The sequence below is a fragment of the Pan paniscus genome, chromosome 1 (genome assembly GCF_029289425.2).
Source record: "Pan paniscus chromosome 1, NHGRI_mPanPan1-v2.0_pri, whole genome shotgun sequence".
Taxonomy (NCBI): domain Eukaryota; kingdom Metazoa; phylum Chordata; class Mammalia; order Primates; family Hominidae; genus Pan; species Pan paniscus.
This window is the reverse complement of record NC_073249.2, coordinates 30,896,239-31,184,596: the sequence shown is the minus strand read 5'-3', so window position 1 is coordinate 31,184,596 and position 288,358 is coordinate 30,896,239. Positions and strand designations below refer to the sequence as shown.

Below are 288,358 nucleotides of genomic sequence, written 5' to 3'. Positions count from 1 at the left end.
AAATGAAAACAGCCATGACATCCTTTCTTATTTATGACACCAGCAAATAGCTCAATTCCACTCCTGGATATTGCTGTAGGACAGCACTGGTTCCACAGCAGGTGAAACAGAAACAACCTGCTAAAATTTATGTCACTAGATCATGTTATAGATATAAGATTTATGCAGAAGTCCCATAAAAATTAAGTAGCTTTTATATCTTCTTATAACAATTCTTGTTCTCTAGCAAACAAAAGTCTATATACAGAAAGCTGGAATTTTCTGAAGTCCATTTAGAATAATAAAAAGCATTTTTACTTAAATATATATTTAGTCTCAGATATTGGATGTTACCAATAACAATAACAATAAAAAGTCCTTATGTAATCAAGCCATCTATTTACATTTATGAAATATTTTCATTTCTGAGTTGTCTCCCTTAGTAACAAGAAAATTCATCAATGTGGTATATATTCACCATTGTACAGAAGGTGCAAAAGAAAGAGTGGCAAAGGGAATACGCAAGTCACTCACATTTTCTGGAATGTCCTTCAATTGTTTTCCACCTTTATTCTAATCTTTCTGGTGAAATCTTGCCTCCCCACTTTACTTCCCAATCTTCAACCCAGTTGGAAATAATGTTACCCTCCTTTGAACAATGGAAGCACTTGCTAACCTTAGTCTGTTAGCTTTGAGAACAGGAATTGTATCTTAATTACTGATATTTCTACTGCCTATGACAGTTTCTGGTGTGTAGTAGTTATTTGATAAATGTATGTATCAGTAAGAAATTTCATGTACATATACATTCCATTACCCCAAGTCAGATGGCAGGGACTCCCTTAGATTTGTCTGTATCTATCTTCAGTGCCTAGAAAAGGTACGCATAGATGCTCAATAAATATTAGTTGGTTGTCTAATTTCCTTAGTTTAATAGTTTTACAACAATATAATACCTCTTATTCACAGCTGGTGAGAGTATAAATTGGTGCAACCATTTAATGGCAATTTGTTTTTACACTTAGTGTCAAGACTGTTCATAGCAGCATAGTTTGTATGTGTGAAAAGAGATAATGGATTACAAGTGATGTATTCATATAAGAAATGTCGTAGAATAGTGAAAAAGTATCAACTACACAAGCCATCATAGATAACCCTCCCAGAGATATTGAGAAAAAAATTGCATATCATTTACATAAAGTTTTAAAGCATAAAACAAATACTATCTATTGAGTCATATGCTATACATCATAACTATATTTTTAATGCATTGGAATAAAAAGCACTAAAGTACTTTTAACCGTGTGGTTAGTAGGGTAAGGAAAGAATATTGCAGTCATGCAGAGGTTTACAGGAACATGGGACACTGCAGAGGCCAGTTGCATTGGTAATGTTTTACTTTCTGAGCTGGATGCTGAAAACATGAAATTTCTAATTACACAGTCCCCAACTTACAATAGTTTGACTTTTTTATCTTTACCATGGGTTTACCGGGGTGCTAAATGCATTTTTTACTTAGTATTTTCATCTTACAATGGGTTTATGGGCACGTGACACCATTGTAAGTTAAGGAGTATCTGTACTGTTACTCTCTTTACCTTTCTATAAATCTCAAGTAGTTTTTAAAGAACTAAGAATAGAATATTAACAAGAGAGTAGCTAATCTACCATGGCATAAATATCCTAATTTGATTCTTCTTTTTATTGTTTCAAAATTAAATAAAACACTGCCTTCAACAGAACTGTGCACAGACATGAAGGGCGCCCTTTAGATCAAACAGAGCAAAGGGACATAAACCGCAAATACGGAAGCCCACGAAAAGCGGTAGGAGAACTTTGAAAGCAAAGAAGTGTACTCTTTAACCACTCAGTAATTATATGAATAGAGCTAGAGTGATCAAGAAGCCACCAGAGGTCCCCTTCTGCCAACAGTCTCATCCTGAGGAAGGCTCTCCTCCATTATTTTTATAAATTAGATGACCCCATAACTTATCCACATAACATAGTTTTGAAAGTGACAAGGAACACTAATAAAAGTTTCACTGGGACAAAAAATGTAAACCAGGACAGTCCCAGACAAACCAGGATGAGTAGGTGCACTATGACTACAAAGTCACCATTGCTAGATGTCCCATTGAAGTATCTAATTTAGTGGATTTTATGAAGTCAACATGAAAAGGGAAGTGTAAATGTTCTTTGATTAGGTTTCTAACAACATAGACACTCGATTTAAAATATCATTTTTTTATGAACTGGAAAATAAACTGACAAAAATCAGGTGGACATAGAGGGGAGGGGAACTAAATTCCTCTTCTTTCATAGTGACCCGTCTAGAGATTTTGTCTAAAATTGATCAATCAGGAATAGCCATTGCAGGCATTTATTTTAGAGTAATAGTGGCAATTTAGGAAGTTTTAAGTGGTTATCTCCAGGGAGTGGAATTGCAGATGAAGGAGCAATTAGGAGGCTTTTCATTTTATATCCTTTGATATGGTTTGAGACCTTCTTTACTGTAAGCATGCATTATTTTTATAACTTAAAAATGTTAAAAATTGGCTGGGTGCAGTGGCTCACACCTGTAATCCCAGCACTTTGGGAGGCCATGGTGAGTGGATCACTTGAGCCCAGGAGATCGAGACCAGCAACATAGTGAAACCATGTCTCTACAGAAAATACAAAAATTAGCCAAGCATGGTGGCAGGTGCCTGTAGTCCCAGCTGCTTGGGAGGCTGAGGTGAGATAATTGCTTGAGCCTGGGAGATCGAAGCTGCAGTGAGCTAAGATTGTGTCACTGCACTCCAACCTGGGCAACAGAGGGAGACCCTGTCTCAAAAAAAAAAAAAAAAGTAAAAAATTAGAAAAATCACAATACCCAGAATTGACAAAGGCATTGGGTAACTAACAGTAATACCTGATAATCAATGCGCATTTAATATATGCCATGTACTGTGTTAAATGCTTAATGTGGGTTATCTCGTTTAATCTTCACAACAACCCCATAAGTTGTTATGCCCACATTCTAGATGAAGAAACGGAAACAGTGGGAGGTAATTTAACTTGTCCAAAGTCACACAGCTGGACCTGAGATTTACGCCCAGATAATCTCACTCCAAAGCCCAGTCCCTGAAATCATTCTTCTATTCTACCTCCCACTTGAACATTACGTTGCAGTGAGTAGAAATTAATACACGTTTCCATATGGTATTTTGATAACGTGTATCAAAACTTCTAGAGTGCGCATACCCTTTGACCCAGAAATTCCATTTCCATGTCTTTATGCTAAGAAATAATAGTAAATATGCCCCAAGGGATATATGAAAGGGCATCCATCTCAACAATGCGTATGAAAGCAAAAAAAATAGATATTCATCAACAGAAATTGATTTCGTAAAATTATAATATACTCATACAATAGAATACTCTCAATCTGGACTTGTTTACATGGAAGATTTACATCCATACTTTTGTATTAAAAAAGCAAGTTGCAAAACAATGTGCATATATGATCTTCTTTATGTAAAAAATAAAAATGTATATACATATACACAGAAACTAGTCTGGAAGGCTTTCCCACAAATGCCATTTTCTGAGAAAGGTCATCTCTGACAACTTGACCTAAGCAGTTCTTCCCCTGTTGATTTTTCATCATGATTCTCTGTTTTTGGTCTTCATAAGAGTATGTTATAGGCTGGGCGTGGGGGCTCACACCTGTAATCCCAACACTTTGGGAGGCCATAGCAGGATTGCTTAAGCCCAGGAGTTGGAGACCCGCCTAGGCAACATAGTGAAACCCTGTCCCTACAAAAAATAAAAAATTAGCCAGGTATGGTGTCATGTACCTGTAGTTCCAACTACTTGGGAGGCTGTGGTGGCAGGATCCCTTTAGCCCAGGATGTCGAGGCTGCAATGAGCCATGATCGCGCCACTACACTCCAGCCCGGGTGATAGAGCATGACCCTGTCTCAAAAAAAAGAAAAAAGAAAGAAAGAAAGAAAGAAAGAAAGTGTTAGATATACTTATTTGCTTGCATTCTTATTAATTATTTGTGTCTTTCACCAACTTTATACTAAATGAGGGCAGGAATCACATTGGTATCATTCACCACTATTTATCCAGCCTGAGTGGTACAGAATATGTACTCCATATATACTTGTTAAACTCATGTTGAACACATTCATTTGCAGGCGAATTTTGCTTTCAACTTGATGCCTTCATCCATTGTTTCAACTTTTACAAGAATGGTCAGTATGGGTCTTATAATTAGGAAAAAAAAACAGTAGAGCTATTTTCATTGTGGTATAGCCAATCAATCAGTCTATCAATAGTGAGGCAGCACTGACAAAGTGGAAAACCTCGCCAGATTTGCATCCACAAGACTTGATCCAGTTCAGGCACTTACTAGCATGGGTGTCATGGGTGTCCCTTAAACCTCACCCACATGCTTGCTCCCTTTCTTTTCTTTTTTAACTTTTAAAGCATAGTTCCGTTATTCTCATTGAGAAATGTATTCCAATATTCATACACAGAGCCAAGAACTGGGTTACCTGCTCCCAGGAGGCTGGAGAATCTTCCAGTCTCCGTGGCCCTAGGTGGACCAGGAAGAGCCAAGGGGCAGGAACTACAGAGGCAGAGCTGCTGATAATATTCTTTTTCATTAATTTTGTTTGTCTTGTTTTTGGAAGCCTTCAGAAGGTGGAGGTCCTAACTTAAAGGGCTTTAAAGAAAAAGAGCTTAAAGCTGGCTTAAGGAAGCCAGCACTCCCTCTCACTCTTTTCAAAGAGAATAGGCTGACCTAGCCCCAGTCTCACATTGTCAAAAGAATAATAGTCATTCAATAAATATTTGTTGCAAAAAAGAATGAACAAGTGAATATGTAAAACATTCTTTCCATTGGTCTTGCTGTGGCAGTAAAAGCCATAAAAACCATCACTGAAAAATGTAAGATTTGATAAAATAGAGTTTGGAGAAGAAAAAAATGTATTTATAAATTAATTTGTTTTCAATATAAGACCTTGTATGTAAGGTTCCAACACAGTGAATTTTTACAGTGAAGCTATAAACTCTAAAATGGGGATTATGAACATGGACAATATAATTTATAATACTTGCATAGCTTTCAATTATTCAGGTGCTCAAAGCCCAACAAATTGAATAATGAACAGGGGTAATGAATTGAACCCTGAGAAGATGATAACAGAAAACCCTGGGTAGTCACCACGGAGGAATTCACGTACAGAAGTAGCCCTGAACAAAATAAACTTGTTTGAAGGACACATTTTCTATTTCAAGCCAAAACATTATGGAACCGTAATGCAAGTAGGAATTGCTTTTAAGAAATACCTGTTAAAGGCATAAAGCTGCTAAAATAGTATATTTCAGATGACCAAACAGAGAATTAGAATCATAAATTGGCCTGTTACATTCTCAGAGAGTGCAGGTTCTCTATTTCATTATTTTTAACAACATTGAGTGGGGGGAATGCGGTCATATAAATTATTAAGCACCATCACTTTAGATTTAGGCTTGGAGGTGTGTTGATATTCCACAGAATTTAAAGCACAGAGTTCTTAACAGTATTTCATATAACACTGCAGATCAGAAATTTAAATAATGAAATGGCTTCTGGTCTCACTGTGCAGACCTGGGTTGGGTGATGCACGCTTGTGTCTGCAAGTGAAGGTTCTGAAGGAATGATGGATACTAAGCCTTTTACCCACATCCCTTCTCCCAGTGATACTGCAGACCAGCATAATATGCACTCGCAAAATATGGTCAGATTTTAATTAAATACGATTTGCTAAAGTCAATAAATATTAACAATTCCTCTCACCTTCAACCCCTATTACCATCACATACCTACTTACTCTACACACTCATCATCCTACTACATAAAACGCATTTACTCAAAGCAACTTCAAAAATAATCTCAGTTTTCTAGACTGCAGGCAGGGAGGCAATACTGTATAGTGATCAGTGCTTGCCTATGGGGTCAAAGAGTGGTTTCAAATCTCAGCTTCACTGTTTTCTAGATGTGTTTTAAGCAAACTACTTAATCTTCTAATCTTCAGGTTTTTAAAATCTGCATAATGGGGATAATAATAGTACCTACCTCTGGCCGGGTACGGTGGCTCACACCTGTAATCCCAGCACTTTGGGAAGAAAGGTGGGCAGATCACTTGAGGTCAGGAGTTCAAGACCAACCTGGCCAACATGGCAAAACTCTGTCTCTACTAAAGATCATAAAAATCAGCCTGGCATAGTGGCAGCACCTGTAATTCCAGCTACTTGGAAGGCTGAGGCATGAGAATCGCTTGAACCCAAGAGGCAGAGGTTGCAGCCTGGACGACAGAATGAGACTTTTCTCAAAAAAAAATAAATAAACTAATAAATAATAGTACCTACCTCATAAGATTATTGGGAGTATTAAATAAGATCATATATGCAAAACATTTAGTAAAGTTCCTTGTTCATAGTTAGTACTCACTAAGTGTTAGCTATTATTACTGGCTAAAGCTGCCTTGGCAAAGACTGTCAAATGTATCTCAGAGACATTCAGATACCTGGCGCCTGTGAATACAAGTTCGTAAGTCACAGGAGCTTTTTAAGTGACCATTGTTGACTCAGGGATTTCAGTGGTTGTTAATGCTACTGTACACTTAGAAACAACTTTGTAGCCACAGACGTGGAAAAGTTCACGTAGACAGTGAGTGCTTATTTACCTCTGCCAATTATTTTGATGGGTAGACAAAAACAGAGCATCAGTTCGAGAAGAATTGTCAAGGTGTTACATCTATTAAACTTGTGCCTGTATAACTTGAGTTTGATTCTTCTGATACTAAAATATTGTTCTACCCAGTGGAATTAATGATTAATCCAAATCTGTCAAAAAGCTAAACAGTGCATAGCCCTAAAATCAGTTTTTCTAGTGAAAGGATCTCATATAAAATTATCAGTGGTATTAGTATTTTGCCACTCAAGAAAACGAAAAACAATTTAAAACTATTGAGATGCATCAGGACTTTTGTCAGATCCAGATGTAAATCTGCTAGAACATCTGAAGTGTTTTGGATTTCTCATTAATCAAGGAAACATAGAAGGTGGAAATTAGTAGAGAATGTAAATATCATCCGATCTGACCACTTTATTATTTTATATATATATATATATTTTTTTTTTTTTGAGACGGAGTCTTGCTCTGTTGCCCAGGCTTGAGTGCAGTAGTGTGATCTCAGCTCACTGCAACCTCCATTTCCTGGGTTCAAGTGATTCTCCTGCTTCAGCTTCCCAAGTAGCTGGGACTACAGGTATGCACCACCATGCCTGGCTAAATTTTTTTTAATTTTATTTTTAGTAGAGACGGGTTTTCACCATGTTGGCCAGGCTGATCTCGAACTCCTGACCTCATGTGATCCGCCTGCCTCAGCTTCCCAAAGTGCTGACATTACAGGCATGAGCCACCACACTCAGCTGATCTGACCACTTCATATTATTTATATTAGAGATGAGGAAACCAGGATCAAGAAAGGAAACTGTGCTTCAAAGAGCCAAGATTCGAATTTTTTTTTCATGGATCATAAGCATATTCTCAACTGATGCACATGGCTGCTGAAATGCCCAGAAGACCTTGGTGGTATATGGGAAGAGTACAGATCACAAGGTATAAATTCTCATTTAGCACTTTTAGTTTACAATCTCTAGCAAAGTAATAGCACTCGCTCTCTCTCCATATGTTTGTGTGTGTATATATACATATACACACACGCACACATGTATACATATATACGTATATATACATATATGTGGATACATGTATGTGTGTGTATGCATGTGTGTGTGTATATATTTTTTTTTCTCTTTTTTTTTGAGATAGGATCTCACTCTGTTACCTAGGCTGGAGTGCGGTGGCATGATCTCAGCTCACTGCAACCTCAACCTCCTGGGCTCAAGTGATCCTTCCACTTCAGCCTCCTGAGTAGCTAGGACCACAGATGGGTGCCACCAGAGCAGGCTCATTTTTAAATTTTTTTGTAGAGATGGAGTTTCACTATGTTGCCTAGGCTGGTCTCCAGCTCCCAGGCTAAAGTGATCCTCCCACCTCAGCCTCCCAAAGTGCTGGGATTACAGTCGTGAGCCACTGTGCCCAGTCAGCTCTCCATATATTAATACAAATACATGGCTGTAAGTTTAAACCTCTAAGATAAAGCTGAAGAAACTAGTTCAATCAAATTTACTTTATATATAGCATTTATATACTTAAATTGAGCATTTGATTTTCCTCTTGCTATTTAAATTATGAAACCCCCAATTAAATTTTAAGATATGTAAGTGTAGAAATCTCTTTTCCTTCTTAAAATCACCTAAAATATATAGAACATGTTCACTGTCGGTTCCCCTTAAATACCGCAGAATGAATGAGTTCCAAAAGGAAGCATTTCAAACTATAATTGCTGATGGACTATGGACTCTGAACTCTTAGAGACCTTGAAAAAAATAATTTTGTTTAAAGGCGACCTAGAACAACAATTTACAACATGACCTTGGATAAGTCAATTAACCTCTTTGGACCTCAGTTTCTTCACCTGTAAAATGAAGACATTGGCCGGGATAATGTCTAAGGCGCCTTCTAGGTCTACCCTTCTATGATTCTGCATTACTTCATTACTGTGTTCTCACTGCACGGAGTGGTAGGTTATACCCGTCACTCCTTCTAATAGCCATTCAATCTTACTTCCAAAAGCCGGGTCCCACTGGTGTTGGAGAGTGTGTTGCTTGTTTCTAGTGTTCAGTGGAAAGTTCAGTGGTGGGGAACAGATGAGGATTGATGTCCCTGCTGTGGCCACCACCGGGAAGCAATTTCAACCTTTCTGCACAGGAGCTCTTTGCTCAGGGCTGGGGGCATTTGAGATTGCTGCAAGGAAAATGACCACTGGTACAATTCCAACACAAGAGCCTTGTGTTTTGGGATGTCTTTTGCCTGGATGTCACTTTACTCTAGTGCATATCTGGCCCGAAAAAAAAATGTGTATTTGTTGATTTGCTGGTGTTCAGGGGCTTTTCTTCTGTTCTGAAGAGTACAGAGATGGATCCTTTGAAATCACAGAGACATAGAAAAATCTCCCTTTGTCCTCCATCATGAGGTCTCCACTGAAACCAGTGTTTATAGCCATAATCAGGAGTCTTTGTTTTACTCTCTGGAGACCTCCAGAATGTACAGAGGTTTAAAAAGAACTAAAACTCCTCCCCAAACTCATTAAACTGGCACAAAGAATAAGCTAAAAGGAGGAAAGAAAGTTGGTTTAGGTAAGAGTGGTGTGAATATTCTACTTGAATAAATCTTATTAGCTAAGCAAAAGCAAAGAAAAAAAAAAAACGAAAACCACTACCAAAGACAAGAAACATGGAAGACCCTATAACAGCAACAATATCAAAAAAGTAAAATGTTACACAACTTCTCAGTTGAGGATAGTTTTGACAGTTTTATTACAATAGATTTCATTGACAAAATAGGGTTGCAAATGGCAGTTGATTTCTTGGACAAAGCTATGACTCATCCCAAAGCCTACGGAAAGAACAGCATAAGTAGAAAATTATCTGAAATTTCGATCTCCTCCTCACCACCAAAAACCCCTTTAACATGCTTATTCCTAGACTGCCCAAAAGTTCCCTATGGACACATTAATATTAAGAAATTAGTCGCAATAATAAGTAAGCCCTTAGAAAAGTATGCCAATTTGAGAGAGAAGGAGAAAGCAACATCTTTTAGTAAAGGCAGTTTCAAAAATTGAACAATTTCAAATTATCCACTTTGCTTCTCCCGAATATCACAACTTTGCTTGGAAAGTTTTTCTGTGTGTTTTTGTTTTTGATCTAATAGCAGGTCAGAAATCTCATTGCTAATGCTCTAATCATTTTCTGCACCTTTACCTTGATTGTCATTGATTCATTCATTCATTCACTTACTCTCTCATTCTTTCCATAAATACTTAAAGAGACAATATTGATAATCAAGGCAGGTTCCTATCTTTAAGTAGATTATCAAGTCTACAACCAACTCAGACAACAGTTTGGAATACTGGCTCTTCTTATAAGCAGTCCAAGAGCAAGTGACTAAAAATCTCTAAACCTGTTTCCTCATCTGTAAATGAAAACAATAGCATAATCCTAATAGACTGTTATGGGACTGAAGTAAGATAAAGTACACAAAATTCCTGGGACAGGCCAGGTGCAGTGGCTCATGCCTGTAATCCCAGTACTTTAGGAAGCCCAAGGTGGGCCAATCACTTGAGTTCAGGAGTTCAAGATCAGCCTGGCCAACATGGTGAAACCCCGTTTCTATTAAAAATACAAAGATTAGCTGGGTGTGATGACGGGTGCAGTAATCCCAGCTACTTGGATGGCTGAGACAGGACAATTGCTTGAACCTGGGAGGCAAAGTTTGCAGTAAGCCGAGAATGTGCCACTGCACTTCAGCCTGGGTGACAGAACAAGACTCTGTCTCAAAAAAAACAAAACAAAACCAAACAAACCTGGGACAGTACCTGGAACATAGTAGGATCTCAGAAAGTGACAGAATTATTATCATCATCATTGTTATCATTATTTCTCTGATATACCCTCATGTGCTAACTACCTTCCAGTGTGTACGGATAGTTCTACTTTAATGCAGTTTTCAAAACAAGGGAAGAGACTACATTCCCTCAACAAAAAAATCATCTTGTTTTTCTTATCAATTTCAAAACTATAAAATGATAGGAACAGGAACTGTCATACTATGTCCCATCCAATCAAGGAGTGTGTCACCAACATGGACAGTAAAGACTAAGTTGTTAGTAATAATTGTCACCATTAATGGAGCCCCTAATATTTACAACGCATGCACTAAGTACTATATGGATTATTTTATTTATGCTTGATCTTAGACAAAAGTCTGAGAAATGATAGATTATTATTCTATTTAATCCTAAAAATAAAAATCCCTATGAAGTTGGCATTTTTATCCCATTTTTCAGGTAAAGGGTGGGGACGTAATAGGGAATTGCTTGGGAAAGATGGCTTCTCTTGCCCAAAGTTTACACAGCTAGTAGGTAAATAAACCAAGGTATGAACCCAGGTCTCTCTTCTGACTAAATTTTATGCCTTCAAGTAGGACTGAGGACCTAATTTTCTTCTGTAGAAATATAACAGTATAAACATTTAAAGGAGGAAGGAATATTTGTGGTTTTGTTTTTTTTTTTTTTTTTTCAGTATAAGACCATCTTTTGAAAAAATTAGGATCTCAAGTATCTTCCTCACCTAAACAGTGAAATCTGTTGGGTATGCAGCCCAAGATATATATGCTTCAAAGTTCCTCAAAGTGATTTTGATCTTTTTTTTTTTTTTTTTTTTTTTTTTGGAAACCATTGCTTCCCCTAAAGCCCATTTGGAGCTCCAACGTACACAAATTTGTTCACATTTTTTCTTGATCAATTTATACTTTTTGCCAGTACCAACCCACAGAATACTGAATCCCCAAAATTAATTAGATGTGTAAAGCTGTACATTCTAATTTTTTAAACTTGCTTCTTTTTTTTTTTTTTGAGACGGAGTCTCACTCTGTCTCCCAGGCTGGAGTGCAGTGGTGCGATCTCGGCTCACTGCAAGCTCCGCCTCCCGGGTTCACGCCATTCTCCTGCCTCAGCCTCCCTAGTAGCTGGGACCACATGCTCCCACCACCATGCCTGGCTAATTTTTTGTATTTTTAGTAGAGACGGGGTTTCACCGTGTTAGCCAAGATGGTCTCGATCTCCTGACCTCGCCATCCGCCCGCCTCGGCCTCCCAAAGTGCTGGGATTACAGGCGTGAGCCACTGCGCCCGGCAGTTTGCTTTAAATTTATTTAGATTTAGTTTCACATTGTGGCTTCTCTTTACAGTATTTCTGGCTTTGATAAAAATGTTCAGGTTTATTTATCTACATTATTTATATCTTCATGTTCTCTTTCAGAGGGAAAATTTTGGCAATCTTATAATTTTCTCCCACCTCATTTCCTCAACCATTTTAGTTATTTTTCTCTGAAACTTCTTTAGTTCTTTAGATTATGTTGTGGACTGTATGTTTGTGTTTCCCCAAATTTATATGTTGAAACCTTAACCCCTAATGGGGTGGTATCAGGAGGGGGAGAATTTGGGAGGTGATTAAATCCTAAGAGTGAAGCTCTCAGGATGGAATTAGGCCTGCTGGAAACCCTTGCTCTGAGAAGTAAGAAAATGAACTGCAGAACCAGCCTGATAAAGAGCATCTCTTTTTACAATAAAACTCTTCTTCAAGTCTGACAAAGTCATAGGGGCTCGCTAACAATTCTCCAGGGAGAAAACTAGACATAAGACACCAAGACAATTCTCCAAAAGGCTCTGAGAAATTAAGAGCTGAAGTTCAGAGTCACAGCTCTAACAATAGGCCAAACCCTTCTTGAGAACTCATTGTGGGTCACGTACTATACTTACTTTTACATGCATTTAATTCATGTAATTGTCACAACAGCCCCATGAGGCAGGGGCTTATATCATCCCCATTTTTCAGAGGAGAAAACTGAAGCCCAAAGAGGTCAGGTGGCTTGCCTTGGGTCTCATAAAGAAGAGACACCTGGAAGTCTGGAGCCCGAATTGTTGTGCATAACTTCTACTATGCTGATTCTTCAGAGCTACGAGCCATTCCTCCCCAAGATAAAGCTTCCACGAATTGTGCTAACATCTTAGGTTGAAGAAGCAGACATCAACGGGTGGCTAGCTTGCACAAATCTTTTCCAAAGAATCTCATATAAAAGTATGTAATTTTGAGGAAGAACGGGGAGTTTTGACTCTAGCTTCCTGTTCTGAAATCACTTCTCTTCAAGAAAAGATAAAACTCATTTTTAGTAATTTGTGGGAAGGTTGTAGGGAATTACCTGAACTTCTTTACATCTAAGACTGTCCAAGGCAATAGAAACTTAGGTGTTCTGGCCGGGCGTGGTGGCTCACACCTGTAATCCCAGCACTTTGGGAAGCCAAGAAGAGAGGATGGCTCAAGCCCAGGAGTTCAAGACCAGCCCGGGCAAATAGAGAACCTGTCTCAATTTTTAAAAATATAAATATAAATAAAAAAGAAAATAAAAATAAGAAACTTAGGTGTATTGTGTAACAGCAGAAGTCTTTCTAAACTGATGCATCCATAACTGCCATTGAACTGGTGAGACTTTCTAATTGCAATATAAAATAGGTAACAAACAATTAACAGGGTTTATATATTCCAAGCACTTCTTAAGACATGTTAAAAAAAATCCTAATTCTCAGAACAGCTTTTGTACTTCATACTATTATTACCCCATTTTAAAGACAAGGAAACAGGCCCAGAATGATGAGTACCTCGGTCACACAGCTAGTAGGCAGCAGAGCTCAGTTTGGCTCCAGTGTCATTGCTCTTAAATGTCATACCATAGTGGCCCTGTATAATAAAGGAGACCACCTAAGTCTCTGACAGTTAAATGTCTGTGCATATAAACTACAGCTGATAAGTAGATACAAAGAATTATGGACATCACAATTCAGAAATCCAGTTGTCATAATCATGAGCATTTCTTCAGTACAAAATAATTCATGGAACTCTGTCTCACCTACAACTAGAAACTTCACATCAAACAGCTTTGCTGCCCAGTCCAATTACTCAAACATGTCAGCTAGTTCAGTTTACATAGAACAAGCAACTTGTTGGTTAACCAGTCCTTTCTCACATTGGTCAACTGTTTGGGGTTATGAAGACATAACATGATTAAAATGCATTGATAGAGTTTGTTTGGGGAGGCAGAGATAGCTCTGTTTGGTGGGGAGAACATAGGCAGTCTAAGATGCAATGTGACATTTTCAGCAAAGATTACATTTATAAAAGGAAGATTAAACAAACAGAGGTTTCTGTAAACAGAGTAACTTTGGGTGGGGAGAGCTTTGCATTAGATACAGCATCCAACACACGGATTAAGAAATTAAAGTTCTAATCTTGTTGAGAATAGGGTGGACTGGGAGCAGTAACTCATGCCTGTAATCCCAACACTTTGGGAGTCCCAGGTGGGAGGATGACTTGAGATCAGGAGTTCAAGACCAGCGGAGGCAAAATAGTGAGACCCCACCTCTATTTAAAAAAAAAAAAGTTTAAAAAAAGAATAGAGTAACATTGTTTTCTTTCCTTTTATCTGTAACTCTTGCTAGTGTACCCTCCACAGACCCACTTTTAAATGTTATCAATGAGGCCTATGACCCAGATACTCTCAAAGTAGATGAGTTTTCTTAGAAGTCAGAGAACTTTCTTTGCTCTTCTCAGCAAATATGCGTGTTTCCATCATCCTATAAGATCTGCCTTTTGGCCATACCTACACACACAGCAATCACATAAATGCCTCTAGTCAAGGCCGGGTACGGTGGCTCATGCCTGTAATCCCAGCACTTTGGGAGGCCGAGGCAGGTAGATCACTAAGGAGATAGAAACCATCCTGGCTAACACTGTGAAACCCCATCTCTACTAAAAATACAAAAAAATTAGCCAGGCATGGTGTCGGGCGCCTGTAGTCCCAGCTACTTGGGAGGCTGAGGCAGGAGAATGGCGTGAAGCCGGGAGGCGGAGCTTGCAGTGAGCTGAGATCGCGCCACTGCACTCCAGCCTGGGCGACAGAGCAAGACTCTGTCTCGAAAAAAAAAAAAAGCCTCTAGTCAAATGTCTAATTTGAGTTACTTAATCTTTTTTCTATAAATTTTAGGGGTTTTTTTGTTTGTTCTTTTTAAACAAGGATATACGCCCCCAATTATTTACTGTGTTCTACGTTTATAGATAACTACGTGAAGAAAAGTTTACGTGGAGTTCTATTTTCACACGCTGAAGTCCCTGGCTGTCTTTAGGGAAGGTTCGTTCTTCACTTGCATTCATCCTCATCTTTTTGTGTTGAGATTGTATGAGGATAAATACAAATTATGCCTCTGTGAAGTGGTGATCATCATGATTTGCAATGAGAAAAGATAATCTAGAATGGAATTCTGCTTGCTTTATCCATTTGCTGTCAACCCATCCTTATGAAAACTGGTTATAACCACCCCTGTCAATAGTCCAGAACTTCAGCGGGATGGAGTCTATGATACTACTGGGCAGAATTGGTCTTCTGGTACCCATAGAGTTTAGGTGCTTCAGACAAACTTAAGATTTCTTCTTTAATCGTTAATTCACTCATCAGAGGCCAATTTTAAGGGACTTCTGTGAATCAGTCACCTCTGGAAATCACTCACCATTTATAACCACAAAAAATGTAATCAGCATGTAGCAATACTTGTTTAATATTTTGTATAGTAGGAGACTATATTAATACATCTAGATGAACAATGTCCATCAGCAATAAAATGGGGGCCACATATGTAAGTTTAAATTTTCCAACAGCTATGTTGAAAAAAGTAAAAAGAAACAAGTTAAAATTCATTTTTATATATTTTATTTAACTCATACATTCATAATATCATCTTCTTAATATATAATCAGTATAAAATTATTAATGAAATATTTTACATTTTTGGTACTAGGTCTCAATTCTTACCAGCCATATTTCAAGTGCTCAATAGCCACATGTGGCCAGTGACCACCATACTAGACAGTGTAATTCTGGGTCATCAAAAGAGGATGCAAAGCCAGGTGAGGTGGCTCACGCCTGTAATCCTAGCACTTTGGGAGGCCGAGGCAGGGGGATCACTCGAGGCCAGGAGTTCAAGATTAGCCTGGGCAACATAGCGAGATCCTGTCTTAATTTAAAAAATAAAATAAAAGAGGCTGCAAGTCATTAAGAGTAAAGTTAAACTAAAGTGGCTCCAGAAGGCAGATCCATTTTATTAGGTTGGATCTCAAAATTGTTTCGTTTCTGCTGAGACCTTAACTATAGATTTATTCTAAAGACAAAGGTTCTATGTAACTAGGGATCTACTCTCAGCTGATGGAGCCAGACTCCAGTGCATTTCTTTTCACAAGCTTAAAGGCCAAGGATATGTCTATACATCACGTAAGTTCTCAATTTTGGTACCGTAATAAGCAAACTGCTCCATAAAGAGTTAAAAATGAATAACAGGGATTAATAGTACAATACTGTTTCAAATCTACTTGCTCTTCACATAAAAATAATTTGCTTAACAGAAATCTGTACTATGAATACCCATTACTTATACAGTTTTATTTACAAAAATTTATTCTAGAAAACACAATTTTAATGTATAAGATTGTCTACAAGAATGTTTACTTCATCACTATGTATAAAAATAAAAACACCAGAGGTACAAACAGGAGCTAGTACCATTCCTTCTGAAACTATTCCAAACAATAGAAAAAGAGGGACTCCTTTCTCACTCATTTTATGAGGCCAGCATCATCCTGATACCAAAACCTGGCAGAGACACAACAAAAAATAAAATTTCAGGCCAATATCCCTGATGAACATCAATGCAAAAATCCTCAATAAAATACTGGCAAACCGAATCCAGCAGTACCTCAAAAAGCTTATGCACCACAATCAAGTTGGCTTCATCCATGGGATGCAAGACTGGCTCAACATATGCAAATCAATAAATGTAATCCATCACATAAACAGAGCCAATGACAAAAACCACATGATTATCTCAATAGATGCAGAAAAGGCCTTCGAGAAAATTCAACAGCCTTTCATGCTAAAAACTCTCAATAAACTAGGTATTGATGGAACATATCTCAAAATAATAAGAGCTATTTATGACGGACCCACAGCCAATATCATACTGAATGGGCAAAAGCTGGAAGCATTCCCTTTGAAAACCAGCAGAAGACAAGGATGCCCTCTCTCTCCACTCCTATTCAACATAGCATTGGAAGTTCTGGCCAGGGCAATCAGGCAAGAGAAAGAAATAAAGGGTATTCATTTAGGAAAAGAGGAAGTCAAATTGTCTCTGTTTGCAGACGACATGATTGTATATTTAGAAAACCCCATCATCTCAGCCCCAAATATCCTTAAGCTGATAAGCAACTTTAGCAAAGTCTCAGGATACAAAACCAATGTGCAAAAGTCACATGCTTTCCTATACACCAATAATAGACAAACAGAGAGCCAAATCATGAGTGAACTCCCATTCACAATGGCTACAAAGAGAATAAAATACCTAGGAATCCAACTTACAAGGTATGTGAAGGACCTCTTCAAGGAGAACTACAAACCACTGCTCAAGGAAATAAGAAAGGACAAAAACAAATGGGAAAAAAAACCTTCCATGCTCATGGATAGGAAGAATCAATATCGTGAAAATGGCCATTCAGGCCATAAGTAATTTATAGATTCAATGCTATCCCCGTCAAGCTACCAATGACTTTCTTCACATAATTAGAAAAAACTACTTTAAATTTCATATGGAACCAAAAAAGAGCCCATATAGCCAAGACAATCCCAAGCAAAAAGAACAAAGCTGGAGGCATCACACTACCTGACTTCAAACTATACTACAAGGCTACAGTAACCAAAACAGCATAGTACTGGTACCATAACAGGTATACAGACCAATGGAACAGAACAGAGGCCTCAGAAATAATGCCACACATCCACAACCATCTGATCTTTGACAAACCTGACAAAAAACAAGCAATGGGGAAAGGATTCTCTATTTAATAAACGGTGTTGGGAAAACTGGCTAGCCATATGCAGAAAAGTGAAACTGGACCTCTTCCTTATACCTTATAGGAAAATTAACTCAAGATGGATTAAAGACCTAAACGTAAGATCTAAAACCATAAAAACTGATGTGTTTTATTGACGCAATAGGTATTTTCCTAAAACCTGGAATAAAAGCAGCAATCTGTTAGTTGGGCCTGGTTGTACATGCTTGTAATCCCAGCTACTGAGAAGGCTGAGGCAAGAGGATTCCTTGAGCCTAGGAGTTCAAGACCAACCTGGGCAATATAGAATGACCTCATCTTTAGAAATTAAAAAGAAAAGAAACAAAGCAATATTCTGTTAATATAGAATGGGGAGCAGGAGAGGAATCTCTTTCAACTACCAAAAAGAAAATTTTTATATGTACAGAAAGAAGAAAATTACCTTTAAAATTCTGAACACCTTTGCATCATTCGTTACAATGAATATTATTCATTGAATTCTTTCACCTTTCCAAGCCGAAAGGAGTAGATACTGGCTCAGTAACAACTACATCAAAAGTAAGAATATTGGCCGTTTCTCCTCAAGTTAAATGTACTTGTATTATAATGACCTAGTAATTCCACTCTTAGGTATTTACTCAACAGTAATGAAAACATATGTTCCAAAAAAGAATTGTAAAACAATGTTCGTAGCTTTATTTAAAACAGTAAACCACTGAAAACAGCCCAAATGTCCATCAACAGGTGAATGGATAAACAATTGTGATATATTCACACAACAGAACGCTGCACAGCAATAAAAAGAAACAATAAACATACGCAAGAACTTGCATAAACCTCAAAAACAATGTGATAGACAAAAGAAGCATGCCCACTGCATGATTGCATTTATATGTAATGTTCTAAAACAGGCAAAACTAAATTATGGTGACAGAATTCAACAGTTAGGGAAGTGGTGAGAACTGCTGGACTAGAAAGGCATGAGGAATTCTTGAGGATAACAGAATTGTTCTATAGCTTGATTGAGGTGGGCATTACATCAATTCTCATGGAACTGAGCACTTAAAACTTGTGCAGATACAGATAATAAAATAAATTCAAAATTAAATAAAAACTTTAAAAAAGAATAAAAGTAAAATGGCCACTTTTATTCAAACTATAGTTACGGTATGCTCTTGTGTGACAGCATTTTGTCTCTGCAACCCTATTTTACAGATACTTTAATGCCCCCTTTTCCCTCTCAATTCATGCTAAGGATGAACAATGAATGGTCTCTTGATGACCGTTTTCGCTGAAGAACTAATATTAACTGAAAATACGGATGGGGATTTGCCGTCCACTCACACTTCTCTGCCATTTCTACAATACTTTTTTTGCAGGTATTCAATGGTGACAAATGGTTTTACAAAGGGTAAACAATTAGAATATAGGATTCAGCACATTAAACAGACTTCACAATCTCTTTATTAATCTTGAACTTGGTAATTTCTGAAAATTTTGAATCAATGTGTTTCTAGTTACTTTCCAATGACATTTAACAGTTAGACTTAAAAATACAGAAGAAAGCATTATAAGTTTTATCCAAAATGATTATGGCCATCGTTTGAATAAAATACAGATTTTGCAAGCTGTAAAGCGTATCATTACTACATACTGGTCTAAGTAAGGTTTGGTTCACAAACTACAGAGCTCTAACCAAGTCAATAAATCTATCTAAAAGGGCCTCATTTGAGAAGCAATAAAATTTTTAATCATTTTATTATTAAAAGAGTGTTTAATATGTAGCTAATTAAATGCCAAAGGCAGGTTATCTGAGTTTAACCTTCAAAAAGAAAATGATGTATCAAAGTCTGCCTCTGGCATCATGGGATAGAAATGTGATCCTCATAATCATTGCGTGACAACTAACTGGTGGCCTTTTCTAGAGCTATACTTAAATTACCTGATTAAATTAATAGCCGTTTAGATGTTTTAGGAACTGCACAGACCTATACTAAATGAAAATTAGGTCCATTACATTTTCTGAGTGGGCTAGATAGACCCTAAAATAAAACACGTATGCCATTGCCCACATTACTTAGATTAAGCAATTAAAAGCTCTTTCTAAAAAGTGACTAATTCCCCATAATGTACAGACAACTGAATTTACACTAATGACCAGAGGTAAGTTTTTGGGTTTTCTTTGGCTGTTTTTCCTTTTCCTCAGATAAAGTCTCTGCATTTGTTTATTTTAAAATAAGAGATTAAAATTTGAACATATCACTTAAATATCTAGGTAGATAAAACTATTTGTTCCATATCTGTAAGACAACGAACAATGATTATGTGTAAGTAAAACAGTAAAGTAGGAAATCATCCTGAGAATTCACCTTACCATCAATGAAGCATTCTAGGAAATAGCTTTCAAACTATTCAATCTCAATTATTTGGAAATAATTTTTAAAAATTAATGCACTCTTTCCTCACTAATTCTTTCATATAAAATCCAGATCCTCAACTTATTAAATATATCACAAAAATGCAAACAATATATTTGTTAATACATTTAAGAAGCAAACCATTATTCCTTCCATATTTCTCCAGTTGAAAATGGATATGATTGAGTGTGAGCTTCAAGAACAGGTTTGATCGGGTGTGATGACTCACACCTGTAATCTCAATGCTTTGGGAAGCTGAGTCAGGTGGATTCCTTGATTCCAGGAGTTTGAGGTCACAGTGAGGCTGCTACTAGACTCCAGAAGCCTGGGCAACAGAGTGAGACTCTCTCTCTTAAAAAAAACAAAGAGAAAAAGTTTGGTCACTGTTATGCCCCAAGTACCTAGAATCGTGTCTAACATGTATTAGGTATTCAATAAATATTTGTTGGGTTAAAGGCAAGACTGGATTTTTTTTTCAGTTTTAATTAGTATCATTTACTTAAAAATCATCTCAAAATCTTGAAATCCCGTATTTTGACAGTATGTTACAAAATTACAGCTTGGCAAGAAAGTTTTAAGCCAGTGTCATTTGGTATGCGAGTGTGCAATAAACTAACTGCATCAATGTAGTGGGTTCTTTTATTCATATTTAAGGTTTTGCTTAACTTCATTTCATTTCACTTCATTTCATATTTATCAAAGATACAATCTTATATCCTATTCGTGATCTTTAAGGGGCTCAAGATAGATATAAATCCTTAACAATATTTACCTTCAGAATCCTCCCTGTGGCTACAAAACTTTGACCTACTATAAGATCTGGTGCTATTTATAGATAAATTCCACCTGTGACATGTTCATGATGTTCCTAATATTACGTAGAAAGAACCAAGGGGACATTGATAAGATTACGTAAACACAATTCTTTTGGAATCAAAAACACTTACGTATAACTTAGTTGAATGTATATCAGTCTTTCTTCATTAAATTAACATTTAGTGAGGGCTTATGGTGTATCTGCATTGTGCTAGACTCTTTGTAGAAATACAAAGATTCCTAAAACAACCACTGTCTTAAATCTGGTGTGAATGAATAACTAAATTGAGTATGAAAGAGTAATAATAAAAAAAGTACATGGGTAATATTGGAAATATATACATATACGATGGCTATGGAGATGCAGAAAGGTTGAAGTTCCTAGTAGGTGGCTGAGGCAAATTGGGAAAGGGGTTGTAAGTGACTATGTTCAAAACTGTCATATGACAAAACAAAGAGGAAACTTTTACCTGAGGATGGCTAATCTAAAAAAATCCGTAAAAACAGTGTGTGAGAAACTAAATTCAACTTAATACAGGTCCTTTTCAGAAAATGTCAGAATCTGATTTAATGGATTGAGTTAAAAAATTATTTTATTGGCATATTAAAAAATAGTCCAAGTGTAATGCATTTCAACTACTGTGTGATTTTTCATAGTTACCATGGAAAAAAATTCCTACACAGGAACATCATGGGACAATTCCATAATAGAAAAGACAGAGGAATATCACATTTGTAGAAGAGCACAGAAATAACAATGTAAGATTTCCCGCCAGGCGCGGTGGCTCACGCCTGTAAGTCCAGCACTTTGGAAGGCCGAGGCAGGCAGATCATGAGGTCAGAAAATCGAAACCATCCTGGCCAACATTGTGAAACCCCTGTCTGTACTAAAATACAAAAGATTAGCTGGGCGTGGTGACGCGCGCCTGTAGTCCCAGCTACCCAGGAAGTTGAGGCAGGGGAATCGCTTGAACCCGGGAGGCAGAGGTTGCAGTGAGCGGAGATCACGCCACCGCACTCCAGCCTGGCAACAGAGCAAGACTCCGTCTCAAAAAACAAAACAACAACAACAAAAAAAAAATTTCCAAGAGCTCAGGAGCTTTAGGATGTATTTTATAAATAGTGTGCAATATCTCACTGACCCCAAAGCCTGATTATCCTGGGAAGAAGGCTGCAAAGAAGGCCCAAATCTTGCAAGGATTTCAGTGCATGGTAATGCAGGTGGGAGAGAGTGGGAAGGAATAGCCAGGTTACCATAACAGAGATCCAATTTTTTTTTTGAGATTGGGGGGTCTCACTCTGTCACTCAAGCTGGAGGGCAGTGGCACAATCTCGGCTCCCTGCAGCCTTCGCCTCCTGGGCTCGAGTGATCCTCCCACCTCAGCCTCCCAAGTAGCTGGGACTACAGGCATGCACCACCTCGCTGGGCTAATTTTTGTATTTGGGTAGAGATGGAGTTTTACTCTGTTGCCCAGGCTGAGAGATCTAAATTTTAAATGGTATTTTCAGCCTATGCCTGTCTTAGGTTTTAGTTGTCATGTATATCAAGAGGTTTGCTATTTGACATACAATAATATTGACAGGAAAATTCCTTTAATCATTCATAGAAGTCGGTCTCAGCCTAGATATTATTTTGAATGTTACTGGAGCTATTGAGAATGATATTCAAGTTGTTCAGATGATTATGTATATCTTCAAGGAAACCTAGGCATTAATTCATTGTAAGAGATGGGGAAATATTTCATCTCCCCCCCAACTCATGATGTGTCTATTTCATATCAGATCTAGTATTGAAATATTGTGGGTAATAGTAATAACCACCATTCCCTGCCTACCTGCTCTGTGCCCTGTGCATAACAGGGTTTCTCAGCCTCTACACTATCCACACTTGGACCAGATAACTCTCTGTCATGGGGCCTGTCTTGTGTATTATAGGGTATTAGCAGCATCGCTGGCCTCTACCCACCGTAACACTCCCTCCCTAGTTGTGATAACAAAAATATCACTAGATTTTTCCACTGCCCCCTGGCAGGAGGTAGGGAGGTAAAAATTATTCCAAGTTGAGAACCATCGTTGTATTCGATACTTTATTTGGTTACCTGTCTATTCTCATTACAATCTTGCGTGGCAGGAATTATTATTCCTGTTTTTAAAATGAGAAAGCTGAGGTTCATAGAAGGATTTAAGATTTAAACCTGGGCATTTTCATCTTTATTCTCTTCACTATACCTGTACCATATTGTCCCCACCTTTAAAGATTTTTGTGCTCTGAATTTTCTAAAAGATTTAACACTAATTCCAGAAACATGCTCATGATACAGATCTAGAAATGTGGTAAAGCGTATAATCACGCTGAGTTTGTGAAGGGCAGTGGGTCCAGTCCAGATTGTCTTGTGGGGTTGCTCTGCCCTCCCGGGGCTGCCACCAAGCTACTCTCCTACTCTGTGACAACCTTGTGACTGTTTTTAGATAGCAAGTGAAAAAAATCTGAATCATTGGCTGACATTGGTTGTTTTCTGATTTTCAAGCAAAGGGAAGGGGCATTCTTGAAAAATGCCCCTGCTTTTTCTTTGAATTCAGTAACATTTTAAAGTTTTAATTTGAGATCGTGAGCTGGGTCTTTATTTTGACATTTCACTCCAGGGAGCGCAACCATCATTACCAGAACATTGAGTGAGTTTTCTTTTTCTAAATCCCCCCTGATGATATGGGTTGAGATTTCTGCCAGTTATAAGCAGGAGGCCTTGAGTTAGTCTCTTAACCTTTCTTCGCCTGTTTTCTCTTGTAGTAAACAAGTGCTTCAGCTATGATCTCTGAAGTCTTTTCTGGCATTTCCTTTCTGCAGCTGCTATTGGATTTTCCTTCTACAAAACTCAGACTTATTTTCTTAGCCTCAATATGGACGAGGGTTACAATCTATTTTAAAGATTTGTTTTTGGAAACTTTCCATCCATTGAGCTGCTATTTGATTGTCGAAAGAAAGTTTCTAGGAATATCCCTCTTGCAAATAACTTTTCAAGTAGAGAGTTAGAATCCATAATGAACACAGGGAATAAAAGAATTTCACAATTTAAAAGAATTAGAGGTCAGGTGTGGTGGCTCACGCCTGTAATCCCAGCACTTTGGGAGGCCAAGGCAGGCAGATCACTGAGCTCAGGAGTTTGATATCAGCCTGGCCAAAATGGCAAAACCCTGTGTCTACTAAAAACACAAAAAGATAAAAAAAAATAGCCTGGCGTGGTGGCAAGTGCCTGTAGTCCCAGCTGCTCAGGAGGCTGAGGTGGGGGGATTGCTTGCTTGAGCCTGGGCAGCAGAGTTTGCAGTGAGCCGTGATTGTACCACTGCCCTTCAGCCTGGGTGACAGAATGAGAACCTGTCTCAAAAAAAAAAAAAAAAAAAAAATCAGGTCATGACCATCCTAACAAACATACTAAGAACACATTTCCCGCTAAGGATACCACAAATAGCAAAAATTTATTGGGTACTCACTGTTATGCTCAGTTCTCACTCCCCTTTACTTGATCTTCTTAGAGATCTCATCTACCATCATGTCTACCTTTGTTTTGTCACAGAAAATCTCTCTTCTGAGCCCCAGATCTATACAAACAATTGCATATTGGAAATCATTTTCACATTTGTTCCACCTTCTTGGTACCTAATGCAGTAAGTTCCAAACTGTTCTTTCCACCCACCCACTCTCTAATTCTAATCCTCTTCCAACATTTTCCACATATGTGAAGAGCTCTACAATTTCTCCAGTTTTCTGGAAGACTCTGAGGGCAGATAAAGGACAATGAAATTTGAAAACAGGTGAATACCAGAGCTGGGTGCAGTGGCACATGCATGTAATCCCAGCCACTAGGGAGGCTTCAGATGGGAGGATCCGTTGAGGCCAGGAGTTCAAGACCAGCCTGGGCAACAGAGTGAGACCCCTATCTCTGAAAATATAAAATAAACTAAGAAATAAAAATTAAATTAAACTTAAAAAGATAAGAAAATAGTAAATAACAAAAGACAAAGAAACAGAGGGTAGGAAAATAAGCAAGAGGTTGTTATAACTGACCAGGCACAATGGGATGAAGATTTGGAATGGGGAATGGGCTTGACCACTTTATAAATAAATGAATGAATAGGTGATTGGCTGTGTAATTTGTTTGTAGTGGTACGTAGTTGTACATTATATGCTTGCATGTAATTTGTATGTAGTTCATTAACAAAAATAATAGGACAAAGAAGAGACATTGAAGGGAATAACACTGATACGCTAACTCTGAAGTCACCTAAAATGCATGGTCTCATTAATTCTTATTTTTTCATTACCATGTTCATAGAAAGGGCATGCCCACTTTTATTAAAAGAGTAGCAGGAGGTGTAAAATCTGAAAGCTGTAATTATTTTCGAACTAATTGTGGCTTGGCTCAATATGGTTTGGGGCAAGGAATGACAGTGAAACACCTATTTTTTCAGTGTAGGCTTTTCACTTGGTGTCATTCCTCGGAAAATGCTAGCAACTTATTCTTCCCTTTCAGGGTTTGTAATGACTTTATCAACAGCCTTGATGCATCTTTCTCAGTTCCTTTTCCTGTACCAAGACATGTGATGACATTTCCAAAAAGGTGATGTCAACATGTTAATAATTTCCCAGGTAAACACACATATTTCTGTGTCAGTAAATCACTAGACATGAATTTTAATTACATGTTGTTCTTAGTCACTAGTGGTGGTACTAGAACTCAGTACTCCTGACCCAACTTATTTCTCCCATCTTTGCTGTTTCCTGAGTGAGGTTTCCCAGACCTAGCAAAATCACCAGAAGCCTTTTTGTCTCTCATACAAAATAGCTGTCGAGATCAATAAGAGTTCTGTGTCTAGAGCAGTCTCAGAGATTGCTTATGGGTTTTATTCCATCAATGGAAAAAACAGAAGTGTACCTGTACTACTCCGATTTTGATTTATTTGCTTTGCCTTTAGAAGAAAAAATGAGTATGAAAAATAAATGTTCTTTCTGAAAAATTTTCCCCTAGCATTTCCCTTTGTATTTCTCAGGCAAAGTTGGCTGCCATCTTAATGGCAATATAAGGTACCATGGCCTTTTTTCACCCACCCGTTACTCGGAGTCAGTTTTTCACCATCTAGAATTTAGTGCATCTTTGGTGAAGCCTGACAGGTACATGGAGGGTGAGCAGGGGGAGGTTGGAGTAAGGTAAGAGGGCTAAGAAAACAGCTATATAATTTACAATCCTCATTCCTATAAAAGGACAGCAAGCAGGTAAGGTCGAGTGTGCTGTCAGAGGGGCACCAGCCAAGCCTCCAAAAGCTACAGGACCCTATTTCATTATCCCACAACCTGCATTGCAGTGGACCAATGTCCCACTCTAGGACCATAGCTAATCTGCTATGATGGAAGAGGAAAACAATAACCAGGAACCTGAATATGAATGATAGAACTAGCATTGCCTGGTTGCCAACATTCATTTGGAGAACAGTAGTGACAAGTTAGGATAACTAGAACTTATGACCAGAGTCCGTGACATTGTAGCTGTTACCACAGTGCTTCATCAGTGCTAAGTGCATGGGCTTTGAGTCCAGATTCTGATTCTATCATTTGTGAACTGGATAACCTTAACCTTTCTAAGTTTCAACTTCCTTAATAGGTGATTAGAATGAAGCCAAACCCTTAGAGTTGTTGAGAGAAATGACAACAATAAAAAAAGTATTCACGTCAAATGCATAATACAGAGATTGGCACATGTTGAGCACACACTAAAAATTAGCTGTTATGATTATGACAGATACCTCACCAGTGTATCTGTGGTGGCAGGCTAATTTTTTGGATTTGCCTACGTACCTTTTGGCTATCTGCCTTTAGCTACTAGAGACTTTCCTCAGTTTCTGTAAGACAGTGTATTAGTCACTTCACACTGCAGATAAAGACGTACCCGGCACTGGGTAATTTATAAAGAAAAAGAGGTTAATGAACTCACGGTTCCACATAGCTGGGGAGGCCTCACAATTATCGCAGAAGGTGAAAGGCACGTCTTACCTGGCGGCAGGCAAGAGAGAGAAATGAGAGTCAAGTGAAAGGCGAAACCCCTGATCAAACCATCAAATCTCATGAGACTTATTCACTACCACAACAACAGTATGGGGGAAACTGCCCCATGATGCAATTATCTCCCACCAAATCCCTCTCACAACACGTGGGAATTATGGGAGCTACAATTCAAGATGAGATTTGGGTTGGACACAGCAAAACCATATCAGATAGACTGACCAACTTGGCAAGACACAATAATTAAAAACTCATGCCTTGATCACATCACCACAATTATCAGAATACCCGAGAGGAGAGTTACAAATGTGTTCTGGAAAAGAGAGATGAACAAAATGTTCCTACTGTGCATCACACAGCCTGTATTCATTTCTTATAATTAGTTCTTATCCTTCCCTTGACATAGCTCACCACAGAATAGCATAAAAAGTACAATGAGAATACAACTATAGAAAAATAATCGCATGTGCTATATTGCCATTTACAAAACACAATGCCACTTACAGCAGTTCACAAATGCTATCTTACAATAAAGAGTTCCATTAACATTAGAGAAACTGAATGTCTCATCCAGAGTGGCCTTTGTGTCAATGATTCCTTTTGTTAGTGGACAGGGAAATGAAGGGGGGAGCAGTGAGTGCTCGCTCTTAACATTTTAGATTTGAAAAGAAAATGATCCATGGGGATGTTTTTGATCTACAGTGAAATGTAATATTCTGTTCAGGAGTTGACATAGTATCACCGCATTGAGCAGGGCAGGTGGGGACAGAGAGGCCCTGCATATTTTTTGCTTGTTTCTTCTCTCATCAACTGGAAATGTGACAGTGTTAGTAGCAAACCTTCTATCCAGTGTATAAAAACCAGGCACTTAGGCATTTTTGAGTGATAATTCAATAGGATTAAATTACACTCATGTGACAACTCAACCTCACTAATGAGGTACATTTCAGTAAACTGTTGACAGAACTGTCTGGAAGGTTCCTTTAATTTACCAACATGTAACAACATGGGAAAAGCATTAGTCAACTAGATGAAGATGAATAAGCAGTGAGGTCTAGGGGTATTTTACATTAATACCCGACAACCAGAAAGAGTTTTTGTCACCTGCTGTATTTAGCCCAAGGCAGGCAGAAAATAACTGGTACCTGTTAGTGTGATTGACTTACCAAAGCAATGAAAGGAATTATCTTGAAGAGGTCTGGTTGGAAAATATGTCAGAAAAATTTCTTTTCCTTTCAGTTAGCAGGAAGCATGTTCCTTGCAAAGTGGGTGATGGTTGCAATGAAGTTGAAAGAATGCTTCGAATCTTTTCAGATGGCAACACCAACACTTTCATTTTTCAAATTCGTTGAGTGAGTCCTGATAGATTTTTAAAATCTGTCTGTATATATTTCTACCCGTGTGTTGATTAAGACTAACGCAGAGTTACCCTTGCCCAACTAAATAATTTATTCCAAGCCAAGAAAAGAAAGAAAATATAAGGAAGGCAGAAGAGCAATAAATAGGAGACAAGGAAACCAGCCTCATTGAAGCATCGAATGCTTATCGAAAAGTAGCTCAAGCTAAGATTATACTGGCTAATAAGAAGAGGGCTATGAAATTATTTGCATGCTTTGAGAAGTGTTCTGAAACTAATGCTTCTATAATGTCTGGCAAGCAATATGGCTGAAGGAAAAAGCAGATTAACTCTATGTGGATGAATAAGGTAACTGTTAGGGAGCACTATGGATTCCCAAATGGATATTTAGGTCCCAGGATTTACTGGTCTCAATAGTTATTTTCCATACCTAATTTTTCTAAAAAATGAGAATTTACAGATGTATTTGCAAGAGAACGGGTGTCACAAAGAAAAGGTGGGGACAAAACTGAGACTATTATCTTACTGCATCTGTTGGCCATAAACAACTGTGCATTTAAGAAGAATTGACGCTTTGAGTATCAAACATAGTAGAGGGGAATGTTGGTTTAGCTAATCCAGACTGTTAGCTAACTCATAAACCATATCTATTTGGCTTTGAAAGCAGAATAGGTTTATAGGGTTTCTTTGCAACAAGTTACCTTTCTCATTTCACCTCAGTATGACTATTGTTCTAGTGAGTTTGCATTTCCAGAACATACAGTGATTTGTTAGAGACCACTGGCAGACAAAGTAGGAGGGAGATGATGGGAAGACCCCATGAGAAAGGAAAAGAACCTTTACAGTTTCAAGTGAGCCAGCTGAAACTGTGCATGGGAACAAAGAAAAGAAAATTATTCAGTGCGATTGTCAACACATTTGTATATAAAATTCCCAGCTGGACCATGAGTAAGAGAAAAGTTCTGCCAATACATAAGCTCTAGTAGGTCTGAAAATACTGACAAGGTGTTTGTATAACACAATGGGAAGTACTACAAAAGAGCCAGCTAATTTCAGAGATGAAAGAGTGAAAAAAAAAAAAAAAAAGAAATGGTGCTTCTCCAGCCTACCTGGCAGAGCTTCTTCTGTTACCGGCCCCCAGGTACTATAATATCTCTGCCTCTCTGAACATTGTTTCCAATCTTGATGGGAATTATAATGACAATAATCACTAACATTTATCCCATCCTCTATTATTCATAAAGAACTTTCATCATCTTATTTGTTCCTGAAGTAAGTAGGGCCGGTATTTTTTAATAACACTCGACAGATATTTTATAACACTTGACTTCAGCAACTGCCCTACTGAAGGTAAAAAACACCCAAATCCTCTAATTCCAAATCCAAGTGCTTTTTTCACTGTGCCAAATTATCTCAAACAGTCAATCCTTGGAACATCCAGAGGCAAAGTTGCAGACTTTGAGAAGGGCTGGTCCAATCCAGGTGAGAATCAAATATCCCAGAAAACAATTGATTACAGTAGTCCTCACAGAGAATTCTAGGAGAGACTTCAGCTTTGTATAGTCAGGCTAGGCATCAGGGAGACAACTGACGTGAAACTTGATTGTATCTTTCCTTTACATTTGTTAAAAAAAAAAAAAAAGGAAGAGGAGATCCAAAGTATTAAAGGCCAAAATTTTTTTAATACATTCACTTTATAGGAAAATACAAAATTAATAATAAAGTAAACTGGCAACAGAGAAAGAAACAATTAGGAATTTATACCTTTAAAATATTTTAGTATAAGGTCTCATTTGAAAATATTCACTTGAACAACAATACTCTTCTCTTCTAATAATGTATATACAGTAGTGGCTAACCTTTGTGTTAAATCTACATATAAGACTATTCCAGTGTTAAGTCAAATTGATTGTTCTGGCTGTTATTATAACCAATTAACACTCAATTGCCAAGTAAGAGCTTGAGGAGAATAATTTAAAAATTAAAAATAAACAAACGTTATCTAAGATAAACTCAACTGTCTAATCAACTATTAGGACAGTTTTAATCATGTTAATAGCTGATAATAGTTAAGAATTGTGAACTGCTTACTATGAGACAGAAATTGCATTTACAAGCATTATGTAACTTCATCTCTCTATGATTCTATGAATATTGGTGCTGTTATTAGCCACATAGAGATGAGAAAAGATGACTGAGAGCCTGGGCAACTCGCCTGCTTCACAAGAGTTAGTAACTAGTAGAGCCAACATTTGAATCTAGGTATGTTTTATTCCAGAGTCCTCACCACACTGGCTTGACTTTACCTTAGCTAGATCCTGTTTCTCAGCTAGTTTTCTAATGTTCTGCCCTATTCCTAGTTTTCCTAATCTTTCATTTGTTTTGCTCTGTTCTGGTGATCTAACACAAACATAGCTTAGTTTAGAAACATGGGATGAAGTTGAAGCAAGTGGGAGCAAATGGAGTAGATATTAATAGAAAAACCCACTTTTTTTTGATAGGGGAGGTTAGCACCAAGCTGAGTAGCCAGTGCATGGCTATGAATAATATCAAGAGTGATTTTTTTTGAAAAATAAGGAATTCATCTTCTTAATATACTTAAATTTGCATATAAAGATATATTATAAAGATTTTAATAATGTTTATAATAAGAAAGGATAAAACTCTAAATGGCTATCAAAAGGATTATATAAATTATGACAAATACATAAATTGGAATGTTGTGTAACTATTAAACGAAATGGATGCATTTGTGCTAATATAAATCAATCACCAAGACATAGTGTTAAGTGAACAATCAAAGTGCTGAGTAGGTTATGTCTAGTATGTTACCAAATACTTTTTTTTTTTTTGAGACGGTGTCTCACTCTGTTGCCCAGGCTGGAGTACAGTGGCGTGATTTGGCTCACTGCAAGCTCTGCCTCCCAGGTTCACGCCATTCTCCTGCCTTAGCTTCCCAAGTAGCTGGGACCACAGGCACCCGCCACCACACCCAGCTAATTTTTTGTATTATTAGTAGAGACTGGGTTTCACCATGTTAGCAAGGATGGTCTCAATCTCCTGACCTCATGATCCACCTGCCTCGGCCTCCCAAAGTGTTGGGATTACAGGCATGAGCCACTGTGCTCGGCCCCCAAATATTTTTTAAAAGATAGACATATAAACTAATATAGAAATAGACTATCAGTGTTATTAATTGTTTCTGTAAAGGGTAACTAAATCAAAGAAAATAATTATTTGTGTCATTCTAATTATTTTTTATCATATGCATGAATGACTTAAAAGTATTTTAACATTAATAAAAATTAATAGATGCTCAATCAACGTTCGTTGACCTGAACAGTGATTAGAACACATGAGCCATGTGAATCCAGAAGCACTAGACTTGGAATCAGACGTCAATTTTAAATTTGGCTCTGTCACCACTAGCTGGATGTCTTTGTATAAGATCTGAATCTTTTAGTTTCAATTTCTTCTTAACGGAAATTTGTATACTAATATCTACCCCACAACTCACAGGTTCTCAAGGATCAGATGAGGTAATATAAAGATTATCTAAAGTGTAAAAATGTTATTGTTGTTATTTATTGGTGAGACATGTTCTAGTTCATGCAGTCAGAAAGGGAAGAGTTAACATATACAGTTAGATTTGCTACATCAAGCAAATCAACCAAATATATGTCAAATATCCACTTGGAACCATATTCCTATTGTATTAACTTCGACTGTGAAGACATTTTTCATCTCATAAAGGCGAAAATATTCATTTGAAAACATACTTGTGTGAATCTTTGTGATAGAAGGTAAACCACACAGGGGCTCTGGGAAGACAGAGAGAAACAGTATTGTTCCTTGGAAGAAGAAGAGAAAGAGGAGAGAAGAAAGGATGACAACTAGATTAGTCAAAGATCAGGGGCTCAGCAATGTGACCCCACCACATCACTTGCCAATAAAACCCCGAAAGGGTGGAGGTGAGTAGATTATGAAGAAAGCCAGTAAAAGGGCAAAGCACTACATTCAGGGAGCCGCTCAAAAAAAAAAAAAAAAAAAAAGGAGAATTCAAGCGAGATGGAGAGAAAAGAATAAGGAAGTAAAAATGCAGAGCCCCTGGGGAATAAAAGGAGGAGTTTTGTAATGCCACTGACAAGGATTGAGATCCAGGCCAGACTGACTTTAGAAGTCTAAGGGGCAGGGGCCCCAGCTGACTTCAGGGTAACATACTATTTCCCCAAATAGGTGCTTGGCCATTAAAGTTCAATACACCGTAATGTGAGTCTGCGGTTGCAGAATACAACTCCCGGATAGCCAGCCCAGTGGATTGATTATCCACAATCAGCAGGAACATTCCTAGGTGAAGTGTAAATTGCTTCCCTGGTGCTTGACCCTTCCAAACCATAATGATAATTGCTGCTGTGTTGCAAGCTGGGCTTATGAACAACTCCAGGGTTGGTGCCCTCCCCTCCAGTAAGGCTACCAAGTAGTGTGGACTATATACATCTGATTGTGACAAATTACTGGTTTACGTGCTCATCAGTGCACAGTGGTAGGTACTTTGTAACGTCACCAAAGCAGAAAACAACACTCCTCTCTCCTCAAAATAATAAAACAAAATCTACTGCTTCTATATATTTTTGGTAGGAAATAAAATAGGTACAATTTTAATCACATAAGCAGTAAATCAAATATCAAATTTAAAACAATGAACTACAAAGAGCCTCCTCGAAGTCATTTAGCATTGATAAATTAGTAATGTATTATTAAATTATTCATATCTTTTTTCCTTTGGACTATAATGATATACTGTACACAGCACTGATAATTTACTTAGGCTGAGTCCATTCATTTAATTATGCTGCTAAACTTGGTAGGCCAATTGGTCATCATGAGAGTTTCCAGGCAAGCTAATCACAAATATATAGAACATGTCCCTTATTGTCCCCAGCGGCTAAGTGCTAAAATGCTATTTAGTGCTCAGAAGGTTAATGTCCTGCTTATGTAAATTGTCCAATTTAACATTCAGCAGCAGTATCATAAATTCTGGCTCCAGGATTTCATTAAACGTATGTTCAAACTAGTTGACCTTAAAGGTTAACAAGCACAAGTTAAACAGGACAATTATTTAACTCACTTCTTATCAAGAGACTGAAGCGTACTAGACGTTTAATAGCTCTGCATACTTCACAGTTAGAATTCTTATAAGGCCTCTGATAAAACTGCAGGTCATGAATTTTCATAAGGATGTCAGATAATAACAATTTATCTGCACTTGTTTTTCTTTCTTATAAACTTAAACCTTGCTCTTAACATTCAATTAGAAATGATTCCACAGAGAAAGACTAGGTGACTCAAAGAGCTAGTATTCACTTTCTTTTGGGGCTGCATGAAGATTTAAAACATGTTATCTGCATTGTCATTGATGGAAATTAATATAAAAGTCAGAGGCTCACTATCAAGTGCACAAGACTCAAGCGAGATATTTGGCCCAATGTTGAGTCACAACATTGCTTATTGTTTTTGGACATTAGACTAAACATTTGATTATTTTCTTAAAAGTCCCCCTCAGTTCCTATTGATCTACTGGAGAAAATTTATTTTCCATTACATTTATTTTGTTATGAGTTTTAATACGATGTGAAAGAAAGATGATGTGAGACATCCTTTTCCTCTCCAGTCTTGTTTTCTCTCCTTGTTCTCCTTGGGCATTGTGAAATATGAGCAAAATCTGGGAGTGACTGCCACAGTCTTGCTACCTACAGCTCAGGTGAGGCATTGAGAGAAGTCTGGGGGCTGACTGACATTTCCACACACTTCTCACTGCGGCAGGATCAAGCAACGGCTTTGGGGATACATTAAATTGGTAATCATGCACCAGCAATCTCAATATTTGAAAGCCACTGTACACCAGGAAAGGCACAGGAAGCATTATCTCCTTGCAGGTTCAACTGTTCATAATGCATGCTATTTGGAAGATAAAGCCACAAATAAGAGCAAACAGGATTTTATTAATAAACCATGAGCTGAATTTCTGTTAGGAGCTGAAATGGAGCAAACTATGTCGTAATTGACTATAGGTACATTTACTGGGTGCATAGTAACTTTTAAAATTTGGTAATGATCATGAAAAATAATTAAATGTAATAATAGAAAAAGAATAGTAGATAGATAGATAGATAGATAGATAGATAGATAGATAGATAGATAGATGATAGATAGATAGAGATTAAATAATACCTATCCTTGGCCCAGTTCCTTATTCTGCACTTCTTATTTCCCCCAGAGGTTACTTATTGTTAGGAGCTGTTTAAAGAAATAATATAAGGAAGAAATATTTTCTAGCATGAAAAAGTGTGACAGTGTTTTATACCTTCTTGTGTTGCTCTTCATCCAAACTTCATCTTTTGAATATTGGCTTCAAATCCTGCCTGAAATGGGACATAAATAAAGTGAAATGGCTAATGGACTAAAAACACTTATGATCAGGTTTTCATAACGAACATTATTGATAGCTTCTCTCACACATGTACTCGCACATAGTGCAATATCCATTTCTAAAATAAGATTTAGAGCCCTATTTGCAATAAAAACGCGAGTGCATGCAAATAAAGAATGCCAAAGTGAGGTCTAGGGATGGTATTTCCCTAGAGAGGGAGAAAAGGACCTCCTTCTAAAGCAGAGCATCAGAGATGACCACAGAGGGGGCACAGAATACTTTTTCAGATTTCAGACTTAGCTATGCTTTTTTGTGTGTGCTCTGGAAGGGTCTTAAAGAGCAGCGAGTTGTGTCTTTCGTTTGGAAATGACTACTTTTTTCTACTTAATGGCACTAGTTTTTGAACTTGCTCGTGTAAATAGATTCCTATGTCTGTGCATTAAATACAATAACAAAGAGTGTCATGCAGGAAATGTGACACAATACAAATAAAGAGGCTGGCAAGATGGAAATATTTTCATGGGATCTAGTGTTTTCTATTATCAATTTGAATGTGGTTTTCCTTCTTCTGATCTCTATTATAGCAAAGACAGTAGAAGAAATGCTTTTTCGATGCCTAGAAATTCATTTGGGGAAAAAATAATTTTTATAAATCACTTTCTCTTTAAAAATATTTTAGCTGTAATTGCAATAAGAAGATGCTAACAAAGTAGAAAGCATTTTATCTGTTTTTTGCTATTTTAATATTTGGGGAAATAATTTTCTTTCATTTTAGGTTCTATTTTTCCCATGTCAGCAGAAATTTTTTTCCTTCAAAATCTGGACTTTAAAATGTTATTCTATAAACAATTAAATGCAGATTACATGGTAAACAGTAAATTATGTTGTTACTAAATTAATTTCAAAGAGCATAGTATTTGTGGGATTGATATACATAGCCACTCATGTTTACAGCTTCTATCATGGTAGGATACCCTCCCTCAATTATGATCAAAAAGTTCTAGCTCATCACTTAATAAGCTATAACCTTTGGCCAGGAAGTTTACTCCTTCATTCCACCAATAAATACTGACCATCCAGTACATTCTGGACTCTGCAATTAAAACAGTTAAACAACTCAAACATGAAACCTTCATTCAAGAATTTTATTCTACTTAACTAACTTCTCCAAAGCTCAGTTGCTCCTTCTATTAATATGGGGCTATAAAACATCTAATTTGTGAGGAACATGTGGGGTACAAGGAATGGATGAGATAATTCATGTGAAGGAATTGTAAGGCCCAATAAATCAGCTAATATTTCTACTGGATTATAATTTTTTTAAGAGTTACAGCAGTTTCCTATTTACTTTTGTATCCCCTGCACTTTGCGCAATGCTCAGCATTTAGTAGACACTTCATAAATATTGGTTGCATAATTATGAACAACAAACATAGACCAAATTAGTCACTGCCTCATCCTGCTGTTCTTCTTACATTTGGTACAGTGCTTTTAACAATACCACACAACGTGAGAGCATATCTTGTTCATCTTTGTATTCCTCTTCCCCTTACCTGACACAATCCCTACACATAGAGGATACTTGAAATTTATTTGATTAAAAAGTCTGTTGGTTAATTATCATTGAAAATAGAAAACTTAAGCACTTAGGAGAAGTGGAGCAAGATGGCAGAGCAAGAACCTCCAGCAATCATCCTCCCACAGAAACATCAATTTGAAAAATTATTTACGCACAAAAATGCCTTCATAAGAGCTAAGGAAAACAGGTGAGAGATCAAAGTATCTTGTTGTGATGCACCGAAGAGGATAGGAAAGACAGGTTTACATTACCTGTTTCACCCTTTCCCTAACCCCAAGCAGCACAATGCAGAGAGAGATTCTGTATGCTTGGGGGAAAGAGAGGGAAGTTAGCACAGGACTTGTCCCTAGACCCCACAGCTCCAGGGTTCAGGCTTGCATGGTGGCCTTGATCTCTAGTCTGCATTGCCACCAGGCTGATATCAGTGGCCCTGGGCTCCAGGCAGCCCTCAATGACAGGCATCCTTCAGTGTGTCTGGGCTTCTTGCAACATCATGCCAGCCACAATTGCCTAGGGCTTCTAGTATGCCCCAGTGCCACCCCTGCTATAGAGCTTTCCCAGACAAAGCCAGTCTGCAAAGACTAGAATAAGTAGCTACTTCTTCAAATGTGCGAATATTGATGTGTGACTACAAAGATCAAGAACAATCGGGTATACAACCTCCAAGTGCTAAATTTTACTGGCTTAAAAAATAATAATAGAAAGAACAATCAGGGAAACATGTCATCACCAAATGGAAAAAATAAGGTACAAATGACCAACCCTAAAGAAATGGAGATGTAGAAACTACCTGACAAAGGATTCAAAATAACTGTTTTAAGGAAGCTCAGCAAACTTCAAGAAAATACAGAGAAACCATAATACAGGTACAGAATTGAATGTGAATTTAGAATGAGAAAATAAATCACAACAATTTATTGGACTCTTGGGGAAAAAAAATACAGAGAAACAGTTAAACAAAATAAGGAAAACAATGTGACCAGAATTAGAAACGTAATGAAAAATTAAAATAATACTTTTAAAAAATAAAACAGAAATCCTGGAGCTGAAAATAGAATAAAGAAAATGAGAAATGCAATAGAGAATGTCAACAAGAGAATTGATCAGGCATAAGTAAACTCAAGCACTTAGCCATGTCCACATGGACCCCTTTGGAACTGGTCTCCACCACAGCCCTATCCCATTGGCTAGCTGCCAATACTGAACATTTTAAATCCGTAGTCTCAGTCCTACCCAGTATTTAAGACAATTCTAACAATGTGTGTAAGCATGTAAGAGGCTAGTTGGACATTAGTAAAGGTTTCCCTGAGGAAGGGACTTTTAAGGTAGCATTTAGATGATGAGTAGGAAGAATTGCAGGGGAGAAAAAACATCCTTCAAAGAAAATAACATGTACAAAGGATGATAAATGGAAGAGAAGATAGCAAATTTGTGAAACTAAAAGAAATCCAGCATGCCTGAAGCATAAGTTAGGAGAGTGGTCTGGATTTCTCAACCCCCAGACCATTGACATTATTTGTGGCCAGATAATTTTTTGTTGTGGGGTGGGGTCTGTCTCGTACTTTGTAGGGTGTTTTGCAGCATACCCACTAGGTGGCAATAACACACCTCAATGTGACAATGAAAAATGTCTCAGATAATGACCCTCTGGAGAAAAACTCTCTGGGGTTGAAATACTGAGCTATTAGGCCATTGCAGAATCATACAGGCCACGTAGGTTTTGAAGAGGAATGTATAGGAGATTATTATGATCTGACTTGCATTAAAAAAAAAAATTCCCTATATCCCTGAGAGCACGCAGACAGACAGGTTAGAGTTGATTCCAGAATCCACTGGAGGAACGATGAGGTTTGGACTGAGGTAGTGGTAGCAGGATGGAGAAAAGCTGATAGATTTGAGAGGTATTAGGTAGTAGAATGCAAGTAGCATTAATAATCTTTATGACAATTTTCACTGTTTTATCTGATCTGTTCTGCTGGTTCTTCCTCAAGCTTTGAGCTGGGCTTCTGGTTGTGTTATAACTTCTGATTTCAATTGATTACATCTTTTTTTTTTCAGATTCAGGAAACTTCTTTGCTTATTTCTTTCAGAGGATAATTTTTAACTCTGCACTTCTTACTAAGTCTGACCGCGGACTGTGTGTGTGTTCTGAAAAACATTGTTTGCATTTTCTCTTGAAGTGAAACCCAGGCAAAACGTGTACCTTTTGGTGATCTACCTGTTTTTCCTGAGAGTAGGATTACTAGAAGCTTGTCAAAGCAGTTCCTATCATTCCGCTGATCTTTATTTGACAAGAAAAACTCGGGGAGGAATCTCAAGTTTAAAGGAAAAAGCATCATTGTTGAGTCTTCCAGAGTCTAAGCATCTGCTAAAGTTGACAGAATAGTCTTTTGGTTATCTCACAGAAAAATCAACAATAGTCAAAATATATGTATTGCCCTATGTAGTGGGTTTCAGTACAATTTTATTATGCCCACCCTCACACAGTACAAGGCCTTTTCCATTAGTAAAAGAAGGAACAAAAGGTCATAGCTTCCCTGCAACTTTTATCCACTAATTAGAGAGACCTTTTACTAGAGAACGTAATTGGGCCATTACTAAATTTCTCTACAAAATAAAAAATATACAATTTCATTATTGTTGGTTTTCTTTTGAGTGAGACACAGATCATCCATGGATGTTCAAAAATTAGTAAGAACGTTACTGATGGGTTTTCTAAATGTGAGATTCCAGCCCCAGGGATTCTATTAGTATTCTTTGTATTTAAAAGCCTATTGGCTAGGTAGGCATTTGGAAGCTGCTTCTTATCCAAAACCATTCCAAATATATAATTTTACAATAATGAATCACATTAAATGTCAAGTGCAGAAATACTATTGGCACTGAGACAGAAAATATTTCATTTAGCAAGAACACTGAGGTTTCCTTAAAGCCAGCAATGTTTCATAAACAACATAAAAAGACCCCCTCATAAAGATCTGTGAGTAGACACATACAGTAACAAGATCAGTGGTACCCGTTACAACCAAGGCTGTAGGTATATATCTGGATCAGCACATCTGAATCCAGCCTCCGAGAGCCAATTGCTTCACAGAGACATCTTCCTTGAGGTGAAGCTTCCTCTAAATTCTATTGCAAATGTCAACATTCTTCTTCCATTTTCTCCTGTACAGTGCCAAGTTCCTAGTGCAATGAGTTTGATGAAGTCAACACCCAATTGTGTCTAGTTTCCTTCTAAAGAAAATTAAATGTTAGGTTTTCTACTTTCATTTGAATAAGTTGATCTTAAATGGCAAAATGACCAAAGGTTTCTTTTTAAAAATTAGAAAATCCAATAGGCAATGTGATATAGCTTACTTTGTAAGTATTTGTTATATAATAGCTGGGCACAGTGGCTCATGCCTGTAATCCCAGCACTTTGAGGGGCCGAGGTGAGAGGATCACTTGAGACCAGGAGTTCAAGACCAGTCTGGGCAACATAGCAAGATACCATCTCTACAAAAAAAATTAAAAATTAAAAAAGTATTTATTGTAATAATGCCCATTTTCCATGTGTTGTAATAATGCCTATAATGAGTCCTGATGAAACACATGACTATCCCCATTTTTTCTTTTCTTTTTTTTGAGACAGAGTCTCACTCTTTTGCCCAGGCCGGTGTGCAGTGGCATGAAATCTGTTCACTGCAACCTCTGCCTCCCGGGTTCAAATGATTCTCGTGCCTCAGCCTCCCGAGTAGCTGGGATTACAGGAATGCACCACCATGCCCAGCTAATTTTTGTATTTTTAGTAGAGACGGGGTTTCGCCATGTTAAGCAGGCTGGTCTCAAACTCCTGATCTCAGGTGATCCACCCGCCTCGGCCTCCTAAAGTGCTGGGATTACAGGCATGAGCCACCTCGCCTATCCTGTATTTTGCTTAAGGAAAGTTCTTCCTATCAATACCACAACAACTCCTCAAGGTAGTGAAGTTCAAGAAACTGGAAGTTAGTATGTCAGTAGAGGCTGGAAGAAAGTCTGAAAAAGCTAAGCTTGTTAGCCACGGAGAGGCAACATGGTGCAGAGGAAAGAGCACAGACATATGAGTTAGACATATGAGTGCTGGACAGTTCCTCCTAGGTGGCCTTGGGCATATTTGTCTCAACCCACCTGAGTCTCTTATTAGTATATCGCTAAACACTTCTCAGACATTAAAATTCTATGCCTATAAGAAAGAAATCCAGAAGATTACATATTTTCTTTTGCTCTTCTCTGACTTTAGTATGGTCATAAGGGGCAACAAAAAAATAAATTCCCTTGTTAAGAATACACAAGTTTGTCTTTTGGTGATTAATTCCCTAATCTCTTTCTCAACTCAGGAGCTGCTTCACTAGACTCACTGCATATTGTGATCCCTTTCCGTTCAGGTCCAGGATTATTCTGAAAATGGAAATGTTTTTCTTTTACTGCTAGGCACCAAGTGTTCAGATCAAGCCTGGGAGGCTAAACAAATTTCTGAATTGTCAAAACTTCAAACTTCCTGTCACTACCCATCTGTGAATCAGAAATTCCACCAAGAGAATACCTACTTTCTTAGACAAAGAAGGCTGAGGGTAGAGTGGTGCATTGTGCCTCTTGTTGAGTTCATATTTTGATCCCAGTAAGTGTAGCCAATACTCACAAATTCAGTAGGAAAAAAAGACTGAAAAACATCTGTAGGGTAATAGCATTAGTCCTCTGTGCTTACCATCCTCTCCAGGTACTGAGAAAAAATCATACTTTAGTTCTGGCAATAGTGCAGTAAAAGAGAAGAAAATCTAATGATAGAAGTCCTCATCCTCATGTCGTGGTATAATGGACATTGGAGACCCAGAAGCAGGGAGAGGACCAAGCACAATGGTTCATGCCTGTAATGCCAGCACTGTGGGAGGCCAAGGGAGTGAATCACTTGAGCTCAGGAGTTCCAAACCAGCCTGGGCAACATAGCGAGAGGCCTCCTCTCTATTATTATTATTATTATTATTATTATTATTATTATTATTAGAAGAAGAAGAAGAAGAGAAGAGAAGCTGGGAAGGTGAAAGAGAGGTAAGGGATTAAAAAAAAAAAACCACCTATTGGGTGAGGCCTGGTGGCTCATACCTGTAATCCCAGCACTGTGGAGGCCGAGGTGGGCAGATCGCTTGAGCCCAGGAGTTCAGGACCAGCCTGGACAATATGGCAAAACTCTGTCTCCACAAAAAATATGAAGACATTAGCCAGGCATAGTGGCATGCACCTGTAGTCCCAGCTACTGGAGGGCTGAGGTGGGAAGATGACTTGAGCTTTGGAGGCGGAGGTTGCAGTGAGCCAAGATCACACTACTGCATTCCAGCCTGGGTGACAATGTGAGACCCTGTCTCAAAAAAAAAAAAGAAAAAGAAAAAGAAAGAGAGAGAGAAAGAAAAAGAAAAAAAGAAAAGAAAGAAAGAAAGAAAAAAAGAAAGAAAAAAAGAAAAGAAAGGTCACTTTTTAGGTACAATGTACACTGTTGGGTTGACATTAAAAGCCCAAACTTCACCACTGTATAATTCATCAGTGTAACCAAAAATTACTTGTACCCCTAAAGCTATTGAAAAATAAAATGAAATAAAAATTCTCATGTCACAATATTTAGGATACAAGTAGTATATATACCACAATTATGATCCATGTTATATTTAAATATAAATAAATGTAAAGTTTTTTCTCCATAAGCAACTTCTTCAAAATTCTTACAATGAAAATTTATTATTTTATTGTTTAAAAAAAATAAATAAAGGCCAGGAACCATGGCTCACACCTGTAATCCCAGCACTTCAGGAGGCTGAGGCAGGTGAATCACTTGAGGTCAGGAGTTCAAGACCAGCCTGGCCAACATAGCAAAACCCTGTCTCTATTGAAAATACAAAAAAATTAGCCAAGCATGGTGGCACACACCTGTAATCCCAGCTACTCAGGGTCTGAGGCAGGAGAATCACTTGAATCCAGGAGGCAGAGGTTGCAGTGAGCCAAGATTGTGCCACTGCACTCCAGCCTGGGTGACAGAGTGAGAAAAAAAAAAAAGAATTATCTTAGTTTGTCTCAAGATCATCCGTGGTTGGGCTCTGTGTCCTCACCTAGAATAGTGTCTGGCATATAAAAGGTACCCAACAATTTTTTTTTATTGAAAGATATTAACAAGTACATAAGACGATTTCAAATCCCAGTAATGCTATGAAGATTCCTTATAATAACTATGGTTCTCAACACTTGCCTGAACTAAATATTTCCTACAAGGGGAGTCTGGATAATAATTTGGAGATATGAATTTGTATTTTGCTCTCTAACCCCTCCCTCCTTTTCAGTTTTAAGTAGATAACTAGGCCTTTGTATTTCCCTGAACTTGTGACTTGTGCAGAGTTGTAAATGAGCTGTCTGAAATCTGGTACTCTTCAAGTTTTTGTAAAATCATGAACTCACTCTAAGAGATTATGTGTTTGAGGGGTGTTGGAAGAGAGAATGCCTTTAAGAGTAACAAAGGAGAGGAGAGAAATTTCCTGTGGACTGATGGACTGATAACAGGGAGAGGGGGGTTATTCCAAGGCTGCAGCACAGGGAGGCCAAGAATGTGTGGAAAAGGGTCACCCCCAAGTCATCACACCATCTTTCTTAGGTGAGATGGCCTGGCCCATAGGCTGCCATAGGATTTCGTAGTTGCTTCATGACCTCATATCTCCCAAAGAAAGACGTTCAACTGTACCTGAATTTTGACTACTTTCCACTAACTGATGATGAGATGAACTCCATCATTATTGCATTGTATTAGTCAGGGTTCTCTAGAAGGACAGAACTAATGGAATAGGTATATGCATATAAAGGGGAGTTTACTGAGTATTAACTCACATGATCACAAGGTCCCAGGCTGAGGAGCGAGGAGAGCCAGTCTGAGTTCCAAAACTGAAGCACTTGGAGTCTGATATTCCAGGGCAGGAAGCATCCAGCACAGGAGATAATGTAGGCTGGGAGGCTAGGCCTGTCTCTCTTTTCACATTTTTCTGCCTGCCTATATTCTAGCCATGCTGGCAGCTGATTAGATGGTGCCTACCCACATTAAGGGTGAGTCTGTCTTTCCCAGTCCCCTGACTCAAATGTTAATCTCCTTTGGCAACACCCTCACAGACACACCCAGGATCAATACTTTGTATCCTTCAATCCAATCAAGTTGACACTCAGTATTACCATCACATGCATCTCCCAGTTTCCATAAATCACTACTTGAAGCCTCCTAGGTCATCCATTTTCACCTAGACACTTGTCCTATGCTGCTTGGAAAAATCTGTAATGTGATCCAATATCTCTACTCCTTGTCCTTGCAAACCCATCTACTATTCCCTACATCAACCAAAATCTTCCATCAGCAAATTCCCAACCTCTTCTTTCAGAAATCCTTTCACATCCTTGTTCAACTGGAACTTGGCTGGCCTTAGAGCTCTTTCACAAGTAGGCTGTTTTTCCTTTTACTGCCACACCTAAGGTAAATGAACTATTCTTCATGTTTCTCTTTGCCAATCTTCTCCTCTTTGAAAACCAAGGCTTCTCAGAAGTGTCTGATCCATATTTGTCTTATAGTTTCATCCTTCAGTCTCAGCACCTATTCATTAGGAATACTAGCACCTGTTGTCCACTTCGAAGACCTCAGCATTCACGTAGGCCTATGGTTCTCACCCTCACTGTACATTAGAATAAGCTGCTTTTTTTTTTTAATACCACTGCTAATACTCTGTCCCCAGAGATTTAGATTTGGTTATTCATGAATAGGACTTGACTCTCAGTAGGAAGCAAATCTTCTCCCCAACCCACCCCCAGTCTGTCCCATAGAAGCACTCTAATTTCCCTGCCCAGAGGTATTCAGGGAGAATAGACAATTGATTTTCAATTCACTGCCTAATAGAAGCAGGCAGTGCTTTGATGCTTTGATTCCCCTGCCAGGTGATGTAAAAGGCTGAATGGGGAGAAGTCTTCCATGCCCTGCTCTGCCATATGGTGCTCTGATTCCCTCACCAAGATAGTGTCAGTAGAGCCCAGCAAATAGCTGAGCCTCTACCCCACCTGGCAGCAAAAAAGCCTAGTGTCACTGGGGACTTGCACAACAAGGCTTGTGTCACCACGTCTTTCCTCCTTGGAGTCAGTATGGTCCAACAGGAAGCTGAGCTTACCACTCTACTCGGAAGCATTCGGTGGTATGAGTCAGTGTTCTAATTGCTGGGATGGTATTAGTAAAGTCCAGTGGGAAAATGAGCATACACAGCTACTTGGCTCTTATGTTACACCTTAACAGGGGGACTGTCTGCTAATGAAAGAAAATTAAACAGATGCAGAATCTCATAATATAACATCTAGAATGTTTAATAGGGTCTAGAGTCATAATATCACATCTAAGCAGTCCAAAATACAATTTAGAAAATCACCTGGCTGGGTGCAGTGGCTCACACCTGTAATCCTAGCACTTTGGGAGGCTGAGGCAGGAAGACAGCTTGAGCTCAGGAGTTCAAGACCAGCCTGGGCAACATAGTGAGACCTTGTCTCTACAGAAAAAATTTTAAAATTAGCCAAATGTCATGGTATGCGCCTGTGGTCCCAGCTACTCGGGAGGCTGATGTGGGAGGATCACTTGAGCCTAGGAGCTTGATACTGCAGGTGAGCTATGATTGTACCACTGCACTCCAGCCTGAGCAACAGTGTGAGACCCTGTCTCAAAAAAAAATTTTTTTTTAATTACTCATTGTCTTAGTCTGTTTTGTTCTGTTTAACAGAATACCTGAGACTGGGTGATTTATAATAAACAGAAATTTATTGGCTCACAGTTGTGGAGACTGGGAAGTCCAAGATTCAGGGGCTGGCATTTGGCAAGGGTCTTCTTGCTGTGTCATCACATAGCAGAAGGCCAGAGGGCAAGAAACGGTGACAGAGACAGCAAGAGAGAACTAAACTTGTCCTTTTATAAGGATCCCACGCCTATGATAATGGCATTAATCCATTCATGAGGACAGTTTCCTCATGACTTAAAAACCTCCCATCAGGCCCCATCTCCCAACACTGCCACATGGAGGATCAAGTTTCCAACACATGAACTTTGGCGGACACATTCAAACTATAAAACTTGTCATAGTAAAAATGAGTGAAATCACAATTTGAATGAAAAGAGGCAGTCCATAGACTCCAACACCAAAAATCAGATGTTGGATTATCTGATAAAAAATTTTAAAAGAGGCATTATAAAAATGCTTAAACAAGTATTTATGATTTTTTGAAACAAATGAAAAACTAGAAAAATCTCAGCAAAGAAATAGAAGTTATAGAGAGAGAGAAAAAATGAAAATTATAGAAGTAAAAAATACAATAGCCAAATAAAACCCCAAGAAATTGCCTGGATGGGTTCAATAATAGAGTAGAAGTGACAGAAGATGAATCATTGAACTTCATGATAGATCAATAGAATTTAGTCAATCTGAATAATGGAGAGAAAAACAGACAAGATCTGAAGAAAAATAACAAAAGAGCTAACACATATATCATCAGAGTCTCAGAAAAAAAAGGAGAGAAAGGGAAGGAGATTGAAAAAATAATTCAAGAAAATAATGGCTGAAAACTGTCTAAATGTGGTCAAAGATTTAAATCTACAGATTCAAGAAGCTGAGCAACCCCTCATTAGGATAAATCCGTAGGAATCAACTCCAAGAGACATCATAGTTAAATTCGAAAAACTAAAGACCAAAATTTTTTTTAATCTTAAAATCAGCCAGAGAGAAAAGACTCATTCTATGTAGAGGAACATCAATTCAAACAACAGCAAGTGTCTCATTTCAAACCATCAAGGCCAAAAGGTAGTGGCACGATACTTTTCAATAACTGAAGAAAAAGAACTGTCAGCTGCAAATTCTGTATCTGATGAAAACATCCTTTAGAAATGAAGGGAGAATAAAGACATTTTCAGAAGAATAAAAAGTTAGAGAAATTGTTTCTAGCAAGTCCTCCTTTAAAGAATGGCTAGAGGAAGTTCTCTAAACAGAAAGAAAATGGTAACACAAGAAAGCTTGAAATTTTAGAAAGGGAAGAACACTGGAATGGCTAAAATAGGAGTAAATATAATAGACTATGCTCAGGAGTTTCTTAAATCATATTTTATGGTTGAAGTACAAATTTTAACATTATATGATATGGTGCTCAATGAGTATAAAGGAAATACTTAAGACAATTATACTTAAAAAGTGTGGCAGGTAAAGAAACCTAAATGGAAGTAAGGTTTCTACATTTCACTCCAAGTGGTAAAGCTTCAATATCAGTAGACAGGGGAGTTATGTATGTCCATTATAATACCTTGAGCAAGCACTAAGAAAACTATATAATATGATATATCCAAAGTACTATAAACAAGTCAGGAAGGAATCCTAAAAAACTTTAAAGTAAGCCACAGAAAGGTAAGAAAAGAGAAACAGAAAAAAATAAGAAACAGAGAAAACAAATAATGAAATGGCAAATTTACATCTTTGCATATCAATAGTTACTTTATTTATTTCTTTGAGACAGGGTCTCACTCTGTTGCCCAAGCTGGAGTGCAATGGTATGATCATAGCTCACTGCAACTTTGAATTCCTATGCTTAAGCAATCTTCCTGCTTCAGCCTCTCGAGTAGCCAGGAATACAGGCATGTGCCTCAATGCCTGGCTAATTTTTAAATTTTTTGTAGAGATGGGGTCTCATCATGTTGCCCAGACTGGGCTCAAACTTCTGACCTCAAGTGATCCTCCCACTTTGGCCTCCCAAAGTGCTGGGATTACAGGCATAAGCCACGGCATCCAGCCAATAGTTACTTTAAATACAAATGGTCTAAATAAACCTATTTCAAAAACGGAGATTGACAGAGTAGGTTTAAAAACGTGATTCAATAATACGCTGTCTACAAAAAATCTCACTGCAAATACTTCATAGGTAGGTTGAAAATAAAAGGAAGGGAAAAGGTATACCATGTAAATATTTTTGAAAAAACCCAAAGGGGCTCTATTAATATCAGGTAAAGTAGACTTCAGAGCAAAGAAAATCACTAGAAATAAAGAAAAGTAATATGTAATGATAAAATAATTAATTCTTCTGGAAGATATAACAATCTTAAATGTGTCTACACCAATAGAGACTCAAAATAAATAAAGGCTGGGTACAGTGGCTCACACCTGCAATGCCAGCACTTTGGGAGACTGAAGGTGGCAGATCATGTGAGCTCAGGTGTTCGAGACCAGCCTGGGCAAAATGAAGAAACCCCATCTCTATCAAAAAAAAAAAAAAAAAAATTAGCCGAGTTTGGTGGCACGTGCCTGTAGTCCAGGCTACTTGGGAGGCTGAGGTGGGACGATCGCTTGAGCCTGGGAGGTGGAGGTTGCAGTGAGCTGAGATCTCACCACTGCACTCCAGCCTGGGTGACAGAGTGACACCCTGTTTCAAAAAAGAAAGGAAGGAAGGAAGGAAGGGAGGGAGGAAAATAAATGAAGCAAAAACTGATAGAGCTGAAATCATGGCTCAGGACATCTCACTTACTCTTTCTGACCCAAAATATATCCTCATCTGTAAAATGAGGATATTAAGAACCTATGTATATTTCCTGGTATATAATAAGTACTCAGTAAATGGAGCACTGACAATCTTAGCTTCTGATGGCTATTGAGAAGTGTTACAAAATGGTATAGCCCACCTGATCTGCTTTACTCAAGAAAAGCCTCTCCTCTCACCATTGCAGCAGCTAATGATTGGGGCTGCAGCTCATCAGAAAACTCAGGGCTGCTCTAGCCAAGAGCTTCGTGGGACTCCACAAAGTTGAGTTTTGGGTTCCTGGCCTAGCCAAGCAAAAACAGGGATCTATATACTCGTAAGGAGATACAGGCACCCAGGAGGCTGCCAGGTTTAGCAGTGTAGTCTCTGATCATGACAATGTGGACTTCAGAGAGTATCGTGTCTGCAAAATAAGGCCACCTACCACTCATAAGCTTCTGAGATAGATGAGGTCATCCCCTTTTACAGGAGAAGAAACAGAGATTCAGAGATATTCAAAGAATTATGCAACTCATGTAAAGGTACTGAAAGCCTGATCTAACTCTAGGTCTGAGTTTTTGATGAAACCATAGGGATTGACAAAAAGAGAGGAGCTGGACATTAGGTGTTGTGCTTGCTTCAGGACATCTGGCAAAGCCTAGAGCCATTCATTTTATTCAATACATGACTACTGAGCACCACCCCATCCCCCAAGAAAAGCTAGGCAACTATTTATAGGTGTTCCATATCAAAAGGCTTTTCTTTGCACATCTTGTTCATTATATTGTTGGAAACTGAAGTTGTTGTGGGTTTTTTTTGTTTTTTTTGTTTTGTTTTTTTTTTTGAGACGGAGTCTCCCTCTGTCGCCCAGGCTGGAGTGCAGTGGTGTGATCTCCGCTCACTGCAAGCTCCGCCTCTCGGGTTCACGCCATTCTCCTGCCTCAGCCTCCCGAGTAGCTGGGACTATAGGCGCCCGCCACCGCGCCCGGCTAATCTTTTTTGTATTTGTAGTAGAGACGGGGTTTCACCGTGTTAGTCAGGATGGTGTCTATCTCCTGACCTTTTGATCCGCCCGCCTCGGCCTCTCAAAGTGCTGGGATTACAGGCGTGAGCCACCGCGCCCGGCCGGAAACTGAAGTTTTTATTTATTGTTTAGCCCTTCTACCATAACTTTCTTTCCCATTATTCTACCAGACACTTGACAAATTTCCTAATAATCTTCACTTAAAAAAAAATCTCATGAACACACCCTTATCCTCGCCTAGCTTGGCCTCACAATAGCATTTAACAAAATCTCTGCTTCCTTTTGAAACGTGAAGTTCTCTGGTTTTCCTTATTTCACAATTCTTTCTGCTCTTGATATACATTTTCATATGTTGTCTCCTCTGCTTCTGAATATTGGAGTTCCTGCCAACTGGATTTTGGCTTCTTTTTCGTCTTCTTCCTATAAAACCTCATCCATTTTCTTGGCTTTAAAAACCACCAATATGGTGCTGTCAACATTTATACCTATTGTCTCTAGCCCTGGTCTCTCCCTTGGGATCCAATTACTTAATCGATATCTTTACTTAGATGTTTCTATAGACTATATGTTTATGTCCCTCCTAAATTCATATGTGGAAATCCTAACTCTCAATGTGATGGTATTTGGAGGTGGGGCCGTTGGTAGACAGAGCCCTTATGAATGGGATAAGTGCCCTTATAAAGAGCCCCCAGAGAGCTTCCTCACCCCTTGTGTTATGTGAGGACACAGCAAGAAGAAAGCTGTCTATAAGCTAGGAATTGAGCCCTCTCCAGATACCTTGATCTTAGACTTCTCAGCATTCAGAATCATGGTAAAAAGGAAAAATTTCTGTTGTTTATAAGCCGCCTAGTCTGTGGCATTCTGTTGTAGTAGCCCAAGCGGACTAAAACAGATGTCAAGACCTTAAACCTAACAAGTCAGACTCTTTTGCTTTTCCTCATAAAAGCTGTTCTTCTCGGGCCTTTCTCATACTAGCAAATGCACCATCGTCTACCTAGCTGTAAAGTCAAAAACCTATGTGTCATTTTTAATTCTTTCCTTCTCGTATTCAACCCATCAACAACAGTTTGTGTCAGGTTTCCACATCTAAAACATACCCTAAGTGTGTCCACTTTTATTTATCTCTGCCCTAGTCTAAGCCCTCATGGTCTTCCACATTAGGCTTCCACAATGGCCTAACTGGTCTGTGTGTTTACACTCTGGCCCCCACATTCTCCAACAAAACTAAAGGAGCCTTTCAGAAATGAGTTCCGTCCTGTCATGACCTTGTGTAAAATAGTACCATGGCTCCCTAGGTCTCTTGGGGCAAAGTTGAATGTCCTTCTCATGGCCCTCAAGAGCACACTTGCCCTGGACTCCTCTCTCCCCTCTCCCATCAATGTGCACCCCACCTCCTCTGCTCACTATTCCTTACTTACGCTGTCTTTTCCTCCTCAAAGGGGCTCATTGCGTTCTCCTGGAAAATTCTGTCCTAGATTTTCACATGCCATTTCAGTCACACCACTCCTATATCAGCTCAAATGTCACATCCTGAGAGCATCTCTGACCTCCAACTAGAGCAAGAGTCCCCAACCCCAGAGTAACGGACCACTACTGGTCCATGGCCTGTTAGGAACTGGGCCATACAGCAGGAGGTGAGCGATGGATGAGTGAGCATTACCGCCTGAGCTCCAGCTCCTGTCAGATCAGCTGCAGCATCAGATTCACAGGCGCGGGACCCCTATTGTGAACTGCGCATGCGAGGGATCTAGGATTCTCCTTATGAGAATCTAACTAATGCCTGATGATCTGAGGTGGATCAGTTTCATCCTGAAACCATCCCTTACCAGTGGAAAAATTGTCTTCCATGAAACCAGTTTCTGGTGCCAAAAAGGTTGGGGACCACTGATCTAAAGTGTCCCACACCAGCCACCTTTCAGTCCCCAAACCATTCTCTATTCTACTACTCTGTTTCATCTTCCTGATACTGCTTTCTGCAGCAATTTGTTCTATTTTTAAAATTTACATGTTTATTGTTGTCTCACTCAAACAGAAGCAAAGCATCATAAGAACAAGGAATTGTCTGTCTTGCTAGAAATCCTCAGTACCTAAAAAGAACTTAGCACTAGGCATATACCCGAAAGAAAGGAAATCAGTATATTGAAGAGATATCTGCATTGCTATGTTTATTGCAGCACTATTCACAATAGGCAAGATTTGGAATCATCCTAAGTGTCCATCAACAGATAAATTGACAGAGAAAATTTGGTGCATACACGTAATCGATACTATTCAGCTGTAAAAAGAATGAGATCCTGTCATTTGCAACAATATGGATGGAACTGGAGGACATTATGTTAAGTGAAAGAATCCAGGTACAGAAAGACAAACTTCACATGTTCTCACTCATCTATGGGAGCTAAAAATTAATCATTTGAACTCATGGACATAGAGAGTAGAATGATGGTTACCAGAGGCTGTAAGGATTTGGGGTGGGAGAGAAATGGGGGTGGTTAATGGGTACAAAAATATAGTTAGATACAATGAATAAGATCTAGCCTTTGATAGCACAACAGAGTGAGTACAGTTAGCAATAATTTGTTGGACATTTTAGAATAACTGAAGGAGTACAATTGGAATGTTTGTACCACAAAGAAATGATGAATTCTTGAGGTGATGGAAACCCCATTTACTCTGATGTAATTGTTACACACTGTTTGACTGTATCAAAAGAGTGTATGTACCCCATAAATATATATACCTACTGTGTACCCAAAAGAATAAAAAGTAAAAACTAAAATGAAGAGAACTTGGTACAAGGCTCATTGAATATTTGTCAAATGAGTGAATGGCATTTTGAGGAAGGCTGGACCCTGAGACTTTATCACTGGACAAACAATCACTGGTCCTGGATGACATGGCCACTCAACTTCAGAATAATGGAATAAAAAGACTGCACTCTTGAGGCCTCTTTCAGTTGTGTCTCTGGTCTATTAGTGACACAGGTTGGGGTTAACTGACACAATGAAAGGAAGTGGTAGTTCCTCATACACAACTCAGGATGCACTTTCTACTGGCAGAAAGAAATGTCTGAAAGTCTGACAGGATCAAAGTAGTCCACTTTTCTCCTTTGTTTGCTTGGTCATTCAGAAATGCTGGGCAATCTTGTCATTGCTGATGAATACTGCCTAAGAGACAGTTAAGTCCCATAGCGAGGTGAGTTTTTAATGGAAGGGTTTTATGCAAGGTGGAATATGTCTCCTTGATGCATGATAGTACCAGTCTCACTAATGCAGGCTCTGAGACCAGGAGTCCAAGAGTAATTTGTTCAAATGAAATAAAGCCTATTAGTCTTGCCAGTATTCACCTGCTCCGTTGTTTAACACCAACCAGATGATGTAATCTGTCCCTTTCTTGTTTACAGGGAGGTTTCTAAAGAGGCAATCAAACATAGTACAAAGGGCTCAGTGTGGTTAGTAATAATGAGGCCTGGGTCTTAATTATATCACATGCAGTAGTTCAGTGCCAGAGGAAAGTAAAGATAAAGAAGAAAGATATCTTCTTTAAAAAAAAAAAAAGTGTTCCAAAGGGCCTTTTTTTAAACACTGTCCTTAAAACTGAGTAAATTAAAACAAACCATAGTAAGCTGAATAATAGACCCAAAGATTCCCTGTCCTAATCCCTGGAACCTGTGAATGCTACCTTATACAGATGGTCCCTGATTTACAGTGGTTCAATTTAGGATTTTTCTGCTTTATGATGGTGTGAAAGTGATATGCATTCAGTAGAAGCTGTACTTCAAGTACTCATATGCTGTGATTTGAATGTTTATCGCCTTGGAAACTCATGTTGAACCTTAATCCCCAATGTGGCAGTATTGAAAGGTGGGGCCTTTAAGAGGTGATTGGGCCATGAGGTCAGAGCTCTCATAAATAGATTAATCCACTTATGAATTAATAGATTATTACTTTCATGGATTAATGGGTTTTCATGGGAATGGGACTGATAGCTTTCTAAGAGGAAGAGAATCCTGAGCTAGCCTCCTCAGCATGGGATGCCCTGTGTTGCTTTGGGACTCTGCAGAGAGTTCCCACCAGCATGAAGGCCATCACCATATATAACCCCTTGGCCATGGACTTCTCAGCCTCCATAACTGTAATAAATAAATCTCATTTCTTTATAAATTAGTAAGTTTCAGATATTCTGTTATAAGCAACAGAAAATGGACTAGGACCCCATAGAAGAATTTTGTTTTTCACTTTCAGCACAGTATTCAGTAATTTACATGAGATTATTCAACACTTAATTATAAAATAGGCTTTGGTTAGATAATTTTGCCTCACTGTAGGCTAATGTAAGTGTTTTAAGTATGTTTAAGGTAGGCTAGGCCAAGCTGTGATGTTTAAGTGTATTAGATATATTTTTGACTTACTATCTTTTCAACTTACGGTGGGTTTATTGGGATATAACCTCATCATAAATTGAGAAGCATATGTACAGCAAAAGGGGCTTTGCTGATGTGATTAAATTAAGAATCCTGAGATGGAAAGAATATCCTGGATTATCCAGGTGAGCCCTAAAATGCAATCACAAATGTCCTAGAAAGAGAGAGGCAGACGGACGTTTGACTGCAGAAGAGGAGTAAGGGATGTCACAATGGAAGCAAGAGGTTAGAGTGATGTGAGGAAGGGATACTGAGCTAAGGAATGCAGATGGTCTCTGGAAGCTACAAAAGGCAAGAAAATTTATTCTCCCATGCATACACCAGAAAGCATCAGCCTGCAGACACCTGGATTACCCTAGTGAAACTGATTTTGGACATATGGCTTCCAGAGCTGCAAGAAAGTAAATCTGTGCTGCTTTAAGCCACCAAGTTTGTGTTATTCTGTTACAGTAGCCATACAGTTTTCTCATATTTGGTTCATGTTTGTATTTCTTATTTTGTGTATTTCCCTAGTCAATTGTATGTATTTTTTACCAGCTATATTAAGGCATAACTGACTTACAGTAAACTGCAGATATTAAAGTGTGCTATTTTATGTTTCCTGGTATCTATATATCTATACTGGGAAACTCACCACAATCTAAATAATAAACATGTCCATTGCTTCAAAAAGTTTCCTTGTGCCTCATGATAACTCTGCCCCTTCATAGCCCTTCTAAACTCCCACCCCTTCAGCAGCCATTGATCTTATTTCTGTCACCATAGAAAAATTTATATTTGTAAAGAGCGTAAGGCCAGGTGCTGTGACTCATGTTTGTAATCCCAGCACTTTGAGAGACAGAAGCAGGCGGATTGCTTGGAGCTCAGGAGTTCAAGACCAGCCTGGGCAACATGACAAAACTCTGTCTCTGCAAAAAAATACAAAAATTACCTGGGTGTGGTGGTGCATGCCCATAGCATGCCTGTAGTCCCAGCTACTTGGGAGGCTGAGGTGGGAGGATCATTTGAGCCCAGGAGATCAAAGCTGCAGTAAACCATGATCATGCTACTGCATTCCAGCCTGGGTGACAGAGTGAGACCCCGTAACAAAAAAAAAAAAAAAAGGTTTAATACAACTGGAATCATACAGTATGCACTCTTTTTTTCTGGCATAATTATTTTCAGATTCACCTAGTTGTTTTGTAGATCCACAGTTTGTTCCTTTTTATTGTTGGGTATAGCTCTCTACTGCATGGTCATACCACAATTTATTTATTCATTCACCTATTGATGGATATTTGAGTTGCTTTCAGTTTGGAAGTATTATGAGTGAAGCTGCTATGAATATTCATGTGGAAGTCTTTACATGGAAATAAGTTTATGTTTCTCTGGGTCAATAACTAGGGGTGGAATGGCTAGATCATGTGGTAAGTGTATGATTAATTTTTTAAGAAGCTGACCACCTGCCTTCCCATTGGTTGACCATTTTACATTCTCACTAGCAGCCTGTGAGAGCTCTGGTTGTTCCACATCTTCATCGATGCTTAGTGTAGTTAGTCTTCTTATTTGTAGCCATTCTAAAAGGTGTATGGTCGTATCTGATTATGTGGTTTTCTTTCTACATTTCCTCAGTGACTTACAATGTTGAACATCTTTTCATGTGTTATCTGCCATTGGTATATCTTCTTTGGTGAAGTGTCAATATTCAAGTGAATACTGAATTTGAGAATTCTTTATGCATTCTAGACACAATCTTTTATCAGATGTATGCTTTGCAAATATTTTCTCCCCGTCTGTGGCCTGTCTTTTCATTCTTTATACTTTGTCTTTCAGGTAGCAGCTTCTAAATTTTGATAAAGTTCAATTTAACAAGTTGTCCCTTTATAGATCATGCTTGTGGTTGTACCTAGGAAATCTTTGCCTAACCCAAGGGCATAATGGTTTTCTCCAGTGCTTCGTATAGAAGCTTTATAGTTGCGTGTTTTGTCTTCAGGGCTATTCCATTTTGAGTCAATTTTTATGTATGGTGTGAGGTATAAATTGAAGTGTAGGTTTTTGTATATAGATATCCAATTTTTTTCTCTTTTCTTTTTTTGGTATATGAATATCCAATTGTTCCAAGAACATTTGTTGAAAATACTATCTTTTCTCCATTGTATTGACTTTATACCTTTGTCAACAATCAGTTTTTCATAGATAGATAGATAGATAGATGTCTTTTCTTTATGCCCTATTCTGTTTAATTGTTCTGTTTGTCTACCTTGATTTAATACTACACTGTTTTAATAACCACAGGCTTATCATAAGTCTTGAAATCAGGTAGTGTTAGGCCTTCAAATTTTTTCTTCTTTTTCAAAGTTGTTTCTTTGCTATTCTAGATCATTTGAAATTCCATATAAATTTTAGGATAAACTTACTAACTTCTACAAAGAAGTCTGCTGGAATTTTTATAGGGATTGCATTGAATCTGTAGGTCAATTTGGGAAGAATTAACATCTTAATAATTTTAAGTCTTCTGACCCATGAACATTGTATATCTCCATGTAGTTTGATCTTCTTTAATTTTGCTAAGCAACGCTTTTTATTGTTTAATGTACAGGCATTTTACATATTTTATCCCTAATTATTTCACATATTTTTAATGCTATTGTAAATAGCTTAAAGTTCCTCTCCTGTAAGGCAGCCTACTGCATGTGGTGTTATCTGATCCTCTTTGTGTCACTCTGTGGGAACTGCCGATATGCTTCTACTGCTATTGTCCAGAACAATAAATAAACTGCCCATTATCTCCTACCCAGGAGTCTTATATCTCCTACAAGCACTCATGAAATTTTGGCAGGCTATCTGTTAGTTTGCAAGTATGATAAAAATCTCACACCTTCATAGTTTTTAACAGGTACCCTAACCAGTGCCTAGTGGGAATGGAGACTATAATCAGCCTTGTGTATGCGTCGATAACAACTGTTGCCTCTAATTCTTTCTTGTGGTTCTTTCTCTGGCCTTGCGTAGTTTCCTCACATGTGTGCACTGGTCAGTAATCACCTAAATTCTTAAGGGATCCTCTTCGCAGATCTCTTGAGTTCTCTCTCTCTTCTCTGGCATTCTGCCCTTCCAACTCTAGTCACCTCGGTCTCGCCTGACTCTCAGCTATATCTCTTCAACTTGGAGAGTCTTCCAGGCTCAGCTTAGGTCCCTGCTTCCTGTGCTAGGGTCTGGAAATTTTCTCAAAGCAGTATGCTGGAGTAATTGTGGGGCTCACCTGATTTGCTTTCTATCTCTCAGTGATTATTAGGCTTCATTATCTAATGTCCAGTGTCTTGAAAACTGTTGTTCTATAGGTTTTGTCTGTTTTGGGTTGTTTCAAGTGACAAGGTAGATTTGCTCCCTGCTACTCCATCTTGATAAAGAAGTCCTATGCATGCCAAAGTCCCATGAATTCGTTATGTAGTTATTTCAAACTTGATGTTCTGTCTTATATTCATTTATATTCTATTTACCTTTAACTTGGGAAGTTGTTTCTACAATCCAGATAAATCAGATTGTCACTTATTTTTCTTTTTTTCTTTTCTTACAGCTTATTTTCATAATCCTGAAATTAATTTTAGGGTAAGACATGAGCCTGTAATTTTTTTCTCTTTTTTTTTGTGTTCCTAGTCCCTCAATTAGTTAATTAGTTCATTGCTAATCAACTTTTTGTTTTTTATTATTTTTTTAGACAGGTTCTGGCTTTGTCACCCAGGCTGCAGTGCAGTGGTATGATCTCAGCTCTCTGCAACCTCTGCCTCCTGGGCTCAAGCCATCCTCCCACCTCAGCCTCCTGAGTAGCTGGGACTACAGGTGCTCACAACCACACCTGGCTTATTTTTTGTGTGTTTTTTGTAGAGACAGGGTTTTGCCATTTGCCAGGGTAGTCTCAAACTCCTGAGCCCAAGCGATCCTCCCGCCTAAGCCTCCCAAAGTTCTGGGATTACAGGCATGAGCCACCACACCTGGCCTCTTTCTCTTCTAATCATCAATTTTACTAACACAATTTTTGCATAATATATTCTTTTACTTGTAATACTTCCTTTATAATATTTTAAGATTTTACATATTCTAGGATTTATTTCATCTCCATTTATTTTTTCTTTTGATCTATATATTTTAATTGTTGTAGATTTATAGTATATTCTAATACCTGAATGGGCAAATTTTGCCTCAAGACTCTTTTTCTGTTTTTTTAATTATCCTTTACTTATTTTGTACCTGATAGTTATTTTAACAAGACCTTTCTCTCTCTGCTCCTCACCTGTCAAAATTAATTCCAGTGAAATTTTGGTTGGAACAAACATCTTTAGAATATCTGGTCTATCCTTCTGGAAATATATATATTTTTAAAGTTTTCCTTTACGTCTCCCATTATAGCGTCAAGTTAATTACATGTAAGATTTAATTAATGTATGTTAATTGTGTATGATTCCTTTTTCTCTAAGACTATAGTAGAATTTTTTTTTTTTTTTTTTTTTTTTTTTTTGTCCTCATTGAGAGGGATTCTTGCTCTGTCGCCCAGGCTGGAGCGCAGTGGCGCGATCTCGGCTCACCGCAAGCTCCGCCTCCCGGGTTCACGCCATTCTCCAGCCTCAGCCTCCCAAGTAGCTGGGACTACAGGCGCCTGCCACCATGCCAGGCTAATTTTTTTGTACTTTCAGTAGAGACGGGGTTTCACCGTGTTAGCCAGGATGGTCTCGATCTCCTGACCTCGTGATCCGCCTGCCTCGGCCTTCCAAAGTGGTGGGATTACAGGCGTGAGCCACTGCGCTGGGCCAACTATAGTAGAATTTAACATCAGTGACAATCTCTTTTTTGGGGGACTTCATTTCACTAGTGTTTAGGGACTTAGCACTGCTCTTCTCATAACTCTCTATCCTGATGTCTCTCGTTCCTTCTTAACTAGGAGCTCTGGTATCCTCTATAATTCTGAGATGTCTTCTTTCTCTTTACTCTCTCCCTTTATAGATCCTCTGTATGTAGAGAATCCCAAGAACTATTCTGTAACCAGAATCTCTGTCCAGGGCTCCTATCAAGTTAGCTTTATGCTCAGACCTTCCCAGAGGACCACCCTTCTGCTTGGGATACCCTGGGCAATTACCCCTCTCTCTTTTCTGTTCCATGTCTATTAGCTTAGCCCTCTTCGAGGCACTCATATCAGCCAAGCTGCACAAATTATTCAGAAGAAAAATATTTTATCTGTTATTCTTCTATAACTATTGGCATTTCAACAGGAAACTCTCATAAGCACCCTGCCTCTGGCCTTTCCCAAAGTGAGAAACTCCCTGTAAAACTTTCTAACCATGCTGTAGGCAGGCAAAGAAGGTATGTGGGTGCTGATATTTTCATTACAACACCCATTCTAGATTTATATCATTCAGGGCCACTCAGGAGACAGAAACTGCTTTAGTAATTTGAATAGGATAATTTAATATAAAGAATCATTAGCTATATCAGAAGGTTGAAGTAACAAGGGATTGTTAGTAAGAGGTTAAGTAAACTCTGTAGAATATAGTAATGGAAGATATAAGGAGCAGTGACTATGTAAAATGCAGCATCCAAGGAAGAGGCCTATCTTTCTACCCACAGCTGAGATACAGCTCTTGTGGGAGGGCACAGTTGTGGTTCATTGGGTGGCGGAGGAGTTGCTGTGATACTGCCCTGTCAGAACTTGTTGAAAATTGCCAATGGGGTGGCTTGCACCTGTGGTCCCAGCTACTTAGGGGGCTGAGGTGGGAGGATCACTTAAGCCCATAATTTTGAGGCTGCAGTGAGCCAAGATCATGTCACTGCACTCCAGCATAGGCAACAGAGTGTGATCTCATCTTTAAAAAACAAAAGCAAAACAAAAAAACTCGTTCAAAAATCCGCCTTCCTGAAATTTCCCTTTGAGGTGCTAGAAGCAGCTGTGGATGGGCAGGTGTCTTGCTAGAGGCATTCAGGAGTCAGATGCTGGAGAAGCCTTCTGTGCTACAGGAGAACGTGAATATACTTCAGCACCCTGATGCCGGAGAAGTTTCCACAGGAGTCTGTAGAGAAAAGCACATCGGAACCAGGAAGATGGCCCCTTTTTCTTATAATGTCACTCTAATGCCCTCTACTGACAAAGCTGAACATCTGGCCTTCAGGCAAATAAAAATATTTAAGAGCCCAGCTCAATTTTCACAGAGCAGCCAAAAAGGATGAATTTAGAGCCAAGAGGCAATAAGCTGATAACTAGCATAGGTTTGTTTGTAAAATTCTCACACAAGCATTTAGGTGACTTCAGTTATTTCCACCATACAGTGGGCATTCTGTTTGAATATTGTCAGCTATTTTGGTTCATTGTAACAGCAGAAACTATTTTTTTAATTCATGAATTCCAGTGCTTGTTAGAAATTTCTGTTGCCTAAATCAAAACCACAATGAGATACCATCTCATGCAAGTCAGAATAGTGATTATTAAAAAGTCAAGAAACAATAGACGCTGGAGAGGCTGTGGAGAAATAAGAATGCTTTTACACTGTTGGTGGGAATGTAAATTAGTTCAACCATTGTGGAAGAAACTGTGGCGATTCCTCAAGGATCTAGAACCAGAAATATCATTTGTCCCAGCAATCCAATTACTGGGTATATACCCAAAAAATATAAATCATTCTACTATAAAGACACATGCACACATATGTTTATTGCAGCACTATTTACAATAGCGAAGACATGGAACCCATCTAAATGCCCATTAATGATAGACTGGATAAAGAAAATGCGGGTACATAGACATTAGGAAATACTATGCAGCCATAAAAAGGAATGGGATCATGTCTTTCGCAGGGACATAGATCAAGCTAGAAGCCATCATCCTCAGCAAACTAACGCAGGAACAGAAAACCACATACCACACGTTCTCACTCATAAGTGGGAGCTGAACAATGAGAACGCATGGACACAGGAAGGGGAACAACACACACCAGGGCCAATCGGGGATTGGGGTGTGACAGGAGGGAGAGTGTTAGGACAAATAGCTAATGCATGCAGGGCTTAAAACCTAGATGATGGGTTGAAAGGTGCAGCAAACCACCACGGCACATGTACACCTACGTAAGAAACCTACACGTTCTGCACTTGTATCCCAGAATGTAAAGTAAAATTTAAAAAAAGAAAAAACAGAAAGAAAAAAGGAAATTTTTGTTGCCTATTCTGACTGTATGCTAAGTGATAAAGCACAACCCTCTGAGTGGGCAGTGCAACTCCGTGGTTGAGCAGACTCTGCAGTGGAGTGCTTGGGTCTGAATGTGATTCTGCCATGTACTGGTTGTGTGACGGTCAGCAGTTATTTACTCTGTGCCTCTGTTTCCTCATCTATAAAATGGAAAAAATAATAGTACTTAACTCATTAGCTTATCGTGAAGATTAAATAAGCTAACATAGGTATCTCCAACTTAACAGCAGTAATCAATTTCTGAAAATCAGACTTCTGGATAAAAACCTGGATCCTATTTTATATTATTTTAAAGGAAGAAAAATGTGAATGTGTAACAAATCAACCATTCCTACCCTCCAGGCAATTTCTTAAATTGCAACTAAACACAAAAAAATTTCTATATATACGTAAACTCACATTAACATGTTAAATGCACAAAACATCACTTCTCGATCACTAAATAACACTAACATTAATGCAGGAACTTTGTGTTTAATATGCAGGAACATGTTTTCCATTGAACCACTGCAATCATTTTTTTTTAACTTTGCTTCCTTCTCTACAACTTTCTCCAATGCATTCCCAACTTTATTTGGAACTCCTTGCTCCAATTTATATTTAGCCCTAGGCAAAAGCAAGCATTAGCTATGAAAGACAGCAAAAAATAGGTTCCAGATCAGGACACAGTGGTAATGAAAGGATCACACTGAGCAGGATGGTGAGAGCTTCTGGGCATCAGCAGCATCCTAAAGGGCACCTCTAAAGTGCACCCCTTTTTATTTTGTCAAGAGTAAGGGTCTCACTTTGTCACCCAGGCTGGAATGCAGTAGTGCAGTCATGGCTCACTGCAGCCTCGAGCTCCTGGACTCAAGTGATCCTCCCATCTCAGCCTTGGAGAAGCCAGGATTACAGGCTGGAGCCACCATACCTGCCATCTTGGCTCACTGCAACCTTTGCCCCTCCCCGCTCACCTCCCCGCCCCTCTGGGTTCAAGCGATTCTCACCTCAGCCTCCTGAGTAGCTGAGTAGCTGGGACTACAGGTGCTCACCACCATGGCTGGCGAATTTTTGTATTTTTAGTGGAGACGGGGTTTCACCATGTTGTCCAGCCTAGTCTCTTAACTCCTGGCCTCAAGAGATCCTCCCGCCTCCGCCTCCCAAGGTGCTGGAAATACAGGCATGAGTCACCACGCCTGGTCAATAACTGCACTTTTTAAAGGTTTATACTGGAATCTCATCTCTTACCAACTGTACTCAAAATGTCATTTTTTTTCTGCACAATTTTTTGTTGTTGTTGGTGGTGGTGGTAGATTTTGTTTGTTTGTTTTTGAGACAGAGTCTCGCTCTGTCGCCGAGGCTGGAGTGCAGAGTCGCGATCTCCGCTCACTGCAACCTCCGCCTCCAAGGTTCAAGCGATTCTCCTGCTTCAGCCTCCCGAGTAACTGGGACTACAGGCACTCGTCACTGCATTTGGCTAATTTGTGTATTTTTAGTAGAGATGGGGTTTCACCATGTTGGCCAGGCTGTTCTCAAACTCCTGGACTCAAGCGATCCACTTATCTCAGCCTCCCAAAGTGCTGGGATTACAGGTGTGGGCCACCGCGCCCGGCTAGACCCTCTCTCTCTTAAAAGACAAAAAAATTAAAAACCAAGTTTAAAAATGTTGTATTGAGTTTTTAGGATGTGAATATATATTTATTTCCTACATAAACATCTACTGGAATATGTCAAAATGAGGATTCTTGTTTTTGTTTTTGACTTATGGGTATCACAATCTATGAACCTCCTTAAGAGGGGAAAGGGAAAACGCTAAGTTTGGGGAAAGCCTTTAGAACAAGTCTAGCCAGTAAAGGTTTGCTGCATTATCCATCTGAGACATTAACTTTGTCAATAGTTATATTCTGTCACTCATTCATTGATTCATTCATCCCTTCCAAAAATATTTTTGGAAAATTCACTTCAGGCCAACTTCTGTTGCTAACCTTGAGGGGACATGGTAAATGAAATACGTTCCCCTCCTGCGAGAAGCCAACATTTTAGGGGGGAAAATGAAGGCCGACTGTGGTAGGTGCTTCGATGGAACTAGGAGCTGAGAGCCGGTGACAGAGGCTAACTTCAGAGAAAAGCTAGCCCCGGGTGAGAGGCAGGATCCTCGCGCGGATAGCAAGGTATTCGTACCCTCGGTCTGCACCGCGCAGTCGGGCGCCAGAAACCCTCCAGGCCCCAGCCGGGTCCGAGGGAGAAGGGTGCGGTTGGATTCAACACCCGCCCCAGGGAAAGAAGGTGAGTCTATTCGGTTTGCAAGAAAGGTCTCGCGTGTTATCTTGGGCGGGGGGATGATACGATCGTATTCTAATTATCGACCCCCAGTGGATCTGTCCCGCGTCCTAGCTGCTGCGGCGTTCAGTGGGCACGTAAGAGACACCTGAGGAGGACACTAAACCAACATTAAGGCAGCAGACAAGGGAAGCCGCCGAGGCTAGGAAATCAAAGTGGACCGCGCCGGGCTGGGGACGGGCTGGGGACGCACTGGGGCGGAGGACCAGGGCACAGGCGAGCTAGCGGAGAAGTCGGCTGAGTGAGGCCATTCAGCCGCTGATTTTCGTCCTGGAACAGACTTCGCGTAAACACACCGAGCCATTCAGAGCTCTCTCCAAGTCACATTCTGAGGCTCCGGCCCCGGAACTCCGGGCTAGACGACCCCGCCCCGGAACCTTGTGTTACCGGCACTAAATGCAGAAGTTCCTCTGGTTGCCACCGGACGCAACTGTCAGGTGACGCTTCCGGCGCAGAAAAATGGCAGCCGCCGCTCCGGACTCACGTGTGAGTGAGGAAGAAAACCTGAAAAAGACCCCAAAGAAGAAGATGAAAATGGTAACTGGAGCCGTAGCGTCGGTGCTGGAAGACGAGGCCACAGACACTTCTGATAGTGAAGGTAATGTGGTAGGGCTGAGCTTTGGTGTCTGGGAGGAAAGGCGGGGCTGAGTTCGTGTCAAGCAGCGCTTGCGACTTCATTTGCTGCTAGCCACCTGGGTTTTATCTTGGCACCACTTCAGAGGGGCGACTTTGGCTTAGTGAGGAGGCTTGGGGAAGTCGTGTTCAGAGAAGTAACGCTGTCAACTGTAATTTTGAGTTTCCACGTTCTTTTACTAGGTATTTTCAGGGTCACCATTATTAATTATAATAAAATGGGTGAAACACCTGCAGCTACCGAGAAACTTACAGTAGCAAAGGGTGAAAGGAAGAGGGTACTTGAAAACAGGAGAAGAATGGGTCTCATAGGGTGTAAGAAGCAAAAGGTTAAAACAGGTAAGAGGAAGAAGGGGGTGTACTTGGCTTCTTGTGCGGTAGATGTGTGCGTGTATTAGAGACTAAATAATAGTGAATGAAAGAAGAGTTTGGTGGTTAAGGTCGATTAAAAACTGGTAGTATTTGATAACTATGTCTCTCAGAGACGCTTGATAATAAAAGGAAGGAAGGATGTGTTTTTGAGGCTTTCAACCATGCTGTGTCTGTTGCTCCTCTTTACCATCATTCTTGGCACCAGCTTATTAGGTTACAAGGAATTGCAGGTAATCCCTGACTTCCTACTGCCCAGTTATTGCTCCTTTGTACTAGCTGATACCCAAAAAACAGACAGAGCTATTCTTTTATAACGTATTTCTAATTATGCCCGCTGTCTGTTTGAGATGATCCAGTGGCTTCTCATCTCAGTATATAATATCCAAAATCCTTAGGCTGTATGATTTGGGCCAGGTTGTCTGTCATAGGCCAATATGCCCCTCACAAACCACTAACTGTAATCATGCCATACCGGTATGCTTGTGTTTAACACCTTAAACATGCTCCCACACCATGGTTTCTTCATTTGTTGGCTCTGCTGCCTAGAATAGTTTTCAAATGCTTGGCATGTCTCTCCCTCACCAGCCTCTGATCCAGTGCCTTACCAGAGAGACTTGTCCCTGACTACCCTATGTAACGTACCACCACTACTCTTCTTCCTGCCTTCTTTTCTTCATTTTTGACTTATTGCCCTGCTTTATTTTTTCTCAACCCTGCCCAAACCATTTGATGTATGTATTTGCTGCTTTCCCAATTGGAATATAAGTTCCATAAAAATAGAGCCTACTGTATCCCCGGTTCCTATTGCCTTGTGGGTCCTTCACAGATATTTAAGTAAATGAATGAATTAACCTGGACTTCCAGGACCAAGAAGAAAGTGTCATATGCTACTGCAATTCCTAGGTAATTAGAGTCTTCATCTCCTGCCACATTGTTAAGGAAAACAAACTATTTGTTGGGCCAAAATTAGACCTTCTGGTTCTGATATTTTTTGAACTCATTAGACTAGTTCAAACACTATTGTTCAAGAAGGGAAGAGTACTATATTTGGAGCAAAATGTCAGTACTGCTTACAAATTGGATTTTTCTTTTTCTTTTTGAGACAGGGTCTTGCTTTGCCACCCAGGCTAGAGTGCAGTGGCACAAACAGGGCTCACTGCAACCTTGACCTCCTCCCCCACCGCCCCCCAAAGCGATCATCTTGCTTCAGCTTCCCCAGGTAGCTAGGACTACAGGCGCATACCACTGTACCTGGCTAATTTTTTTTTCTTTTTTTTTTTTTTTTTTGGTAGAGATGGGATTTTGCCATGTTGCCCAGGCATGTCTCGAACTCCTAGGTTCAAGTGATCCACCCGTCTCGGCCTCCCAAAGTGCTGAGATTACAGGTGTGAGCCAGCACACCTGGCCAAATTGGATTTTTCTATTCAAGTACTGGATAATTCCAAGTTGGAACTGTTCTGACTTTTCAGCGTATTATTATAAATGCTGATTAGGTTTTAAGGTTCTCTTGCTGTTATAGCTCAGCCACATTATGGGTTAAAAAGGTTTTTGGCCAATATGGAAACCTAATTTATCTAATTCAATTCAGTGAACACTTGTTGTGTTCCCTTAGGTTCCAGTCACCCTCTAGGTGTTGAGGATACAAAGGATGAATAAATTTCTGCATTAAAATTTCAGTTTTAGGAAAGATATTAAACACAGGACTGTAATATAGTGTATTAGTATAATTAAAAGGTAGTTTTCAAGATCATGGTTCAATTTTGGAAAGGTAAGGATGGAGACAGAGAAATTCATATCCTCTGGAATTCAGCCTAGGCATTGCTTACTTATATCTTACGTGTATTATTGATAATATACTATGTTATTATATTTTAACATATCTCTCTCCTTATAGAGATAAGTTCCCCAAATGTCAAAAGTATGTCTTGTTTATTTTCACAGGGTCTTCTTTGCATACTTTAGTATTCAGTAAATTGTTTTGTTGAATAAATGTGTAAGGTGGCATTCTATCTAGGCTTTAGAAGGCTGAATAGTTTTCCTGGCCTGGGAGTATAGAGGGCAGTTTTCTCAGACATAAAAGCATATACAGTGGCATGCGGTCTCTTAAAATTCATGGCCTATTTCAGACAAAGTAATCTTCTGTTATGGCTCTAGCTGTTCAGAGAAGTGACTAGAAGTAAAACTGGAAACAATGGTTAAAAGTAGATTATAAAGGGCCTTGTGTATTTGTAGGCAGCAGGGAGCTATTGAGAACTTTTAAGCAAGATGGTGACAGTTGTTTATAAATATTACTGCCAGATGTATGGTAACTGCCAAAGAGTGCCAGGACAGTTTGTAGGCAATTGCAAAACTCTATGTTAGGATCTGCACTAGGACACAGCAGTGAAGACAGAGAAGGGCCCCACTTGAAATATTTTTCAAAAAGAAAGTATTCAATTTTGCAAACAGGCAACTTTCATGTAAGCTTATAGCACCATAGGTTTTGGGCATACTACACTGTTAGAGGAATTGGATAATAACAATAGTTATACTTTTGGAACTTTCCTATGTGCCTGGTTCTGTTCTGAGTTCCTTCTATATATCAGCTCAGAGAATTCTGGCAACTCTATGAGATAGACGCTGCTATTATCCTCATGTTACATTTAAAAAACTGAGGCACAGAGGCTTATAACTTGCTCACTTCTGTACATAAGCAGATAAGCAAGTTGATAAATGATACAGCAATTATTGAAGTTTGATTGTAGAGCTTATGCTCTTGACCACTACCTTAATATGTTTGAGGAATCAGGAGGACATGGATAATTAAAAAAAAGTATCTGGAAAGTGAAAGGGTTGGGCCTTTGAATCTAAGGAAAGAAAGGATTGGGAACAAGGAGACTTTGGTATGGAGACAAACTTTTCTCCCTCCCACTCAAGAAGATTTCATCACCAAGGGACATTTTTGTGTTCAGATTTCTATAGCACTTCCAATGTTTATAACCAGAGTATTCTTTCCTTCCTTCCTTTCTCCTAAAATCCATATGTTATTTCTGGTAACAAATTCCCATGTTCACTCAATTGTATAAAAGTCACCTGTGATGGTACTACCTTTCAGAGTGACTTTGTGCTAGTTATTATTATCTACCCCAATTTCCTCATCTACAAAATGAGGATATAATAATGTCTACTTTAGGATTGTTGTGACAATTAAATGAGTTTATATATGGTAAGCATTTAATATTTGGCACATGGTACCCACTCATAAATATTAGTGATGACAATGATGTCTCTTCTGACCTAAAAAAACTGCTAGTCCCATCTCTTTTTGCCAAATAAGTTTTCCCACTTTTGGTAATGTGGTATTTGTAAGCTGGAGCTCTCCCCAGAAGAGAGGTTTGAATTATTCTAGTAACCCTGTAAGGTAGCTGATAGCATTTCTATTTTACAGATAAGAAAAGAAGCTTGGAAATAGTGCTTCCAGTATATCATATTGCTTCCTAGTAGAAAACTGTTACCTCCATAGGTGCAAGATGTTATCTGTTATTCCACTCGTTTTATTCCATAATCGAACCATTAGATCATATATTTTTGGTAAAATTCAAGACAGTGATAATGATGTTGATAACAATTGATTGTGTCTGCTTGGTTATGCCATAGACACATTTTCTTTGCCAAAGCTGCTTCTGTCTCTAAGAAAGACACTGCCATCTACTCCCATCCAAGCTGGAAACACAAGTGTCATCCTTTAGTCTTCCTGTTGCTTCCATATCTATTTGGTTTAATTAATCCATTTATCCTGTTGCCACTACTTTAGTTCTTGCCCGCATCTCTCTCTCTCTCTCTCTCTTTTTTGAGATGGAGTTTTGCTCTTGTTGCCCAGACTGGAGTGCAATGGCATGATCTCAGGTCACCCCAACCTCTACCTCCAGGGTTCAAGCGATTCTTCTGCCTCAGCCTCCCAAGTAGCTGGGATTACAGGCATGCACCACCACACCCAGCTAATTTTGTATTTTTAGTAGAGACAGAGTTTCTCCATGTTGGTCAGGCTGGTCTTGAACTCCTGACCTCAGGTGATCCGCCCACCTTGGCCTCCCAAAGTGCTGGGATTACAGGCATGAGCCACTGTGCCTGGCCTTGCCTGCATCTCTTTTGTTTACATTAGTTCATAGGGTACCTATCTGTTGGGCCTGTCATTGCAGCCTTACTCCCTTCAGTCTTCTAGGCAATTGCTTCTTTAACCATCAACATTGAAGGACCATTCTGAGTTTTGTTTTTTAATCTCCAATCTGTCATAGACAGGTGTTTTTTTAAAAAAAATCAATGAAAAAGAGTAACTGGAAACATGACCACATTGTTGGCCATCATGGTAATATCAGATTACTATAAATGTTTATAAATACTTACTCTCAATTTGTGAATTCGCAGTTGATTCTAGTTACAGTAATGTTCAGTAAAGTTGCAGGAAACCCTGAATCCCTGAATTAGTGAACCATTGCTTCTAGAGGAAATACAGTTTTAGGCTCCTGTGAGCCTCTGGTCAGAACATTTTTGTCATTTTATCAATACATAACCTTGTCTTATGTGGATTTTTGGGGGGTTTTTTGTTTGTTTGTTTGTTTTTGTTTTTGTTTTCTGAAACAAGATCTGGCTCTATTACCCAGGCTGCTGGAGTGCAGTGGTGCAATCTTGGCTCACTGCAACCTCTGCCTCTTAGGCTCAAGCCATCCTCCCACCTCAGCCTCTGGATTAGCTGGGACTATAGGCGTACACTACCCACACCTGGCTGATTTTTGTATTTTTGGAAGAGATGAGGTTTTGCCATATTGCTCAGACTGGTCTTGAACTCATGAGCTCAATTGATCTGCCTGCCTTGGCCTCCCAAAGTGCTGGGATTACAGGCATGAGCCACTGCACCCAGCCTTATGTGTGTTTTTGTTTGAAGACAAAGAAGAGCTCCACTTGAAATGTTTTTCAGAAAGAAAGTGTTTGATTTTCCTTGGCCACATGCGGGGTCATACATCTGTAATCTCAGCACTTTGGAGGCTGAGGTGGGAGGATTGCTTGAACCCAGGAGTCTGAGGCCAGCCTAGGCAACATAGTGAGACCCCGTCACTACAAAAAGAATGGAAAAAACTAGCTGGATATGGTGGTGTGTGCCTGTAATCCCAGCTACTTGGGAGGCTGAGGCGGGAGGGTTGTTTGAGCCTGGGAGTTCGAGACTGCAGTGAGCTGTGACTGTGCCACTGTACTCCAGCCTGGATGACACAGCATGACCCTGTCCCAAAAAATAAAAAATTTAGACTGGGCATGGTGGCTCACACCTGTAATCTCAGCACTTTGGGAGGCCAAGGTGGGCAGATCACTTAAAGTCAGGAATTTGAGACCAGCCTGGCTAACATGGCAAAACCCATCTCTACCAAAAAAGAAAATATACAAAAAATTAGCCCAACATGGTGGTGCATGCCTGTAGTACCAGCTACTTGTGAGGCTAAGGCATAAGAATCACTTGAACCTGGGAGGCAGAGGTTGCAGTGGGCCGAGATTGTGCCACTGCACTCCAGCCTGGCTGACAGAGTGAGACTCTGTCTCAAAAATGAATAAATAAATTTTAAAAACAAAACTCTGAGATTAAAGAAAAAGGAAAAAAAAAGAGAGAAATCATTGAATTTTCCTTTTTTTTTTTTTTTTTTTTTGAGATGGAGTCTCGTTCTGTTGCCAGGCTGGAGTACAGTGGTGCTGTCTCGGTTCACCACCACCTCCGCCTCCCAGGTTCAAGCAATTCTTCTGCCTCAGCCTTCCGAGTAGCTGGTACTACAGGCACGTGCCACCACGCCCGGCTAATTTTTGTATTTTTAGTAGAGACGGGGTTTCAACATGTTGGCCAGGATAGTCTGGATCTCTTGACCTCATGATCCACCCACCTTGGTCTCCCAAAGTGTTGGGATTACAGGCGTGAGCCACCGCGGCTGGTCCCCCACTCCCCACCCCCTTTTTTTTTTTTTTAAGACAAAGTCTTGGTCTGTTGCCTAGGCTGGAGTGCAGTGGCATAATCAGAGCTCACTGCAGTCTTGACCTCCCAGGCTCAAGCAGTTCTCCCACTTCAACCTCCAAAGTAGCTAGGACCACAAGTGGGTGCCATCATGTCCAGCTAATTTTTCACTTTTTGTAAAGATGGGTCTCACTCTGTTGCCCAGGCTGTTCCCAAACTCCTGGGCTCAAGTGATCCTCCTGCCGTGGCCTCCCGAAGTGTTGGGATTACAGGCATGAGCCACTGCACCCAGCCTTCAATTTTTCAAACAACGAACTTTAATGCAAACTCATAGCACCATACATTTTGGGCATACTGTACTGTTAGAGGAAGTGGATAATAATAGTTATATTTAATATACTTTGTTGATTCATTAACATTTGAACTCATGGATGGCCAATAATGTGCCTGAACAAAGCTTATTCAACACATATTTTCTCTGAGAGGCACATTGCATCCTTGTGCTTAGGGACACTGCACAACCCGTCAGCATTATGCTTGCGGGCCATTTTAAACATTGCTGTAGCCAAGAAAAAGCACAGAAATGGAAAAAAATGTGGCACTAAATAGCTGTAGGAAGATCACCAGTTTACAATGAGAAAGTTGAAACAAGGCAGAGTGTCTCCTTCAGCCTCAGCTAGGAGTGTGCATGTAGGGAGACTCCAACCCTTCACTGCTCTAAGCATGTCTGTGAATGACTGCAAAAGTGCTATGAGTATTGATTTGGGGTTACAAATACATTTTACTTAGTTAGTCAATTCTCAAATACAGAATCCACAAATAACAGTGATTGACTGACTGAATCTCCTTGTGAACTGGCAACAGTCTGCATACCCAACCTGTGTGATCCGACCACTGCTTGCCTCTCAGGCTCACATCTTGTCATTCCCTAGACGACTAGGGTCATAGCATTCTGAACTAGTTTCTGGAATACAGTCTGCTCTCTGTCTTTCTAGTCGTGCTTATGGTACTCTATTGGCATACTCTTTTTATTCTTTACTTTCTCTTAACCAGCTTTTCTCTATCCTTTAGGTTTCAACTTAAATGTCTCCTCCACTTTGTCTTTTACAACTTTTCCTATCTCTGCAATGTAGATAAATAAAAGGATCATATATTTTACTTATTATTTTAAAACTTTTTTTTCTTATTTTTTTTTTTGAGACAGGGTCTTGGTATGTTGCCCATGCTGGTGTGCAGTGTGGCATGATCATAGCTCACTGTAACCTCCAATTCCCATGCTCAAGCAATCCTCCTGCCTCAGCCTTTTAATAATTGGGACCATAGGTGCATACCACCACGCCTGGTTGAAGAGTCCTTTATTTAATACAGTTAGTAATATAGGTCTGTTTGTTAAAGATGGGACAATTCTCCTTTGGCTTAACTCAGAATTTGCTATTTAATATAAGAAATTGCTGTTTTCTGCTCATGAAATTAAGTATTTCTGTAAAGGTGACCCATGGAGATGGACTTTCTAGTCAGGTAGTTGTATACATGTGGTCTTGGTTAAACTATTAAGTTATCTAAAACTTTTAGATGATAGTACTGGGAAACTATAAAGGCAGAGTCTTCAGACCTATGAGGAATCAGTGTGTAAATTACAGATATATTTAAAGAGTACTGACTTGTTTTATCAGGAAACTGAATCAGGCACTTATATTTGAATTTTAACTGGATTATAAAAATTGATAGGGATGTGCCCTATATCGACATTTGAAAAACTTCCTTTAGTAAGACGCTACTTGAGTTTCATAGAAAACACAGATATAACCCATATGTTGTTTGAATTTTATTTTTCTGGCTTTAATTTCTTTTCACATATTGTATAAGAAAGGTAGAAGAGTGTGCTTTCATGAGAACAAAACTCAAAACTCAAGTATTGTTTGTTAGACTGCAGAAGTTTCCTAAGTTCCATGGGGACAGAGACCTTGTCACTGTGAGGACAGCTATATCTCAGTTTGGCATAGAGCCTGATTCATGGTGTAGTACTTGATATCCATTTATTCACTGAATAAATTGGAAATTTCTCTTAACATGTTTTTTTAATACTCTTTTCTCATATACTAGATTATCATGGAGGTGAAATTAGCAGTTATATATATCAACTTGAATAATAGCAAAATGACTAAGATTGAATTTTTGGTGAATTGCAGTACTGTCAGTACGATTTGAAATTTGATCATAGTAAAATTGAAGGGGATCATGAATTAGAGATATACAGCAGGTGAATGTGGAAAAAACACCACTCAGTGTGCTTTTCTCTATTTTCTCACTCAGCCACTGAACAGCAACAATCATCACAGAAGACTTCTGTGATTAAATGTGTATGGATTCATTCCCACACCCTAAGCAAGTAATCAATTCTGCAGTGGATACCACCTGTTTGCTCTCCAATTCATTTCAACATTATCTACCTGGAGGTAGTGTCAGACCCCACAGACTGAGGGCTCAGCTTCATAAGACTGCCCAAACCCTTCAGATACCAGTCCTAAATCCAGACCTCTGGAACTTATGACCAACTGACTTAAAATTGGGGTTCCCGTAATCTTCCCTTTGGGTTCGATTAATTTTCTAGAGCAACTCACAGAACTCAGGGAGACACTTAAGTTTATGGGTTTATTATAAAGCATATTACAGCGGATACAGATGAACAGATGTATAGGGTGAAGTATAGGGTGAAGGGGTGTGGAGCTTCCATGCCCTCCCTGGGTGTGCCGTCCTGCAGGAACCTCCAGGAGTTCAGCTATCCAGAAGCTCTCTGAACCCTGTTTTTTTTTAATGTTTTATGGAGACTTCATTACATAAGCATGGTTGATTAAATCATCGAGGTGACCTGTTTAACTTTCAGCTTCCCTCCCTTCCCAGAGGTTGGGGAATGGAGCTGAAAGTCCCAAACTTCTATTCCTGTCTTGGTGCATCTAGTGACCAGCCCTGATCCTGAAGCTGCCTTGGGGCTACCAGCCCTCAATCATTAGCATACAAGAAGATACTCCTTTGGAGATTCCAAGGATTTTAGGAGTTGACCAAATAGATATTTCACAGTATCACAGAAGGTAAAGTGCTACAGTCTGCATTTTAAGTAATATATAAATGACAAGTGTTATAGAGGGGAGGGTGATGGCCCTACCTGAGTTATCCATGAACTACTCAGATTTATTGACTTGATACCTTGTTGGAAGTTTAGATACAATATATACTCGGTTCTTAAGCTTGTAGTCTTAAAACAATAAAAACCCCAAAACAGAAAAGCAGTCTTCCTAGTCAGTAAATCACCTCAGGTGAAAAAATAACAGTGGTTGATGATATCAAGTATGATAAAGGGTAAGATGATAGCCCCTGCCTCTGAGTTATCCTTGAGCTACTCAGATTTATGGAAGTTAAGATGCAACTCTAACTAGATTCTTAAGATTGTAGTCTTGGGACAGGGTGCGGGGGAAGCGTCTGTTGTCTGTAAATCAACCCAGGTTAAAAAAAAGAAGCCTTGATTGTTACTCGGGGCTGTGATCTGATGACTCCTCCCTCATAGAATGTGCCCATATGACTATAAAACAATAAGGAGTATCATTTCAGGTTTTCCAGGCAGCTAAAAAGCCTGAATTGTTCTTGTTATGTATGTGAAAAATGGCCATCTACTTATAACAAAAGACTTGATAACAATTCAGGTTAGAAGGTCCTAGGAGATATCCCTTCATTTTTGATAAACTACAATGCTGTATTTAAGATATAATAACCTAGCGGATAAATGTGCTTTTCATCAAACTGTAGCTTATAGCCTCCTTTATCATTTAAGTTACTTAAAATAGCAAAGGAACATGCCTAAGAAATGAAGTATATCATAGTCCTACTTGAGTGGTTTAGCAATTTATAAGACAGGCTCAGGAAACAGACTACTTCCAGAGTCTGTCTGTTTTGGCTTGCCCAATAGCACATGTAATCACATCTGACAGTGTTTTCCCATGGTAGCACTATCATTTTATTTTTGGTTATTTTTATGGAAACCTGGGATGACTTCATTTTTTTCAAAGGTAACTTTTCTTTTTTTGAAGCTTTAAAGCACCAATTTTGAATATTCTAAATTTAGTAATTGGCAGGAAAGACCATGTGGCATGAGCAGAACAGATGATTTACAGCTGAATGGGGAGCAGTAGTTTTAGAGAGCCTTGAATAACTAGGGGGATATGTATACTTAGGTAAAATCAGAATGAGGATGGTGAGTAGACTGTTCAGCTTAACTGAGGCTTAGATAGAAATTTTTTAAATTCAAGCTTTATTAAACTATGTTTTAAAATGTGTACATTAGTTCAGTACACATTAGTCCAAATTGAATCTCTGATACAAAACTTTGTAGTGTCTCACAAGTTGACAGCCCTGTTAGCTTTGCCTTTTTGACTTTGAGCATGTTTTTAACTTTTCTAAGCTTCAGAATCATCACCTGTGTAAATACAATAATAAAAGCAACTCATAGAAATGTTGTGAAATGAGCTGGGTGTGGTGGCTTACTCCTGAATCCCAGCACTTTGGAAGGCTGAGGTGGGTTGATCATTTGAGCCCAGGAGTTCAAGACCAGCCTGGACAACATAGTGAGACTTCATCTCTACAAAAAATTAGCTGAGCGTGGTGGTGTGTGCCTATAGTCCCAGCTACTTGGGAGGCTGAAAGGAGAGGATTGCATGAGCCTGGGAGATAGGCTGCAGTGAGCTAAGATTGTGCCACTATACTCCAGCCTGGGTGCCAGAGTGAGACCTTGTCTCAAAAAAAAAAAAAAGAAAAGAGAATAAGTGTTGTGAAATGATAATACATAAAAAGTGCTTTATAAATAGTGCCTAGATCTAACTACATGTTAGCTAGTTAGTATTATTATTTTATAGTACTTTGGAAAGGTTGTAGCACAGAGACATTGGCCACTCATGAAATAAGCAAAAGGTGGCCTGCATGTGATGATTCCCTGGCATATGAGTTATAAACTATAACAAGACTTAGGCAGCACTTTTATAATTGAAGTCACATTTATTTTCCCTCTATTTCTTGACATCAATTTTTAAGCTCTCTTCTCTGTTCCCCAGGTCCTCGGGATCTCTGTCTGTCCTCTGATTACTGATTATCATTTATTTAGTGCCTACTATTGTGCCAGGTCTGTGCTAAGCGCTTTTCATGTGTTATCATATTTAATCATGATAGCAACCCAGTGAAGTAGTTACTGTTTTTATCTCTGTTTTACTGATAAAGAAACTGAGACACAGAAGGGTTAGGTAACTTACCCAAAACTAGGCTATTAGAAAGTACTGGAATAAGAACATAACACCCCAAGTCTAATTCAGTAATCTGAGCTCTTAACCCCTATGCTATAACTCTCTAGTCATCTAAAGCTTCTCATTTAACACCTCACATGAATTCAAGATTCCCAATACCAGAGGCATTCCTGCCTTGTTTCTTTCTTCTTCTCTACCACAGCCACATAAAAATTCTCATTGTATGTGTCTGTGAGTGTATTTCTGCATGTGTGTGTGGTGTGTAATCAGCATTTAAGTGGTGCTTACTAAGGGGTAGGCACTCAAAGAACTTTACATATTTTAATTATGAAAACCCAATGAAGTACCGTTTTATTCCTATTTTTACAGATGAAGAAACTAAGGCAGAAGACTTAATGTCAGAAAAGCCACTTAGATTAGTGTGTGGAGTTGAAATTGAATCCTGCTAGCCTTACTTCATTGTCCCTTACTAACTGTCCTCAATCATGTTTTTACCGGGAGTTCTGTTTGACTTAGGGCAAATTTTAAAGGTGTGAAGGAAGTTAAAGGTTAACCAATAGGCTTACCACTTTCAGGTGGTATTTACATTTTAAAAGAAAAACTGTAATAGAGAATGTTTTTAAAAGTAAGGACTTAAGATAAGTGCTAAGAGAAAAAATTCCAGCTATTTGGCCTTTTATTGGAAGCACACACCTGGAGTATGAACTTTTAAACTACTTGGTTTTAATCTTGGAATTGATGTGTATTGCATTTCTTGGATCATAAATCATGCTTTTATGAAATCCCAATCTTACTTTCTTTATGCCCAATTTTTACCATCCAATTCTCAAATCTTTTGTTTCAGCCAGTCTCAACTTGGTGTCATTTTATAAATATTTCATCATCTTTAACATTCCCATCCCTTTGGACATGCTGATTTCTTCTGCCTGGAGTGCCAATAATAATATGATTACAATAGTAATTTTGATTTTCATACAGAGCACTGACTCAAATCTAGGATGTGTTTGGTTCTAGGTTCAGTGATCTTACCATCTGATCAACTGGCTTGGGTTATGGAATCTTACTTCCTTGGCTTCCTCCTTTCTTTTGTCATTCAAATTCTTGCATTAAGAAACAACTTGAATATCATCTTTGTAAAACTTTCTCTAAGCCATCCCAGATATCCCTGGTCACCCTTTCCTCGTTGTTTTTCTTTAAGAACACCTACAAATTCTATTGCAATTTGGCTATGTAATTTATCCACCCTACTAAACTCCTGAGTTCTTCAAGGAGAGAAACCTAGATTTAGATTTTTCCTTTGTCCTTTCTTGGCCATCACTCATAAGTGCTCAGTGAATGTTGAGGGACTGTGAGCCTTCTTAAAACTTTATCCCAGGCTAAGGAAAATGGCTCACTTTCCTGCCAGCAGCTAACCATTCGTATCTGGGGTCAGGGAACAGATGGCAAGTTTGAAAGGGAGCTGGAGGTTTGGGGGAAAAGGCAGCAGGAGATAAGAAATGCGTTATGACTACCTCAGTACGTCGGAGGTTTAGCCCTGCTCTGTTCAATATGGTAGCCTCTAGCCACATGTGATTTAAATTTAAGGTAATTAAAGAAAATAAAAATTCAGTTCTTCAGTTGTGCTAGCCACATTTGAAATACTCAATAGGCTCTTGTGGCTAGTGGCTACTGAGCAGCTTTAATAGAGAACACTGCCATGATTGGAACTTTTAGTCATTACTTCAATAAGCGTCCTTTGTAGTCCTTTAAGTTCCAGATTTTTATAGTAGAATGCAAAATTAATGTTTAAGGCAACACACAGGACTTCAAAGGCATTTTTTACTTGTCTGGTGATTTCCGTCTATGCCCTTAGACACCTGGCTATATCTGCTTCTGCTGTTATAGATCAGTGAGTGGAAAATTTTTTAAAAACCTCATTTGATTAGGATATAATAATATTTTGAGCCAGTTCTATTTTCTGATTTGCATAGTGATAATCTTTGATATCCTAGAAGTAAATCCTATTTTTTTAGTATGCTGGGAGACTTCATTACTTTGGCATTTTTAATTTGTTCATATTAAATGTCATCATTTTCATTGTCAGTGAATGCCTGATTAAAAACTTCTGAGATAGAGCTTCTTTAAGAAAATAATAAAATAAAAACCATGACTTAAGGGAATTCTTCTGGATATTTTTTTTAATTGGTGGGGTGAGTGCAGGTTGCATAAAATGGTGCTATAAACTTTTCATGGATTTATTGTGTGTTCATATTATGCATGTTGTGGTAGTCAAGCGGGGTAAGAAATGCACCAAAGAAAAATAGCCATGGTTTTGAAGTGGAGAATTGGTGTGGGTTACACCATCAGAAAGTGTTTTGGCTTGCTTTGGCTGCCTTTACAGTACCATTGAAAAACATGAAATCTGTGGCAATTTGTGTGTGAATACATCAGGACAAAACACTAGATGTCAGTGTTGCAGTTTTGACATGTTACCAGGAGCTAGTCAAGATTTTTCTGCTTTTAATCACCAAGATATTTTTTTATTGACCCAAACTTTTAAGCCATCTTGCCTCCTTACATTTAGTTAAATACTTACTACAGGAAGCACTTTTTCTAAGAATTGTTTATTTTGTTATTAGTGTCTGTGTAATGCTACTGACTCTGAAGAGTAAAACATATACAGTATTAAAATAATACAGCTTTCAGCTAACTATATTCTTCAAACTTTGTTTTCCAGTGTACTTTCCTGGGTACACTGGTCCTAGGAGCTGCCTCTTGGGGAAACATTTTGTGGCCCTGGAATAAAATAATTCAGTCTTTTATTGAATTGGTTAATAGTGCTGCCAGCTTTTAATTTAGATACCTTTTTTTTTAGTGTTATGGGCAATAATAAGATTCTTATATATTAACTATATTTGTATGTTAAAGCCTAGAGTCACAAATGTGTTCAGATTTCTTAAATTGACCCAGCATATAAGATACAGAAAAAGCTTTGAATTAAATGTTTTCATTAATTTTTTTCTCTTTATTAAGAAATATGCAGCTCTATTAGCATGATAGAATGGCAAGTGATTTCTTGTCTTTATAACATTTTCTTTTATACTGTTGGCATTTCGTGTTTTAAGATCATGCTTTTAAAAAATGTGAAATGTTATTGTTCTTTGTTATGTAATGTTCAGTTAGTTTTTTGAAGATACTTTATTTTTACTCATGCTCGAGGTTCATTTTTATATAGGCATGTTTTTATTTCCTACTTTCTAATTTGTTATTAATTTTTACTTGAAATGTATTAATGTTTTACATCATTTTTTGTTTCATGAATTTTCAGCACTGAAAAAATAAAGGTATTACGCAAAAATAATGCCCAAATTGCAAGTATTGTAATCACTTGCTAAAAGTCAGGTCTTTTTATGGCTTAAAGTCAAGAGAGTAGAGGGGATCACTCAGAAGGTAATACCTGACTATGCACTGTCTTCCATATACTTTGGTCATAACAATAAGCTGATATAAAATGGCTAAGAGGATGTTTAAAGGCAAATTATGAACATTTTGTTGAAATTATTTAAAGAAGAAACTGAGCCTCGGAGTTGAAGAACAGATAATTTTGAAGCAACAACAAGACTCAATCAATAGAGTTCTCAGAAGGTAGAAGCAGCGGTTATGGTTCTGATGCTTGGCTTTGGTAAGGGTAAATGGACCCAGAGCAGCCTCACTGAAATGCTGCAGTGCTTTTGGCATATGGATTGCTTTCTACTCCTCTGCATTTAAGTGAAGGTTCTGATCTGGGTGGGTGGAACAGAATTGAGTAAAGTAAGGAGCAGCAGGAAACCTGCTTATGCCTTGGCCTTTTTCTTCTAGCGTTAAATAGTATTTTATCTTAATGCAAGTATATCAATATTTAAAAAAATACTTAAACTACTAATATTGTTACATTTGTAGAGGTACTTTGATAGGAAAAGTTTCAGCTAATGGCATTTTCTGTAATAATCTTTTGAGATTCAACTAGTTTTGGAGTCATCCAAAGAAAGTGCAGTTATTTACCCAAAGACATCACTGCTAAATGGCAGCTGTTTGTATATTACTGAGTTTTCTTCCTTGTTGACTTCTCAGCCTTCTTTGTTAGCTCTTCTTCTGCTAATTAAAAAACACTCCAAGTTACTAAGCTATTGGATGATTGTCTTCTTCCAAGTATTTCCTAATAAGTTCTGCAGGTTTCTGAAGAACAGAAGCTCTCCAGAGGGCTCTGGATCATAGAGATGCATGCATGCAATGCTGGGTGCTTGTGCTCTCCTTGTTAAAGTGCACTTAATTTAAGAAGGTGAGAAAGAGCTGCTCAGCAAGTTGATTTGCAAGACAAGCCACCTTCTGGACTATTGTTTCTGCTAATCTTCCTCATCCATTTGAATTTTAAATGATGAACTAGTTTGCTGGTAACCTGTAGGTGCCTTTTTTGGTGGTTCTGCATGATAAAATTCAATGGTACACTTATACATTTGTATCTTCAATCAGAGCTTGGTATTTTCATTCAGTCACTCAGTGCTACAATTGAATCTAGTATCTTGGGCACGTTGTTAGATAATTTTTTTTCCAAAAATGTTAAAATGCCCAATTTTCTAATGTTATATGCAAATTCTTTTACATGAGGCTGATTTTTAGTTTTAGGCTTTTTTTCTGCATACAAATTCAGAATTTTAAATATCTGGGACAAATCCCTTAGAAGATTTATTCTGATAATACTGTACCTTTTTCTTATTAAAGTTTTCTGTTATTTGTTTTAATAACCTTCATTAGCCCCTTCCATTAGTTTAGTGACACAATTAATGTTCGTGTACTTGAATATACCTTGCACCAACTCCATGTCAACATCTGTCACCATTTTGACAATAAGGACGTGGCAGAGGCTGTTGGATTTGTTTCTGCTGCCTGGGTCCTGGGTTTGGAAGCTGCTGTGACATCCCCTGTGTATGTGGCTGGGCTAGGTCTCTGGGAGCTGATGGCAATGGGATAGATGGTCCTATTGCTCTTCATCATTACTATAGCTGTGGGACTCAGAAAAGTACCCCCCTTGCAAAAATGGGGACAGGCAGAGCTCCAGGAAGGGTTCGGGGGGCCTTGGCAGCCTCTGCCTAGGATATTAAAGTTTAATTTGCTTTTACTCTTAGGTTCTATAGGAAGCTGTGGATCGGAAAAGGACCACTTTTATTCTGATGATGACGCAATAGAAGCTGACAGTGAGGGTGATGCTGAGCCCTGTGACAAAGAAAGTGAAAATGATGGAGAATCAAGTGTTGGGACTAATATGGGCTGGGCAGATGCCATGGCTAAAGTCCTCAACAAGAAAACTCCTGAAAGTAAACCTACTATTCTGGTCAAAAATAAGAAGCTGGAAAAGGAAAAAGAAAAGTTAAAGCAAGAAAGACTAGAGAAAATAAAACAGGTGTGTTCCACCAGTTGTCTTGTAGATTAGATTGTTTGTCTAGGCTAGCTCTTATCTTGACCGAACTGTTTCTTGCAGTGTTTGACCAATTAACGTTCCAGTTTTTAACTTGTTTTTTATGTGAAGGTGGATAACTAAGGTTATGTTTAGGAATTTAGTCTAAATTATTCCATTGAGCATGTTCACTTTTTAATCATCTATGCAAAGGCAAAGTAATAGAAATGTAAACGCTGAGGAAACATCTTTTTAAAATCAAGTAATTATACACATGGTAGTGATTCCTGAGCCTATTTTATTTGTTTTAGCTGTCTGTTTGCTGACTTTATTAGGTTGTGAACTAAGAAGCATGTTAGTTACTTTTTTTTTGCCAAAACTTATTTTACAATAGGAATCTGTGACAATGTCGTAACTCAAGGATTGGTTGTAGTTCTGAAAACGGATTATTTCAGTGTTAGATACAAATCAGTGTTGGATAAATTTGAATTCATTATGCTTTTGTTGAACTACTGATGATAGTTGTTAGACTAGGTATAATCTATTAATTAAAGGCCAAAAGTTGTACATAAATTTGTTGTGTATTATAAAAGCTAAAAATCCGTGATAAGGCTTTCATATCACCTGTACTTGATGATCTCTGTCTAAAATACTTGGTTACTAAATTAAGCATGTTTTTTAATTAAAGAAAAATAACTTTCTACAAACGTACTGGCAGCATAGGAGTACTAATTCCCAAAGTCACTTCATAGGTAAAAATGAAAGAAACATAGGTTTGAACTGACATATATTTCCTTTTATGTTTACCATCTCCTTTTCTTGTTTCAAGATGAATGTTTTCTTTGTTCTTAATACTGGTTGCTCTGTGTGAAAGGTGGAAATTTTTAAGTATTGCTCTTAGAAACACAGCATACTCTATTATTAATTCAATATTCTTATTGTACTTTATTTAAGGTAAGTTTTGTCTTTAAATCTTTTTTTTTTTTGAGACGGAGTCTCGCTCTGTCGCCCAGGCTGGAGTGCAGTGGCGCGATCTCGGCTCACTGCAAGCTCCGCCTCCCGGGTTCACGCCATTCTCCTGCCTCAGCCTCCCGAGTAGCTGGGACTACAGGCGCCCGCTACCATGCCCGGCTAATTTTTTGTATTTTTAGTAGAGACGGGGTTTCACCGTGTTAGCCAGGATGGTCTCGATCTCCTGACCTCGTGATCCGCCCGCCTCGGCCTCCCAAAGTGCTGGGATTACAGGCGTGAGCCACCGCGCCCGGCCTGTCTTTAAATCTTATGGATAGCTTTTCAACTGAAAATTTGAATCTTTGTTTATTATCTGGCAAATGCTAGAAGAGGCTTCAAAAATATCAGAATCTTTGATTTCCTCTGGTCTCAGAGTTCTAGTGAGGGTAAGAACATTTTGAAGCCAAGAGGAATGAGTCTGTAACTCTGCTCTAGGCCAAAGCTTTGAGTGCTAGAGATGATACTGTCTCCATAATGCATGAAAGCGCATGTATTGATACCAGAAGCAAGACATGGCAGCCACAAATGCTCTTTGTGTGTATTTCTTAGAAGAGAATATGTAAATTATTATTTCCTATTTTAACTATTATGGTTTTCCAATATATCAGCTACTTATTTCTAATCATAAATACAAAAACAAATTTCAGAGTTAAGAATGTTTCAGGATTAAGCATACATATTATCCTTTGATACGGAATATAATTAAGAATTGACTGTTTCAAACTTAAAAGTAAGATTTAAAAAAAAAATTCCTGTCATAATCTGACAGTGAATTTCATGACCACTAAAATGAATTGTCTGGTTAGGAGAAAAATCTATTTCTTTAGAAAGCTATCAGGCTAATCTTTATAGTGAGCACAAGAATTTGGTTTTACTGTGATTAGACACTTTCATTAATACAAAATGAGAAATAGATGAGTAAAGGCATAGATAAAAAAAGAAATTTTAATAAAAACGTTGTCTTTATTACTGGTTTTGATGCTTGCCAGCATTCATTGATTAATGCATTATATCATTATATTTGATATTTGGTTAAATGTTGGCCTGAGAAGGAGACATGAACATGCAATGTATCAAATCAGATTCCTGGGACCAGGATACTATTTAAAGACAAGTTCAAACTAAATTATGTTACCTAGGGAATTTTCTTATTTCCCACCTCCCCTTCTGCTTCTGTACAGTTTGCTGTAGCTTACAACTGATAAACCATATATGGCAAGAATATTGGTCAGATATGCTACAAGAGGAGAAATGGATTTAAATGATTCTCTGCATAGAAAAATAGTCATTGTATAAGTATCTGGATACGATGCTGTTCTTTTAAAAGCTGATACATTTTCTTAATAATAATTCTGATGACTGAGGAAGTCATTTTCTGAAAGTAAAGATAAACTTACAATTTTCAAAGAGGGTAGTTTGGAATTCTTCCTTATGCTTCCCTCTGATGATCTGGTGATGGCAGAGCAGGCATGTGGCTCCCTCACACCCTATCTTGTACTGCCTGGCCGAATATGCTGGCAGCTCTCCAGGCCCCTGCTGTCAAAGGGCCTGACAGAAACTCACTTTGTGCCTCTCGCATGACACGCTGAGTGCTAACCACAGGCTCTCGAAGCTGAACCCCTAACATTGTGTTTTTTTAAAAGTCCCTGACAAACTAAGCCAGAATGATTTATTACCTTCACCCTTTCACAGAGTATCATACCAATGTTTGCTGCACTTTCAGAAATATCTAATATTCTTTCACATAACAATATTTATAACGCAGCGTGATAAGAGGCTGGAGTGGGAAATGATGTGCAGAGTAAAGCCAGATGTTGTCCAAGACAAAGAGACAGAGAGAAATCTTCAGAGAATTGCAACAAGGTAAGGTAGTGTTTTTGCCCTTTAAAAAATAAGTATACTAAAGCTTTCATAGTGGTTCTATTTTTGACCCAATTTGATTCTTAAGCTCAGCCTTCTCAGAGCCAAGTGATATATATCTAAGCCTGCCTGTTCAACACTGAATTCAACCAGAGATTTTCCAGGTCTCGTGAGGCAAGAATATAATGTGCTAAGTGTATATTTGGTAAGAACCTATTTCAGATCATCTTGTTTTTATAGTCACGAGAACTGTGTAATCAGACCTCTTACTGCATTTCTCTTATGATGCTTGTCTAAATTTGTGGCACTCAATGATGATTTTTATCTTGCATTATATTTATGGCATAATACATTACACATTATAGCTATTTCGTGCTATCTTTTTACTCTGCTTATTTATTCATTGGCACCAAACGTTTACTTGATGCCCTCTGTGTCCAAAGACAAACAGGATATAGTGGCTGCTAGGTGGTCCTTGCCTGGTCATCTGTAGGAATTACAGTCTCTTTGAGAGTAGAATTATGTCTATGTGTTGGGAACATAGAACAGGAGATTGTCTGGGAGAGTTTGAGAAGGCATTACAGAGGAGATAACATTTGGGCTGCTGCTAAAGAATGTAGCAGTTATATTTAGCAGAATTACTTTTAAATTCTTGTTACCTAAATTATTTTGGTCATTTTCTAGTCCATCTCGGTGTTACACAATGCGATAGCGTGGTGTGGTGAATAAGGGCATGAGTGATAGAGCCAGACTGCTCGGTTCAAATCATAGTACTGGCTCTTACTAGCAGTGTGTCCCTGGGCATGCTACTTGATTTCTTTTTCTCTCAGTTTATCTGTAAATAGAGGATAATATACCTAGCCTATAGGGTTTCTTTGATAATTAAATGGATTAATACATATACAGAACTTAGAAAAGTACAGGCTCAGTACATGAGAGTGAGTGCCTCCTTAAATTTTATGTCCTAGGCGCCTCCCTTTCCTCACCCTGGTCCTGTCACTACTGTGAAGGGTCTGGAATTTTACTCTCCTTATAAGCTCATAAGCTAGCCTGTCAAAGTTTCCTGGATGCTGATAGAAGACAAGACACTTTGGATCAAAGACAAAGGACTTTCTTATTCATGGCAAAAACAGTAGCAGAGCTTCATGTTCCCACTGTTTCCTTTGTCCCATAGAGGGAGTGCAGGTGTCCTAGATGGATGCCCGCATGTGCAATATGTTGTGTTATAAGAACTGGAACACTGTGCTTGGGAATCTATCACTTTTATACTGATTGGTAACAAGCCTGCTCTTTGTCGGGGGGAGATGTTACCTCATCCCTCAAGGTCACTACCTACAAACACAACCCTGAGAAATGGCCTGGATAAAGAGCAGTCAGGTGCATTCATTCTTGAAAAATCCAGCAACCATATGCAGGGATGCTCAAGGCCCAATAATTATTGGAAGAGGCAGATTGCCTCTTATTAGAGCAAGAAAATTCATAGATTGCAGAATTTTAGAGCCGGAAGGGATCTTAACAGTCTAAATCAACGCTATCCAGGAGAAATGAATGTGAGTTACATTCATTTGTAATTTAATATGTAATTTAAAATGTTCTTATAGCCACAATGAGAAATATAAAATGAAAGAGGTGAAATTAACTTCAATAATATTTTATTTAACTCTGCATTCAAAATATTCATCATGTAGTCAGTATGAAGCAGTTATTAATGATATTTAAGGATTCTATTTTTCATACTGAGTCTTTGAAATCTGGTGTATTTTCATTTACAGCACATGGCAATTCAGACCAGTCACACTTCAAGTGCTCACTAGCCACATGTGGCTTGTGGCTCCTGTATTGGATGCTACAGGTCTTAATTTTCAGAATTTATCTTTGAATGAACTCAAATAAATACGGAACATAGTTTTTAAAATAAGTATTTTTTAAAGTAGGATTTTACAATGGTTTCATAACACAAGAGTTGCAGATAACATAGCTAAATACTTTTTAAGCTACTGAGGCATTATTTTTCCAATTTACAGATGAAATTGAGATCCAGAAAAATCTTTCTTGGAGTGAAGCACAAAGTTATGTACCAATCCACATTTGTTATCTGTTTAGAAATTTATATTCATTCATTGAAATGTATGTTCATTTTTCAGTTGTATTTATCAAATGTATTTAACCACTTATCCCGTTCTTTCCTTTGAGTACTTGTTAAATGCTTGCCTCTTTTCTAGACAGTGAAAATACGTTTTTCCTATCCTCAGAGTTTGTATTCTAGGGTAATTATTTAATACATCATTCTGGTCATTTTATATTCTACAGGGGTGTGGTGCAATTATTTAATGCTGTTCAGAAACATCAAAAGAATGTTGATGAAAAGGTTAAGGAAGCTGGAAGTTCTATGAGAAAGCGTGCTAAGTTGATATCAACTGTTTCCAAGAAAGATTTCATCAGTGTTTTGAGAGGGATGGATGGAAGTACAAATGAGACTACTTCAAGCAGGAAGAAACCAAAAGCCAAACAGGTAAAAACTTTTCTATAGGATTCAGTGTATCAGACTTTCAGCTCTAAAACTAGTCTTGAGATGGAAAACCAGACTATAGAATTACAGGGTTTTGTGTTTTTTTCCTAGATTGTATTAAAATTCCTCCATGCCCGCAACCTTTAGAGATAGGGCTTGCCTCTCTCCTATCTGAAATCCTGCCATTTTGCACATTTTGGAAAATAGAAGCCTGTGTGGGCCACAGCTTTAATTTCAGACTTTACCCATAGATGGTGTGTAACTTACAAAATATGAAGAGTCAGAGAGTTTTAGGAAATAATGGTAGAAAGTCATTCTTGCATTGAGGCATCTTTAGTGATGTTTGGTTGAGAGATTAAGAGCATAAATACTTTCTATGACCTTTGGCATGAGAACTTTGCTTCTCCAGCTGCCTCAGTAGTTTCTTTCTTTTTTTTTTTTTTTTGATGGAGTCTTGCTCCCTGGCCCAGGCTGGAGTGCAGTGGCGTGATCTCGGCTCACTGAAACCTCCACCTCCCAGGTTCAAGCAATTCTCTTGCCTCAGCCTCCTGAGTAGCCGGGTTTACAGGCACACGCCATCACCTCCGGCTAATTTTTGTATTTTTAGTAGAGACGGGGTTTCACCATGTTGACCAGGCTGGTCTTGAACTTCTGACCTCAGGTGATCCACCCGCCTCGGCCTTCCAAAGTGCTGGGATTCCAGGTGTGAGCCACCGAGCCCAGCCAGTAATTTCTTTTTAATGTACCAGGTGAAAGGTTTTGAGATGTGCTTTAATTTTATAAGTGGTGGGTTTCTATTGTTGTTGTTTTAAAAAAGCAAAATATGTAGTTATATTTTGATGGCTTGATTTCTGTTGCCAAAACCAAAGGTACTTTTAATCAGTCAGGAAATGAGAATTTCTGTCATAAATTTTTTTGTTTGGGAAAATAATTGAAACCCGAGCAAGAAGAGCATTTAGGAATTTTATGCTAGCCTAGGGTTGGAGCATTTTTTAAAGTTTCTTGATTAAGTTCATATTTTACCTAAGTGACAAAAGTTTTGAATCTACTTGTCTCTTTCTTGAATATCAAAGGGCTCAAATTGTATATTTATATAATAATAGTTCTCACTAGTGCTGCTATTTTAAAGTGTCTATCAGAAGTACTTGTAAATTCATGAACACTGTGTTTGGGGATTTATACTTTTTAGTTCAAAAGCCTTAATAGGCTGTATTCTCGCTAGTAACATTTTACTGTAAGAGTTAGAGAAAGATTCAGCAACATTGGATGGGAAAGAACTAGTGGGAAGATGAAGAGACTTAGTTTTTTTTTTTTTTTTCCTATTGGTTTCAAAATAACATTTTATAGAAGCACATACTTTTGCTTTGGGATTATTTCTTTCATGAGTTATGAAAATACACAACAGATTCTTTCCACTGGCATTGTATTTTTTTCTTACCATTTGCACTTGCCCTTGACTTTCTTTTTTTCTACTTCAGTGATCACAGTATTTGTAAATCTGGGACAAGGTCAAAAATTGCTTGAGACTTAAGCCAAAGTGATTTTGCTCTAAAAGTAATTTGTTTCTAGAACACCCTGCCCCATGCCATCAATACCCTGACATATTTCTTTCTTTTAAAAATGTGTGTTTTCATGTTGATTGCATATTTATGGAAAAACAGACTCCTTTTTAAAAATTTTGCTTGAGTTTGCATCTGAATAACTATGAAAGTACTATACTATTTGAGATTGGATCAGTTACTGATATAAAGCATATTTCTTGTCCGGATGCGGTGGCTCATGCCTGTAATCCCAGCACTTTGGGAGGCCAAGGTGGGCGGATCACGAGGTCAGGAGTTCGAGACCAGCCTGGCCAACATGGTGAAACACTGTCTCTACTAAAAATACAAAAATTAACTGGGCATGGTGGCACCCACCTGTAATCCCAGCTAATCAGGAGGCTGAGGCGGGAGAATCTCTTGAACCCGGGAGGCGGAGGGTGCAGTGAGCCGAGATTGTGCCACTGCACTCCAGCCTGGGTGACAGAGAGAGACTCCATCTCAAAAAAAAAAAAAAAAAAAAACATATTTATTAAGTGCCTGTTTCTACCAGGTGTTATCCTTGTTGTGTCCTTTAAAATCTTACAATTAAGATGGACAAATGACTTCAAGTAAATAAGTAAGCAAGATTAACTTGATAGTAGGCAAATTCTAAATTAGTATGTCAAGTGCACGTTAACATTAGTTACACCAGCTCTAACAAAATGTACATTAAGTGGCTACCCCTGTGTGAAGGGAATTTCAGAGTAACTGTGTACTATTTATTTAGAGCATAGATCATTATATCTATGTATGTTACTTGAAATAGGTGAACTTTTAAGGTAGTTCAAGGGAAGGCAGGGTGGCAAAGGTGAGCATAGATTTGATGTGCCAAAGTGCTATTCAGAAATGAATCATTGATGAGCTAAATAAAGGAAGAGATTAAGAAAGTAGAAAGTAATATTTGCCATTTTTTTCTTATATTTAACCTTGTCCTAGCACCATAGCTATTGTACTCTTTCCTCATAGATGTTCCTTCTCTCATCATAAAATGGAACAAAAGAAATCTTATTGTTTTCCCTTCCCTGGGCTGTAATGATATTCAGAGCACAGATTTTTAAATTCAATATTCCTAATATTGTGAAGTCTCTAAAATTGGAGGCCACCCACATATAAACTAGATTCACTGGCAGCCATCTATCAGGATACCAATTTGGAAACACCTTCATTTTAATGACTTCAATTCTTTTTCCCAGTTATATGTGTTATTCAGTTTTGACGTTAAAGTCTTATGTTCAATAATCAAAAGAGGCAGGAGTTTTATATTAAATATGGATAGAATTGTAATAATATAACATAGGTTATATACATTGAGCCCGTTATTGTTAACCATACTTTAGGAGTGGTTTTGGTGTTTGGTTTTGTTTTCTCCTAATGTACACATGACTTGGGAATTTATTTTAAAGAACGCTTTTTTTAAAAAATAATTGTTATAGAAATTTCATATTTCTTCAAGGTATAAGAAACAGACATTGTGATAAATGTTTTTTAACTGTGATAGGACCCGAACAAGTCATTTTTCTTTTTCTTTCTTTCTTTTTTTTTTGAGACAAAGTCTCGCTCTGTTGCCCAGGCAGGAGTGCAGTGGAGCGATCTCAGCTCATTGCAACCTCCGCCTCCTGGGTTCAAGTGATTCTCCTGTCTCAGCCTCCCGAGTAGCTGGGATTACAGGCGTGCACCACCATGCCCAGCTAATTTTTGTATTTTTAGTAGAGACAGGGTTTCACCATGTTGATCAGGCTGGTCACGAACTCCTGACCTCAGGTGATCCGCCTGCCTCGGCCTCCCAAAGTGCTGGGATTACAGGCATGAGCCACCATGGCCAGCCGAACAAGTCATTTTTCTTAGAGTCTTTTCTGCGTTAGAATTTTATTATCAAAGCAATAGGAGCACAGTATGAAAAGTGAATTTATGGTTAAATAAAATAACCACTGCCCTTTTCCATTCTTCTCTATACCTTGGCAACTCTTAGTACTTTCTTCTGGTATTTACCTCCATATCTTAAATAATATTTACACTATTTCTTTATCAGTACTAGATACTATCTTTTATGGAAGATAAAGTTGGTTTTCCTCACACCTCTCCACATTCTGTCCTTCCAACATAGTATATTAAAATTTCTTACACTAGATTGAATACTAGTATTCAATGTGAATATTGTTCACTGCTGAGCAAAATAATATACAATAATAATACTTACTTTCTTCAGCTTTGTTACAATTTTTATTTTTCCTGGAGTTATCACTTGCCTTTTTTTTCCTTTAGTTTTGTATATGCCAAAATCCTTCCATACTCTTCAAAAGAACTGTTAAGCCCTTCTCAGTAGTATATTTCTTGTGATCATCCTGCTGCTACTCTCTAAACTGGTTGTTCTTTACCTGCTGTGCACTGTCATTTTGCAACATTGCTTTATCCCCTTCCTGGGAATTCCATTTGCCTCTCGCCTCTCTCCTATGCAGTATCCTCTGTTTTTTTGGACTAAACGTCTTATTTTCTCTTGGCCTTCTCCTGCATTTTAGTGATGGCACAGTTTTCAGCATTCTGGGAGAGAGTATAGGTGTCCTTATTTTTTATTGATATGTTGGCCCGATAGATGGCTTCCAATATTTGGAAAAGGATTTTTGCAGATGCAATTAAATTAATGATCTTGAGATGAAGGAGGTAATCTCGAATTATTCGGGTAGGCCCTAAGACCAGTGACAAGTGTTCTTAGACACATAGGAGAAATTTGACAGACAGAATCGGAGCAGGCAGTGTGACCATGGAGGAATAGGTGGGAGTGATGTGGCTGCAAGTCAAAGAATGCCAAGAAACACCAGAAGCTGGAGGAGACAGCAAGGGATGGGTTCTCCCCTGAAGCCCCAAGAGGGAGTGAGGCTTTGCCAGATATGGGCATCGGGCCTCCAGAACTGTGAGAGAGTAAATTGCTATTGTTTTCAGCTACCTAGTTTGTAGCAATTTGTTATGGCAGCCACAGGAAACTAATAGAACATAGATGTCCATGTTGGAAAGTAATTTTCTCTCAGAAGTTTGAGAGAAATTTTTTCTTTCTTTTTTCTTTTTTTTTTTTTTTTTTAGCCATTGAGAGGTTCAGTGCTGCTCTGCTCTTTTTGATTCTTTTCTTTTTGGAACCTTTTAAGACCTTCTCTATCCCCGTTCTTAAAACATTTGTAGTGAATAATTGGTAGTCACTAATTTTATTTTATTTGTATTTTTGTGAGATAGGGCTATGAAAAAAGATACTGTTAGTGGATGTGAGAAGACATAAAAAAAGAATGATTCTTAGCCAATAAATAGAACTTTGGGGTAAAGTGTTGAATGTTAAATTCAGTGGAGATTTGGTTCTATGGAATGAATCAGATCACCACATATTTCATTTAGAAACAAGAAGAGGAACCTTCTTTGCCAAATTGTTTTAGTAGCTGTTCTGGGTGGTACATATATTGCTCACGAAATAAGAAAATCGTAAAGTTGGAAAAATTGTGATGTGGGGATAGTATAGGAAATGTGACTCAGGAGGAAAGTACTTTAGAAGAATATAAGAAACTTAGCTTTGATTTTTAAAATGGCATGAAGTAAACATGGTAAGGGGGAAAAAGCCTGCCAGTTCTGTAATTTTTCAGATTCCTTATAGTTTTCTTTCCTGTTTTCTTCCATGGAAGTTGGAATGTAGGATGTTTGCTAATGAGTGGGGAGTTAGAAAAAGGGATTCTGAGGAAGTAGGTTGGCATTAGATTTGAAGTGTCCTATCTTGAGGAATCTGGACTTTATTCCTTACGCATTTGGAGGCCAATGCCATAAGGTAAGTGATCTGGTCAGATTTGATTTTTCTGTCTTTCTCTTTTGATTTATTTCAGCTTTTATTTTAGACTAAGGAGGTACATGTAGAGGTTTGTTACAAGAGTAATATTGTGCAGTGCTGAAGTTTGGGGAATGATTGAATCTGTTGCTCAGATAGTGAAGATTTCATTATTTTTAAGGAAAAGAAAGGGCTGAAGCATGGTCAGAAGACCAATTAGTGGAAGACAATTGCCATAATTAAAGCAAGGGGAGAGAACGTGAACTAAGATTGTGTGGGGTAAATTGGGTTGGGGTGAAGGGAAAAGAAGAATCAGATTGGAGAGGCAATTTTAAGGTATAGATTGACTTGATTTGTGATTAACATGATGTAGAGGGATATGGGAGAGGGAGGACTTATTAATAACTCAGAGGTTTACAACTTGGGAGACTCAGAAATGGTGACAGCTTTCACCAAAATAGAGAATATAAAATATGGAACATGTCTGAGAGGTAAAGATTTTTGGAGGCAGTGACTGCTCCAGGTTATAATCAGAAATGAGAAGGATGACAGTAAAGATCAGGTTAACAGCAGCAGTGTGGCAGAAGCATTTGGTTAGTGCAGGAAATAGCATGGCCAGAAACAAGGAGGCAACCAGAATAGCAGAGTATGGTGAGGCCACCTGGGGCAGGTGCTGATGAGTCCTGTATGTCTTAGTAGGGTTCCTGAATCTTTAAGAATGATTAACTTGTTTACTGAGTCAGGGAAGATGAATAGTCTATTTTAGAGAGTTTTCCACATGAATAAATGTAATATCTTCTAGGTTTAGATAACTAATTTTCAGTTATTTGGAAGGAATTCCCTAATCCAGAGGCTGTAATTCCTCTCTTCGATCAAATACAGGAAGCATCATCCCAATTACATACCAACATGTGGCAAGGCATATTGACCAATATCTTGATGTTGACCCCGAGTGATTTTTATTTTATTTTATTTTATGTTTTGTTATTTTATTATTTTTAAAGAGATGGAATCTTGCTATGCTGCCCAGCCTGGTCTCGAACTCCTGGGTTCAAGTGATCCACCCACCTAGGCCTCCCAAAGTGCTGGGATTACAGGCATGAGCCACCATGCCTGGTGACCCTGAGTGATTTTTAAAAATATTACATTGTATTTAGAACACTGTTTAAGGAAGCAACAAAAACATATTTTTTAAGTAAAGTTTTATAAAAAAATTAAGCTTTAACTCTTAAAGGATTAATACCTCTGTTCCTCTATTCAAAACATGTTCCTATCTAGAGTGATTTGTTTCTCAGTATGTTAATCAAGATTTTATTAATGTAGAGGCATTAATTTTTTTTCTTAGCTTTCAAAGTTGTAATTATTCCTTTTAATGTTTTCTTGAAAAGCCAACTAAAATTCAATCAGATTTCTTGGAATGTAATTCTGTTACTCTAAAGGCCGACAGAAGCGGATGTGATGTTAAATCTGTGAGTCTCTAAGGAGAATATGTTGGCTGCTGTTAGGAAAGCATTGGCTTTACTTGTACTCTTGAATTACAGACTTTCTACAAGGTTTTCATTTATTTGAAATTGCCAATATATCAATTTCAGGTTTTTTTTAAATAATGAAACTGAAATTATAATTTTATAGTAAGGGAAAATGCTAGCTGGTTTCTGTTAGAAAATGATTTTTTGGCAGGGCATGGTGGCTCACATCTGTAATCTCAGCACTTTGGGAGGCCGAGGCGGGCTGATCACAAGGTCAGGAGATCGAAACCATCCTGGCCAACATGGTGAAACCCCGTCTCTACTAAAAATACAAAAATTAGCCAGGCGTGGTGGTAGGGGCCTGTAATCGCAGCTACTTGGGAGGCTGAGGCAGGAGAATCGCTTGAACCTGGGAGATGGAGGTAGCAGTGTGCTGAGATTGCACCACTGCACTCCAGCCTGGTGACAGAGAAAGGCTCCATCTCAAAAAAAAAAAAAGAAAGTGATTTCCTTAGTGATTGCTAGACAATAATTTTCAATAGAAGTCCCTAGGAAAAAGAGTTACTGGAAGAGTCCAGGTATTTATTTATTTTTTCTGATTTTGTGGTATGAGCACTTTAAATGTCATACATAGAGGTAAGGTAGGATACTCCTCTATTTCTCATTTATTTATCATAAATGGCAACCTTGTAATTTCTTCATAGGTAAATAATTAGTGGTGAGAATGCTTTTGAAATACCTGGCCTCTTTGGTATCTTACAACTTAGACCCAGACTCCAAATTGCTATGTACTTTTAAAAATGTGCATTTCTTCTGGTTCTTAGATCTGCTGAATTCTTGCTTCTAAAGTCAGAAGCCTAGGAAAGGAGGACTTCCTTACCCAGGTCCCTTGGTGGGCCTCTGGCTATTTTCATTATTTACTTTTGGTTTTTCTAAGGCAGGATCTCACTCTGTTGCCCAGGTGGGAGTGCAGTGTCACGATCTTGGCTTACTGCAACCTCCGCCTCCCAGGTTCAAGCAATTCTCATGCCTCAGCCTCTTGAGTAGCTGAGATTACAGGCGCATGCCACCGCACCTGGCTTTATTTTTTTATTTTTTTATTTTTTATTTTTGTATTTTTAGTAGAGATGGGGTTTTACCATGTTGGCCAGGCTGGTCTCCTCGAACTCCTGGCCTCAAGTGATCCTCCGACCTCGGCCTCCCAAAGTGCTGGGATTACAGGCTTGAGCCACCGTGCCTGGCCAGGATTTAGCTTTTAAATCAAGTTGGGGTGTGGAAGGCAGGCAAGGAGGTAGAAAAAGATGCTGTCCTTAGATTGCCTCTGCATTGCAGGACAACAGTGTTTTACTCTCACGTAAAGCTCTCTAACAGGAATGTGTGGAATCCTAATTTTGTAAATAATTCAGCTTAATGTTTGTTTACTGAAAATGCCTAAATAGAGCTTAGGCAAAAGTGAGACTCCATGTTTGAAATGAGAACAAGCAGGATTATACATATTACTGTTGATGGGAATGGTTTTAAGCCAGTTTCCCATTGTATTTATGTCTTTTAAAATATGCTATTTAGTTTTCATGTAGGGTGGTTTCTGATTTGAACAACAGTTTTAATCAAAATGAACTTAGGTTTGGCAATATGGCACATGCAGCATTTTGACTTATGGAAAATATGGATATTAGTGAAGAATAAGAACTAGTTATTACAGAACTGCTGTAGAAATCTTTAGTTACTGTTAACTTAAAATTAATGGTGCCATACATCTTTTTGCTCCTATATGAATAAATGTGCTATTTGAAGTGGCTGCCTGTATTGGATTTTCTTTAGTGAGGCTGAGGCTTTAAAAAAAAATTATCCTGCACAGATGAGTCTATGCATTTAACTTTTAAAAATGCATTATATTAAGACATCAGTCTTACATGTTAGCACCTATAATGCATTTTTAAAAGTCAGAATAATATTTTATTGCATCTTGGTAAAAATTACCATTTTTGAGTAGTAGGCAGTTGAGACCATTTGTGGGGATATATAACACATAGTACTAAAGCCACAGATTCTAGAACCAGACTGCCTGAGTTCAAAATGCCTGTTATATATAGTAGTAATGACAGTCCCTACCTCATAGGGATGTTGTGAGAGTCAATTAAGTTAATATACATAAAGCACTTAGAATGATGCTTAACACATAGTAAGTGCTGTATAAATGTTTGCAATAATTTTTATTTTGCATTGCATGCCATCAAAACGAGTTCCTTATATTGGTGCTTATTTTTTCTCTAAAAATTGTAGTCAAAGATGAATTCCAAAGTTGGAAACCAGTTTGAAGGGGAACTCTTACTACTTTTTATCTGAATTATTGAATAATCCAAAAACCTTCCAATAATTTGATTAAAATTATGTTTAGATTTGGATATTCTCACTCACGTTAGGTGTGATGGCTCTAGTAATGCATAATTCTTAGAAAATATAAAACTAGATTTGAAGGAACTAGAAATGTGTCCACTTTCTCTTGTTCCCCATTTCCACTTATGGTTGAACTAACTGTATTACTTACAAGAATTTACTTATTAAGATTTTGGTTTTTATGGGGGTGCTGTCATCCTATTTGAATGTCCTCATCTTTGTGAATAATGTGCAGAACATCATTAGAAGATCATATCTGTCCCAAGCTGGGGATTATGTGATACACAATGACTCGGCATCAGCAAGTAAGGATAGTGAGTAGAAGGACTGAGAGGGCACTTACTAGCGTATGCTTTGTGCCAGATGCTGTGGCAGATGTTTTTACGTAATTCCACTTCCAATAGAAAACTTCTCTTCCTTCTCTCACCCAGATGAGCTGGAAGAACTGTGGCTGGCTGATAAGCCACAGTGTCAGCAAGACTAGGAAGAGAATGGTGAAGGAAGCAGCTTGCATTCTGCTTTTTCCTAGGTCTCTCGTGCTGCTCATTTGATGTAAAGCATAATGAAGATTGACACATTTTAAAATCTGATTTCTCAAAACTGTTATGTAAGATAAAATGTTAACCATAGTAAGATATTTTCAAGTTATGAAACTCATAAAACCAACTTAGAAAATTATTTATAAATTCAAGTTAGAATTGACTTTCTCTTCATTTGTCAAGGAATTAAAATTTACTAGAAATCAAATGCATCATGTATTTGATGATTGTGTGTCGAATACAGATTTTAGAATCTTCCCCCATGCCCCACACCTTTTTTTTTTTTTTTTTTTTTTTTTAATTAAAGACAGGGTCTTGGTGTGTCACTCAGGCTGGAATATAGCGGTGTGGTCACAGCTCACTGCAGCCTCAACCTCCTGGGCTCAAGTGATCCTCTCTCCTCAGCCTCGCGAGTAGCTAGAGCCACAGGCACCATTAGGCCCGGTTGATTTAAAATTTTTTTTTCTAGAGATGGGGGTCTCATCATGTTGCCCAGGCTGATCTTGAATTCCTGGGCTCAAGTGATTCTTCTGCCTCAGCCTCCCAAAGTGCTGGGATTACAGGCGTGAACTCCCAGCTCTTTTATGAAAATTGTCAAACAGGAAGAAAATTACAAAGAATAGTAATATAAACACCTATATTTCTGTATTTCTACTTAGGTTTAAAAGTTGTTAACACTTACTGTGTTTGTGTTAATAGCTATCTGCCTTTCTCTCCATCTAGTTTTTGTTTGTTTAGGTTGATTATTTGAAAGTATTACCCCCATGTGCCCCGAAGATTCTCTTTTTTAAAAAAAAATCAGTTTTATTGAGGTATGATGTTCATATACCATACAATTAAAATTTTTTTATAACTTTTTGAGAACTAGAATTCAATTAAGTCTCACCCATTACATTTGATTCTGTCTTGTTCTCTTTTGTTCTAGACCAATCCCTTGTCTTTTTTTTTCTTTTAAAGACTAGCTTTTTAAAGAGACAAGCCAGTTGTCTTGAAGAATGAATAATGAATCCAGGCCAGTTGTCTTGAAGAATGAATAATGAATCCAGGTTTATGAATTTGTCTGATTACTTCATTATGTTGTCATTTATCTTGTTCTATGCCTTTTTCCTGTAAGCTAGAAGTTAGGACTACAGGCTTGCTGAGATTTAGGTTAAACTTTTTTTGCCATAATTACATCATATGTGTGATAGCTTATACTATGTACTTGCTATTGTAACACATCAGGAGACACATTATCAGAATGTTTCATGCTAGTGATGCCAGTTTCCACTTGGTTAAAGTGATAATAAATACTTTTTTTTTTTTTTTTATTAAAGGTGCACCCTCCCCACCCCCCAGTTAGAAAGTAATGTCTGGGACAAATAGTTTCACAGGAGCAAGTGTACCTGTCTCCATCTTTTGCCTTTTACCATCAATTAGTGATCCTTGCCTAAAATAGTTAAGTGACTTGAGGTTACAGAATGGTGATTTTCTCATTTGTTTTCTAATTTATTAGCTGACACTTTTCAAGAGATGAATTAAAGTTCCTAAAGATGGGGGTTGATGTTTCATCCCTTTTAATTATGGTCTTCCAGAGTAAGGAGTTTAATAGTCACCTCCAGTCTCTTCTTTCTTCTTTTGTCTTTTTTTTTTTTTGAGATGGAGTCTCATTCTTGTCACCCAGGCTGGAGTGCAATGGTGCAATCTCGGCTCGGCTCACTGCAACCTCCACCTCCCGGGTTCAAGTGGTTCTCCTACCTCAGCCTCCTGAGTAGCTGGGATTACAGGCGCCCGCCACCACGCTTAGCTAATTTTTATATTTTTAGTAGAGATGGGGTTTCACCATGTTGGCCAGGCTAGTCTCAAACTCCTGACCTCAGGTGATCCACCCACCTCAGCCTGCCAAAGTGCTGGGATTACAGACGTGAGCCACTGTGCCCGGCTTGTTTGTCTTTTTAAAATGTCATGGACATAGGGATTTTTATTCAGTGTTTACAGTCAATGAGTGTCATTATACTTTTTGTTGCTTAAGTTTGCAAATGTGGCTGTGAGAACCTGTGTAAACTGGCTCATGTGTCCTTCTGGCATGACCTCATTTTCTTTGAGTGATTCCTTGCATTCTGGGACAGGATGTCCAGCCCAAACCTTGTGCTTTCTGTGTCCCAGACCTAGAATCACCTGTTTCTCCAAGGGGGTCTGATGGGACCAATCTATTTATTTCTAAATTGTTTGTTGAGTTCAGTAGATTGATAGTGTGCATATTCCTTACTAGATGTAGCTTTGTTTTGTTTATATCGCATTTCATAGTTTTGCAAAGCACTTTTACATATGTTTTCTTATGTAAGCTTTTTAGCAAATTTGTGATATCAGGAAGACGTTGGTATCTATTTTTCAGCTGAATTCACAGCTCTGCTAATTTTTTATAAATCTGGGTTTTCATTTATATGCTATATAATATAGCAGATAAAATGTGCTTTAAGAGACTAATTGGCAGAGTGTATCTGAATATTTCAAACAACTAATTTACTATGAAAATGAATAGAGCACTGTCAAAAGGCTCCCTGAAGTGTTACATTTGACTTTTCAGGTACCTTAGGTTTTTTTTTTTTTTTTTTACTATGTTTTATTTCTTTTTTTTTCTTTTATTTTATTATTATTATACTTTAAGTTTTAGAGTACATGTGCACAATGTGCAGGTTCGTTACATATGTGTACATGTGCCATGCTGGTGTGCTGCACCCATTAACTCATCATTTAGCATTAGATATATCTCCTAAAGCTATCCCTCCCCCCTCCCCCCACCCCACAACAGTCCCCAGAGTGTGATGTTCCCCTTCCTGTGTCCATGTGTTCTCACTGTTCAATTCCCACCTATGAGTGAGAATATGCGGTGTTTAGTTTTTTGTTCTTGCGATAGTTTACTGAGAATGATGATTTCCAGTTTCATCCATGTCCCTACAAAGGACATGAACTCATCATTTTTTATGGCTGCATAGTATTCCATGGTGTATAGGTGCCACATTTTCTTAATCCAGTCTATCATTGTTGGACATTTGGCTTGGTCACCTTAGTTAACTTTAACTTACTTAGAGTTCTTAAGATAATTTAAATGTTGAGGAAAATCAATGTTGAATTAAGAACTAAATGTATGGATAACAAGATGTATAATAATAGAAACCACCAAATAGAACCGCTTTGAAGAAGGACATATGTATTGGGTACATATGTCCACATTTTGCCATAAACGTTTATTATAAAATCAAGTTGTTTTCCACCCCATTCTGCACACTCTTCATAGCTCCTACCTCAGGGGCCGTAAATGAAATTAAAACAAAACAAAACAAAAATCAGTGGGCGAAAAAAATTGAATCCATAAAGTATGTTTTTAACTACAATTGCAAATAGCTTACTGAAAATTTTTAACAACAAAGATATTTAGATGAATTTAGTCAATGTTAAGAACTTTTTAAAATTTAGGTGAAACTGAGTTAAAATGAAAACTGAACTTTCTTGTTAGGGAAAGCAATGAAATCAACTATTGTTGATTACTAAATATAGATGAGACTATATTGTTTCTTTCTTTATGGTTTGATTTTAATTATCCCCCACCCCAGCAAATGAAATGAAGTTAACCATCTCATTGGTGTGAGATGAATGTGTAATTCCAAACCTTCTTTTTCAGTGTTCAGTGGCTGCCAATGTATGTTTGCGCTTTGAAATGAAAGCTGATTAACATTTTTAAGGGTTGTCTTCACCTTCAAAATGGACACAGACTGCTTCTGTATGGTTTCAATTCAATATTTGTATAAAACTAGGCCAAGGAAGGTGGGGACTGTTTGTTTCCTTGCATCATGCAGTTTTCATTAAGTTCTTGCATTTAGTCACTTTTACGTTTCATTTGATATAAGCAGAAAGAGTTGTATAGGTTGCTTTAAGTCTTTGAATCAGTGCTGCCTTGCAGCAACACTGAAAGACTCCGTAAGTTGATAAAAGTTTGGTTATTTCAGTTTATACTTTACGATTTATATTACAGTTAGTTATGTTTAACAGCTAACACAGCTTCCATCTATGATAGTAAATACCTATGTCTAACATGTACAGTATGGTTAACTTTGTCTTATAGCTATAACCAGTTAATAAAAAATAATAAATTTTTTATTTCTTTCAAGGCCTGTACCTCTAAAACTTTCTAATTTGCAGTACTGGAGTCAATGGCTTATCTAAGATTCAAATCCAGAACTCTCTTTTTATTCCTTTTATAAAAAGAATATACCAAATTGCTACTTCTCTTTTACAAACAAAACAAAAAACCCTTCATTCTCAGGATGTCTTAACATTTAATGAAATCTATTCAGGGATCACCCCAAGCAAGCTTTTCCGATGAATGACACGTTTAGAATTTGCCTCAGGCTTTTTTTTTTCTTTTTTCTTATATTAATCTTTGATCTACCTTTTTTTTGTGTGGGTGCTCCAAGTATTTAAGAGGTTTTTATACTTAATGGTAAATCATATTTATGGAAAAGATATAGCAAATTGAAATTACGTCAATCCAGTGTGTAATGTAATTTACTCCAAATCTTTTATGGAAATTACCTTAAGCATATTCAGCATTTTGCATGTATTTTAGTCCTCATTCATAGGTTATAACAGGTTATATAAGAACACAGTATATTACTGTATTGTGTTCGTATCATCAGTTAAGTTTTAGAGAAGTTTAGTGTTGTGGAAAGAACATGGGCTTTGGAATCAAATGGATCTGTGTTTGGGTATAGACTCAGCTCTTTATTAACTCTGAACTTGAATAATTACTTCACTTCTCTGAGCCTTAGTTTTCTTATAAGGTAAGCATGATACTTGCTATCTGGCCAGGAATCTTAAGAGAATTAGAAATAAGGCAATATTATATAAAGTGCTTGGCACACAATGACTTCATAGTATACTTATTGTGTTTGACCCTTTTTCATTTATTGTTAGGAAGTAAAACAGAATCATCATTGTTAATAAAACTAGAAGGATTTCTTAGGATATTTTTGGGACGATCTTGGTAGAAAAGAATCCTGGGAAACTTAGGATTTGTGGAAATGGTTTAGGTGTACTTTTTTTTTTTTTCTGTTTCTTGCTGTCCTTTTTTTTTTTTTAATTCTTTACTTATACATGTAGTTTAAAAAGCCACATTTTGCCATAAACGTTTATTATAAAATAAAGTTGTTTTCCACCCCATTCTGCCTACTCTTCATAGCTCCTATCTCAGGGGCAACTAATTCTTAATTCTCTAGCTAGTCCTGCTGGCATTTATACATCTCTGTATTCCTAATGTTACAGGATCCTTGGGTGTCGCTTCACCAGCTGGAAACCTCTGTGACCAGTGGTACCTTTGCCTGTTTTGCTCGGTCCTATGGGCTCGTTTTGCCCACTCAGCCTGGCAGTCTGCGCTCGGCTCGTGCTACCAGCCTGGATCCCATGCCTGCCAAGAGCAAGGGATGTATGAGTGAGAGTGGGGTCCTGCCACTGAACACAGCCAGGCATGCCAGCTGCGGCAGGGTCCATAGCTCCCGGCAATGGCATGGGCGCCGGCTACTTGCGAGGCTGCAGCTGGACCAGGTGTACTGTAAGCAGCTTCCATGGCCGACACCAGGGAACGTCGTGGCGTTCTGGAAGCTTGGAGATGCCAGTAACTGCAGAGCCCTAAAGAGGTGTCACAGCCCTGGCTCAGGGAGCTCCTAGGTCTGGGCTTCCCGAAGGGCTGCAGCTCTTCTCTCCTTCTTCTTTCCTTGTCACCTGCAACGTGGTGAGCAAGGGACATATTTCAGCGCTGTTTGTGTTACACCTCTTTTAGCCCCGCCATTCGGCAGGTCCCGAGTTCTTGTGCTGCATCCAGGAAGAATGAGGTACACAGACAAGTGGAGGATGAGCAAGATGAAGAGGAGCTTTATTGAGCGATAGAACAGAGGAGACCCTGGGGTGGATAGCTCCTCTCTGCAGCTGGTGGTCTTGTTGTCTCTGGGTCTGGCTGAGTTCGGGGCTTTTTATGGGCCTTAGAGGAGAGGAACTGAGTACCAATTGGCCCATGGGCTACCGTGGATGGGCCCAGAAAAAGCACTACAAGTTGCCACTCTGGTCCCCAGGACTGGCAGCCCGGTCCCCAGGCTTCGGGCCCTCCCTGGCCTGAAGGTGGGGCCTCACCAGGGACCCTCCCCCTTCTACCCAGAAGCCTGTCTGCTTCCTGCCACTGCTCATGGCGCCCAGACTGTTCTGGCCAAGGAGTGCCTGCAGGTCAATGCTGAGCTGCCCTTAGCCCCACCTCGGCCTCCCTCTCATGCTTGTTGGCACCCAAAGTCCGGAGGGGGCCAAGGGGGCAGGGGCCTGGCATGTCAGCGCTGCCCCCAGTGTGCGTATACCCAGCTGGGCTGTAACAGTGCCCGGGTTCCGCTCCAACCTTGCTCTGAGATCAGAGCGGGCACTGGGAGCGGGGAGAAACCGGGCAGTGGGAGAAGATACTTCCGAGCCTGCAGGGGCAGGGGGCGCCTTCCTGGCCCCCTCCACTCCAGAGTGCAGCCATACCTAGGTCTGCAGCCGGGACTTGGGTTGCTGCAGCTATGCCTGCGAGGGCGGGGCTTCTGCCTGCTCCCAACTCCCACCAGCTCTGTGGAGCCTGGCACCGTCCCAGGCCCAAGTCCTCCTCTTGGCCCCTCTCAGCCTGCCCCTCCGTGCCTGACTGTGCTGCTCCTTTGCTGGCCGGTGACTTAGTCTGGCCCCATCGCTGTGATTCCCAGGAGCGGGCCGGGAACTGCCTGCCTACTCCATGTTTTCCCTGCAGCAGCAGCTGCAGGGGAGGTGCAGGTGGCATGGCCCCTGCCAACCCCGCACAAATGAACCCGACGCTCTGGGGGCTGGCCCCTTGAGTCTTGCCTGCACCTTCGGCCGGGTACTCGCGGGTTCCCAAGACGCGGCCGGCAGTGAGGTTGAGGCCATGGCAGAGGCTCCGGGCCTGGGAGTGGGTCCTGCCTGCCTGTGTGAGCGTGGGTGTGACACAATTGTCTGCCTCAGGGACGCGAGGCACAAGGGTTCCAGCGCCGCCACTGCTGCTTCCGCTCCTGCTACCACCGCCTGCACCTCCCTGCTGCAACTGGTGTGATGGCAGCAGCCACTCCGGATGGTCGGCCACTGCCATCACTAACTTATGTGCATATGTGTAGTCGTATCTTTTGATTAATCAGTTTGAGGCATTATCTATTAGTTTTCTGTTATAGTAGGCAAAGATTTAATTATCTTACACAGTCTCTTCTCCTTTGGCCACTCAATGTAGTTAGTTTACAATTATAGTTGACAGTATTCAGCATTTCTTATTCATGTGAAAAAATTATTTACAGCTGAATGTTGTAATATTCCATATTTATATGTTTCCTTTCTATTTATTTTTCCTGAAGTTAATCATTGTCTTGACTTTTCATATTTAATTTCCTTAATTAATTTAGTTTTTTGAAGTCAAATGATCTGAAGTGATGTATCTATTTTAATTATTTTCTCTGAGATATTCTTTCCTAGAGGCCTCTATTTTCCTTTGTATCCCCTGATTGCTTTCTTGGGTTGCTTCACTCTTGTCATCTGGGACTTAAATTTTCTTTGATCCTTGGAATTTCTTCTGGATTGAATTCCCTATTTCTGGGGTTCTTGGATCTTCCTTTTTTTCTTGGTTCACTCTCACTCTTTTGGTAAAGCATATTCTCCAGCGGTTTTGTCAAGTTAAAATAACATACAATGACAGATGTCATGGTGATGACCGCTTTCAGCATGCCGTCCCACAGAGTCACTTGGCTGCAGGTTGTCCTTCATGCGTGATGTGTAGTTGTTATTTTGGAATCTCCATTCATTCTCATCCTGGCTGTTTCCTTCTTTTTCCTTTGGTGGGACTCCTATTTTCTCTATCCCATGTTTTCTTCTTTTTGTTTTACTCCATCTGTTTGTGGAGAACATCCTCAGTGTCCTGAGAAAGGCTGCATTGGAAGTAAACTTTTGGGGACCTCGTATGTCTGAAAATACCTCTGTTCAGTGTTCACATTTCAATAATAATATGTCTCAATATTGAATTTTAGGTTGGATATTATTTTCCTTTGACATTTTGAAAGTATTTGTCTATTGCTTCCTTGCTTTCCAATATTGCTACTGGAAAATCTGAATCTTTTGATTTCTGATTATTGGTATGCATGTGACTTTTGTTTTCCTGGAAGCTTATGGGATATTCTTTTAGTTCCTGTTGTCCTGAAGTTTTACAATAATATTCTCATTGTGTTGTACTGGACACTCGAGGGCTGGTTTTAATCTGGAAATGTGTGTCCTTCACTGGGAAATTTTGTTAAAGTATTTTATTAATTTCCTCCTGTACATTTTTTCTCTGTCTGTAGAACTCCTATTATTTGCATACTGGGCCTCTTGGACTGGTTCTCCAGTTATCTTTTTCTTCCATTTTTCATCTCTTTTCTTTTAGTCTATTTTCTGGGCAATTTCCTCAGCGTTATCTTCTGACTTTTATAATGTGGTTTTTTGTTTTGTTTCTTCCACCATATTTTTAATTTTAAGCTCTTTGTTATTCTCCTAATGTTTCTTTTAAAATAGCAACTGTTGGCCGAGTGTGGTGGTTCAGGCCTGTAATCTTAGCACTTTGGGAGGCCAAGGCGGGTGGATCACGTGAAGTCAGTAGTTTGAGACCAGTTTGGCCAACATGGTGAAACCCCGTCTTTACTAAAAATACAAAAAATTAGCTGGGCATGGTGGCAGGTGCCTGTAATCCCAGCTACTCGGGAGGCTGAGGCAGGATAATCGGTTGAACCCAAGAGGTGGAGGTTGCAGTGAGCCAAGAATGCACCATTGCACTCCAGCCTAGGCAACAAGAGTGAAACTTCATCTCAAAAATAATAAATAAACAAGGTAAAATCAAATAACAACTGTTCTGATTTTATGGATGCAATATATTTTAACTCTTTGAGGATGTTGATGATATTTTTCCCTAAATTTTTTTCTCTTGAGATTTTTTTTCCTACAAGTCATTTTTAAAATTTTGTGTTTGCATTGTTCTCTTCTTTCTGATAATCCTTAGTTGTGTGTTCATGATTAGAACAAATAGACCAAAAAATTCAACTGGAAGCTATGAATATATGGATGTCATCCACCTTAAATTTCACTGTAGGGTTCTCTGGGTGAATTTATTAGCAACTTGTCAGGTTTTCAATAAAGTAACTCTTCCAATCTCCTACTTAGAAGAAAAAGGTCTGCGTACCAGCATTTTGGGAGCCCAGTGTGAGAAGAGAGCTGGGATTCAATATCTGGTTGCTGTGTGTGTGTGTAACTTAATCCCATTTTTGGTTCTATACCTATGCTTTCATCTGTGCAAGCCCATTACCTCTTCAGAAGTTAAACCTCCAGGTATTATGCCAGGTTATTGTGGAATGGGATGGGGAAGTAGAGCACTAAATGTTTCTCAAAGCATACCTTTCACCCCAGTGCTTTTTATTTTGGTTCTTCCACTTCAACCCTTAACTTCCAGAAGTCCCTGATACATACTGCCAGTTTGTTTCTTTTGCAGATTCTGCAGTGTAAATAGGGTTGGTTTTGTCAGTGTGATAGGTGCAGTCTTAGGATTTAACTTTCCTGGTGTCTTCTGGTCCATCTCCTTCACCTTCAAAATTGTGTTGATATTGTCTTTTCTGATCTTGTCCTTCTGAGTTATGTCTTTAAAACAACAAATCACTTTTCTGTAGTTTTATTGAATATAGCAGTTGAGCAAGACTAGTTGTTTATGTTCAAACTGCCACTTTAGCATGGGCCCTCTGCCTTTTTTCTTTCTACATATGTCTTTAGCAAATGTAGGGATTAGAATTTAAAGAGTCATTCTGCTGCCTTTAAAACAAGGTTTTCTTTATTTTTTTGAGACAGAGTCTTACTCCGTCGCTCAGGCTGGAGTGCAGTGGTGTGATCTCAGCTCACTGCAACCTCCTCCTCCTAAGTGATTCTCCCGCCTTAGCTTCCCCAGTAGCTGGGATTATAAGCCTGTGCTACCATGCGTAGGCTAATTTTTGTATTTTTAATAGAAGCGGGGTTTCACCATGTTGGCCAGGCTGGTCTGAAACTCCTGACCTCAAGTGATCTGCCCGCCTCAGCCTCCCAAACTCCTGGGATTACAGGTGTGAGCCACCACGCCTGGCCTTAAACAAGGTTTTCTTGAGCTGCCATCTTGACAGATGCCATCTAACATACCTGTTTTTAAAATGTGTTAACCCACACTTGTTTTTATAAATTTTCTATTGTGTCTTTTTTTTTCCAAATTGTTGCTTCACAGTGTAAAAATGCTACTGTAATGATAGCTTGAATGATGTCCATACTTAAGGCATACAGTGCTGAATTTTACATTAGATTTACAAAATCGAATATTAGATTTTCTAAAATCTTTCCCTCTCAGCCATAAAGTGTACTTGGTCTTATAGCAGTGAACAAAAACCATCACTAAGAAAAAATGTTTGTTTATGTAAAGCAAATAAATAATTATCTTTAACATGCACCGGAATCACTGACTGGCTTATAAAAACAGATTGCTAGGCCCCATGCCTGGAGTTTCTGATTTAACAGGGCTCGAGATTTTGAATTGCTAATAACATATTTTCAAGTTGTGCGGATAATGCTGCTGGTGTAAAGATCACACTTTAAGAATCACTGATACAGACTATATTGATCCTTGAAACCAAGAAACAAAAACATCACCAAAATCCCCCTGTAAAGCTCTTCCCGTTATTCTTTACATTGGACAATTGAGCAAAACGTTGTACTTAGTCTGTTGTTGCTCTTCTTGCCTAAAATACATGTTTACAGCAATCATCTTTCAAGACAAGCATGCGATATAGTTGGTGTCACCATTTTAATTAGTGAATTCCTTCCTTTGGTCTACTATTGTTCCTTTCTTTCTGAAATACATGTTTAAAGTTTTGTGGGCTGGGCACGGTGGCTCACGCCTGTAATCTCAGCACTTTGGGAGGCCAAGGCGGGCAGATCATGAAGTCAGGAGATTGAGACCATCCTGGCTAACATGGTGAAACCCCATCTCTACTAAAAATACAAAAAAATAAGCCAGGCATGGTGGCAGGTGCCTATAGTCCCAGCTACTCGGGAGGCTGAGGCAGCAGAATGGCGTGAACCCAGGAGGCGGAGCTTGCAGTGAGCCGAGATTGCGCCACTGCACTCCAGCCTGGGCGACGGAGCGAGACTCGGTCTCAAAAAAAAAAAAAAATTTTTTTTTCCATGTTCCCTTTTCTTCTTCGTTCTTCTGTTGCCTGCGTGTTTTCTGGTGCTACCTAGGAGAGGAGTAGAGGAGTAGCTCAGTCCAACTAGAGGTTGGTTGTCAGGGTGAGCTCTCTTGTAGAAACACTCTGTGTTGAGTCAGTCACGTGGGATCAGTGTGCTCTTTCGGTAACATGTTGATGGCATATTGGGTGTACTTGCCTAACATAGAGGCTTCACACTGAGATTGTACTTGTTCATATGTAAACTCAAATATCAAAGGCAGGATAGGTCTTTGCTAGTCAGCAATTTGGATATGGCTATACACTTTTCTGAATTTAATTGAAAGCTTTGAATTCTTACTTTGACAGGAGAGGTGTTATAATTGTTGGTTCTAAGTGGATTTTTGTTCACTGTGAACATCAGTTTTTTATTAAAGAAAACCTGGGTTGGCTGGGTGTGGTGGTTCTCGCCTATAATCCCAGCACTTTGGGAAGCCAAGGCAGGTGGATTGCTTGAGCCCAGGAGCTCGAAACCAGCCTGGACCACATGGCAAAACCCTGTCTCTAAAAAAAAAAAAAATTAGCCAGGCATGATGGTGTGCACCTGTAGTCCCAGCTACTCTGGAGGCTGAGGTGGGAGGATCACTTGAGCCTGGGAGGTCGAGGCTTCTGTGAGCCATGATAACGCCACTGCACTCCAGCCTGGGTGACAGAGTGAAAATCAGGGAAAATGGCCTTTTATCCAGCTAGTTAACTTAATCTAATAGAAGTAGAATTTCAGTTTTAAGAGTAGGTTTGATATTGTAGAAATAAATGAAAAGTTGTTAATATACTCCAGTTATCTTCCTACGTTATTGTTCTCCTATCAGTGTGACGTGAGAAGCATTGGAACTGTTTTATGTTGGTTTTTAAATAGCACAGATGTTTTTTATTTACTTCTGTATGTTGGGTAAATTATAGTAAAAAGTGTGCTGATGTTTGATATACGAAGTCAGTTCTGAAATCTTTGCTTACATTTATATCCCATTCAGTCTTCAAGTTATATTTAAGCACAAGCTCTGCTTGATATTTTGACCTCAAGAAGACAAGAGTGAGCCAATAGGACAGTTTTCCTATTTGCTTGTAATAGTGGTCAATTTTTTTCTTTTTTAATGGAATGAATGTTTCAGAGCTATCTTTTTTTAAATAAAGGGAAGCTATAGCAGTTAGGTAAGTAATCTCTTGTAACCCAGCAAATATCTTTAATATATATATATTTTTTAAACTGTTTTTATGTAGTTAATGACTGCATAATGATAACAACTGTTTTCTAACCAAATGTCATGGGTTCTTGTACCTTAGGTTTTTACAAAATTTTGTATTTCTGTGATTGACATAAATAGATATGCATAGACTGTTAGCCCCCTGAAAACAGGAACTTCGTTTTGTTCATCACTATGTTTCTAACATAGTGCTTGATACACAGCTAATTCTCAATAAATATTTGTGGAAGGAATGAAAAATTTTGAGTGCTGCATCTATTGTATTACTTACTTGATACCACAAGGTGGTACTGTTGTACCATGAAATGAAAAGCTGTAATTAGTACCACATAAATCCTGTGACTAAATGAAACGAATTGACTACCTATTATGTTTATTGCCTGCTTCATTTATTTATAATTTCAACATACGATTAGTCTTTGATTACATGATTGGGTCAGGCAGTGAGCTCATAACCTAAATAAAGAACATTTGGTTCAAATTTTTATAAAAACATTAAGTGAGATGGCATCTTAAAAAACCTAGCATAGTACCAAGGTAGTTTCTTTTTCCCACTTTTAATTTACTTTGGGTTAAAGGCCTTTGTTAAATTGTCAGTTGCGGTGAAATAATTTGCCCAAAATTTTCTAGTAAATTATCACTGAAGGTTAAATAGTATTGTAAGTCTGTTTTTTGTTGTCAGAAGTGCTTAAAAAATTAATACCAAACGTAGATTTATATTTTTTCCCTCACTTCAAAAAAATTTTTTTATTTTGCTTTCATGTTTCTTTTATGGAGTCCATACAATATTTTATTAATGTTTAGTTCTTATACATTTGTACATATATAATCATAGTATAATCATAGGGTATAAAGTAAGTCGATTTATAATTTCTCTTGGTTTTACCCCTATTTTAAAAACTAAGCATTGAAAAGTTTGTTTTGTAGCTTGTACCTTTTTGTTTCCTTATGATGGAATTGACTTTTGAATATTTTGATTCTATAATTTTCCTCAGACTGAAGTGAAATCAGAAGAAGGCCCAGGTTGGGCGATCCTACGTGATGATTTCATGATGGGAGCATCTATGAAAGACTGGGACAAGGAAGGTGATGGGCCAGATGACAGCAGACCAGAATCTGCAAGTGACTCTGATACATAAAGCATCATAGGAAATACAATTGCAGTCGTTTTATTTTTTCTAGAAAAATATGTCATCCTCTGATAGTTGGGGAATTATAAGGATACCATTTGTAAGAAAGCCAAAAGACTTTTGCCAGATTTCATATTTCTCCTTTTCATGTACACTTTATATATACTTCATTAAAATTATATTTTAAACCCTTGTATAATTTTAAGCATTGTTCCTCAGAACATTTGTAAAAGGATATATTTCTGCTTGACCAGCGAGATATGCATTTTGCCAGGATCATATTGGTCATGTCTATTGGTGTATTATTTCAGTATCACCAATGTTTTCAGAAATACAGTACTAATTCATCATTAAACTCTTTGAAGTTAATATTTCTCTGCCTTCTAACTTATAGACTCAACTATGTATCTGTAGTTTTTGGGAATGATTGGTGTTTTTTGCTTTGTGTTGGGAAGTTATTGAGAAAACCTATATAATAAAATTTAAAATTATAGTTTTTCAGATTTTGGGTCGTGATTTTAGTTTTAGGTAATCTGGAAGATATGATTTAAGAAACAACAGATTTCAACTTTTTTTTTTTTTTTTTTTGAGACGGAGTCTTGCTCTGTGGCCCCGGATGGAATGCAGTGGCGTGATCTCGGCTCACTGCAAGCACCGCCTCCCAGGTTCACGCCATTCTCCTACCTCAACCTCTCAAGTAGCTGGGACTACAGGTGCCTGCCACCACGCCCAGCTAATTTTTTGTTTTTGTATTTTTAGTAGAGATGGGGTTTCATCATGTTAGCCAGGATGGTCTCAATCTCCTGACCTCGTGATCCACCCACCTCGGCCTCCCAAAGTGCTGGGATTACAGGCGTGAGCCACTGCGCCCGGCCCAGATTTCAACTTTTATTTTATTTCCTTTCATTTATTAAATAATATAAATAATGACAGATTTATTTTAGGTGTTAGCCTATTTTTGCATGAGAGATTTACAGAGGTGGAAATTCTCATGCTTATGCAATGAGACACAATTTCTCAGGAAGCAAGTTTGACATGCTTTAGTCTCTCTCTTCTTTTTTTTCCTCCCAAATATTTGAGTTAGCTTAAATTCTTTTTTATGGACTGCCCAACCAGTGAATTGATGCAGTTAGACAACAAGTAATCTGCAGCAGAATATTGCATCCAATTTGAGACTTGATTCCATATTATTGCCTTAAAGGCTATTAAATTGGGTGACTTTTAGTATCCAGCTGTTAAAAAGAGGAAAGACTGTTTAATATCATTCCAAAATTTTTGTGAAATGTGGCCCAAGATCTAAAGTTTTTAAGGGAATTATTTTTAATAAATATGATCTGTCCCTTTTTGAAAAGGATCCATCCCTTTTCATAATAAAAATAATTCCCTCCTACCACCCAGTTGCACATACTTGCATCTGTTATGTATTGAAGGATAATCCTCCCCCCAAAAAACTATCCAAGAGCAGAGATGTTTATATTTTGAAACCCATTTGAGTGTTACAGTATTATATGACTAAAGCCGAATCAGTCTGTGGCCTGGTATTTGTTATCATAAAGGAAGATGTACACCTAAGATATCAAGTGGTTAAAACAGCAAAGTACAAGACGCATTTTTGTATTTATTCTAACTTGTGAACATTAGTGTCTTTCAGTATAAATAAATGTGAACAAATATACCTCAGTAGTAATACAGGAGAACTAAATATCCTGCTATAACTTAATACAGATACATATTTCAATATGACTTAACAAACACACAATTTTGAAAAAAAAAAAAGTGCAGCAACTTAAACACATTTTTCTCCCCAGAACTAAGATTACACTTAATTTAATTTAATCTGTTTCTGGGTTATACTAGAGTTTTGCAGGAATTTTTCTGAGTAGTACATTCACATGATAGATACGGATAAATACCTTATTTACTAAAATGTTTTGAAACATATTTTATAGTCCCTCATTTGATTTGAAAAAATTTGACAAGATCTTCACATTGAAAGTAAGGACGAGAATATTTGCAGATTTCCTTTGTTCCAAAATTATTTTATTCCAAAGAAAAATTGAGTTGCCACTATCAGGAAGAAAAAAATGTATCACTTCTGTTAGAAGGCTATGAAGTATATATAAATTATATGACAATTTTTATCATATAGATTTGATATCTTCTATGTATTTGTATTTTTGCATCTTGGGTATTAAGCAAAATACCATATGTATAAATATGAAACCAGAAATGTGCATATTTTAGAAACTAATTGTGTATCTTAAGTGAATGTTTTGAGTAGTTTAGTTCTGTCACCTCTATTCTAAATATTTTACCTACAACATTTAAATTATTCTGATATCAATCAGATAAATAATCCGAGTGTATTTCATCTTTCTACATTGTCTTTGTGGTTTTTGTTTGTTTGTTTTTGAGGCGGTCTCACACTGTCACCCAGGCTGGAGTGCAGTGGTGCAATCTCAGCTCACTGCAACCTCCACCTCCCAGGTTCCAGCTATCCTCTCACCTCAGCCTCCCAAGTAGCTAGGACTACAGGTGGGCACCACCATGCCCAGCTAATTTTTTGTCTTTTTGATGTAGATGGGGTTACCCCATGTTGCCCAGACTGGTTGTGAACTCCTGAGCTCAAGGGATCCCCCCGCCTCTTGCCTCCCAAAGTGCTCGGATTACAGGTGTGAGCCATCATACCACCTGTCTTTGAATTTTTTAACGAGGGGAAAGAAAACTGCAATTCCTGCCTCCCCATTTATTTAAACATAACACCTAGGATTTTATTTTTGGTAACTACTTAGAATAATATAGTAGGTTACTTATCTTCAGTTAGAAAGAACTATGGAAAATAGGAACCAATAATTTAGAAGTATTATTTCCATATTTCATATATAGAAATAATTATCTTATTTCCTTATTTCATATATAGAATATTCTAGATACTTGGATGGCTGGGGTTGATGTTCTTAGTATTTATCATAGTTTAGCATTGGTTGTTATTTTTAAGCGTCAGAATTTGAAAGCCAATGATAATACCTGATTAGGACTGAAAATAGAATTATCTTAGTAGTTTAGCACTTTTTATAATGGAGTTGGAGCACTGAATTTATTTTCAAATTACCTAGAATTCTGCATTGCTCAAATATTATTCAATTGATTGCAAAACATACCTTGGAAACCCTTTGGATAGAATAGTTCAGAGGGTTACCACTAGTACTTAGAGCCTAAAGTCACTCAGTAGGAGGTTCTCGAAGGTCTATTTGAAGGCAATCCAATTTCTTTAAAATAAAATATTTTTTTGCCTTTTAAAACAGATGGGTGAAGAAAGGGACGTATAAATTGTGGGAAACCTCTTATGGTTTCCTCCCATTTCCTTCTATGTCTCCATTAATGTGCTGACTTGAAGGAATTTAACTTCAAGGAAAGTTGACTGATGAAGTTTATGTAGAGCTGTGAATATTATAATTTGTCAATACTTTATTGATAATGTTAGCTTTGTTTTTATTTGGAAACATTTTTTCCAGTTGACCAAAGCAGAATTCATTCTGTTCTTCCCTCAAATTCATCTATTAGGATCAATGTGATTGACATTTATCTCCACTCTGCATGTCACTGATATGGTATAGACGCTATAAGCCCTGTAGATATTATGGGTATGAAGACTATTTGAGGTGAATTGGCAGTGAGAGCAAATTTTGGAAACAGGAGAGAGAACTACTTCGTGCCTATAAAAAGCTCTCTCACTCCTTCCCCAAGAAAACAGGAGTCTGAATTTTGGCCAGCTGGGTGTTTGAATCTTACTGACTGTTGCAGCACTGGTAGTCCTGGTAAATTTTTTCAGTGGGCGAGCTTTTCTGAAATTTGATTAAACATATTAGTCAAGGGAATCTGTGAATAGATTTAGAAGTAGAATGTTTGAGGTGGTTGACAAGACATTTAGAATTGTGATTAATGTTTTAATAAAATGCTAAGTTAGAATGAATAATCATAGAGATGCAAGATATATTCTAACAGTTCTTAAATAACTTTAGATTCTCTAAATTTAGAGTGTTTTCTAGCTTAGAGAGCGATATTAATATTTTTTACCTAGTCTACTGAACATAATTTCAGGGAGTTAGTATTTAGGACTTTTTACCTAGAGATGTGGTAAACCTTTTAAATTTAAATTTGCTTTCTTAAAATACCTGTTCCAACATTGCTCACCTTTCTTCTCCCTCCTTTTTGCCCTCTCCTTCAGTGGGAGGAGCACATATTCAGCTTTCTGTTAAACACTCTTTGGTTTTCACCTGAGTAAGGCAAGCAAGGATATATGTTAGAAGAGTGGGCATAATACTTTATATTAACATTATAGGGACTAAAAGTCTAAATCATTGCTGTCAATAGGACTTTTTTTGATGATGGAAATAATTTATGTCTGTGCTGTTCAATATGGTAGCCACTTGCACAGGTGACTACTGAGCATTTCACATGTGGCTTGTGATACAGAGGAACTAAATTTTTAATTTTACTTAATTACTTTAAATTTTAAAAGTTACACGTGGCTAGTGGGTCTATCCCAACTATGAAGAGAATAAAGCTACAGAGCATATATCTAGTCTAATGAAACAACAGTGAATTTGGGAATTGTAAATCTGTCTTAAGCTTTTTCCATAAACTTTTATTGATATAATTTAGGCATATACAAATACTGGTGAAATTTTATTGATTGAATTATTGTTGACTTTTTTTCAGCATTTATATTTTTAAAAAGATATGTTTCTTTATAATTAACTTGTATTGTAGGGTGACCATTGTCCTTAAATGTTAAGCCACTCAGTTAATAACAAATAGCATTTGGTTTTTTAGCATTATTTATCATCTGAGGCTTTCAGAATTAATGCACCAAACCTTAAATATTTTTGTTGTTCTCTAAAAGAATGGGTTTATGATGCACCAAAAGGACATTTTGAGAACTGCCGGAGCAACAGATACCATGTAAGGAGTGAATTCTCATGTTTTTCACTTATATCTAGAGGCCTACTTATTTAGGAGGTTTCCTAAGTAAGTGTATTTAGTTGTAGGACCTTAGAGTTGCCTAGGTCCATTCTATTCTAGCATATACTCAACATACTGCCAGAGCAAATGTAGGTTGCAGATTCAGGCAAAACACACACACACACACACACACACACACACACACACACAAAACCCCGAAGAGCACAATGAGCATTATTAGCACAGCCAATTTAAAATGATGAGGTGTTAACCACATTTGTATAAATAATAGTTTCTCTAACCCTGAATCATTATCCTGCATTTTTAATGCAATCGGTTCATAAACATCAAAGTGAAAACACCAAATTTGTAAGAGGTCAGGACCAACTGGGGCTCTAAATGGAGAGACAGCTGAGAGCTGTGTCCGTATGCGTGGGTGGCCTTGCAGCTGTTGATTCACCCTCAGGCTACCAGACAGTTGCCTCTTTGCATTTGCAGAACCAGACTTCAATCTTAGGTAAAAATGTATCCCTCCCATGGACAGGACATAAACAATAGATTGACATCAGCTCTGAAAACAGTGCAGCAGCCAGACTCAGCAGTTGCCCTGAAATACTGAGAAGTACCAAGCATAACATCAAGACTGTTTCTACACAATAATATTTGTCTTTGTACAGCAACACTGGGTTCTCTTAAGTATATTATAAATATAAAAGCTCAAAGTCCAAAAGGTTCAATGTGATGATATCCTTCTCTACAAATGCCAGGAACACTAGGGTAGATTGCATGAGACATGACTGCCGTATCTTGGTCCTTACTAGGATTCCCAAATATACTCCTTAATAACCAGTAAAGTTATATTTACACTGGACATTTTAAGAAATACCAGTGTTCGTTGTTAGATGAGAGACAGCATAATTTTGGAATCACAACTGAGTTCAGAGTTCAGTTTTGAGTCCTACTAGTTTTGTTTCCTTGTGTAAGTTTCTTAACCTTTGTAAGGCTAGCATGTAAATCAGATACAATAATATATAGTTCAGGGTGTAAAGATTGGATTAACGTATGCAGTGTCTATCTAGCACAGTGCCTGTTATGTAGTAGCGTGTCAAGAGATGTTCTCTCTTATGCATTTGGAGGATTAGGTGCTGCGCCTATAGGTTTCCATTCATTTCTCATCTATGTAATTCTGAGTCTTCCTTTTCTAGATAGAATTCCCCCCAGCAAAAATTTACAGTCTAACAGGTGGTAGGTGCTTATTGAGGCCCAGTAATTCTACTTCTGGAAACCTTCCTCAGGAAAAGATTCTGATGACAGAAAATGCTGTGTGAACAGTATTATATAGAATTGTTTTTAATAGCAAGAAATTTTTTAAAACTTACAAGTTCAGTGATATGAGGACATTTACATAAACTATCGAACCACCAGTCTTCTGTCAATTCCTTTTAAAATGATGGTTGTGAAGACTGATGAAAACACAGTGTCAATGATATGTTAACTGAAAAAGTAAGATTAAAAACATTATGGATAGTATAAGTTTCTTAAATGCCAACAATGCATGAGGTGAATAGAATAAGACTTTTTTTTAAAGAATGTAATTTTTGACAGTCTGAAAAGACAGGCCTTATATTTATATTGAGAAAAATGATCCTGACATTTAATGAGACACTAAAACAGTTTTTATTTTTTGCTTACTTATTCTGTTCTAGAATCCAAACTCTACATACTGTTTAATAGAGCATTATTGGTATTAGCTGTATTAGATGACTGTATGAAGAGTCCTGTTTGCTAGAATCCTACTTTATCTTTTAAGTTTTGCTAATTACCCTGCAATGAATGTTGAACATAAAAAATTTGACTCCCTTTCCATGTGTCCACTGTTTCCTTGTGCCTCTTGATTAATAAAACTTTATTTTTAAGTGAGAACCTCTGTTTTCTTGATTTTTAAAAAAAGTCATTGCTATTTTGTTTTTAACCATCCTATTTTGCATAGTTCTATCACTTATTCAAGTAAAAGTTGGAACAGAACATGTAATAATAATAGCAAACATTTAAACAATATTGATTTTATGCCAGACAATATTTAAGGGTTTCATAATGCCCCTTAATTCATACCCTCTTCCTTATAACCCTGTTAGGTAGATGTTGTTATTGTCCCCATTATACAGATGAGGAAACAAGCAGTAAGTTTCAGTAACCTGCCCAAGGCCACACAGATAGTATAGTCCAATCCAGGTTTGAGTTACAGAGCTGCTATACACAATAGTGATTGCTCACATTGTAGATATTAATGTCTTATAGAAAATTAGATTCTAGAAATTGAACTCTTCTCTGGAAAGAAAAATGGGCATTCAGTATTTTGGTCTCATTTAACCATGACGTAAACCTATGGCCAATGGAAGGTAGTAGTAGATGCCATGCTCTTTCGGGTCCTCACTTCCAAGGTGACAAAAGGAACAATGATCATGCCAAAAAGGCTGGCAGCCACATGTGTGCCCAAGGACAGGGCTATTAAGAATTTCTTTATTCAAAACACAGTAGAGGCTGCAGCAAGTGTCTTCAATGCATATGTGCTTCCCGAGCTGTATGTGAAGCTACATTATTGTGTGAGTTGTGCCATTCACAGCAGGAAGCCTGCAAGAACTGAACATCTCCACTTCTATTTAGACCTGCAGATGCTGGCACCAAAGCTCATGTAAGGAGCTGAGTCTTTAAGGACTGAAGCAAAACTATCCTCTGGAGAAACGTAAAATGGAAATTGTACTTAAAAAAAATTAATAGATGCCATTAATCAGAAGGTGAAAATTTTCCTGGCTGTGTCAATTTAGAGTTAACATATCATCCCAGGCTGTTGTTGTCAGTTTATTCTGTAACTTGCTACTGGATAATTCATTATAGGTCTTGCCTGAGCATGTCTGATAATTAAAACTTTATATTTGAATTATCTGGATGCTGCAGAAATGGAACTACTCTACTGAAGTGGTATCCAATAATTTACTATATACAGCTATTGGTTTTTTATTCCTAAGATACAATATATTGGCTATTTGCTGCTCTGTTACTTAATGACATTAGATGACTCATAAATGTAAGTGGTTGACATTTTTGCTATTAAGAATTTAGATATTCAAATTATGCTTTATAAATGAGGATTAGATTTTTATCATGTTATTGCCTAGGAGATAACAGGTAACTAAAACTTGATAATTAAGGATATCCCATTGCTGTTGATCTAGCATCTTTTCTAAAAATGCATGTTTTACAATATTTATGTGAAACTAATTTTTATTTGATGTGCAGTAACAACAAATCAATGCAAAATTATACATTAATGAATTTAACAGTATGAAGTTGTAAGACATACCACAGCTTTCCTCTAGGTGGCATGATTTCAGCTATCATTGAGTCAACTGATAAAAATCCTTTTTCCCTACAAGCACACGAGTATGTAGTTTCTGAACAATCAGTATAAGTGTGACATTGATTAGATTTAATTGTTACAACTGGTTAAATAACCAGATTGACCTTATAATAGTCTATTGTTTAATGATCTTAAGTAACTTAAAATTGTAAGACAAAGTCCTCTTAAAGAAACAGATACAAAAAACTTGTTACCTCCAATAACCCAGCAGCCAAAATTATTTGTCTCTTCAGGTCACAATGACACACCCATTTCTGGATTTATTTATTTGGCATATATTTATTTCTTATAGTAGATAGTGCTATTTTCTTGGAACAGTAATGATACTGCCTTTTTACTTAAAAGGACTCATATAGATGTAACAAATCTAAAGAGAAACCACAAATGGTAGGATTCTTGATCACAAAAATTTTCACGTTAACAGGAAACAGCCCCTTCAATTATGTGAAAGTAACTTTCCTGGTGTCCCTGGTTTTATGAAGCAGTTACTGTGTGCTAAACAAGAAGGATCAACATGTGAAAAGTCATTATTATGTGACCTGCAAGCATCAAACAACAAACAGAAACACTGTTCTTTTTTTTTCTGTACTGGCACTAAAATGGGAAGGGGGGCCAAACTCGTTTTTACCTTTGGGATTCTTTTTCTGTTGTTGATTTTCAAAAATTTAAAAATGAATTTCTCTGGCTATACAAAGAATACATAAAATGCTTGTTAATCCCATTATTGTTGTATTTATCTTCTCCTACCTTTCTCTGTGGGAGACTGCTTTCATGAAGCTCAAAAGAACTTGACCAAGCACCTCTCGGGGGTTCATTTTTGTGGCAGTGCAGGTTTATATTAATGCTAAAATTGTGCAAGTAGCATTTTCAAAATGTATCTCTGATGGTGATTTTTAGAATATGCTGCATAGGCAAAGGAAAAAAAGGTCTTGGAAGTATGCAAAATATAATATCACCATTGTAACCGCAAAAAGGTGAAAGACTAACAGATGTATTCTTACAGATTTAAAGTGGCTTCATTTTAAATAAGGTAATTATCTGGGAGAGTCCTGATTTACCCCTGTTGTCTTAGTGTATCAATGAGTGGCATCCTCTTTACTGCAAAAAATGTTTGGATTTGTGTGACAAATGATGTAGCTACCCTAGTTATGAGAACTTTATTTTCTACTAAGATTTCAAATAATCATCAGTGAGAGTTTGTGGTCTGTAGTCTCCCGTTTTATAAATTATAACCATCTATATAGCTGTGCTTTTCAAAATACTTACATACTTAGGCTTTTAAAAATACTTATTTACTAATTTTTCCCTCTATCATAAACTACACTGAGGTTTTCTTTTTTTATGCAATTACTATTGACCCTTGGTTTTTATTTATTTATTTATTTATTTTTTAATTGCAGGCTAATCGAGGCAGCAGAACGGCAAAGTTGTTTGAAATGTAGGTTGGTAATTTTGGCAGTGGAAATTTAGACATTTGGAATTTTACCCAATCTATGAAGCCCACTGAGATGATGACAGACACCTAAATTCATTTAAAGACCGTGTATCTTTAAAAAAAAAAAAAAACTTTTGTTATATTATACTCATTTTAATTATGAGAACACAGTCATATTTTTTTCTATCACTCACCTTCTCTTTTTCTTTCTCATCTTTTGTGTTTATTTTTAGTTGGCCAAAACACTCTCTCCATTTCTCCCCAGCAACCTCATTCTGGTTTCTTGCTTTGTGAAGTCTATCTGTGAACTTCTGTGGTGACAGAGTAAATGAAGTAGGAGTAGAGATTCTGTAAAGGTGAGTGTCAAGTACTGCCCTAAAAAATAAGGAAAATTCTGCTGCTGGTTTCTTTTTGTCAACATTAGGATTTTGTTAAGCACTTATCCATAGCGTTATGCTGTGTCCCAACTATTACCATATATTCATTTATTTATATCAGTTACTAAATGCTATCTTAGTGGGTGAATTTCACCAGGGGCAAGAAACCAGAGGCTGCAGCTACAGGGATGACATAGCACAGGCCACTGTGAGACTGCCTCCCAAAGAAAGACTTTCCTGGAGAGCTAAAATTGTAGAGTTATGAGTGGCCCAAAAGCCACAAGCAGTAATCAATCAACTAATCATAATTCCAAAGGGTGAGATAATGTTCCCACAGTGTATCATTAGTGTGATGAGTTTATCTCTTTAAAGCCTCACAACCTGCTGATATGCTGTGGTTTTTCTTGGTCCTATCTCTTTATCATTTACCACCTCTGATCTCTTTAAACCCACCCTGTTTCCATTTTCCTCCCTGCCCATTGTTTCCTCATTTTTCCTTAACACTTCTTCCTTAGATTAACCTTTAAATACAAATGGAAATAATAATCGGATTATTTTTTGTAAGGAAACCACCTTTCTATTTCATTATTCATAACTAGAATAATGAAATAAAGCTGTTTATAGAAATGCATCTAGAACATGAGACAAAATTGATATAGACCAAACATTGTTCTTGAATAGTGGTATCAAATATAAAATTATAAATAAAATCTTAAAAGACTTTTGGTGTATTTTCATATTAAAGGGTTATTTTGCATTTATCAAGTATCACTATTTGGGGGAAAATGTAATCAATTACCGTCGTTCCATGTATTTCTTTTTTTCACCTCCTGATTTTTCATGCTTGAAACCGTTCTGGAAAGCTTCCAGAATTGTTACAAATGAAGTTATGCTTTGGTCAATGTTAGTAAGGACCTATGATCCATAGGCGTAAAACTCCAGGACAGGGATGAGTAGTTTTGTTTCCTTCAGCCTCTTGTAGAAATCCCACATTACTTAAGTGAATAGACACATTGATGAGTGGAGAATGGCTAAGAGTGGAAACAGCTCCACTCTCTACCTCTGTAATTTCAAAACAAAAGATTCCATTTGAGGGCTTTAATAAGAGACTTTAATCATGAATGCTTAACTGAACTTTGATAGTCATTTAGCATTTTATTCACCAAAAGTGTATTTTCTTGTCCTTCCCTCCTATAATTACTGGGGGCAAAATACCATAATATTTAAAATGTGCCTACAGAAACTACTAGGAGGCAGAACTAGAAGCAAATTCTTCTTGGGTTCTTTCCTGGCTTTTCAGAGAGAGCGAGAGAGAAAGAGAGAGAGAGAGAGAAGGCCAGATATTTTTATTATAAATTCCCTGACAGAAATAAAGACATGATAGGATAAGAAACTCACAGAGTCAGTGAGTAACTTGTTCAGGATCACAAAGCCAGAAAGTGACAGAAATCTGAACCCAAGAAACCATGACTGGAGCCTGCCCTTTAAACCACTGTGCTCTCCTGCCTCCTTGAAGTAATCAAGATGGGTGTATATCATTTAAATACCCTTTTACCATGAAGACTGTAGAGACCCCGGCACATAAGACCGCCATTAAATATAGAGATGAAAAGGCATTATAAGAGTCATTTAATAGAAGAAAGGATTCATTTACGGTTACCAGGGAGACAGCTCTAGCAATCTTGCCTGTTAGGTCTTCAAAGAACTGATCATTTGAGAGGTGGAAAGGGGCTCCTCCTCTCCTGCTATACTCACTTACTGCACTTACCCATTCCAGAAGCTTTTACCAATACCTCCCGTCTTACCCTCCTGGGCTTTGGGGAAATTAAAGTAGCCTCTTATGAATAAGTCAGTGGTCTCAGGTCTAAGGAGATGTTAAGTGAGCAATAGGTACTCAGTAAACTAAGTATTATGAACAAAAGTGTATATGTCTATGTCAGGAAGAGGGGTGGCCATCAGAATTTATGGCTTGCGCTGTTTTCCTAGAAGTGATGTAAACGAACTTTTGCTACTCTATCCACACTCTAGTCTGAATCTACTTAAGGTGCATCAGTGTCTGTACCAAGAAGGTTGTCTATAAACATGAAAGATGCTCACTGGCTTGTGGAAGCTGAACCTGTATCCTCAGCAAAATATGGTGATAGCTAATTCAGGTAACCAGCCATATTCCACAGCAGCATCTTCTCTCAGTAGCTCTGGTTTGGAGCTCCTGCTCCGTGTCTATAATGGCCACAGGTGTAAGAATATTCACTTTTTGTCCAATCTGTAGAGCTAGCCTACTGCAGTTCTCAAACTGAACTCAGAGGGAGGACCTAACTGGATGAAACTACTAGTCTGACAGTAGCGCCTCTTGATTATCTTTTTCTTGGGCTACTGGGATGGTAGCTTTGCTTCAACTCAAAACTGGTATCAAGGAAAGGAACCTGCTGGTGCTGATTTATACATAATTTTTAGAATTATTCAGAAGTGGGTTGGAACAATTATTTTATTCCAGAGTTTTTCAATGTGTGATAATGGAAAAAATTCTGTATTCAAGGGAGTTTGGAAAATGCTGGGTTAAAAGAGTGAAAAGGTTTTCTCTTCTACAGGAGTTTCAGAGCCTTTAACATGATAATGTTCCAGAATGAGGAATCTAAGAGGACAGGAGAGTACCCAGTATTTCCCAAACTTGTTTGACTCCAGAATTCCTGTTTGTCAGAACATATTCTGGAACCATTGTTTCTCAGAAGTACATAGTAGGTAAGAACATAGTGGATCCTGACTGCAAAAATCCAGCTCTACCACTTACTGTGGTCTCGAACAAAGTACTTCACTTCTTTGTACCTCCGTCTCCTCATCTGCCAAATATGGATAATAAGACCCACTTTATAGGTTCATAGTGAAGATTAAATGACCATACACAACACACATCAAATTACTAAGTGTAGTATATGTTAGCTATTATTATTTTATTTATTCAGTGCTCTACTAATAACCTAGGCCCCATACACAACTAAAGTATAAATTCCAAAAGTGATAGAAAGTTCTTTGTGACTTTTCTGAACTAAGGAACATCTGAAGTAGAGAACAGTATAGAGATCTTGGGTTTGGGAGTACATTCAACAGAGTTTCCAGTTTAAATCATCTGTCTGGTCAGTATGGCTGCAGAGTCATGCCGAAATGAAAATGTTGACTTTGAGTAACTAAAGGTAAAATAAAAGAAAAAGGGAAGGTGGAACAGTGGTAAGAGTTATTCTTTTATTCATCTAATTTAGACTTAGTTGAAATTGAAAATGTCAAGTTATGAGTAGTGTAAAACAGTAGACATCAAACACTTAAAATTCCAGCTTCCTGGATTAATGCTATGGAAAGAATGAAGTTGGTTGATAATGTTTAGCCTAGCAAGAAGGTGAAGAAGAAAGCCATACAAGAAGTGGCTTAGGCAGCAAATTATAAAGGTGACCATTCATTCAAATCAGTAAAACAAACAAGTATACCTTATTCTTTAGGTAAAATTGATGGATCTCTGTTTTCCAGCAGTTCACAAACAGAGGGGTATATTGTAAACAACAAACTAACAAAATAAATTCTGGGATGGCAACCTGTTAAGGTATCCCAGAAAATAAGAGGTAGGACATGAATTTAAAAGATTGGAAGGTATGTCTTCAGGACTGGCCTGGCCCTGAGTAGACTAGTGCTCCCTCCCATAGGGGTGTGTGTGCACACATAAATACAGGAGGAAAGCCTTCCCTTCTAGAGCAAGTGATTCAGTTTGGGAGGCTGTGACTGAGCTACACTAAGTAAAAACGGGAGACTTGATTGTCCTTCGACAGACCTGTCCAAAATGACTAGAAAGTAAATACCGTAAATCACTGTTGTCAGGGCGCACATTCCACCTCCTTCCTCCCTTCCCCACAGCGGTCGGTCCTCATTTCCACACCCCCTCAACGGTTCGGGGAGAGCTCGTGGTCTAAGTAACGAGAGGACTTCTGACTGTAATCCTAGCACGTCACTTTGTTGAAGGCAGACACGTGGTTCAGAGAGAACTTATAAATCTCTCCTCCCCGGCAAGATCGTGATGTTATCTGCTGGCAGCAGAAGGTTCGCTCCGAGCGGAGCTCCAGAAGCTCCTGACAAGAGAGAGACAGATTGAGATAGAGATAGAAAGAGGAAGAGAGAAAGAGACAGCAGAGCGAGAGCGCAAGTGAAAGAGGCAGGGGAGGGAGGGATGGAGAATATTAGCCTAACGGTCTAGGGAGTCATCCAGGAACAAACTGAGGGGCTGCCCGGCTGCAGACAGGAGGAGACAGAGAGGATCTATTTTAGGGTGGCAAGTGCCTACCTACCCTAAGCGAGCAATTCCACGTTGGGGAGAAGCCAGCAGAGGTTGGGAAAGGGTGGGAGTCCAAGGGAGCCCCTGCGCAACCCCCTCAGGAATAAAACTCCCCAGCCAGGGTGTCGCAAGGGCTGCCGCTGTGATCCGCAGGGGGTGAACGCAACCGCGACGGCTGATCGTCTGTGGCTGGGTTGGCGTTTGGAGCAAGAGAAGGAGGAGCAGGAGAAGGAGGGAGCTGGAGGCTGGAAGCGTTTGCAAGCGGCGGCGGCAGCAACGTGGAGTAACCAAGCGGGTCAGCGCGCGCCCGCCAGGGTGTAGGCCACGGCGCGCAGCTCCCAGAGCAGGATCCGCGCCGCCTCAGCAGCCTCTGCGGCCCCTGCGGCACCCGACCGAGTCCCGAGCGCCCTGCGAAGCGCACCCTCCTCCCCGCGGCGCGCTGGGCTCGCCCCCAGCGCGCGCACACACACACACACACACACACACGCACGCACACACGTGTGCGCTTCTCTGCTCCGGAGCTGCTGCTTCTCCTGCTCTCAGCGCCGCAGTGGAAGGCAGGACCGAACCACTCCTTCTTTAAATATATAAATTTCAGCCCAGGTCAGCCTCGGCGGCCCCCCTCACCGCGCTCCCGGCGCCCCTCCCGTCAGTTCGCCAGCTGCCAGCCCCGGGACCTTTTCATCTCTTCCCTTTTGGCCGGAGGAGCCGAGTTCAGATCCGCCACTCCGCACCCGAGACTGACACACTGAACTCCATTTCCTCCTCTTAAATTTATTTCTACTTAATAGCCACTCGTCTCTTTTTTTCCCCATCTCATTGCTCCAAGAATTTTTTTTTCCTTACTCTCCAAAGTCAGGGTTCCCTCTGCCCGTCCCGTATTAATATTTCCACTTTTGGAACTACTGGCCTTTTCTTTTTAAAGGAATCAAGCAGGATACGTTTTTCTGTTGGGCATTGACTAGATTGTTTGCAAAAGTTTCGCATCAAAAACAAACAACAAAAAAAAAACCAAACAACTCTCCTTGATCTATACTTTGAGAATTGTTGATTTCTTTTTTTTTATTCTGACTTTTAAAAACAACTTTTTTTTCCACTTTTTAAAAAAATGCACTACTGTGTGCTGAGCGCTTTTCTGATCCTGCATCTGGTCACGGTCGCGCTCAGCCTGTCTACCTGCAGCACACTCGATATGGACCAGTTCATGCGCAAGAGGATCGAGGCGATCCGCGGGCAGATCCTGAGCAAGCTGAAGCTCACCAGTCCCCCAGAAGACTATCCTGAGCCCGAGGAAGTCCCCCCGGAGGTGATTTCCATCTACAACAGCACCAGGGACTTGCTCCAGGAGAAGGCGAGCCGGAGGGCGGCCGCCTGCGAGCGCGAGAGGAGCGACGAAGAGTACTACGCCAAGGAGGTTTACAAAATAGACATGCCGCCCTTCTTCCCCTCCGAAAGTAAGTACTCATTTTGACTTCCATCCCCTGAGGTTTAGCTCTGCCCGGAGCTCTCAAAACCGCAGCAGCTCCCGGGATCGCCCTTCCCTCTCGCGGTTCCCGTTCGCTCTTTTCCCGTTCTCCTGTCCTTCACCCCATCCACCTCCTTTTCAGTTGTATGCCTGAGGCCATCAGGCTTTAAAATGTTTACTTTCTACTTTATTTTCTCCATCTTTCCCTTCCCCCTAACAATTCGGTGCTTTAAAAGGCGTTATTCTCTTTTTCTCTTCCCTGAAGTTCTTTAGTCGGCCACCAGCTAGGAGTCAGCCCCACTCTGTCAAACTAGAGGTGCTCCCAGGGGCAGAGTTAAACTGAGGAATCTTGGTAGGTTTGTTTTCTTTGCTCCGATTGGCGTGGAGCGCGCCGAACTGGTGCACGAAGGGTTAAAAAAAAGTGTCTCAAAACTAGCCTCTCCGGAAGGCGCCCCCTTTCCGTGCTGACCTATCAGCTGGTTCCCCAAGCCTTCTCTATTGTCTCTAACTACCCTAAAAATGTCAGCATCGCCGAGACGAAACCCGGTTTGGACACCCCTCGAGAAACCTACCTGGCCCTCAGTCCTTGATGTATCGTTTGCTATCACTAGGTGTTTCATTACCCAAAGGCAAAATCCTATAACCACGTTCCCTTTTCACTTAACCTGGAGTGTAGAAAGGACAACTCTGTTTCTGACTGTGTTTTAAAAGGTTTTGTTCACGTTATTTTTCAGAATACACTCAAACCTGCCTTCTTCACATCTCCAGTGTAGCAGATCATTTTTCTTACGGGTCTGTTATCCTGCTCCTGCCTTTTCGTAGGCTTCCTGCAGTTACTTCAATGCATTCCTAAAACTCAGAGTAGACGACAGCCGTTTTTTTTTTTTTTTTTTTACTGGCTTCTCTGAGAACAGTGTCCTCAAAACCAGCTGGCATACAGTAGCAATAGGAGTGAAATGATTTATTGCAGAGGAAGGGAACAGACAGTGTAGAATGATTTCAGAGTTCTTAAAAAAAGAAAAAAAAGAAAGAAAGAAAAGGGGCAGCAGCATCCACTTGATACCTGAGAGGGTTAAATACCAGGAAGAAGAAAAAGAAAAGTGGGGGCGGGGTGGGGGGAACCTCTTCAACATTTGTGTATTCCAAATCCCAAGTCATAAACTTTTCATTGGTTGCTCATTTCTCTCCTCCCCTTTCCATGCCCTATATACTTGCTGGCTGCCTTTGCAAAGTCTCTGTGTCTTGCCTAAATAGATAATACAGCCATCTTGGTAATTTTCTCTTAAAGGTTCTAATTGCAGGGTGGTGCTTTTCTTTTTTAATATTTATTTTTAGTTTGACAAGTCCTAGCTATGTGACCTGCCATGTCTTGTACTTGATGGTGTCAGAAGTCAGCCCATGTATCTAACCCCAGTCTTCCTAGTGACCTTTATGTTGCTGCAATTTCTCCTGTTCTTGTTCAATAGCAGAACAGATGCAGAGAATTCTGGCAAGCAGGATGATTTTATTATTGTAATTATGGCACTATCCGCAACAGCGGTGATAAATACACTCCACCCCTGGTTATCCCCTTTGGGAAGTAAAGCTTTCTAACTGGGGTGGAGCCAAGGAGATATTAGGAAAGAAAGTTCATTGTAATTAGTGCAAAACCATTGAGACAAACAAGGAGTTCAGTCAGTTTGCTTTCTCTAGCACGTGCATCGGTTCTACTGGTATTTGGGCAGAGCGGAAAGTATGTTATGTAGAACCTGAATAACTCATCTTTCAATGTTTATATGCAAAAGGTCTAATAAACTGCCAGCACTTTTATAACACAGAAAGGAGCTCTGATCCCATTTACTGAATAGGTGTGGAGAGAGCAAGTAACCCAAGAGGGCATTAGTTCTTTGTTCTCTGAAGCACACTTCAGTCTGAAGAGCTGAGATGATCCAACCCAGGGTCATGGTCACCAACAAACTGGAAAAATTCCTAGATTATTAGGAGGATTTCAGAGTATGGCATTTAACATCAATGTGTGGATTCTCCTTTCCATTTCACCCCAGCCACCAAATAAATGAAAACCTCCGATACGTCCAAGATAAATAAAATATACTGCCAGTTTTCATACAAAGAATACAGGCTTTAAAAAGTGTGTATTCTGTATGGAAGTTTAGGAGCAGAAAGCCATATTAATAGCAGGTTCGATACTACTGTGCAAGGACTGGATAATTTTATAGAAAATAGGTTAACTGATTTTCCAGCACTTTCTAGTTATACTGGAATATAGCAAACCCTTCCAAAAAAAGGAAAAAAAGAAAAAAACCATATTTTTAAAAAGCAAATTGAAAGTACATTATTGGCTTATATACCAGCTTTCCCTCTTTAGGACTTTTCTGCCTAACTTTTAACTCAGCTGTCACTGAAGTAGCTGTGGGGAGGGAGTGTGCCTGTCATTCCTTGCAGTGAATCTGGCGAGGGTCATAAGCCCCAGAGATGAAGCCATGGGAAAGATCACTGGTTCATTTTTTACCACCAACTTATTAGCGTTCAGGGAGTGACTTCAGCTCAAGTATTACAAATATGCTCTAATTATACTCAATGAGCTATATATCATTACAGATTGCTGATAGCCCTTTGTGGGACATTTTATAAAGTTCAGACTACATATTTTTAGCAATGTGGAGATTTAAAAGTAAAAATATAAGAGATATTGTATATGCCCTGAGGCATATTTTGTCTTAAATATTATCCTTGGCCAAGTATACTATATAAATACAGTAAATATGAATAGAACTGGCCAGGTGCCAATCTCCTAGGATGAATTTTAGTCAAGAATGTATTTATGGGATATAAATAATACTGTGTCAACATTTAAAGAAGGGGTCTGATTAGTTTGAATTTATTCATATTGATCTTTTCACGTGCTGTTAGTTTAAGACTCAAAGTGGAGTTATGCTAAGGTTTACCGATAGTTTGCCCACTGGGAATTAGTGGACCTCTAGTAGTTTAACAATCCATTTGAAGTTCGAGGCACATCTATTCAAAAGATGCTGCACAAGGTTTTAGAAACTTAGAAAGGGTGATTCAGTTATACACAGGAAGAATTCAAATAATTGACATGTAAGAATCTGTAGAGAGTCCGACAATCAAAAAGAGGAAGAGACACAACGTTTCATTTTCTTTCTTTTCTCTCCCTTTTTCATTGTAACCAATCAGCACATGTTGTGGTTCTAACCCTGGTGATTTTGTACTCCCCCCAACCCCCGCACCCCTACTCCCACTGGAACGTTTGGCAATGTCCAGAGACACTTTGGGTTGTCGTGACTGGAGGTGGAGGGGTGCTACTGGTATTTAGTGGGTCAGCCAGGGATGTTTCTAACCATCCTATAATGCATAGGGCAACCCCCCATTCCCAACATCAAAGAATTATCCTGACCACAATGTCAGTAATGCCTCTGTTGAGGAGCCCTGGTATTTGTTTGGGGTTACTGAATTCTGTTAACAGGACCATTTAGAAAATAATAACAAAAATAAAATATCTTTATGATCAAAGCATATTCAAATGAGAATACTGAATAGGAGGATAGTCAGACAGTTATCTTAATTAAATGGAGTGTGGATTAGACCATTGTATACAGTATGTACTTTATTTTTTGTGGTCTTAAAGCCCCTACATTAGAGACATCAAAACTTCCCATTTATTTAGCTTAAGTGATGGTGTTGACCTATCCATTACTAGCTTCAGTCAGCAGCAGTGTGATGTTAGAACAGAGAAAAAAGAAGTGAGGAATTATCATGGATTCCCCTTGCAAGGGAAATAAGCAGTTTGTGTTAACAAAGAGTGGAATCTCCAAGCTAGGCAACGGAAGAAAGTAAATAATCATCTTGATTTATTCTACCATTTTGAAGTAGATACACTAAAAATATACAGCCTGAAAAATCACAATGAGATTCCCTTTGTAGTTGTTTCACATGAGTGTTAAACATTTAACATGAAGCAATCTCCTTTTCTATTTCCTCTGTAATTTTCCAAGTTAAATTGTGGAATGTAGAATGAATACCAATGACACTATGGTTTTGGGGAATGTGACTTAGCATTCAATTCATGAATATGTCTTTCTATATACAAGTTGCTGGTCTGTTGGCCACTTGCCCAATGAAAGAAAATGTTAGCGATTGCTGGAACGTAGTGGTATTTTTGCTTTATGTAGTAAGCATTTTTACTATTTTATTTTTTAGGATTCTCTGTGTGTGTGTTTGCATGTGGGTGTATGAGATAGAAACAGAAAGAAAAAGAGAGAGTATCAAAGACAGACTTGAACTTCTTGACTTCCAGAATGATTGAGTTATTAATATACAACAGACCAAACTTTAATTCTCCCTTTTTTATTGCATCGTTGCTTGTACTAACTCTAGTGTCTAATTGTGGTTACATTTAAGTTAGGTCACATGCTCCTCCTTCAGGATTTCCTCTTTTTTTTACTTTTCAAAGACTAGAAAAACCTCTCAAAGAAGTATACTATTTATAACGAAAGCAGTTGGGCCGTCTTTGTTGCCAAGTGAGGCCAGCCAGCTTTATGCCTCTCCTGAGAAGACCTCACCCGATGAAAGAGGGGCTTTGCAGAGGTTGAGGGGCAGGTGGGGACCTCTCCACCTCACAGAAGGAAGGGGTTGGGGGAGCCCACTGCGTCTCCACAGCAACCCCTGTGGTCTACTCGAGGAGTTGCACTTTTTGAATGATTTCTCCCTGGTGAAAAGATGGTGATGTAACCTAGTCGCAGCATCTTTCATATAAAGATATGAAAGAATGACAGATCATTTTTCCTAGAGGAAACTGAGATGGGAAAAAAGGGCTAATGACTCACTGTTGAACCCACATCAAATCTGGGTTAGAACCAAGGAGGTCACTGACTTGTAGGCCTTCGCCCAGAGATTACAACACACTTTAGACTGCATATTTAGAAGGGTCGAGAAATTAGAGTGGAGGCTCCTGGCCCTGGGAGAGGTGTGCAGGGTCACCACTGGAGTGGGACTCTGGCCCACTGCCACTCCAGCCCGCCTCCCCCTGCCCCTTGCCCACAGCACCCCCACCCCACCCCGCCCCATTATAGGTTCAGGAGTAAGGTGAGCAGCTGAGCAAGAGACTGCATGGAAGAGCTCTGGAAATAGCCCTTTCCGCTATCTTGATGTAGCATTTCCGGTACTGATGGGCTCCCGGAGAGAGGATTTGGATTTGCCAGATGTGCTTACTCTATTTAGGCAGCGCTTCTGCTCAAGGGTGGGTTCCATTTTGCAGATTCTGCACAGCTTGATGAAATGTGGCTCTGCCCGAGATAAACAAATGCCCATTGTCATTTTGAAGGCATATGTGTGCTTTCATTTTAAAAAATATCCTTTAAACAATGATAGTTTTTAACCTGGGAATTCAACGTTCTCCAGGTATTTTATCTTAGATTTAATAATATGTTAGGGGATTCTTTGATGGGTTTGTTTAGACTGAAAAGTTTGCTTCTGTCATTTGTTTGGAATAAATTTGCATCATGCTACAACCACAAGCTGCTTTTGATGGTTGGCTGTTTTGTTTCTTTTCTAAGCGCTGATATCCAGAAGTGGGTGTTTAAGTGCCCCACACTCTCACCACTACCTTACTTCCTGAATTGGCTCGGTGGTCTTGACTCTGAATGAAACTGCCCCTTGGCCTCTTCCCCACCATCTCTAAATTGCCTTCTTTTCCGTCATTGTGATGGAACGTCTGCATGGATGGATGGTCGAGTGCTCACATATCATGTCCCATTTGATACTCTACTGAGTTTGTGGGAGACAGCACCCCCTTTACTTAACCAGGCCTCAGTTTCTTCCCTTGTAAAGATGAAGAAAGTAACACTGGCCTTCTAGGGTTGTAAGGATTGATGATGACATATGTGAAGAAGCACCTAGTGCTGCTGCTCTGGCATGGAGTAGGTCTTCTTTGCCTGGCAGCAATTCTCTGAGTCTCAAATGCCTTTGACTTTAGGGTATACCATTATTTTATGTGCCACTAAGAAAAAAATATCACTTCAGTGATCATGCCGTTGATTTTAAGAGAGGGTCTGGATTTTAGGGAGATGAAAATGTGATTATGAGCGATACCCCAGGAACCACTTCCATTAACCTCGGATGTCTTGGAACCTCCAGCTCATTCTTTTCCTTTGCGATAGTTCCACTCAGTGGATCTCTTTCCTTTGCTCACTCAGATTGTTCCTTAGGTGGCCTCTGCCACTTCAGGGCAGGGATGGGATGGGGCTGGAAACAGAGAACATAGGGTTGGTAATTCACCATGTCTGGCACCATCTAGTTCTCCTATGAGAAGTCCTGAGAGTTTAGGCAATTAGATTCAGGCCTTTCAGGGTCTGGTCCCTCCTCCTTGCTCAGCCCCTCCTCTCACTAAATCCCTGCATGAAAACTATACTCCAGTCACATTGTCCTCTTTGCCTTTACCCAAATGGGCCATTTATTTTCATGCCTCTGGGGTCTTTGTTTATGCTGTTTCTTCTACATAGAGATCTATCTTTTCACACCTTTAAAAATCCTTCTGCCTGGTGTGGTAGCCCACGCCTATAATCTTAGCACTTTAGGAAGCTGAGGCGGGAGGATCACTTGAGGGCAGGAGTTGAAGACCAGCCTGGGCAACATAGCAAGATCTTGTCTCTACAGAGAATTTAGTTGGGCCTGGTGGTGTGTGCCTGTAGTCCTAGCTACTTGGGCGGCTGAAGCAGGAGGATTGCTTGAGCCTAGGAGTTTGAGGCTGCAGTGAGCTATGACTGCCCCTCTGTCCTCCAGCCTGGGCAACAGAGCGTGACCCTGTCTCTAAACATAACAAAATAAAACAAAATATTTCTGGGCTTAGTCAGATGCCACCTCCTTAGAAAACCTTCCTTGATTGTCTTAGTCTTATTTAATTAGCTCTTCCTTTGCACTCTTACTATACTGATGGTTATCTCTATCTCTCCCTCTTTTCTTTTGATCTTAGTAAGATCTAACTCTGTTCTGGGCTGTCTTCTTCATTGGTTTGTAGACTGCCCCAGGAACAGAAATCAAGTCTAACTTATCTATATTCTTATAGAACTTAGCATATTGTGTTTGGTCAAGGAATGTTTGACAAATGGATGAGCATTCCCTTTAGAGAATAAGACTGAACTACAGGAAGAAGAAGAATCTGTGAGTTCAAAGAGGTGTCAGGGCCAGGAGATGCGGAGAGATGAAATGTTCTGACCTTCATTATCAGGGAAAATGTGTCTGATGGGTCATGTCACTATGCTAAAGAGCACGGGGCTTCTCATAACCATAATATTTTCTGTTTCCAATTCTCAGATAATAATGAAGGTGGTGATAATGATGATTAAAGCTAACCTTTATTGAGGACTTTTTACAGGCCAAGCATAGCTAACCTTTATTGAAGACTTATAAACCAAGCATAGTTTTAAATATTTTACATGTATGTACTCTTTAATACTCACAAGCAATCCTATGAGGTTAATACTCATACTGTCCCTTTGACAGCTGAGGAAATGGAAATAGCTATTTCTATTAGTGATGTGTTATGGAAATTAGACTTTCAGCCACCACAGGTAATAGGAGCCCTAATACAGAACCCAGGAAATAGAGAGCATGACCTTTCTTGCCTTCTTGATAAATGATGTAATACATCCATGAAAGAATGGTGACTCTCCTCTGTTAACAAGAATTACATTCACAAGCGCTGAGAAAATATACCTCTGAAGCACACAACCTGGGTTTTTTTTTCTTGCCTCTAACACATTCGACTTTTATTTCTGCACTTAACTGATACAAAAAGTGTGATTTATTAAGCCTTTGGTTGTTTCTGTTTGTTTGTTTGTGAGACAGAGCCTTGCTCTCTTGTCCAGGCTGGAGTGCAGTGGCACCATCTCAGCTTACTGCAACCTCTGCCTCCCGGGTCCAAGCAATTCTCCTGCCTCAGCCTCCCGACTAGCTGGGATTACAAGCATGTGCCACCACGCCCAGCTAATTTTTGTGTTTTTAGTCAAGATGGGGTTTCACCATGTTGGTCAGGCTGGTCTCGAACTGATCTCAAGTGATCCATCCGCCTCAGTCTCCCAAAGTGCTGGGATTATAGGCCTGAGCCACCGTGCCCAGCCTTGGTTTTGTTTTTGAACTGCAATCATTTTCCTCACAAAAATCTTGATAAATTTTATTGATAGGGCATTCCTATTTCAGAGAATTAATTTATTTGGGAAGGCAAGATGATATACAATGAGCATGATGACTTTGGAGCTAGACAGACCCATTAAATAAAGAAAGGAGAATAAATAAAAGGGAATTGTACCAAAGGAATCTCAAAGGCTGAAATGGAAGCGGTAACATCAAAGACAAGAAATCCTACTCCAGGCCTGTGGCAGTTGTTAAAGAGTGGTCCTGTTTTGGTTAGCAACTTGGCTCTCTCAGTGCAAGTTATTAAAACTGCCTCATTGATATTTAAGTTGCTTCCTACCGAATTCAGATCTTGGCTCTGCCATTGTCGGCTTTGCAGCTGGATTTGAAACCCCTTCACTTAGCCCAGCCTCAGTTTCTTCATTTGTAAAGGAGAACATCGACTTTCTAGGGGTTGTAAAGGATGATGTGTGTGAAAAAGCACCTGGTGCAGCTGCTTCTGGCCTTCTTTGCACAGCAGCTATTATTCATCGAATCTTATTGACTTTAAAATGCACCACTATTTTATGTGCCACTAACAAAGAAATATCACTGCCCATTTAACTATTAGTTATAACATTAACTAAATATCACTGCCAATTAACTCAGCCATTGATTATAAGAGAGAATCTGGATTTTAGAAATAATAGAATATGAAAAATATATAGAATCAGTGAAATCACATAAAGGTTTGTGAAATAAAGAATAGCGGTCTATGTGCACATGGTATAGAGTGCTGTAGCAGAAGTACATGGAAAATGAAATTAAGTGGAGGCATGACATCTGCCCTCAGAAACGTTTTCTAGTTAATGAATGTTAGGAGCCCATCTGTGGAATCAAGAACAGGAGATCCACATAGTATATACTCCTCCCAGCCAGAGTCTTGGAAATCAAAAATTTTTTGTTTTTATTTTATTTTTCACATCTCAAGATTTACCATTTGTTTCAAAGGGTATATAAATTTTTAGGGGATTTTTTTTTTTTCCGAGACAGTCTCACTCTGTTGCCCAGGCTGGAGTAAGTGGCACAGACACGGCTCACTGAAGCCTCCATCTCCTGGGCTCTAGTTATCCTCCTGCCTCAGCCTCTACAATAGTTGGGACCACAGGCATGCACCACCATGCCTGGCTAATTTTTTCAATTTTTTGTAGAGCTGGGGTCTCGTCATGTTGCTCAAGCTGGTCTGGAACTCTTGACCTGAAGCAGTCCTCCTGCCTCTGCCTTCTAAAGTGCTGGGATCACAGATGTGAGCCACCGCACCCAGCCGGGAAAAATTATTTAAACTATTTGAACTGATCTCTGAAGGTGCATATGAGTCACATAGTACTTGCCTCTTTATTTTTCTGGATCCCAAAGTCCAAAATCAAAGAAGAGAGGGGATGTTGCCTATAAAAGACTGACATGCAGACGGGGCTTCTATGTAATGGGCTTCTGGGGCTGGTTTCGCTTTTCCTCACAGGTGCCCTGTCTCTCATCACCTCCACTGGTTGAAAAGAAACCAGGACATTTGAAGTCAAGGTTGAGGCAGGTCAGGCAGCTGTGGTTATACTCATGTAGACCTCATTTCACCTCCGCAACCAAGCACTGGCCACAGCCGCCTCTTAGCCATTAGGCAATTCATTTTAAAGGCGGCTTTAGCAATAGTATGAGATTACGGTGTAGAAATCTAAAAGAGGAGGCCGGGTGCAGTGGCTGGCGCCTGTAATCCCAGCACTTTGGGAGGCTGAGGCGGGCGGATCACCTAGGGTCAGGAGTTTGAAACTAGCCTGGCCAATATGGTGAAACCCTGTCTCTACTTAAAATACAAAAATTAGCTGGGCATGGTGGTAGGCGCCTGTAATCCCAGCTACTTGGGAGGCTGAGGCAGGAGAATTGCTCGAACCTGGGAGGCAGAGGTTGCAGTGAGCCAAGATTGCGCCACTGCACTCCAGCCTGGGAGACAAGAGCAAGACTTCATCTGAAAAATGAAAAAAAAAAAAAAAAGAAATCTCAAAGAGGAAGCTGGATGAGATGAAGGGGAGGGGCTGGTCGAGAGTAACTGCAGAGGGTTTGAGGAGTAGAAATGATATCAGAGAGGGGAAGCCACACTAAGGCCTTGGGTAGTTGTTCACAGTGCAACATATTCTCTCAGTGAGTTAGCATCCTGGCTTTCCTGGGGCAACCCACTAACACCACTTCAGTGATGTGGAAAAACATTGCTGTCCAAGAGGAATTGAATTCACTGGCTTTAGTGTCTGTTAGGAGGGAAAGCCTCATCGTGCTGAGAAAGCGATCCTCCCTGGGCTGGGACCATCCCTTCATTCTCTCAAATGAACGCTTGGATTTGTTACTGCCTGATAAGTCAGAAATGTTTGGCTTAGATGTTCCCTTAACCAGAATGACTTGAGGAACTTAAGGCAAATGGAAAATGCTTCCTGGATATTGTAAAGTCCAAACCTTCTGGAAATAGTTTGAATGCATTTCCATCCCTCCACAGGCAGCTGTTTTTCTCTCACACTAGCATGTTCCACTAGCGTGTCCCCGTCCCTCAGGCCTTCCAAGCTACCTATATGTCGGTAATTATGAAACAGGTTATTTCTGAAGAAGAGACGCTACGTTTCTGAAGAAAAAGTCATGGAGTAGCTATTTAAGAATAACACTGGTCTTTTGGAGTTGTTGTTTCAGGAAGTACTCTAGCATCTTTTTGGTCTTCTGAAAGAAAAAGAAAAACGTTGTGACTGTGACTTTGGCTCTGTTTATTTTACTTTTCTTATCTAACCCTCACGACACTGACAAATACCACATCTGTCTTGACAAGCTAGTTTGCAAATAACTATTCATTCATAATTTTAGGCTGTTGTAAGAATCCTTATTTGTTACTTCATCTTGTAAGCAAGAATGCAAAATTTGGTTTTGAGAAAGACACTGAAATGACCGCAAGTCCACTGGTCTTTGCAAATCTCTCTATCTGAAAAAGATGACTGTGTACTTTTTAGTGGATTTTCAGAGCTCTAAAATATTTATTGTTGCCAAAACATAGATGGGAATTTTCTGAGAAATATAATTTAATTTTAAAGTTTTGGATTCATTTCAGTGTTGGTAATGTCAGTGCTTCTTAGTCCAAGTTTATCAGGGATTTTTCTGTTTACACCAGATGTAGCAGTAACTTTGTCATTTCTTCTATTTTGATTTTTTAAAAATATGATAGTTTATTCCCCTATCTGTTGGCTTAATCTCATTTTCACTTATTTTCACTTTTGCTTTGACATCTTATGGCAATATGACTGCAGTTGTTTCTACTTCCTTTATAGTGAACTCTTTTTTTTTTTTTTTTGAGACGGAGTCTCGCTCCGTCACCTAGGCTGGAGCGTAGTGGTGCGATTTCAGCTCACTGCAAGCTCTGCCTCCAGGGTTCATGCCATTCTTCTGCCTCAGCCTCCCGAGTAGCTGGGACTACAGGCACCCACCACCATGCCCAGCTAATTTTTTTTAGTAGAGACGGGGTTTCACCGTGTTAGCCAGGATGGTCTCAGTCTCCTGACCTCATGATCTGCCCGCCTTGGCCTCCCAAAGTGCTGGGATTACAGGCGTGGCCACCGCACCCAGCAGTGAACTCTTGTAATAAAACTGCTGGCTTAGAAACTCCAGAAAAGTGTGAATGACTTATTCTGATTCTACTTTAGAAAGATAAAGAAACAATCACGGATGGAGGACTTTTCTGTGCAAAGGATGGGTGGTTTGGTCAAGGAACGGTCCCCCCAGAGGTCAGTCAGGGCTTTCTGTGGGAAAAATGTTTCTACATTCAAGTTCATCCTTGGCATTTTGGGCTCTGCTGGTTAAAGAGAGGGAGACAGAGGAAGGAGTGCTCCAAACCTTCTGACTCCTACCTGGAAGTAGCCAAGCAGAAGCAAAGCTGAATAATAGCCATGACCTCAGGCTCTGAAGCAGCAGGTTCCACCTTCAGATGGATCTGTTAAACTTCACCACCCTGGGTTTCTTGTACCTGTCTTCACTGATTTCTGTCTGAGATATCTTGAGGCATTTTTAAAACATTAAGTTGTTTTGAATAGTAATTTAGTCACTCATTTGTATCTCTTCATAGTATTAAGCCTTAGGTTATTATGTGTGTTAACTAAAATCACTGATCGGATCTCTAAACTAAGTCCTGAACTGCCATGGTTCCACCTACTAAACTTACACTTTTCTTCTATGTAGAATGAGGTGACCGGTGCTAGTTTGTCCTGGAGAGAGAGGTATTTCAGAAGAATTCCACTGTCAGAAAATATCACCATCAATAATGAAACTATGTGTGTAAAGTCATGTCTAATTTTATTAACTGTTTGTTACAAGTACTCAGATTATAGAAAGAGGGTCTTGATCTAAGCTGACCCTGAATTGTTATACATTTGGATCAGTTTTCCCTTTCTTGCTGAGAATTCTCTAAGAAGAGTAGAAACTCATTGTAGTTCAGTGTTGGGAGGAATGATTGTACCCACTTACAGAGTTGCTATATCACAAGAGAGATGCATCGTTTGTTTGTGTGGAGAGGCTGGAGGGATTAGGGCAGGAGCTTATTTGATAGGGAGTTTAGTTGTACATTTGTAAGACATCTAATTTTACTTAAGATATCATTGCAGTAAGAATGGCTTTATCTCTATCCTATAGACCCTCACAGTAGACAAAACCACTACCTACTCAGAACAAACAGCCCTTATGAGGGAATAATTTTGCCTTGATTCACCTGATTGGATTGTTTTGAGGTCAAATGAGGTTCTGTAAAAGGCCTTGCTAACCTGTAAGGCATAATAACCTGTACCAGGGTTCTCAAATTTTACCATGCAAAATAATTACTGATGTACCTTTATAAATGTAGATTCCCAAGCCTTTGTCAGCCACTCCAATTCAGATTATAATTCAGTTCGTTTTAAGATGGGCTCCAGAAACCTGCATCTTGATAAGGCGGCCAGGTGATCCTTGTGCAGATAGTTCAGAAACATACTCTGGAAACACTGTGTATTTTTGTTTTGTTGCTTTATTTCTTAGCTGTGTCATTGCAGGCAAAAATAAACCCCAACATTGTTACAGTTAATTAACTTCCTAGTCATTTAATTACTTTGTAAATTACCCATGCAAAGTTTTAATTCTAGGACTGTTTCTATTTTATGACTTGTGTTACCCATAGTCCCCCATCATAAATTAGTGAGTGCCTGCGTTCTTCTAAAAATATCATGTTTCTCACATGCACATAGTGAGGGGAACAACACACACTGGGGTCTGTCAGTGGGGATGGGGTAGGGAGAGCATCAGGATTCATTGCTAATGCATGCAGGGCTTGATACCTAGGTGATGGGGTTGATAGGTGCAGCAAACCACCATGGCACACGTTTACCTATGTCACAAACCTGCACATCCTGCACATGTATCCCGGAACTTAAAATAAAATAAAATAAAATTTAAAATAAAAAAGTTATGTTTGTAAGACTATAAATGCCTCAGATTTTGAGAATTGTTTACATTTCTTTGTTACAAAGCCTTTTCGCATCTATCCAAAGCCTCACTGTTTTAAACAGAGTGTATCCATACCTCAGTGCTGCTTCAATGATGTAGATTATTGAAAACTGATTTTTTTTTTCTTTTTTTGAGACAGAGTCTCACTGTGTCACCCAGGCTGGAGTGCAGTGGTGTGATCTCAGCTTACTGCAACCTCCGCCTCCTGGGTTCAAGCGATTCTTCTACCTTAGTCTCCTCAGTAACTGGGACTACAGGCACGTGGCACCACACCCAGTTCATTTTTATATTTTTAGTAGAGACGGAGTTTCACCATATTGGCCAGGCTGGTCTCAAACTCCTGACCTCATGGTCTGCCTGCCTTGGCCTCCCAAAGTGTTGGGATTATAGGCGTGAGCCACCGCGCCCGGCCTGAAAACTGATTATTTTAAAACTAAGGTTTGCTTTCTGTAGACTGAACAATCATTAGCATCCTTACATCTCTATCTCATTCATGGTCTTAACTTCTAAGGCATTGGATCAGCACCAGAGCTCCCTGTCCTCCTGCCTTGCTTAAAAACAAAAAAGAAAGAAAGGAAAGAAAAGAAGGGATTTTAATACTGCTTTATAGCAGAGTGAAAGTAAACCAAAGGTGCATACTTGAGAACTGCAGGCTGGAAATTGCAAGTGACAATAATTACCTCATCTTATTCCCACACAGACTTCCTATGACCTGGGTGAACTTGGGATCTGAATTCTGTTTAATAGAATTGTCCCTCTTCTGCACCACGGCGTACACTGGCCTGAAGAAGGTGCTGTTTCCCAGGAAAAGCACTTAAATCCCCCCAAGAAATGCATAGGGCCATAGTTTGAAGAAAAAGTATTGCTAACCAAGTGACTTACTCTGCATATTCTACCTTTCTCTGGTTGTATTCTTTGAGATTTTTATTTAAGATAACTTTCAGCATCTCTTTTTAAAGGTCAGATACGAATGAGAAAACTTTGTCTGACTTGTTAATCTTGTGACAAACCGTTTATATCCAGTGTAGCTTCCTGTCTTTGCTGACTGGTATTTGAGGGAATTTTCTTCCTGTAAGACTGTGGAGAAGCCTCTAAAAATAAACAGCATGGTTTCTTATTGGTGGGAACATATGTGAGCAGATGTCAGCTGGAAGCAGCATATGGTGGCAACATGATAGCAGTATGTGCTTATAGAATCCCCGCTGTTGGGTCTTCGTCTTCCATGCCACACTGGCCAGTCAGAGCCCCATATCTCAGTTAAAGAGTGTTCCGCCTAGAAGGTGTAATCCACACATTTGTGAAAAATCTGCCACTGGGATCTTGATAGTGGGCTGAATATTGGACATGGTAAGTTCCAGAGTATGGAAAAAGTCTTTGTTATCCATTTAAAAATCAAGTGATAAGAGGCACACATATGGCAAAAATAAAAAATAAATCAAGAGAAGAGTCCACAAAGCCTTTGTCTTGTGTTGAAAGAAGTTTTCAAGTCAGGTCTGAATAGTGGCAGTGTTACTTCTAGAAGACGTGCCCTATGAACATGGAAGGTGCATGGACTCTCAGTGTATGTAAGGAGCCAGGAAAGAATGATATTCATGCCAGGCCCTAATAGGCAGTCAGGGCTTTTTTTGTCACACAAGTTAGACAACTGCTCATATTCCTTGACCATCTTTTATCTGTCAGTCTGTTTTAAATATATCATCTCATTTCAATTTTATAAAAACCCTCAGAAGTAGGGTTATGTCTGCCTCATCTTACAGACTTCTCCATGGATTCACAGGAAATCAGTGACAGAACAGGGGTTTGAATTAACATCTTCTTCTGCAAAAATTCTATATTTTTATTGACCTTACCACCGATAGAAAGACTTTTGAACACTCAGCAATATTTCTTCTTCAATTTGAGATATTTTGTGGGGGAGGGGGTGTGCTTTCTTTTCTAAGAATATGGTGGGCAAAATACAAATTGGGTTGCTGTTACTTTAAAGAAAGTGAAGTTCAAATTTTCCAGATGTAATAACTATCGTGGAAGATGCGTTTAGTCCATTTCAGAGAGCTCTAGCTTTTTAAACTGTAGGTAAGTAGCCCCAAACCAATATTCACTTGTATTTTTGACTCATTCAAGAAGGAGTTTTCACATGCGGGTTAGAAATGATGACAGGTGGTTTTAAGAACACTGAAATCTAGGCCAGCCAAATGAAAACCAAAGTTTTATTCTTAATCGGTAGGCTGTCTTTTGTCAAAGGAGGTCAAAGCCTTTCTTATTCATCTTTAATATAAATCAAGGTATTTATTTTACCGTTTCAGTATGTAAATTGTACTCTGTTATTTTAACATTAGAACGTGCTAAAGGGAAAACTGAATTCAGGAGTCTGACTGCTGGTTAAGGGATGCCAGAAGATCTGGGACTAAAATTTGGAATCCTCCTTAGATCCTCAGTGTCTAATCCCCTGGCCCCAGGTAGCAGGGACCTTATTTCTGGGGAAATGATAAGAACATTCAATGAGTCCCTCTTCTACTTTGAATCTTTGTATAGTTCTGTGCCAGGCATCTCTTCAGTAAAATAGCTAATGACTGTGCTTTTTAAAACTCCTAGCTGTCTGCCCAGTTGTTACAACACCCTCTGGCTCAGTGGGCAGCTTGTGCTCCAGACAGTCCCAGGTGCTCTGTGGGTACCTTGGTGAGTACACTTGTCTGCTTTATTCCTCGTTTGACATAGTTATATCAAATCCATCTTTAGTGTTTGTCTCCTGTGGGGAACTTGCCAGAGGCAAGATGAGATTCTGAAATGCAGCCTTGTACCTGAGCGATCACAAAGGTGCCTAGAATTTTTTTTAGTAAGAGTTTACATGAGAAAAACTGATGAATAGCTTTGAAGTAATGCAATGACTATATTTCAGCATGTAAAAGAATGACTTGTGGGGATGAGATATGTGTTTTAGGGGTCACAGAGTGATTTGACATACACCTTTCCTGATCCCCATGGAGGCCACTCTCTGGAGGGTTGGACAGCATGGCCTGAATGTCAAGGGAATGTTCCTTTTTATATCTTATTTGTATCTATGTTCTTGTTCTTGACACATAGTAGTTGCTCAATTAATGTTTCTTGTCCTGAACCAAAGCGAAAGGAGATTTTCTCTCCTTTAAGGTTCTAGAGCAAGCTTGTCCAACCCTCGGCCTGCATGCAGTCCAGGATGGCCTTGAATGCGGCCCAATATAAATTTGTAAACTTTCTTAAAAAATTATGAGATTTTTTTTTGCAATATTTTTAAAGCTTATCAGCTATCATTAGTGTTAGTCTATTTTATGTGTGGCCCAAGACAATTCTTGTTTTTCCAATGAGGCCCAGGGAAGCTGAAAGATTGGACGCCCCTGCTCTAGAGGGAGACCTGTCGGGGAGTTATGCTGCTGATTATTTGTGACCTTTGTATTGACATGTCTCGTTTGCATAAGGAAATGGATCGTCATGGGTCAGGCCCTCAGCCAACTGGACCTGTGAGCTTGCCACTTGCTCAAACCACTTAGTCCTGACCCTCGGAGCAGGTGCAAGCTCCTCAGAGCCAGCACCAGGTGTTAGGCTGAGGGGTACAAAAGCCAGAAGTCCTCACCCCTTTCTTATTGGGAACACTGATTAATTCAGCCATTTATTGAATGCTTACTATATGCTGGACGATGAGTCCACAACAAAGAATAGAGCTTGGGTGATCCTGACGCTCAAGGAATTCTGTGGCTAAAGTTATCCCTGAACCATGCTCAGGAAAAAAGGAAACAGACTTGCAATCCTGGCATTGGTTCACTGCATATTTTTGAGGCCCTGAGAAGGTTTGGATTATGTTGATTCTAAGTGTGGGTGGAGGTCTCGGCTAGAGACAAAAGAAATGTTTTTATTATCCTAGGAAAAGCCTAGGCCACTGGATACCCTATTCTGCAATGTATCATGCCTACACATTGTTGGTTAAAAATCAGTATAGTTTATTTACAGTGGCCTAAGCTGGGGTTTCCTCAAAAAGAACTCATTCTGTTGAGAATATACGTTGATTTTAGTACAGAAAGCCTCAAAGTGGCTAGAAGCTGCAATGTGAATAAAAAGAGTGAAAAGTTTAATCATGCCTTTAAAGCTCCCGTTTGTGAGTCATTACGTTTTGTTTTTATACTCTAAATTCTAATTTTATTTCACTAGCTAAACCAAGGAGTTAAACATCTGATTTTTCCCCCTAGCTAACTGGCTATTTGGAAAGGAAAACGGGAGGGAATGAGAGAAAGAAAACATTTGTTGAATACCCCCTATGTCCCTGGTACTTAAGACACATCATCCTAATTTTCCCCACATTGGTTGGTCAGGGAGGGCCAGAATGACGATCCCCATTTTTTAGGAAATTGTGGTTTGGAGAGGTAAACACCTTGTCCTTGGTCACAGAGCTGGCTGGTGACAGAGCCAAAATCTGAATTGAGGTCTGGCCCAGATGCCACCATACCACAGAGACCCCAAACTTTTCCCCCCTTTTTTGGCTTTTCCTTTGGAATCCTGTCCTGATAATTTTGTAACTTTCTTGCCTACTACTTGGGATTAATTTCCTTTTCATCTTTTCCTCCCATAGTAAACAAAGTGAGAGGCCTACCCTGGTTCTTTGGGCGGTTTTTCTTCTCAGACACTCCTCACTTGGGGTTATTTTCGGTCACTTAATTGCTGCGAGCTTCTGTCTTCCTTTGGTGAAAAAACATTGGAAACCCACCCTGCTCCTCAGCGAGTAGGGAAAATCAGGAGTGTCTGAGGGTGTGGAAGGGGAGATGGGGCGCAAGCTCCACATAGATTCCCATACAGTGGGAGGCTCTTCCACCTTGCCTAGCTCGCAGGCTCTGGAAAAACCCTGCAGACCCCTTTCAGACCTTCCCTGCAAGGCTGCTGAGCAGTGGGGCTCTGCATTTTTTTTTTTTGTCTCTGTTCTTAGAAATAGTAATTGAGTAAAAATGTAAGTGAGCGTATGCCAGGGGGCAGGCATCCAGGGTCAGGGTGAATTTCTCCATGCTGAGTGTGATTCTGAACACTCGTTAAGTGAAGTTGGCCTGTGCCAAGCAGCTCCAGGGCCATCCCTGTCACCTTGCGTGAACCGCCTCTCCATTCCAAGGAGATGTTGGGAGCGGCTGAAGTGAGCGTGAGGCCTGTGGCGCCTCTTGCTTTTCTCACTCTAACCTGGGTGTTGTTGATAACGACGTGTTCTGACACTGACAGTTGGACTGGCAGCTCTGATGCTGCATCAGCTTTAAATTAAATACCCTGGAGGAGAAAATAGTCCATGCTCCTCACAGCCATGTGACTGCGAAATCGTTTTTCTCTTTTCAAGCTTATTATCCCCAATAATATTGGTTAAGATGTGGTTAGCCTGCCTAAAGGTTTTCCTATTAAGACGTAAGAATCCAGTGTGTAAGCAGTAGAGATAAGTCTTTCTATGAAGGAATGGATTAATAGTCATGAAGGCAAATATAATTTTTTAAAAAGAGTATTTACTGAATAAGAGGCTTTTAAGTAACTTGGTTAAGATTTAAAGGTGGTATTTCTCTCTCTCTCTCTTTTTTTAGAGACAGAGACAAGGTCTCTCTGTTGTCCAGGCTGGAGTGTGGTGGCATGATCATAGCTCACTGTAACCTCTAACTCCTGGGCTCAAGCAATCCTCCCACCCCAACCTCCTGAGTAGCTAGGACTACAAGTGTGCACCACCACACTGGCTAATTAAAAAAAAAAATTTTTTTTTAGAAATGGGGTCTTGCTATATTGCCCAGGCTGGGCTCAAACTTCTGACCTCACACAGTCCTCCTGCCTCAGCCTTCTGAAGTGCAGCGATTATAAGACATGAGCCACTGCGCCTGACCTGAGGTGGTGTTTCTCAAAGTGTGATATGCATTTCTGTCTCCTGGGACATCCATCAGATTTCTTGGCCCCATTTCAGAGCTGCCAAGTCAGAATCACTGGGGTGGGTGGAGCTGAGGACTCTGCACATTTTAAACAGGCACTGCAGGTGCTTCTGACGTCACTAAAGTTTGCAGCTGCTCAAGTCAAAGGATGCTCTGATTATGCACATCTGTTTACTCAGTCATACCACATGGATGGATTCAGATCCAGTGGACTCTCTGTTTGATCAGCTGGTCCTTCAAGTGTGACCCTGAACCTACAGCCCCTGTGGAGTTTTTGCCACGTGCTTTCCATTTTCCCAAATGCAGGCAGATATTGAGGTAGTTATTAATAATATTACTTGTTATTAAGAGTACCACACATACCCTCTGCTCACTGTTCATCACAGAGGAGAACAATGAGTGTGCAAGGAAGTAAAGTAATCGTGTGTGGGTGTTGGATGTTATGTATTTCTGCACTCAAATGCCTTCGACTGGGCAACTGTGGAGTGGGGAAGGGACTTTCAAAGCTAGTGTTTAATGCGTAAGTGACACATATCATGTATAAGGTAATATGTAATTCCCTGAGGTAGCATTTGGCCAAAGCGCTGCTGACCTCTTGGTGGCCTGAATCGTGTTCTGAGACATTCCATGGGGTAAGGACCTAGCAAACAATGGAATGTAAACTTTACTATCTCAGCCAAACTCGGCTTTGGGTAACTGCAGGTTTCTCTTTCCAAATAGTGTTTTGTTCAACCAGAGGCATTAGAGCAGGCAAGAATCTGACCAACCTATTAAGAAGCAAAGTTAATGATAAATCACTTGGTATTTTCTTTGTGCAACCCTGTGCCACCTGGTATTCTGATGTTTTTGAACTACCTAATACTTTGAAGACAACTGTACAGTACGGATATTCTATAACTACTGTAGATTTTTTGGCTATTGAACTATTTACAGAAATACCCAGTTCTCGTATGTGGTCTACATCACTAAATAATCTGATTGAAGTGTGAGAAGAATGACTTGATAGTGTTCATTTTACCTCCGCATAAGTCTTCAGTTAAAAGAGCTGTACATTAACTACAAATACAGATATAATTTTAAGATAAATGTCAAATGCATGTAGAGACCTTTGGAAGAGAAAGGTGAAGAGAGGACATTCAATTTTTTTCTTCTTCTTCTTTTTGAGACGGAGTCTTGCTCCTCGCTCTGTCACCAGGCTAGAAGGCAGTGGTCCATCTCAGCTTACTGCAACCTCCGCCTCCCGGGTTCAAGCAATTCTCCTGCCTCAGCCTCCTGAGGCGCATGCCACCATGCCCAGCTAATTTTTGTATTTTTAGTAGCGACAGGGTCTCACCATCTTGGCAAGTATGGTCTCGATCTCTTGACCTCGTGATCCGCCTGCCTCAGCCTCCCAAAGTGCTGGAATCACAGGCATGAGCCACCGCGCCCGGCTGAAGAGAGGACATTCTTATGATATATTAGTTCATTCAGCTGTATTTATTTTATTTTATTTTGAGACGGAGTTTCACTCTTGTTGCCCAGGCTGGAGTACAGCGGCGTGATCTCGGCTCACTGCGACCTCCACTACCCGGGTTCAAGCAATTCTCCTGCCTCAATCTCCCGAGTAGCTGGGATTACAGGCACACACCACCACACCTGGCTAATTTTTAGTAGAGACGGGGTTTCACCATGTTGGCCCCGCTGGTCTCGAATTCCTGAACTGAGGTGATCCACCCACCTTGGCATCCCAAAATGCTGGGATTACAGGCATAAGCCACCGTGCCCAGCCTATTCAGCTGTGTTTATTGAGTATTTACTTGTATCAGGCAGCAGTCTAGCTGCTAGTGAATTGAATAGCAAAAATCCTTGCCCATGGGGAGCTTACATTCTGGTGGCATAGGATAGATAATCAATAATAAAGATGAAATAAGAATTTAGAATTGGATAAATGTTTTGCAGGGGAAGTAGGGATTGGTCACAGAGATGAGGATGTGAGGTGTAATTTTATATAAGCTGGGCATGGATGAGTTTGTTAAGAAGGGAGTGCGTGTAAGCAGACACTTGAAGGAGGTTAGAGAGTAATCTGGGACTACCTGGGGAAGGGCATTCTATTCTGTTCCATTCTGGCAGAGGGAATAGCTGGTTCTGTTGTGACATGTTCAAGGATTGTCAAAAGTATCCTAGGGATGAGATTAGAGAGATAATGAGGGATAAGTGATGTGGGGCCTTGTAGGCCATCATCAAGTCTGTGGCTTTTCCTCTGACTAAAACGGAGAGAAGAGTGGTTTTAGCCAGAGGGCCGTGTAGCTGTTAAGAATGGTATGTTGGGCCGGGCACGGTGGCTCATGTCTGTAATCCCACCACTTTGGGAGGCCGAGGCGGGTGGATCACAAGATCAAGAGATCGAGACCATCCTGGCCAACATGGTGAAACCCTGTCTCTACTAAAAATACAAAAATTAGCTGGGCATGGTGGCATGCATCTGTAGTCCCAGCTACTCAGGAGGCTGAGACAGGAGAATCACTTCAACCCCGGAGGTGGAGGTTGCAGTAAGCCGAGATCGTGCCTCTTCACTCCAGCCTGGGCAACAAAGCAAGATTCCGTCTCAGAAAAAAAAAAAAAAGAATGGTATGTTGAATGGCCAAGGTGGAAGTAGGAAATTCAGTGAGGAGGTCTTCGTGATGCATCAGGATGGCACTTGGCAACTGCATTTCTATAGCAAGAATCTCAAACAGACCTGCCTTATGCTGAGTTTTTCCTTTAGCAAACAGTTTGATAGGCAGGCTACAGTGGGTTTTGTATTTAGAAAATGTTTTTCTGTTTGATGGTTTTTAGTTAATAGTCCTTAGTTATTGGCAACTCACCCCCTTCCTTTCTGAGGAGCAGCCAGTTCTGCAGCCTTCTGTGTGTGAAAATAACCCCTTGGGTCTCCCATCTTGTGCTCACGCATGTGGAATGGCAGCTACTGGAGTTCGTACTCGCGGTGAAGCCTAGTCATGGCTGTCTTTGACATGATGGCCAGGGACATGTGGCACTATACCCATAGCTGACCATACTTTGGCCTAGGAGAATGTCAAACTACCTTTTCCGGTGTGAAACAGAAAGTCAAGCTTGGAAGGATCCTTCTTTGGATCTGTCCAGCTGTGCTCTGCATGCAATAGAAGGGCTTTTGCCTAAACTTTGAAATGAGGTCATAAGCCAGAGAATTTGTAAAACTATGTCTCTTATCAGTCAAAAAGAATTTCTGTGGGACTGAAGTTTGCTTTCTAATTCTTAAGTTTTGAACAGGAAGACTTTACACTGGGATGTTGGTGTTATTTCTTCATCCATCTGTACAAGAAACATCAGTTGAGCCTACTGTGTGCCAGGTGATAGATGTAAGAAAACTGCATAGATCCTGTCCTCAGGGAGCCTGCACTTAGTGAGGAAGTCAGGCAGACTAAACCAACCAAACAGAAACAAAAAGCCAACCCTGTGGTTGATGACAAGGAAAGCATCTGAGAGGCCAGAAAAAGAATTGTACAACTTGGCCTAGTGGTGAAGGAAGCCTTACTGGGGGAGAGGATATTTACCTCTTGAAAGATGGCCTTTGAGATTGTAGTTTGGTAGTCATCAAGCAGCAATAGAAAACTCTTATGTTTTCTGGAAGGAGATTTGCCCCTTCATGTAATTTCTTTCTCTGTGAGTTTGCATGACTACTGTCTTAATGAGTCATGAAACACCAAGAAATGCTTAGTGTGGTCTTTGAAAAAATTGATGTATTTTTACAAGGGAACAACTTTGAAATACTGAGACTAGAGAATAGGACAATATGGTTACATCAAGTATTTGTTATTCAAAGTTGATATATTCAGAAGACATAATGGACCTATTGTATATAAACATCCATGTGATGATATAGTATACTGGGACTCTGGAATTTGGCATTATTTTATAAGCTCAGGGTCACTGTCTAGAGCTTTTCTCTCAACCTCAGTGAGCGATAAACAGCACAGGTTTCTCGCACGTTCATATAGATGGCCTTGTGGGATGGCTGTGGCTCTGTTCCATGAGCTCTTTATTCCAGGACCAGGGCTTAGGGAGCAGCCCCTAACCCAGGCATGCTGACCTCATGGCAGAACCAGGAGATGTGGCAGTTGTCTTTACCCACATTCCATTAGCTAAAGCAGGTCACATGGCCACACATGATTTCAGTAGAGTAGGAGTTGGGTACAAGGGAGAGAGGCTGTGGGGATGGGCCCAGGGGAGAGGGACAGCCAGCATTTTGAACAAATGATACAGTCTACCACAGTGTAGGTGGAGGAGTTGGGGAACAGGGAAAGGTTTTGCCCACTTTAAAAAAAACTTTCTGGCTGGGCGCAGTGGCTCGTGCCTGTAATCCCAGCTCTTTGGAAGGCCCGGTGGGAGGATCACTTGAGCCCAGGAGTTTGAGACAAGCCTGGGCAACATGGTGAAACCCCATCTTTACAAAAAATACAAAAAATAGCCGGGCCTAATGTGGCACGTGCCTGTGGTCCCAGCTATTCAGGAGGCTGAGGTGGGAGGGTCACTTAATCCCGGGAGTTGGAAGGTGCAGTGAGCCGAGATCGCACTACTGCACTCCAGCCTGGGCGACAGAGGGGAGACCCTGTCTCAATCAATCAATCAATAAATAAAAATTTAAAAACAGAAAAGAAAAACTTTCTGTTTTGTGGATATGACATGATTGGATCCACACTATTGCTGTGTCTGTGGGAATATGGGGCACTTTATTGAAATATGAATATTTACTGCATATTTGGTTGGTTTTATAAGACATGCGTGTTATTTCCCTCCATTTTCATTAATGCCATTCTCCTCCAATCAAGATGAGTTTATCTATTTTAAAACGCCCTGTTGGCAGTACCAGGTTTCTAAAGCAAGTCCTGATACGTTATATGGAGTTTATGTATGTCCGACAGACTCTGAAACTCAGGCTTACCTCCAAAGCATGCAGTGATATCTTTGAGCCTTAGGTCCTAGATTGTCACTCTGGTCCTGATATGTCTAGCAGTGTCTGATAGATGTTGTCCACAATAAGAATTCAGGTGAGTTTCCATGAGCGTCTGTAGATGTTTAGCTGTTTGCCAGAAGGAGCATGGCTTTCCTGTTTCTTATCTCTCTTGTGCGAGTTCCATGCCATGTTAAACAGTGTGTACCATGTAGTTCCCTAGAACCCCATCTATAACTTGAACCTTAGTCTCTTGAGAATGACCCACCAGGGTGATTGTTTAGAGTCACGTTCTTACCTGTTGTTTCCAGTGAGCAAACTGGAAAGTAACCCTGCCTGGCATGGGGTGTCTGCTGTGTAACCCTCAACACAGTGACAGTGATCTGCTCTGACCGTCCCTGAGCGTGCTAGGTAGCTCAGGGCTTGCAAGTTCATAAATAATTATCTCCACAGCCTATTCTTAGTAGCAACAGATGCTGAGCTTTTCCAGCCTGCTCTCGGGGTCAGTGGTGGGAAAGAGAAGAAAAAAAATGAAAGCATTGTTTTGCACATGGCTGGACATCTGTATTTCTGAATTGCCCTGTTGTGTGTATGATGCAACTGCTGGAGCTGTTTTGCTGAATGTGAACTTTGTCGACCGACTGGAGTCTAAATTGGTTTTGGATCCCTCTGAAATCTAAATGGTCAGACCATATTTTTCTAATATTCAGCTGGATTGTATCTTTGCTCTGAAGTGGAGCTGACTTCGTATGTGTTCACAGTGGCAGCAGGGGTTGCTTCTCTGTTTTCCTGGTCTGTGTTGTTTGTTTTCCCAAGACTGCTGCTTACCTTGTCCATTGTCTATACTCAGGAGACCAGGAAGGTAACTCCCTATGGAATTGTGGCCACTGGGACTTCAAGGATCATTAACTCTAGTGTTATTGTTTGGAAGAGAGCAGACTGTTTTTCAGAAATGAAACAGGTGAAGCACCAAGAATAGCTAACCTACTAGGTGCACTGGTACCATGGCAAAGACTTGGACTTGGACTTGGGATATCCAAGCACTTAGGTTCTTTCTTGGGAGCTTTGACAGTCAAGGCTGATGTTTCTGTTTGGTAGCTGTAGTGCAGAGGTTCTCAACTTCACTATGTATCAGAATCACCTGGGGAGCACTTAACATATTACTTATATTACTCAGGCCAGAGTCCACCTCCAGAAATTCTGACTCCTTTGGTCTGGAGTGGGACTTTGCATCTTTAGTTTTAGAAAGTTTCCCGGCTGGGCACGGTGGCTCACGCCTGTAATCCCAGCACTTTGGGAGACTGAGGTGGGCGGATCACCTGAGGTCAGGAGTTCAAGACCAGCCTGATCACCATGGACAAACCCCATCTCTACTAAAAATACAAAAAATTAGCTAGGCGTGGTGGCACATGCCTGTAATCCCAGCTACTCGGGAAGCTGAGGTAGGAGAATCGCTTGAATCTGGGAGGTGGAGGTTGTGGTGAGCTGAGATCGCGCCACTGCACTCCACCCTGGGCAATAAGAGCAAAACTCCGTCTCAAAAAAAAGTTTCCCAGGAGATTCTAATGTGCAACTGGAGTTGATAACCTGTATTTTGGAGGCTTACAAAGCTTTTAATAAAACTATGTGGCTGTGTCTAGATATCCATGTTATGTTTTGAGTGAATTTCTGCATGAAGAAAAGACATCTATTTGGGTGGTGATGTTGATGGATGGGGCAGTGGATCCTGTCTTTTATAACAATATGATTAGTAATAATAATATGACTAATATGATTACTAATATGATTAGTAATAATATGACTAATATGATTAGTAATATGATTAGTTATAATATGATTATATTACTAATCATATTGCTAATAATACTAACTCTCAGTTATGGAATAGTTATATTAGGCTCTGGGCTAATCTCCATATTAGCACTATATATAAACACTATTATTATTCTAAGTTTTATAAATAAGGAAACTGAGGTGTAGTAACATCACGTGTAATTTCCTCACGATCACACAGCTGTCTGACTCCAAAGCTCATCCTATTCATCACTCCTCCAAGATGATTAATTTCCATTTAAATAAGGAAAATGTGGATTAAAGAATGAGAAGTCGGCCGGGCGCGGTGGCTCACGCCTGTAATCCCAGCACTTTGGGAGGCCGAGGCGGGCGGATCACGAGGTCAGGAGATCGAGACCATCCTGGCTAACACGGTGAAACCCCGTCTCTACTAAAAATACAAAAAAAAATTAGCCGGGCGTGGTAGCGGGCGCCTGTAGTCCCAGCTACTCGGGAGGCTGAGGCAGGAGAATGGCGTGAACCCGGGAGGCGGAGCTTGCAGTGAGCCGAGATCGCGCCACTGCACTCCAGCCTGGGCGACAGAGCGAGACTCCGTCTCAAGAAAAAAAAAAAAAAAAAAAGAATGAGAAGTCTAAAAAGGAGAATCCTCTGAGTGAGAACCATATGCATCTGTATGTGTCAGGGCATCATTCTCTTCTGATAAAAGGAAAAAAAAGACATGTCTGGATGTGTTTCTTTTTTTCTCTTAAATGCAGTATTTTTTTCCTAAGAACCTGTGAAAGTTCAAGGCAGGCAGTAGAACCCAAGGGCTTGCATACTGGTATTGGAATTAAGCAGTGGCCTCTGAGCTTAGCTCATGCATGCTCTTCATGTTCCTCATTAGAAGAATGAAAATAGCTTCCTATGTGAATCTATATGGAGGATGAGTGTGTGCTTACAGTTATTTTCTTGTCTAGGCTGGGTAATAATTAGAGTGGGCGATATAAACTCCAGTGTTTTCATTTTGTTCCCTGAATAGGACAACTGTTTTGTTGTTGCTTTTGTTGTTGGCAGATTTGTAAATCAGAGTACATACTTCTTACTTAAAGGACTGTGTTAATTCTCTAATGCCTGTTAAAAGATTAGAATAGTACCAGCACCTATCAATAAGCAGGATCCTGGAAATTCCATAGCCAGTTCCTGATAGGCCCCATACTTATGAAGGAATGTTACAGTTGAGGCATCCAATAAATATTTATTAAATGAGAGAGTGAATGAATTTTTGCACATATGTACCATAACAGAAATAGCACCCCACGTATTGCTAAGGACTTCTTGGGAAAGGAGAGTGGTTTTAGTCAATTGCTATGCTCCCAGTTTCTCCACGGGGCCCCCGTGGTCTGCTAACCAACTCCTAATTGCCTACCAGAAGCAGTTCTCTGTACACTAAACATAGCAATATTAGTAGGCTTTTAAAAAATCTTATCATCACAAGCTTCCGTTTATATCTCTCAGCCTTGATGAAAGGAAGCTGACTTTTGCTTTACTCTAAGTAGCATTCTTCATATTACAAGTTAGAAAAAGTTCTGTTGTCCCCAGGGCACATAAGGAACAGGAGAGAAGTTGCTTGCCAGCCCATGTGAAAGATGAGAAGCCCAACTTGGATGCATTCATGTCCCCTGCTACAGGGACACCTGGATGAGACCCTGCTCCCTCTGTGAGTTCAAACTGCTGTCACTGGAGTTATAAAGGGACATTTAGGCTTGTGTTCTTGGGTCCGTAGCCAGACAGCACAAGTATTTTTAGGGCTCTTTTTGTCTTAATCTGATTTCTGCTTGAAACTTTAACACATGCAGGCTTCACTGAAATACTTTTAAACTACTCTCTGGGCAGTGTAGGAGGGGTTGGATTAGTACAACAGCCTTTAAACAGTTCAAAAAAAGATTTTTTTTTTATTGCTAAATATCCAACAGGCTGAACGGAGGAAATTCAAGTCTAACCCTGGAGGGACCCCTGTTTAGTCATCTGTCTAGACAGACGAGTTCATATAATGGGCCTCTCTGTTTCTTTTGCTTTGTATAACAGACGGTGGTCCCTTCCTTTAAACTTTGTGAAGATGTCAACCTTTGGTTTTTTTTATCCCAACCTGCTGTTGATAAGCCAAGAAAGTGACTCACACATGAGCCAACAATAACTCTTGAGTGTGACAATTAGTCTTACAATTGAGTAGCAAGAAAATATAGGATTTGCATACAGGGGACCTGGGTAAAATCCTGACTGTGTAACATGGAGAAAGTCAGTTACCCTTTCTGAACTTTTTTTTTTTTTTTCCTAAAATGAGAGTTAATTAAAAAAAAAAAAAACCCAACATTATTTCTTAATGGTTCTTCAAAAGAAGAAATTATCTAACACAGAAAAATGTTTTTCACATGGTAGAGGCTGAGTAAATTGTCATTCATTCAATCAATCATTTTAAGGTGATTATTGAAGACTTTAGCATTTTTGCTTTCTTATTCTGAAAACCATAGAAAAACTAGAAATTCTAGCCCATATTTTAAATCTCATGTCAGCATACATTGAGAACAGCGAGTGCTTTTTTTTCAAAGTCTAGAAAAGAAGAAAAGTGGTACCAATTTCTGTGAGAGGAAGATAATATTGGAGATAGTATTTTAAAATATGGGATATTGGGGGAGGAGGGAGAGCATCAGAAGGAATAGCTAATGGATGCTGGCCTTAATACCTAGGTGATGGGATGATCTGTGCAACAAACCACCATGGCACGTTTACCTATGTAACAAACCTTCACATCCTGCATATGTACCCCTGAACTTAAGAAGTTGAAGAAAAAATATGGGATATCTATAATTTATATTCATAAGTCAAATGTATAGAATCAAAGGGAGGATTGGTGGTTGCCAGGGGCTGCAGCGAGGGGGAAATGAGGAGTTATTAATAAATGGGCCTAAAGTTTCAGTTGAGCAAGATGAATAAGATCTAGAGAGCTGCTGCACAACGTTGTACCCACAGTCAACAATAATAGATTGCACACTTAAAAATGTGTTAAGTGCATACATCTCCCGTTAAGTGTTCTTACACAATAGAATTTAAAATATTGTTAGAAGTGAATAAGGCAGAATGACATTCTTTATCTTGTTAGGAGGGCTGGAAGCTCAGACCTTGCATGAAAGGACAATGTGTGTTAGTAATGATTTCTACAACTAGGCGGAACATCAGCCACCTCACTTCCTTGTCATTTCACTTTAAGCTCTGCCTGGATGGTTCTGAAAACCATGACCTACAAAATTTTGTTTTATTCTATTTAATTCAGTTATAATTCACCAAGCATATACTGCCTTAAGAATTTGGTGCCTGAATTATGCAGATGAATAAAAAATGAGATAGGTAGGGATGAGTCCCTCTTGGAAGAGTCATCACCAACAGCTCAGAGAGTACTAGGACCATACAACCTAGGTTTAAGTGGAGGCCTTACTGTTTCCAGTTCCATAGCACCAGGCAAGTTCCCTCTTTAAGCCTCGGTTTCTTATCCCCCACCTAAGTGGGATGAATCCAGATGTGTACCTGACAGCTGATGTGCTCCCAGTAGCTAGTAACATTGCTTTTGCTGTTATGCTTATTCTTTTTATTGTTATTACTATATTATCCCTGCCCTCAAGTAGCTTATAGCCTATTTGTGGAGACCCATTTGTACACACTACCCTGCACAAAGCAGAAAAATTAAAAAACTGCTGAATGGCATTTACAAGCAAAGTTCAATCCAAATACATAGGAAGATGGTTGGTTAATGAAACCAGCTTTGTTTGTTTTGAGACACGGTCTTGCTCTGTTGCCCAGGCTGGAGTGCAGTGGTGTAATTATAGTTCACTGCAGCCTTGACCTCCTGGGCTCAAGTGACTCTCCCACCTCAGCCTAGGAGGTTAGCTGGGACTACAGATGATGCCACCACACCTGGCTAATTAAAAAAAAATTTTTTTATAGAGATGAGGTCTCACTTTGTTGCCCGGGCTGGTCTCAAACTCCTGGGCTCAAGGGATCCTCCTAAAGTGCTGGGATTACAGGCGTGAGCCACTGTGCCCAGCTGAAACCAACTTTTAGGAGAAGCAGTCCCTACCATGCCTAGAACAACGTGTATTTCTTAGTGCTTAGCCACAGCCTTAAAGTGAAAGGGAAATAGAAAAATCAGCCTCCTCTTTAGCTGGTACAGGACAGAAGCAAAACATAGATATCTATGTTGATAGCATAACTTTTCACATTTTGTAGTATGGTTCATGACATTCTCAGACACTGAAATTCCATTAGAACCCAGTGCTTTACGTGGCTTTGAATATGGTATGTGTGAGTCATGTCTCTTTCAATACAACTGCAATCAATAAAAACCCCAGTAAAATGTGGTTAACCACAAGGGCATCCCTCCCCACCAGCTCCACCCCCAAATCAGCACTATGATTCATTCAATGTAGTCCTCCTCCCCCTAATGTATTTTACATTGGGAGATACTTATGCTTCCTCAAGCACAAAAATCAGAAACCCTACTCTTTTGCTGGTCGCCTGCCCCTATGTTGTGCCGTCTTGCCCCACCCCCAACCCCTGGGAAGTCCAATCGTGGCTATACCCTGGGTAGCTGTGGCTGGGGAGAAACTCTGCCCAGTTTCATGCAGAAGCAGGACAGATGCTTCCAAAGGATGCAGTCTGAGGTCCCAGAAGACCTTTCTGAGAAAAAAATCTTTTCTTCTTTCTTACTAATATAACCCCAGCATCCATCTTCCTGTGTCTTCCTTAAATTGAATCCTGAGATGAGGCTTCCCATTTGCCACCACCTCCTTCGTTTTAATTCATTACATATATTATAGTGTGTTTGTTTGTTTCTTTGTTTGTTTGTTTGTTTTTGAGACAGAGCCTTGCTCTGTTTCCCAGGCTGGAGTGCAGCGATGCCATCTTGGCTCACTGCAACCGCCGCCTCCTGGGTTCAAGCAATTCTCCTGCCTTAGTCTCCTGAGTAGCTGGGATTACAGGCACCTGTCACTATGCCTGGCTAATTTTGGATTTATTTATTTATTTATTTATTTATTTATTTATTTATTTATTTGAGATGGAGTCTCGCTCTGTCGCCCAGGCTGGAGTGCAATGGTGCGATCTCAGCTCACTGCAACCTCCGCCTCCTGGGTTCATGTGATTCTCCTGCCTCAGCCTCTCGAGTAGTTGGGATTACAGGCGCCCACCACTGCGCCCAGGTAATTTTTGCATTTTTAGTAGAGACAGGGTTTCGCCATGTTGGCCAGGCTGGTTTCGAAGTCCTGACCTCAGGTGATCCGCCCGCCTCGGCCTCCCAAAGTGCTGGGATTACAGGCGTGAGCTACTGCACCCGGCCATTTTTTTGGTATTTTTAGTAGAGATGAGGTTTCACCATGTTGGCCAGGCTAGTCTCGAACTTCTGACCTCAAGTGCTCCTCCCCCCTCGGCCTCCCAAACTGCTGGGATTATAGATGTGAGCCACCGTGCCCAGCCTGTTCATTTTGCTGTTGAGACAGAGTCTCACTCTGCCACCCAGTCTGGGGTGCAGGGACCATAGCTTACTGCAGCCTGGAACTCCTGGCCCCAAAGGATCCTTCCGCCTCAACCTCCTAGAGCGCTGGGATCACAGGGGTGCTACACCACACCCGGCCTGTTTTTTCTTTTTCTTATACAGAAGGGACCTGAGGAAACAATATGCGTTGTGAGTGCACACCAGAGGGATAGAGAAAGGCAGACAAGGAAAGGAGAGGAAAGGCGGGTAATGGAAGAAGAGGTGCGGCAAGGGCAGCAGCCTTCACATTGCTTCCTCGCTGGGTCTGTGGCTATTACCCTCCTGAGCAGCACCTTCTCAGGCCAGCTCGGTCTAGAAAGCTGTCTGCCAGCAGATTCTAGTTGTCATCCCAGCAGTCCTTAAAACATGACCTTCTGCCACCCACAAGGGAAATCTGGTCTCATTAGTACCTTTAATTATAAAAGCAGACCAAGAACACATGGTACCTTTTCTTTCTTTCTTTCTTTCTTTCTTTTTTTCTTTCTTTTTTTGAGACAGAGTCTCACTCTGTCACCCAGGCTGGAGTGCAGTGGTGCGATCTTGGCTCACTGCAAGCTCCGCCTCCCGGGTTCACGCCATTCTCCTGCCTCAGCCTCCTGAGTAGCTAGGACTACAGGCGCCCGCCACCACACCTGGCTAATTTTTTTGTATTTTTAGTAGAGACAGGGTTTCACCGTGGTTCGCCAGGATGGCCTCGATCTCCTGACCTCATGATCCACCCGCTTTGGCCTCCCAAAGTGCTGGGATTACAGGCGTGAGCCACCGTGCCCGGCCAGTACCTTTTCTTTATTTTTTAATTTTATTTCTTTTTCTTTCTTTCTTTTTTTTTTTTTTTTTTTTTTTTTTTTTACTTCTGCGAACCTGGAACATCTTTTCTTTAATTTGATGCTGTCTTTCTTCCTCTCTAATGCTCAAATCTAGCTTTCATATTTTTTCTCAAGGTTGTCATTTGACAGGAGGTTTTATTTAAAAGTTCTGAGGTTAAATACCTGGAAGATAAGATGAAGCCAGTTGAAAACAGTGTCCTTTTTCTGTTCTCATGCCTGAGAGAAGTTCAGTCAGTTCTGATTTTTCAATCGGGGTAGACCAAAGTTTAAGTCAGCTGGCTGTGATACAATCTCATTTTACCATTTTCTTTCACATGCTTTTAGTTAATGGAGGAAGCTGGTTCTTAAAATGTCCAACTGCATTTAACTTCTTTTACTTACTTAAGGAACCAGTTACCCTTTGATAAGTACCTATGTCTAGTTCCTTTTATCCACAGTTGGTATTTAGTCAATAATAACAATAACAACAATAATAATACCGATGCGGTGCTTCATATACTCCAGGCACTCTTCTAAACACTTTTAGAGACATCGATATTCATTTGATCCTGGTAATAATAGGTATTATTACTCTGTTTCACATGTGAGGAAACCAAGGCAGAGAGAAATTAAATAACTTGCCCAAGCTGTGAGATAGTAGAGCTGAGACATTTACCCATCAAAGTCGCTGCCATCGTCAGCACTCACTCGCATTCATTGGAAGCTCAAGTCGGTGACCAATCATGTGTCCCTAAAGCAGCAGTACAGTGTAATGATTAAGGGCACAAACTCTGGAATGAAAATGGCCTAGGTTTGTGTGTTTGGGGACGGACATTCCACTCTAGAAGTAGATTCCACCTGTCCTAAAATATGTAAATCACTGTGCTATCACACCAAGTTAGAAACTCACATGGTGCACACACATGCTAAGCTCCTTACAGTCTGAAACTGGCAACAGTAATCAGCATGCAAAGTTCTCTTTAGATGGCCTGCTTTTTTTTTCCTAGCTAACCCCTTTGATTAGCAAATAGTACAAATGTTTATAGAGTTGGAAGATTTTTAATATCTTTATTTGAATTGCACAAAGCAGCCAAATGTAGTTTGGCCCTAGGCTGCAGAGTATATGTGTCCGGGTGCCAAGAAGCAACTGCACTCCGCCTGGGATGCCAAGCATTCCAGACCTGTTACCTTGTAAGTGTAATATTTACCAGATTTTTGCTTCATCTGGAGATGAAGAGCAGAGATGAATAGAGTGGGGGTGGGTCAGGTTGCTGGGAAGGGAGCTCAGTGTTGAGAGGAATCCCTGAATGAGTAGGTAGCTGGGAAGGGAACAGAGATTTGCCAGAAAAAGCCCTTTTGCTGGCAACTTGGAATCTAGGAAAAAATAACAGAGGCTAACATGCTGGGGTGCTTACCATGTGCCAGGCATAGTGCCAAATGTTCTGCTTTCATGAGCCTATCTCATCCTTACAATTCTATGAGATAGATGCTATTATTATCCCTACTTTGTAGATGGGAAAAGTGAAGCTGAGAGAGTTAATTACCCAAGATCAATTTTCTTCTGTTCCAAGGTCTCTTTGTTACTTTAGTAAAACTAGTACAGAGCAAGGAATGACAGTGCATCAAGCCGAACCCCAACAAGTCAAGGCACTTACAGTATCTTCTGTTGGTTCTTACTTTCTCTAACCTTCGCAACTGCCCTGAAAGTTAGGTGTTGTTAACATTTTACAGACAAGGAAACTGAGGCCTTAGAGCTTAAGATATTTGCCAAAGGCACATTTTTGTTTTTGTTTTTGTTTTTTTTTTTTTTTGAGACAGAGTCTCACTCTGTTGCCCAGGCTGGATTGAAGTGGCACAGTCTTGGCTCACTGCAAGCTCTGCCTCCCGGGTTCACGCCATTCTCCTGCCTCAGCCTCCTGAGTAGCTGGGACTACAGGCATCCGCCACCACGCCCAGCTAATTTTTGTATTTTTAGTAGAGACGGGGTTTCACCTTGTTAGCCAGGATGGTCTGGATCTCCTGACCTCGTGATCCACCCGCCTCGGCCTCCCAAAGTGCTGGGAGTACAGGTGTGAGCCACAGCGCCCGACTGAAAGGCCAGATTTTTAAGTGGTAAATCCAGGAGTAGAATCTGGGTCTGCTGAATCCCACATCTTAAATCTCTTTGTGTTCAAACATGACATCTTCATTAGGCACCAGTGACAAGATCACAAATAAAACAAAACTCTATCTCTGGACAAGCTCAATTTTCTGCGATGTTCCTAAAAGGGAAGGGGATTGAGGCAGAGCTCCAGGTAGCTTGTACTGAATCCTGTGTGTGAATAAACAGAGGTAGTAGATGAGATAGTGCTACTAGGTGTGTGTGTAGGGGTGTGTGTGTGTGTGTGTGCGCGCGCACGCGCGTGCCTATGCACACAGTGGGGCAGTTGTAGGCTGGAGCAGGGAAGATTTATTTTTAAATTGAAGAAATTAGTAGTTGCCAGAGAAGCACATGTGCAATGTTTTATGTTTTACTTTCATCATCTCTCCATCTGATGAATAAATTTTAAGGGGATTCCTGCAGGTCAGCAGAAATAGAGGGTGAAATCTAGCCCTAGTTCTTTGCTGCCCTTACCAGATGGAGGCCGCCATTAAAGCCCTCAACTCAACTGAAAAAAAAATTTTATGAAGTATTTTTGTGAAAATTAAGCTATAGCATTGGAAACCACTCTTTACATCCCGCTCCCCACCTCCTGCAGTGCTCAAAGCTGTCTTCCAAGGAAGCTGGAAATATAAGTAGAAAAAATGTCTTGCCCAGAGGCCCCTGGCAAGAGCTCTTAATCAGCTACTGGTACCTTTGCTTTTGGGGACTGTAGCTTTGGTTGAGTCTCACCCAAAAATCAATGTTTTTAGCTGAAGGCGGAAAATTATAAAAGCAAAGGTGTGAAGTGAAGCTCTTTGGTTTGTGTTGTCAGTGGAAGAACAGTCACCCCAGTGGAGTAATAGGTGCCCCAAGACGCATACACACGCTTGAGCAGGACCACTGATTCATCCAGGCGCTCGCTAATGTGAGACTGATAAAGTGACTTATTTTTAAGCAGTTGATCATACTTCTGAATTAAAGTATTCATAGATTATTCAGAAATAATAAATTTGTTTTGTGGAAAGTGAGATTTTTTTTCTCTACTTACTTCACAGTACCACCATGTCCCACTGGACATTTGGACACATAGGAACTGAATTCAAGGGATGATTTTCTATCACTTGAAATCTTAAAGTAGAAGAGAGATGGAGTAATTTGCTTGTGATGAATCGGCCAGTCTCTGGGTAAAATGTCAGGACTAGGAAAACAAGGACTAAAGTCACAAACTTCTGCTCCCAACACAATCACTAAGATCACCTTCAAATGCCACTTCTACTTTCCGTAGGAGTTCTAGTCTTTCATGAGTATTCAATTTTAAGCACTGGTGGTCTATATGGAGGTATGAGGTGGTGTTTCTCTTTTGGCTACTCATCTCAAATTTTGAAAATAAATGTTCATGGGGGTAAGAAGATTGTTTTATGACACCAGCCTACTGTAAATTCTTTTTGGAGTCTTCTTGAAAATATTTGAGTTTTTAAATTAAAGACTAGGTGATAAGGAAAGGTTTCAAGGGAGGATAAAGTTAAAAAGAAAGGCAATTCCCAACCAAGAGGAAAGAAACCTATGCGATGGAGTCTTAAGCTTTTGTATTCTGCCCTTGGATATTACAGCAAGGCCCTAGGACTGGATTTATGATGCAACCAGGGGTTTAATTAGAAGACTATGAGCTCGAATGGAGCCACATTTAGACAGAATCTGAAACCTCTGTTTTGTCAATGCATAATTCTACAGGAATTTGCAAGTGACCTTTAGGAGGGTCCAAAATTCAAAGCTGGAAAGCATGTGTCCTTTTCAATGTATAGTCTATTGCAAATATGAATCTGCCTTTAGAAAAACACAAGACCATTTTAAAATGCAATAACAGGGCTGCTAATTTGCCCTTCAGAAGTCATTTTTCATTTTCTTTGTTGGGAAAGCAGGTGCATGAGAAGTGTGTGTATGTGGGGGGTGTGGGGGAGGGGGAGAGGGAGAGTGTCCTCAGGTGTTCATTGTCACACAGCCTTCAAGTGGCTTCACAGGCAGAAAGTCCTAGCAAGAAATGGCAGTCCTTGCAGAAGCCCTTTGTCCCTTCAGCCATACTGTTTGTGAGTTTTTTTACTGAAGGATTTTCACACAGCTACGTGGCGAAGGACTTGTGAGATTTGATTATATATCCCATGAGTCAGGTTTCGATGGGTTACAGATTGCAACAAAATCAACCACAGGCTTTGGAAAAACTTTCCATGAAAGGCATTTTAGACTAAGAAATATTGGCTTTGGATTTCCCCATCTAGAAAGGTAGAGAGTAAACATGTACTGACAAAAAAGCACCACATTCGGGATCCCGAAAATAATTGTGAAACAACACAAGAATGCTTTTCCTCCTCCCTTTCCTTCCTTTCCACGTCACAGAGTTTGTCATTTATGACGATTTTGTGGTTGTTTTAACAGTTCTGTGAAAATGAGATACAGAGAAAGTATTTTTAAGATTTATTTAAATAATATAAGGTCACAGATATTCCCCCCTCTCCTCTTCTAGAACATCTTGATTCATTAAAAAGAAAAAAAAAGGAATTAAATAGCATAAGTATTTTGAATGCATTGGTTACAGGTTTTATTTTTAATAACTGTCTTGTCACTCATTATTTTATTGGGTTAAAAGTTATAATCATTTTCAGGTAGATAATTAAAGTAGCTATGTATGTGGGAATGGAGTTAGAATAATTTGGAATATCGTGGTGGAAAAAGCGTTAGCAGGTATGTGGGATATTTGAAAGCCTTAGAAAAACAAGCATGTTAAATACTTCCTATACTATTATGTGTTATAAGACAGATTATGTATAATAAGAGGCTATCTTACCTTTTAAAATAAAGTACTAAAAGTGGTTCATTACAAGTCACTTCCGCTCTGGCTCTACCACTTATTAGCTGTGTGACCTTAGATAAATTATTTAATCCTCATAAGCCTTAGTCTCCTCATCTGCAAAATGGAAATGAAAATAGTATCTACCTCGCAGAGTTCTTGTGAGGCTTAAACGAGATAATCCAGGTCAGACCCAGCTGCTGTTATTCTTGGCCCTGTACATATTGAGAGAGGCTGGCTTTCCAGGCAGTGGATTTAACATACGTTTGCTTCATCTCATTTTTCCTTAAACTCAGGGGCTATGGACAGTCCATTCACACCCCTAGAGTCTCACCAGAAAAGGACAGAAGGCAGAATTCAAATCTGCTGAGAATGGATGGTTAACATGAAACGTGGGGGATGACTCATGGCAGGAGGAGGTTCAGTGAAGCCCGATTGTCTCTGACAGTTGAGGACAAAGTGGCTGCAGATGCTTCAGAGGCTGCCCCAGAGCACATTGCAGCCTGTGCAGTTATTATTCCTAAGGCCGATGCCGCAATGATGTCACATAACCACCCGGCAGATGGCTCGTATTATTATATGCATTGAAACCAGAGTGAACCCTTCCCGTGTTTGGGATGGGTGTGGTGAGTGGGAGGAACACCTGTTAGGAGGTAGGATCTGGGTTTGATTCTATTTTTCCCCCTCTCTTACTGGTACTTTCTGGTTGGTAGCTCTGAGCCTCAGTTTCCTTATCTGCAAAAGGGAGATGTACCTCAAAAGTTGTTTAGAAGGGTAGAGTAGAATTAGATAAGATAATGTAAGCAAATGCTTGGTATTTCTGAATGACCTCTGGAATATGTGGACAGCATATTGTTATTCAATGATAATTAAGAATAAGTTGAAGTACAGTGATGCCACCTTGTACTTATCATTTTGCATTTAACAAAAGGACGTGGACATGCATTATCGTATTTGAGCTTGACGAGAGCCTGTGATCACCAGTTCACAGAGCACAGAGGTTTTGGGCCTTCCCCAAAGTAACACGACTTCAGAGGAAAATGGGAATTCCTGCTAAGAAGTGGCCATCCTTGGTGTATAAGCCCCTTTATCCCTTTAGCCATGATATTTGGGAGATTTTTTGCTGAAGGGTTTTAACATGACCCCATGTCAAGACTAAGACCAAGATCTTCTCACATAGCTGCAGAGGATCACACACAGAGGGTGTCTTTGGCTGGTGAGGGGCTCATGAGATGGAGCATAGCAGGGGCCTCCTAGTGTGTCCTTCAGAACCAAAATTAGGCTTTTCGTAAGCTCAGTCTCTGAACTCAGTGCTGTCTGGCTCCTTTCCCATCTTTCCCCTTGGAGGAAAACTGAAGAATTAAGCTGTTAGAACTAGACTTCTCTAATAAGCCTCAGTGTCACAGGTTGTCACAGTTGTTGCATTTTATTTTGTTTTTATTTTTATTTTTTCTTAATTGGGCAGCCTCTCCCCCAGCCTTTTCCCCCAAACCAGAATAAGTTCAGAGAGACTCCCGTGGTTGCATTTTAAAGGTCATCTAGTTCTGTCATTACTCCTTGAATCCTGTCATAAGATCCTGGCTACTCGCAGGGATGTTGCTTGAACCTTTTGTAGGTAACACTGTTTGAAGGCTCTTCACTGTACTGAGCTTGGGCTGTTCTGAGATTTATCACCCCCACCCCATCCTTTAAGTACTACAGAACAAATCTTTATCAGGAGAGGTGGGGACATGGGACAGTGGAAAGAGTGTGGACTTGGGATCAGATAGACTTGATTTGCAAATTTCCAGCTACCTTTCTGTTTCAGCTGTATGCTGTTGCACAAGTGACTTGCCTGCTGGAAACCTCAGTCTCTTCATTCACACAATGAGAATGGTGGGGATTGGAAATTATCTAGCCAACCTAGTAGGCACTATCAATAAGATAGCATTTATATGAGATTGCCAGGTGTCATTAAAAATGAGATTATGTCCAAGAAAGCCCTTTGTAAGTTGTTTTCAAATGTAGGCACTGCTCCTAGAAAATCACTGGAAGTCTCTTTGTTTAGCTGATTTATGAAGTAATCTAATGGGCCAACAAAACTAATGACTCCAAGAATGACTTTCTAAGATGTGTCCTACAGAATCAGGCTCAAGCCTGCCCACAGGTTCCTGATGCTAATAGTTACAAACTGAGGAGTAGAGGCAGACCCCAGGGCCATTCCGGTTTGTTTGATTCTGGATGGCAGAGAAAGGGAGGGCTTCCATCCACAAGCTTTTTGATACTGCTCCTGTCTTGAGATTTGTGACCTTTTCTATATTCCTGCCTAGAAAAGTCTTATTGACATCAGATTCTGAAAGTAGGTGCACCCTTTCCTCTTTGGCTGTCAATGTTCTGTTAATAATATAAGCTTATGTTTACTGAGTACTTACTATGTTCATATTTATTACCTTATTTAATCCTTATGGCAATTCTTAGAGGCAAATGCTAGTATTATCATATTTTAAAGATACAGAAATAAAGTGAGTCCCTGCTCTTTTGCTGTTCCCGTCTATCAAGGTGAACACCTAAAGAGGCCACTATAATACACAGTATGATAAGTGCCAGGATGCAAAGAATGGAGAAATTCATTGTGCTCTGGAAGAGCCAGAGACACTTCTAAAAAGAGGTGACACTAGGCTGGACCTTCAAGGATGAATAGAATTTGCCAAATGTAAAGGTTTCTAGGTGAAAGACTGACATGGCATGGGTGTGGTGGTGCTTGGCGTATTTGGAGATTGGAAGTGATGTGGTACACTTAGGGGCTGGGGCAGAGTCCAGTATGGCATGGGTGGGAGGGGAGTGGAGGGGAGACAGCAGGGTGCCCATTAAGCTGGAAAGGGAGTTTGGGGTCAGAAGGTACAAAAATTGACATGCCGTGGAGTTGTCTCTTTGGGATATCTGAAATGTTTCAAGACTGTGCACTTGTTAGAGGTTAAGAGAGAGAAAAGGATGGTTAAGAATTGAAGTAGGCTTGCTTGGTACCATGCTGTCTATGTTCCTGGAAAAGGCATGCCCAGCTACAGAGGGTAGTGCTTTCTCACCTTGAACCCAGTAACCTCAAGGGCAGCTAGTGTCTCTCCTAGCCTTGGATGGAAGAGTCTCATCTAAGCCCAATTATTCTTTTAGACACGAGGGAACGGAGGCCTGGGAAGTTGATGATACCCTATATGAGATCTACAGAGAAATCAGTTGTACCACTACCTTCTCTTAATGCTCACTCCTGAAAAGCCCCTCCCATATTGCACATCTTAAATCCCTTCACAGCTCAAGTGGTTACTGTACAAGGCCTGTTCCCACCTGACCTTTTTGTTTCTTCTGCCCAAGGCAGACTTGTGAGAAAAGGTGGTCTGATTGAAGGCTGGGAAATTAGGATTGATGACTCTATGTTGCCTGGCTATGAGACTTACAAAATCCTTTTAGGATTCTGGGATCCTTCTCTGAGATATTTGAAAGGGTTCACCATGCCATGAAGTTCATGTCTTTTTCTATGTCCCCCCACCCCCACTGGCATTATTCTACATGGAAATGACTGTGATCTGGAAGGCCCATAGACAGCAAGAACATATCTGTGTCCTCTGCAAGAATAGAAGCTATAGTTAAAGGACCTGTGCACCCACAGAGGAATGGATGTGGAATTAGGCATAGTATATAATTAGAGTAGAGCTATGGGGAAGGCACATTTTGGCTCCTAGAGCTCCCCAGCTTCCTTCTGACAATAAAAAAAGGGTAATGTGCAGTTAGTTGTTTTCAATAAAAGGAAGCAAAGGGATCAACTGGAGTTTTTAAAAGTCTGTCTGTGTTTAGGCTGCACCGATTGCCTGTCCAAGGCAGTCTGACCTGCGTCAGGCCATCCTGAGGGAAGAGAGGTCACAGTTGGCCCCCCCACATCAAGAGGGAAATTTTAAAAGTTCAGTAAACTACTGGGCAATTATGGATTGCTTGGCACACCAAAAACTGATTTTGTCTTTGAAGCTGATGCTCAGACAACATCTCTGAGTCTCCGCTGTGCCCACTGAGGTGGACCCGTGGCCCCCTCGCCCACCATGAAAGAAAGAGCAGGCTGTTCTGAAGACATCTTTATTCCTGCTGAAACATGGGGGACCTGGTCCTTTCCCTGCTTGTCCCTCTCTGGATCTTATCCCTAGGTCATTCCCAAAGTACCATTTCCAAAGAAGGTCACCGTATGTCGGGAGCCGCTGAATAGCTGATCCCTGAGTTGGCTGCCTGAACACTAATAACTTTCTCTATCCTGGTCCCTTCCAGACATTGTACACTCTAAGGCTGCTGTGCATTTAGAGGAAGATACTTCTGCTCTCAGCACTAGTAATAACTATTCACAATCATAATGAAGAGAAAAATCGCTCTTGTCAGAGTATCAGTGCCAGTTGAAAAGGCAGCTTGTTTGTTTTAATGTTGCTGTATCTCTTCAAGTTGGAATACGATGGCGGTCTCAGAATTGGCCTTCTCAGCTGAATGTGCTTGCCCTTTAGAAGGCACTCTATACAGGGTTTGTTATTCCACTGGCTGCTTGATATCCTACAGGGGAGCCTATTCTTGAGCTCGATGTCAGAAGATGAGCGTTGGATTAGCACTGAGAAGTCTGGGGGAGTCACTTACATCGAATCATTTGGCCTCTGAATTGTGGTTTTCTCAACAGTAAAATGGGGGTAATCCTAACCTGGCTTACAGGGTTATCAGGCTAGGATGAAATAGTATATGTGGAGGTGCTTGGTGAAACACTATGAAGACCTAAAGGATTGGGATTAACATTCATCATTGTTATGTGACTTAGCTGTTTGAGAGCGATTAATTTCCTTTTGCTTTGTGATACATGTTGAACACCTATTGTGTACTAAGAGACCTTGTCCTGGGCCTGGAGCTAGGACACAGGAGTGGGAAGATGACAGATTCAGTATCTGTGCTTGTGAAACTTACAAAGGCACCCTCGCCCGATAGAGAGGCTGTTCTTCCTGTACCGGTCCCATATGCACCTGCTTTCAAGTAAAGCAGACCTCTGCCTGGCCTTCAGTGATCTCTAATCCAGTGCTACAGTCAGACAGCAGCACAGCTTGCTTCCGGCTGAAGAACATTCTCAAGTGTTTAAGATCACTGAAAAGAATTGAGAGGAGTTATCAATTTTCCCTGATCAAAACCCCTCTGGCCAATGAATGTACTCAGATAGTATCTCATGGGTGCTCTGTGGTACAGTGTATATGAGTGCTCATCAACTATTCAAGGAACATATGTTCTTTATTGGTAACCTTTCAGGCACTACACACATAGAAGCTGAATTAAGGTATTCAGATGCAATTGTAGAACTCACTATTTTTTAACTTTTCTGACACAAGGAAATTTTTCAGACATGTCTAACCTTTAAGAGTAGATTAGTGAAACCAATGTAATATGTGAGAAATAAACATCTTCAGTGACATCACTGAGGCACCCTGGCATACGAGAAGTGATTCCACTGACTTTAGGATATGCTTGAGTACACATAGGTAAGCCCCATGCAGGCTTTGTGTAAAATTCCCATCTCTATATCTTCATTTGCTATTTGTTAATTTTTGTTATATATGTACCACTCCACTATGGTTCTCTATTTACTTTCACCCTCACACATTTATAAACCACTGGCTTTAATCAAGAAACACTTCTTTAAAGAGGACTTAGTAAATGCTTTTCAGGAAGCACAGAACAGCCATTGACTTGGAACTAACTAAAAGCATTTGTCGTGCCCCCACCCCGGTCTACACAACCACTAGTGAGAAAAGAAAGCAGGAAAGCTTTGGGAACCACCTGAGTTTTTTTTGCACCTCCATTGCAAGGACTTCTTGAACGTTCCTAAAGAAAACAAAGAGAGCTATATGACAGATCTTAAGCTTCCCCAAAGAAAAAAAAAAACAACTTATTTTTTTCTTAAGAATTCTCCTTCCATTCTCAAAACGACTGTGCTTTCCAATAAGTTGGGACCCGCTGGATTAACTCCTTGGAGACCCTAGCTGCCATTTTTCAGTCAGTTTTTTCTCCCAGTGTCCCGAGAGCAGGTTAAAATTCAAACATTTTATAGCCTCTGTGCACAAAAATAATGAGATTGAAGCTAAACTATAGGGGCTTGCTCTCAGCTAGTTCAATTGAATTAAAATAACACATACTTAAACATTTTAAAGTACTTAGCCAGGGTCTAGTTCTGCAATGGAGATTCTTAATTTAAAGGCTGTTTTTCTTCCTCTCACAAACAGTGGCCCAACCTTGAAGAACAGAAAGCTGCTTAGCACCCAAATGAACATGATTCCTTAAAACAAGCATAACACCCTTGGCTCTATTCCAGATCTCGTTCATGCCACAGTTCATCTGGATTCCTATAATTCCTGTATGTTCCCATATCTTAATTGCCCATAGCTGTGTTGCCAGTACAAACAGGATGAGGGAAGAGTGCACACCCTTAATGAATACATCTACCAACCCTAAGAAAGCACCATCATTTGAAACTCTCAATATTCTTTCTGGCACTAAATGGCCATCTACTGAAGTGCTAATATGGATATCTGGTAACTTAACGTTTCTTCCGAGCAATGCTTACTCCCTACTATCTTTATATTCTAGATAGAGGGCTACCATTTGGCATAAACAAAAACTCAGACTTTCCATTCAGCTTTTCAAGGAAGTATATTTTGAAACGAATTCCTCAGAGTGCTGATTAATAGAGGATGGGCATTCTGGGCTAAGGTGGGTTCCAGAACCTTCCTGAGTTCTGTCCCACTGGCCATTTTCCTTGATGATTTGCAGTAGGACACAGCTGGCCTACTGGTCCCCCTTGAAGAAGATGTGCTGCTGGGCAAACTGGAAGACTCATTGTGGTGGTAGTGTGTGCCTGTACAGGTCCAGAGCCCCTGCCCGTAGACTTGGCTGTGTCCCTGAAGTTGAGCAGCACAGTGGGAAGTGCCTAGTACAGAAGAAGCACCTCAGAAGGAATAAGTTCTAGTGTGAATTCAGGTCCTTTTCCACCTAAACAAACTTGAAGACCTTTGTTCCTTATCTGTGAGTTTTGGGGATTGAATGAAATAACATCAACGATTCTTCATTTTATTATACAACACTGTGCCCTGCAGTATCATTTAACAAATGAATGCACAGGCTCACCACATCAGACTTCAAATCTTTCTCAGCATATTTAAAATGAGGACTCAAATCAAATAAGTATACCCTGAATAGGAGTATACTGTAAATATTGCACAGGGTGTAAGCGTAAGATGATGACATCTGCAAAATTGTTTGTGTGGAAAAGACCAAAGACTTGTAATTTATTAGACATTCAGAATACAGAGAATATATGATGTGAGTGCAAAGGTCAAAAAATAGAATAATTCATTGTTGGGATGCATTCATAAAAGCGTAAGTTCCACATAAGGAAGGGGATAGATAGTTCTACTCTATTCTGCCTTGAGAATTATGTTCAGATGTAATGGTTCAGGTTTAAGATTGGGGCAAAGTAGAGAACAACTAGAACAAGTGAATGGCTTTCATGACAAAATGTGAAAGGAAAGAGGGGATGTTTGCTTACAGAAGAAAAGAGATGAAGAAGAGAAGATGCAAAAACTGGCTTCAAAAACTGGCTTGATCGGCCAGGCGCGGTGGCTCACGCCTGTAATCCCAGCACTTTGGGAGGCCCAGGTGGGCGGATCACGAGGTCAGGAGATCGAGACCATCCTGGCTAATACATGAAACCCCGTCTCTACTAAAAAAATAAGAATAAAATAGCCGGGTATGGTGGCGGGCGCCTGCAGTCCCAGCTACTCAGGAGGCTGAGGCAGGAGAATGGTGTGAACCTGGGAGGCGGAGCTTGCAGTAAGCCGAGATCACGCCACTGCACTCCAGCCTGGGCAACAGAGCAAGACTCCGTCTCAAAACAAACAAACAAACAAACAAAACAAAACAAAAAAAACTGGCTTGATCTAAGTAGGATCGAGTGGAAAGGGAATAGATCATCTTATGTGGCTGAACTAGACCCACTTATGTGGTGTAGCTCTTGTAGAAAGCAGCTGTCAGCCTGAGGTAGGGAAGAACTCTTGTACTGTTGGAACAATGGTCAGAGGCTGAAGTGGGCCACCTGTCTGGGTTCTAAGTTCTCTGTCACTGAAGGGTTCTGAGAGAAACTGTCTTGTCTTGTCTTGTCTTGTAAAGAAAATTGCAGTAAGAAGAGTTGATGCTTATAAGAGAGAGCACCTAGTAGGTGCCAGGCAACCCCTTTGTGTGCTATCATTTCTAATTTCAATAAAGACTTGCAGAGAAATTGAACATCAGCTGTCTTTGCTTTTCACTTCTCTAAAACTGGATAATCCAGACCATGTATTCCTCTTCGTATTTATTCACTCTCAAGCCATTAATTTAATATGCTAGTAATAACAGCCCATGCCACTTGGTTAAGTTGGTAAACAGCTTGCAATCCTAGCAGGGTGTGCCCTGCCACTTATTAGCTTAAGCTTTAGGGCAGAGCAACAAATCAGCACAGTGCCTCAAAGTAATTAGGCAATTCCCTTACAGAAAAATTAGCCCACAAGCAAGAAGCTTACAGAAAACACAAAGAAAATCTCACAGTACAAGACATGCATTGGCCATTACATGCATCGCTGCTATAATTTTGAAAAGATTAGAGAAAGATTTTCGGCTAATAATGACCCGCTACACCCATTAAGCATGTCAAAGTCCATACTAGTCATTACAGAGCTGCAGGGGAAAGTGCATTCGTTTCTGGAAAGGGGAATGTTGGCGTTTATTTGTTGTGGGATAAGAATGCTTTCTTTGCAGGGATGAGCAAGAATGTCCGATGCTGAGCAAGGATGTCCAGGGCTGTGTGGTTTAAGTCCTATTTTGCCAATGCTTGGTGTCATCCTGCAAAGATTTTACCCTTCAGTTTCTTAATCTGTAAAAGAGATCAAAATAAAATGTGCTTCTAATCTATTAAAAGGTTAAGGATGAGATCCTAAATTTCCAAGTTTAATTCATTAAAGGAATCAACACAGGCCGCTTCCTTCTACTGATCTTGTTTGAAGCTTTTACTGCATTCTAGAATGGTATATGGTTATCTGTGTCATGGGCTCACTGGCCTCATTAAAAGCCATGAAAGAACCAAAAAGATGACTATTTTGCTCCCTGGATATCACAGCAAACAAAAGCACAGATTGAAGGGAAGTGAGAAAAAGAGGAGAGAAAGAAAATGGAACAAAGGAAGTAGAAAAGATAGGAAGGGAGAGAGAAAAAGAAAAAATAAAGTTATCTGCTTTAAGGGATGAGATTATGGCAGAGAAGAGCTACTTCAGTGGCCTGTTCCAGCTTTGAGGACCACCTGCCCCGATGAGGCCATTGGGAAGGGACATATCACATTCACGGTTTACCTGCCCACAAACGTGGGTGCAGCCATACTCTTCATGCTCATGGGCTCTGAGACTCCTCTACGTTAGGCATCGGCCTCTTTTTTTTTTTTTTTTTTAGACAGAGCCTTGCTCTGTCCCCCAGGCTGGAGTCCAGTGGCGCAATCTCGGCTCACTGCAAGCTCCGCCTCCCGGGTTAACGCCATTCTCCTGCCTCAGCCTCCCGAGTAGCTGGGATTACAGGCGCCCACCACCATGCCTGGCTAATTTTTTTTTTGTATTTTTAGTAGAGACGGGGTTTCACTGTGTTAGCCAGGATGGTCTCAATCTCCTGACCTCGTGATCCGCCCGCCTCGGCCTCCCAAAATGCTGGGATTATAGGCGTGAGCCACCGCGCCCGGCCGGCATTGGCCTCTTAACATCAACAGTTGGCCTGCCCTTTCAGCACCCAATGCTTTTACTGCTAACGCCCAGTACACCCTACACAAACTGCCTGCACAGCCCTGAGCCTGATGAGGAATGTAGAGGAACTGAAGTGAAATAGGTGTCTCCGTGTAGGTGGGGTTTTATGAGGATGATGGAAACTTTGGAATAGAAACTGGAAACCCCATGTCTGACACAGTTCAAGAAAACTAAACACCATGGGCCGGCACCACTGTTATTTTACTTTTTTTGCGCAGTGTAAGAAGGAGCCCAAACACTCATGCTGACAGTACGCACAGTCTCAAATAGCAGTTAGATGAAGGCCAAGTCACATAAGCTGATGCCGACACAATTAGACTCAACCATTGCCAACAGCTCAAGTCTGATATCATCCCCCTCTCGGAGACTCTGTCTTTACATAGCAGATGCTCTGGTGCTGTGTTACATGTAATAGGTGGGATGGCCGGAGAGAAAAGCAGAAACCACCGCTGATGCGCTGTTTATTTCTTAGTCATTTTATGTTAAATTGCTGTGACTTGAACGTCAGCAGTGTTTGGGATGTGGTAGTGAAATAAAATCCATATCCAGTGTGCCAAGACAAATTTCAGAAAACCCCAAAACACAATTGTCTTGGTTTCTTGCTGGCTGTGTCTGTGCACACACAAATAGTAGCTAGTTTATTGCCCTCCAACCACTCGGTGGGTTGCTTGTCTTGCCACACTCTGGAGAATGGCTAATGAACCCCAAACTACTTCCTTCAAAGCTGGGGATGTCAGGAATGAGGGGCCACTACACACTCATTAAGCATGTCAGAAGTCCACACCAGTCACTGCTGAGCTGCAGGAAAAGTGCAGTCATTTCTGGAAAGGGAAATGAGGGGGTTTGTTCTCTTCATTCTATGGGCTTGGGAATAAGAGCCAGGGGATACCACTGAGAACAGCAGCACTAGGCACCAATGTATGGGGATCTGAAAGACCCTGGGCAATACTGGTATTAGTAAAGTGCTTCTCACTGGGAAACTTTCACACTGGGTGAGCCCCCAGGTCTCCACATCAGGTGCGTTCTCTTAGGGAGTATCCGTGAAAATACTATGGCCTTGCATTAAAGTTTTTCAAGCTTTACTTCAAGGTCAAACTTATCTCTAGTGGAGGAGGAGCTGCTGCCTTGTTATTTTATTTGTATTTTGTTGCCACCACGCTCCACTGCATGTGTTGGTGTTTCTGCCTGGCGTGGTAGTCATACCTTCAACTCAGGGCTCCTTTGCACAGAAGGCAGGATATTATACTGAAAAGCTTTGGATTCAAAGGCTAGCCTCACTTCGACTTTAGCCCAAAGTTATTTTACTTTCTTCACTCTTGATTTCTTTTCTTTTCTTTTTTTTTTTTTTTTTTTTTTGTTGAGATGGAGTCTCGCTCTGTCACCCAGGCTGGAGTGCAGTGGCGCAATCTCGGCTCACTGCAAGCTCTGCCTCCTGGGTTCACACCATTCTCCTGCCTCAGCCTCCAGAGTAGCTGGGACTACAGGCGTCTGCCACCACACCTGGCTAATTTTGTTTTGTATTTTTAGTAGAGACGGGATTTCACCATGTTAGCCAGGATGGTCTCGATCTCCTGACCTCGTGATCCACCCACCTCGGCCTCCCAAAGTGCTGGGATTACAGGCGTGAGCCACCGCGCCAGGCCTTGATTTCTTTATCTGTGAAATGGGGATTAAAAAATGGCCTTTGCAGTGATGAAGTTAGTAAAGGTATTATAAAATGAGAAGGGGACATAAAATAGAATTCTGAGCCTGCAGTGAAATCAGGTCATTCTTTTTGGAGTAGGAAAGGTAGGATTGACATTTTTCATTCCTCTCTAGCTAGTTCATGACGCTGAGTAACCAGAAGGGAAGCCTGGTCAAGTGCATTGTGGTTAGACCATCATAGTCTAGGGCAGAAGTTCTCAAACTTGAGTGTAAAAGAGAATTGCCTACTATTCACCCAGTAGATCTAATATGGAACCAAGTAACAAGCATATTAATAAGCCTATCAGGTGATTTTGATGCAGGGGGTGAGTAAACAAATATCTAACTAACATAGTGGAATTTAGGGGAGAAAAACAATTTTTGGAGGCTCCATCGGTGGAGAGCATGATGTAATGGCAGAGCTGGAAGTGGGCTGCCAGGCCATCTAGCTCACCCTGCCACCATATTCAGGAAGCCCCACTGCATCTTTCGGGACAGACTGCGCCTTGTGAGTACACACGTTCTTCCAGGGAGGCCAGTGAGGTGTGATCTCTCACTACCTTGAAAGAGAGTGAGTTGTTTGGTTTCTTTTTTTTTTAAATCTTCTAAATTTTTAGAAAATTATTTTTATATTGAGTCAAACTGTGGCCTCCTTGGCTATATAGAAAGTAAGTCCCTGAAATCTTTGAAATCCCTTGAGATTTGATGTCCCTAAGTCTTCCCTTCTTCAATCTGAGTACTACCAGTTTCTTTCAGTGAGGGGTGCTGATCCTGGCTGTACATTTAAAATCATCTGAGGAACTTAGAACTAAGTCCACCCCAGTCAATTAACTAGACTCTTAGGGACTTCAACCCAGGCATCAGGATTTTCAAGTTCCTCCGTTGATTAAAATGTGCAGTCAAGGCAGACTACTACTGCAAATCATAGAGGAATCCTATTTTTCCAGTTTAAGAGCTTTAGAACTCTTCCTCTTTTCTCTGTCTTACTCTTTTTTTCTAGGTATAAAGCCTGATCCAAAGTTTAGGTGCTTGAGCCGGGTGCAGTGGCTCACGCCTGTAATCCCAGCACTTTGGGAGGTGGAGGCGGTGGATCACCTGAGGTCAGGAGTTTGAGACCAGCCTGGCCAACATGGTGAAATCCCATCTCTACTAAAAATACAAAAAATTAGCCGGGCGTCGTGGCAGGCGCCTGTAATCCCAGCTACTCTGGAGGCTGAGACAGGTGAATTGCGTGAACCCAAGAGGCGGAGGTTGCAGTGAGCCGAGATTGCGCCATTACACTCCAGCCTGGGCCACAGAGCGAGACTCCATCTAAAAAAAAAAAAAAGGTGGGGCGCGGTGGCTTATGCCTGTAATCCCAGCACTTTGGGAGGCTAAGGCAGGCGGATCATGAGGTCAAGACATTGAGACCATCCTGGCTAACACGGTGAAACCTCATCTCTACTAAAAAATACAAAAAATTAGCCAGGCATGGTGGTAGGTGCCTGTAGTCTCAGCTACTCGGGAGGCTGAGGCAGGAGAATGGCGTGAACCCGGGAGGCTGAGCTTGCAGTGAGCCAAGATCGCGCCACTGCACTCCAGCCTGTGCAACAGAGCAAGACTCTGTCTCAAAAAAAAAAAAAAAAAGTTTAGGTGTTCCTTTGTCTTTCTGTATTTCTTTGTAGATTTCTTTTCTTCTGTCGTGTATTTCAGCAGTTCTCAAATGTTAGGGTACATAGGAATTGCTCAAGGAGTTTGCTAAAATGCAGACCACCATCCACACTCTTTGAGAAAGACTGTCATATAGGATCCATATATCCACTGCAATCAGCAGGAACCTGTGCTGCTTTGTAAGCCTCGTTTAGCTTTACCTCTAGGAGGGGGACTAGCTTGGACTTGATGTTGAGGTAATTTGTGAGTACCTCAGGCAGGAGGATAAACAAAACCTCCAGGCCTCTACCAATTCCGTTCATACCCACACCTTCTGTGTTTCACTTTGAACTACTGACCTTTCTGGCTTATCTTGGAAAATCCCGCACGAGGACACTGAGACCAGTGCTTGTCTGTCCTTGACAATTGTGGTCAGTGCTGACTCCAAGAAAGCTGATATTAAACACTAAAGCCTCCTTCTTCTTTTCCCCGGACTTTATCAATCTGCTTTTAATTGTTAACTAGGACTGGTTTCACCAGCTAGGAGTCAACCAGTATGTAGTCACACATTGGTTCTCAAACTTTGATGAAATGGTGCATCAGACTTTCCTGGATGATTCACATTTATCACGGATTCCTAGGCAAGGCTGATGCCGTGGGCTGGGAACCTCACTTTAAGAACCACTGCTTTAGCAAATACAGCAAATACCTGTAGGTTCTTGACCCAAGCATTTCAACATTCACACACTTTCTTCCTGCCAGTTTTGTGGTGTAACCAATCTAAGAGGGAATAAACAATAGATAGATGGCTGAAGCATTGCCCTCCTGAAAGGCTGAACCCTAGACATCATTGGGGGACTTCTTGCAAGCCTCAAATCTACATTCTTTTTCAGAACTCATCACATATGAGTGACATTGTAAGACCTTTATTCAGTTTTGTTTTTTTATTAACCTTTTCTTTAACTTTATTTTGAAATTATTTTATTTTATTTTATTTTATTTTTTGAGATGGAGTCTTTCTCCGTCACCAGGCTGGAGTGCAGTGGTGCAATCTCGGCTCGCTGCAACCTCTGCCTCCCGGGTTCAAGCGATTCTCCTATCTCAGCCTCCTGAGTAGCTGGGACTATAGACGCCTGCCACCACGCCCAGCTAATTTTTGTATTTTTAGTAGAGACGGGGTTTCACCATGTGGCCAGGATGGTCTTGATCTCTTGACCTCGCGATCTGCCTGCCTCAGCCTCCCACAGTGGTGGGATTACAGGCGTGAGCCACTGTGCCTGGATTATTTTAATTTTTTTTAGAGACAGGTCTCACTCTGTTGCCCAGGCTTCAGTGCAGTGACTCAGTCATGGCTCACTGTAGTCTCACCCTCTCAGGCTCAAGTGATCCTCCCACCTCAGCCTCCCAAGTAGGTGGGAGTATAGGCACATGCCACATCACCCAGCTAATCTTTTATTTTTTAATAGAGATGGGGTCTTGTCTTGCTTTGTTGCCCAGGCTGGTCTCAAACTCCTAGCCTTAACCAGTCCTCCCACTTTGGCCTCCCAGAGTGCTGGGATTATAGGCATGAGCCACTGTGCCAGTCCTGAAACAATTTTAGACTCACAAGAAATTGCAAAAATAGTACAGAGAGTTCCTATGTACCCTTCAACGGCTTCTCCCAATGATGATCACAACTATAGTACGTTTTCAAAGGGGATGGATACCCCATTTACCATGATGTGATTATTAGGCATTGCATGCCTGTATCGAAGTATTTCATGTACCACATGAATATATACACCCTTACTAGGTAGCCACAAAAATTAAAAATTAAAAAAAATTAGTACATATAAAAACCGAAGAAATCCAAGCCTAGTTAATAGTATTGTACCAATGTCAATTAAACTTTTTAATGAAAATAGTCCTAATATGAACATTGTAGTGAAAGGTGAAATTGCTTGATGCAGAGCTGTTTAGTGGAAAGTTAGGATTTCTCTTGTCACCTTTTCTGATGGTCAGGTTTATAGTAAAACAGGTGAAATGTTAAAGGATAGTGGTGGGGAGTCTGTGAGAACTTTGGGGACTGGAATTGCTCCCTACTCAGTGGAAAGGAATTAGAGTATATAGCGTCATGTATAAACTGCCCCAGGACACTTAGCTCCTCCTGTTCTTTCTCTCCTCTTCTAATTCAGTCTGTCAGGCTATCAGAGTACTGTCTCTAGGGGGCATTCATGAAAGGCCCACTGACCACCTGGCAGTTCTGTTACGGTATGGGAAGGGAGGCAGGGAGGAAACTGTGTGGAAATTTGTGCTAGACCCAGCGCTCCAACTTTCCATCTGCTTACTTATAGAATCCTGACAATATGACCCAATACATATGAGGTAGAAAATTACTTACTTCATTATATAGATGAAGAAACAGGCTCAGAAAAGCCAGATAATATCCCTGTTGCCACAAAACTAGGAACTGGTTGATTCAGTTCAACCAGTTCATTCTTAACTGGATTAGAATTCAGATAGCCTTGAAGGTCCTTTAGTACTTAAGAATCCTATAACTATATGAGGCTTCGGCAGGGCTAGCTACAAAATTTGCAGAATCCTTTTTCAATATGAAAATATGGGGTCTCTTGTTCAAAAAAAAAGAAAAGGAGTACTATTGAAGATGCTAAAATATAAAACTTTGTCCTTTGTTCCATGGTCTCCCTCTCTCTGTCTCTCTCGCTCTCCAACTGTCACGGTGTTTTTTTATGTGCTGTTTGATATTGTGCTCACTTGGGCATGGGGATGCTCCCAGAGTGACAGGAGACTTTCACGGGGACCTGAGACCCTTGCCCTAAAACTTGGAACATGTAGTCCAGCAGCTGCTGGGGTCCCCCTGCCACAAGCCCACAAGATTGATAACACATTGAGCCAGGTATCTCTCTTCCCATGGGACTGCCACTTCAACCCATAGGGTTGCAAACTCTGCACTGGGATGTGCTTGGTACCTGGATTAAGAGGGTGCATGAAAATCTCAGAAATCACCCATTAAAGAACTCATTCATGTCACCAAAAAGCACCTGTACCCCAAAAAATATTGAAAACATTTTAAAAAAGGAGTGGGTGAGAGACGTGCTTCTACTGGGTTGCTCTCTGAACATACTGTGGCACTGCCAGCTTGTGGTGGGGACAGCTGCCACCAGGCTTTTTCCTGAAATGGCATGGGTTGTGTGCCTGACCCCAACTGTCATTGGGTGGAGGAAAACAGTGGCCACTGGGCAGGCCAGGGAAGGCAGGGTGAGATTGGGGACACCAGAGGGCAAGGGGTAGGAGGCAGAGAGTCCTGGGCAAGTGGACAGGTGACAGGACGTGGGATGGCACAGGGCTGTCCCCAGCCCTCTGTGCATGCTCCATTGTCCCATAAGACCTCGCTTACAAAGCATCAATTCAAAAATAAAATGATTGAGAATTTCAAGATGGTGACTAGAGAGGCCACAGAGCACAAAATTCAGGTATGAGACCTTTCTGAGGATGGGGACCCTGTGCCCCTGTGCTGGCCACACGCTCATGAAGTGGAGAAAAACTATAAGGAAAGATTTGTGAGTTCAAAGTACTTACATACAATACGTTGGTAAATTTTTTGGAGCAGATACAAGTCAACATATAATGTTTATACAGTAGTATGTGATTAAGTGCTGTATTTAAGCTTTTTGTATACTGTTACTTTGGAAATTAGTGACTAGTTAGATTTTCTCAGTTTTTTTTTCCTCTCTCTTCCGTCCCCAAAATATGGTTTTGCAGGCATGTGTGGCCAAGGTTGAGGTGAGGGGGACACCACTTGATGACATACTGGAATCTTCTATGTGCAAAATTTTCCCTGGGAGGAAGGCCCATGAGAAAGCCTGGGAGGAGGACCAGAATCAGCCTCCTGGTGTGAAATCCAAAGGGTTGAAGGAAAATCGATTTGATTGAACTGAAAAAGTAGGTCAGAAATTGAGAGAAGGAGCGGGCCAGAATGTGAGTGTGGATAAGTTGGCAAAGGTCAAACACAAGTACCTGACCACCTGGCAATGGAATAGGAACTGGGATGCGCATTACAGAGGACTTTAGCGAGAACTCCCATTCCAAAGGGGGAAATGAGTTCTTGGAGGAAGCAGAGGAAAAAGCTCCATCCCTCCAAGACTAAGCGGGTGGATCAGAGCTGCACAAGCCATTAAGCCCCTACCCCGAGCTCCCTCAGTGGAGGGCGGGAGCCTGCCGCGTCCCGACTGGGCATCAAGGGGCCTTTTTGGGTCTCCCTGCTCCGTGTATAGGGTGTTTATGAAGTAAAGGCAGGGTCAAAGACTGTGCTAGAGCAATTGACAGTAATTTTGTTTTTTCCAAATGAGGAGACATTTGGCCAGTTGCTCATGTTCCTCAGCCAGCCAGGGGGCTTGTGACCCAGAGCAGATGACAGCACAGGACAGCTGGCATCAACCCCTGGAAGGGGTAGCTGGTTCTTCAGTTGACAGTTTTTACCACACTCTCGTATGCTGGAGCAGGAGTACAGGCAGGGAAGGCTGCCGGCTCCTCCCGGCCTGGTCGCTTCACCATGGTTACAACACCAAAGCAGTGGCTGATGGGGGCTGCTCAGCAGTCCTTTCACTGTGTGTGTTAGCTACTTCTACTTATAAAACAAGGACCAAAAATGCAGATTTGTGTTATTAGACAGTTGAAATATAAACAGCCTAAATGCTTATAAGAGCCAGAGGGGAGGAGGGCTGTTTGCCAATGTATAGGAAGCCCAGCTGAACAACTGTACTTAACTAGCAAGATACTCCTGTAAATATTTGCAAACTCCCCTTCAAAGCTCAAAAGCCTAGGACAGGATCATTGGATGATTTGCTTAGAAGAAGAAGAAACAAAATTGACCTCATGGTCTGAGGCAGCCATAAAAAGAAAGAGTGTGGATGGGCAGAGGACCAGAAAAGGGGGGAAAAATGGTCCAAAGTTTAATAAACACAAAAGAGATAAAAATAAATCTCAAGAGCACTTATTTACAAACTTAATGGAAGGATAAGATTGAGGCAGGCGTGTGTGGAAGATGGGTGTTTGTGAAAGTGGAAGAGGCCTGCAGGGATTCCACTGAAAGAGGCGGGGAAAATTGAATGAGATGTTTACTCTTCCTAACGACAGGAAACACGCTAAATTAGCTTCTCTATTCCAGGATGCTCCTTCAAAGGATGTTTGAAGCTTCTGCTGTCTAATGCGGAGGCTCTGCGAAGATGAATGCAGCATCAGCCTGTGGAAGGTTTTGGCCAAGACGGTGTGCAATGCCAGAAAGCCTGGCCCCAGACTGGCCTAGGCTTCTCTGGTTGTCTGGCCTGTTTTCAGCTGAGCTGGTCGGCATAGGACCAGCTGTTCCAATCATGGGGGCGGGCATATTCCAGAGGAGAAAAAGTTCTATTTGTTCTCAGCAGCTACCTTGTCAAAATGCTGTGTGCTAGGGGGCTCCAAAAGCCTTTCTGCGTGCACCAGTGCCCCCTGGCCTGGAAGCCGCCCATCAACTAATTCGCAGTGGTGATGCGGCGGATCATCACCATGTCTGCATGAATACTTTTTTTCTTTGAAACCTGGATACTTCGGATTTTTGGGGGTTTTTTGTTTGTTTGTTTGTTTCTGAGACTTCTGACTCATGGGTTATAAAGCCTCAATTCACACAGTCATTTTCTGAACCAGTATGGAGGAGACTGGTGTAGAAATTCCCCGCTTCTCCATGAGCCTGTGTGCTGAGAGTCACACATACATAGGGGAAGGAGATGGGTTGGGAGAAAGTTCCTATGAAGGAAAAAATTCAGGCTCTTAAGATGAGAAAATGTTGGTGTGTTCCTAGCATCTTGTTTTCTTCAGTGTAATCGTCAGGGCATGGATTTCCCAATAAATCACGGAAGGTATTTATTTCTATTTTAAGATCGGCAAGATGGCTCATTTATTTAATAAGAAGTTAGTGTTGCCAACAGTCAGATGCCTGAGTCTTTCAAGAGACTCCTGTTGATGACCAGCTATGCAAACGGGATATTTGGTGATCCCTGTCCAGATACGTGGGAAAGAAGAAAGACCTGGCAAATACAGTCTCTGCCCTCAAGATTCTTAAAATTTCACAGGGGAAACAAAATAAACAAACATAATGCAGAAGTAATAAAAACATTTATAAAGAAACATGAACAACCGTGAATGATTATTTGTAATGAAGTCAGATAATTGAAGAGTGGGTAGAAAGAAATGGAGCCACTAGAGTTGGATGAAACACTCTGGAAAGGGGAAAGAAAGTGTGTAGGAGATTTTGGAAGAAGATTGTAGAAACATACCTGTAACAAGTGGTCTGCACAGTGTAGATGCTTGATAAATGAATATTGTATTTGAAAGCATGGAGTTAGAATAGGACCTGCTGTGGTCTTTGTATAGCCTCAGTTGCATATTCAAAGACATTGGCAGATTCCAAAAAAAAAAAAAAAAAAAGCCAGCACAACTCTAAAGCAACCCAGGAGCTTGATTGATTGATTGACTGATTGATTTTTGAGATGGAACCTCACCCTATTGCCCAGGCTAGAGTATAGTGTTGTGATTTCAGCTCACTGCAGCCTCCGCCCCCGGGGTTCAAGCAATTCTCCTGCCTCAGTCTCCGGAGTAGATGGGATTACAGGTGCGCGCCACCACGCCTGGCTAATTTTTGTATTTTTAGTAGAAACAGGGTTTTGCCATGTTGGCCAGGGCTGGTCTCAAACTCCTGACCTTAAGTGGTCTGCCCACCTCAGTCTCCCAAAGTGTTGGAATTACAGGCGTGACCCACTGTGCCCGTCCTTCCCAGGAGCTTTAAAATGTCATGTACCATCAGCAGCTCTGTATTTTACGTGGTTTAGAACTGAAGGAATTTGTGCCAATTCTTTTTCTTCATTAGCTAGGATGACCTCCCGCCAACAGACATTATCCTGCATAAAGAATTTTAATACTGGATCTGGTATAAGCTAGTATGTGGGTTATACTTTTGTTTATTCAAATTTCCTCATCATAACTTGACTAGAGAATATGTTAAGTCATATGTGTGTGAAAAACTAAAATATTGAAGCCAAAAGAGATTCGATATATGAGACTGGTTAAAAAAAGATTATTTGGATGACAAACTTTCAAGGAAAAATAATACATGGGCAAACTGCTGGCCATTAGGAACTATTTTCTTGGCATATCTGATTAAAGTGTATGCAGGCCTGACAGCTCTCTCCAGGCATCAACTGTCATAAACTTGTTCCAATTCAAAACCATCTATGATTTCCACCAGTCTGTCAGCCTTCAAAGGATGGGGTTAACTGCATGCTTTCAAATGGAGCTGGAAGTGGTTTGTTAATCTCTATTAATTTGCTACTCCTGTAACTAAATGCATGTTTATTTTATTTCTTTTTTTTCTGGTTAAATTGTTAATGGTATTAAACTGGCCGTTGGAAACTATTCTGTAGATATTTCCCTTATGGTTTCTTGGGATTATCTCACGCTACAATCTTCTCTGAAAGCACAATGGATTTTATCATTTTCAATGATTGCCCTAATTTTTTACAGATGCCATCCCGCCCACTTTCTACAGACCCTACTTCAGAATTGTTCGATTTGACGTCTCAGCAATGGAGAAGAATGCTTCCAATTTGGTGAAAGCAGAGTTCAGAGTCTTTCGTTTGCAGAACCCAAAAGCCAGAGTGCCTGAACAACGGATTGAGCTGTATCAGGTAATGTTCATTTGTTGTTGTTGTTGTTGTTTTAGACAGACTCTCTCTCTCTCTCTTTGTCACAGGCTAGAGCACAGTGGCATGATCACAGCTCACTGCAACCTTGAACTCCTGGGTTCAAACAATCCTTGTTGCCTCAGCCTCCCTAGTCAATGGGACTGCAGGAGTGCACCATCACACCCGATTATCTTTTTAAAAAACTTTTTGTAGATATGAGGTCTCACCATGTTGCCCTGGCTGATCTGGAACTCCTGGCCTTAAGCAATCTTCCCACCTTGGCCTCAAAAAGTTTGGGGATTACAGACATGAGCCACCATACCTGGCTCATTTAGGTTGTTGTAATGGGCAATCAGTTTGAGGTCTTAGAGTAAAAGAATTCTAGTGTCTTAGATTTTCTTAGCTGATATAAGCCATGCTATATATTCACAATCATGATATAGGCCCTCATTTACTATTACTGTTCTAGTAATAGCTTGTTCCTAATCACTCAGGAGGGAAGAACCCTTTAGAATGCAGTATTGAAGCTCTGAGCACACTTCCTCAGTTGCATGAACAGCTGGAGTATGTACTCTTGAGAGGGTTTGGTTCCAGAAGTCAACCCGTTAAACTATAAAGTCAGATAATGTAGGTCCGATTTCTTCCTGGGGAACAGTCAGTTGACCTTCCTTTATTCATCCTATAGCTGTTTCTTTCTCCTTTTCTATGATTTTCTCTTTGTTTTCTTATTGTCTTCTCTCTTCCTTTTTCACTTTTTTCTCCTCTCTTTGCAACCTCCTTCTCTTTATTAACTTTATCCCGTTCCCTTTTCCTTTCTAATTCTACCCACTGTCTCCAATCTACCCACTCAATACACACACACACACACACACACACACACACACACACACTTTCCTCCATTATTTGGACAGCCCTGATGTCTCCTGTTCTCATCTTTGTAGTGGAGTTGGAGTTGGTGGGCAGCTGCGTCAAAATATAATGATGATGATGATGAAATGCCAACTTGCTGAGATTTTCAGAGATGTTCTTAAAAGCTTGTTACCTGAGTGTAGTCTATAGGGCATTTGCATCGGCATCACCTGGGGCTGTGAGAAATGTAGAATCTCAGGCCCCACCCTAGACTTTACAGAATCAGAATCCCCATTTTAACAAGATCCGCAGGTGCTTCTTGTGCACATTAAAGAACCACTTGAAAAATCCTGAGTCTGGTGCAGCCTTGTAAACAGGCAACTTAAATACATCCTGATGCCATATGAATAGTACTTGCATATAGGGTATAGGCGGGGAAATTTCACCAGGGAGCTGACATTTTGGTGAGGCCTTGAGAAGTATCTATTAAAACCTGACAGGGGATCATCATTCTTGGCAGGAAGGGCAGGCAGTGCAAAGACAGTCTTGAATGGGCTTGCTGAGGGTACCTGATGCAAAGCGCTCAGTGTCTGGAGGTGAGGAGAGACTGGGGAGAAGGTGGCCCTCCAAAGAGAGTGTGTAGAGTGACACTACAGAGGATTAAGAACAAACCCCTTGGGATCCCCGTGATAAGGGGTATATATGTATGACAACATGATTAAAACATGGGATTACTTGAGAAAAAGAAATTGGCATCTATATGCAGAAACCGCTAGTTTTTCTGGACTCTAATCATTTGGAATTTGTGATAATTAGGATCAAAATTTTCTTTGTATTCATTATGAAAATGGAGAACTACCACACAAATGAATATGAGACCTGAAGAATAGTTTAAAATACTTAAAGCAGTCATTTTGTTTCCTTTTTCTGTTTTTTTGAGACAGCATCTTGCTCTGTCACCCAGGCTAGAATGCAGTGGTGCAGTCATAGCTCACTGCACCCTCAACTTCCAGGGCTCAAGCGATCCTACAGGTGTGCATCCCCACGCCTAACTAATGTATTTTTCTTTTTAATTTTTAGTACAGATGAGTTCTCGCTTTGTTGCCAAGGCTGGTCTCTTAACTCTTGAGCTCAAGAGATCATCCCACCTCTGCTTCCCAATGTGCTGGGATTACAGGCATGAGGCACTGTGCCTGGCCCCAGTTTTAAAGTACTAGTTCACATGTGTGTTCATGAAGAATAATTCTTACTTATTTAAATAGGCCCTCGAGAACCTGTTTTTGGAGACTTTTAAATCCTAACTGGCATTCTGGGTAGCACCAATGGGCCAGCCGTTGCTCGTCGCCCCAAGGTCAGAGAGCATGCTTGTGTGACCAGACACTACGCTGAGCAAAGACTCAGAAGTATTGTTTCCAATGATACTCACAGCTATACTATGAAGTTTGTACAATGAAGTATTCTTTCTGCTATTATATTCTTTTCCATTTCACAGAGAATGATGCTAAATCCCAGAGAAATTAAGTAACTTGGCCAGGGTCACACAGGTGGGAAATGGCAGGGCTGGGATACAAATCCACCTCTGACTCCCAAGTCCCTCCTGCCCCTCACCACATACTATGCTATTCCTAGCAAAATTTTCCCTTTCTCTTACCCTTGGGATCAGCCAGAATAGAAGAAGAATAAGACAAACTAGGCTAGAGGACGAAGTAATATTTGGAGGGAAAGCAAAAACTGGTTCCTATGAAAAAAAGCCAGATTAAGGGTAGCCAGATAAATTACAAGATGATTTAAACAAACAAACAAAAAACATGATTATATCTCCTTTTTCTTCTCTTTTTTACCAATTAAACCACCCTTAAATTTCCTTCTGTGCTGACGATAGCATCATAGGTTGCTCTCTTTGGCCCTACTTTAGTTACATGGCTTCAGTAAATTGGAGGCAGGGTCACCTAGGTCCCGTTACCTGTAATGGAAGCTGCTAAGTCACTATTTTTCTGTGGCCCCTTGACCCTGTCCTCTGAGGAGTAGCCTCTGCCAGCAGGCTTGCCAATGACTTTTTTCCTCCCAGGGCCCATCCCATCTCCAGGAAAGGGTGTTTCTCTTGAGGCTGGCAACTTAGAGGACCTTAGTGAGTTCTTGGTAGATGTGCCTCAGAGGTTTCTGCAGCACTGGCTGCTCCATGACACAAGTGACATGATCTGCATGGCTTAGAGTCCCACGCTTGAAAGAGGAACGGCCCAAGATGGAAGCTTTTAGTTTGGAGAAGCATGGGCACGTTCACTGTCACTATACACGGGCATCTGGAAGAAGAAGATTCTAGCAGAAAAATATAAAATAATAGCAATTTTTTAGTCTTTCTGGGGCTCAGCTATACAACTCCTGAAGCACAGACAAGGTCCAGAGAGCAAGTCAAAGAGATCCTTGAGCACCCGAAGAGAAGACAACTCACACACACTTTTGATGGATCAGAAAGGCAGCCTCTTGTCTTTTATTGCTTCAACTAGGTTGACTATCTGTAGGGCCAGAAGAAATTAGAAGCACTGAATTAAAAGAGGAGGGCTAGAGGAGGACACCGTGACATCAACAGCAGGTCCTTTAGACCAGCAGTCCCCAACCTTTTTGGCACCAGGGACCAGTTTTGTGGAATACAGTTTTTCCACAGAGCATTACTTTTATTGTGCACTTTATTTCATTGTAATATATAATGAAATAATTATACAACTCACCATAATATAGAATCAGTGGGAGCGCTGAGCTTGTTTTCCTGCAACTATATATGGTCCCATCTGGCAGTGATGGGAGACAGTGTCCGATCATCAGGCATTTGATTATCATAAGGAGCGTGCAACCTAGATCCCTAGCACGTGCAGTTCACAATAGGGTTCTTGCTCCTTTGAGAATCTAATGCCACCGCTAATCTGACAGGAGGTAGAGCTCAGGCAGTACTGCAAGCAATGGGGAGTGGCTGTAAACACAGATGAAGCTTTACTTGCTTGCCTGCTGCTCACCTCCTGCTGTGCGGCCCAGCTCCTGGTGGGCCATGGACCTGTACCGTCCAGGTTGGGGACCTCTGCTTTAGACTAAAGATTTTTACCACTGTATCACAGTAACGCTATCTCAGATAATCAGACCACAGAAGCAATGCCTGTTGTGGACAAGTTTTCTGAATCTTACCCTGTTTATAGTTAACCCACTCTTTATCTCTTTGGCTTCCTGTCTGGCTTCTGACTTTTGCTTCTGGCCTCTTTATTTGGAGTCCTATTTTTAGTATGGTGTTCTCCAACTTTCCTTTTGTCTCCAGCTGCCATTTGGAGGTCTTTGTAGTCTTTGGTAATAAACTCCCATCTCTAGTCCTATTACAGGAATTGATGCCTATGGTAATAACCTTGAATTATGAAGATGAGGCTAAATTATAGTCAGGAAACTGAAAACATGCAATAAATTTTACAGAGTTTCACATCCAAAATTGCTGAAATATTATTTTGGAAAAAAAAAACAGATTTGATGCTTAAATGGGCAGATCTTCAGCTATTTGGAAAGCTCAGCTCTTCAGAAGAACAAAACCTTTGAAGTTCTTGGATACCCTTTGATTACTGTATTACTTGACACACAATTGGCATCCTAATCCCTAGAGGAAAACAGGGTGACTATGAAAAGGTTCTCAGGTCGTTTACATGGTTGTTTGGATTATTTATTAGGACTCTTCAGGACACTGATGTTCAGTAGGAGGAGAGTATGTATGTGTGTACATGTGTGCACACGTGCCTGTGAACTTACATGTGAGCATAGGCACTGCACCAGGTTTGGAATCCCTGGGGGAGCTTTTACGAAGACTAACCACAGTTTCCTTCAAGGGGATTCTGATTTTCCCTGGAAAGGAAAATGAGAGTTGCCTTGGCACAGATGTTGGTTTCAAAGAGCTCTCCTGGTGACTCACATGTGTGATTGTTCAGATTTGGATCTTCCAATTGGAATTCACAGATTTAAAATATAGCCCAAGAGTTTTGAGTCATTCTGTCTCATAAAAATGCCGCCAGGTATTCTTTTTAGAGTCACAATATGAGGCTGGATGGACGTAGGATAGCAATTCTATACATGAGTTCAGGGTTTGTCTTGTCCAGAGCTGCGAAGGTCTATTGTTTCTCTCCACCTGGGATAGTTAGGAAACCCATGCTTCTCTTGAAGTCACTCTGAGCTTGTTTAAACCTGAAAGCTTGTGAACTTACAATTTTCATTACCCTCCCCTCTCTACAGAACAGTGTGTCAGAATATCAATGAATGATAGGAAAATAAAATCTTTCTTTCCTGCTTTATCTAACCTCTTTCACGTTAACAAACTCTAAATAGCATCTACTGGTGTGATCAAGATAGGCTTCCCATGTATACCAATAATGGAAGGAATATGAGAGGGATAAAGTGTCTGAAAGATGAAGGGAAAGAGGAGAAAACAAAGATGAAAAACAACTGTTTTTAGATAGTAACGATCTTTGCCATATTTTTAAAGCTTTATGCCAAAGGCAGCCTTTATTGCGATATGTTCAGACAAAACTCCAGTGCTCTAGGAATGCATTCAAACCCATGATAGTTGTTATAGCTCTCAGCCCATTTGTAAATTTGAACACACCTTTCTTTGATTAAGTTTCCCCTGTATGTATGATTAAAATCATGACCAGAAGTATGAGGTAGAGGGAGAGAAAATAGGAAGGAGAATTCTCTTCAAGTTGAACGTCTTCTATATGGGCAAGAACACCTGCTATCTTGGAGTTGGATAAATCCCCATTTTACACATGAAGAAATGCCTGGGGAACTTCATGACATATCTAAGGATACCCATAACTTCATGGCCCTAAACAATCCTTTGAGACCACCAAAGAATACTTATATTTAAATTTGCTAACCTCAGAGGACTTGGAGCTCTCCAGTATTTCTAGTTTCTTCTCACCAACTCACACCCTTTCAATAGTCATTTCTCATTTAAAACCTTACCACCTCCAGAATAGTATGATTCATACCACTGTCTGGGTTATCTATTTGCTGCACAACAAGCTTCAAAATGTTGTGGCCTCAAATAATAATCATTTTGTTATACTTTACAAGTTTTTGTGGGTCAGAAATTTCATCAGAGCTTGGCTGGATATTGTCTTGCTCCATGTGGCTTTGGCTGGGGTCACTTGGTAGCAATTAGATGACAGTTGGGCTGGTCTGGAGGATTGATGATGGCTTTGTGCCTATGCTTGGAACTTCAGTAGAATGACTGGAAGGCCGGGCTCAGCTGGGCTCCTCCCCCTAGATAGTCTCAGATGTCTCCATGTGGTGTTCCCAGAAGAGTAGTCTTGTTTCTTACATGGGGACTCAGGTGTGTAAATGTCTAAGGTAGAAACTGCAAGTCCTCTTAAAAACAGCCCAGAGGCTGGGCATGGTGGCTTACGCCTGTAATCCCAGCACTTTGAGAGGCTGAGGCAGGTGGATCTCTTGAGCCCAGGAGTTCAAGCCTGGGCAACATGGTGAAATACCATCTCTACTAAAAATACAAAAATTACCCAGGCACAGTGGCACACACCTGTAATCCCAGCTACTCAGGAGGCTGAGGCAGGAGAATCGCTTGAACCCGGGAGGTGGAGGTTGCAGTGAGCAGAGATTGCACCACTGCACTCCAGCCTGGGCGACAGAGCCAAATTCAGTCTCAAAAAAAAAAAAAAAATAGCAGGCCCAGAAATGACACAGCATCACTTTTGCCTTACTCTATTAATCAAATGAACTACAGGGCAGCCCAGATTCAAAGGGAAAGGAAATATATCCCATATATCAATGGGAAATGTGTCAAAGAAGTTGCAGCCATCTTTAATCTTGGAACACTAACCCACTGTGTAAAGTAAAGTAATAGTCAGCCGACTGTGAGTGTGCACCTCCTGGCATCAGCATCATACCTGGTGCCAGCCATCTGGAGATAAATTAGCCTCCACCTTCTGGTTACTCAGGGTCTTGTGAAGAAATGTACATATAAGTGATATCTGTCTATGAATAAACATATACCCAAGATACTCTTAGAGCAAAAGCTGGAGAATTCAGAGAAATGCCTCAGAACTCATTCTTGCCAGAAAGGGAGTTGTGAGAATTTGCAGGCAACTTGCCATCTTGGTTGGGTTCCTTTCGTGGGCAGACATGTAATTCCAAGGAACTGAGCCATATGCCTGAATCAAGAGATTCCTTTGAACCCAACAATATTTGTTGCAGAGATATCTGAATAGATTAGATTGAAACAGGAGTGGGTTTGGTTAATTGGTATGCATAGTATTATGTCAGAACGACCTTCCTCGTGTTTCAGTGTGCGTACTCACGTCCCAGGATTCGGTGACTACGTCTGTCCTCCCCGTTTACCTTATTGAGGCAGCATGGCATAGTATGCAATGGTATGGGCGTTGTGACCTAAGCTTTCTTAGTAATTCCCAATTAGCTTGGGGTTTATTATGAGGGTGAAATGAAATAATGTCTATGACGGCCAGGTGGGGAGTGCGTGTTCAACATGTGTTAGTTCCCTTCCTTTGCTGTCACTGCTTGGATTTTGACTTCTATGTCTTTGATTCCTCCAGTGGGAAGAGCTCTCTCCTGAGTTACCTGTGAAAGTCAGTTGCCAGGTTGTTTTTAAGACTGATTTATTAGCTTCTGAGCACTGAATAAAGTCATACAAAAATAACTCCCTGGGGGAAGCAGAGTGATGTATTAGGTTCATACATCTTACAATATCAGGAGAAAAAGCCACTAAAATGTTGCCTTTTCCCATGGGGCTGATAGTCTCAGGTGTCTCCATGTGGTCTTCCCAGAACAGTAATCTGACTTCTTAGATGGAGACTCAAGTGTGCAAATGTCCAAGGCAGAAGCTGCAAGTCCTCTTAAAAACTAGGCCCAGAGGCTGGGCGTGGTGGCTCACACCTATAATCCCAGCACTTTGGGAGGCTGAGGCAGGTGGATTGCTTGAGCCCAGGAGTTCAAGACCAGCCTGGGCAACATGGTGAAAATCCATCTCTACTAAAAAATACAAAAATTAGCTGGGCGTGGTGGCACATGCCTGTAAACCCAGCTACTCTGGAGGCTGAGGCAGGAGAATCGCTTGAACCCGAGAGGCAGAGGTTGCAGTGAGCCGAGATCACACAATCTCTGCTTCCCGGGTTGCATCACTGTTGGTGCTGGTAGAATATCATCTGCCAATGGGTTCCTGTTAATCAGTAGAAGAGAAATGTGCTGAGGTGAAGTCAGCTCGGTGAATTTAAACGGGACCTTAGATTTCACGTTTTTAAGGTTTCATAGTGAAAGTTCAGGGTAGATGGCCTAGGCCTACCTTTTAAGGGATTCTGATGCTGCAAAATTGAAAGGTGGGGTTTTTACCATACCAGGGAGCACAGCACTAATGGGGTTAATGAAAATTGCCTCTTTTTCCTAACCCTAAACACATGTGTGTGCTTGTGTTTGTGCATGCGTGCACACATACAGACACACACACACACACACGGTTCAGCTTTCATTTCTCATATTGCCCAAGGGGGTGTAAAATAAAAAGAGGTCAGCCAAAAAACTGTCTGTTAAATTAGACTTGCAAAAATGCTACTGAAAAACAAACAAACAAACAAAAAGTCATACTGTGCTCCTGTTGTACATAATTTTACAGCATACAATCTTCTTAATACTGATCCTAGCCCCGGCGCCACATTGGAGACATACATAGCATAGTAACCCACCTAAAAAAAATTAAAAACACCATGAGGTATAATAAACACTTTGTTTGCACAAGGCTATTAATATCTCAGGTTTTTTTTTCAAACTGATCAAATGGCGTGCTTGCCTCATAAGGAAACTGGATTGTTATCATTTGCATTAGGTTATAACATTAGCACAAGTGTGTTCAGCTTGTCAGCAGACAAGACCCCCCAAAAAGTAGAATGAACAGCAGCCCTTCTCCACTGTATTCAAATAAATGTTAGTGAATATGCAATAGTAACTAATAATCTTATTCTTTTTTCATAATGTGACTCAGTAACAATATTGATAATTATCGCTAATACATGCAGTGCTTACTGTGTGCTAAGGTAGGTACTGGTCTCATCCTTATTTTACAAGTGAGGAAACTGGGATACAGTAAAGTTCAGTAGCTTGCCTAGGCCAGGCAGGTAGGAAGAAGCAGAGCCAGGATTTGAACCCAGGCAGTCTGACCCCAGGGATCATGCTCTTGACCGTGATTCCATACTAGCAGAAAGAACACAGACTTTGGAGTTGATCAGGGTGGGTGCAAGGCATAGCTTTGGTCCTTTGGGGAGTCTGAGGAAGTCATGTCACTAACACTATTTCCACACCAGTAAAATGCAGATAAAAGCACCTACTTGGCAAAGATTTTATAAGGCATAGAGATAATGCATGGAAACTTCTAGCACAGTATCTGTATCCTCAGCAGTTACTATTATTACCATTACAGTTTCCGAGCATTGAGTTTGAACTTTTGTAAGAATCAGTGTGAAATTTATGATCTGCTCGGAATCTGTTAAAAATGAATGCTTCCCCTAGCCCTTCTTGCTGTAGGGTCTGGGTTCTTGGTTGCTGTCCCAGGAGTTTGCTTCAGGGTCTCCTTCAAGAATATTTTCCACTCACTCAGCTTGTGGTGGTTCATTAAGTTGCAGATGAGCAGGCCGGGCGCGGTGGCTCAGGCCTGTAATTCCAGCACTTTGGGAGGCTGAGGTGGGTGGAACACTTGAGGTCAGGAGTTTGAGACCAGCCTGGCTAACATGGTGAAACCCCATTTCTACTATAAATATAAAAATTAGCCAGGCGTGGTGGCGGGCGCTTGTAATCCCAGCTACTCAGGAGGCTGAGGCAGGAGAATCACTTGAACCTGGTAGGCGGAATTTGCAGTGAGCCCAGATTGTGTCACTGCACTCCAGCCTGGGCGACAGAGCGAGACTCTGTCTCAAAAAAAAAAAAAAAAAAAAAAAAGTTGCAGATGAGCATATCAGAGTGGGAAAGGAGGAGACCTTTGCAGCCAGTCAGCCCTTTCTCTGAACCTCAGTTTTTCATCTGAAACTGGAGATAACAGTTCTTGCCTAATGAGTTCCTGTGAGGAGAACGCCTAGGTTAAGTGTCTGGCACACAAGATGCGGAAGGAGTAGGTTACTGTCAGGATTTTTCTTGTCATCTTGAACATGGTTCATATTTCCCCTAAGGTTGGCTTGTGATTCTAAAACCACTCAACAATGGTGTCAGTCATCTCTGCTTGGATGTGGTCTGATCTGTTTTCTGTTAACAGTGGGACAGAGCAGGGTTTTGGGGAACGGCCATTGTTTTATCACTGTGTACATTCGCTTTACCAAGATGTTAAGGGCTGCAGTGCTGAGCTGGGGGCTGTGCTCTGTCTTGCTTCTCTTTATGAAGAATGATTACAATGACTGACTCCAATAGGGGTGTCTTTTTATCTCATCTCCCGTCTTGTTACTACTTCTCCCTGCTCCACCACCACACAAATAGGTTTGATATATGCTTCCCAATTGATTTTTAATAAGATTCCTTTTTTTTTTCATGTTGTAAATGTTCAGTATGCCAACTATCCTGTAACCTCCTTTAGGGCAAAAGCTGTTTCAAGGGAGCATGTATGTTTTTTTCTCAATGCCAACAGTACTCAGGATATTTTTTGGAACCCCTGTTCTAGAACTGTGGCAGAGTCCAGCATACATACTTGAGAATTCCCCAAAGGAGACAAATCTGGATTTGCGAAAGGTAGTGTTGATTTTTGAAGACTGCCAAAGTTCTATGGAAGAGGAAAATGATAAGTCATTCAGCTGATTTTACTGGTTCTTATATTTCTGAAAGTCAACCACCTCCCATGTCTCTGCTGTTACTATGCTTGTCCAAGCAGTTCTTGTCCCTCATCTGGGCCATGGCAGTGGCCTCCTGGTTGGTCCCCCTGTTTCCACCCTGGCCCCTTGATATGGTTTGGCTGTGTCTCCACTCAATCTCATCTTGAATTCAAATGTGTTGTGGGAGGGACTGGGTGGGAGGTAATTGAATCATGGGAGCAAGTCTTTCCCATGCTGCTCTTGTGATAGTGAATAAGTCTCATGAGATCTGATGGTTTTAAATAGAGGTGGTCCCCCGCACAAGCTCTCTTCTCTTGTCTGCCACCATGTGAGATGTGCCTTTCACCTTCTGCCATGACTGTGAGGCCTCCCCAGCCACATGGAACTGTAAGTCCAATAAACCCTTTTCTCTTATAAATTGCCCAGTCTTGCAGCAGTGCGAAAATGGACTAATACAGTGAATTGGTATCAGTAGAGTGGGGTGCTGCTGAAAAGATACCCAAAATGTGGAAGCAACTTTGGAACTGGGTAACGAGCAGAGGTTAAAACAGTTTGGAGGGCTCAGAAGAAGACAGGAAAATGTGGGAAAGTTTGGAACTTCCTAGAGACCTGTTGAATGGCTTTGACAAAAATGCTGATGGTGATATGAACAATAAGGTCTAGGCTGAGGTGGTCTCAGATGGAGATCAGGAACTTGTTGGGAACTGGAGCAAAGGTGACTCTACGCTATGTTTTAGCAGAGACAGATGGCATTTTGCCCCTACCCTAGAGATTTGTGGAACTTTGAACTTGAGACAGATGATTTAGGGTATCTGGTGGAAGAAACTTCTAAGCAGCAAAGCATTCAAGAGGTGACTTGGGTGCTGTTAAAGGCATTCAGTTTTAAAAGGGAAACAGAAAATAAAAGTTTGGAAAATTTGCAGCCTGACAATGTAATAGAAAAGAAAATCTCATTTTCTGAGGTGAAATTGAAGCTGGATGCAAAAATTTGCTTAAGTAATGAGGAGCCAAATGTTAATCCCCAAGACAATGGGAAAAATGTCTCCAGAGCATGCCAGAGGTCTTCGTGGCAGCCCCTCCCATCATAGGCCTAAAGGCCTAGGAGGAAAATGTGGTTTTGTGGGCCTGGCCCAGGGTCCCTGTGCTGTGTGCAGGCTAGGGATTTGGTGCCCTGCATCCCAGCCACTCCAGCTGTGGCTGAAAAGGGCCAACATAGAGCTTGGGCCATGGCTTCAGAGGTTGCAAGCCCCAAGCCTTGGCAGCTTCTACATGGTGTTGAGCCTGTGAGTGCACAGAAGTAAAGAACTGGGGTTTGGAAACCTCTGCCTAGATTTCAGAAGATGTATGGAAATGCCTGGATGCCCAGGCAGAAGTTTGCTGTAGGGGCAGGGTCCTCATGGAGAACCTCTGCTAGGGCAGTGCAGAAGCAAAATATGGGGTTGGAGCCCCCACACAGAGTTTCTACTGGGGCACCACCTAGTGGAGCTGTGAAAAGAGGGCCACCGTCTTCCAGACCCCAGAATGGTAGATCCACCAACAGCTTGCACCGTATGCCTGGAAAAATCACAAGACACTCAACACTAGCCCATAAAAACAGCCAAGAGGGGGGCTATACCTTGCAAAGCCATGGGGGCAGAGCTGCCCAAGGCCATGGGAGCCCACTTCTTGCATCAGCGTGACCTGGACTTAAGACATGGAGTCTAAGGAGATCATTTTGGAGCTTTAAGATTTTACTGCCCTGCTGGATTTCAGAGTTTCATGGGGCCTACAGCCCCTTTGTTTTGGCCAATTTCTCCCATTTGGAATGACTATATTTACCCAATGCCTGTACCCCCGTTGTATCTAGGAAGTAACTAACTTGCTTTTGATTTTATAGGCTCATAGGCAGAAGGGACTTGCCTTGTCTCAGATGAGACTTTGTACTGTGGACTTTTGAGTTAATGCTGAAATGAGTTAAGACTTTGGGGAGCTGTTGAGAAGGCATGATTGGTTTTGAAATGTGAGGACATGAGATTTGGGAGGGGCTGGGGCAGAATGGTATGGTTTGGCTGTGTCCCCACCCAGATCTCATCTTGAATTTCCATGTGTTGTGGGAGGGACCTAGTGGGAGGTAATTGAATCATGGGGGCAAGTCTTTCCCATGCTGTTCTCGTAATCGTGAATAAGTCTCATGATATCATGATAAGTCTCATGATATGATGGTTTTAAAAAGAGGCATTCTGCTACACAAGCTCTCTCTCTTTGCCTGCTGCCATCCACTTAAGATGTGACTTTCTCCTCCTTGCCTTCCATCATGATTGTGAGGCCTCCTCAGCCATGTGGAACTATAAGTCCAATAAACCTTTTTCTTTTGTAAATTGCTCAGTCTCAGCTATGTCTTTATCAGCAGCGTGAAAATGGACTAATACACCCCCTCAGCAGCTGTTTACAGCATAGCAATCAAAGTGATTCCTGATAAAATATTGGTCAGATCAAAGTGCTCTCTTTAAAGCTCTACAGTGGCTTCGTATCTCACCCTGAGTAGAAGCCAAGTTCTTACCATGACTTAGGAGGCTGGCTCTGACCTGTTCCTTAGTCACCCACCCCTCAGCCATAATTTCCCCCTCATTCATAGGGCTCCCCCATTTGTCAATGACCTCTTTGCTCTTCCTCAGACACTGCACTCACTCCTTCCTGTGGCTTGTGGCCACTGTTCCCTCCACCCACAGTGCTTTTCCCAACTACCCATATGGTTGGTTCTCTTTATTTCTTTAGGTCTTACCTTAGAGACCACCTGCTCAGGGAGACCTTCTTTGGCCACCGTACCTAAGATCTCAGAGTCGCTTTTCCCAACACATCCTAGTCCCAATGTCTACTGTGCTTTTCTCCTTGATAATCTTCATTATCTGCCATATTTGATCTATTCCATCTTTATGTTGTTTATAATCTTATCTCTACCTCTAGCCATAAACTACTGGAGATGTGTCTGGTCCACAGTGGGTGTTCAATAAGTGTTTTTAATGAATTTAACTAAAATGTCAAAATAAGATTCAACTATAAGGAATGCCTTTCAAATAAGTATGTAACTTTATAAGGGGATTCTGTTGAGAAACATCACTCATTTATTCGGATTTGGAAATTCTGCTCCATTTGTTTTAAAGATATCTAAATATTGATGAAGAAAGAAATGTATATAACTATGCATCTTCTGTGACTTATTCAGAGCTAATTCTGATGAAGTATTTAATATTAATAGATAATAACCATGTAGGTAAAAAAATAAAATAAAATTATGTAATAAATTAATGAAACTGATATTCTTGGGTACCCCATAAACTTGATGTTTTCAGAAAAAACAAGCTCTTTATTTATTTATTTGGGCTTGTTAGTTTATAGTCACATGCCCTAAATTAAAGTGCTCACTTAAATTATAGTACAGGCCATATATGTTTTAGGTGCCAGGAGGTAGGAATCAAATTAGAAGTCTGCTCCCCAAGTTCACATGTGTTAGTGTTAAAGTCAGAGTGGAATTGGAAGGGGGAGGTCAAATAAAAAATTAGAATATATGGCTCCAGAGAGCTTGAGGTCTTGTGGACAGTCTTTCCCTCAATGGCAGGAAATAGGTAGGTCATTGTCAAAATTCATACTGCTGGGCTGTGTGGTACAGCCTCAAAGACTGTAGGAATTCAGCTAAGAAAAAGACAGTACAGTCTTGATTTAATTCTCCTTCAAATTCTACCATTACATATTGTACTGCACCCCTCTCTCGCCTGGTCTATACTGATGTGGCTTTAGTCCAGTTGAATCCTTTTCTCTTTTGTGTGATTTATACCTGATGGTCTCATGAATGCTACTGAGCTGCAGCATCTGACAGACTTTCTGTTCACACAAAGGACTCCTTCATCCCTTCAACCTGGAGAAATGGATTTACTTGTTTATGCACATGTGCATTCAGCACAAAGGTTCATCTGTAAAGTTTTTTTTTTTAATGAAACAATCGGGAATTATAAGGTATTTCATCACAGAGGAGAGACTTTTCTGTGTGTGTGTGCATGTGTGTTGTGTGTGTATGTGTGTATGTGTGTAACTTGAAGGCACATCTAGTGACATTTCCATAAAGGTCATCAAAGGTCTGCGTATGCCATACTGTATCATAATTTCACATGGGTATGTATAATACAGGTGTATATCAATGTGTAATACTCTGTACTGTAAAGAGAAAGAGTTCACGTAGTGATGTAATAATGTAGCTATCTGAGCTCCAAAGAGACTTGTATTCTCAGTCTTCTGAGGCTGATGTGTATTCCATGGGAGCTGACTGAAGGCCCTCATGAAGCTCTTGCCAGGTATACATTACTTACGACCTCTTAGACAGATGCAATTATAAAGGAGCCATGACAATTACAGGACATGGTGATGGCAGAAGCAAGGTAAGTACTGGGTGTGTTAAGCCACTTTTGAAGGATAATCATGCAGTGTGTCGGTGTGGTAGGCACCCCCGAAGTGACCCAGCATAATCAAGGAGGCTACAGTTAGGAAGAGAGAGCTCCGTTTGTGCCTCCTTGAAATAAAAGCCACTGTACCCAGTTCTGATTCTCTATAAAGCTCCACTGGCTATTATTTGGAAATTCTCTTTCTTGCTTTCTCTCCCTCATTTCATTTTTATAATGAAATAAATAGAAAGGGTAAAATACAGTATTAAATTGCTTATTCTGTCTGATAATTCTTTCTGTCCTTCTTGATATATATAATCTCTGTGGTGGGTTTCTGGATGTGTTTAAAATTCCAAGAAGCATTTTTTTTTATCACTATAAAAGACCGATTGTTCAGGGGCTTATTTGTCACTTGATCAAATGTGTCTTTCTAATGAAGTCTGTTAGTTAATAAGAATATACCAAGCAGGGATTGGGTAAGCTGCCATGAAAAATACTCTGTGGGGGTAATAAGAGAGAGAAAGAACATTTTTTGCTTTGAAGGAGCTCATAGTTAGATTTAGCATTATACTCCCCACAGTATAATTTATGAATCCCTACTGTTAGAAGTGGGATTGTGTCCCTTCCCCTACACATAAAAAAAAAGATATGTTGAAGTCATAATCCCCAGTACTTTGGAATGTGATCTGATTTGAAAATAGGGTCATTGCAGATATAATTAGTTGAGATGAGGTCATCCTGCAGGAGGGTGGGTCCCTAATCCAGTATGACTGGTGTCCTTATAAAAAGACAGCCATGTGAAGACTCAGTCACAGGGAGCCTGCCATGTGAAGATGAAGGCAGAAATTGAAGCTATGCAACTATAGCCAAGGAACACCAAAAATTGCCAGCAAACCACCAGATGCTAGAAGAGGCAAAGAAGGATCCTCCCTGGAGGCATCAGAGAGAGCATGGCCCAGCCAACACCGTGATTTCAGACTTCTAGCCCCCAGATTTGTGACAGGATAAGTTCGTGTTATTTTAAGCCACCCAGTTTGTGGTACTTTGTTACTACAGTTCTAGGAAACCCATACACCTATCAAGCCAACTCTCCCTAAATCCTAGTATATATTGTTAGAAAAGATAAAAGGGCACTGAAGAGAGAGGAGGGTGCCTTCCTTCCTTCCTTCTTTCTTTTTCTTTCTTCTTGTTTTTTTTGTTTTTTTGTTTTTTTGTTTTTTGTTTTTGACAGAGTCTCGCTCTGTCACCCAGGCTGGAATGCAGTGGTACAATCTTGGCTCGCTGCAGCCTCAACCTCCCAGGCTCAACAGATCCTCCTGCCCCAGCCTTTTGAGTAACTGGGACTACAGATGTGCACCACCATGTCCAGCTAATTTTTAAAAATGTTTTCATAGAGGTGAGGTCTCATTATGTTGCTCAGACTGGTCTCAAACTTCTGGGCTCAAACGATCCTTCCATCTCAGCGTCCCGTAGTGCTGAGATTACAGGCATGAGGCACCACGCCTGGCCTTGTTCTCCCTTCTAATGAACCAGCACATCCTTATTACCTGGACTGTGTTCTCTTAGTGCTGGTTTTTTGGATGTTCATAGTCATCCTTTTACACTCTCCTCTCTACAGGAAATCTTCCCTGACCTCATCTACCTGGCAAGGATAGATGCCCTGCCTGTAACATTTCCTGGTAACCTGTGAACACATTGTTTTAAGTTTTTGTTGAGATGTCTATATTCCCTTACTACCCAATGCACTCCTTTAAGAACAGGCACCATCTTACTATCCTGGGGTATACGTATAATGCAATGCTTTGCTTACAGCCAGTGCTTAATATTTGTTGAACTAAACTGGAGGAAGTGAGGTATAAAATAAAATCAAACAAATGAATAAATGAGGACTCAAGTGCATACAAGATGCTCGGCAATGAATGAATGACTGAACAAACAAATTAACTGATCATATTAAATATTTGAATATTATTAGTTATTATTATTATTACTTTGAATGAGGGTAAAAGCCTCCTCCAAAGCCAATGAAAGCCTTCCAGAGTATGGATGTGGGAGTGATGTGTTGGAGAATCATTTGTTCCTGCTGTAGGTAAGCCAAGAAATGCTCACAGGAGTGAATTCTCTGTGCCTGTCTGCCTGAGAGAAAATCTTGGTCTTTAATAACACGGTTTTGACCTAGAGAGTCAGATTTCTCCAAAATTAATCAATGAATATGTATTCTACCGGTGTCAGCAAACCAAAATATAAGGGTTTGTGGGGATTTAAATAAGTTTATGTTTCCCTCTCTCTTTTATGGGCTTAATATTCTATTGGAGGAAATGGACATTTCCACACATCCAGGATTACCCTTGAAGCCACTATGCGCAAGGGACCAAATGCTCAGCAAACCCTGTAGCATTGCATGGGGAACTAGGGAAAGGGACCTGACTTTAGTTTAGAGTGAAAGTAAGCATGTCATTGAAAAACTGGGCTTCAAGTTTGAATTAGAAGAGTGGAAAGGCTTGTTTTGTTTTGTTTTTTGGGAGAAAAGTGGAGGAGGGAAAGGCATTCTGATAGGGTTGCTAGTTAGAAGCCAAAGTTTGGAAGTTTGGAGTACATAATCCATGTTTTAGAGATATTGTTTAGATTAGGCTTCTAGGGATGAAAGGCGCGTGTGAGATGATAGGTTGGTGGCCAGTTGTGTTATCAATACTAAACTAAGGAATCTGGAGTTTATTCACTAGGCATTAGAAGCCTCTGAAAGTTTTTGACAAGGTAAGGAACATAATCATAACAATAACTCACTCGTATTGAATACCAGGCAGTGTGACTGATGCTCTCCCTACTCCGTGACACTTAATTTTCTCGACAAACATACAAGGTGCGTTTTACTATTCCTTTTCATTGATGAGAGAATTATAGATCCAGTAAGCCATAGTTTAGGCTTGTCTGACTCCAAAGCCTCTGGACCCTTTCGCTATGCTAATGATTTTCAAAGGCACTTGGCACGGCCCTATGGCTTCTTCAAAGAACTCTAAGGGACCACTGAGTAAATGGAATGGATTGATTGTCAGGTGGCCCAGATGGCCAGGACCCTTAGTCAATGAGTGAAATTCCACTTTTTTCTGCTGTATACTCTGCATACCACAGAGTGTTGATTTCAGAAATGGCCACCGGGAAGGAGGTAACTAATAAGCCAGCAACAGGTTCTGGTTTTGGCCTTATGATTTTAACATTGTTATCACCAACGTGATGAAGACATTGGCTGCACTGTTGCTAGTGCTCTGTGGCTCCGAAGAGTAGCTTATACATTGAATAGCAAACTGAAAATTCAGAGAGATTCCAAAAGGCTAAAACTTGGGTCAGATAATAGAGTTCAACATTAACAGTTATATATGTGTAATTTGCATTTATGTTTGAAAAATGAATTATATAAATACAGGCTACAGCAGTGGTTCTCAGAGTAATCCCTGGTTAGCAGCTTCTACATCACCTGGGAACTTGTTAGAAATGCAGATTCTTGGGCCTCCACCTCATCCTATTAAATCAGAAGCTCTGGGGATGGGGCTTAGCAATCTGTGTTAATGAGCACTCCAGATGTTTCTGAAGCAGGCTAACATTGGAGACCACTGGGCTAGAAAGACCAACCCTCCTCCCTTCTTGCTTTGCATTATTTCTTTCTCTTTATTCCACCTCATTCCAGAAAGGATTTGGAGTGGAAAAATCTGACTTAACAACAGTTTGTGAATAAGAACAAAGGTTTTATTTTACAAAAAAATTTCTGTGACTCAATGATGTGTTGTGGCTGCTGCCAAAAGTAAATAGTTTGCATTAAAAGTAGTGACCAGAACAAGGGAAGCAATAGCTACTCCCCTCTTCACATTTGACAGGTTCTGTATATCTCCATATTCTGTTAGACCATATCTGGAGTTTGTTGAGGAACTAATTTTAAGAAGACATTGGAAAGGGGTTTAACAAGGATGGTGACACACCTTGAACTTTTGCCTTAAAGGGATCAGTTGAGGGAAGCCACCTCTTGTGACTAGAGCCTGACATGGAAAAGAAAGAATTTTACATCTTGCTCCAGAGGGCGAAAAACAATATTGGAAAGCCTTCTCCACTGGTATTAAGAGGGAAAGACATTAGTCCAGGCTCTTCCTGAAGGGCTTTGTTAACACACCTAAGTGCTTCAGGCTTCCGTTTTTTGTTTGTTTGTTTGTTTTTGTTTTTGTTTTTTATTTAGTTTGAGTCTGGCTCCATCACCGAGGCTGGAGTGCAGTGGTGTGTTCTCGGCTCACCACAAGCTCCGTCTCCTGGGTTCACGCCATTCTCCTGCCTCAGCCTCCCGAGTAGCTGGGATTACAGGTGCCAGCCACCACGCCCAGCTAATTTTTTGTATTTTTAGTAGAGACGGGATTTCACCGTGTTAGCCAGGATGGTCTTGATCTCCTGACCTCATAATCTGCCCACCTCGGCCTCCCAAAGTGCTAGGATTACAGATGTGAACCACCGTGCCCGACCTGGGCTTCTGTTTCTTTTAGAATGCAGATAATAAGGGCCATGATGTTCATCCCACAAGGTTTCTGTGAAGGGCTAAAAACATGGCAAAAAGTTCAAATATTTGAAAAACTACAATGGTTGTACAAATATGAGGCAATGGCGCTATTATTAAGGAAGACTGGTTGATGGAAATTTTAAGTCCAAGATAATGGAGAATCTCAACAATATGGATTGTCCAAAAGGGGGACGACCTTTCTCATTAAATAGTGAGTTCACGGTCATGAGAGGCCTTTAGACAAAGAGATGTTAGAGAATGAACTGTATGGGATTGAAGCAGATGGTTTCAAAGTGCCTTGCCAATGCTAGTATTTCATAATGCTGAAGTGAATGACTTGAGGTCAGGCAGATCTGAGAGACTCATGCTCACAGCCAGCAAAGTGAATGTTTGATTCATCATTTGTTCATCACTACTTGCAAGTCACTGCAAACATTTAAAACATTTAAATACATTTAAACATTGAACACACTTAAAGATATTTAATGATTAAACATATTTAAAGCGTTAAAAACATGAAATGCGTTTAAAAACAAGATGGGCCCACACTAATGAACCTGGTGTCAATTTTTCTCTACAGCGCTATAGTTAAATTCCCTTTGCATTAGAAGTCTGATTGAATTGCCCCATGGTCTCCTGTGGATCTGTTGATGTATGAATTTGGAAAGTAACATTGAATTCCCAATGCTTTCTTATAACTCTTTGCAATGTCTCATAGACGTGTAAGAGATGTTGCCCTTAGTGTCTAACCGAAATCCTGAGTTGTTTTACAGCATTTTTATTTTAAGGTTAAGATTTCTTCTGGCTATAATTTTGCATCTAGACTTCTACTTGTTTTTTCCCCCCTCAAACTATTGGGTAACATCAGTGACTTTCACCTTTATCCACTGCCCAGTTGGCTGCTTTCCAATGGCAGAGAAATGAATGGATGCTTTTGTGTAGGGAGTTGTGTAATTCAATGAAGAGCTTGGAGCCTTGCTGAAGGCGATATGTGGGTATTTCACACATATTATATCTAATGATTATATATCAGTAATGTAATGAAAGTGGCATTCAAACATCACTGTGGGTGGCAGCTAAGCCAAAGACAGCTAAATCGTATTTTTAATACATGAGAAGCCCCCTTTTCTAATTCAATCAGAAACAGTTGTTGGTCAGTTAAAGATTAAAAAATCAGTTAAAGCAAGGGATTAGAAAAACATATGAGAGATAAACAGAAAGAGAGAGATGCAAACCTTAAATTTTTAAAACTTAAAACAAATATATATGTATGTACATATGGATGTATACATACACATTCACATGCTGAGGCTGAGTTTTTTTTGTGAAAGGCCAAGGACTTTTCTTTGACATGGATGTGCCAATTACCAATCCATGTCATTTTGTTTTGTATAAATCACATTTATAGTGCATCATCTACAATTTCTATTTTTATTTTTCTGAAGTAGAGAGAGACATTTAAGGACAATTGCTGAGCAACCTGAGTGTAGGATTCTTCTAACTTTTTATTGTATTATTTCTTCTGTAGCTGTCTCTCTTACACCTAAAATTAGAAAAAAAATTATTGTGATAAAATATACATAATATAAACATTACAGTTTAACCATCCTTTAAGTATACAAGTCAGCAGCATTAAGTACATTCACCACAATATTATATAGCCATCACCACTATCCATTTCTAGAACTTTTTTTATCGCCAGCAGAAACTCTGTACCCATTAAACAATACCTTCTAATTACCTTCTATACCCCTACTAACCTCTAACCTCTATTCTGCTTCTTTTTTTCTTTTTATTTATTTATTTTACTATTATACTATAAGTTCTAGGGTACATGTGCACAATGTGCAGGTTTGTTACATATGTATACATGTGCCATGTTGGTGTGCTGCACCCATTAACTTGTCATTTACATTAGGTATATCTCCTAATGCTATCCCTCCCCCCTCCCCCCACCTCAGGACAAGCCCCAGTGTGTGATGTTCCCCTTCCTGTGTCCAAGTGTTCTCATTGTTCAATTCCCACCTATGAGTGAGAACATGCAGTGTTTGGTTTTCTGTCCTTGCGATAGTTTGCTGAGAATGATGGTTTCCAGCTTCATCCATGTCCCTACAGAAGACATGAACTCATCCTTTTTTATGGCTGTGTAGTATTCCATGGTGTATATGTGCCACATTTTCTTAATCCAGTCCATCATTGATGGGCATTTGGGTTGGTTCCAAGTCTTTGCTATTGTGAATAGTGCCACAATAAACATTCATGTGCATGTGTCTTTATAGCAGCATGATTTATAATCCTTTGGGTATATACCCAGTAATGGGATGGCTGGGTCAAATGGTATTTCTAGTTCTAGACCCTTGAGGAATTGCCACACTGTCTTCCACAATGGTTGAACTAGTTTACAGTCCCACCAACAGTGTAAAAGTGTTCCTATTTCTCCACATCCTCTCCAGCACCTGTTGTTTCCTGACTTTTTAATGATTGCCATTCTAACTGGTGTGAGATGGTATCTCATTGTGGTTTTGATTTGCATTTCTCTGATGGCCAGTGATGATGAGCATTTTTTCATGTATCTGTTGGCTGCATAAATGTCTTCTTTTCAGAAGTGTCTTTTCATATCCTTTGCCTACTTTTTGATGGGGTTGTTTGATTTTTTTCTTGTAAATTTGTTTAAGTTCTTTGTAGATTCTGGATATTAGCCCTTTGTCAGATGGGTAGATTGCAAAAATTTTCTCCCATTCTGTAGGTTGCCTGTTCACTCTGATGGTAGTTTCTTTTGCTGTGCAGAAGCTCTTTAGTTTAATTAGATCCCATTTGCCAATTTTGGCTTTTGTTGCCATTGCTTTTGGTGTTTTAGACATGAAGTCCTTGCCCATGCCCATGTCCTAAATGGTATTGCCTAGGTTTTCTTCTAGGGCTTTTATGGTTTTAGGTCTAACATTTAAGTCTTTAATCCATCTTGAATTAATTTTTGTATAAGGTGTAAGGAAGGGATCCAATTTCAGCTTTCTACATATGGCTAGCCAGTTTTCCCAGCACCATTTATTAAATAGGGAATCCTTTCCTCATTTCTTGTTTTTGTCAGGTTTGTCAAAGATCAGATGGTTGTAGATGTGTGGTGTTATTTCTGAGGGCTCTGTTCTGTTCCAGTGATCTATATCTCTGTTTTGGTACCAGCACCATGCTTTTTTGGTTACTGTAGCCTTGTAGTATAGTTTGAAGTCAGGTAGCGTGATGCTTCCAGCTTTGTTCTTTTGGCTTAGGATTGTCTTGGCAATGTGGGCTCTTCTTTGGTTCCATATGAACTTTAAAGTAGTTTTTTCCAATTCTGTGAAGAAAGTCATTGGTAGCTTGATGGGAATGGCACTGAATCTATAAATTACCTTGGGCAGTATGGCCATTTTCATGATATTGATTCTCCCTATCCATGAGCATCTTTTTTTTTTTTTTTTGAGACAGAGTCTTGCTCTGTCAGCCAGGCTGGAGTGCAGTGGCACGATCTCAGCTCACTGCAACCTCCGCCTCCTGGGCTCAAGCAATTTTCCTGCCTCAGTCTCCTGAGTAGCTGGGATTACAGTTGTGTGCCACGACACCCAGCTAATTTTTGTATTTTTAGTAGACATGGGGTTTCACCATGTTGGCCAGGCTGGTCTCAAACTCCTGACCTCAGGTAATCCACCCGCCTTGGCCTCCCAAAGAGCTGGGATTACAGGCGTGAGCCACTGTGCCTGGCCTATTCTGCTTTTTATCTCTATGAATTTGCCTATTTAAAGTACCTTTTGTAAGTAAAATCACAATATTTGTCCTTCTGTGTCAGCTTATTTCACTTAGCATAATCCTCAGAGTTCATCCATGTCATGTAGCATATGTCTGAATTTTATTCTTACTTATGGCTGAATAATATCTTAGTGGATGAGTGTACTACACTTTGTTTATGCATTCATCTCTTGATGAGTACTTGAATTTTTTCCCACCTTTTGACTATTGTGAGTAATGCTGCTATGAACATTGATGTATAAGTATTGCTTGAGTGCCAGCTTTCAGTTCTTTTGGCTATATATCTTAAGAGTGGAATTTCTGGATCATGGGGTAATTCAATGTTTGCCTTTTTGAGGAACTAGCAAACTGTTCTCCAAAAAACTTTCTTTCCTATAGGAACTTGTCTTTATGAAGACTTTCCAAGACAGTCAACTGGCTTTCAGAGAAGAAACAGCTCTGTTTACTTTTGGTCCTGCATTTCATCAGTTTCTAGACCATTTAATTAACTTGCATAATTACAATAACAAGTCCAAGTGTCATAAGCAGGTTTAGAAATGTATATCATTTCATGCTTTCTAGGGAAAAAAAGAAATGTATAAAATTGATATTTGTTAAGCGTACAACTCAACTGGTAAGACTGGAAGTGCTTGGAGAGTAACTTTCCCCAATGATCCCCAGTGTGCTTTGGGCATCAGCCAATATATATTATAAAACACAGAATTAATGGAGAATGCTGGTTACTCTGGCCAGTTAAGGGGAGGCCAGTTAAGAGAGCTTCTACTATTCAACTAAATTATCTTTGTCATGATAAGATACATAAAGAGGCCGGGTGTGGTAGCTCAAGCCTGTAATCCTAGCACTTTGGGAGGCTGAGGTGGGTGGCTCGAGACCAGCCTGGGCAACATGGCAAAACCCCGTCTCTACTAAAAATATAAAAAATTAGCCGGGCATGGATGGCGCACACCTGTAGTCCCAGCTACTCTGGAGTCTGAGGCGAGAGAATCACTTGAACCCTGGAGGCGGAGGTTGCAGTGAGCCAAGATCACACCACTGTACCTGGGTGATAGAGTGAGACCCTGTCTCAAAAAAAAAAAAAAAAAGATGTATAAAGAAATTTAGAAGCAAATGACTCATGAATCTAGAAAAACAATTAACAGCTACATATCCACAACTACTAACATTCAATACTCTTGTTGTTCGGAGACCCGAGAAAGACAGACAGCAAAGGCTAAAATAGAAGGGGAAGTTGACTGATCTGGTCACTTCCTGTATAAACTTTTGAATGTAAGCAGCAGGTTGATTTTCCATGCCTTCTTCTCTTACAGTTCAATTTAGTGTGGGTGATAAATGGGAGATAAACAGAGGATAGTGAGGTTGTGCCTATTCTTAGGAAGAAGATACCTTTAAAGTTAAGATTCAAGACTTTACGATGTGATTAGAAGGTTTTCTAGACAGTTCTGAAGCAAAATCATGAAGCTGTAGGAGGAATACTTTTATATAGCATCATTCATCCTTGTTAGCAACCCAAATGATTAAAGGTTTGGGAAATTACACCTTTAAATATGGTCTAAAGGAACTGGGTTTATTTAGTTTAGAGAGAGCAAGCAAGCACGCTGAGGGGGACTTAATCATAGTCTCCAAGAATATGAGGGATATTCTCTGAGTGATGGAAAGCAGCTGTTTCCTGTTTCCACTAAGGACTGGATAAGAAGAATGGAGTTAACATGCAACAAGTGGGTTAAGAACTCTTTGGCCATGAAGTTCAAGACAACAAATCCACCAGACAAAAGTCGCTACTGTGTTTGAGAATTACATAGCTAACTAACTGTATTTCTTGGGTGGTTTATATGTGGCCTGTTCTTGAATCTGGAGCTAGTGAAAAAGATCCAGAGGACCTTTCACCCAAGTGAGAGGATGAGGTTGTCCATTTTCTGAGCCTACCAGTGCTCTGTGGTTGAGGAAGCTCTTATCGTAAGTCTCCTAGTAGGATTTAAAAGAGAAAAAGCTTCAGAGTCTCTTTGCTGCTCTTTGGACTCTTTCCAAGTAAGATAATCTAAATGTACTCCTTTTCTATAAGGTGGAAGATTTCTATAGATTTGGCATTATGTGTCCTTTCTGCTTATTTGGTCGATATGGCCATAATTTTTAAAAATTCTGTGTCTTTAGTGAAACTGGACATATATATACACACATATATACATGTATATGTATGTATATGTCATAGACATTTGACATGTATATCATAAGTAATTAATTCAGCAATGGAGACAATGTTTAGTTCTAGGTAGTATGTCTAAATGTTAGCTATATGAATAAGATAATACACTGTGCTAATTAGCAGCACAGAAATATGCAAAGCATTTTGTAAAAATGCACTGTTGCAGATTAGCTAGGGGAAGAATTTAAAGACAAAACGATGAGTTCTGTGAATGTTACCAGTTTTTAGTCAATGAGGCAGATCAGAATGCCTGAAAACTGCTTCTCAACCATTGTTTTTCTTATTCCTGTTCCACAGTAGGTTAATTATACCATTTATTCAGAATTAGACAAGTGATGTCTTACTTTCCCAACTGGGAGTATTTTCAAGGCAAGGTTTGATTCCTAGGAGATGGACTGCTATTAAGCTGTATCTTTAAAGCTGTAGTTTTACGCCAACATTCATTGTGTATACGTTCCACTATCTTATATTTTCATCTTGTACCAGCATTTATTTTAATCTTATTTAAAAATCTTTGCCTCTGTCATTGAATGTTTTCTTGACTCAATAACTTGTTTGGCCTTTAAAAATCCAGCACTGAAGTGGGAAAATGACTTGGGATTGAGTTGGATCATCTCTTCACACTTGTTCACTGGGAGGCATTGGGCAAGTTAGTTAACCTCCTTGAGTTTGCTTCCTTAATCTACCCTACAGGAATATTTTGAGGATTAAATAAAATAAAATAATGTGTGCCAAGCCCAGAGCATAGTGTACCCAGCCCTCAAGTCATGTTTATCTGCTTTCTTTAATTCGCAAAGAACATTTCTTACCTATCATAGAGTCATTGTTGCCTCCACATTCTCTTCTTTTAGTGGAGTTTTTGGACCACAGGGGCAGATCTGTAGAATAAGACTTGTGTAAAATTCATGAGGGCACCCAAGGGTCTAATTGTATGAATCTCCTTCCTTTTCTATATTTACTTAATCCAGAAAAAAAGTCTACCATTATGGCAAGTATTTTAGGAAGCGTCTGTTGCCAAATTACCTGAAACAAATCATGTACACACATGGAAGGAAAGTACATTTTCAGATGAGTGGAAAGATGATGCATTTTTGTTTTACAAGGTTTAAAGGATAGTTAATAAATCTTCTAGATACTGAAATAAACATTTAATAGACATTGATTCAATTGAGTGCTATGGTTTGAAACGATATCAAATTGAAGACATGATCCCTGACCTGGGAAGTTTTATGAATTTGCTGGAGAGACCAAGCCCATAGGTATGGAATGACCACAAAACAGAGTAGTACAAAAATCAGGAAGAGTAGTACAAAAATGACAGCTTGAACCCCTAAGTACTGAGGAAAGGCAGCATACAGGGTTTCAGTAGGGATTTACTGTAGTAGACTTAGAATCATGATTTAGTTCCTAAAACCACTATCATTTCAAAATAGAATTTTTTTAAAACCACCTAAAATATTCACTTCCTGTCGAAACCTAGGAACATACTACAGTTGCGCTTTACTCATTTGAGATAAATACACCTTTCTCGAAACGTTAACTTTTTCTTTTTTTTTTTTTGTTTTTGAGAGGCAGTCCCACTCTGTCGCCCAGGCTGGAGTGCAGTAATGCCACCTCGGCTCACTGCAACCTCCGTCTCCCGGGTTCGGGTGATTGTCCTGCTTCAGCCTCCCGAGTAGCTGGGATTACAGGCGCCCACCACTGTGCCTGGCTAATTTTTGTGTTTAGTAGAGACAGGGTTTTACCATGTTGGCCAGGCTGGTCTTGAACTCCTGACTTCAAGTGGTCCATCCAACTCAGCCTCCCAAAGTGCTGGGATTACAGTGAGCCACCATGCCCAGCCTGAGATAAATACATCTTTCTAAAGCCTCAGTGTTTAGGCTGGTTTGCTTTCAGATATTCATCTATGCACCATACCAAACTACTTCTGCTTAGATTCATTCTGAGTCTGCAGGGGATGGAATACCTTTATAAATCATAACAAATCACATTAAGAGTAAAATATCCCAGCTAGGGACTTACCTCAAAAGCTGAGGCATGACATGTATTTTAATGGCAATGGATTTGGAAACCAAGGTTAGGACCGTTCTTTCTTTATTAGAAGGAGATTTATAATTCAGGGCCTTTGAGAGTGAGCCTGGGTCCTCTGAACTGGACTTCTCCTCTTGTCCCTTCCTGTACCCCAACTCCCCAAATTAAATAAGTAGGGAAGCAGAACAAGAAAACCATTAACTTAATAGCATAGAATTTATGGCTGAAATCTTGCAAAGCTTATGTCAGCAAAGTAAAATAATTACTGTCACTTTCTTTTAGACACTTGGCTTTATGGTTCCTGTCACCTTTATCATAACATGCAGCTGATTTAGTAGCTATATTTTTCATGGCAAATAGCCTGGTGTTGTGTTTTTATGCATGTGACCATGCTATTGAGATGACAATGCATGGCTATACTACAGTAGAGCTAAATTTAGGTAATGAATTAGAACACTGTTAATAGTTTTGGTTTAGTCATGCTGTCAGAATGCCAACTCAGCCTTTTCTCTTGCTCTTTTCGCCTCCAGATTCTCAAGTCCAAAGATTTAACATCTCCAACCCAGCGCTACATCGACAGCAAAGTTGTGAAAACAAGAGCAGAAGGCGAATGGCTCTCCTTTGATGTAACTGATGCTGTTCATGAATGGCTTCACCATAAAGGTTACAAGCCACTCTCTCTTTTCCTCCCAAGTTGTTCAGTATCCCTAAGTTACTTTAAATTGATTGCAGATTTAAGGGTATAGACACACATACAAATGACCTCCTTGACTTAATGTTTTCCAGACAGGAACCTGGGATTTAAAATAAGCTTACACTGTCCCTGCTGCACTTTTGTACCATCTAATAATTACATCATCCCAAATAAAAGTGAAGAACTAGAAGCAAGATTTGCAGGTAACCAAAACTTGGTCATATGAGGTGGGGGAGGGAAGGGTCTATATTGATAATCTCATGGGGGATAAAATCAGTTTGCATGTGAAAATGAGACTGGTAAGGCCTGGGGAGTTTCATTCATTTGGACAGTGATATGGTTGGATATACATATGTGAAGGGAGAAAGGATTGGAAGAACGGAATAGGTTCCCAGTTTATAATTCTCAATGCCCAGTGATGACTTGGTCAATAATAACTGATTAACTCATTAACCCTCCAGTAGTAAGTTAAGGCCTTTGTTCTTCATTGTAGCAAACCAACTTTCCATCTATACTGTTATTATAGAGAAAGATAGAATGTGTTTAAGAAAATTCATTGATAATCCCCCAAACCAAATGTCAGGAACTGACAACCGTATTTCACAGAAGAAAGGAGTCTCCTCCTGCTACAGCTTCCATAACTAACCTTCCATGTATAAGAACATTCCACCTTTTCTAGTCCATACCCAGTATTTCAAGTGGGTTCCTTATCAGAATTTTATATTAGTTTATAAACACATAAAAATGTTTTGGTTTTCCCCACGCTTACCTTTAAGTAAGTTGGACAAAAGTCATGGAGAGTGAGGAGATACCAAGGGCTCAAGTCACTTCACGTATTAGATGATGAGTTGTTGGATGATGAGAGGTGAGAGGAAATCCATGCCTATGTGCCAATACAGCATCTGCCCACAATGCCAGGCCAGAGAATTGATTTCCCTGCCCTCCTAACATCACCCAGGACCTCCGTCCACTTTTAGAAGACTACAGCAGCCCTCGCTCATGGAAAAATACTCCCAGAGGTCTAGAGATTTATTTCAGTCTCTAACCTTGTCATGATTCTCTGGAGTGTGGAGATTAAATGCTTAAACTGGCAGTCTCTTGAGCATGCTTTGGGGAGCTCAAGTTTCTAAATCTCAGATGGAATCAGGAAAGTGTTGAGGATGCCATAAAATAAATGAAAAAGCCCTTTCTTCACAGCTTCCCAAAATAGCATTAGGTAAGGGTGACTTCTGTTTCACTTGAACCTAATTCACTCCAATTCAGTTAAGTCTCAGTTTATGTTCATTAGGAAAGTCTTTTGAGTTTAGTAGTCTTAGGAAGAGTGCGAACCAGCGGGTGACAAGGCATGTTCTATTGCCATGTGTTCAGTTGTTGAGGGCTTGAACGCAGCCTAAACTGAGGATTGACTAAAATAAACTGCCTAGATTGCCCTTGGACTATAGGTCAAAGACTGCTTCTGTAGTGACTTTCATAACCAACAGCCCTGGCTTTGACACCGAGCTGCCTTCTGACAAGAGCCCCATTTAGAAGTGTTAATTGTCACGTGGGTTAGTCGTAGTCCTGTTGTGCCATATCTATTTCCATGGGGAATAACTGTTGCCAGCTGATGCTGCTTTGGTGGTCATCACTGCTATTTGTGACAATATACAAAGGAAAAAATATATGGCTGACTATATTTGATGAAGGTGAAGCTAAATGTTTATTACCCAAATGCATTTTTTCAAGGTATTGATGGCACCTCCACATATACCAGTGGTGATCAGAAAACTATAAAGTCCACTAGGAAAAAAAACAGTGGGAAGACCCCACATCTCCTGCTAATGTTATTGCCCTCCTACAGACTTGAGTCACAACAGACCAACCGGCGGAAGAAGCGTGCTTTGGATGCAGCCTATTGCTTTAGGTAAAGGAAAGAAAAATAAAACCAAGTAATTACATCTGTTAACTCTTACACTGCCTTTGCCCTTTCTTCTACTGTGTATTGACCCAAGTGGAACTCACTGCTAAGGCCAGGTAGAGTGCAGTACAGCTCCTGTGTCTCATAATACCATTCTTCCCAGAGGCTTATATTCATCAGGTCTTTAGCAGTGAACCAAGTGTGAAGGGAGAAAACTAGCCCCCTGAATTTTTTCCCCAAAATTCCTCTTAAGTTCTTTGGTGCTGAAGAAGAAAACAAGCTCTCTGCTCCTCAGAACAAATAAAAGCTTATTTGAGGTGCGTGATGTCAACTCCTTAATTAAGAAAGACCCACCATCTGGATGATGCCTTCATCCTCACCAAGTCCAAGTGCTGATAGTCACACTTCTTTCATAGTAACAGAGATGAGACAGCAGAAGAATGCCGTGTGTCACACCTTTAGCAACAGCATATGAGAGAAGCAAGAAGAATTTATTTCCCATTCCCACATGAGTGCATGGAGGGAGAATGTGAATGTTCTTATGTGGTCTCAGTAAGAGGAGGGCTCTTTCCTTATTTTGAGAGGTACAGGACAGGGAAGGGTCCTCACTGATGAAGTGCTCAAAATGTCAGAGGCCATGAGTAAAGTGGCACTTTTTGGTTGCCAGATCCAGTGGTTGCCCTCAGCAAGACTCCATGTTTCTTGATCTCTGGTTCATTCCTAGATCAGAGAACATGTGGTGAAACAAAGGATCAATTCTCAAAGGAAAATGCCTTAGATGGTTGTTTGAAAATTGCTGTTGTACTTCTTTCATTTTATATTTGAAAGGGCAATAGAGGCTGAATGGCAGAACTGCCCAGTGTTGATTGGAAAGGGCTTCATCATGCCCAGCCACTCCCTGCTTATATCTGGTCATCTGAAGGTAAATGTATGATTTTCCAGGTCACAGACAAGGAAGTCAGGGTATAGAACTCATAAGGGCAAGTAGTCCAGCAAATCACCACACACAACACCCTATCATGAAAGTCACTTGAGATTACAATAAAGCCATTAAAACCTAGCCCATGATATTTGCTTATTAGATGTTTGTTGAATAAATGAATGAATCATTTTTCTGGTTTGGGGTGAGGTGGTGGTAGAGTGAGGGTAGTGAATGAGCTTTAAAATCTCCATTGCTTTTTTTTTTTTTTTTTACCAGAAATGTGCAGGATAATTGCTGCCTACGTCCACTTTACATTGATTTCAAGAGGGATCTAGGGTGGAAATGGATACACGAACCCAAAGGGTACAATGCCAACTTCTGTGCTGGAGCATGCCCGTATTTATGGAGTTCAGACACTCAGCACAGCAGGGTGAGTGTTCAGCTTACCTGTTGCCTCTGTTCTTGGGTTACCATGTGCACCTGCTGATAGTATTTCCAAATGAGTTGTAATTAACCTTGTGCTGTCTTACCATCACACATGTATGGGTACTGGAGAAAAATCTTTCATTAGGTTGGTGCAAAAGTATTCGCAGTTTTTGCCATTGAAAATAATGGCAAGAAACTCCCCTAATAGATGAGGAGGAAGAATGTTAACTGTAGGTGAAATCAGAAAGTGACACTGATCGGTTACAAACCATAAGTCTCACCTGCCCAGTTATAAACAACTGGAGGGAAGTTTTGTTTACTTTTTTCTTTATTTTATATTCTTTTTCAAAAATAATTTTTATTGATACATAATTGCATATATTAATGAGGTACATGTGATATTTTGATACATGTATACAATGTGTAATGATGAAATCAGGGTAATTAGGATATCCATTGCCTCAAAAATTTATCATTTCCTTATTTGGGGAATATTCCAGATCATCTCTTCTAGTTATTTTAAAATAGACAATATATTATTGTTAACTATAGTAACCCTACTGTGCTATAAAACATTAGAATTTATTCCTTCTATCTAACTGTATTTTCATACCTATTAATCAACTTCTCTTCACCCTTACCCTGTTCCCAGCCTCTGGTAACCATCATTCTACTCTCTGCCTCCATAAGTTTTATATTCTTAACAGCTATAAGCATAAATAGCCAAAAAAAAAATAAACACCCTTTTTAGAATCAATATGTCACATAGTATCATATATAGATAAAGTGTGAAGGGACCCAGGTCTCCATCTAAAAAAAAAAAATCTGCTGTCATCTCCGTCAGAGACTGTTATATTAGAAAGAACATTGGGGATTTCAATTAATGCCTGGGAGTGTGTGATTATTAGTAAATACACTATCAATTTACTAATGTATGACAGTTAGAATGTAATTTAACATCTCTAAACCTCAGTTTCTTATCAGTAAGAAGGAATGTCTGTATTAAAAGTTATCTTTAAAATAATAATGCCAAACTCAAGAGTTGATATGAAGTACGAAAGATGATATACATGAAAATGACTTGAAAATTCATTTCTCTACTTTTTTTTTAATGTAACGCAAAGTAAATGAGAATCTGAGTATTTTATCAAGTTGTTTCAATGAAGATAGAGTTAATTCAGAAGGTAATTCCCAGATTGGATGGTATGGGTTTCCAGCAAGATTAGAGAAGAGTTTTTCTATGTAATAATGATATTTGTTCACATGCTTCCTCTTGATGGCTCATCAGGATTTTAGAGATAGAAAGGACATCTTATCCAACCCTTTCATTTTCTTAAAGAAATTGGGGACTGGGCGCAGTGACTCATGCCTGTATTCCCAGCACTTCAGGAGGCCGAGGCAGGTGGATCACAAGGTCAGGAGTTCAAGACCAGCCTGGTCAAGATGGTGAAACCCCGTCTCTACTAAAAATACAAAAAAATTAACCAGGCATGGTGGCGGGTGCCTGCAATCCCAGCTACTCGGGAGGCTGAGGCAGAGAATCGCTTGAACCCAGGAGGCGGAGGTTGCAGTGAGCCGAGATCGCACCACTGCACTCCAGCCTGGGTGGCAGAGTGAGATCCCGTCTCAAAAAAAAAAAAAAAAGAAATTGGGGTCTAGATCATGTAGTCTAGATGATACCCAAAACCAAACAGAAAATTAGTGACAAACCGAGGCTTGGCATGCAGGCCTCCTTGTTTTATAACCAGGCCTCCATTTGCTCTATCTTACTGGGTTTAATTCCTAAAATATGGTTACACGTTAGGGTTTCTATTCTGCTCTTTATGCCTCTGTAAATCTCCCTATTAAAGAAGCATTAGAAAAATTGCCTTCACTGCGGGGTAGGAAAATGGATCAGCTGCCAAAAAAGATCACATACTACATTCAGCTGGATTCATGAGTTTGGGGGTTATCAATTATTTTAGACAATCTGTATTATAAAAATTCCTCTTTAGTTCATATGAAAAATCATGTGTTCATGGAGCATAAAGTATATTTATTTATAAATACCTACATATGCTGGAATTTAAATTGACAAATACGGCTCCCCTTCCTTCAGCTGTTTTCCCAACTCCCCTGTAGACTTTGGCACTCGGGGGCGACCGTGTGCTTGGCCATGTGAGGGAAGCTTGCTCATGCCTGTCCCTTTGTCTGAGCTCTCTGGCCAGGCTGCCTCCTCTGGGCTGCGGCAGCAGTAGCTGTAATGTGGGCAAGGCCCTGTTGCCAAGTAGAAACATAATTCTCCTCTCTGATACACAGAGGGAGTGTGTGAAGGCTGAGACCATGCTTGTTTTTCAAGGAGAGAGGAAGAATAACTGTCATGGTCACAAATATGTGGTTTGGACAGTTACCCAAGAAGCCAGAGGTAGCTTAATAAAGTAGTCAGTGTTGCTGTGCTGAACAGATCTTCTGTCTTAGGCTGAAAAAATTGCAGTGAATCTCGAGGAAAAGGTCACTTGCTGTTTGACTAACACATTAATGGCATCCTTGGAAATGTCTCTGTATCATCAGTGGGGAACCTACATACTTCCATTAGTAAAAGTCTCACACCCCTCTGATACAGAATGGGGTTAAAGGTATAAGGCTAATTATAGAACCATCTCTTCATTCTGTTTTCAGACTTGCCATCAACTCCTCCAACTCAGCAACTACCATTTACCGCATAGGTTAATGGAGGGTTGATTATGATTGTGATTATGATTATGATCGTTTTAAGCAAAATGTAAGAAAGTGAATAATTATTTCTTATAGGAGATCTTAGAGATCACTTTTATGTCATTCCTAGCATCATTTTGTTTATGAAGCAATGGTAAAAAAAGAGGCTTTTTTTTTTTTTTTAAAGAAAATTGAGGATACCTTAAATTGGCCTGAGGAGACACTTAACGGAGAAAGATTTCATTTCCTTCCTTCCTTATTTATTTATTTAAAGAAACAGGGTCTGGGTCTGTTGTCCAAGCTGGTCCTGAACTCCTACACTCAAGTGATCCTTCAAAGTGTTGGGATTACAGGCGTGAGCCACCGTGCCCAGCCTGTAGAAAGATTTCACATTGCATACAGGTGTCTTTTTCTGTATCCAAAGGTAGATTAAAGCTCTTATGAGAGCTTTGATAAAACTTTGTATTCTTCTACTTATTCATGTATTCATTTCTTCACTTAGTACATGAATCTCATTTTGTCCAGAGAAGACTTACTAGGGCTACAAGATAAAAGCAAAGTCTGTAGGGTTCCTGATCTGGAGGGAGCTCTTAATCTAGATGGGATTGAAATGTATACTCAAGAAACAACTTCATTTACAGAGTAGTGTAGAAATAAGACCAAATGCTATAAGGATCAAGTTTTGTGGGGACCTAGGATGTATGTGCAGCCAAGCACTGATCAGAGGAAAGACTTACTGGAAAAACTGGGAAAATCTGTTGAATGAGCAATTTTTTCCAATCTGACTCTTACAGAATCATTTGCTTAAGATGTGTGGAAAACGAGTTCCATGTGGGAAAATAATGACTTTGATGATTGCTAAGGTCACATATCAGTTTGACTGTAATTTAGGAAATTAGCAACCAAAAATAATTTTAAATTGCCTACTCAGTGCTGTGACTGCTAACAATGTGGAATTCTTTTTAAAAACCAATTGCGTTCATTTTCCGTCTTTCCCTATGTTGTCTCTCCTCTCCTGTGTCCTTTCAGGTCCTGAGCTTATATAATACCATAAATCCAGAAGCATCTGCTTCTCCTTGCTGCGTGTCCCAAGATTTAGAACCTCTAACCATTCTCTACTACATTGGCAAAACACCCAAGATTGAACAGCTTTCTAATATGATTGTAAAGTCTTGCAAATGCAGCTAAAATTCTTGGAAAAGTGGCAAGACCAAAATTACAATGATGATGATAATGATGACGACGACGACAACGATGATGCTTGTAACAAGAAAACATAAGAGAGCCTTGGTTCATCAGTGTTAAAAAATTTTTGAAAAGGCGGTACTAGTTCAGACACTTTGGAAGTTTGTGTTCTGTTTGTTAAAACTGGCATCTGACACAAAAAAAGTTGAAGGCCTTATTCCACATTTCACCTACTTTGTAAGTGAGAGAGACAAGAAGCAAATTTTTTTTAAAGAAAAAAATAAACACTGGAAGAATTTATTAGTGTTAATTATGTGAACAACGACGACAACAACAACAACAACAACAACAAAAAACAGGAAAATCCCATTAAGTGGAGTTGCTGTACGTACCGTTCCTATCCCGCGCCTCACTTGATTTTTCTGTATTGCTATGCAATAGGCACCCTTCCCATTCTTACTCTTAGAGTTAACAGTGAGTTATTTATTGTGTGTTACTATATAATGAACGTTTCATTGCCCTTGGAAAATAAAACAGGTGTATAAAGTAGAGACCAAATACTTTGCCAGAAACTCATGGATGGCTTAAGGAACTTGAACTCAAACGAGCCAGAAAAAAAGAGGTCATATTAATGGGATGAAAACCCAAGTGAGTTATTATATGACCGAGAAAGTCTGCATTAAGATAAAGACCCTGAAAACACATGTTATGTACCAGCTGCCTAAGGAAGCTTCTTGTAAGGTCCAAAAACTAAAAAGCCTGTTAATAAAAGAAACTTTCAGTCAGAATAAGTCTGTAAGTTTTTTTTTTCTTTTTAATTGTAAATGGTTCTTTGTCAGTTTAGTAAACCAGTGAAATGTTGAAATGTTTTGACATGTACTGGTCAAACTTCAGACCTTAAAATATTGCTGTATAGCTATGCTATAGGTTTTTTCCTTTGTTTTGGTATATGTAACCATACCTATATTATTAAAATAGATGGATATAGAAGCCAGCATAATTGAAAACACATCTGCAGATCTCTTTTGCAAACTATTAAATCAAAACATTAACTACTTTATGTGTAATGTGTAAATTTTTACCATATTTTTTATATTCTGTAATAATGTCAACTATGATTTAGATTGACTTAAATTTGGGCTCTTTTTAATGATCACTCACAAATGTATGTTTCTTTTAGCTGGCCAGTACTTTTGAGTAAAGCCCCTATATTTTGACTTGCACTACAAATGCATTTTTTTTTTAATAACATTTGCCCTACTTGTGCTTTGTGTTTCTTTCATTATTATGACATAAGCTACCTGGGTCCACTTGTCTTTTTTTTTTCTTTCACAGAAAAGATGGGTTCGAGTTCAGTGGTCTTCATCTTCCAAGCATCATTACTAACCAAGTCAGACGTAAACAAATTTTTATGTTAGGAAAAGGAGGAATGTTATAGATACATCATAGAAAATTGAAGTAAAATGTTTTCATTTTAGCAAGGATTTAGGGTTCTAACTAAAACTCAGAATCTTGATTGAGTTAAGAAAAGTTTCTCTACCTTGGTTTAATCAATATTTTTGTAAAATCCTATTGTTATTACAAAGAGGACACTTCATAGGAAACATCTTTTTCTTTAGTCAGGTTTTTAATATTCAGGGGGAAATTGAAAGATATATATTTTAGTCGATTTTTCAAAAGGGGAAAAAGTCCAGGTCAGCATAAGTCATTTTGTGTATTTCACTGAAGTTATAAGGTTTTTATAAATGTTCTTTGAAGGGGAAAAGGCACAAGCCAATTTTTCCTATGATCAAAAAATTCTTTCTTTCCTCTGAGTGAGAGTTATCTATATCTGAGGCTAAAGTTTACCTTGCTTTAATAAATAATTTGCCACATCATTGCAGAAGAGGTATCCTCATGTTGGGGTTTATAGAATATGTCAGTTTATCACTTGTTGCTTATTTAGCTTTAAAATAAAAATTAATAGGCAAAGCAATGGAATATTTGCAGTTTCACCTAAAGAGCAGCATAAGGAGGCGGGAATCCAAAGTGAAGTTGTTTGATATGGTCTACTTCTTTTTTGGAATTTCCTGACCATTAATTAAAGAATTGGATTTGCAAGTTTGAAAACTGGAAAAGCAAGAGATGGGATGCCATAATAGTAAACAGCCCTTGTGTTGGATGTAACCCAATCCCAGATTTGAGTGTGTGTTGATTATTTTTTTGTCTTCCACTTTTCTATTATGTGTAAATCACTTTTATTTCTGCAGGCATTTTCCTCTCAGATAGGATGACATTTTGTTTTGTATTATTTTGTCTTTCCTCATGAATGCACTGATAATATTTTAAATGCTCTATTTTAAGATCTCTTGAATCTTTTTTTTTAATTTGGGGGTTCTATAAGGTCTTTATTTCCCATAAGTAAATATTGCCATGGGAGGGGGGTGGAGGTGGGAAGGAAGGGGTGAAGTGCTAGTATGCAAATGGGCAGCAATTATTTTTGTGTTAATCAGCAGTACAATTTGATCGTTGGCATGGTTAAAAAATGGAATATAAGATTAGCTGTTTTGTATTTTGATGACCAATTACGCTGTATTTTAACACGACGTATGTCTGTTTTTGTGGTGCTCTAGTGGTAAATAAATTATTTCGATGATATGTGGATGTCTTTTTCCTATCAGTACCATCATCGAGTCTAGAAAACACCTGTGATGCAATAAGACTATCTCAAGCTGGAAAAGTCATACCACCTTTCCGATTGCCCTCTGTGCTTTCTCCCTTAAGGATAGTCACTTCAGAAGTCATGCTTTAAAGCACAAGAGTCAGGCCATATCCATCAAGGATAGAAGAAATCCCTGTGCAGTCTTTTTATTCCCTTATTTATTGCTATTTGGTAATTGTTTGAGATTTAGTTTCCATCCAGCTTGACTGCCGACCAGAAAAAATGCAGAGAGATGTTTGCACCATGCTTTGGCTTTCTGGTTCTATGTTCTGCCAACGCCAGGGCCAAAAGAACTGGTCTAGACAGTATCCCCTGTAGCCCCATAACTTGGATAGTTGCTGAGCCAGCCAGATATAACAAGAGCCACGTGCTTTTTGGGGTTGGTTGTTTGGGATCAGCTACTTGCCTGTCAGTTTCACTGGTACCACTGCACCACAAACAAAAAAAACCCACCCTATTTCCTCCAATTTTTTTGGCTGCTACCTACAAGACCAGACTCCTCAAACGAGTTACCAATCTCTTAATAAATAGGATTAATAAAAAAAGTAATTGTGACTCAATCTGGTTGTCTTGCTTTGTCTAGTGAAAGAACTAGTGTGTGCCTGTTGTGTTGTCTAAACACCATCTAGAAACAAACCATCAATTCGAGTATTGAGATAGAAGAGAAAATGGTTCCCTTTTCTGCAGTCTCATCTGTGTTTGGTCTTTCATAGTAAACTCATAGAGAGAGGAAGTTTGTCACTCTAAACCCATTAGTTCATGCTTCTGTGCAGCCTGGCTAGTCCCAGAGCTATCAACCCAACCCACATTATATTTAATTGATGAGTAAGAATAGAAGGTATTATAGAATCGAGAGATGAAAAAAGCCACCTAACAGCCTTACCAACTTTGGCAAATTTGTCAGCAACTCTGGGCCTCTGTTTCTTTAAACTGAAGATGACAATCCCTGCTCTATAGCGTTTTGTCTGTGTGTTTTAGTGCCCTTGTTGTTGTTAAGTGAATAGACATGTGAAAAGGTACTTTGCTTAGTGTTTGTTCTGTAATTGGCAGAGTAAATGGCAGGCAGGCTTAACAATATTTCCAAGCCTGTTCTGTTTTTGGTTTCTTGGCAATCTTGTAATGAACTTTTAACCTCCAGACTATAACCTGGGCTCATATTTCTCCATCTTGATACTAAATGTATAAAACCTCCAGACCCTTATCTCATAAATTGATCAGGACATCAGTAATTCCTGAGAATATTCTATAACTCTATATGTTAACCTTTTGGTTACGGGACTGACAGAAGTTATTATAGGGAAAATGTTCATTTTAAGCTTTACTGAAGTCCACCAATGAAAATTCAAAGTAAAAGAGAACAGTGGCTAGTTGAATGACCCACTCCCTAACATGATAATGCAGTATTGATAACTACAGTATTCTGAGCATCTACCAGACACTGTTCTCTTTTGATTTATTTAATCTCATATTTAATCCTAGGATGTAGGTTTTTAAAAAAATATAACTCCATTTTAAAGGGAAGTGAGAAGACTCAGAATGCTTAAATTACTTGTCCAAGACCACTCAGCTTGTAAGTGAAGGGTCGAGGACTTCATTGTCCATTATATTAGCCACTAGCCACATGTGGCCATTGAGCAATCAAAACATGGCTAATGTGAATTGAGATATGCCAGATGTGTAAAATATACACCAGATTTTGAAGACTTAGTACAAAAAAAGAGTGTAAAATGTAAAATGTCTTATTAATGATTTTTATATTGATTACATGTCTAAATAATACTATTTTGAATATATGGGATTAAATAAAGTATATTATTAATTTTACCTGTTTTTTTTTCACTTATTTAATACAGTTACCAGAAAATTTAAAATTACTTATGTGGCTCACATTTGTGTCTTGTGTTCTTGTGTTTCTAGTAGACAGCTCTGGCAAGTAATTTGAAAGTAGCTCTGTTTACAAACAAACCATGGTTACATGATTCCCATAAGCTATAATATTACCAGCCTTTGTTTTTGTAATTTACATACGATTGAACAATATTAGGTCATACCTTATGAAAGTGCAGTTTTTGTAGGTCAAAATTTGTTGAATATTCGCATTCTGTAGAGTTCAACATAAAAGGTGATGCTGACTGAAAAATGCGGTAATGAAAATACAAATATTACCTAAGCCCCACTGGCAAAGCCCTTGATGAAACTGATAGTTACGTACAAGCAAAGCACCACTAAGTGGAACAGCACAACCTACCCCTAAGCAAGTTGGGCTATTGTATGAAATGATTTCTGCCCTTAGAAATCTTCATTAATGTACCTGTGACAACCTTTTCTACCATTTTTAGGGGAGAATAAAAAGAAGAAGCCAAAAACTCACTGTTCCTTGCAGTCACTAGCCTTGAGATGGCATTACTTTTCTATCTGGGAATAAGCTGAGCTGTGCTCCTTTTGCTAATAAGCCTTAGACTATGGTTGGACCTATGCTTTGTCTTCCTGAAACACATATAATGTGTGTGGGAGGCAGACTGCTTTTTTTTAAAAAAAAAAGAAGCAAAATTTCAAATACAAAATTAGATTCAAAGTCTTAGGGCCCGTAAAAGCGAAAGACCAGGACTTCAAGCGCATCATGGCAAACCTGTCTCTGAACTTTAGCTAATACATGCCTTTGTTTCTATCAAAGTCTATTACCTTGTAATTCTAGCAAAAACTAGATTGCATCTCTTTTTGCTAATCTACTAAATCATCACTCTATTCTCTAGTCCTTCCCGTGTCTCTGCAACCGCATCCTCTGTACTGAACAAAGAAAACTAGGACCCTGATTTTACTAACATTCCAGGTCAGGTCAGAGATAGTAGAGGAAATGTTATTTTTGTGCCTCTTTTGGAGCATAATAACTAGATCTGATGAGATTCGAGAAATAATTAATGTAAATATGAGGTAATTGTATCTATATATGAATAATTTTACTCAACGTTGCAAAGGTAATGCTTTTTAATTGCCTTTTTTAAATGAAAGAGTTGCTTCAGGTTTTTCCCTGATTGAGTCTTTATTTCCCTGAAATACTTTGTAGTTAGTTTCTTTATTTCAGCAAGTAATGGTTATTTGGAGAAGAGATGAGTGTGTTCCTGTAATTGGGCAGAGACCTTGTAAAGGGAACAGAATGTACTGAGAGAGACTTTGTGCTGTGTGATCAGAACTAGGAAAATCATTCAGCCTAAGAGAACAGACATAATTAAACAGAAAAGCAAAAAATTAGTGGTACGAGGCCCAATATAATCTCTTAGGATTTCCCTCCAACATGGGATTTTCTCTCCTATAGATGCCAACCCAACTGAAAGAACACACATGTGTTCCTCAGGTGACATCACCGAGGTCTGGCCAGCCCTGGAGTTGGAAACCCTCTCCTCAGGCCCAAATCTCAATTCTGAAAATCCTGAATCTCAGGCTGTTGAGAGCAAACAAGCTAAGAAGTTATGTAATTCAATACTACTCTAAAAGCGATGTGAAGTCATGCAGTTTGGCTTGTCCCCAAGCATGGGTGTAACACTAATTTCTTCATTTGAACCAAAATTAAACTCTACAGAAAACTGGGAGAATGTTAAATCAAGTGGCAGTTGTTCATTTAGTAAAGTATCAAATTTCACATCACCACGTGTGCACATCTTCCCCTTGCCCATAACCTGGCCCTCCAAGAAATCACTGACTCCATTCATATTTCTGAAAGGTGAAATTTAGGCAGAAACTGGTGGGAGAGGCACCAAGGAGCCCCAAGGAAGTCCAGCAACCCCCTTAATATTACCCCTTTGTTACAGGCTCTGAGAGTTATCCATGAGGAATTATTCTTGTAGGATTTTTCCCACAAGAATATACATACATTCATATATATATATATATATAGTTTTAAATATGAAAATCCTCAATGGGGCAGCAGAGGAAACAATTTCAACCGAAACATGCTAGAATGGATTTTGATTTATTTAATCTCTATCCAGGACCTGGAAAAGTGAGACCACCATTGAATACCTCAGAGCAAGATAGAAGTAGAAAGGCAGGAGGGACAAATGGAGTTGAGCCAGAAAGGGAGTTGGGAACCCTGAGCACTGACATTATGTGTGCCACACATTTAGTCGAGTTTGATGTCCTGTATATACCATTACAGCAAGTGTAGAGAGAAAAACAAAACAAATTGGTCAACTGAGCTTAACTTCAAGCAAAAGATTCAGTTGAGGAGTCTCACTGTGCCATTGTCTTTCAACAGGAGTCTTTAAAAGCCAAAGTGCTAGTTGTAGAAACGATTTGACGGGAAAACATCGTTCCTTGTTCTCAGTATCTGCCCTGTCCTGCTGGGTTTCTGGAATTGTCAGACCCCATTCCCAGGGTCCTCCCTAAAATCAGTGAGTGTTCCCAGTCCTGTGCTTCTTATATGAGGCCATTCCTGATATGATTTGGCCCTGTGTTCCCACCCAAATCTCATCTCGAATTGTAATCCCATAATCCCCATGTGTTGTGGGAGGGACATGATGGGAGGTAATTGAATCATGGGGGCTATTTCCCCCATGCTGTTCTCGTGATAGTTAGAGTTCTCACAAGATCCGATGGTTTATAAGCATCTGGCATTTCCCCTGCTGGCACTCATTCTCTCTCCTGCCGCCCTGTGAAGAGGTGCCTTCCACCATGATTGCACGGTTTCTGAGGCCTCCCCAGCCATATGGAACTGTGTCAATTAAAACTCTTTCCTTTATAAATTACCCAGTCTCGGGTATTCCTTCATAGCAGTGTGAGAATAGACTAATACAACTCCTTATTTATCCTGTTTCCAGCCTCTAGTACGCAACTGAGCTTATGGCAATTTGAAAAATGTTTGCTAAATTGAAAAAGGGCATAGATGGGACTATAGCTCCAATTCTGCCACTGATACTATGGGAGTCAGTAAAATCACCTAACTTTCTCAGTGCTTTCTTTGTCAATAAGACAAAAGCATTGGATTGGATGACCTGTAAAGTCCTGTTTTTTGGTTTTTTTTTTTACTTGGCAAACCTAGAACCTAAAATCTAAAACAAAATCTGACATATAGAATATGTTCTGTAATTATTTGTTGAATTAATGAATAGACGCTTGCTTCCTGTTCATTGGTACAATCACAGAAAAACACATCAGGGCAACCAAAGAATCAGAAACAAAAATTACAAATGACTTTACAGGTATTGAGAATACAGTGGTGTTGGGAAGACAGATACATGTGAATTATACTATTAGGTTGTAACATATGTGTGAGGTGCATTGAAAATATTGAGGTTACTAGTAACAAGAAAAAATGACTGGCTAAATCATTAGGTTAAACCACATGAACTGGGTTTTGGTTTTTGTTTTTGTTTTTTTGGTGGGCCAAAACTGAAAAAAAAAAAAAAAAAGGCTGACTATTGATTATTTCACATGAGGTTCACAGAGAATAGGACACAGGGAAAACAGACTTGGGGATTAGCAGAGATCAAGGAAGCCCTGGAGGGACTAGAGGCGGAAAAGAGGAAACCCAATTGACTGTTGCAGGAATAGAGGGTGTCTTGGTACATTCAGGCTGCTGTCATCTAGACTGGGTGGCTTATAAACAATAGAAACTTATTCCTCACAGTTTTGAAGACTATGAAGTCTAAGATCAGGAACCAGCAGATTCAGTGTCTGATAAGACCCTGCTTTCTGGTTCATGGATGGTTATCTTTTCACTGCATCCTCACATGGTAGCAGGGCCAAGGGCCGCATCTCAGGCCACTTTTATAAGGGCATTAATTACATCCATAAAGGCTCTGCCTCCATGAACTAATTACTTCCCAAAGGCCCCACCTTCTACCACCATTACCTTGGGGTTTAGAATCTCAAGATAAGAATTTTGCAGGGACAAGCATTCAGATCATAGCATCAGGGGAGTCACTGCTGAGACAGACACCAGCACTCTGTGGAGGCTATGAGCATGGCCTCCTAATACTTCCTTACTCAGTGCTTCCCTCATTCAAGATGGAAAGTTCCAGAAGAAAGAAATCAGTTGGCTGAACTTAGGTCATGAGCCAGTTCCTTTGCTAGAACATGGGATTTTAGGGAAAGAATCTGAGTTCCTTGGCTTCTGTGGTAGGAAGAGAAACAGGGAGTAGTTACTCTCCCAGCAAGACTGCCTACATAAAGAGAAAATGGTTACACAAGAAAAGTTAAGTTTGTTTGTTAGGAAGAAATATGGAGGCTGGGCCACAATGTTTAGGTATTAGTTTGCTGGAACTGCTGTAACTACCACAAACTGGGTGGTTTAAACAACAGGATTTTATTGTGTCGGTTCTGGAGGCTAGAAGTCTAAAATTAAGGTGTTGACATGGGTGGTGTCATCTGAGGGCTGTGAGGGAAGATCTGTTTCAGGGCCTCTTTTCTTGGTTTGTAGATGGCCATCTTTTCCCTGAATTTCTTCACACTGTCTTCCCTCGATATGTGTCTGATCTTGTGTCCAAATTTCCCTTTTATAAAGACATCAGTCATATTGGATTAGGGCCCACCCTAATAACTGCATTTTAATTTAATCTCCTCCATAAAGACCCTATTTCCAATTAAGGTCATATTCTGAGGTACTAGGGGTCAGGACTCCAATCTATCCTTTCTAGAGAGGACACAATTTGACCTATAACAATTTAACTCTGAACTGCAGAAGAGAGTGACTATTAATAGTTATTTCTGGGGAAATTCAAGGAATAATAAACTGAATGAAAAATGGGCTTTACCAACCTGCTAAAGGCCAGATATTTCTGCCAGTAATAGGGAAAAATTTGAGTCAATTAGATCAATCTCTGTAACCCGGTCTTCTTTGTAAGACACTTTGAAAAAGTCTAGAGTTGTAGACTTTCAGAGCAAACCTCGCACATTTCTGTATGGATGGGCACTTCCCCCTGTACTCACTGATCCCAAACCAGGGCACACAACAGTCACCTTGACAGCTTCTAAAATTACAGATTTTCAGGTCTATCCCAAACCTACTGGGTCAGACCATTTGGGGGAATAGAAAGGGAATTTTATAGTAAAGGAGAAATATATTCCAGGTAAATCTAATGCAGTACAATGCTAGCATTTGTCAATTACTAACCAAGTGGGATATAAATGTACGAGGAAATCTTCGCAAAAATGAGGCCATTTCAATGAAAGATATTTTCATGATAACTGCAAATATTTGAACTACTATCAGAAGATGAGGATCTATGATGTGGTCTGGTAACAGACTCATACTCACTTCTCCAGGAATCTCAATCATATCAGCTCCATGCTCTGTTAAGAGATGGTTGTATATCTGCCCAGATCTCTAAAAGCAATGTTGCCCATCTCTAAAAAAAGAAGCATCTTTCTCCCCATTCTATTGCATGGCAAGGTCAGGGTTGGATGCCTTGGGAAAATGTCAAATATCAAACATGAAATGTTTAGAAGATCACGGTTTGTCATTTCCCAAAAAAGACGTATCCTAGGACAAAAAGGAGAATTGTTCCTTCACATGATGGTGCCTGCAAAAGGTTGCCATGGAAGTCTGGCGATTGGGGCAGTCTGTGATCCATCATCTCAACTAGACATTTCCTGTGGGCCTGAAGCTTTCTATGGGAACTTTTTTGAATGTTTCTCTTGTAGAGAGCCCTTCCCTGGTGGCAGCTTTTGATTTTACTTCCCCAACTAATGGTTTTGGCTTTGCTAGTAGTCCCCAGCCAACTCAGTCTCTTCAGATAAAAAGAGAAATTCAATTCTGCAATTTTTTTTCCAAAAATTAAATTAATGAGTTGATTAGTTTTAGGTAGCCAAAATAATAATTATTATTTCTATATGTTCAACAACTGTTTTGGTATCTGCATATGCACCTTTAATGAGGAATGTTTCTGAGGTAAGAGGAACATTATCTGAGCTTACTACATTTGAAATGAATGTTTTCCCTACTATGTTGTAGTGTTTGGTTCAAGCATCTGTTTTCCTCCCCAGCACCTGTCTGCCTGGTGCAGAGGAAAGGAGAATGAATAAGCAAAGAACTGATTTGTCTGCATAGCCCAGTATTTACTACTTAATTGGTTGCCAGGGACCAGATTGCCACAGTTTATTTCTAAAGAAAACAGACGTTGCAATGAGAATGTAAGTACTTGACCTCTGGAGTCATGCGATAAAATGTGTGAAAATGTCAACTCATAGTGCCTAGCACACAATAGGTGCTCCACAGATGTCCGTGTCCATTCTTCTTCTCCCTAATCATATTATATGCTTACCTCATGACATCTTTCTTAGTGGCAAATCTCCCCCTACAGATAGCTTCTATGCTTTCTTCAAACCCATTCCAATGATGCTTGCTTGACAGCTATTACCTGGCCATCAGGCAACACTTGTGTAAGTTGCTCATCAATTAGGAGGCACTCACCAAAGCCAGCCCAGGTTCATAGATCCCTCATCTATACTCACAACTCACCAATTACCCACTTCTTTTGGAAAGCTGCCCTGGCTACAACTGTGCCAGAGTACCCCAGAGGGGAATTGGCCATTGTCTGATGTCCTTGGAGGAAGGAAGGCATCTGCATTTTTAAGGGAAGGGGAAGACAGCAGTGTCCAGACACCTGTTGAAACTTTGGCAACCTGGGAGTTCACTCAGCTGGTTCTTAAAAGTTGTCTGTCCCTTACCATGGCAGAACACAATTGTTTTTAAGGAATGTTTGGATGAAACATTTTCCAGGCCACATTTATCCCCCTGCAGGACTATGTTATATGTGACAACATTCCAATTTTGAGGCATGACTTGTGCCAATCCACACAGGCAATTAGAGCTGACACATTCCATGAGTTATTGGTCAAGCCCTCAAGAGACCAGAAAGAAAACAACAAAGGAAAACTTTACCAATAAAGGGAACCAATTGGAGTTGTGCATGAAGCCTTCAAACAGAAGTTTCTTCCTCAACTTGTCTTGTCTTGTACGGTCTTACTATGTCTTCTGCCTAAAACCTCCACAAGTCTAGGTGGGACATGGTGGTGTGTTGGATGCTGTGCAGTGTGGCTAAATGTGGTTGATCTTCCTGGTACAATACTTGAACATGGACCACCTGAGCTGGAACTTGCAAAACTCAGGAACAGTTTCTGACAAATATGGTTTAAAACCTTAAGTCACATCCAGTGACATCACAGCCTGAAAGCAGCCCTTACACTATAAAGTGCAACAGAGGTGCATGGAGAGAATCTGTCTGCCCCCACCTCCATGACAATCTACTAATCATCAGATGTACAACGTGCACAAATTATGTAGTGAACCAAAATCCCTTCTGGAGAAGGTGCTGTGACATCATTTTCTAATTACAAATACCATTAACTTTTACCTAAGTCTCTCACACAAACAAAATGCTATTTCAAGGTTTCTATGATCTTTGGAAAAATCAACCAGGAGTTCAAAAAGGAAGCCTATTCCATGGATGGTTGTGGAAATTTCCATAGTTCTAGGGGCCTGATTCTCTGATCACTGACCTATTTTTATCCCCTGAGTATCTATGCAAGTATAATTATAGGATGTATTCATTGAACCATTTGAATTAATAGAAAGTCTAAACACAAGCTATCATTTAAGAATGCAATGTTAATGTTTTCAAGTATTCAGTGTGCAGTGACTCTAGAACAAAGTGTTATATAATAGAAGCTTTGGAAAATCACACAAATGATGTAGATAAGACACAGAAGAACTATTTTTAATTGTCAGCTTTTGGTATGTAAACAGCTTTTGAAGAGTTTTAAATTATTATCACATATGTTTAATAAGTTCAGTGCAATCTTTTCAAGCTTTGTTAAAAAAAAATTCTTTCTGATACCACAGTCAACATACTGTCTTGGCACTATTTTAAAAATTCATGTTCTCTCCTTAAGCAGAATGAATTTATACACTCTCTCTATCGAGAAACAGTACACATTGTTGGGCCAGGCACAGTGGCTCACGCCTGTAATCCTAGCACTTTGTGAGGCTGAGGCAGGTGGATCACTTGAGGTCAGGAGTTGCAGACCAGCCTGGCCAGCATGGCGAAATCCCATCTCTACTAAAAATACAAAAATTAGCTGGGCATGGTGGCACACACCTGTAGTCCCAGCTACTTCAGAGGCTGAGGCAGGAGAATCACTTGAACCTGGGAGGCTGCAGTGAGCTGAGATCATGCCACTGCACTTCAGCCTGGGGGACAGAGCAAGACTCCATCTCAAAAAAAAAAAAAAACAGGCCAGGCGCGGTGGCTCACGCCTGTAATCCCAGCACTTTGAGAGGCCGAGGCGGGCAGATCATGAAGTCAGGAGATCGAGACCATCCTGGCTAACACGGTGAAACCCCCATCTCTACTAAAAATACAAAAAATTAGCCGGACGTGGTGGCGGGTGCCTGTAGTCCCAGCTACTAGGAAGGCTGAGGCAGGAGAATGGCATGAACCCAGGAGGCGGAGCTTGCAGTGAGCCGAGATCACGCCACTGCACTCCAGCCTGGGCGACAGAGCGAGACTCCATCTCAAAAAACAAACAAAAAAGAAACAGCATACATCATGATTATATATAGCAGCAAAATAAAATACTACATTAAGCCACATAGACTATCCACAGAAATTTAATATATAAAACCAAAAACCCACATAGACTTATGATAAAGCAACAATAGATTACTAAATCAAGGATGATCTATTGTATGCAGGGGTGACTTAAGTTTGTTTTTACAAATATTATTCAATTTTAAAAGCAAATCATTATGCACTTGGACAGCATTGAGAGAAGATGAGAAATGGTTGCCAGAGAAACATCTCTGTTTTGGGTAAAAATTTAAAATATAATCTCTATTATGTTCCTTATGGTTCCACACATAAAATACCACATAATAATTTCTCTTATAGTCAACTGTTAATAAAATATAAATCTTTCCTGATGTCGCAGGAAACTTTCTTAAATGAGATTATAAGAATACAATGCATAGATTATCTGTTTTTATCTTGGCTGCCAGTGAGCTCAGAGCTAAATTTTATAGCTTACCACAGGCATTTCCTTAGCCTAGCCTAGGTTGTCAGGTAGAATTTTCTCCTTTTTCGTTCTCTGCTTTCTATTACTTAACCCCCATTCTGTTACCTCTCTTTTTGCTGCAACTCATATTTTTCTGGAGATAGGAAGGAATGGGTAATACCAATAAAAGGAAAAATTAACATTAATGAAAATGAAGACCGTGCCAAGCTCAGTCTCCATATGTATAATTACAATTTCTAAATTAGTGGTGTTTTTTGTTTGTTTGTTTGTTTGTTTGTTTGTTTTGAGACAGAGTCTCGCTTTGTTGCCCAGGCTGGAGTGCAGTGGCATGATCTCGGCTCACTGCAAGCTCTGCCTCCTGGGTTCACGCCATTCTCCTGCCTCAGCCTCCTGAGTATCTGGGACTACAGGTGCCCGCCACCATGCCCAGCTAATTTTTTTGTATTTTCAGTAGAGACAGGGTTTCACTGTGTTAGCCAGGATGGTCTCAATCTCCTGACCTTGTGATCTGCCCGCCTCAGCCTCCCAAAGTGCTGGGATTACAGGCATGAGCCACCGTGCCCAACCTATTGTGTTCTTTACTAATAGAGTTTTGCTTCATTTTTACATATTTGTATGTTTTTCTTGTATTTTATCTGTATTTCCCGTCTTCATAATCTAATTTTTTTCCCCCTTGGGATCATAGTCAGTGAGTAACACAATCATAGAAATCAGCAATTTGAGGGCTGTGAGATAGTTTCTTTATGTAGAAAGGCAACATTGAACTTCTTTTTTCTTCAGCTGTAAAATAAGGAAAAGAGAATATATCTTTTTTTTTTTTTTTTTTTTTTTTTTTGAGACGGAGTCTTGCTCTGTTGCCCAGGCTGGAGTGCAGCGGCGTGATCTCGGCTCACTGCAACCTCTGCCTCCTGGGTTCAAGCAATTCTGCCTCAGCCTCTCACGTAGCTGGGACTACAGGTGCGTGCCACCATGCTTGGCTAATCTTTTTGTATTTTTAGTAGAGACGGGGTTTCACCAGGATGGTCTCAATCTCTTGACCTCGTGATCCGCCCGCCTCGGCCTCCCAAAGTGCTGGGATTACAGGCGTGAGCCACCGCGCCCAGCCAAGAGAACATATCTTTAAGAATTACAGATTATGTCTATAAAATAGCTAAGACAGTTTCTGGCATGTGGTAGAAAAGCATCTCAATAAATAGTAGCTTTTATACAAAGAAAGTGCTCTAACTTTCTTCCAGTGATATAGTAGGAAAGTTCTGGACTCAAAGCTGTAAGACATTATTAGTCCAGTTTTAGTTTTGCTGCTCACCAGATACATAAATACTATGGATACACCATTGAGTCTCAGAGAAAGTACTCTCCACTAGGAGTAGCATGAAAACTGCATATATAGTTTAAATATTCTAGAATCCTGCTATGGTTTGAATGTGTCCTCCAGATTTCATGTGTTGAAAACTTAATTCCCAAATTTGCTTATCGATGGCATTTGGAGGTGGGGCTTTTGGGAGCTAAGTCAGATTAGATAGAGTCATCAAAGTGGTGTCCCATGATGGGACTGGTAGCTTTATAAGAAGAGGAAGTGAAACCTGAGCTGGCATGCTGTTGCCCTCACACCATGTGATGCCCTCTGCCATTTTACAGTGCAGCAAGAAAGCCCTACCCAGGTGCTAGCACCTTGATCTTAGACTTCTCAGCGTCCAGAACTGTGAGAAATAAAATTTCTTTTCACTATAAATTACTCAGTCTGTGGTATTCAAGTATAGCAATGGAAAATGAACTAAGAGCAATTTATATTAAAAATGTAAAAAGAAGTGAAATTATTTTTAACAATATATTTTAACACAGTACAGCCAAAATATTATAATTCCAATGTGTAATTAATGTATAACCTTACTAGTAATACATTTTATGTTATTATTTTTTAATCAAAAGTCTTCGGTATCTGGTGTGTATCTTACACTTAACCATACATCTCAATTTGAATAAGCCACACTTTATGTGCTCAGTAGCCACATGTGGCTAGTGGCTACAGTACTAGATAGCACAGAATTAAAACTTGTTTCCACTATTAAGAAATAGAAATAATTGTTAACACTCAATACTGGCGAAGATGTGTGAAATGAACATCTTTCTGCAATGAAGTTAATTCATAAACACGCTTAACTCTTTTAGAACCAATTTTGACTATCAAGATTGTTGTAAACCCATCTGACAAGGGATTAGTAACCAGAATACATAAGGAACTCAACAACTCTATAGAAAAAAAATCTAATAATCCAATTAAAAAATAGGCAAAATATTTGAATAGACATTTCTCAAAAGAAGACATGCAAATGGCAAACAAGCATGTGAAAAGGTACTCAACATCACTGATCATCAGAGAAATGCAAATCAAAACTACAATGAGATACATCATCCCAGTTAAAATGGCTTATGTCCAAAAGACAGACAGTAACAAATGCTGGTGAGGATGTGGAGAAAAGAGAATCCTTCTACAATGTTGGTTGGAATGTAAATTAGTACAATCACTATAGAAAACAGTTTGGAGCTTCCTCAAAAAGTTAAAAATTGAGCTAACATATGATCTAGCAATCACACTGCTGGGTATATACCCAAAAGAAAGGAAATCAGTATATCAAAGAGATATCTGCACTTCTATGTTTATTGCAGCACTGTTTGCAATAGCTAAGATTTGGAAGGAACCTAAGTGTCCATCAACAGATGAACTGATAAAGAAAATGTGGTACATATACACAATGGAGTACTATTCAGCCATAAAAAGAATGAGATCCAGTCATCTGCAACAACATAGATGGAACTGGAGATCATTATGTTAAATGAAATAAGTCAGGCACAGAAAGACAAATATTGCATGTTTTCACTTATATGTGGGATCTAAAAATCAAAACAACTCAACTCATGGACATAAAGAGTAGAAGGATGGTTACCAAAGGCTAAGAAGGAGAGTGGGAGGGTGAGGGGCAGGTGGGGATGGTTAATGGGTACAAAAAAAGTGGTTAAAAAGAATGAATAAGACCTACTGTTTGATAGTACAAGAGGGTAGCTATAACTTAACTATATATTTTGAAATCACCTAAAGAGCGCATTGGATTGTTCATAACTCAAAGTGTAAATGCATAATCTCCATAACGTGCTTATTTAATGCCTGTATTAAAACATCTCATGTACTCCATAAATATATACACTTATTATGTATCCACAAAAATTAAAAATAGAAAAAGATGGTTATACATAATTATACGAATCCAGTAATGCTGTTTGTGGGAAATTATCTTAATAAAATAATCACAATAGCTCCAGGCACAAAGATATTCATTACAGTATTAATTATAGTTACAGAAAATTAAGATAATCCAGACGCCCAAATATATGGATTTAGTTAGATATATTACTTATGTAATATACATAGCACAGTATAATCCTACAGGGTAATATTACATAGTGGTTAAAATCACTTTGCATTAGAGAGATGGAAGTATTTTCAAGCTATGTTTTGGTGATAGTTGCACAGCAGAATAAATACGTTAAAATTTGTCAAACTATACTCTTATGATTGAGTGAATGTTATAGTATGTAAATTATATACCTCAATCAAGCTATTAAAATGCTATAGCAGAATATTTAGTAAAATGTAAAATGCTCACAATTGTTGGTTAAATTTTGCCAAAATCTCTATATACAAAAATAATGAGACACATAGTAAATTTGTAACAGTTGTTATCTAAGGGCAGTAAGATTTGGTGACAGTGTCATTTTCTTTTTTGTGCTTTTCTATACTTTCTAGATTTTCTATACAAATATTTAATAGTTTATCATTAGAAAGCAGAAATGTTACAAAATTGTTTATGAAGAATTGCTGATATCATACAAAAAATATATCTAGTTCGATTTGAAGTGGCAAGCAGTATAGAAAAGTGCATGCAGAGAATAGCTGAACCTTGAGAAGAGCAAACACTTCCATACTGCTTACTTTATCAGGCACTGATTATCAGCACTATTAAGTGCTTTGCATTTATTAATACACGTAGTCTTTACAACAACCCTATGAGATAGAGTCTATTACAGTCTCCATTTCTCAGGTAAGTAATGTGAGATAACCAGAGAAGTAGATGGGCCAAAGTCATACAGGTCTTAAAAGGAGGAGCTAAGAATACAAAAGCAGGCAATGAGCTCCAGAGCCTATGCGCTGACCTGCTGCTATGCAATGCAGCAGAGAAATGGACCAAAAGGCTCATCGTTCTTATCTCTGTGTGATGCGAGACTAGTTCTTATCTCTTTGGGTTATTATTATTTTTTGCTTTACTATCTTCACATAGTAAACACACATTATTATACTGACAGATATATTTTATGCAAAAGATAGAATCATTAAACCACATCAATAACCCAAAGCTAATAAGCACTGCCTATGTCAAGGGGTTTGGTAAGGATTCCATATAAATGGAAAGGCCCTCTCTGTGTAAGGTAATGTGACAATTTGGCTAGCATTGTGTCAGCACAGTGCGGGCCCTTGATTGTTCTTGCTGACTTTCTGAAGAGCCACGGGGTGGAGGGGATGAGGCCTGAAAGGGAAGTGCGTGGAGCTTACTTAGGCAGGTGGCCAAAATGGTGGCTTGGCCTCTGCAGCAGAAAGACACTGGGCAAAAGTGCATCTAGAATATTTGGGAATAAGATTCAATTGTCTCGAGTCCATTGCCTTGAACCCTGGATCTATTTCTCTTTTGTCTGTAGCCTGTCATCTGAAAAGTGTCGTGTTCCAAAAACATTTTATTCATTGAATTTAGTCCCTGCCTTCCTCTCCTAAAAGTGGATCTGTGTTGTCCAGGTTTCTGACGCTCCCCCTCCTCTCCTGGAAGTCCCCTGGGCAAGACAGGAGTAAGTGCAGTGGTCGAGATCATGGTAGCAAAGGTGACCTTGTCTGCAAATTGCACATGTCCTTCCTTGCCACAGAGATGGGATTCCAAAACAGACCCAGTAAAAGCCAGTTGAGGAGTTTCACAGAGTCACAGCAGGGTGTTCAGCTTTATACATAGTTGTGGGATGACTCACTACCAAATGCTTCCTAAAAGAGACTCCTTAAGTTACGGTAACATTTTAGAATGGTATTTATAGTGCCAATAGAAAATAGGAGGGGCAAGTTATTTGGAGCATTGCCTTTTTCTGCACACTCTCCTCCCTGCCAGCTATTTCTCTTTTTCAGTTTTCACATCTTCTTTGTCCCCTGCCTGAAGGCAAAGCCTGCAAGAGACAGCCTTCTGATGGCCAAGGGGCTCTGCAGCTGACCCCATGTACTGGCAATAAACAACCTTTCAAATGTTCCCATTATATCCCCCTCTGTCCCAAATCCCCACCCTAGCCCCTCCAGCTAGACCCTCCAATCTGCTATGCTCCTTCCAACAGTTCTGTTCTCTGTTTATTAACAATTCAGATGTACTGTCTTGAAATGAGTGGAAATGCCAGAGGTTATTTGTTCTGGTTTCCTTCCACTGTGTATGCTCCGTTTCCGTGGCTGTCTGTTGGTTACCTAGGATATGGCCAGGGGAGGCAAAGGATTGGCCAGGAGCTTGGATGGATTCCCTGGGAGGCTCTGGAGCGGGGCTTAGTGGTCAGTAGGATGCCCTAATTGAGTGCCTGATTAACCACTCAATGACCCCTTCTGGGCTGGGCTCACAGTGTCCTCTCTAGGACTCCAGGAGTTCCACATCCATACCCCTGTTTTGGCTCTTCTTCACTGGTATATAAATTTGTATATCTGTCCACCACAAGGCTATAGGATTCTCTAAAACAATGATTATATATTATTCTGTGTTGTGCCTGGCACAGTTCAAAGCACACAAATGGTGCTTGATATATGTAGGTCAAATTCATACCTAAATAAGCACTTACTCTGGTTTTTCTCTTTTTTTAGTTTGAAATAATTTTGGCTTTTAACATTCCAATAATGATTTTGATGGAAAATACACCTCATATTTATTAATCACCAATTGCATCAAGACCTTTTTAGCTCTATTAACTTCTTTACCCTTCAAAACGACTTTATGATAAAGTAGATATTATTATCATCATCATCAAATTACATATAAAATCACCATGTTCAGGGAGTGTAAGTAATTTTGCCTGAGATCTCTGTTAGGAAGTGGCGAAGCCAGGATTTGGGTCTCTGGGTGTCTTATTGCTTACACTGCTCCATAAAGCCCCCAAACTAGACTGCTACCTATATGTATGCTTTAATCATGTGAATTCAACTGGAAAAATGTGCTATTTTGAAAGTCACTCAAAGAGTTAATACTGCAAATAAATGAATGGCTATGTGGAAATTTTAAAAGTTTATTATCATGGAAAATTTCAAACATATACAAAAGTAGCAAGAAGAGTACAGAAGCCTCATGTATCCTTTATTCATCTACAACTGCTTTATTTACATTATTCTTCACTTTCCCTTTTACTCCACTGGATTATTTGGAAAGAAATCCCAGATAGTGATTCAATTGACTAAGATCTTTAAAATTGTTAACACAATGATATTTCTGCTCCTGGAACATAAACATGCTTAGACAATTTTGGTAAAACCATCCAAAGAAACTGATTCCCTCTGGGTGTTAGAACTATTCAGCTGCTGTGTGTGTGTGTATATATATATATATATGAGGGTGTGTGTGTGTGTATACGTATATGTATATACACACACACATATATGTGTGTATGTATATATGTATATACACATATATGTGTGTGTGTATATACGTATATATATGTATATACACATACATATGTGTATATATAAACAGCAGCCAAATGGTTGATGTAAATATATATGGCTATATATATATATATATATAGCCATATATATATATGTGGCTAACAGTTCACTATATATGGCTGACAGTTCACATTATCCTCAGACCCTATTAGTTCTTCTATTAGTTCTTTAGAGTATGAAATATACCCTACATAAGTGGAAAGCAAGAGATCCACTAAAGTGTACTCCTCCGTATTTTAGATAGACCTACATTTGGGAAATAAACATGTAATTTTGCATGTCCCAAGTGAACCTCAACAGAGTGCTCTAGATCAGCATAAATGTATTAAACTTTCAGGTGCTATTACTTTCTTTGCCGTTGCAGATTTTATATGCAGTATCACATAAGTGAGCTTTTTCCATTCTCTTCAATGGAGTCTCTGTCCATTTTTTCAGAGGCTGGTTGTTGGTAGTAACAGCAGGAACATCGCCAGCATTTTACCATGACGCCCTCAAGAGTTCAAGACTGGTTTGGAGAAACATCCAACATTTAAATGTGTATAGAAAAACTTTCAACCACCCCAGCAACTTTTACAAAAGTTTTAGGAGAAAGCCTTATCAAGAATGATCTTTTATCTGGGGGAAACTGTTACAATTTTACTCTTCAGCATGATTTGGGTTTTGATCAAAACTAGAGATTGTGACAGTGGGATTTTATGCAGAGGTCTGAGGTGTATATGCACATGTGTGTGCATGTTTGTGCGCATGCACGAACATACCAGACCAAGCAGGTGGGTGGAGAGTGATTTGTAAAAGTGACAGGAGGGGCACATGAGTGAGAACCATTTTGGTGTCTGTAGCTTTATGTACTTGGGGATGTCAGGTCTAAAAATAACTCTCCTTTGGAACCATTGTTGTTTATCTGTATCCTGGGTTTTCCCATTCTTAAAAATACCCTGACATACATAAAAAGACTGTATTCCAAAGGTTAATGCCCATTAATCCGAAGGGAGTGGTGAGTAAATTCCTTATATATCAGTCTAAGAATAGGTCTTGGAGCTATTCAAGTGTGTGCCATCATGTGAGCAGTTTCTTCTTTTTTTAAAGGAAACAAATGGTAATGGTTGGGGAAGAAAAGGAATACACGGTAAAAAAAAAAAAAATGGATAAAAGGGTTTGGATAAAATAAAATTTACCCTAAACATGTCTCTGTGGCTTGAAAGAATCACTGCATAGAAAAGGTTTTATCTGGGGCGGGGTTGTGGGGGGAGAAATTGTCTGAGAATATTTTCCCCGCTGTGGCATTTCCCATTGGAGCCTAACCCAAAACTCTGAAAATCCAAGGAAAGTGAGCACTTTTATTTTATTTTTTTCTTTTTTAAGGCTGCTTTGCACTGTGATTTTTTTGACTCAAGGGATTCTGATTCTTTCCTCTGCATGCAAGGATAACAGGCCCTAGCCATGTCCAGCTTGCCCCCTCAACACAGGTCAGAATCCCTTTCGGATTTCTGTTTCCAACAGAATGTCTGGCAACCAGACTTTCTGAATCAGCGTTGTTTCTGCACCGCTGCTCCCGACACGCTGGAGGCCAGGCACAGAGCAAAATACAAAGAATTGAAACTAATTCCGCAAGGCTGCTAAAGGTTTCAGATACAGCCCAGTTTCCTCTCTGAATCCGTTGTTCTCCTCTGTGCCCCTTTATGCTTCTGGGCACCACACTCTAGGCGAAAGAGTCTCCTGGGACCAACACCTAACCGGGTTTCCTCACAGTACCTGTTTGTATGGTGAGTTAAAAATAAGCAAAATTTAAAAACGGTGTACATCTGGACAAGTTGGAAAGGTCAACTGGATTTTTTTTTTTTAAGGATGTATTTCTGCATGACTCACTGGGCCTTCTCACTTCCTGCTAGAATTATTACAAAATATATCTGGAAGACAATGAGCCTGCTGATGACTTCCCTTCACGGACTACACACAGGCCTGCTGTGGTATCAGGCGCCCCTTGGCCAGCTGCCCTCTTTCTTGGTCCCCTCTCCAAGTTCACTAGCAAAGACACAGACTGGCCACAGATAACAATTACTTCTCCCAAGCTGGCTTGTTCCATTAAGGATTTTGGGAAAACCAAATGGCTATTGATGATGATTGAGATTTTGCTCATGTGCAGCCCTAAAGGGCGGGAAAAACATCACTCTGGAAAGGTATTGGATGATAGCTGTGAATGACATTTCTTATGACGACTGCTATTTTGAAATGTGCTTTGTAATAATATTTCAGGCACTCAGTTTAAATTTCAAGTTCTCAAGCAAAATTATATACAGTAAGGAGGAAACTTTCTGCTCTCCTTGCAAATTTTTGTTGGTGGTATTCTCATAATTCTATTTTTTCTCTTATAGGACAAATTTATGTGTCTTCTGAGATATTATTATTATTATTATTTTTAGAGGGAGTCTTGCTCTGTCCCTCAGGCTGGAGTGCAGTGGCGCTATCTCGGCTCACTGCAACCTCCGCCTCCCGGGTTCAAGCAATTCTGCTGCCTCAGCCTCCCGAGTAGCTAGGATTACAGGCAAGATCACCACACCCTGATAATTTTTGCATTTTAGTAGAGATAGGGTTTCACCACTTTGGCCAGGCTGGTCTGGAACTCCTGACCTCAAGTGATCCGCCCGCCTCGGCCTCCCAAAATGCTAGGATTACAGGCGTGAGCCACTGCACCCGGCCCTGAGATATTATTTAGATGTCTCCTGAGATAATTAGTTGTATGTTCCCACCCCTCCTCTTTATTTGTAGTATTTTCAAAGACAGATCTATTTTAAAATGTCATCAATTTAGATAAAGATGGGAACCTTTTAAGTACTTATAAAACGTTAGTGTTCATGCAAAAAATAAATGTTATAACAACAGTTGTGCTATATCCAGTCCCAGGCCCACCTCTTCTCTTAGATCCTCCTCTTGCCCAGTCCTTGGAATTATTTATTCACATCCTGTGTTGCCAACTCACCACTCTGAATCTTTAGCCCTAACCTCTCCCCTGAGCATTGTTCACCCATCTCTAAGGGTCAGGTGAATAATTCACTTACATGTCCAGTCACCTAAACCTTACGGTTCTCACCTGGGGTGATTTTGCCCCTCAGGAGATATCTGACAATTTCTGGAGGTTTTTTGGTTGTGGAAACTTAAGGGAAAGGTGCATTAGCATGGTGGGTAGAGGCCAGGGCTGTTGCTAGATACCCTAGAATGCATGAGAAAGGCCCCCATGGCAAGGAATTCTCTGACTCACAATATCCATAGTGCCTAGATTGAGAAATCTTGCCTTAATCTAAGAAGAAATTTATTCAGTTTTTCTCCTAAATCCCACTTTTTCCATTAAACATTTTTTTCTGAGTGGGGAGCAGTGGCTCATGCCTGTCATCCCAGCACTTTGGGAGGCCGAGGTGGGTGGGTTACTTGAGCCCAGGAGTTCAAGATCATCTGGGCAACATGGTGAAACCCTGTCTCTACAAAAATAATAATAATAATAATAATAATAATAAATTAGCCTTGTGTGGTGGTGCACGCCTGTAGTCCCAGCTAAGCAGGAGGCTGAGGTGAGGTGGGAGGGTCACTGGAGCCAGGGAAGTCAAGCCTGCCATGAGCAATGATTGTACCACTGCACTCCATGCACTCCAGCCTGGGTGACAGAGAGAGATCCGGTCTCAAAACAAAACAAAAACCTTCTCTGAACAATTCTAGTTATTCCTTCCTTTGAACTCTACTGCGTATTTGTCACTAAATGATGTACTGCTCTATATTATTTTTTTGGATGTGTGTGTGTATAGTTCATCTCCCTAAATGAATTTGAGGTTTCCTGGCAGCAGGGCTTATCTCCTCTTTTCTTTTTGTGCTTTTAACTATGCCCACCCCAGTGCTCTGCACTTAGCATATACTCAATATGTTTCGGATAAATGAACATATCTTCAGTGAATGGTTGAATCCTAAAGTTTAAAGACAATACATTGGGGTGATGGCAAGGCTTTCCCAAGAAACTTAGACAAGGGGTAAGAAAGGTTGCTGTTAGAAATCTAAAGAAATTAAATAAGCATATAACAGAAATAGCATGTCTTCTGGGGTTTATAGAAATAGTAATTAGATGTTAGTTAACTATAATCTTAAACTTTTAAATAAAGACATGCAGCACAAGAAGAAAGGAATAACAGAATTAATAATTTACCTTCAATCTTAGAGGATTGAAATGGCTGAATTTGGGGGACACATATGTGGAGGATTGTTCTCTGTGATATGATGGAAATTTTATTGAATCATATCTTCACTTAGATGGCATGATCCTTGAGACATTTCCCTTCCATTTGTTTCAGTTCCATGCCAACCAAACAACATTCAGATTAATAACCCAGTTTCCCAGCTGGGAAGATGGGAACATTTCCATCAGCGTGTGCAAAGGGATGCCTTAGCTAGGAGGGGCAAACATTCAAGACTCTGGACAGAGATATCACCCATAATAAATCAGTAAATTGGTCTTTTGGCTTATATATTAATCTCCTGTGGACTAGTGTGTGAGTGGCTCCCCAAGATTCTGACCATGTCTGGGATTATTGATAAGGTCCGTTTGCTGGGCTGCAAAGTCTGAGGGCCAGATCCTGGCTTGTGACTCATTCACTAAAGCAATGCCATGTTGAAAACTGCTTGACCAATGGCTAACTGGCTGTTCCCCTGTGACATCCCTATTTTGCCCCAAGCCATTCTTTTGAGCTTCAACAAATCTTAATGATTTCATCCCAGATCCTGAAATTATCACTTTGTTTTTTAATCTCCGAAGTACTTTGAAAATTCCATTCATACTTGATTTGGAAATATTCTATCGGAAAAAAACCAAAATGCCCACATGCAGCTTCTTTTTAATAAAGGAAACGAAATGGGAAGGTCAAATTGCTTTTAGAACTTTTTATAGGCCTGGCAGCACTGGAGACATTTCATCATTGAAGAACGTGTGACAAGTAACTGGGACCATTTGCTGAGGGTTTCTCGGGGACAGACCAAGAATAGCAAAAGAGATCTTTTCTAAAACACTCCATGATTTGATTCGGTTTTCCTGAGAACAGCTAGGACTAATTAGAAATAACTTACAGCTTGTATTAGTTACATGTGAGCATTTGTTACAAGCTCTCATATGCAAAACAAAGATTGAGTTCAACTTGATTCATCACTCTAGTTCTCTTTCCATGTTCTGCTCACATCTTTTCATTTAATTGCAAGAGTTTCTTGTTTAATGTCATTAATTAACAGAGGAAGTTGGGATGAAAATATCGTGAGTGCTCCACCTAATTATAATCCCAGTCATGAATGCTGGAGAAAATATGGCTTCTTACTAAAAGGAAAACAGTCTAGAACAATATTATGCAGTTTATAAATTCCACCGAACCGCTGTACAAATAAACAATGCTACTGAATCACACAACAAATCATCTCACAATTAGGCCACACAAGACCAGCTGCTTTATAAAGGAGCCTGTGAGCCAAAGAGAAGGACTTTGAAGATAAATATTGCCATATGTGAAAAGGGAAAAAATTCCCAACAAACCTTAATTGCACGGAGCTTCATTTTCAAATGCTATTTGCCATGGGAATAAAGGATTTCGTGTTGTGACCCGTGACTATTGTAAGCATCATCTAAAGTGTGGGAGATAGAATGATGGATCTGATTGGAGGCCCTGTACGCCTGGCTACATGTGAAATGTGCCTCCTTGCTTCATCTCTTCTTCCCTTTTCTCATCCCACTGGCATTTCTCAACACTCAACATATACAATTGATTTCCCATTAATTTAAGGGTATTGTCCACTTTGTACCTCAACTGAAGAAAAATGTGAAATGCAGGCTGGCCTCTCAGAACTATAACTTGGTGGGTATCCCCAGGGCTCAGACTTATTTTAATATTTGTTAGAGTTCAGCAAGAAGGCTATCTAAATTTGATGATCCATTCCAAAGCTAAGCATTAATGCCCTGGCTTAACTGCAATTCTTAGATTCTCCTTGCATTTGACAGTAACTGCAATTCTTGGATTATGCTTGTTATCACTTCCTTTTTTTAATACCCTTGACAGTGACTGCATTTTTATCTTCATTTCTCATTTATGTCAACTAGTAGCCAGAGTAGGACAATCATACAGGAAAAAAGAAAAAAATACAAATAAAAAACCTAGAGAAATCCCAAGATACTAGAAGCTTAGGGAATAGAGCCAAGATTTGCAGGTCACAGCCACCATCATGAAGCCCAGAGTGTAAAAGTCACCCAGAAGACTAGAAGGAAAATTCAAGGGATAGCTGACTCCATTTTTAATATTTTAATCTTTGTAAATGCAATGCTAGAACTTTTTAGAAGAAAATGACTTCTTGTTATTCTTACGTATATAATGTTGATGAGGCTACTGTCTCTTAATTCATAGGTGTACAACCTTTCCACTTATAGGGAGCCTTCCTTTGGTCCATGATGGGTGAAGTAGCAACATGGACATTACAGCTGTGCTTTTCCAGTGTCGTCTTTGCACTCTGTTTCCTGCAACATGTTTTGTTTTGTTTTGTTTTGTTCCGTTTTTTGTACTTCATGAAGGAATTTCTTCTCTCTCCTTTTATTTTCTGTATATAAGTTCAGGGGTCAAACCTGCCTGAAATAAATTAGAACCTCCCAAAAGGAAAACCAAGCTTATCAGATACCCATAGTTTATAAGTGTCATAATATGATGCAGAATGATTTGAGGTTGGTGATGGAATAAATGTTATGTTTTTTGAGCAATTACCATCATCTGTATAAAGTTTTATTTTAGAAAGCCTAAGAAGAAAATTAAAAAGTCAAGAAGAGTCCAAATCCTTTATTCTTTTACGATGGGAATGTGTCATTAACAGAAAAAAAAATTGTGAAACACTTATTTACTTTAAAAGATACTTAGAATTTAAATTATATATAATCTGGGAGATCTTTTCTCCTGGGTAGTTAGTTACTAGTCACAGATCATTATCTCCAAGAGTGTAAATCAGACTTCCTCTATTGTTATTTTCTCAGAAGCTGCTTAAGTCATAGCTCTTCCTTTAATTCCGCTTTATACCCGTAATTAGAAGTGCTAACACGATAAATGTCTACAGTGATGTTGAAAAGAATGATGGTCACCTGACCTTTTCTTCTATGTTAAATATGCTAGTTCCTGTTTGTTATGACAGAAGTGTAGCACAATAGTTAAGATTATGGGTTATGGAGACACACATATTTTTCTCATAAAGTCATGTGTGTGCAGCTGGGTACAGTGGCTCACACCTGTAACCCCAGCTTTTTGGGAGGTTGAGGCTGGAGGATTGCTTGAGGCAAAGAGTCTGAGATCAGCCTGGGCAACACAGCAAGACCTCGACTCTACAACAAACTAAAAATAAAAAATTAGCCAGGCTTGGTGGCACATGCCTGTAGTTCTAGCTATTCACTACTTGGGAGGCTGGGGCAGGAGGATCACTTGAGTTCAGGAGTTTGAGGTTACAGTGAGCTATGATTGTACCACTGCACTCCAGCCTGGGCTGGGCAACAGAATGAGATTCCATCTCTCAAAAAGAAAAGTCATATGTGTATAGAAGTGCTCCGTTATTAAAGGAAAATGGTATAAATGAGATCAGCTTGAAGCAGGTATTGAAGGCAAAGGTAAATTGCACATGCAAAGGCACAGATGTTGACTAAAGAAGAAACGATTTCAGCCTGGTTTATAGATCGTTCTTGATGATGTGTGGTCAATGCCCAAAAGTAGATAGCTATATCCCTATAGCCCCACTCTGGGGTGGCCCTAAAGACTGTGGTAAGGAAAAAACCTACCAGCAGGCAGAACTTCAACTAGTGCACCTAGTTGCTCATTTTGCTTGAAAGGAGAAAGGGCAAAAAGTATGGATGTACAGTGACTCATTGACTGTATCTATTAGTATATCTGGAAGGTTAGGGACTTTGAAGAAGCCCTATTAGAAAATTAGTGACAAAGAGGTCTGGGGAAAAGATTTGTCGATGGACCTCTTTGAATTTGCACCAAAGAGCAGTCTAAGCAGAGGAGGATCTCAATGATCAGGTGTATGAGATAACCTGTCTTATGGACATCAGTCAGTTTCTCTCTCCAGCTACCCCCATCCTTGCCCAAGGGGCTCTATGAAGAAAGTAGGCATAAAAGAAAGGGTAGAAGTTATGCATGGGCTCAGCAACATAGATTTCTACTCATTAAGGCTGACTTGGCTTCAGCCACTGCTAAGGGTCTGTCCTACCAACAGCAAGAACAACACTTGTATGGCACCACTACCTGGTGGGTTTAAGAAGGCACCTGGTTGGAGGCTGATTATATTGGATCAATTCCATCAGGTTACAGACAGCACCAGCACTTTGTTATTACTAGAACAGACATTTACTCTAGATTTAGATTTGCCTTAACTTCCTGTAGTGCCAATACTACCATCTATGAATTCACAGAATGCTGCTATCACTACACATTGCTGCTGACAAAGCAATTCAGTTTACAGCAAATTAAGTGCAACGTGGGGCTCATACTCATGGAATTCAGTGGTCTTTCTATGTTCCCAATCACTGTAAAGCAGTCGGCATGGTAGAACAGTGGGATGGCCTTTTGAAGACTCGGATACCGTGCCAACTGGATGTAAATAACTTGGAAGACAAAAGTAATATCCTCCAGGATGTTTTATTTGCTCTAATTACTGACTAATATATAATGCTCTTTCTGCCAGAGATAAGATTTACCTATTTAGGCAAATGCACCTCTCGAATCCTGGAATGGCAAATCCTCTCTATGGGAATAATAGTTATTCTCCTAGAGAGAAACTAGCGGAATTTTTGTTTCCTGTTCCTGCTCTGTTAGTCTAGAGGTTTTAGTTTCCAAAGGAGTGAGCACAGTAATGATTTCAGTAAACTGGAAGTTGAGAATGCTACCTGATCAGTTTCATATGGAACATTGTGGCAAAGTAAGCCAGTTCTTCTGCAGGTTATACACATATCACTGAAGTTGAGGTTTGGGGGTGAGAGGATAACACAGGTTCCAGTTCATCCTCATAGATTCCAGCTTATTCTCATGGATTTAGTTTGTCTTTGCTCTTCCCTACTTTATGTCTGTCTTTCTTTCTTGTCAGCCTGCTCTGTGGACTTTAAGCCCAGCACCAAATGCAAAAGCAACAGCAGTAAATAGTCTAGCCCGTTCCTCTAACTGTATGATGTCAAATATATATCACTCTTAATAATTTTCTCTGATTGAATCTTAAATAACCAATCAATTGGGAATCCAATATCTGCCTCTAACTATACATGTGAACTTAGGCGAACATCTCTAAGCCTAGGTTTCCTCATTTATAAGATAGGAATAACATTAACTACCATATAGGATTGTTGTGAAGATTTTATGAGCTAAGGGCTGAGAACTCTGCAAGGCATATAGGAAGCACTCAGTAAGTAGTTACCACTATTTACAAAACTTGGCTTTGACTCCAGCTGATTTTACATAGCATCATGGAGTTTTGGACTGGAAGAGATTTTGAGAAGTCATCTGAACCGGTAGCTTGGCCTAAAAAGTCCAAACTTCCCAGATCTTACCCTTCCTGGCTTAAAGTCACTATACTCAATGTAATTTACAAGATGTGTACTGGAGTGCAATTCATTATTGTTTATTACCACTGAGAGAGAGGTTATAAAACAAACATTAGATTTTACAATTTGAACGTTGTTCTTCAAAGTAACTTTTCTAAATTTGTTTCCTTCTTCTTCTATAAATAAGGACATTGGAAAAATTTATTTTCAAAGTTCCTAAATTGTAAATTCTAAAATTCTATAAAGATTAACTGAAAGGCTATTTATTCATCTAATAAAGATGTCTTTGCTTTAAAGATATTTTTGGGGTGTTTCTGCTTAAACATTGTCTTCAGAATTGGTTTTTGAGGCCCATCCAGAATAAATATCTCATTTCATTATCACTAAATCTTGTTTGTGACTTAAATGCAGTTTACATTATGGGATCGCATGAGAAGACTTGGGGCCGTTTCTAAACATCTAAGGATGAAGATGGACCATCATTACAAATGTTCTGATAAACATTACCAAAAATGAGGTTCCAAAAATCTTTTGGGTGGTATCAATACTTGAAATATCATTAGAGTTTAATTTAATATTTACCTTGGTAAATCAGAGGAAGAAGAGACTTAGTATATGCCCTAAATTGGAATCTACTTAACAGTTAAGAAGTCTAAATTCAAGTTCTGGTTCCAACATTTACTTGGTGTATTCTCTCAGGAAGCCACTTAATTTGTGGAAGTTTTAGGAACTTCATCCATAGGGTGGGAATAAGGTATCTAGCCAGGCTTTTCATACAGTTATGGTGAGACATAAATGACACAGTAAATGTAAGAACACTTTGCTCCTTTGAAAGTACTCAAGACTCTAAAACAGGGGTTGGCAAACTATGGCCCATAGGCCAAATCCAGCCTGTCACCTGCCTTTGTATAGCCCCTGAGCTAAGAATGGTGCAGATGAACATTTGCACCAGTTTGCTAATGGGAAACATTACATTTAAACCCCAACTATAAAAAATATCACTTCCTCCAGGCCCCCTTTAAAGAATTTCTTTCTTCTCATTAGTAGATTGGTATTACAAAAAATTGTGCTAAATTACTATTATTATATTTTGCATTTCATTAGTAAAAATTTTGTAGATATTTGTATTCTCCCTTGTATAAGCTTCTTTTTAATAACTTCTATTTTACCTCTTGGTTCACAAAGACCAAAATATTTACTATCTTATCTTTTAAGGAAAAAAATGTGTTGATCTCTGCTATAAAGTGCTGTGCTTAAAAGGGATTTGCATTATTAGTAATAAATATAGTCATTGTTCACAAGCAAAGGTTGCTGTAAACTATTTGTTTGCTTTTCCTCCTAGTTATATTAAATGTTTGTTTATACCTTTAATTACTATAATACAATATTCTTTCTTACAAATAGCAAAAAAAAAAAAAAATGAGAGAGAGAGATATCTGTTACTTGCCTAATTATAATCTGAATTTTGTAATCTTTGTTTTCATAAAATTGCAAAATTCTAGATTTGTGTAAATCTGAAGAAAAAAATTAAATTAAATTAAAACATAAACAGAATCCGAAGAACCAAACACAGAGTAGAGATGTTGGCTTGCCCCATGCTCTGAAAGACCATCTGAGGGCTTCTGAGCCTGGTACACCCTGGGGAGTTCTCAGAGAGAGAGAGAGAGAGAGGGATGTTTAGATCATGCACCAGAGGGCCTCATGCAAGCAGGTACAAATACAGGAGGTCCCTCACCCATCTCTGATGGTAGTTATGGCAGTAATAACACCCTGATGGGTAGTACAATCTTAAGCATGAGACAAAATTAGTTTTGTATGAAAATGGTTTCAAATGTGGGTGTCTTTATTAGAAATCCAAAATATCAAAGTAATCTTCAGGGGCCACGGTTTCTCTTGTGTCATTTCATGATACATGCTGATGTCTTCATGTAGGAAAAGAAAAAAGAAGAATAGGGATCAAAAAAGAGGGAAGGTACAAGGAAAGCAATAAGAGATTTTCAAATGTATGCCACCTGTTTTTAATGTTGTTCAAATATGTGTCTTACAGTATGCCTGGTGTGCCTTTGTTAGAGATTAATTGGACAAATTTGATTTTATAGATGATGTGAGCCAGAATTGCAAAGGTGGTGTTTCTCCTCTTATGTGAAGAGGAAGTCAGGGGGAGATGAAAGGGAGAATAACCTTTACCTCATAATTTCCTTTCCCCTCCTCTCTGTGTAAGCCACATAAGTCTCTCAGTAAAGGTACTTGGAGAAACTTGCTAAAATTTTCCCTCATGCTTGAAATTTACTTACCCTGGGTAACAGGAAATGTGGAGTCTTGTGATGTAGATTGTTATACCAGATGGTAATCTTAGCACATGCTATTTATGTAGATCAGCCATGTGTGTGAGTCATCCATGTGAGGCTGACCTCAGCCACGGTGAAATCGGGTTCCATACCGCCGTTATTAATAAATAATAATAATGGTACTGATTAGGCATCATTTTGATGCACATCTAATGAGGCCATTACCTTTATATGATATTAAATCTGGAATTGTTTTCTTTTTCTAAATAATACTTTATTAACAACTGGCCATGTTGTTAGATTGCTATTTTTTACTGGCAAGTGCAGGCACACAATTTAACTCAGCTAAGATTAGGTAATTAAGATATCTGCCACTTGCATTGCGCTATTCATTGAATGCCCTAACTACTTTGTTCTTTCTTTGAAGCAAATGCCTATCCTTATTTAAATCATCCTCTTCTAGGTCCTGTGGTTTGAGTTATTATTTTACTGATGATAAATTTGAATGGGTAATCCACACTCTTTCATCTTGTCTCCCTTTTAACCACTAGCTAATTTAGCGATGGAGAATAGTTTCACTTTTATTACAGCTTTGATTATCTGGTTGTTGCAAATAAGTCAGATAGGGAAGCCTGCGCAAAGATAAATGCTGTAAAAGCAGGAAGTATGTTTTATTTCCTTTCAACCAGCCATCTGTTCAGGCTTCTTGCCTTTAATCCTTCCCTATTTTCTTTCCGCCTTCTTTTCTTGCACTTTCCCTTCATAGTGCCTAGAACTGTGCTCTGCACAAAACAGTCAATATCTTTTTGGCTTTGTAACAACCGCAGAGATTTTCTAATATGACCCACTTTTCCAGAATGTTTCCTGCTTGTCTCTTTGAGAGACATGCCGTCACTTTTTTTTTCTGTTTCTCTTACCCAAAGATAACATTTCTTACCCAACATCATTAGTGTAAAGATTCTAAGGTTTTAATGGTAATGCATTACATGCATTTGTTTTCTCTTGGCTCGTGATTGTGGCTGGAGTCCTTCATTTTGTGACTGAATTCAGATCAGAATACAAAGATAGCAAGTTCATTAGGGTTTTAATTTGCACACAGTTCCATTGGAGCAGCAAAATGATTAAGGGTACAAAAGAGACGGGTTTCAATGAGAAATAAGAGGCATTGATTTACCTCTTGCTAGTGGGAGTTAGGGAGTGAATTGTTACAGAAATTGTGCTGCCAATAATACTTAACCCGAATTTTAGGTAATTTTTTTTCTTAGTTGCTGTCCTGAGTGAGGCGTATAGCTATGAGATGTATGGAATTCTTCAGAGCAAGGTCCTGTATCATCAAAAACTTGCTAGGCATAGATTTCCCTGAGGGCCTACAGTGGAACCCAGGAGCACATCCAGCTCTGTCTTGGCAGTTCACCCTCTCTCTCTCCTGCTCTATAGAAGGAAAAAGTGAAAAGCACCCATTTTTCCTTCAGAGGAAACAACTCTTACAAGTTTATCCAGATCTAAGCAGGGACTCATCTGAGACAGTCTCATCTCAGCACTGGTTAAGTGGTTAAGAGATGAGGCTTTGAAATCAGATCAATGTGGGACTGAGTTCCAGCCCCAGTGACTGTAACCTTTGACAAGTGGCAAAACCTCTCCTTGCCTTGAATTCCTCATGTCTTACATAGGAATAATATAGCACCCATCTCATAAATTGGCTGTAAGTATTCAATGAGAGAATCATGAAAAGTACCTGGCACCAGCAGATGGCAGCTATTTTTATCTATGATCCACTAGGTAGAACATTTCTGTGCTTTCCCCAGTCTGAAATGGAGATGCCTTTACATCATCCTTCATGGCTATTCTTAATTACTCATGTCATTTGACTTTTAAGTGCCCATCATTAGCTTTCTATCAAGCCAAATGCCTATGAAACAATAGGGATAATAATTATATAGGCAGTCTTTGCAGAGCTTTGGAATACTGACATTTTGTCAGAATTTCTGGATCCCTGATCAAGATAAGTAAAAAGCAGAACATTTCTGGTCGAGGATTATTATCAATATTAACCACTTCTTCTGCTCCTGACCCTCTCCCCTGTCCCATAAAATACTAAACTCCTATAATTACACAAGATGCCTAGGTAGTAACAAACGCAAGTGGAACTTAAGAGATCAAGACTGGAGTCAGGAGAGTTTCAGAGCTGGCTCATTCAGCCCTAACATCCCATGATATGTGACTGTGAACTTTTTAGCTAGAATATAAACTCCTTGAAGGGCTTGTTGATTTCTGGAGGGAGGAAGGTGGGGTTAGAATTTGCAGTGATCTGAACTAGGATAACTTCCTATATGTCTTCCAGGGCTTATCTGAAAATTCCACTTGTCTCTGAAAATGAACTTCTTATTCCCAAAGACTTAACTTTATTATAATCTCTATACATAGCAAGCATCTATCTGGTGCCTAACAGATCTCTTATTGTACAAAGCTCACACTTCATATATGAGGAACTTACACACTAAGTTGAAGGTGATTATAATAACCTGGTTAAGGAGATAAACAATTCAGTCTTGAAATGTGAAGAACACCCATTAAAAAGATTTTAGGAACATAGACTGTACTTGCCTCCTCGATTTTCCTTAACACATAGAAGAAATATTTGATATTGAGTTATTTTGGTCTTTTCAGCAACTTTTAAAATTATTTATTAAACTCCTAAATATCATCTTTATAAGATACTGTAGGAAACAAAAATTAGAAAATTCTTGAATACGATTATTATTGGTGTCTATTTTAAAGGCTAGTCATTTGTTAGTTTGAGATTCTGTGTCAACAGATATCAACGTGAAGGCTGATCAACATGATGATCCTGTTAGAAAATACCATGAGTCCAGAGACACTTTTGTAATGAGTCATTGCTATTTAGCTTCTTCCACAAATGGTCTTAACTTGAGCAGGACTCTTAAACCAACAAATGTTAGTTGCTAGAAAGGCATTTGGATTTAACAAAGAAGATATTAATTGTTTTGCAGCTTCTATTAGCAGTTCTTTAACCTACAGCATAAAATTTGAAATCTGAAGGGAACTTAGAGACTGAGACAAGTCCTTATCCAGCATGTAACTCCCATCCCAAACTATCTAGAATTGTCTAGCCTCTTTTACTAACTGTTCACTAGAGATAGAATGTGAGCCAAAAAAGCAAACCACATATGTAATTTTAAATTTTATAGTAGTCATGTTAAATAAGTAATCAGACATAGATGAAATTGATTTTAATACTATATTTACCTCAATATGTTCAAACGATTACTACTTCAGCATGTAATCATTATAAGAATTAATGAGTGTATTATTTTGTTCTCACGTTGCTATAAAGAACTACCTGAGACTGGGTAATTTTATGAAGAAAAGAGGTTTAATTGACTGGCATTTCTGCAGGCTTAATAGGAAGCATGGTTGGAAGGCCTCAGGAAACATAATCATAGCAGAAGGGGAAGCAAACAGTTCTTTACTATGGCAGAGCAGGAGAGAGAGAGAGATAAGGGGGAGCCACTGCATACTTTTAAACCATCAGATCTCCTGAGAACTCACTCACTGTCACAAGAACAGCATGGGGGAAACTGCCCCCATAATCCAATCACCTTCCACCAGGTCTCGCCCCTGACACATGGGGATTACAATTCCAGATGAGATTTGGTTGGGGACACAGAGCCAAACCATATCAGCGAAGACACTTTTTTTTTTTGAGATGGAGTCTCACTCTGTCGCCAGGCTGGAGTGCAGTGGTGCGATCTTGGCTCACTGCAACCTCTGCCAACTGGGTTCAAGTGATTCTCCTGCCTCAGCCTCCTAAGTAGCTGGGATTACAGGCACGTGCCACCACGCCCAGCTAATATTTGTATTTTTAGTAGAGACGGGGTTTCACCATGTTGGCCAGGATGGTCTCGATCTCCTGACATCGTGATCTGCCCGCCTTGGACTCCCAAAGTGCTGGGATTACAGGCGTGAGCCACCGTGCCCAGCCATCGGTGAGATACCTTATATTTCTCTTTTTCATACCAAGTCTTCAAAATTCAGAGTGTATTTTACAACTAAAGTACATTTCAATTTGTACCAGCCATACTTCAGGTGCTAACTAGCCATATGTGGTTAGTGGACACTGTACTGGACAAGACAGTTTTATATAGTCACAGACGAAGAATTCACTCCAGTACCCTCTGATTTTCCTCCAGAAACCCATTACGGTGTTAAACAGTTCTCAATATCGGAAAGTTCTTCCTTGTGTTGCACTAAAGCCTGCATACCATACTTTCCATTTCTACCTTAGTCTTTGTTCTACTTTCTCAATCATATTTTTAATACTACAGAAAATGTCATATTATAATAGCTTTCAGTAGTGGCAGTATATTGTGATATAACTCTCGTTACTTTCAAGTATTCTCTTCTTGAATCTCATTTCACCCTGGCTTACTTTTGAAATTGGAATTTTTAGATCAGCTACAGAATTTTCTACTCAGAGCTATTATACCCATTGCTCCAGAGTAACAAAGCTTCTTTTGGAACAGAATTCTTTCAACTAACTAATCAGGTATCCCTCTCAGCTTATTGTTTTCTATGTATCTATGTAGTCAACACACTGTCAGGATTCTCGTTTAATTCAGTGGTAAACACGTTGACTGAGATAAGGCATAAGACAGAGGAAGAGCCATCCATGGCTCACTCTGAGAATTCTTCTATGTTAAATGCCCTCCCTAGTCATCCCACTTAGGATACAGTCATTCGACCAGTTACAAAGTCACCCATGGACTGGTCATCTCAGCCCACATTTCTTCATCTTCTCCACAAGGACATCATGACTCACCTTGTCAACTGTCCTTCCCAAACAGTCAAAGTTCTCAGTTGTCAGAACAGGAAATAAGTTCCTATTTCTTGCTTAATTCGTGAACCTCATGGTGGGCTTGGTCTGGAACCACATTTTTTCTTCTCCAGTGTTCTGTCACCTTTCATATTCTTCATAGTTCCTCAAAACAATTGCTAATGGTTCATGGTTCTCAGCTTTTGGTTTCTTATCTCAGGGATCTTATATAAAATAAATAGTTTTCACTCTATTTCAGCATAAATTATTTTCTATTGATATTTATTCTATGCTTTGGGTATAAAAGTTATTGTCACACATTCTGGTATAGGTTATATGACTATCAGTTTTTAAATAGTTTCCATGGTTAGTTTATGGAAACAGGTGTGTGTGTGTGTGTACTTTCCTGTCATTGCAAATTTCTACAGTTCGAAGTATCTTGTAATTAGGATCATGAGAAAGTGTTTACTTCCTGGGTCAGAGGCAGAGAGAAAGCAAACTTTTTGCTATGGAAACCATGATTTCCAAGAGTCTACACATACCACTTTCTATTTTCTTTATCTTTTTCTCCCCTACCAATTCACTTTTATTGGCAGCACTGGTTGTTCTACTATTCTCTTTCTATTATTCCAACTTGCTGATTCTCTTCAAGTTAAAGAGATGGGCATCAGTTTCTACTAACATGACCAATGGGTCTGAAGCTCTGTCTTTTTGGAAGCACAGAAAATCAACCACTCAGAAGCCCAGTGGAAGAATACAGTCTATTTCTCTAGCTCCTTTTGAAGTCAGGTCTTATGTGTGTCCCAAAGCTGGGTCATTTTGTTAGCTTATTATTGACTATATTGTTTTAATATTCTGCTTTGGTGTGTGTCTCATCTATTGTTTTGTGAACTCCTGGGCTATGTTATGTTAGGGGCTATATTTTTATCAATCTTTGCATTCTCTGTACCCTATGATTACTTAATAAGCACTTCATAAATAATGTATTATGAGTGAATAAATTAATAAATGAATTGCTTATATGACACACACACACAGTTTCCACTGGAAAGCTTCCTGTTGTGAAATACTTGTTACTTTGCTTCTCAACCCTATCCAACTATGTTGGATAGCTCTAATGATAGAAAGCTTTTATTTTGTATTAACCTAAATCTTACCCTCAGAACTTCCATTTTCTCATAGAAAACATCTTCTCTTTCCCAAGTATTTATTTTATGTATTAAACTGAAGGCTTCAGGCCTGACAAAGATAGCAATTTTGTTTTCAACAGGAAGTACTGTGCTTATTCCTTTGCTTGTTCAACCATCTTCATTCCAGTGGCATTCCAGTGGCAAGCTTCTGGCATGCCCACCACGCAGGTCATTTAGGGAGAAATCCAAATTCCATTTAGACACATTTTGAACTCCTCTAAATATTGTGCTTTCTCAGGCTTCCAGGGAGCCAGTGTTTATCACTGGATGAATACAGTTACAGAGAGATCAAGGACTTAGTTTATTCTGGGTCACATCCATTATAATGGCATAGTTTAGGCCAAGGAATCCTCTTGTCCCCAACAACTTTCCCAGGTCTAAGATTTACATTTTCTGCTGTGTTGCCCTCCTTTGAGGGATAAACCCATGTGGCCAGGCTGGGACTGCTCTTTCTTTATTCTAGAGCAGCAGGACTGCTTTGCGTAGCTCTTCCTCTCTCCTACACTCATTGCCAGACAATACAGTATGCAGAACCCAGCATCTGACACTCATACTTGGCTCAGGGCTGGTTTGTGAATCACATGTCAGAGCAGGACTTCAAATCTCATGTCCAACACAAAGAAAGATGACGCCAGTGCTTTGAAATGTCTTTAAACACGAAATATGTCAACTTAGTGACCCCTCAACTCTGTCCCCTCTCTCTCCCTTGCACTTTTTTTCAAGATGTTTAGAAACGGTGTCATCTTTGTTTCTGAAATATTATTTTAGGATTAAGGTTTTTCAGCATCATGAATCTGCACTAAAAATACTGCAAGGAACATGAGACCATAATTATATCAGCTTTGATCACACTGATTCCACTAATTAAAAATTCCACTGAGAAGAGTGCTGTGGAATCATGTAAACCCTGTGAATTACCTAATAATGATAGAAATATTCAAAGCATTAGTGATTAATGAACAGATGTGAAGAGGCAATACAAGCTTATGGGAAACCATTTCTAATGATGATGTCAGCAAGGAACAATTTGCAGACATAATTACTAAAAAATTATCAGAGACTTCCTTGTCAAGTATTTTGTATGTTTATAAAGCTGTTGGTGACTCATTTTAGAAGTCTGGGAGACTTATTTGATTTGGAATCAGGATTTTATTATAGCTTAGCTGTTATGTAATAGTTTACTCAGACTGATGGGGAGATATTCTTCCATGTCAACATAACTTGTATGGTGTGCAATGAGATTTCCTTGTAGTTATTTCAGCAATTCATATCTGAATGCTTTCCCATATTTTCAGTCCTGAAGTATATTCTCAGTTTGTAAAATGGAGTGCAAGACAGGCTGTGAGATAGATTAATTGTTCAATGGATTATCACGAACTCTAACAGTTTACTACATTGGGACAAAGTTGTTTTGGTTTATAAAGCTGGTAGTGCCATATGGAATGGCTATCTCTGGCATGCCATAAATTCAATATATGAGTGTTTTGCCATACATTTGTGTGCTTTACTGTGGTCAGTATCATAATTAGCCAAGCTTTACCCACATGCCCCAAAATTCCAATGCTTGAGAGCAAAGTCATCTGGATATAACTAGTTTTTATGTTGGCTGGGGAACTATTGTTTGATCAACATCTCTAGTTGCTAACTAGCAGTATTTCATTTGGAGTTTCCAAAACACTAATAGCAACCAGATAGATATTGTGTCTGTCCCTTGCCTCAAATTTTAATGATGTTGTTGTCTCCAGAACAATTCCAAAAGAAACATAGCCCGAAAAATGTGGTGCTTTCCAAGAAAGGTTGGGTGTTATCATTGCTCTGAAGGGGATAGTGTGGGGAAATAATTAAATAGGATAAGCAGGGAGGGCTCCCGTATTCCTTTCCTGGCTCTTCAACTGCCTAGCTGCTACTGTACCATTGTTAGTTTTTCTGGTTTCTCTCTAAATAAGTTTCTTTATCTAATGACTAAAGGAAGAAGAATTTAACCATGAGACTACATAATTAGCTTGAGTATTTGCCTACATGGGTTTATATGCAGATATGTGGATCTCACAAACACTTTTAAATGAATTTATTTTATTTATGTATTTATGTATTTATTTATTTTTCTATTATTTATTTTGAGATGGAGTCTTGCTCTGTCCCCCAGGCTGAAGTGCAGTGTTGCGATCTTGGCTCACTGCAACTTCTGCCTTCTGGGTTCAAGCGATTCTTCTGCCTCAGCCTCCCAAGTAGCTGGGACTACAGGTGCACACCACCACGCTGGGCTAATGTTTGTATTTTTAGTAGAAATGGGGTTTCACCACATTGGCCAGGCTGGTTTCGAACTCCTGACCTCATGATCTGCTTGCCTTGTCCTCCCAAAATGCTGGGATGACAGGTGTGAGCCACTGTGCCTAGTCCGAATTTATTTATTTATTTATTTATTTATTTTATTTTTTGAGACGGAGTCTTGCTCTTTCACCTGGCTGGAATGCAGTGGCATGATCTCAGCTCACTGCAACTTCCACCTCTGGGGTTCAAGCGATTCCCCTGCCTCAGCCTCTCAAGTAGCTGGGATTACAGGCACGTGCCACCACGCCCAGCTACTTTTTTTTTTTTTTTTTGTATTTTAGTAAAGACGGGGTTTCACTATGTTGGCCAAGATGGTCTTGATTTCCTGACCTTGTGATCCACCTGACTCAGCCTTCCAAAGTGCTGGGATTACAGGTGTGAGCCACCGCACCCGGCCCCAAATTTATTTTATCACTTTATACTCTATTTGATAGTCATTTCTGTCTATGCTGTATATATTAACACAGAGAGGAGGAAGAGTGGAAGTATGGGATAATGGAAAGTAGAATTTAAAGCAGCAGAAAAAAGAAAGGCACTTTTTCCATTGAATAAATGAAGGTCAATAATATGTTTTGGATGATAGGTGCATAATTCTTCAACACTAACAACAGAAATGCCTCTGTTTTATAGTAATGAGTAACGAAGAGTATTTTATGATCCAGAAAAGTCACAGTACAAAGGCACTATTTCCTTTTGGCTGGTTTTTAGTTTTCAATCAACAAAGCTTCTATTTTAATTCCTGAAGTACACACTATGACGCAAGAAGGCCCCAAGAGGAAGAAATTCTGCTTCCTTTTGGCATCTTTTGGAAATTCTTTAACGCAGTGATGCAGCTCTATTATTTCATGGTGAATATCTGTAGATCCACGTAATACTTTGTGGCATAAGGCTGAGTGAGAACAAGTGTCCAAGGACCTCTAGTCGGTGTTCCATATACACAGTCAGAAATCAAATGTACTTTGTTGGCCGGGTGCGGTGGCTCACACCTGTAATCCTAGCATTTTGGGAGGACGAGGTGGGCTGATCACTTGGGGTCAGGAGTCCGAGACCAGCCTGGCCAACATGGTGAAACCCCGTCTCCACTAACAATACAACAATTAGCTGGGCATGGTGGCGCAGGCTTGTAATCCCAGCTTCTCAGGAGGCCGAGGCAGGAGAACTGCTTGAACTCAGGAGGTGGAGATTGCAGTGAGCCATTGCACTCCAACCTGGGCAACAGAGCAGGACTCCATCTCAAAAAAAACAGGAATAAAGAAATAAAATGTACTTTGTAACTTAGGAGGATGGGCTGGCGAGGTGGATAACAGCATAATCATCAACTTTCAGGAGCTGTTAGAGAATTGAAGTTCAGTCAAGGACAAAAGAGAATAACCAGATTAGTGTTGGAGACAAGAAAGGAGGTTCAGTTTATTGACTGTGTATGAATGCGACTCTGCCTCCCAGTGGTTTTTATTATCCACTTCTATGGATATTTCTTCTTTCTCTCTGATGGTCCCATTTTCACTTGATCTTTGTTTGGAGGTTGAACAAGACAAATAATAATAATAATAAAAATAGCAGTTAACCTTTCCTGAGTCTTCACTATGTGGATAATATTTTACTAAATGATTTAATGTATGACTTCATTCAGTCCTTTCAGCAGCCTTATGAATTTGTATTATCACTCCCATTTTAAAGATGAAGAAACTGAGGCTTAGAGAGTGACTTGCCTAAAGTCACCAAGCTAGTCAGTGGCAGAAAGGGATTCAAACTCAAGCAATCTGACTCCAGAGCTGATGCTCTTGAACACTATTCTTTATAGTCCCTTGCATATGAATTTTGAAAGGTTTGATACCAGAGAAGATTGATGTCATTGGCCAAAATGCAGAAAGAATTTTAATAATCTGTGGATTCCAGGCCTGTCACGGTTGGCTCATGCCTATAATCCCAACATTCTGGGAGGCCGAGGCAGATGTATCACTTGAGACCAGGAGTTCAAGGTCAGCTTGGCTAACATGTTGAGACCACATCTCTACTAAAAAATACAAAAATTATCCAGGAGTGATGGCATGTGCCTGTAATTCCAGCTACTCGGGAGGCTGAGGTGGGAGAATTGCTTGAACCTGGGAAGAGGAGGCTGCAGTAAGCCGAGATCACACCACTGCTCTCCAGCCTGGGTGAGACAGCAAGACTCCATCTCAATAAATAAATAAATAAATAAATAAATAAATAAATAAATAAATAAAAATAATCTGTGGATTCCAAATGCGTATCTTCCATATTACATCACTAAGTTTCTGCTTTTCATTCCTATTGCTAATATCAGAGCTCAGGTTGCCATTACTTCTTACTCGAACTTCCTTGAAAAATGTTATTTCTTACTACTTAATATTATTATATTTGGTCAAAATTATGGAAAATAAGGAAAAGTTGGCATCAAAAGAAACTTCACCTACAAGTTCGCTAATTAGGAATAGCAGTTATATTTTCTTTTAGCTATTTTTCCAATTATATTTCAGAGTTATACACACACATAGGTATAGTCATGCACCACCTAATGATGTTTCAGTCAGTAATGAAAGGCATATATGATGGTGGTCTCATAAGATTGTAATGGGGATGAAAAATTTCTACTGCCTAGTTCTGTTATGGTGACCCTGACGCTGTAGCGCAATGCATTATTCACGTTTGTTGTGATGCTGGTGTAAACAAACCTACTGCATTGCTACTCATAGAAAAGTATAGCACATACAAAAATGTACAATGTATACTAGTTGATAATCATAATACAAAACTATGTTCGGGGTTTATGTATTTACTATGATTTCTTATCATTATTTTTGAGTGTACTCCTTCTACTTATTAAAAAAATTTAACTGTAAAACAGGCTCAGGCAGGTCCTTTAGGAGTTATCCAGAAGAAGGCATTGTCATCATAGGAGATGACAGCTCCATGCGTGTTATTGCCCCTGAAGACCTTCCGCTGGGACAAGATGTGGAGGTGGAAGACAGCGATATGGATAGTCCTGTCCCTGTCACAGGTAGGCCTAGGCTACTGTGTATGTTTGTGATTTGTTTTTTAACAAAAAAGTTTAAAAAGTTAAAAAAAAATTTAAAAACAGAAAAAAGCTTTTAGAACAAGGATATAAAGAAATTATTTTTGTACAGCAGTACAATGTGTTTGTGTTTTAAGCTCACTGATAATACAAAACAATCAAAAAGTTAAAAAACTTAAAAAGTTTATAGAGTTAAAAAAGTTACAGTAAACTAAGGTTAATTTATTATTAAACAAAGAAAATGTTAAAAATAAATTTAGTGTAGCCTAAGTGTACAGTGCTCATGAAGCCTACAGTAGTGTACAGTAATGTCCTAGGCCTTCACATTCACTCACTGACTCACCCAGAGCAACCTCCAGTTCTGCAAGCTGCAGTCATGGTAAGTGCCCTATACAGGTGTACCAATTTTTGTCTTTTATACCATATTTTTGCTATACCTTTTCTATGCTAAATTTAAATAAACAAATTCCATTGTGTTACAGTTGTCTACAGTATTCAGTACAGTAATGTGTTGTACAGATTTGTAGACTAGGAGCAATAGACTATACCATATATCCTAGCTGTGTAGCTAGGATAGTCGTAGCTGTTGCTGTGTAGATAGCTGTAGCTGTGTAGTACGCTATACCTTCCAGGTTTGTGAAGTATGTGCAGGATGTTTACACAATGACAAAGTCACCTAACAGTGCATTTCTCAGAGCATATCTTGTTGTAAATGATGCATGAATGTACATACATATATATATGTATATATATATATAATTTGTCTCACAAAATTTTAAGTTTAACTTTATAAAAGTCATTTTTTCCATGTAATTACAAACTCCTAGTAATCATATTTTAATGGTTGAGTAATAATCCAACTTATTCTTATATCAGTCCTTATAGTAATTTTTTTGTGTGTATTTTTGTATTTTTTAGTAGAGACAGGGTTTCACTGTGTTATCCAGGATGGTCTCAATCTCCTGACCTCATGATCCACCCGCCTCGGCCTCCCAAAGTGCTGGATTACAGGCATGAGCCACCGCGCCTGGCCAGTAATTTCTTACTTTCTACTTAATATAAATAATTTAATAATGAGAATCTTTGTGCCAACATCCTCTTCGCTCTTCCTCTTTTCTATGTTTCCCTACTCACAACCATAATGGCAGCCACCAAGCAACTTTCCTAAAGCATGTGCCTTGCCTTGATGCAAATCCGCAACATCAGCAAAACAAATTTAAATGCCTTAGCCTGGCATCCAATATACTTCATACGCTGATTCAGTCTACCTTCCAAGTCTCATCTTTGACCTCTCCTGTATTCTAAACTCCAGTCATACTCACAGCTCGGGAAAAGCCACATGCACTTGCAATTCTGCATAACTGTTCATGCCATTCCTTCTACCTAAAATGCTCTTCTCTCCATGCCTATCTGTGAAACTTCTGCCCAATGACCAATCCTCATTCCAAATTTCATTTTCTCTTTCAGCTCTTTCTAACCATATTAAGTTGCTGTGCCTCCTCACTCCTCTGTTTCTCTGAACTCAGACTGTCATGCTTGATTTTATGTTTCATTGTTGTATTTGTGTGTCTGGAACTGTTGGCTCAAAATGTTATTATAGAAGTGAATGAATTGTGTGTATTTTATATACGTACCTACCACGTTACCTGAGGATAAGGTCTAAGATATATTTATCCATGTTGGCTACAGTGTCTACCAAGGTCCATGCATATATAGGTCCTTAATTTTCAAATAAATTAATCTGTGCTGCTTGGCTTGAGCCCAGGAAACTACAGGAATTTGTAGCTATATAGGCTGAAATTGGAACTACAAGTTCTTGGATTATTGATTATCTAAGGTTGCTAAATTGATGCTATGAAGGACTTCTGAAATATTAGGATATTTACTGAAGTACATAACTATGCTAATGTTACAGACTTCCTAAAACCATGTTATGATGGAACTGTATGGGAACTTTGCAGTCTCTGGATTTGACTATTTAATTTTTTTGATAAGAAAACGGGGCCAGGGAGGTGCCTGATGCCATCAGCCATCACTGTTAGAGCGAGGCATGGGTCGAAAGTCTGTGCTTCTAGTCCAGGGCTCAATTGCTGCAACTTACTGTCTTGATTTTCTCAGGGCAGTCCCTGTTTTGATCCTTTATAATTAAAAGGAAGATCATCTTCAAAAAAACAAAACTTATCTAACCAAATTTAAGTTACCGTTTGTGTCTGGCTTGGGAAAATGGGGCCAATACTCAGAACGTGTAGTTTCTTTTCAATTTAATTGTGATTATTCATGGCTCTTAATTTTGTGTTACTCCTATTAGACTAGGTATTTGCATTTGAAAGCAGGTACCTGATTCTTCGGGACACTTCAAAGGTCAAATTTCACTATTAAGCTACATTTCCCTCAAAATACATGTTTAGGCCGGGCGCGGTGGGTCACGCCTATAATCGCAGCACTATGGGAGGCCAAGGTGGTGGATCACGAGGTCAGGAGATGGAGGCCATCCTGGCCAACATGGTGAAACCCCTTCTCTACTGAAAATACAAAAATTAGCTAGGTGTGGTGGTGCATGCCTGTAGTCCCAGCTACTCAGGAGGCTGAGGCAGGAGAATCGCTTGAACCCGGGAAGTGGAGGTTGCAGTGAGTTGAGATCTCACCACTGCACTCCAGCCTGGGTGACAGAGTGAGACTCCATCTCAAAAAAAAAAAAAAAAAAACATGTTTAGGTGCCAGAAATTCCTTCTAGCTGAGTAATGAATGTTTCTGAGTATTAAATAATCACAGTCACTGGAAGTTAGAAAGGATATTAAGACTATTGATCTCTGTGATCTTATTTTATATTCAGGGAACTGAATTTTAAAGAGGTAATGGCTTTCTGAAGGCTCCCATAGCAGTCAGGAGCAGGAACAGAAGTCTTTCCAAGATAACACTCAGTTATCATCATCTTTGGGTAAAGTCAGAGGAAAATGAAGGAAGGCTTTGCCCTTATGAGGGTTATATAACAATGTGATAGTTATTGGCCACCTCATTAGTTAACAAGCATAGTAGAGATATTTCCAATGGAAAACAAGCCAGATTCAGACATTGATATGACCTGGATGATTCAAAGATGAGTGTTAAGAGACATCAAGTAGGGTGATGATGGAGATGCAAGCTGTTATTAAAACAACCCCTTGCCTTGTCATGGCCATAGCCTCCAGTCAGTGAGCTCACAGAGGTCTGGCACTTTCTTCCATTTGGTATCTCCAGCATTTGGAACACTGTCTAGCTCACGTTAGTGAATGTGTGTTGAATGAATGAAGGGTCTGATGAGAGAGAGGTGACTAAACAAGTATGGCTTTGTAACTAAGAAAAGAAAGAAAGAGAGAGAGAAAAAAAAAATAAATAGCAAAAACCAAAACTCAAATATATTTTTGATACTGAGTTATAAACATATAGTGTCTCATTAAGGCTTTGTTAAGTAAATCTGGCTTGGGAAATTGTACTTCAATCACTTAGATATGAAATACGAGGGAAAGATGAGTAAACTACACAGTATTGACCACACAAACAGTGAATGAGAGACCAGATACAATCTACCCAAAGCTGGACTCCTGGGTATGTATTTGCCCAATTATTTATTTATTCATTCATTCATACAACACCTGCATAAGTGCCATTTGGTGGGATACAAAACTGACAAGGTGACTACTTTTAAGGAGCTCACCATGTATCTATTCCAAATATATTCAGCTACTTCCCTCTCCACCCCCACTCTAAATGTGTATGTTCTATAGCATAAAATAAAATGAGAAAATACTAAAAAGACAACATTTTAAGGGAGTTTGATACTATTCTTTATGTGTTGTCAATAGGAATTTAAGGATGCCCACTTAATTCGTGATTTTGTCCCCAGACCTGGGAATTCACAAATGATTCTGGAATTTCCTTCAAACAAGATACCTTTCCTCCAAAGGCATTTGTACATCTCAGGAATGTAGTTAGTGGCAGCTGCTCCCCACACACCACCCCCCACCCCCGCCACCAACCAGGTCTAATGTCATAAACTCTGCAGGAATCCTGTCTGTGGTTCTGCACATTCAGGACTCGCAATCAGTCCTTACATGGGCAAAAGCTTGTTTGCTCTGCACATGCATTAACCTCAGATCAGTTAAGCAAACCCACAAAAACAATAGCTTGGGTATAAGATACCATTCTACTTAGAGTGGCCTAAGATTTCTAAAAATGCCCACAGCAAGCAACTCAGGATGACTACCCAAAATGTAGATAGAGTAATAGAGAGATGTGTTCTAGCTAAAATCAACCAATAAACAGAAAACTGGTAACCCATGTCTGATGTTCTAATCCAATGTTGTTGTTGTTTTTATTTCATTGTTCTTGGTGAATTCTATTGAAAAGCAAAGATTCTTTTCAAATTCAAAGAAATTTTATTATATTATACAATGACTGTGTAAAAATTAAGATTATATAGTGAAGCACACTGAGCAGGGATGATAAATATAATATTTCACTAGAAATGCATTAAACAGAACAGGTACTGACCATATACAACTGCTCTGTTTGTACTGGTGCATATTAATACCAGCCCTGCTTCTGTGCTGAGCTCACTTGTTTGTGTTACATGAAAATCACACTATATATCTCTTACAGGTGAAGATCAACACATAAAACATCTAAATTACATTTAATGCCCATTATACAGGTGAATAACAACATCAAACACAAGAGTATTTATTCTTTGTCCCAACTTCATCCATTTCATCTTCTCTACTAGATTATTTCTATTAATATAAAAGCATATTGTATATTATGTCTTCCTAGTTAAAAAAACACACAAAAAAACCCAAAGCAAAATGTTTCCTTTATACTATACTATCCTCTGTCTACTCTGTTCTACTTCTTTTCCTTATAGTAGAATTTCTGGAAATAATTTTTTCACACTCACTGTCTTCCTTTCTCTTTCTTTTACTTGCTCCTGAATCTCCTTTAATTGGGCTTTCCTCCCTCTTCTGAAAATGCTCTCATTAAAGTTACCAGGGTCATGCTCATTGCCAAATCAATGGGCACCTCTCAGACCTCCTCCGTGTGAATGTTTGCAGTATTCAATGCAGTTGCAGTTGGTTTCACTCTCCTTATTGAAGCATTCTTCTTAGCCTTCTTTGCTGAATCCTTCACTTTTCAGTTTTGAATCACATGTACGCTCTCGGAGATCTCATCCAACTCCCAGACTTCAGTGACTACTTCCACAGAAACCTCCCCAACAGGGAGGCCTTCCTTGACCACGCACCCTGCAGTAGCAACCATTGCCTGTCTTTAGTCTCTTGCTCTGATTTGTTTTTCTTCATAGCACTTATTACCACCTACTGTTCTATGATCTATCTAGCTTATCTCTATTGTTTGCCTATTGTCTGTCTCCTCTGCTAGAATACAGCTCCAGAGGATAGAAACTATCTTGTTTACTGATGTTATTTTAATACCTGAAAAAAGTGCCTGTCCCAGAATATGGACTCACTAAATATTTGTTGAGTAAATAAATGAATGTTCACAAATGGGGACTAAAAGGCTAACAAGCAAGATCTTTTTCACGCTATGTAAATTTATGAAAAGTGACCTTATTTTAATTTGCAATGGCAAATTATGGAAGGGCTTGGTCAGGTCTGCCATGGGTCAAATCCAGCCATGCTTGCTTGCTTGCTTGCTTGCTTTTTCTTTCCTTCCTTCCTTCCTTCTTTCTTTTCTTTTCTTTTCTTTTTTTTTGAGACAGCGTTTCACTCTGCCGCCCAGGCTGGAGTGCAGTGGTGCGATCTCAGCTCATTGCAACCTCTGCCTCCCAGGTTCGAGCGATTGTCCTGCCTCAGCCTCCTGAATAGCTGGGACTACAGGAGCATGCCACCATGCCTGGCTAAATTTTTGTATTTTTAGTACAGACAGGGTTTCACCATGTTGGCCAGGCTGGTCTCAAACTCCTGACCTCAAGTTATCCACCCACCTCAGCCTCTCAAAGTGCTGGGATTACAGGTATGAGCCACCGTGCCTGGCCTACACTTATTTCTTTTACATATTGTCTGTGACTGCTTTCCCATTGCAGTGACACAATAGAGTAGTAAAGGCAGAGATAATGTATGGCCCACAAAGTCAAACATACTTACTACCTGGGACTTTCCAGAAAAAGTTTGTTGGCCCCTGGTTTATTATACACATTAGGTAGGCAGTAAAATGTAAAGGTTAAGAGTATAGCTCTGGAGCCAGATGTCCTAGGTTCAAATGCCATTTCCTCCTTTGCCCTGCTGCAGCCTTAGTTAAGTCACCTCTCCTCATTCTGTCTCAGTTTTCTCAATCATTAAATGGAGATAACACCAATACTAACAACATTGGGTGGTTGTGAAGATAAAATGAGTTAATACTTGTGAAATACTTAAAATCTTCCAGAAATATACTCATGAATATTACTGTATGGTGATAAAGTAATTGAAACTGGTTTGAAAGAATTGAGGGCAGGTATATCAAAGTGTAGGTATGTGCATTTAATTTATCCTGACAGACATATTACAAACGACTAAGTTCATTTCCCTCCTTCACTGGTTCATTCTGTTGAATCTTGGGTTAGTTGGTATGAACAGATACATTTTCCTTCTGTTGCAGATGGAAAAATTTACACGCAGACTGTGTTTTTCCTTAACTAATTTTTGCGGGATACATACAAAAAGCAAATAATCGGTGTGTCATCTACTGTCTGTTTTGATGGAATTTGGGAAAAAACTCAGTTGAAATCAGACAGACAGGCACTGTGTGGGAGTCTCTATGACGATTTGTCTGGTGGTCCCCTTTTCACTGGATTTTACCCTGTTAGGTGGACAGTGTCAAAGGCATCCTAGGATGACTCCCCAAGCATCCTAGTAAATTTCCTCCCCTGGTCTTGGTCTTCACACTTGGAATCTCTGGTGTGATTTGTCCTGTCTGCTCTTCAGTGTCCAGATCAAGTTCTTCCTCTTCTGGGATGACTTCCAGCGAGCTCTCCATTCTGTCAATGCCTGTGACCCATTCACTTGTCCCCTAGCTGAAGGCACTTGTTAACTTTTTAATTTTTAATCTTCTAAAAAACATCCTATTTTCACTAACTAGAGTTCTATTTGATTGAGGTAAGGGATTGAACCTTGCCTCCTTGGTATGCTCAGCACGTAAGAAGAGTGCCCTACACAAAGCATCTGCTTGGAATTGGCTACCATCGATCTATCAATGGAAATTCTTTTTTTGTTTGTTTGTCTTTGAGACATAGTCTCACTCTGTCGCCCAGGGTGGAGTACAGTGGCATCATCATAGCTCACGGCCCTCATGAACTCCTGGCCTCAAGGGATCCTCTAAAAGTGCTTGGTTTAACAGGCATGAACCACTATGCCCAGCTTATTGACGGTAGTTCTTAATGTGGTTTCTGGGGTGCAGCACCTGTCAATGTCTTCTGCCTCCTGCATCTTGTTCTCACGTTCTGTGCTCTGGCTATCACGCTCCAACCTTCCATGCTCACGTCCTCCTCATGCTAGTCCCTATGTCTGAATTGCCCTCTCCTCATCTTCACATTGTCAACTGCCAGTCATCTTTCAGATATGAGTTCAACAGTCACTGCTTCAAGGAAGCTTCTGGAACAGGTTTTCTCACTGTAGACCAAGACCATGTTGGGGCCTCTCCTCAGACTGCTCTGCCTTTTCCTTCATGGTACCATCATATCCATAGTTATAGACTGAATTTTTATGTGGTTATCTGGTGAATGTCTATCTCTTCTACTAGAGTGAGCTCTCCATGATGAAGAACAACGTTTGCTTAAATGACATTTTATCTCCAAGATCTAGTGTAGTGATTGACTCATAGTTTTTGAATGAATGAGCAGTGACTAGCTGACAAAGATAAGGGGATTATTACACTCTTGCATAGTGGGAAAATGTATTCCATAAAATTTTGCTGACTCTCCTCCATATGCCAGTGCTGCGCTGAGTGTTGGGGATGCAGCACAGAACAAAGTAGGGGTGGGAAGAGGTGAGATGCAAAGGCACAACTTTCCACTTTATATCTGTGCTTAGTCCAGTGGACAGCGAGGGTTTCTCTCTTAGTGAGCCTGGCTTGGCTTCCCAGGTGTAGAGAAAGTAACTATTTTGTGTAGAATTTTCTATCGTGGTTTCCCAATATGGTAATTAGTGAGAAGATATTAAGTCTGCAAAACTGAGGCTTTATACCAGGTACCCCTCAAAGTCACTATGGCCAATTAAGAGCTTTTTATGCAAGAAGGACATTTTCTAATTGACTTATATCTTTCTTCTCTCCACATTCCAATCCATCTAATATTAAACACCAGCAATTGTGCTGCTTTTTCTGTTATCCATACTTTACTAATTATTTGCCCTCATACACTGCTAATTATGAGTTTTGTTTAATCCTTTCTGTTCAAATTTGCATACGTAGTATTCTTATCTTTTTCCTCTCAAATGACCATTTTGTTAAAACATGTACAAGGCAGTCATACTACAAGCTATTAGGGTAATTAATTTAGTTTCCATTTCTGTTTGCCTGTTTGTTTTATTGCACTGACTAGCATTACAGGTGAAGGATAGAAACTTCACTGAATCTGGACTTACATGTATTCCTTTAAGCACAATGTCCAGTACAGCTCTATTGTATGAGAGCACCAATATCTGATAATAAGGTGTCATAAGTCACAGAATCCCATAATGACAAGATACTTGGGGACAATCTATCTAATTCCCATATTTTGCAGATGAGAAAACAGAGATCCATTGAGATTAAATAACATGTCTTTTGAATCTGGGACAAAATCCCAGGTTCTCCTGATTCCCATTCCATGTGCTTTTGATATTTTATTCTACTCTTCATACAACTTTTCAAATCTTTATGAAGTGAGAGATTTCCCCTTACTAGCAAGAGTAGACCTTTGACCAAAAAAGCTGAAAAAGAGAAGTGCTGTTAAAACCTCCCTTTGTGCTTTTGTGCCACAAGGCCTTTTTCACATCATTTAGAGAAAGGAGATTGCATTGCAGGTTGCCCCTTTGTGGCATTTAGGGATCACTTCTCTGTGAGAATAAGACCCTCAGTGGAACTGTTGATTGCGTGGTATATGGTGATTGATGGATATCAATTTCCGCTTACATATCTCTGCTCTATGACATCATGCATTTGGAGACATGCCTCCAAACACACAAGGTTGGCCAAGGGAAAGAAAGACATTTCTCAGCCCAGCCTGTTGACTAAATAGCCATTATATTCTTGAAACCAAGATGATATTGTTTCTCTGAGCTTTTTCTCAGGTTGCTACCCTCAGCTTGGTCTGGAGGCACTAAGAATGCTTTTGCTATACTACTTGAACATGCCCAGTTGCAACTTCTGAGTTTCGTTAGTGGCTTACCAACAACTTTCTGGCACAAAACAAAAGAATGCCTTCCTGAATGGTAAGTCGGGAAAGCCCAGCACCTGCTCTGCCTTTGTATTCTCCTCTCCAGCACCCTGGGGATAACCGCTTTGCAGAACAGGAGCTGGTCTGTGCTGGCTGCCAAATGGAGAACCCTGATTAGAATAATGCCCAGCAGGTTTCTGCTCTCTCTTCTCCTTTCCCACCCTTAAACAAACTAGAGGATGGCTGTTGCTAAGGGCCAAAATAACAAGACCTGCGTGCTTTTAACTGTTATTTTAACAATTAAATTAACGGCTTTTTAATTGTTATTTTAAAGTCCATGAACCGTCATCCATGGGAAGGAAAATTCAAGATACTAAAAAAGTTAAGGTAACTTCCTGAACTTAAAGAAAGAGAGCAATTTATTCAAAGAATGAACAAGGAATAAATACATTTATATCTAAGAAGAAACATTCTCTGTTTTAACTAATATTGGCCAGATCAGACAGTGTGTGAGTGTGGTCAGTAATCCAGTCAAAGCGGGTGATTTAAACACTGTTTAAAATTAGGATTTGAACTTGGGGCTAGGTGGGGCTTTGACTCTTTTAGTATCTTTACTTTTTCTTGTTATATAGATGAGGGAGCTGCTTCTCCGGGCTTCTTCTTTCTTCCCTTTCCTTCCATTCCTCTCGCATCCTCTTCTCCTCCTAAAGCTTAAGCAGAGCCCGAGTTGGGGTATAAACAGCAACTACTGAAGTGTCCATTGTTCCCCCACTTCAAGTCCTGCATAAATGTAATGATGGTGTTCTCAAACAAAATACTTCCTCACTGACCAGACACGATCTATGTAGGGTCGAAGGGCCCTCTGAAGGTTTGCTGAAAAATCAACTCTTGAAAGGCAGACTGATAGGAGAAAAGGTATACAAATTTATTTAACATGCATACATGGAGGGTCTTCGGAATGAACACCCAAGGATACAGAGGAAATTGTCCATTTTTATGCTTGGGTTAAACAAAATATGGACAGCCGTGTAGAAATATGATCAGGCAAAAGGGTTATGGTCTAACGCTAATAGACTGAGTGGGGAAATCCAGCAAGGCCTGTCTGCCTAGATTCTTCTCGTCCTCTCTGATCATCCCTTCTTTCCTTTTAGGTGGGGTAGGGCCCTCTCTGGAATGGGGGTCTTATGACCTACGGTCAAACAAGGTAGGTCAGATCATTTCTTTATGGCCAGGTTTTACACAGAAAGGGAGAGGGAAAATGAGAATAATATTTTTAGGTCTTATGGCTGGCTTTGGGGCAAAGGGGTTTTGTCCTGGATACCCGCTAGAAAAGAGGGATTCCAGTTTCTATGCTAGCCTTAGGAGAGAATAAGAGTGAGACAGGAGGGCAGGAGAAGGTCAGAGAAAAACGTCTGCTTTCCGAGGCTGTTGCTGAGGCTGTCATTTTGGGGTATTCTTTCTTGAGGCCCAACATCTATACAGATTTCAGTAGATAACATGTGTCAACTGAAAATGCTTTTCACGTGAAAATTCCAATGACAGGGCATTTAAGAATTCTAAAAATACTGTCTATCTTCTCTTATGCATTCTTTCTTGGGGACACATTTTTGTAAGAAAATGTGAACTCAATAGGAAAGTTAGACACAAGTAAGTTAGAAGAGTTAGATATGTAATGAAGTCAAAGGAGAGGCAAAAAACTATCTGTATTTTTTGTTGGTATTCAACCAACAAAAAAGCTAAAAGTATAACAAAATAAAAACAAAAATCTTACAAAATAGTGTCTTTATCATCCAGAGTGGTCAAGCTGTAATCTTGGCCAAAGAAGTAAAAGTGCATTAGAATGGAATATTACCTTGTTCTGTCTATAAATTGTTTTATTTTTTTTTCTTTGGATGAGATCAGAGACTTCTTAGAACACAACTTGATGAGGTCTTGTTAGAATAGAGAGGAATGGAGAAGCAGAGGGCATCAGGATATTGGAAAACATTGCAAGACCCAGCAGTTTTAAAAGCACTTTTTTCCCATCCCTATTAAAAAAAAAAAAAGAGAGAGAGAGAGAGGGAGCGAGAGGGAGATGATCTCATTTGATCCTGTGAAGGACTTCTACTCAGTAAGGAAGAAGTCCTGGGCAGTGTGAATCAGTTCAAGTCAACATCAGTGATGACTTATGTTCTGGGCATTTAGGGGAGGGTGGAATTCCACACCATCCTGCTGGTAACCTCAGAAGGCTTGTGCTCACAGTGACTGTATCCCTTAAGGCAGTTAGAGGCTGAGAATGTAGATGGAGTAATGATGATACAAATGTTACTAAACTTTGTCCTCTGAGAGGAGCCTGGAGTGTTGCAGTATAGGAAGCTGTTGATTATCAAATGATTTTTCCCTCTTGGAACCTTAAGAAGAAAACACTGGTGTGTGTCTTCAGTAAGTCCTCTGATTTATAGGGCACTGATAATTGATTCAAGAAAAACAAAGTATAGATTTATATATACACACACATATAATACCTATGCATGTATATCATATGTATATGCATGTTTATGTATTCTTTGTGTATGTGTAAACATCTTTTGGTAAAACTTATTAATGAAATATGAAATTGATGTAAATATCTTTGGGCCGAAAACAGTTCATATATATATAACAATTAATAAGGGCATAATTTTTCACTTTGCAAAACATTTTTTTTCCTTCACAAAATGATTCCTCACAAGATTATAAATGAATGAACTAATAAACTTCCACATGTCCCTTAAAATAGGATTTGCTATATTAGTATTTATTATAATAATAATAAAATTAACATTTATAAACCTTTTGTGCCAAGTACTGAGCTGAGGGCTTTATGTGAACTACCTCATTTCTGTCTCCCAGCCACTCTAGGATGTAAGGTAACATCATTATCCTCTGCATTTGAAAACTTGAGGTTTACACCTGTTCCCAAAAATCTATTGAAATAAAATAAAAATTAAAAAAATTTAAAAAAGTTATTCAGCCTAGTTGAAAAGCAAGCAAACAAACAAACAAACCCTTGAGGTTTAGAAAATTTCATAACTCTCCCAGAGTCACACCTTAATAAGAGATGTAGCTGGGATTCTGACCCCATAGCCTGTACCTCCCTCTTCTCAACAGTATTTCTATATTTTGGGATACCATGACTCTTATGCAAAGCAACTCATCTGTACAAATAGCTTGGGCCAAAGCAATCAATCATGTAACAAAGGTGTAAATAGAAATAAAAATATTAACCCTTGGCTTGGATCCAAATGTCATTCATTTTAGCCAATGTTTTCCTTTCCATCATTAAGAATTCTGCTTTTTTTTTTTTTTTTAAGTTTGGGAAAATCTGCTATCAAATAAATTCATTGCATTCTTTCTGCATAACCATGTGGTAAATGCTAGTCCCGGGCATGGAAAGACAGGCACAGTAAGCAAAGACAGAATGAGGAAAAACTGTGAATCTAGATTTTTTCTCTGTGTAAGAAAGCATAGTTCCCTTGGTACAGAATGCAGAGACTAAAGCCTTTGACTATTGGACAAGAAACTGTTGACATTGCTGTAGTGAATCACCCGTCATACACAGCTCTTAATGGGGATGGGACCAATTCCAGCATTTCATGATGTTGCCCGAAGATAATTCAGTCTAGCACCTGGATTGTTTGGAAATCCACTGGATCCCTCCTTGACTCTCACATGCTCATCCTGCATATACACTCCTTGTATAGCAGCAAGCATGAGATTGAGCGATAGAGTTGGACAAATGACCAATATTTATTCAGTTAATAAAATACAGAGTTGTTGTTTTCCTAGAAACACCAGCAAGGCAAAGGGAAACAGAGAGAGGAATCCTGCTCCTACCAGAGAGATGAATGGGTGTGAGAAAATGTGAGGGAGACTCATTGCATAAACATAACTGAGGCTAAAGATCGCTGCAGCCCCAGCCAGGCTAAAACATGGAGAAGATGACCATGCCAGGCTGGGCAAGTGGGGTGCTATCTACCGAGGAGTGGGTAGGACAAGGGGTCCAGGCCCCATGCTTATCTATTAGGTGAAGTTTTGATCTCAAGGCTGGGAAAGACATGGCCAGAAATAAATGTTTAGGACATAACATTCTTTCCATGTTAGGACACCACATTCTTGCTATTTGGTGACAAATGACTGAACCGGGAGCTTGGTCCCATTTATGATCTAATTCTATAAAAATGAAATCCCAGGCATCTGGTTCAGAGCATTCCAGGAAAGAGTTAAAGCCCAATATTGCTGCCTCACTCTGTTCTTCCTTTTTGGTGAATGATAGGCTAGGATGTGAACTTGCTGCCTCCTGGAAGTGCTTTCTCTTTCTTTCTGTGGATTTTATTTTCTGCCTTCTATGGGAGAGAACAGCTCTCTTGCCTTTCCACTTCCCCTGGGCTTGAAAACACTCATAGTAGAACATATACTTTCTATCTGAAGACAACATATAGAAGGTAAAAGAAATGGAAAATCATCTGCATTAAGAAGAAAAACAGAGAGTGAGTGAGCATATGGGCGTGTCTGAGTGTGCGTGTTCAGTGTAGGAAGTGTCTGAAGAGAAGTCCAGCTACAAGAACTTGCTGCAATAATTCTCTAACAGCATGAACAAAGACTCCAATAATAAATGGTGACATTTACACAAATATTTGTGGTTGTGCTTTCCATTTCTTCTTATAGGAAACAAGTAAGATTTTTAAATGCTTTAGTGATGTGATCAGTAGACAGTAGTGGGAAAGAATTTCCCTGAAACCTGACTTGCAATCAAAATAAGGAAGGAAGATCTGAGAGAATTGAGAATATTTCAGCTAATCAGGATATGGCACTTTCCGGCATCTGGGTGTCCAAACAAGTGTTTTGAATTCAATACTATTAACATGTGTCACTTTAATGAATATTTTCCTTTGAAGTTGATTGGATGGTTACATTTTTGGCAATAATCTTGTGGTCTGTTGCTTACATTACCTGACCCACAGTCCATTTTCCTTGTGTTGGCTGTGGGAAAGAAAAAGAGTGAAAAATATCTCAGAACCTGGGAAACAGCACTGAGAATGCGACTCATCTTTTAGTTAAACCACTTCAGATAGAAGCTCTCTAAGGATTGCCTCCTCACTGTCTGTGATATGTGTAACCAAAAAAAAGAAATAAGTTCCCCTGGTGTCAAAAAGATAAGGGGAAAAATCCACAAAATGAGATGAGGCTATTTTTCTTTTTTAAGCCTGAAATAGGAGGTCAGTCCTTTGCACTCTTCCTTTTGACTTCTAACAAAACCAATCAGAGTCAAGCTATTCTCTTGAGTTAAAAAGTGTTTTCAGGAAGTCCATAACATGTTCTAATTGATTATTAAAAATCCCCACACAGGAACATCCTCTCATGGTCTGAATGTCTTTTTAGCCCTCTGCTATTTGCAGAACCTTAAACAAATTGTAAGAGAGAGTCCTTGGCTAACTCCAAGGACCTTTATGAGGAGCGGGAGAGAAAGGGGAGGGTGTGGATTGGATGCAGCAAAGTGCTCTCTCAAATCAGCATGAGGCCGGGCATGGTGGCTCACGCCTATAATTCCAGCACTTTGGGAGGCCGAGGGGGGCGGATCACCTGAGGTAAGGAGTTCCAGACCTGCCTGGTCAACGTGGTGAAACCCTGTCTCTACTAAAAATACAAAAATTAGCTAGGAGTGGTGGTGGGCGCCTGTAATCCCAGCTACTCAGATGGCTGAGGCCGGAGAATCCCTTGAACCAGGGAAGTGGAAGTTACAGTGAGCTGAGATCATGCCATTGCACTCCAGCCTGGGCAACAGAGCGAGACTCTGTCTCAAAAAATAAATAAAATAAAATAAAATAAAATAAAATAAAATAAAAATTAGCATGCATTGGGAGAGTTTCTATGGATGGGCAGCCCTAGTGATGTGTGCGTATATGTGTATGTGTTTGTGTGTGTGTGAATATGTTATGCATGTGGGTATATGTGTGAATATGCGTATGTGAGTATATACATATATGCATATATACGTGAATGTGTGTGTGTTTACGTGTATATGTACATGTGTATGTGTATGTGAGTATATGGGTGTATATAAGTGTACCTCTATATGTGACTGTATTTTCTATAAGACTCTAGGCTCTTTCAGGCAGTTTATCAGAATATTTAAAGGCATAGACTTTGGAATCATAGAACAAGGGTTAAATCGAGGTGCCATCATTCTCTAGCTGCATGACTGACTGCAGACATGCTGCTTAATCTGTCTTGGCCTCCGTTTCTTCACCTGTAAATGGTGATGATAGTAACACCCATCTTATTAAGATTGCTGCTATGAGAGGGTATGTGAGAAGTGATTTGCACAGTGCTTGATATAAGCAGTTCTCAATAGTGAGATCTTAGATATCATTAATTGGCAATCTCCTCCCTCCACAGATCCAAGAGCAATTTTCCTCTCCCCTCCCCTCCTCTCTCTTCCCCTCTCTTTTCCTTCTGTCTCTTTCTTTCAGGTGGATGTTTCATGTATGTAGCTGATAGTCTGACTCACAGCAGTGTGAGGATTTTTGTTTCAGAGAGCCGTCTCTCACAGCCATCCAGAGAAGCACTGTCACTCCTGGTTCTGCTTGTATAGCTTCCCACGTAAGGCTATGGGTGCACACGACACACAATTCTGTGGAACTAACACCGGATTCCTGTATGTGGAGGGAGGGATTCTCCCTCCCTCCACACCATGCGGCCCAGAGCACAGAAAGTCCTCTACAGATGGAGAGGAAAGAAGCCAAATCTAAGGAATGCAATGGGCTTTTAGTTCCAGGGGATCATTTTGTTTCATACAGACTTTAAATACCATCGAGTGGCCTCTTAAATTCCCACGTGTTCCACTAAGACTCCGTAAGACAGAGACTTAGAAGGCACATGGCCCTTCCCACTTGAGATACATTACCATGCTGGTTTGTTTAAATGCTTTCCCGTGGGATAAATTCTCTCTGGTTGATTATGGCAGTCACTTTCTAGCCACCTTTCATATCTTCAATTTTTGTGTTTTCTAAATTTCCTTTGTAGGGAATGTCATACTTGGAAAGCCAAATCACTTAATTATGGGTTCAGAATTAATTATTGATTCATTCAACAAATATTTATTGAATACCGTCTAGGTGGTAGGTACTGGGATGAATACTAGAAGAGAGTTGCTAAAGACACCTTCCTGACCTTCAAAGTACTCACAGTGCAGTTGAGGAAAAAGAGAAGTAAGTTAGTGATTTCAATGTAGTGTAGTAAGTGCTGTGATGATTGTGGTAGCACAGGGTTTAAGGGATGGTGGGCAGAGAAAGGAGAGGTTATGTATTCGGGGTCACAGAGCTTGTGGGGTAGAAGTAGGATTCAATCTCAGTGTCTATGACTATGAAATCTGTGCATGTATACACTAAGATTGATGACTCCTCAGTTGCCCACGTCACTGACTTTGAATAATTAGTAAATAATACTTAGATTCAGAGATAAAATAATACCATGATCATACTCATGTGGGCCATTTCAGTGGAAAATGTGAAATTATGCATTATTTTTAAGAACGAAAATTTTAGCCTGTAATCCCAGCACTTTGGGAGGCCGAGGCAGGCAGATCACAAGGTCAGGAGATCGAGACCATACTGGCTAACACGGTGAAACCCCGTCTCTACTAAAAATACAAAAAAATTAGCCAGGCGTGGTGGCGGGTGCCTGTAGTCCCAGTTACTCAAGAGGCTGAGGGAGGAGAATGGCGTGAACCCAAGAGGCAGAGCTTGCAGTGAGTTGAGGTCACGCCACTGCACTCCAACCTGGGTGACAGAACAAGACTCTGTCTTAAAAAATAGAAAGAAAATTTTATAGATAATAATAGTGACTGGAAGCAGACTAATAGAGTGGTAGAGCCTAACACATACAACCAGAAAGAAAATATGAATTATTTATAATGTGTCTGTCATGTCTATATCCAATTGCACATAAATGAAACCTTCAGGAGATCAGGAGATTATCCTATCTGTTAGAATTGTGTTTGGCTACGTGTAACAGAAATTTGACAGTTCAGAGCTGGCAATCACTCAAGGAAGCCATCAGGGGCACAGCCTCTTTTTTTTTTTTTTTTTGGAATTGAGGTCTTACTCTACTGCCCAGGCTGGAGTGTAGGAGTATGATCATAGCTCTCCATAACCTCAAACTGAGCTCAAGTAATCCTCCTGCTTCAGCCTCTCAAGTAGCTGGGACTACAGGTGCATGACACAATGCCTGGCTAATTTTTTTCTTTTTTGAAGAGACAGGGCTCCGCCATGTTGCCCAGGTTTGTCTCAAACTCCTGGGCTCAAACAATCCTCCCATCTTGGCCTCCCAAAGCGTTGGGATTACAGGTGTTAGCCACCGTACCCAGCCAAGGGCACAGGCTTTTTCACACTTCCTGTCCCATCATTCTAACCATGTGCTTTGCATCCTTACATAGATGACTACTTCACTTCCAGCTATTGCATCTCTATTCAGGATGGAGAAAAAGGGAGCAGAGCTAAGAGTAAAAGATGCCTGCCAGCTGAGCTTGGTTTTTTTATTAGGAAAACAACCCTATCACCTTGCACTTTAATTTCAATGTCCTGTGCTGGGTAAGAAAACCACCTTGAGCTGCAAAGAGTCTGGAAAGCTGAATACTTTTACTGGGCTAAACTGCTGCCCTAAACAAAATCTGGGCTCTGTTAGTAATGAAGACTGGAAGAATGCATATTGAATATGCAGCCAGCACTGTCTGCCACATTCTCCTAAGTAGGTTAAATATTCACTTAAACTCATGTTTATACCACTCACTCTCATAGAATAGATTAAAATATAAATGGGGCAAAAATACACTTCAATTCAGGCTTTGTTTGAATTATCACATAGTCTAAATAAGTTGAGTGTAAGTTACAGAATTTGACTGCACAAAGGGAACAGATACTTTTTTTTTTTTTTTTTTTTACCTTTTTTTTGTATTGCTACAGTCACAAAATGTTCTTTTTTGGTGACAGTGAACTAGTTTCCCAGTTATTTTATGCTTTCAAATGAAATATTACCATGCTTCTTTTATTATCTGTTTTTTTAATTTCCTAATTTGTGCCATTAGGTATTTTCCTTGGGTTGTAACCAGAGATTTTGTAAAATATGCCTTGAATTTGGAATAAAAATTAACAGAAAAAACCGATAGGATTATGAACAAAGAAACCAAAGGATTTAATAATGAATCAATCAACACATATTTATTGAACATCTTTCATGGCCGAGACAATTACATTATAACACAAACCTTTATGATTTCCATTAGCACCTGGCATACTGGCACATGATGGTCAATAAATGCTATGACTGACAAAATTGCATCTGCCAGAAGATTTAAATAGTTAGATAAATGTATTAGTCCATTTTAATACTGCTATGAAGAAATACCTGAGACTGGGTAATTGATAAAGAAAAAGAGGTTTAATGGACTCACAGCTCCACATGGCTGAGGAGGGCTCACAATCATGGCAGAAGGTGAAGGAGGAGCAAAGGTGCATCTTACGTGGCAGCAGGCAAGAGAATGTGTGCAGGGGAACTGCCCTTTATAAAACCATTACATCTCATGAGACTTATTCACTATCACTAGAATGGCATGGGAAAAACCCGCCTCCATGATTCAATTACCTCCCATCCAGTCCTTCCTATGACACATGGGGATTATGGAGCTATAATTCAAGATGAGATTTGGATGGGGACACAAATATGTAATTTTGTAATAGAATGTAATTTCACCTATCATCATCATCATCATCACAGTCTTTACTAATGGGAAATTACAGAATGCCAGTTTTAAAGTGAAGTTGCCAGCTGAGCGTGGTGGCTCACGCTTGTAATCCCAGCACTTTGGGAGGCCGAGGCGGGTGGATCACGAGGTCAGGAGATCGAGACCATCCTGGCTAACACAGTTAAACCCCATCTCTACTAAAAGTACAAAAAATAAGCCAGGCGTGGTGGCACACTCCTGTAGTCCCAGATACTCGAGAGGCTGAGGCAGGAGAATTGCTTGAACCGGGAGGTGGAGGTTGCAGTGAGCCAAGATCACGCCACTGCACTCCAGCCTGGGTGACAGAGTGAGACTCTGCCTCAGGAAAAAAAAAAGTGAAGTAGGTGTAATCTGGGATTGTTCAGAGAAAAGAATAAAAGTTCTGAGCTGGTCAGGAGTCCTGCAAAAGAGAAGTGGAAATAAGCCTACCATCCGCAAAGGATCTAATGAAGATCTTCCAGACATTGTGGTGCTGCCAGTTTTATTGCTGATTGCTAACATGGTGAAACCCCACCTCTACTAAAAATACAAAAAATTAGCTGGGCGTGGTGACAGACGCCTGTAGTCCCAGCTACTCGGGAGGCTGAGGCAGGAGAATGCCGTGAACCCAGGAGGCGGAGCTTGCAGTGAGCTGAGACCATGACACTGCACTCCAGCCTGGGCAACAGAGTGAGACTCCATCTCAGGAAAAAAAAAAGTCAACTGCATTTGTTATAGCCCATCTAGAAACCTGCCCATTTGCAGATAGATGCACCTCAGCCTGAATAGCTGTGTAAACCAAGCCCAAATTTAGAGTTGCACTTGAGATCCTTCAAGGAGAACTGAAATTTCAACATGTTTTGGAAGAAGACATGGTAATAAAAATATCAATTGTTTCATTCAATCATTAACAAATATTTATTGAGGGCCTGTGACTTGTCTGGCACTATGTTAAATGCTGTGAATATAGCAGTGAACAAAAACTAAGTTCCTGCTCTCATAAAGCATCCATTACGGTGAGAGGAGCCAGACAATTAGCAAATAAATAAATAAGTAAAAAGGCATGTACATAAAAACACACACAAAATCAGATAGTGCTAAGTGCTTATAGGGAGGGTGCTATTTCAGATAGGTTAGTTAGAAAAGGTCTGATAAGGGAACATTAGGACAGAAATCTGGAGATAAGGGAGTAAAATGTGTCTCTCTGGAGAAAGAGGCTTCTGTAGTAGAAGGCAAAAGAGACAGGAGCTGCATGGCTTGTTAGAGAAACAGCATGTGGAAGATTCCGTGGATGAAAAAATGAGACAGGGTAGTTCAGAGGCCTGGTGCAATACTCCAGGTGTTGTTTTTGAAACATTAGGGGTTTGATCTAGGTCCTACTTCTCGCCTCGCCACATAGCCAATCACTGAGACGTCAATTATTGCCAAGGAAGAAAGCTTTAATTGGGTGCTGCAGCTGAGGAAATGGGAATTCAGTCTCAAATCCATCTCCATGATGGACTAAAACTAGGGCTTTCTATAGCAGGGAAGAAATGTAACATTGTGCAAGAAAACAGGAACTGGGGAAGGGCAAGAAGCAATCATGATGAATGAGGGGTACAGCATCTCATTGTTTTGATGTGGTGATCTGGTGAGCTTCAGTTTTTTGATACTTTTTTGTAGAGACCTGAAGGCCCTTTCCTGAGGAAGGAGCTCAGACAAAACAAATATGTTTCAAGCTTTAAGACCAGAAAGGTCAATTTCTTTCTTTCTTCTTCTTTTTTTTTTTTTTAAACTTTCTTAAGTTTGGAGTTACCATTGCTGGTTTGTTACATAGGTAAACTTCTGTCATGGGGGTTGGTTGTACAGATTAGTTCATCACCTAGGTATTAAGCCTAGTATCCGTTAGTTGTTTTTCTTTATCCTCTCCCTCCTCCCACCCTCTAACCTCCAATAAACCCCAGTGTGTGTTGTTCCCTTCTGCATCCCTGTAAGAACCTGCAGTATTTGATTTTCTGTTCCTGTTAGTTTGCTAAGGATAATGACCTCCAGGTCCATCCACGTCCCTGCAAAGGACATGATCTCATTCTTTTTTTATGGCTGCATAGTATTTCATGGTGGATAAGTACCACATTTTTCTTTATCCAGTCTATTATTAGTGGGTATTTAGGTTGGTTTCATGTATTTGCTATTGTGAATAGTGCTGTAATAAACATATGTGTGTGATATGGTCTGGCTCTGTGTCCCCACTAAACTCTCATCTTGAATTGTAATCCCCACATGTTGGGGAGGGATCTCATGGCAGGTGATTAGGTCATGGGGGTGGTCCCCTCATGCTGTTCTCATGATAGTGAGTGAGCTCTCATGAGAGCTGATAGTTTTATCAGGGGCTTTTCCCCCTTTTCTTGGCACTTCTCTCTCCTGCCACCATGTGAAGGATGATGTGTTTGCTTCCCCTTCCACCATGACTGTAAATTTCCCTGCAGATTGTAAATTTCCCTGAGTCAATTCAACCTCTTTCATTTATAAATTAACCAGTCTCAGGAAGTTCTTTATAGTAGTGTGAGAATGGACTAATACAGTAAATTGGTACCACAGATAGTGGGTGCTGCTGTAAGGATACCCAAAAATGTTGAGGCAACTATGGAACTGGGTAACAGACAGAGATTGGAACAGTTTGATGGGCTCAGAAGAAGACAGGTAAATGTGGGAAACTTTGGAACTTCCTAGAGACTTGTTGAATGGTTTTGACCAAAATGCTGATAGTGATATGGACAATGAATTCCAGGGTGAGGAGGTCTCAGATGGAGATGAGGAACTTGTTGGGAACTGGAGTAAATGCCACTCTTGTTATGCAAAGAGACTGGTGGCATTCTGCCCCTGCCCTAGAGATCTGTGGAACTTTGAACTTGAGAGAGATGATTTAGGGTATCTGGCAGAATAAATTTCTAAGCAGCCAAATGTTCAACAGGAAGTAGAGCAAAAAAAGTTTGGAAAATCTGCAGCTTGTGGATGCAATAGAAAAGAAAACTCCATTGTATGGGGAGAAATTCAAGCCAACTGCAGAAATTTGCATAAGTAATGAGGAGGAGCCAAATGTTAATCACCAAGACAATGGGAAAATGTATCCAGGGCATGTCAGAGACTTTGATGGTAGCTCCTCCCATCACAGGTCCAGAGGCCTAGGAGGAAATAACACATTCCTGGGTTGGACCCAGGGCCCCCCTGCTGTATGCAGCCTTGTGACATGGTCCCTGTGTCCTAGGTGCTTTAGCTTCAGCTGTGGCTATAAGGGGCCAAGGTACAACTCAGGCTATTGCTTCAGAGGGTGCAAGCCACAAGCCTGGGTGGTTTGCACAAGGTGTTGGGCCTGAAGGTGCACAGAAATCAAGAACTGAGGTTTGGGAACTTCCACCTAAATTTCAGAGGATATATGGAAATGCCTGGATGTCCAGTCAGAAGTTTGCCGCAGGGAAGGAGCCCTCATGGAGAACTTCTGCTAGGGCAGTGTGGGAGGGAAATGTGGGGTCACAGCCCCCACACAGAGTCCCCACTGGGGTACTGCCTAGTGGAGCTATGAGAAGAGGGCCCTCATCCTCCCATCCTCCAGACCCCAGAACAGTAGATCCACCAACAGCTTGCATGGTGAGCCTGGAAAAGCCATAGACAATGCCAGCCCATGAAAGTGTGTCCGGAATTGGTGGGTTCTTGGTCTCACTGACTTCAAGAATGAAGCCGCAGACCCTCACAGTGAGTGTTACAGTTCTTAAAGGTGGCATGTCCAGAGTTTGTTCCTTCTGATGTTTGAATGTGTTCGGAGTTTCTTCCTTCTGGTGGGTTTGTGGTCTTGCTGGCTCAGGAGTGAAGCTGCAGACCTTCGTGGTGAGTGTTACAGCTCTTAAGGTGGTGTGTCTGGAGTTGTTCATTCCTCCTGGTGGGTTCGTGGTCTCGCTGGCTTCAGGAGTGAAGCTGCAGACATTCGCGGCGAGTGTTACAGCTCATAAAGGCAGTGTGGACCCAAAGAGTGAGCAGCAGCAAGATTTATTGCAAGGAGCAAAAGAACAAAGCTTCCACAGTGTGGAAGTGGACCCAAGCAGGTTGCCACTGCTGGCTCAGGCAGCCTGCTTTTTTCCTTTTATCTGGCCCCACCCATATCCTACTAGGCTCATAGGCAGAAGGAACTTGCCTGGTCTCAATGAGACTGTGAACTTAAGACTTTTGGGTTAATGCTGAAATGAGTTAAGACTTTGGTGAACTGTTGGCATAATTGTGTCTGTTCTTATGTTGCGATAAAGAACTGCCTGTGACTGGGTAATTTATAAAGGAAAAAGGTTTAATTGACTCATAGTTCCACAGGGGCTCAGGAAACTTACAATCATGGCAGAAGGGGAGGCAAATGTGTCCTTCTTCACATGGTGGCGAGAGAGAAGTGCCAAACAAAGGTGGAAAAACACTTGATAAAACCATCAGATCTTGTGAGAACTCACTTGCTATCATTAGAAGAGCATGAGAGAACCATCCCATAATCTAATCACCTCCCATGAGTTCCCTCCCCAACAGGTGGGGATTACAATTCGGATTACAATTCAAGATGGGATTTCAGTGGGGACACAGATCTAGACCATATCATTCTGCCCCTGGTCCCTCCCAAATCTCACCTTTCTCACATTTCAAAACACAATTATGCCAACGTTCCCCAGCATAATAAAGTGCACAATAAATGTAATGTGCTTGAATCCTGCTGAAACCATCACCTGCCGGCACTCCCCCTGCCCACCCCCTATGGTTTGTGGAAAAATTGTCTTCCACAAAACCAGTCCCTAGTGCCAAAAAGGTTGGGGGACTGCTGATCTATGGGACTATTGGGTTGGTTTCAGTGTGAGGTGCTGGTGACTGGCACCAGAGTGGGAGCAGTCAACACACCAGGGTATTATCATTGGTTGTCTCTGAGTGTTAAGATTATGGACTATTTTTCTGCTTCTTTATGTATTTTTAGTCTTTGCACATGTTCTACAAAGAATAAATTACTTGTGTAATCATAGGAAATAAATACTACCTCTTACCCTCTCCCCTGCCCCAGTCTGGCATAATTGAAAAATGAACGCTTAGAGAAAGGAGGTCACCCAAGATCAGACTTCAGAATTCAAATTTAATAAGATCTACTTGTTATTCACGATAGAGTTTGTCAAACATTTTCACCAAATTTTAGCAACAAGTTTGAGTGCTGCAGGAGATAACGAGAAGTGAAAAGATGGTGAGGGAGACAAAACAAAACAAAATTGGCAAAGAAAAAGATGGCATTTTAAATAGCAACACGAACAGTCTGCCTAAGGACTAATCTACTGTGTGAGAAAATGATTTTTAATTGAAAAGTTCTTTTTGAGAAAGTTTTTAAAAAGTCTTATATAAAAATATGGAATATATAAGAATTTAACTAATACCTTGTGTTTAGGGTGCATTATAACTGTATAAGGAATTTTTACATGAAAATTTGGGAGAACAAGAGAGAACATCATGTAATAATGTGATTAAACTTGTTACTCAGCCATTTTACAAATTCTGGAATATAAAGGACAAGGTAGAGTATGTTCCAAGGCAGGCAGTGGCCACACACTGCTTGGCTTGTAGGCCCTATTAGGGATTTTGGTGTTTCTCCTAAACACCAGTGGAAAACCACTGAAGTATTTTAAGCAAGAAGTAGCTTGATCAGGCTTGAGTTTCAAAAGGTTCACTTTTTTTTTTTTTTAAACAGGGGTCATATCAGAAAGATATGTTTGATGAAATTAACTACAGAATCAAGAAGTATATACTCAAAAACGCAAATACTACAATATATAAGACAGTGTAAGTACATTTTCATTAAAAAATGAATTGTGTGAGTCCCAGAAGTTACAAGCTTACACTGGGAAGAATGAGTGATCATAAAGTAAAAATATTCACGATTGAACTGACCACTTATGGAACTAACCCATGCTGCACTTTCTGTCTCCCACAATGTGGCCCTGTTTTCTGTTTCTATCGTCTCTGTTCCACCTCTGTCCATCTTATGTTATCTGTCTCTCATTGACTGTTGGTGGTTGACAATACCATGTGAACACAGAGTGAAATTACATCTCTTACAAAATATGAAGGATTTCATACAGACAATAAAGGTGATATTGGAGAACTGCTTCACCAATCATGGTCATTAACTGTGAGGATCTGTGAGACTTTAACCAGCACAGCATCACTGTGGCTGACTCAGCA

The 288,358-nt window shown here is 39.8% G+C and overlaps 2 protein-coding genes and 1 long non-coding RNA gene across 4 annotated transcripts; 2 read left to right on the top strand and 1 right to left on the bottom strand.

Moving 5' to 3' along the window:
• The first annotated feature begins 62,642 nt into the window (after window positions 1-62,642).
• On the top strand, window positions 62,643-109,764 carry RRP15 (ribosomal RNA processing 15 homolog). The gene is made up of 5 exons (XM_008966769.6): window positions 62,643-63,402; window positions 80,204-80,478; window positions 83,249-83,346; window positions 85,654-85,855; window positions 109,137-109,764. Exons 1-5 carry the CDS (start codon window positions 63,264-63,266, stop codon window positions 109,278-109,280), a joined length of 858 nt encoding a protein of 285 aa, XP_008965017.1. The 5' UTR covers window positions 62,643-63,263; the 3' UTR covers window positions 109,281-109,764.
• A 12,502-nt stretch (window positions 109,765-122,266) lies between these two features.
• On the bottom strand, window positions 122,267-123,919 carry LOC134729178 (uncharacterized). The gene is made up of 3 exons (XR_010110068.1): window positions 123,792-123,919; window positions 123,309-123,575; window positions 122,267-122,648 (listed from the first exon to the last, which is right to left on the bottom strand). It is a non-coding gene; the product is annotated as an uncharacterized LOC134729178 (long non-coding RNA).
• A 67-nt stretch (window positions 123,920-123,986) lies between these two features.
• TGFB2 (transforming growth factor beta 2) lies at window positions 123,987-221,864 on the top strand. 2 transcript variants are annotated; one of them, XM_003814133.7, is made up of 8 exons: window positions 123,987-125,232; window positions 141,510-141,593; window positions 183,610-183,773; window positions 211,940-212,072; window positions 212,196-212,306; window positions 213,829-214,006; window positions 215,199-215,352; window positions 219,072-221,864. In XM_003814133.7, the coding sequence occupies exons 1-8, from the start codon at window positions 124,887-124,889 to the stop codon at window positions 219,228-219,230; spliced, it is 1,329 nt and encodes a 442-aa protein (XP_003814181.1). In that variant the 5' UTR covers window positions 123,987-124,886; the 3' UTR covers window positions 219,231-221,864. The 2 variants fall into 2 exon arrangements, with proteins under 2 accessions (XP_003814181.1, XP_003814180.1); XM_003814132.8 differs by lacking the exon at window positions 141,510-141,593 and having other exon boundaries at window positions 124,002-125,232.
• The last annotated feature ends 66,494 nt before the right edge of the window (window positions 221,865-288,358 follow it).

What these genes read in the sequence shown, in the direction of transcription:
- RRP15 (XM_008966769.6), top strand. Translation starts at nt 63,264, where the DNA reads ATGGCAGCCGCCGCTCCGGACTCACGTGTGAGTGAGGAAGAAAACCTG. An exon ending in GACTAGAGAAAATAAAACAG is followed by an intron (nt 80,479 to 83,248) that starts GTGTGTTCCACC and finishes TTTATAACGCAG; the next exon opens with CGTGATAAGAGGCTGGAGTG. An exon ending in AGAAACCAAAAGCCAAACAG is followed by an intron (nt 85,856 to 109,136) that starts GTAAAAACTTTT and finishes AATTTTCCTCAG; the next exon opens with ACTGAAGTGAAATCAGAAGA.
- TGFB2 (XM_003814133.7), top strand. Translation starts at nt 124,887, where the DNA reads ATGCACTACTGTGTGCTGAGCGCTTTTCTGATCCTGCATCTGGTCACG. An exon ending in GCCCTTCTTCCCCTCCGAAA is followed by an intron (nt 125,233 to 141,509) that starts GTAAGTACTCAT and finishes TAAAACTCCTAG; the next exon opens with CTGTCTGCCCAGTTGTTACA. An exon ending in CAGACACTCAGCACAGCAGG is followed by an intron (nt 215,353 to 219,071) that starts GTGAGTGTTCAG and finishes GTGTCCTTTCAG; the next exon opens with GTCCTGAGCTTATATAATAC.